We start from the raw sequence: 252,015 nt of genomic DNA, 5'->3' as shown, positions 1-252,015 counted from the left end.
TGTCTCGGACAATGCTGTCACACCTGAAGGGGGCAATGCTGCCAGGTCATCATCCCCGATAAGAGAAAGCTCGCCCTCTGATGCAGCAATTGAAATCTGGTCTCGAGGGGGTGAACCGAAGGAAACGGCCAGCTCCCTGCACAGTGTAGAGGGAACCATTAGTTTCAAGCCTTCCCCAGCCTGCAACATAGCAGACAGAATGCACTTAAATCTCTTCTTTCATTAGTATGGATATCCAGTTGACTTTATTATTTTGTGTGACTATTACAAAATATAACAGAAATATGTAATAGTACTGAACAGCAGGTTTGCTAACTATTTATTTGATCAGAGCATATATGCAACTTATTTTTAGGTAATTTCCCTTCACTTGAGATTTAAGTAGGCCTTTGTTGGTTTGCAAAGCTTTAGAAATGCAAACATCTGTATAAATCCTTTATATTCTAAATGTACTTATACAAACTGTCAAACTAAATAATCTTCACAATTATTTAGCTGATTCTAAATAATTTTTTTACAAATTTTAATGATATTAAAAGTTAGTTTGCTCTGAGAAATTTCAACATTGCTAGGGTGGATGTGGTTGGACAGTAAGAGTCATGCAACTAGAACTGCAGCTGAGCTCATAATCTCCTGCCACAACTCTCTGCCCAGGGGTAAAAACAGTAAATAAAATCTAAAATGCTCACCTGTGATCGTTTTTTTTTTTTTTTTTTTTTTTGCTGAAGAAAATTAACATACCTCAATGATTATATTAAAAACAACATTTCTGGCAGAAAATCTATATCAGAATTCCAAACTAACACGTGGTAAGCACATGATGTCTACAGGAAAAAGATTTTTATCAGCTTTCTATCAGAACTCTTTTTGTAGAATATGCTAAAATGAGTAAACGATAAAATGAGCTCAGCAAGAAATATTCTGTGATCCTAGTGATGTGTAAAATAGCAACTTTCCCGCCAATTGCAATCCTCACTGCAAACTGCAAAAAAAAATGTGTTTTGTTCTTATTTCCTACAAACATTTATTTATTTAATGAGTTTTTGCATTTGTTTATAGTGTATACAGACCTAAATGGTTCTTTGTGGTTGGTACATTTATTCATTTATTTTTCAAAAATAAAGTAAAAAATTGTTAATGTGAAATACTGTTACAATTTAAAATAGATTTTGTATTTTTTATATAATTGTATTTTTTTTATTTTTTTTATGTAATGTACTCTTGTGGTGCAAGGCTGATTACAGCTATGTAATTTTGCATTTATTTTCAGTAATGACTGTGTTCAAATACCAAACAATCTGTCTGGAGTTTCATATCTGGTTTAAAATACCATTTCTGATTAAAAAAAAAAATCTCTAGACAGTATATCATTGGATGTTATGTTTATTAAAATAAGATTTTGGGGGTAATCGATTACGAAATAAAATCACCCCATTTCATCTGCAAGAATGAATTGACATTTCCAATTATGCTTTTTATCCATTGAAGATATGCTGAAATCTTAGTAAACACTTCAGGCAGCTCTGGTGGATAACAGAGATCAGGGTCACCAAAAGATGTGACACCAACTTTATTGTCTCCAAAAAAGAAAGGACCTCCTGAATCTCCCTGTTAGGAATCAGATCAATACGTCAGTCACATGCTGTCATCATTTTTACATTTTTCTGAAACCAGTTCACACATTAATATTTGTTGAATGTTATTTTTATACCTCACAGCTTCCTCCATCTCCAAAAGCCAAGGTGAATTAAAAATGTTTTAATGTGCCTCTTAAAGTATATTTCCTGCACTTTTGATTTTTGATGGTTTTAAATAACAACCACAATAACTTTCCCAATTATGTTTTTTGATATTTTCTGAGGTTTTGGATATTTTTTTGTTGCTACAATGAGCAAAAACTTCAATAAATAATGTAGGAAATAGACTCAAAGAGGCACTTGTTATTTACCATTGGTCCGAAAGTAATTGTGTTGTATTGTATTGTATTGTATTTTTAGCAAGACATTTCAAAAAGACATACAGAATGTAATTAAAATCTGTTTCCTGACCAGATATTGTTTGAACAAGTAATATGATCACAATTGGTTACCATCAAAAGCATTATGTCATTCTAAATAGGACATTCATCACCCTGATGCGATCCAAAATCTAACTATTGCTTAAGTCAGGAGCACCAACAAAAACTGTCAGAATGTTATATCGTCATATAGAGTTTTTTTTTTTTTTTTTATGAAGTCATGATTCTCCTGTATGACATATGAGATACTGTATTGTTGCAGTGCATGTGTAATGTCTAAAAATAATAATAATAATAATAATAATTGGTTTGTGTTGCCAAAGCAGAGCAGTTTCACAATGTTTAAGTTGTTAGGTGTAGTAAAATAGCAATTCATATAAATTCTTCTAAAACCAAATCTGAGCTGTTGGCCACAACTGTCTTGTGAAACTGAAGGTCCTATGTTTGTAGTCTTGCTAGAAGTTTCCACCATGTATGATGTAACTGGCTTGCAGCTTGAAGCCACAAAAAACATGTTCTTCATTCTCTTGAATGTTATGGTGACTGGGAAAGGATGTGTTTTGTTTGCCTCACTTTTGTTGACCTTCCGTTTTATCGTGGCCAAAAAATATCGTAAGAACATGAAAAGACATGGCCTCAAGATCCAATGCTGAGGGAACAACGTCTTTTTCTTGACACTACAACTTCTTATGTTGAGCAAACATCATCATGGCCATGAGTTTATGCGTAAACAAATCTGCATGACCACAGCAACCTTTGATTATTAGCATTTTATTTTTAAGACTGACAAACATAGTATCAGCATAAGATCTTGAGGCCACAATCATGGATGTAAAACTGACATCTTAATGACATCTAGCAGATGTTTGTACACAGCAGATGCTTTCCAGATTAAGCAATCTTTAACAGACGTACCTGTGTTAGCTGGGTTACTTTCCCATGAGTTGCTTTATGTAATATTGATAGCTAGCAGTTGAAATGGGTACTGCAGTCCAAATTCAAAATATTATTTCTCGCAAATATAAATGCAGACGTCAAATAGACATATCTGTGATGTACTGAATGTGTGCTATCAGGGTGACAACAGAAAGTGTCGAGTCTTAGTTGATTTATCCATGTTTTAATAAACCTTGTCACAAAGCTTCTTAGGTCAGGCAGAATCTGTTATCTGACCCAGTCATTTGCTGGCGTCCATGGCTTCAGTATGATTTGTTTTCCAACAACTGGCAACTCGGAGTGTTAATTTTTTTTTGAAAATTCAAAAAATTCGAAAAAATAAAAAATTAAAGTGCAAAATGCAATGGAAAGAGTTGAACTTGAAACAGAGTTGGCTGCAGCTAATGCAAAATTGTGAGTGTTACAGAGCATTGATGCTGAATCTATGAACTCTAAAATCATACCGACAGAAGTTTCAGAGTTGCCAGGAAATTGCATGAATGCGTATCTGGAGAGCAATTATGACAGAACCAAGGAACATGTTCATTCAGAACCCTCACCAGTGGAATACTCAAGAATTTCTTCTGTTCCCAAAACACCATTGCAAAAGGTTTTAACACAGGATACAAGACCACGGAGGTCACAAAGGCTTGATCAGACCTTACAAATGAATCCGACCAGTCAAGCAGCTGCAGGTACTTCCTTTCCACATGCGCCTTTAAGCTCAGATACCAGTAACCTGGGTGCTGTTGCTGATCTTATTGTTCAGCAACAGAAAATGACATTACTTCCAACTAGGCATCTACCCATGTTTAGCGGTGAACCTCTGAACTTCAGACCATTTATCCAGGCATTTGAACAATGTATTGAGAAAAACACCAGCAATAGCCAAGACAGACTGTATTACCTTGAGCAATACACCTCTGGCCAACCTAAGGAACTGGTCAGAAGTTGTCTTCATATGGATGCAGATAGAGGATATGCAGAGGCAAAACGGCTATTGGAACTTCATTTTGGAGATGAATTTAAAATTACTAATGCTTATTTGGATAAAGACTTAAATTGGAATAATATCCAATCAGACAATGGAGAAGATCTGTACAGTTATGCTCTTTTCCTCTGTGGATGCTGTAATGTAATGCGTACCTTAAGGTACATGGATGAGCTGAACCTTCCATTAAACCTGAGGCTTTTAATCTCCAAGGTGCCTTACAAAGTGAAACAAAAATGGAGATCACGTGCCTTTGACATCAGGGAACGAACAGGAGCAAGAGCCACGTTTTCTGATCTAATTTTGATATTCCCAAAATTAATGCTGGGATTGACCTTCTGATTGGGATTAATGCACCCAAATTGATGGAACCTTGGAGAATTATCAATAGCCAGGGTAATGGACCCTTTGCTGTTAAAACACTGCTAGGTTTGGTGGTGAATGATGGACTTCTCCACAATGAGGATGCATGCATCAACAAGCAAGGTTCATCCACATCGGATTTCTGTTGATAACCTGAGTGACCTTTTGATTTAGCAATACAACCATGATTACCCAGAAAAGAGTTGAAAAGAAAAGAAAAGAAACAAATGTTGGTAGAAGACCACAAATTCATGCAGATAATGGACAGCTCTGTTAAAATTTTGGATGGACATTATCAATTGCCTTTGCCATTCAAGAAGGATAATCCTGTGATGCCAAACAACTGTCTCATGGCAGAGCAATGAGCATTGTCTTTAAAAAGAAAAAAGAAAAGGGCATTTGTTGAAATGGTCCTATCATGTGGACATGCTGAACTTGTACCCCAAGACCAGTTGATGCAGGAAAATGGAAAAGTTTGGTAAATTCCGCACCATGGTGTGTTTCACCAAAAGAAGGGGAGCTTACGTGTGGTATTTGACTGCTCTGCAGCTTTCCAGGGTGCCTCACTGAACACCGAACTCATTCAAGGTCCTAATCTTACAAACAGCTTAATTGGGGTCTTAGTCCGTTTTCGTCTTGACAACATCGCTATCATGGCTGACGTGGAGAAAATGTACCATCAAGTAAAGGTCCCATCTCATCATGTGAACTTCTTGCGCTTCCTTTGGTGGCCAAATGGGGACGTTAGTCAGCCACTGAAAGAGTACAGGATGATCATACATCTTTTTGGCGCAACATCATTAGCTAGCTGTGCAAGTTATGCTTTAAAGAGGACAGCTGAGGATAACAAGGGGTGCTTCTCAGCTGATGCAACTAGCACAGTCAAGAACAACTTCTATGTGGATGATTTGTTAAAGGCGGTGGACACAGAGGGCCATGCCATTAGACTTTGTAAAGAGCTGAAATCACTCTGTGCAACTGGAGGCTTTAAGTTGACCAAATGGATTAGTAACAACAGAGCTGTATTGGTCTCTATTCCAGAGCCTGAGAGGGCCAAGGACATAAAGAATCTTGACCTTGACATAGAAGATTTGCCAGTTGAAAAAGCTCTCGGTGTGCAATGGTGTGTTAAGGAAGACACTTTCACATTCCAGGTGACCATAAAGGAGCGTCCATGCACCAGATGTGGGATTCTGTCCATGGTCAGTTCTATATATGACCCACTTGGATTCATTGCTCCTCTCACCTTTCCAGCAAAACACATCTTGCAAGAGTTATGCAAGCAGAACATTGTATGGGATGAAGAATTGCCAGAGGTCCATGCTCAAGCCTGGAAGCAATGGTGGCAAGATCTTCCAAGAGGGAGGGACTTCAACGTCAAACAATGTCTTGTACCAAACAACTTTGGAGAGGTCAAAACAGCACAGATGCACCACTTCTGTGATGCGAGTGACCTTGTGTATGGAACAGTTACGTATCTTAGGTTGACTAGCAGCAACAAGGTCCCCATCACCTTTATATTGGGAAAGGCCCGAGTTGCTCCCTTAAAACTGATGACCACACCACGAATGGAGCTCACTGCTGCAGTTTTGGCCGTACAAATGGATAAGATGCTATCTGAGGAGTTGCATATGGAATTGGAAAGGTATCTGTTTTGGACAGATAGCATGACTGTTCTAAGGTACATCCAGAATGAAAGCTTCCATTATTAAGATTCCTAACCTTTGTGGCAAACTGTGTAAATGTCTTCATTAGTGCGTTAGTTGTCTCCCAATGGAAGTATATAGGCACAAAACTCAATCCCGCTGATTACGCCTCCCGAGGACTACGTCAACACATTCATGAAAAGAACAACATTGATCAGTGGCCCAGAATTTCTGAAGGAACCATCTCATCACTGGCCAGAGCTTCCTTCTGAACCCATACTCTCTCAAGATGACCCTGGATTAAGAAAAGGAGTTGTCACTGTCAATACTGCTATGAAGGAAAACTGTGACGCCACTACTTACCTCATGAATTACTTCTCAACTTGGGTGAGGCTCAAGAAAGCTGTGGCATGGTTCCTGAGGTTCAAGTCTGTTCTGTTGAAATTATGGAAGAATGGCAAGAAAGATCTAAACAGATATATCATGACCACAAGAAAAGGAAAACATGAAAGGACAGGTCCATATGTTCTATCAATCAGTGATCTAGAGGATGCTGAGGTCGCAATCTTACAGTTTTGCCAAAGGCTGGGATCCCCACAAGAAATAGCCTGTTTGCAGAAAGGCATGCAAAATGTAGACAGAAACAGCTCCATATACAGGTTAGATCCTCTGATGGCCAATGGCATCTTAAGGGTTTGTGGGCGTCTGAGTAATATGGCAATGCCCACTGAGCAGGAACACCCTGCTGTTCTCCCTAAGGACCATTACGTTTCCAAACTCTTACTTCAGCACATCCATCAAGAAGTTGGACATGGTGGAAGAAATTTCATGCTCTCCAAACTCAAACAAAGATTTTGGATTCCTTGCGCCAACACTCTGGCCAGAAAGGTAGTTTATGAAGAGTCAAGTTGAGTGCAGGTGAACAAAAAATGGCAGACTTGCCAGTTGACAGGTTGACCCCTTACCTTCCGACCTTCACGCATGTAGGGGTTGATTATTTTGGGCCATTAGAAGTCAAGTGAGGCCGCAGCATTGTAAAACGATATGGCGTGATTTTTACATGTCTTACGAGCCGTGCTATACACTTGGAGGTTGCACCTAGTGATACTGACTCTTGCATTCATGCATTCAGACGTTTCATTGCCAGAAGAGGACCAGTGTATGAGTTGCGGTCAGATAATGGAAAAAACTTTGTTGCCACTGAAAAGGAACTAAAAGGGTCTTTGAAATCTTTGAACATGCAACAAATTGAAAAAAGTCTGCTCCAAAAGGGAGTGAAATCGACATTTAATCCTCCCCATGGTGCCCATTATGGAGGGATATGGGAGATGTTGATTCGCATGATCAAAACGACGTTATGGTGAGTCACCAGCCAGCAGTATCTGGATGATGAAGGCCTTCAGACAGTAATGTGTGAGGTTGAGGCCATTCTCAATAGCCATCTACTCACAACTGTTTCTGATAACCCAAATGACTTGGAGCCGTTAACGCCTAATCATATACTGCAGCTTAAGGTGCAGCCTGTAGGGAAGTCGTGGCCTAATGGTTAGAGAGCCGGACTCCCAATCGAAAGGTTGTGAGTTCAAGTCCCGGGCCGGCAGGAATTGTAGGTGGGGGGAGTGCATGTACAGTTCTCTCTCCACCTTCAATGCCACCTTCATGACTTAGGACTTAGGTGCCCTTGAGCAAGGCATTGAACCCCCAACTGCTCCCCGGGGCCGCAGCATAAATGGCTGCCCACTGCTCTGGGTGTGTGTTCACAGTGTGTGTGTGTGTGTGTGTGTGTGCGCACTTCGGATGGGTTAAATGCAGAGCACAAATTCTGAGTATGGGTCACCATACTTGGCTGAATGTCACGTCACTTCACTGTTCTACCTCCAGGTTTGTTCGTTCCAGACATTGTTGGAGACAGATCCAGTACATTGCTGACTTATTTTGGAAACGCTGGGTCCGAGAGTATCTCCCTCTTCTGCAAACATGGCAAAAATGGTCTCGTGTCAGCTAGTAGCCGATAGCATGGCACCAAGAGGATCATGGATGCTGGAAAGAGTCACTGAAGCCTTCCCTGACTCCAAAGGCTTGGTCCGCAGTGTACGGCTTCAAACCAAAACAAACCAGCTTGAAAGACCTATCAGTAAGATCTGCTTGCTAGTAGAAGGTCAGCAATCTAAAACGGATTGAGATCTGAATGAACTTGCGCACTTGCATACATTGTCACACAGATGCATACCCTGAATCTTTGAACTCATTCTTGTGAATAATGCATAATGAGTTTAAATGAATAATATATGGCTCCTTGGAAAATTACATTCAGTTAGTTATAGCTTGCTTCCTGCAATGGCTATAAGGGGCCGGCTATGTAATAGCCATTTTTGAGTTTAGGTTAATCTAATTTGTTGTGCTATTGGAGCATGGGTATGTTTTGTTAGATTAGGGTCCTTTATTTGGTAGAGACTTTTAGTTTGATAGTCGGTGAAAACGTTTGAAGATAAAGATGGCCGCCTCTCACCTTTCTAAAACAAAAGGAACATAGGAAGCTGTTGGAACGTATTAAGCATACAGATCTTTACATTGCTATTGAATCGCTAAAGAATCTATACTGAATTAATTGAATCACTATTGAACACTATTTGGACATTATTTTTGATATTAAGTTGTGCCTTTTTTAACCACCATTTTTTCAACCACTTACCAATCGTTTGTTGGACTACTGGAGTCCATGCTTTGTCTGCTACTACCAACCTACTTACCTGCCTGCTGCCTGCTTTGCTCTGCTTGCCTGCCCTGTTTATCTATCGGCTGGAATCCCGTCTCATCCACCTCAAAAAGGTACAATTTAAGTTTTTCTGTGTTGGATAGCTTGTCAAAGAAGCTAAGCAATACGTCCCAGCTAAGAGTGGTCCGCCAGTACAGCAGATATGCCGAAACCTTCTTTGAAACTTCAGGTAGCTCAGGTGAAAAACAGAGATGAGTGTGTCACCAAAAGATGTGACACCAAAATCAGTTTTCCCACAAACCAAAGGACCTCATGAATCCTCCAATTAACAATGTAAACACAAAAACTAAGCTCAACATTTGGGGCCTTATATCAATCAATATGACAGATGATCTTTTGCGTTGAGATGCTACGTAGATCGGATACAAAGCTTTATGGATGCTATAACCCTGGCTTATCAGCCACAGGGCGTGCCCTGTCCGTTCAGGTTGCCCGTTCAGGTTTCGACTGAAACCAGCAGTCATAAGGGCCTGGGAGGAAATGTCAGGGTCAGTTGAGCAGCCCGCGCCGCGAGAGAGCCATCGCCCCATCCTCGGCCACTTAGCAGTCTGCCTGAAGGACCGATAAAGTGGAAGAGAGAGAGCGCGGGAAGCCCAACCCCCCAAGCGCCATGTTCAAATGCATCATGTCCCCATGTTCCTACGGGCGACGATTGCTATGTGTTTAAATGCTGTTTGTGTGAGTTCCACAATTGAAGCATGTATACAATCAACAAAAGAGCTTTTTCTTCCTCTTGTACCCAGCACTGTCACTCAGTCACTGTCACCTTGTCTCAGAGCAGCGCAGAGCCACAACCCATGATTATAATGGCCTCTCGAGGGCGCAAGAGTGCCACACCATACAATGCCCACCACGAACCACCCTCCGGCCAATGCTTCGAGCCTCGCGGGGGTGGGGCCCTGGTCAAAACAATCCATCAGTGGATATGGTGGCCGTAGAGCTAACGCGTCCGCTGTGTCATTTAATGGATGCTAGGAAGGCTATTCCGGGTGTTGGATACTGAGAATAATTCACCATGGATATTCTCTCCAGTTCAAGCACAGACCTCCCCGCTTCAATGGCGTGGTCCTGTCAATGACTTTGCCCCCAAAACCTTCCTGTTCTTAGACAGGAAGTTCTCAGTCTGCCCAAGAAGGGAGCAATAGAGTGAAATCTCCCCTCAGATCAGCCCAGGAGTTCCTTCCTCAACGAACTTGTCAACTTCAGGCTGGGGAGTAGTGCGCCTGAGCGTACCTGCCTCAGTTCTGTGGTCAGAGTCACAGAGAAGGTGACACATAAACCGTTTGGAATTGGAAGCAGTGTTGGTAGCCCTGCAAGTCTTTCGGTCGAAATTGGAGTGGCAACTTGTACTGATTCGGACTGAGAACATGTCTGTGGTCTCGTACATACATCACCAGGGCAGCATGTGCTCCAGAGCTCTGTTCAAACAGGCAGCGAGTCTACTGTTGTGGGCGGACCGACACTTTCTCTCCATAAGAGCGGCGCACATCCCCGGTATTCTGAACCATGGAGTGAACATGCTTTCGAGGAACAGGATTCCTCAAGGAGAGTGGAGGCTTCACCCAGGATCAGATCAAATGATTTCAGTTCGATTCGGGAGGGCGGAAGTGGATTTGTTTGCCACAAGCAAGCAGTCTGTGATATCCGGTTCGCGAACGAATCATTCGATGTAACCGGATCTTTTTGAACCAGTTCACCAAATTTAACTGAACCATTTTAAATGGTTCGCATCTCCAATATGCATGAATCCACAAATGACTTAAGCTGTTAACTTTATGCATGAATCCACAAATGACTTAAGCTGTTAACTTTGTTAATGTGGCAGACACTCCAGTTAAAACAAACCAATATCCCGGAGTAATTAATTTACTCAAACAGTACACTGACTGAACTGCTGTGAAGAGAGAACTGCAGATGAACACCGAGTCGAGCCAGATAACAAACAAAAGATTGAGTGTTCTCAGTCAAGAACCGGTTCTGTCAGATGCATCTGATTTGAGTACCGAGGAGCTTATGATACTGTGCATGTGTGATTCAGTGTGAAGCAGACTGACACACAGAGCATCTGAACCAAACTGATTCTTTTGGTGATTGATTCTGAACTGATTCTTTGCTAATGTTATGTTATCTTTTGTAATGCGGGTAAACCGAAGGCTTGAATCAAGGGCAATCATCACATGAAGTTTTGAACTCTCTCACAACAGACCTGGAAGAGGAGACAATGCTGAATAAAGTTGTAGTTTTTGCTATTTTTGGACCAAAATGTATTTTCAATGCTTCAAAAAATTCTAACGGACCCTCTGATGTCACATGGACTACTTTGAATATTGTTTTCTTACCTTTCTGGACATGGACTGTAGACCGTACACACAGTTTCAGTTGGGGGACTGAGAGCTCTCGGACTAAATCTAAAATATTTTAAACTGTGTTCCGAAGATAAACGGAGGTCTTACTGGCTTGGAACGACATGATGGTGAGTTATTAATTACATAATTTAGATTTTTGGGTGAACTATCCCTTTAAGTCATGAGCACCAACAACAGCCGTCAAAATCACATTTCTGTTGAAAGAATGTATTGGACAAATTGATTTATGAAGTCATGATTTTCATAGCCGTCATACAGGGTCGTACAGGTGCTTGAAATCCTTGAAAATGCTTTAAATTTAATGCAGTGTTTTCAAGATTTAATAAAAAAAAAATGTAAGAATTTTTTTTTAATAAAATCGAGGCTGTAGTGTGCTCTTTATTAATGTGTGCTCTCCGACAGAGGAAAGGAAAGAGAGAGAGAGAAAAAACCTTCTTGTCGGAGGTGGCTGCCTCAGTCAACATTGGCTCGAAAATGACAAATTATGGTAAACTGAGAACTAAATACTAAATAAGTCTGCTGTTTTGTGTGCACTTTGAGCATATAAAGGTTAACAAAATTTTCCCTGCTCAGTTAAACTAAATCTTAAGACTGTTGCAATTTAAAGAGAAAAGTGAAAATGTATGAAAGTGTCATTGTGGAATACATTTAAGATCAGCTTACGATGCATTCAATCTTTATGCAGGGTTCCCCAGCATTAGGGTAGGTATTATTGGCATTATAATTAATCACACATGGCGTTGACAGCTACAGTTGTGTTCAGATCATGCGCTCACTGGACTGGACTCTATACCCCTCTGCTAGCCAGTAAGCTGCATTAAGAATATCTCAATAATATTGTCTTTTATCTTTTACAGCAATGGAACAAGGATGGTTTTGGGGGGGTTCTTTTCCAGGCAGTAATATCTCTCATTATGTTTGGGGGGTTAATGTTTAAGCTCTTCATCTTTATGTTCAATTAATTTGGGAGCAACAGCCCTATAAGGAACTATACCGCCAAAGATAAATTGTGTTCAATAAACTTAAGTTACTTACAAAAGTGGTCCTGTATGAAATGTTTATAAGCAAAAAAAAAAAAAAAAAAACCCACAAATGTCAGGGCATGTCAAAACATATTTTGCAAATATGAAGGCCTATTCCTAACTTTCAGAAAGGAAGGATTCTGATTCATTTCCTGCAGACAAGATGTTTTCACCACGTTGATTCGAGAGATAGTATATTTCCTGCTTACAAGACATAGGGTAAAAGTGTATTATACTGCAAAAATGCTAACTTCACTGCTAAAGACTTTTAGGAAGACCTTATAAGTCGGAGCTAATAATTAAAATGTTTGACATGAAAATGCTAGAAGTTAAATACATGAAAAAAGGTAGAATGTAGTGTAAACAAGACCTTGCTTACAGTTTAAAAAAATACCACAAGATGTCATAGACTGTTAAAGGTGCTGAATGTAATTTTTCTGAGCTACTTTTACCATAAACTGAAAGTAACGAGTAACTGGAACCTCAGTTTTTCCACCCTTTTTATATAATTTTTAAAGAGCTCATATGATGCAATTCAAAATTTTCCTTTCTCTTTGAGATGTTATAAGCGCAGGCAAGCAAAACATCACTCCAGACCTTACATGGTGTCTGTTCAGATTAACGAGCATCACACCTGTGGTGGATTCCTCGTCTCTGAGAGATTTGTCATGACTGCTGCACATTGCCAAAGCAAGTAAGACAAGTAGTGACTTAGCTAATTATATATTTTAGATCATACAGTATAAGGTAACACTTTATTTTGCTAGTCTTCTTTAGAGATTCTACTAAAGACATGATATTACAACCTGCGAATTCCAGAAGCAATCGGACGAAGTTGACAGACGCGTTCGACTTGAAGCACTGCCGCACGCACAGAAGGTTTAAAGTACGATTAAAGTACCGCGAGAGAGATAAGAGAGCACACATATCCAATGCATTCGAATCGCTCTCGCGGAACTTTGATGTCATACAGGTGATCATTCTGTGCGTGCAGCGGTGCTTCAAGTGGAACGCGCCTAATATAACTGCTCTCCCTCTCTCATAGCTGCATATAAAATATTGGTACGAGCCGTGACTGTTTCCTACACGTACAGGTTATTTTTCAGCAATAGGAAACCGGGACGTTTGGTTACCCTGTTTGTGTGTTCTTGTATATGATTAATAAATATCTGAAATAGGTTTTACAATGTAAACATGGTTTGTGAGGACAATTCCTGTGCCCTCGTAAACCAAATGGCTTTAAAAATACTATACGGTGTTTAATAGAAATTTTAAACATGCATTTTCCGTGATGGATTAAGGTATGGGGACATACAGTATAAAATACCGTTACGTTTATGGAGAGTCCCTGTAAACTACATATGCATGTGTGTGAGACAGAGCGAGAGAGAGAGGATTAAAAAGCATGGTACACGTTGCTAGAAACATCATACAGCGCTCGCTGTTCCTGCTAGAGTTCAGCGAGTTACCCACATTCGCCGTGGCGCTGCCGTCTATTAGTCTTTCTTCTTCTGTGGTTTTCCTAGTTCGTGATTGGTCGACTTCAGATAAATCAACAAATCGGCTTGTTCAACCGCACACATGTCACGAATTCAAACCAATAGCTCACAAACTTTTTAGACATGTTTAAAAATGATCAGGAGGTCGGGAAGTGCTCGTAAGCCACTCTGCTCGGCTCATAATTCATCGCAAATGATCAGAGATGTATAGTAACGAAGTAGAACTACTTCACTACTGTACCAGCAGGGGTTCAGATAAAAAATCGGCAGCTGGCAGCAGGAAGTGGCTGCCATTGACAGCCGGAAGGCAGTAACTGGCAGCCGGATAGTAGGCGGGACCTGCCATTCGGTGGGAGCCAATCAGTATCGACCAACGTGGGCGCAACCAATCAGATATAACTGCACCCAAACGCTTCAGTAATGGTTGCGATTGATCAAACGGTAAGTTCAGAAAATGGTCATCGGAGTAATTAATGTTTTTTTGCGTTGTAAGTTTGATTTTAATTGTTATCTTGGTGAACGACTTGGTAGACTTGGTGCCTACTTTGGTTTAATTGTTCAATGAAATCTAATTAGTGGTAGCAACGTTGTTTGTGTACCTTGTTAGGGGCCTACCTTTAACTTCAAATTACGTTTGACGTACCATTAAATATTAACGTTTGTTAGCGTGTTAACAGTCTACTGAATATAAAAGAATGTTGTTTGACTGGAATGATAGAAGATAAATTTGCAACACTAACCATATATTTTTGCATGTTATCTCTTTCAGGAGATTGTGTGATATACATTAACTTAGGAGTTCTTAAAATAAGTTTTTTTTTTTTTTGTTGCACTATTGAGGTGTGTTTTCTCTAATACTATGCATGTGCAGAACTGTTCTGTGTACCAGTTGAAGTTGTAAGCATGTGAATGCAAAACAATTTTTTTTTTTTTTCTATACAAAATATAATGGACCGGTTCATAATTCCTTATAACTTTTAGGTCTAGTTTCACAGACAGGGCTTGGATTAAGCCAGGATTAGGCTGTAGTTAAATTTAGAACATTGAAGTAGCTTTTGTAAACATGCATTTAGAAAAAAAAAAAAAAAAACATTACTGATGTGCATCTTGAGACAAAACCATGGCACTGACACCTTTTTTTTTTTTTTTTTTTTTTTTTGTAATACCCAATAGTTGCCAGATGCTGTCCTGTTGGAAATTCTTCTTTACGTGTTCCTGGAGGAGGGGTGATGCTACATTACTAAGTCCGTCTTTGATTTGTTCCAAATTCAGAAGTCTGCTGTACTGTATACAGACTCCTTTCGAAAGAGGGCACAATCCAGCTGGCTTGACTGAGTATCTTCTTTTACATATTTGATTAGAGGTTTAAAAAGGTGCCATAACATTACATTTCTCAGTTACCATGTCTGAATGTTTATCTTTGTAATAATGCTGTTTTCATGCTCCTCATCTCAATATACAGGTGGAACAAAATGGAGAACAAGTCTAAGCCATGCCAGGAATTCTTCAAAATGTACACCCTGCAGACACTGCGACGAGGTTTACAACAACTGCTTACCAGGTGTGCAAATTATGCATGAATATGTAATCACTGCTCTGTACAAGATGACAAGATGCAATGGGAATAATCATTAATATGGCTGTGCATGCATGTCTACTGTTAATAAAGCAATTTAGGTATTAAAGTCACCATTTTCTTATGAATAATAAAATGTAGCAGCTAGAGTTCTTCCTAGAATCAGGAAGTATGACCGGATTAGCCCAGTTCTGTAAACCCTGTACTGGCTCCCTATCAAACATCGTATAGATATTAACATCTTCAATTATATTAATCTGTTTCTTTCTTATTCGAAGGTCACTGCAGTCCAGACCAGATGGTGGATCGCACCTAGAAAGGACCTCTACATCCCTGAAAGACAGCGGAGACCAGGACAACTAGAGCCCCAGATACAGATCCCCTGTAAAGACCTTGTTTTTTCTCCATTTTGTCACTGGTGGAGTTTTGGTTCCTTGTCGCCTCTGGCTTGCTTCGTTGTGGTCACTTCATTTACAGTGATATCATTGACATGATTGCAAATGATTCCACAGATACTATTTAAAATGAACCTAGCTGAAGGATGACGTCACTGAATTGAATGATAACTGCCTTTTAAACTGACTACAAACTGAGTTTACTAATGTCCTTCTGCATTATTGACTGACACACTATTTTCCTATTTAATACTGTTAAGTTGCTTTGCTTTGATCTGTATTATTAAAAGCACTATATAAATAAACGATGCTTGACTTGACCATGTTGCAAGAGGAAAATGAGGTTCAGTTTTTCAGACGCTCTGTGTGTCGGTTTGCTTCATGCTAAATCACACATGCGCAGTATCATCAGCTCCTCGGTTCACGAATCGGACGCGTCTGACAGAAACGGTTCTTGACTCGTGAACGAGTCATTATCTGTCTTGGCTCGGTGTTCATCTTCAGTTCTCTCTTCACAGCAGTTCAGTCAGTGTACTGTTTGAGTAAATGAATTATTCCGGGATATTGGTTTGTTTTAACTCAGAGGGAGTGTCAGACGCATTAAACAAGTGGATTAATGCATATTGGAGACGCGAACCGTTTAAACGATTCAGTTTGATTTGGTGAACTGTTTCAAAAAGATCCGGTTACATCGAATGATTCCTTCGCGAACAGGATATCACAAACTGCTTTGTTTTTAACTGTCTTACAACAGACACGGAAGAGAAGACAATGCTGAATAAAGTCGTAGTTTTTGCTATTTTTGGACCAAAATGTATTTTCGATGCTTGAAATAATTCTAACTGACCCTCTGATGTCTTACAGGTTCGAAACAACATGAGGGTAAGTTATTAATGACATCATTTTGCAAATTGGGTGAACTAACCCTAGTAACCGTTTTTTGTTTACAAGAAGTTACAGTCAAAGGATTTGTGATTGTCCTTTAGGTTAATCATTTGCAATAGTAAAAACAATATGTTCAAACTTTTGACTACATTCTTTAAAAGCTACATAACACAATACTTCTACTTTTACTTTCAGTGCTTGAGTAGTAAATTTTAAAATAGACTACTTGCAATACTTAAGTAGAAAAAATGTTGAATACTTTAGTACTTCTACTTAAGTGTGGTGCTTAAAGAGCACTTCAACTTCTACTCAAGTCACTTTTTTGATAGAGAACTTGTACTTTAAGTCTGGGTCTCTAGTACTTTATACATCTCTGCAAATGATACGAGCTGAGACCATACGAGCATACGCGATTTCCACGCGATTGAAAAAAATCGCATGCAAACTCGTACGACAGCAAAAATCACACTTTTATCCAAAGCGACTTACAGTGCATTCAGGCTATCAATTTTTACATATCATGTGTTCCCGGGGAATCGAACCCCCAACCTTGTGCTTTATATATATCATATCTGGTTTAAAATACAATTTCTGATTAAATAAAATCTTTAGACAGTATATCAATGCATATTATGTTTATTGAAGTAAAATTTTTTGGGAAATCGACTACAAAAAGAAAACAAATCACCCCATTTCATCTGCAAGATTTAATTGCCATTTCCAATTATTTTCTTTATCCATGGAAGATATGCTGAAATCTTAGTATACACTTCAGGTAGCTCTGGTGAATTACAGAGTTTACGGTCACCAAAAGATGAGACCCCAAAAGCAGTGTCTCCACAAACCAAAGGACCTCCTGAATCTCCCTGTTAGTAAAACAGATCAATATATCAGTCACATGCTGTCATCATTTTTAATTTCACTGAAACCAGTTCACACATTAAGATTTAGTGAATGTTGTTTTTTTACCACACAGCTTCCTCCATCTCCATAAACACACATCATCAGGGAAGCTGAAAAGTCTGTCTTCGTCCATTTGCTTTCACATTTTCTGTTATCCATGACCATCACATTTTTCTCCATGAGGCGATCACTTATGGTGCCATTAGTTTCTAAAAGTCCCCAGCCTGCGACACTGCAAACAGAACCTGCTTCGATATCACCTTCTTCTGTTGGTATGGATATCGGCTTGATATTGTCGTTAAGTTGAACATTTCTTTCTAACTGTGAAGAAAAAAAAAATGGTAGCATCCCTATCATAAAGAATTGATCATCATCCATAATACTATAGATTGGCTGTTATATTGCATGCAAGTTTACGAAAGTCAACTAAAATAAGTGCAGTTTGTTACCTTCAAAAGCATGAGGTCATTACGAAGTGTTTCTGGGTTATAGTCCGAATGCTGATGGGATGATTCCACTTTGATTCGGACTAAATTCTCGCCCTTTTTATGTAGCTCATGTGCACCTAGCACAACTGTCAGAGCTGGAGAACTGTTAAAAAGACAAGCTTTAGTTAGCAATAGCTTATTTTACAGTACAGTATTTGGTTGGACTGTAGTCGTTTTCATGAAATGTAATTATTATTTATGATTTTTTTTTTATTTAGCTTGTTTAATAACAATTTCCTATTAGATTATTATTATTATTATTGTTATTATTATTATTATTATTATTATTATTATTATTATTATTATTATATTGATGCAAAGTAAATAATGATAATTAATTAATTAATTTGTAATATATTTTATTACCTAAATTATAATACATTAATATAATTCTAAATATAAAAAAAAATAATTATATATAAATATAAAAAAAAAATATTATTTAAATTAATTAATATATGTATTATATAATCTAAAATATAATTACTAACTTGTAATAGTAGTATTATAATAATATAAAGTAGAAGTGAGGCGACCCATACTCAGATTTTATATTTTTTTGCGTTTTGGTGTAGCAAAGTTGCAGTATTGTATTGTACTGTATATAATATAGACTTTATTCAGTAAAGTCTACTTTATACATTCTTCTATCTTTAGGTAACTTTGCAACTACATGTCAACTAACTCTAATTAGAGTGTTTGTAGATTGCTAGGTTAGTGTTGGGGTAGCAAAACAAGTTAACATACTTGCTAAGTTACTTATTGTCAGTAGAATGTCTGTTATCAAACTAAAGTGTTAGCAGATTTGAAGCAGACAGTCTACTAATAATCTTATGACTGATAGCTGCAGAGTTACTTATAGTTAGTAGAATGTCTAAAGAAGACTATTGAAATAAAGTGTTACCTTATACTGTATGATCTAAAATATATAATTAGCTAAGTCACTACTTGTCTTACATTATTTGGCAATGTGCAGCAGTCATGACAAATCTCTCAGAGACGAGGAATCCACCACAGGCGTGATGCTTGTCAATCTGAACAGACACCATGTAAGGTCTGGAGTGAGGTTTTGCTTCCGTGCCATTCACTATACCCACATTCACACTAGCTGAGAATGAGAGAAAGATAGTGTTAGTTGTTACAGTTCCTCCTCACTGTCTTATATAAAACTTGTGCTATTAGAATTGTGTTTGATCAGTCTCACCAGTGAAGGTCAGGTGTGGCAGTAGAGAGGCCAGCAGGAGCAGAGAGATGATGGTCATCATGAAGACAATCAGTGAATCAATGCGCTCTCGCTGGCCTTATATTCAGCTGAAATATTATATAAAGGAGGGTGGAGAAACTGAGCTTCCCGTAACTTGTTATTTTCAGCTTGTGGTAAAATTATCTCAGATAGTAATATTTGATAATACTTGTGGCTTTATGAGAATTCATTGGAAGGATTCAATTATCAAACCACAAAGATTTGTGCCATTTGATTAATTTGAAGTTATTAAATTGCACATAGTGCACAGAACCTTGAGCACAAAGAAGCAGTATTTACATCTAGCTGTGTTTTTCTCTTACTGCATGAGAAAAAATGAGAAGTTGCATTTTCTAGGCAGATATGGCTAGGAACTATGCAGTACTCTCATTCCGGTGTAATAATCAAGGAAATTTGCTGCCGTACCATGGGCAGAGGTGGGCACAAATACATCAAAAACTATTTTGTTACAAACTACAAATACTGGCTCATGAAATGTAACAAAATAAAATACAAAATACTGATGTGAAAAATGTATTTAAATAAAATACAAGTAATTAGTATTTTGAAAATACAAAAATACTCTCGCAATAATCTTAATATGTCTTTTTTATTACTGAAAGATCAATAACACAAATAGTAGCAATAACACAAATATGAGAAATGTGTAAATTCTAAATAAAAATAAAAAAAAGCAAAATAAAAAAGCATGGGCATTTCTCTAAATCTCAACAGGGCCTGAAATAGCTCCCTCTGACGTAAATGGCATGTATAGCTGAGTTCACATCAATGGTGTGGTAGGCTGCCCTTAATAGCATAACTTTATTGAAAGGTCAATAACAGAAATAGTAGCAGTTGCAATTTACACAGCCATAATTCAAATTACTACACACCAAAGAGTAAGCTCTATTAATAAAACATTTAGCCAGAATGAAATCTATTGACTTTAAATCAATTACTTCTTCATAATTACTACAGGAAAATGCACACCATATTGCTTTACTGAATGTACATTAAATGAATGCCTTTAAGCCTACTACAGTAGGCCTATAGCCTGACCTTTAAAATAGGTTTTGAGAGTGGTAGTATATATTATTCTCTCTGGACCCCTACCTCACTAGGTAATCAGCTCATTAGCTCAGATCAGTGGAGAACTAACGTATTACTGCAGAAAATGTTGGGGATAATCTAGTACTCCGGGGGAAAAAATAACAGACCAAGAATTTTCATCACAAAATCAAAGTTCCATTTTAATCATAGTATATATGATTAATCATATTAATCATAATATGTGTGGGTTTGTTTTACACTCGAGACTCTAACTGCCCTGACCGCATATGCCTTTTCCATAGTAGATTCACGAATTCACATCTATGTATATTTACTACAGTAAGGTTATGCGTATTTGGCGTGCTGGGTGGAGGGCTCCGAGCTCGGGATGTGGCCCGAACCCTGAGTACTCCCCCCGGTTGTGGTAAGAGTAGATGGATCTATAAGTGAGAAATGGGGTGGAGGAGGGATGCTGAAAACTGTCAATGAACAGAGGCAGGTTCTGCTGTTATTTATGCCTTGTCATGAGCTGATTACTGATTGGTCTCCACTTGTGTTAATCAGGTTAATGAACTGTGACTGCTCCTCTCGAACTTTGTTATAAAACATCATATTGCGAATTAGAATTGTGCTGCGTGCGCAATAATTGGAAAAACAATAGGATTGATGATTATTTTATGTAAAATCCGACGGAATATCAATATATTTCATATGTATTACATTTAAAAAAGTGTAAAAACTGCAGATGGATGTTATATTGTGAATGCTTGCTTAGCATGGAGCGTTCAGTGGAGTTATGGCAGTCGCGCTGGCGCGGTTTCATAATAGGTATGATGTCCTTTTATTAATGACAACACAGTGCATTGATCTCATTAGGAACAATTATTTTCTCTATAATGCCGTTCAGTGTGCAATATGTGTGTGTAGACTGTACATTTTTTCACATCACAAAACACTTCTTCTTGTGTGTTCAAAACTCATTCTCTTCTTGGAGGGAGCCCGGTCTACAGGGTGTCACTTGACTTTCGTGCATCTAACCTGGACACTGCCATTGCCAAAATCGGACCGAAAATATGGCAAAATCATTTACTATGGTGATAAGCATATGGTGATTTTTGAAATTTGAAATACTCTAAATACACTCCCTCAAAATATTTTGTTACAAACTACATTTTATTTTTTCCACACCTGCAAAATACAAATTACAAAATACACTAAAGTAATTAAATACGTATTTAAAATACATTTCATTGAAATACTGCCCATGTCTGACCATGGGTGCAGCAGGTTCAGTGATATTACGCAGTGCCTGAAAATAGGCTATTGGAAGTTACCGAACTGGAATTATTTTCAGGTGCTGCATAATATCACCAGACTCGGAGATCTGCTGTATAGATTCGAAAACGGTAGAATTCAACTGTTTAACTCTAGTTGAGCTGGAAAATGAGACTATTTATAAATAAATAAATAAATAAAACAAAAGTGGAGTGTTCGTTTAACAACAGAGGTCTTGTTGAGGACCCACCATCCTATAGAATTTAGCTCCAACCCTAATCAAACACACCTAAACTCTAAACACACCTTTCAAGATCTCTTGAAAATACACACACAGGTAACCTGAAGCAGGTTGGAAATTTGCAGGACATTGGGTCCACAGGACCAGGGTTGAAGACCTCTGTTTTTAAAAAATGATGAGTGATTGAGAGACTTATTATCTTTATATCAGTCTTTATTCAAAGTATGTGAAAGTGTGAGTCAAAGCTTGAGAAGCTGTATTTTGCATATTCAGTCTAATGCATTACTTATATACTTCCCTTGCAACTTGCAATTTTGGTTTCTTGGTTTCTGCTTAAAGCTACAGATCCAGTCCATGTGGTAAAAGTGCACTGCCATTATAAATAGATATGACATTTAGCTGATGAGCTCCAACCACAAGTGTCAGAAGCTGTAAAAGGAGGCAACATGGTTAAAAATGTATGTGAGGAAGCTAGATAGAACAGTTATGAGGCATTTTAGCATGATAGTTGTTATGTTTGTGGTCTTTATAGAAAATGAGCGGGACTCATCAGCCTTTTGACATGAATTATTATAATTTTGTATTTTTTTTTTATTAACTACTGTTAATAACTGTTCCAATTGACATGTCCCTAGGCTCCCTACACAGTGTTCATTGCACTCTACTCCCTGAGCAAGGGAAAACTGCTCAAGTTTACTTCACTTTGGAGCATTCATTCATGGATTTGCACCTTTTGGCCTACATAAGTAGTGCATATATACATATGTAGTACAGATCTCAAAATAAAAAAAAAATATAAACTGGTGATTCTGTAACATATTTCAAATCAGCACCAAAATCTGAAAAAATAAATAAATAAATCTGTGCATTTACACACATCATCTTACAGGGGGCACAATCTTATAGCTTGCACTTTATGTTGCCATACACACACACACACACACAAAAGTTTAATTCATCCAATTAAAAAATGTTAGGGTGATGATTCACATCTATATATTTTAATTTGAGCCAATGGACCCACACACAAAGGTGGACACACTCTAGACTTAATCATCAGTAGGGGTCTAAACATTTCATCCATTCTTTTTAAGGACATACAGTGGCACTATCTGATCACTTCTGTATTTTCATTGATATCTTGAGCTCTGATAGAACTGAATCTACATCAGTCTCTGTCAGAAGGAGATGCATTAACGAGAGCACAAGTGTGCTATCTATGGAGGCTATATCTTTAACACCAAGCATTGCTGCAGACAAAAGTTTAAGAATGTTATTGATAATATTGCTCCAATAATAGTCAGTAAGAAAACAAACAGACAGAAATCAGTTTGGAGATGATCAACAGCAGTTCAGACTATGAAAAGACAATGCAGATACTCTTTTTGCCACTGTTGAGAGACTGACAAACCCCCCAGGTCAGAATCCCAGTGAAATGCTCTCAGACAGCATAATGCAATGAGTTTGCATCCTTCATTTTTGAGAAGAACATCAATATCAGGAAGGCAATTAGCACATCCTCAAGTAATGCAGAGGTCAGACAGATTAGGCCACAATATCAACAAGATACCATGTCTATTTTTTAAGCAATGATAGCAAAATTCTGGAAGACATATTGCAGCACCTAAAATCGTCAACCTGCTATCTTGACACACTTCCCACATCTTTTTCAAAAGTGTGCTTAACTGCTTAGAAGCAGATCTTTTAGAAGTGGTGAATGCCTCACTTCTTTCTGGGACATTTCCAAACTCCTTAAGAACTGCAGTTGTTAAGCCCCTCCTGAAAAAGAGCAATCTTGATAACATAATTTTGAGCAATTTTAGACCAATATCTAATATTCCTTTTATAAGCAAAATTATAGAAAAGGTCGTTTTTAATCAGCTGAACAAATAATTAAACTCAAATGGATACCTAGACAATTTTCAATCTGGTTTTCGACTGCATCACAGCACAGAGACAGCACTCATTAAGATAAATGATATACGCTTTAATTGTGACTCAAAATATTGGTGCTGGTATTGTTATATCTCAGTGCTGGGTTTGACACTGTCGATCATAACATACTGCTAGAGAGACTGGAAAACTGGGTCGGGCTTTCTGGGATGGTACTCATATGGTTCAGATCATACTTAGAAGGGAGAGGCTATAATGTGAGTCTAGGAGAGTATAAGACTAAGTGGACGTCCATGACATGCGGAGTCCCACAAGGGTCAATTTTTGCACCTCTCTTGTTAAGCCTGTATATGCTCCCACTAAGGCAAATAATGAGAAAGAACCAAATTGCCTATCACATCTATGCTGATGATATCCCAGATTTATCTAGCCTTATCTCCTAAAGGCTAAAGCCCCATTGACTCCCTCTGCCAATACATTGATGAAATGAATAGTTGTATGTGCCAGAACTTTCTTCAGTTAAACAAGGAAAAAACTGAAGTTATTGCATTTGGAAACAAAGATGAAGTTTTCAAGGTGAATGCATACCTTCACTCTAGGGGTCAAAGAACTAAAAATCAAGTCAGGATTCTTGGTGTGATTCTGGAGACAGACCTTAGTTTCAGTAGTCATGTCAAAGCAGTAACTTAATCAGCATACTATCATTTAAAAACATGGATACTCACAGGATACGTTGATAGCCTCAACTATCTAATGACTTAGGGTCTGCTTAGAGGCAGGAAAACCCTTTTTAGGAGGACCGTAGCAAACAAGCAATTGGTCTGATTTTCTCTTGAGCTTTACAAAGAGCCTCTAAAACCACAACCAATTCCCAGGGGGGAACATGGGACAGTACTGGAGGCCTCAGCGCACTGCAGAGGAAATGTGTAATTAGGGGGTGTCTACCCATTGAAAGGGAAATGGTAAGCAGCAATGTCCGCCACGTAAACCTTTAAAGTGGAGTGGGTTAACCCCGCAGAGAGCCTGGCTTGGAGAAACTCAAGAACTGTACCAACTGGGCAGTTAACAGGGTCAAGCTGGTGGTCTTGGCACCATGAGGTGAAGAGTTTCCACCTCAGGGCGTACAGTTTCCTCATAGAGGTATCTTTGAGATCTAATGTGACAAACCAGTCCTCAGATCTGATTTGATCTACAACCTGTTTGGCGGTGAGCATTTTGAACTTCAGTGACAATATTGAGAGGTTTAGATGACGTAAGTCTAAGATCGGACGTAACCCCCCATCCTTCTTTGGAACTATGAAATACCGGTCGCAAAACCCGGACTCCCTGTCTAGAGGAGGGACCACCTTGATGGCCTCCTTCCTTAATAGGGTATTCACTTCTTGTTCCATCACCAGAGCCTGCTAGGGGCCCAGCTACGCTACGCTCACAGGCAGAAATAACTGGGAGTAGCGCTCGCTGGAGACTGCTGTGCCCTGAAACTCTGGCAGGGTTGGCAGACCGGCCTCCAGAGGACAGGGAGGTGAGACGGGCAACGTATACTGAGGTGGACCGCGCTCTACCCCAGTAGGGGCTGCCCTCTATGTCAATGCGCCTCTGGCGTCAGGACCTCTTTGTCGAGGACTTCCTAGCTTCAATAATTGCCCGAAGATCTGATTTGGGCCCGGAAGTCCCCGACTCAGAGCATCGCTGAGACCCTCAATCCCGAGGTGGGAGAGCACGAGTGGCGACACTCTGTTTCTGAGCCTCGCGGTATGAGGAGCCGGTTTGTGGCATGGGTATCTCCCACCCAGATGACCCACAAGAGCGACGAGGGAGAAAGCTTTGGAACGCCACCTGCTTGCGCGTCTCCTGGAACCTGTCGAAGACAGTGTTGACCGTGTCGCCAAACAGGCCAGAAGACAGAAGTGGGTGTCCAGGAAGCAGACCCTATTCCGCTCTCTTATCTGAGACAGGGTCAGCCACAAATGCCTCTCCGCGGCCACCAAGGCTGCCATATACTGCCCAATCGCGTGAGTGATCTCTTTGGTGGCGCGGAGGGAGAGATCAGCGGTCCGTCTTAGTTTAGTGATATCATCAGACTTGATCCCCTCTCCCTCGTCTACATCTCTCAGCAGGTCAGCCTGATATGCCTGGAGGACTGCCATGGTGTGAAGGCATGCCTCCGCCTGACCTGCTGCCACATAACCCTTGCTCACTAGCATAGATGTAGTTTTTAATGGCTTAGTGGGCAACGCCGGAGCCTTCAGAGACTGTGCCGTACTGGGAGACAGATAGCTCGCAAGCGTTTGCTCAACCCAAGGCATCGCTCTATAACCCCGCGACATTACCGGGTATTGTGAGTCGGGGCCGAAGAGGCAGGTGGAATAGGGTTGGTTACATGATCTCGCTATCTCTTCATGGAGATCGGGAAAGGATGGAAGGCTCCGGGATGGAGGTGGTTGCCTCGGCCGCAGGAAGCATCCGTCTAGCTTGCTTTTCTGTGGCTCAGACTGTTTCTTGGTAGGCCAATCGATTCTTCATTTATCTACTGCGCGAGTAACCACCTCCAACAGCTCCTCATACTGGTCATACTACTAATCGTCTCCACATCGACCTCATCAGACAAAGAGAGGTGGAGTGTCGACCCCTCGCACTGGGGGGAAGAAACCGACGAGCGATCCAGAATCGCCCCTCAAATGTCTTGTTTTAGCCTTGCTTTTCAGCATATTGTTGTTTAATGGACAGACAACAGTAAATAAGACTCACAAGACAGACTTTGCTCATGATTTTCAGAGTTGATCTTGCCAAAGGCATTTCCCCAAAGCATTTGACGCAGCTAGAGTTCCGGAAGTGGAACTTGCCTTGCCTTGCAAAAAAAAGACAAATAAATAGCTTGCCCTAAGGGAAGTTATTTGAATGGATGAAAAAAATTTTTTTGGATGAATGAAAAAAGAATGTTTCAGTGTACATTCTTTCTGTCCATCAGAAGAGGGCTCCATTAATTTTTGTGTACTCATTTTAGTATATTCTGATTAAATGTTATGTTAAAAAAGATGATAAAAATCTGTTTCCTGTAGACATCATAAGCTGCCCATGTTTACCACACGTGTTATTCTGTTATTCTGATATAGATTTTCTGCCAGATACTGTATGTTGTTTTTAATAAAATAATGACATGAGAAAATGAGTTCAACAAATTTCCCCAACAATTGCAATGCTCAATTTAATGTGTTTATTCTTTTTTCCAACAAACACTTATTTAATTCAAGTTTTATGCTCGCCAAAGCTGTATGTATTTCATCTAAAATAAAGTAATTTATTCCTGTGTTGCAAAGCTGAATTTTCAGCATCATTACTCCAGACTTCAGTGTCACATGATCCTTCATTAAGCATTCTAACATGCTGATTTGCTGCTCAAGAAACATTTCTTACTATAAATTCTGAAAATCGATGTGACACTTCATATTATTTTTTAGAAACTGATTTTTTATTAATAGAAAGTAGCATCATGTCAATGTTTATAATGGCTGTCTTCAAATACCACATCAACTGTTTATATATCATATCTGGTTTAAAATACCATTTCCGATTCAATAAAATCTCTAGATAGTATATCAATGCATATTATGTTTATTGAAATATGATTTTTGGGGAAATCAACTACAAAAAGAAAAAAAATCTCCTGCAAGATTTAATTGACATTTCCAATTATGCTTTTTATCCATGGAAGATATGCTGAAATCTTAGTAAACACTTCAGGTAGCTCTGGTGAATTACAGAGATAAGGGTCACTAAAAGATGAGACACCAAAAGCAGTGTCTCCACAAACCAAAGGACCTCCTAAATCTCCCTGTTAGGAAACAGATCAATATATCAGTCACATGCTGTCATCATTTTTAATTTCACTGAAACCGGTTCACACATTAAGATTTAGTGAATGTTGTTTTTCTACCTTCTTCCGATGAGAAACTGAGCTTGAACCTACTTTCAATTTGTGGTAAAATTTGCTCAGATAGTAATATTTGATAACAGGGACTTCACTAGGATTGGAAGACAGGGGGGGCTTAGCCCCCAGGGTATTTGTAACTTGCGTTTGCAAAATCTTTGCACTCACGTATATGTATAAGCCCCCCCCCCCCCCCCCCCCCCCCCCGTCTTCCAATCCAATATATATATTTTACACAGTGAGAGTTCACACACATTTGTTATGTAAATACAAACTTTTATTTTGGATGCAATAAATCACGATTATAATTGGCTCAGCCCTAGACTCAGAATATAGCTCTCATATATAATAAATATAATGCAATAATTTAGTTTTGGCTATGCATAGTACCTAGACCTGCCAACATATGCTTATTGATAGAAGAAAACAGAACAATCCTTTCACTTTGTATCAGGACATTTAACAATATTCCGCTCTTCAGGATCTCTTGAAAATACACACACAGGTAACCTGAAGCAGGTTGGAAATTTGCAAACATTGGGTCCACAGGACCAGGGTTGAAGACCTCTGTTTTAATAAATGATGAGTGATTGAGAGACTTATTATCTTTAAATCAATCTTTATTCAAAGTATGTGAAAGTGTGAGTCAAAGTGTGAGAAGCTGTTTTTGCATATTCAGTCTAATGCATTACTTGTATACTTCCCTTGCAACTTGCAATTTTTTCTAGATTGGTTTCTGCTTAAAGCTACAGATTAAAGTCCATGTGGTAAAAGTGCACTGCTATTATAGATAGATATGATATTTAGCTGATGAGCTCGTACCACAAGTGTCAGAAGCTGTAAAAGGAGGCAGAATGGTTAAAGAGGTATGTGAGGAAACTAGATACAACATAGTCATGAGGCATTTTAGCATGATAGTTTACTTCACTTTGAAAAATTCATTCATGGATTTGCACTACGCCACAGTCTGAAGCGTCTTCACACACGTGGAGCGTCTGTTTCTCAGCTTGTGATGTCAGTAATACTTAGAGTTAGAAGATTAATTCTTGTTAAGCTTGTTAAGTCAGAAACAAAAATGTGTTACTATAATATTTGCACCTCATCAGCAAACATCAATACTGACACTGGTTTGTGAAGTTCACTCCATGGCCAACTTTGTATTGCGCTGAGCCACTTTTGGCCTGCATAAGTAGTGCATATATATGAACATAGTACAGATCTCAAAATTAAAAAAAAAAAAAAAAACTGGTGATTCCATAACATATTTCAAATCAGCACCAAAATCTGAAAAATAATAATAATAATAATAATAAATCAGTGCGTTTACATACATCATCCTACAGGGGGCACAATCTTATAGCTTGCTCTTTATGTTGCAACACACACACACATACACACACACACACACACAGACACAAAAGTTTAATTAATCCAATAAAAAAATGTTAGTGTTATGATTCACATCTATATATTTTAACCTGATCCAATGAAAAATAGCTTGCCCTAAGGGAAGTTAATTGAATGAATGAAATATGTTTTGGGATGAATGATAAAAAAAAATTCAGTGTACATTCTTTCTGTCCGTCAGAAGAGGGCTCCATGAACAAATAATGTGAGTTTCAGCTTGGCCTTACTATGTCTCAGTGCAAAATGCCACATAAAGTGACAACATTGTTAAAATATATAAAATCTAGATACAGAAATGTCCCTAGTGATCAGGCCTTTAATATATTTACACTGCTCCAGGCATGTGCTTACTTCGATGGTTTAAATGCAGAGCACAAATTCTGAGTATGAGTCACCAGACTTGGCCACACATCTCTTCACACAAATGTAATTATACTTCTAAACTGTATATGTTTTGTAGTATGGATTCATATCATTTGATATTTAAGTCAACAGCTTAATGTGTCTTTTATGTGGTTAAGTTACAAAATGTGTCCATAGAGATATAAACTGCCTCTGAAATGAAACTTTACAGTGCAAATATTACCCTAAAAATTTTAAATAATTATAATAATTCTGACACATGTACAGTACAACGCTTTGCAACGCTTTTTCTTTCCTGTATTTAAACTTATTTGGTTATGATTCTGGCTACATAAATATCAGCATCAAGCACCCAGATCGAACCATTTTTTTTTTCCAAAAGCCAAAGGCACAAACTGTCTAGATAGAAAGTGATGTGACATTCAGCCAAGTATGGTGACCCATACTCAGAATTCGTGCTCTGCATTTTACCCATCCAAAGTGCACACACGTTTGCTTTTATGAAAAGTGGGTTCATCCCATAGGCGTAATGGTTTTTATACTGTACAAACTGTATATTCTATGGCCCTACACCAACCCTACACCTAACCCTAACCCTCATAGGAAACTTTGTGCATTTATACTTTCTCAAAGAAAAATTATTCTGTATGATTTATAAGCGTTTTGAAAAATGGGGACATGGGTTATGTCCTCATAAGTCACCCTCTCCTTGTAATACCTGTGTCATACCCATGTCATTATACAGAGTTGTGTCCTGATATGTCACAAGAGCACACACACACGAGTAGTGGGCAGCCATTTATGCTGTGGCTGCCCAGGGAGCAGTTTGAGGTTCGGTACCTTGCTCAAGGGCACCTCAGTCGTGGTATTTCCGGCCCGAGACTCGAAACCCACAACCCTAAGGTTAGGAGTCAAACTCTTTAACCACTAGGCCACAACTTCCCCTAACATTTGACAATTTTTACCAGTCTCCTGGAAATGACTCATTTTTAAATGCTGTTAGTCCAAATTTAATCAATAACACATCTGTAAATTAACAGGCTCAGACAAACCAGTCGGAACCAGTTTATACGTTTGATTCAGCCATCAGTATCAAGTTATCTTCACTGTCAGTGAAAATAATGACACACAGTTGAAGTTGAAGCCTGATTGGCTAATGCACTCAGTGTGTCTGACACTAACCCAATGGAAAGGCTCCAAAATAAATGGCCTGGTCACTGCTAAACAAGCTTATTTTACCAAAAGTGTGTTGGACTGGAGGAAAAGAAACTGACGAAAACCTAACTTTAAACATTCAGCAAGGGCAAATACAGCTTGCTGTGAAATATCACAGTCCAGATGGTGACAGAAGACGGAATATTTAAGAACCTTTCATTCACATAGACAAATGGCAGAGATTTGGCATGATTGAGGATTCCTGTCAGTGTTATTCCTGTCAAGGGAGTTACAGACATGTGTTAACAAGGGCGTTTTCATTATGATATCAAGATAAAATGCTTTTAATTAGCACATAAGTTACAGTTGACAAAAACATGGCAAGAAAAATAACACCGCAAGATATGTTTTCGATCGACCCGATCGACCCATTTGAGTTGCGTCAAGTGAACTGTGAATGAACAATAGTAAACATAAACATATAACAACTTTCATATGAATAAAATGATGCAAATGCGTAAGTGAACTTATTAATCTATATGCTAGTCAGACTGTCTGTGAATACGATCTTACTGTAACAAATGTAACAACGTGTTTAGACACACACAATAAAGCATTAGGAATTACAGTACTGTATAGTGTAAGTTAATGATTATAATATTATTTTAGGAACTTAGGCTTTCAGAAATTTCACATGTGAGGCAAGTTTAAATTAAAATGAAAATTTTTACTAAATACTATTTTTGTTGACTGAAATTGGATTTTTTTTTTTTTTTTTTTGTAAAATTGGTTAAAATTAATGCCGTTTGATCCCCAACCTATCTTACACCTTTTCCAGTCCCTTAAAAGCCAAAAGCCAGTATACGGCCTGCTTCAACTGCCCAAAACCTAAAACAATGGACAGTAACCCCTGCTCAACCCACTCGCCAGTGTTTGGCTTGCCCACAGGCATTCTGGGAATTCCAAAATGGTGCAGAAGTCTGTGGAGACTCTGTGGTGGTGGCACATACTGCAACATTGGCATTGCAGGGTTCATGAGGGCCATGAGGTGCTCGCTCCACTCCGGGATTCATGTGACAGCATACACTCATTCTGTTCGGTCTAAATCAGCGAGCTGTGCGTGAGGCGAACTTGATTTACACTGAAGTCACTGAAGTGGTTCACTGGTTATTAGTTGCAAATGTTGATCCTGCATGATTTTTTTCTGGCCTTTAGGTCAAATACAAATGGAACAGATGGAAAATGCATCAAGAAAGAGAAGGGGAGAGGATGTAAATACGGCTGTTTATCACAGTTGTACAAGCCTATAATTGTGCAATTTGAATAAATAATTGGTGGCAGAATGCTAGAGTGTTTACAAAACATTTTTGGTGAAGCTAGTGGATAAGGGGTTGGTTAACATGGTCCCTCTGCTGCCCTCTATTGGTACAAGCTTTATTTTTTGCAGATGCTTTATAATAATATAATATCATATTATTAATATCATTTATATAAAAAATTTAATACTGGGAGGGAAGCTCGCTGTCTTTGAAATCTGGACAAACAAACTGCCACCACTGTCTAAAAATGGAAAAAGACAGAAGATGTCTTCGCAGAGCTTTCCAGGGTCTTGTCCTCTATTTTCTCAGGCATTCCATTCTGATTTTCAACAGAGACGTTTTGCGGGCTGCTTTAGAATTGATCAAAGGTCCACAGCTTTGATCCTTGGTCCTAGTGCTGCCAAAAGATCACTCCGGTCTCTCTGGCAAGCGAACTGACAGGACAGTATAGACCAACAATGATAATTACAGGCTTCTCTTTATGTATCTTTCAAGCTAAAAAAAAAAAAAAAAAGGAACACTGGCATAAACAGACACTCTGCACTACAGCCTGAATTCCTTGCCTGTAGCACGGGGAAAGAGAAAGAAGAAAACTAAAGTGCTTTTACTCTTTAGACGATGAAGAGTGAAGATTAAAGTAGAATATTGCAGTTCTGTATGATAGTATGGAGTCTCTATTTAAGTTGTGCTGTCATGTACATTAATATTATATCTTAAACAAATCCCCACTTTTTAGTTGTTAAGCATCTGGAAATGTATATGCAAAATTATTTTTGATAGAAAATACCTACTGGACTTAAAATAAAGGGCAGTTCCATGAGGAACTTAAAAGATCCTGTAGCAACCTGTATCATGCTAGACTTTTGGAAACAGGGAAAAGTTTTCAGGTACTTGAAATATATTTTTAAGATCCTTGAGCAGTTGGATTCTTAGAAGTTCAAAAGATGCTCTCTTTTAATTTTTACATTGTAGGTCCAACAAAGACTCCTTATATCAAGACTATTGTGGCTGTTTAACACTCTTGAGTTGAGCTATGCATGTTTTTATTTATTTATTTTTTTTAAACAAGTTCTTGATGTTGCGTTATACTGTAGTTTCTGCAGATGAGCATATTAGTTTCTGAGCATAGATTTATAAGAACCAGAGAATAAATATTCTTTGTGCAGTTAGTATTTGGTTATAAAACCCTCTGAGATCTTTTGTTCTGAATAGAGCTTTTCTACTGTCTTCCAAGCTTTGCAGTCCAAGTGTGACCATAAAATGAAGATTTGTTGGATCATTGTGTCATCAGTATAGAAGCATTAAGGAATTTTGTTGTCATTAAACCTCCAAATAAGATGAGAATCAATGAGGCTAATAAACCACAGTACTCTTGTAACATAATATACTCATACAGCTCAGCATACTCCATTAGTTTCATTGCCTTGTTCAAATACATATAACTATACGAAATGTCAACCAACATTTCACAGTGAATAATATCCTTTTACTTTTGAATAACAGGCGAGATGGGCATAGAAGTCTCCGTGTTTTTTTAGTGACTGCCAGCAACAGGTGAAAGCAGACAGATGTTTTGACAGATGAAGCTTCTAGAATAGAAGTGGCTAGAATTCCGCCTTTTGGATGGCATCTTTGGACTTTCTGCCACGGCTAACCACTCAGCAGGTGATTCTGGTCATTAGTAGGCAGAACATGCAGTTGTGGTCGGTGGCACGTGGAAGGAGCCAGATTCTCACCGATACATGGAGCAGACTGTGGTTGCGAAGGACAAAACATAGACATAACATCACAACTGAACAGTGGAGTTCAAGCGGTTGAATTATTAAAAGTTCTATTTTGTGAAAAGTTGTGAAAAGAAAACATGTTAATGTGGCAGTAAGAACACGTATAAAACACCTTTTCAGAGCCTTACAGGAAGTCTGTTGTGCTAAAATTTGATCTTTAGTACTTAATCTATTTGCATTTCTCTGTCTATCTGTGTTGTTGTATGTACTTTTTTTTTTTTTTTTTTTGCATTATTGTTTTGCATTATCCTATTACAAGAAATGAATATGCAATTTTTAAAGTAGCATTTTTTTCTGTACTGAAAATGGCTTTCATACTGATACTGTAGCTGCCAAGGTTGTGTTTCAAGAACAGATTCTGGATGGGGGTTTTTTTTCAAGTAGTTGCATATGAAAAATTACCAGTCAACAGCTGTAATGCTCAGCCCAGTCTCATAAAGTAAAAATAAAGTGTAAATGGCGGCAGTGTCACTGTAGTTCCCAAATGAAATGGTGCTAAAGAAATGAAATGCCAGCAGAGTGGCTCTAAAAAGCTAATTCTCTATCAATTTCAAACTATATATTTCTTCCTACACTGAACCCTTCCAAAGGTGTGAGCAAAAGCAGATGTGAGATCAAAACCACACCGAAACAACCATGCCATTTTAACTCGTTTCTATACAACACTTTGAGGTCATCTGTTGCATGTCACAAATGTATTTTTCTTTTTTACATTTTCTAAATACTCTTATGCTCACCAAGGCTAAATTTATTTTATTTCTCATTACTGTAAATGTCGAAATCAGTGGAGCTGCTTAACATTTTTGTGGAAACCATTATGCATTATTTTTTTAGGATTATTTGATGAATAAAATTAGAAAAGAGCAGCAATCATTTTAAATGGATATATTTTCTAACCTTTTAAATGCCTTTACTGTCACTTTTGATCAGTTGAATGTGGCCCTGCTGAATAAAAGTTATTTCTTCAGGTATGTTTTTTTTTTTTTTTTTGATTTTTTTACAATGAGTCTGGGTTGATGATGTCACTCAGAAATATGCCATAATAGGAGAACAGATAGATGCAGTAAATGCCTAGTTAACTCAACAATAACATTAATATGGAACCTGTATATACATCATACTTGCTTTAAACTGTAAACTTTACTGGGCCTTAAGCTGAGCCAAAAGACAGAGAAATAAGTTAATGTACCGTTTATGACAGTACTCAGAAAAAAAACAGAACTTAATAGCATTTAATAAGTCCCTGTTAAATGCAGATAGCATTGCTCATGAGGAAGAGTCCAGCTATGTGGCCAGCATAGGAAGGAAATGAGTAGATGGGTGTCTCCGTCTAGCTTTGTGACCTCTGCGGGGTTTCCCTCGGCCATTCAGTGACACAAACATCTGCCTGCCCCTGTGCTTCCAGCGCAGCGAGGCGTAGGTGTTATAGCCGTTCTCTTCGATGCGCTCTCTGAACTTGCAGCTGGGGTTGTACCTGACCTGCAACGAGTCAAATGAAGAGTGCAGTTTGAGTTACTCGCACTGTGTTGTTGTGTAAACATCAAAACATTTACAATAGTTTAGTACTTGCAGTTTTCTTTTTTTATACACTTTTTTTTTTGGGGGGGGGCAAAAATATTCTTAAATTTTAGTCAATTTCATTGTGAAACTCATTTAAATTCAGTTTTAATCTACAGTATATAACTAAAATGGCACGTGAATTCTTTGATGAAAATAATATTTAAGTTGTCTTCATTATCGCTTATGAAATTCAAAAACATATTCATCATGATGGCAACATCAAGAGTCTGTTTACTGAACATATAATGAAGACTGAACATTAAAAATGGCAAACAGCTGACTCAAATCAACATCTACTCTGATTAACTTGATAGTTGCCATATTATACATATATACTGTATATATATTATATATAATTTATTTTTATCATAAGGTTCTTTGCAAGGATAAGCTAAAACGTTTATTTCCCAAAGTCATAAGTGGGGCTACAGGAGACAACATTGAAATGTATTTTTTATAAGACAGTTTTTTACCATTAAGGCCACAATATTCATATTATAAGGGGCAATTCAATGGCCGTTTTCTAAAATAATTACATTTGGATCACCATGTCTTGAGTATGAGATTTCCTTTTAGTGATTAGCATATTAAACCATATTGTCTTACCAAGCTCACTGAACCATGTGGTGAAGAGCTTCACAAATCTTGGAGAGAGTTATGTTCCAAACATCCCATTGTATAGCCTTTATGCATTTGTATTTTTCTGTCTCACATGGGCTCAGAAAGATGCCTGACAAACCTTAGAGAGGACTGCCACTATGCCACAACTGGATAAAGCTATTTAATTGAAAATGACAAAAGGATGATGACAGCAACACTTAAAAGAGTCCTGGTCAAGGCAGCTTTACCCTACAGTCCGATAAGATCACTGCGGAATGAGTGAATGTGACTAATAATCATTCAAAAGAGTAATAAAAGAAGGGTGCTTAGGCCTCGAGTGATTCCCAAGGTTTGTCATGTTTACTCTGGGGATCAGGGGACAGATATAGCCATCTGTAAGCCATCTTATCATGGCTGGGTGACAGATTGCCAGGGTGAGATTTCTCAGAGAGCAGTTAAAGTGCACCATGCAATTGGGCGTCTTCATTAAACAAGCCACAAACAACTGTCTGGTGGCACGCACTAATTTCACAAAAACAGTAAGCGGCCAAACATTTGGACATTCCGGTAAAAGACTCAAGGATATACACTGGATGACTCACTTTTGCACATTTTTGTTTGTGCAATTTTCTAAATGTTAATACTAAAAGATGCTGAATCATTTTGATGTACCTACCGATCCGAAGAGCGTTCCTTTTTTGGACATAGCTAGGTACAGGCCGGTGCTGACTGATTTGATGGCGACAACTCCCACACTTACAGATCGGATTTCCATCAGACCTGAGGAGGGGAAAAAAGGAACAGAAGTCTGGTTTAGAAAAGGCGAATTTCTCCATCAAAAGCCACTCTATCATTGCTGATTAGAACACCTGGCATACATATGCTCAAGGGAAGGGTTTTTTTTCTCCCAGGACAAGAAAAATCAGGACACATTACAATAGGCTAGTTTGAATGATGCTCTTTGTGAAACCAACAAGAACAAGATTTCCAAACATGGTTTTCTTTGGAATTCACGTGGCACTTACGTGGCTTAATTAACACAAATATAGAAAAATTAAATATGCCAGATTGATATTACGGCCAGTGTTGGGGATAAAACGTTAAAGTTAAGAATACAAGTCGCAAGTAAAGTTATGCATTACATATGTACTTGCCAAAATAAAAATTTGGCTTCATGGTGATAAATTCATGATTCATTGGTGATCTGGTTTTCGGCTGGTTGTGCACAAGAATGACATTTTCAACCCGATCTCTTGAGAAAACAACTAAGTTACGAGTGTGGAATTTACGAGTTACAATGTGATTCATGAGAAAACGTACAAATTGTATGAAAAAATAAATATTATTCTTTATTCCTAACCCACCCCAAAACCTACCCCTCTGTTGGGTGTATGTCAACAGATTTGCACATATCATATTTATACGAATTTGCAACAAATTTAAATGGTTACAGATTGTTGTGAAACTGTTTTCTACATGGGGAAAAAAACAGCCCTGATGATGTTTGAGAAAGAGTTTAAAGGGCTGTTTACAGAGAACAAATTTAAGCATTAAATTGAGCTGCTTTTCGTTGTGCACTTCCAAATATGAGTTAGATGGATGTGTTTGACTGTTCAGCTGATGTCACTATTTTTCAACATCTCACACATGATACTGCATTCTAAAAATGTGAGTTTCATGTTAAAAGTTCAACGTTCATAAAAAAAACTAACAAAAAAGCGATTTTATGTTTTTTCATTCCAACTTTGCGTTTTTACCTATTCGACTCTATCTAAAGCTTTTTTTAAATGATCTGGAAATTTGGTGTCAGACTGATTATGGTTAGATGTCCATCGTGCTAGGTTCTCCTAATGCTGTTTTTGCACTAGCATGGAGGCTGACCCAACAATAGGGCAGATTGTTTTGGAGATGACCTGAGATTACCCTGGCAATCTGTGCAAATTCTTTACATCACATACTTCATAATGTCTGGTGTTATCTGTTGGGAGTATCCATGAGTTTTTAAGGCTCATAAAATGCAGCTTAAAAAAAGAAAAAACACAAAAGGCTGCAAACCATTTGGTGTCAGCTGGGTGCCTCTCTATAAAACTGCAAGGGGAAACTGTGCAGACAAATCAGCTGTTGGCTTTGGACAAGGACTGTAAACACTGTAACACGTCGAGGTGCTGAATGAGATGTTGACCTAGCACCAGTTGGGAAATGAACACAAAAAAACACAGGAAAACAGATCTGTTGAACACATGTGCTGCAGGGGGCAGACCGAAGAACTTGGGTTTGGGATTCTGGTTAAAGCTTTTCAGCTGTGACTGAGTAAACCCTCGCTGTCGGGTTTGAGCAGGTGTAGCTATTTCTCAACAGTCATTTCTTCCAGTTTAAACTCACAGACTAATTATCGTCTGCAACTTTGCGACACTTCCCGGGATGAATGTACTTGTTGAATTAAAAATGTTCTTTTATGATTAAAAATACTGTGTTCTATCAGAAAGACTTGGAAAAAAGGAATAGAAAATGAAGCAATAGAATAATATCCTTGGATGTAAGCTATTTTCGGTTGGGTTTGGAAATTTATATTTACATTACATTTATGCATTTGACAGATTCTTTTATCCAAATTGACTTACAATGTATTAAATCAACACGTTTTTAAAAGCATCCGATAAATGCATAAATGCAATTAAAATGTATTACAACCTAGAAAATGCAAGAAAAATATAACATAGTTAAAAAAATTGAAATCAAAGATGCAATAATAGGGCACCTCACAGGCAACGGAATGTGAAGTGAAATCTTTTTCTTGTAACAGTACATAAGTAAATTAAGTAATGTCTTCATGTAGCCCTTCATCATGAAGACGTGCTGATAGATGACTCAGGTATACAGCTGCAACCTCATTTTATAATGTCTGTCTTTGAAGGCCAATGTGTTGTTTACTTGTCTCAGCTGTGTGTACAAACATGGTAGCGTTGGTGACCGATGCGTGCAAACAGCTTATAAGACATCCACCTAGTCTCCCAGATGATTGGAGCACACATCGAGTTTATGAGGAAGTGTCCAGTTAAATGAAAAACACCGGTGTCTGAAGTAAGTGCTGTTACTTCTAATTTTCATTATTTCAAATGCTCAAAGGTGTAAGTCAAGACCAATTCAGCTGTGAAAATCAGGCAGACCTCCTGAAAAAAAGAACTGCTTTTAGTGCCATTAATCCCATTCTCCCGTAATTTTCATATAAATGTTACGCTCTGTAACATCAAAGGGTACTTGGTGCAGATTTGTCTAGGTGAAATGATTCAAGTTCTTGACGCATGATCAAACACCTATAAATGCCAGTTGGACCTTCATTAATCTTTATTCCCTTTTGAAAATGTCCTCTATTGTGTCTTAAGCCCATGGAGTGCTCAAGGAATTAAATTTCTTGAGAAAAAAAAAATGTTCTAACACAACCTAAAACTTTGAAGGCAGTAAAACACTTCAGAGGTTAATCTTCACAACGCAACCATTTTGGTTTGAATCATGACATAATGGCTCAAATGAGATGGGTCTTTGTAGTGATTCAACACATACAGCTTACTGTGAGACCTACAGTACAGTGGGGTAATGTGAATAAATATACCATTTAGAGTATACACCATTATGCTTTTTGTCTGTAGTTTGTCTGTAGTATCGCATTGGACTAAAACATTGCTCATACAGGGCATGAAAACTTGTGAAAATTAAGACTTTTGTCAACACCTTGTTACATACATATACTTATATATAAGTAATGTCCTCATTAGTCTGGACTCCGTTTTTGAGTGAACATTGCCAAAATGATGTACAAATAAAGATTTTTTTTTTTTTTTTTTTTTTTTTTACTCAAAAAAAAAAAAAAAAAAATCAGTTGATTTTGACCAAGAGCAACAAATTAGGTAAAGGATTTTTAGCACAGAACAGGGGGAATTATGCAAGATCCCTTAAAGGTGCTGTAGGGAACTTTTGTAAAAAAAAATATATATATTTTTTTTTACATATTTATTAAACCTGTCATTATGTCCTGACAATAGAATATGAGACAGATAATCTGTGAAAAAGTCAAGCTCCTCTGGCTCCTCCCAGTGGTCATATTGCCATTTGCAGAAACTCCATCGCTCCCGGTAAAAAAATAACCAATCAGAGCTGTGGTCCGTAACTTTGTTTGTGTTCAAAATGTAGAAAAATGTATATAATAAGCGAGTACACCATGAATCCATTTTCCAAACCATGTTTTTGGCTTGTCCTGAATCACTAGGGTGCACCTATAATAAGTGTTTATATTCGGACTATTTTAGATTGCTTCGGGGGTACCGCGGCGGAGTAACCCAGTACCTTTGTGATTCTTCATAGAAATAAACAGAGAGAAGTAGTTCCGCCTACGATGTTCTTCCGCAAGACGCAAGCAGTTCTGTTTATTAACCGCTAGAGCGTGAAAAAAGTTCCCTACCGCAGCTTTAGAGTTACCAATGGGTTTGGCAGGTAAGAATAATTTCAGAGAAACTGCATTGAGTTTGTTTTCATCTCATCTTCAGCAAACTCTCTAGACCTTAGACATGTTTTGGCTGTGAATTCAAGAAGCTGCTTGAGCTAAATACTTATTTCTAAAGACTTTGTCAAGTGTAGACTACGCATTCTTCCCATCTCACAGGTAGCTTCTTCTGAAAACCCTTTGCACAGTCTTTTTACTCTTTTAGGCCCCGTCCACACGGAGACGCGTTTCTGTGAATACGCACAAATTTCTTATCGGATAAGCGTTTCTTCCACACGCATCCGGCGTTTTTGTAAGGTGAAACTGCTATTTTTTTAAACCGGGTCCCAAAGTGGATAAATTTTAAAACGCCATCTTTGCGTTTTCGTCTGGAGGGCTAATCCGTATATTTTCAGAAACGATGACGTCATCAGCCCACGTCTCCCCCCTAGTCAGACACCTCTACGTCACGTAACAGCAACAAAAACATGAACAAACACTGAACGATTGTCTTTTTATTAACTAACATTAACACAGATTAATAAATGTATTGTTCCATGTTCGATTGTGTACCACGCGCAAGGTTTATGAGCATAGTCAAAGTCTTCTTCTCTGTTTTTAGTGTATCTCTTTGTCAGAATTACAGTGCCACATACTGGTCTGCCATGTATACTACATCATTTTGCGGTTTCGTGTGGACGCAGATATTTCTTGAGACGAGGTAAAAAAAAGATCGGATTGGGGTAAGCTCCTTCTCCGTGTGGACGGGGCCTTACCTTTGCCTTAATTTCCCACCCTTTACTTTCTGGAAGTGAGCCCATCTTCAGATCTTTCAGGCCTTTTTTGACATTGAAAGCAAATCATTTATAAAAAAGAAAAATTAAAAAGCACAAAGGAGTTCTCAAAGCATTTTCTTTGTCAGAATTATTGTCGGGTAAGAGGAGCATAAGGAGCAGTTGGTGGAGAATGCGGCATGTGGATGCTAGCAATACGGGAAGCCAGGATGGAGGTCAGGAGGTTCCTAAAATTATGTTTCCTTCAACTGGCCCTTTGCTCCCAATAGGCCTTTGTTACCTACCTGAGATTTGGAAGCTGACATGGTCTCATTAATGACCCAGCTTTTGTCAAACAGAGCAAAGTTCCACCCACATCAATAAAAAGAGAAGGAGGGGGTCGACAGGGTGAAAGATGGAGCTAAGTTTCTCTGGCGAACCCCCTCCCTAACATGCTTTCTAAAGAAGGTCTTTAATTTCCCAGGTCGCCCCTCCAGCAGCCCTCTATGGCCTGTCGCCCCTTCGGGTGAAAGCCTGGGAATCTCTTGTGTCCAGCTGGGTGCTTGTACTTGATTGACGTACCTTTTCAATTTTTTCACAGTTTGCTTTCTTCCTTTAGAGGGTCCTGATGTTGTTTTTTCTCCTTTTCTTTCCTAACCCTTTTCAGATCACAACCTTTTCATGCTGGGTCCTTATTTCTGCACCTAATGGTCGTGACCAGCACCTTTGATCAGATCAGCCTCCTCCTAGGTTCCCTTGAGCTGAATGAACTCGAGACCTATGTGTGTGGGATGAGTGTTCAGGCCGTGAGCCCACTCCAGTCACTGCTGCTTTGAATAGCTTGAGTTTCAAGCGTCCTGGAAACTGCTCTGCCCTACTTTTGGACCATGTTACCCTCAAAATCGAATTATCACCTAATGCCGGTGCCCTGGGGAAAGAGGTTATCATCTGATGGGCAGTGTTGGGGAAAGTTACTTTTAAAAATAATGCATTACAATATCACGTTAGCCCATAAAAAGTAACTAATTACATTACTTAGTTACTTTTTGGGGGGGCTTTTTTTGTGGAAAGTAATGCATTACATTTCTTTTGCATTACTCTTTGTCACCTGAGCTGGGCTTGCTTATTTATATTTAATAACAAAAAGCCCAAAAGTTATATTTTGGCAAATGTAAAGGCCATTTCCGAACCAAAAGTGAAATTAGCCTCAGCATGAAGGAAGAACCTCTGCCTTTGCACCTCACTCCTAATTTCTCTCAACGTGGGGACAGGAGAGGTGTCAGTGAAAAAAAAAGGGAAAACAAAGTAACTTGCATTACTTATTTGAAAAAGTAACTCAGATATTTTCTTGTAAATGTAAAAGTAATGTGTTACTTTACAAGTAACTTGAAAAAAGTATTCAGATTATGTAACTTGCATTACTTTTAGTTTACTTACATTTTATGTACTGTTTAAAATGTGTTTCGTAAACAGAAGTGCTGCTTAACATTTTGTGGAAATGATACATTTTTCTGTTGGGGTCAGGTAAATTCATAATGGATTTAATCTGAAAATTAATGTTCATGGCAAAAAAAATAATAATAACATTTTACAACTTCTGGCAAGATTGAACTACAGCTCTACATTTACCATAGGTGTGGTCAAACAACTTTACTTGTATGCATGAATGGCTTATGCTGTGTTGTTAAATTTATGAGCTAATTAACAGCTGTATGATCCTGAAAAAGAGCAGCTGAGGAGTTCCAACATGAGTTTCTGGACATGCATCATAACTATATGAAGTCTTAAAAGGCTACAAATCTCTTCTAAATTGTAAAAGTTTCCACCTATACAGTATACCTAAACACTGCACATATACACTAAGGTTGGGTTGTGAATATGACCTTGTAACCTTGGTGGTTCTGTCCTAGTATGTTGATATAACTTGTCTATGCTCCAAAATTTAGTGTGGCTTTCCACCTTGGCTTCGTATTACAGTATGTTATTCAAATTACGTAAGTCTGTCTCGGCTTTTCAGCCTATAGTAATGATTCTCAGGTCTTTTTTAGATCCCATGACACCCTACACAGCCATAAATGTAACTTATGGTTGTTATTGATGTAATAAATGTGTACAGCTAAGCTGTTTATTATACCAGTTTCCAATGCTCCCTATAAAGCTGAATGTGTGGGGGGAAAAGCTAGACATTTCTTGACTTTTCGGGACTAAATTGGGTCCGCATGTCAACTGATTTTCAATATGAAACTAAATGTTACACAGTGCTGATTAATTCACACGTGTTTTTAAGTACACCAAACTAATCATTGGTCAAACTCAGCAATATGTAAAATATATAAGGTGGAATCTAAAATATATGGTTTGGACATTTTAGTCACACTTAAAAATATCTGAATGTCCTGTTATTAGTTACAGAATATCAGAATAGTTTGAAATGTCTTGCCTGGAGTGTATAAAAATAAAATAAAATAACGTTTTAGGGGGCTGAAGAACTGCATAAAGCACATCATATAAAATGAAAAATACACTGTTCTTTGCCATTTAAAAGCAGGACAATGGTTTGTTCAGATGTACTCGCTTGCATTTGGGTCCGTCCGGACTGCGAAAGTAGTAAAGAGAAAGGGATGAAAGAAACAACGAGAGTGCAAAGAAAGGACGTGGCTGAGGCGATTCTTTGCCTGGCCTGATTTCTCTCTTCGTTCCCACATTCTTGCCATCTCCTGGGGGTGGGGTGGTGTGTGTTAAACTACACTGGCTTTGATAACATCAGTCTTTCTCATCCTATTAGTCTGCTATCCATTGCATCAGAGGCCTGCGTGTGAGGTAAACATGCTCTTATTCACAATTAAATTGGTCGTTAAATAGATTTTTCAGCAATAATAAGCATGAACAAGATGCGCACAAGATGTGGCCTTGCAGGAGTTACAACACAAGAACAGAGAACCACCAAGTTATAAACACCTTTTTCAAAGATAATTAGATTTCCTTAAGAACATTTCAATAAAATTACCGGTAACCGATAATTCACCAAAAAATAGCCAATATAAAAAAATGTATACTATTTAATCTAAATAAATGTAAAAATTAAATAAATCATTTAAAATGCTAAAAGTCGATTTTGACATCACAAATAAAGAAATAATTATAAAAATTAATGCTCATTTTAATATTTGCAAAATATTAGATTTAACAGTTGCTTTAAGTATATAAGTATATAACCAATATTAGTGATACAGACCGATTAAAAGTTTAAAATGGTTATAAAATACATGGTACACATGCACTTTTTTAGTCAGTTATTATGTAGACTGTTATATTGACATATTTCAGACAGCATGAACAAAAGTGTACAGAAACTGGTATAGTTCATTTAAAAGGTGATGAAATCTGCACCATGTTTAAAAAATAATAATAATATTGGACAGTGTCACACACTTTGAAGTTAAACAATTCTGCCAAGAATTTATTGCCCGTACTCATAAATGTCCATTGGCTGTAATGTGAGACATCTGTTTCAGGATTGCTCTTTACTTCTCGCCATGTGTTCTCTAGTATAATAAAGAGCATGTCATATTCACTCAAGCCGGACTGAATGAAAGAATAAAAACAATATTCTATTCTATGCACCAGAGGGTCAAGGTTGGAAAATAACATTTATCCTTAATATGGAAAATGATTTGCAGGATTTTACCTCAAATGCTCCTAGCAGAACACTTAGACCTGAAGTTTATACCTATACCAATATATATATATACTTATACCAATACAGTTATACCAACACAGAGAATGCAAAATACAGATTAAATGCACTCAGAGGATTATATCTTTTTCTAAATTGTCTTGCTTAGATAAAAGGCGTCCGTTTACAGTAGTTGTTGCTATCTTTTTTTTTCATATTATTGGAGGCACTAGGGATGCACCGATATTGCAAGTTCTAACTATTACAGATAAGCCGATAATTATTTTCATGACAGGGATAATAATCACTTTGTTGCTCCAATTAATATTATATAATATCTTGTTTTAATTAGTTAATACTAAAATCAACAATTTAATGCTACATTATACAATATGAAAATTATGCAGTTTAAAAAGTGTTTAAACTTACAGTGTTTGTAAGTGAACATTAGATGACAGAAAAGGTCATCCAAATAGAAGTTATAAATATGCACAATTAAATTTTCCAATATCGACCAATAGTGATAAAAAAAAAAAAAAAAAAAAACATTATGGTACTGATATAAAGTACATTGGTGGCACCATCACAGAAGCCATTCAGATGCTATTGTGCCAGCAATAGTGAGGTGAGGTTGTGCAAATTTGAACTACAACCATTAAGGCATTTGAACTCGGTTGAGAGTACATTATTACACTCATTTGCCAGGGCTGCACACTTGGGTGATGTTCTCTCACACAATTCAGAGCTTTTACAGTTTCAGGGGCCTGCCTCTGTCCTCGTTTCGCTTTTATGGCTCACTGAATGCAAACTCTGGGGATTAGCCAAGTCCTTCAAAGGCCATTAGAGCCAGTGACAGGTATCCCATTACCCCCTGCACACAGAGAGACAGTCTAGGTGAGAGCACAGAGGCCAGGAAGGAGGAGCAGGGGTCAGATGGGGACAAAGAAAGACTTTCTGTAATTTCGTCTGCCTTGTCTAAATAGTCACTGACCAGTTCTCCTGATGCTTGTTGAAGGACACATAAAACTGTTAAAATACGTAGCACTTTTGCATGTTAATCTTGGATTTGCAGCTTGCATGGCTTTATTTTAAACAGTTAAAAAAAAAAAATATGTTTGCATGAATGACTAAGTCTGTATACATATATTCACTGAATTCAATTGACTAATCTGCCAGGGAGGAACTAGCTAATTGTTATGTGTGTATGGTATAAATGTATTTATAACACTGCTGTCAAGATTTAGAAAAGAGACCTTGCTTTTGGCTCTGCGATAAGAGATTCTTACAAGGCAGAGGAAGTATTTCATTAGTCAATTGCTGTCCAAGATAAGGAGACAACTTCCAGAGTCAATGGATCCAGGGTCAGAGGGCAAATTACATTATCGACCCCTAAAACAAGATCCCATAATGTCTGATGTACTGCCTGTAATGGCCCACAAAGGTTAACCTGAGACACTTTAAGTGTGGCAGTTAATTTAATCTGCTAACCAAATATTTAGCTGTGAAGTTGTTATTTGTACCAATATATACAGTAATATACAATATATACTTATACCAATACAGCTACAACAAAAAAAAAAAACAAAAAGGATCCAAAAATACAGATTTAATGCACTTTGGGGTTTTATAAGGTGTTTTATACAAAAAAAAAGATAGTAAAAGTAAAGGTACAGTAGAATCTACATTTTATTCTTAAAAAATACTCTAGTTACGCCAGTACACAAAGTGCCGTGCAACTTTCTGTTTCTGACACCTGCATGGCACAGAAAAGAAACAAAATTTAGATATTTTCAAACAACCATTACGATTTTGAGCACATCTTATTCGTTGATCCATTTTGCAATGCTATGGAAGACATTAAAACACCTCGCAAATGTTTTTGTTGACTTATTAACTTAAGTTCATTTAAATGAAAATGTTTATTGTGTCAAACTTTTACACTGAACATTCATCTTAGTGTAAAAAAGGCCTTTGAACTTTATTTTGTCTTTCTCCACTGGTAAGTTTAACTTGTTTTTAACTAGTTATACTTAAAACAATTATAATAAATTCACCAGTGCAATAAGATAAAATAGACTCATATTAAAGATACATTCACTGAAAATGTATTAATACATTATGCAGTGTTCCTTCACAAGTAAATGTATCTGCACTGGTGGTTGCAAACTTGTGGCCAAACCTTCAACAAGACTGATTTCTATTGCTTCTAAAGGCTGAATAGAACATATCTGGCTTCTTTCGCATGTGAAACCGAACCCTCAGGATGGTTCCCTTGCTAGCATTTTTCCTCATTGGAATACTAGCAGACAATCACCCACCCACTAAGAGTTTTAGCTTCCCGGAGGGCAAGTGGTGCCTCTGTGGTGAAGACTTTGAAGGCGCAAGAGGTTAACAAAGACATGGTCTGGTGTGTCTGGTCTTATGAGGTACTAAAAGGCGCAAAGGTGGCACGGAAAGAAAGCAGACCCCCATGAATGGGCATTTCTTTAATCAAGGAGAGGGTGTGCAGTAATGCCTCCAAATCACGCATCACTTCCTTTGCCAGCAAGGGGTAGCCATCAGTGGCCTCTAAGGATAGTTACAAGCAGATTCAATGGCTATTTTGTGACTCAAGGCTTCTGTTGTTTTCTGCACCCAGCACTATCAAAAAGCCCAGGATTAAGGCTGAGGTCATTGTTGAAATGGGGTTAATTGCACCAAGTTGCATGAGAGGAGAAACGTCCGCCTGCTAAAATAAAGATGCAGTCATCCGGACCAAAAACAGGCTTGGGGACGGGAGCATTCTACTTCATCGTTGAAAAAACATGCAGGGTTCATTCAAACAAAGCTGCGGTTGAACTTCTTCAGAGCCTCTGTGAGTTCACAGTGCTTAATTCGTGCACACAACAATTGTCATAATCTAGCACACAAATCAATTACATCACCCGTTTTACTCTCATTAGGCAAAGTACCTAACCTAAATATACCAATGGAGTTACAAAGGTTGTTCTGCAGTGATAACAAAAGAGAAAGTAGTTGACTTGTGTGCCATAATCTAGCACACAAATCAATTACATCACACGTCTTACTTTCATTAGACAAAGTGCCTAACCAAAATATACTAATGGAGTTACAAAGGTTGTCCTGCAGTGATAACAGAAGAGAAAGATGCCTTAAAATGCATTGATATACTATTTTAAATTGTTCTCTGATGTCCCCAGAATGTGTATGTGAAGTTTTACCTCATAATACCCCACAGTTAATTTGTTATAGCTTGCTGAAATTGCTACTTTTAGGGTATGTGCCAAAATGTGCTGTTTTTTGTGTTTGTCCCCTTTAAATGAAAATGAGCTGGTGCTCCCGCCTCCATTTTTAGAAGAGCAGAGCTTCAAGAGGTCATGCTCTCGGGCATACTTGGTGTTACAGTTTTACAATATTACTGACCTTACATTGCTTCCAAATGCAACTTTATATATCTACATTCCTATTCACGATCATTCTGGTAGCACGTGAATACAACATTAGTGAAAACAGGCAGAGACAATGGTAGCTTTAGCAACATTAGCAACATTAGCCAAGAAGCTCTTTTGGAAAACAGAATATGATGAGTGATGCTTACTTTGTCTGGAGACTGAACGTTTGTGCATGAAGCGTTGGTATCAATCCCTTTTTCAGAAGCAATCTTTTGCACAACTCCAGCCCTGAACTGACCCTAGTTTGTGAGGCAGTCCGGTGTAAAATGATAGCACAAATGTAAAGATCTTTTCCATTTTTTTTGCCGGGACATTTCCTTCGAAAATGAAATTCAACCACAATGTCGTCAGCGGTCTTTGGAGAGACCTATATTCGTTGGTGCACCCCAACACACAACACTTTAAATGGCTCTTTGGCACTGACATTGTACCTTCAACAGCTACAGCAAGAAAACAGTAATGGTGGACTGCTGCCTTTCACTCAGGGCTGTGTATATCCTAATAGGGCAGATAGGGTCACAAACGGGCGGGACTTTCCCCGTGTATGATGTCATAGTAATGAGACATCTGGAACTGCTAGTGGAGAGGATGTTTATGATTTAAAGGTATTATAAAACAAATTAAACCCTATGCTAATTTGCACTGCTCTTGGTACGGTAGATTGCATTGTTCATTATAGGAATGTGCTGTCTGCAAATGTATTCCTTAATTTGCGCATTTTCCACTCCCATCTTTTATGGGATTGCGGTTTCACGCTTAATTGTCCTGTTTAGTTAATCTGGCCCAAAGAGTTCCACTTGGTCAATCTGAAGCAGGACAGTTTCTATGGCTGGAGATCGCACTGTGCTTCAGAGCACTGAAATAAGACGGAGTGAATTGAAAACTGACAGGCAGCACAAAGGGGCCATCAGCTTCTTGTCAGGTCTGTCAAATCACTCAGCTAGTGAAAAAGGCCTTGACCTTAACACTATCCTCCATGGAGGATTTTTGTCCCAAGTCCACTCAACCTTGATATGGAACTTTCTGATCGGAGCTAATCTGAAAATATGCAACTGAAATAAGTAACACAGAGTTAAGACATCTCCCCATGTTCCAAAGAGCTTCTGAATGACAATTAGGCAGTGTCAAGTTCTATATATAACAAACACAAACACTTCTGTGAAACGCACTCCTGATCAGCTCTTTAGTGAATCGAGAACACATAAGGAACTAAGAAGAGTCATTTGTTCATGAATCGGACTACACATGTTGCACTGTATTTAGTTGGTTGCAATAACATTTAGGTCAGACAGAAATTAGTAAAGCGTTATTGTACAGGGCCGGGTTTTCCCGATAATGATTGATCTTTGCGTAGTAATTTTTTGATCGTTCGTTATTGTTTCACGTGCGTTTCCCAACAATGCACATAAAGCAATCGCACGTATCTGTGCTTTAAGTGCTACTTAGGAGTCGCTATCCGTTTGTCAAGTGCTGAAATGTCACCTTATAGAATGGCTCTTAGTACATCGTTTATTGACGTTAACCTAATGCTGCATTCCAGACAGACAACTTGGATATAATAACTATAATACAATACAAAAATATATTATAAAAATTCTTTTTATGATGCACTAAGGGCTTTACGATTACTCCAGAGCACTCATAGTTCTACGATGATTTTCAAGTGTTACTTAAGTTATGATGCTTTTGGGAAACAGACCGTAATATTAAGATTAGTTGTGTGATCGTTTTTACGAACTTCTTAGGCTTACGAAGCTTTTGGGAAACTCAGACCAGAGACTATGCATAAAATGAGGTCTGGCTATGATTAGACATGTATAAAGAAGAATAAATACGTAAACATGCAGTGTACTCTGCTATGTGTAAACTTGCAGATAAAGAGTCACAAAATTGACAGACAACATTCATCCTGAATATGTTGTTTCGGCTAATTGGCCACACAGGAAACTTGATAGATATTGAAAAGTGTGCGGGGACATTTGCAGTTCTTTAAAATGAACTGTTTCTAAATCAAAGTTTTGGTGATAGGACAAGACAAAAATAAAAATTTATCAGTAGACTGAGATAATGTATAAATCTTGACAACTACTTAATGATGACAGTAGCATAGTGGATCCAGATGAAGTCTGCTTGCCAGAAGGTTAGTGGAATGTAAAACCAGCAATGAGCCAATTGTGAGATGCAGTAAATAATTATGGTTATAATTATGGAAAACTGGTTCAAGATTTAATAGCCAAATAAAATCATAGAATCACATATAACTTGTCAGTAGTAACCATCAACAACTAAGTGAATAAACACATACATCTAGTTGGGGCGATTCCTATGTGTGCTTATGACTCATTGTGCTGAATGGACTCAATGACAATGCCCTTACATGACATTTCAGGACAGCACATTTCAGCGCATCATAATTACTTTATATCTTTAGGTGGTGAGATAAAGCTGTTGAACCATTCAGCACATATAGTTGGCCTCACAATGGCCCGCCTTTTGCTGTTGTCCAATGTCTGATTTCGTGCAAACAATCTGACTCCTGATAAGTTATGGAAAGGGTTTCTGAATCATCAAGTCTTAGTGTATTACTACTACCTTTCAAAGGTTTAGGGTTGGTAAGATTTTCATAATGTTTTTGAAAACATTATCTCCTATATTGTGAAATAGTTTTTTTTACATTTAAAATAATTCTCCCTGAATATACTTTAAAATGTAATTTATTCTTATATGCTGATTTGATGCTCAAGAAACATTTCTTATTATTATCAATGTGGAAAACTGTAGTGGTGCTTAATATTTTAGTTCTAACTGTGAAACTTTTTTTCAGGAATACTAGATAAATAGAAAGTTTATATGAAAGAGAAATCTTTTGTAACATTATAAATGTCTTTATTGTCACTGTTAATCAATTAAATGTATCCTTGCTGAATAATTTTTTTTTATTTATTTTTTGAACGGTAGCGATATACTGGTACGGTAGCGAAAGTAAACTGTGCAACTATGGTGATATGGCTGTTTGCTTTACACTGTTTTATATTGTGGTTTGTTGTCATGTTGTTTTAAATACGTACGTTGTTTTACAACTATGATTATGCCAGTTGCAAATTGTGCAACGCCCTTTCAAATGGAAGACAGACACATTGACATTCACAAATTTCTACATATTAAATGATATTAAAATAAAATGTAATAACATGGGGTTTTATAAATCAAAAGCTGCCAAATCAGTTTTCACATTACTACCTGTGAAGCAAAATAATAATTTAATTGAAATAGCTATGTTAGAAAGTATGTGATCAAATTGTTTAAGTGGGAACCATAGGTGACTCAGCTTCATTTTATTGCTATTGTTTTACAATTCAGCTGTATAAGGGTTTAAAGACATCTTATCATAATATATTTTATATGGAGTCTCCTAAGATTTTAGGTCTGATTAGAAACTTGAGCTTGTAACAAATGATAAAGAACATCAGTTTATGTCAAGAAAGCATGAGGTGAACCACTGATAAATACAATGAACCTGCAAGGAAACCCAGTAGGAGACATACAGCAGAAGACAGTATTCCTTTGTATAGTTTCAAACTAAGAGAAATCAGTTTAATAAGTCTGCACTTCGACTTCTGATATTTAACCCAAAATGGCAGTTTTAGACATTAATGTTACCGCAATAAGACAGATGAAGAATGTGTAAATATCAAATTGTGATTAATGCATGCAAGGGAATCCCACAGTAGTCGCTCAGAGTCTCCAAGATACACTGTCTGAGTTAACATACGCTTGAAGGTGAACAGCTTTAATCAAAAGTTCAATTCAGAGTGACTACAATCCCAAGAGGGTGTTTTAATTCACAGCTGCCTAGTGCCTGAACCCAGTCACAATGAGACCAAGTCTGTCTGTCTGTTTAATTTTGCCTCAGAACCAAGAGAAGTGGGCTGTGTTGGCTTTGGCAGATGATAGTCAGCATATGGTACTGTATGTGTTAGCCAAGCTGTGGGTTCCCAACTGATCTAATTAATACTCGTTTTACATCCCTCACAAAAAGTTATGATAATAATAACAGTGCTAATGACTTCTTATTCAGGAAAAAATGGCCTTGGGTCAATTTTCTCCAAACATTACCGTTTGGCTAGTGAAGATGAGAGAATCTAAGCAGTACCTTCTGAACCGTGAGACTGCCTGTCAGTAATTGCACCACTGGGTATACAGAGTGCTTGACCTCTAATGTAAATACATTTTGCATTAGTTGAGTCATCACAAGACTAGGCACAGTTTTATGTTGTTATCGTTGGCCGTTTTTTCTGATCTCATTAGTGATCGCTAGATTCAAACTGACATTCTGTGTGGCATAAGTACGTTTACATGCTCTTTAAAAGTTTGATTTCAAGGAAGCAAAATAAATCATTTGTCATATTAAAATGTCACACAGGTGTTGCAATGTAAATGAAATAATGGCAGTAGGATTTTGCCGAGTTGAGCTAATAGACCTAGATAATGCGAAGCTCATATTCGTCTAGACTGTATAAACATTAATTGGACTACAGGTGACATTGGAGTGGTGCGCATGAAAAGAAGGAGGTATTTAATTCTTAAATATTTAAATACACATTGCGTCATGTATACTTAGATAGATGAAGACAGTAACTAAGCAAAATCAACTGTAAAGGTGCAAAACTTTGTGGGGAAATAGGGTCTATCTGTAGGGACGTGTGAAGCACAGCTTACACAGTAGTCACTTTCAAACCAAACGACTTTTCATTGGTCAATATGGCAAACTTGACTACCTTATTGCAAAATCTACATGGAGAAAATTTTCACTCTCATACAAAATTCCTGATTGCATGGATTCCCTTTTAAATTACTGGATTTGCACAGCAAAAATTCAGAGAACAATGGTAAACATTACCCCATCTATACTGTGCATGCAAATGTATTTTGATGACTAACAAGAACATTTTAAGCCTTTAAGTAATGTTTGCTAGGCCTACCTGATCTTCTAAAATAATTAGGTGTGTTTTGGTTGTGGTGGGATTAACACTTGTAATATGTCTTCAGTCAGTCGTCAAAGGCTTTTAAAGTAGTTACGTAGCTCTTCTTTGCACCTAGCTGCACACTACTAATTGTGACACATCTTTTCATCCTTTCATGACATCAAAACTTGCCTTTGAGCCATCAAAACTCTCAGAGTATCCGTGTTTTTTTGTGTGTGTTTTTTTTAGTCCCAGGGCCAAAAACACCTGGCAAGAGAGGGATTTCCTGCATTTTCTTACTATATTCTGAACCACTGTCCATCGGAAGGATTAAAAAGACAGGATTTTCCTGGCACCAAAATCTCCAAGAGGCCCCCACAGGCTAAATGTAAGCAACATTCCCAGACTTTCCAGGAGCGTCTGGAATCACCTAGCACCCATGTGCCCTTACCACTTAAACTGTGACAGACCAGGAGCTTCACTGCTATACACTTATGAAAGGTCCTTAGCAGAGTACATGCCTTTTCTCACGCTTTAACCAGTTTTGTTTGAGGAACCCTATAACTGTTTCTTGTCATTTACATACTTCTGGAGAATTTTAAACCATTTTCTAAATTCAGCTGTCTCTAATTCTTCAAATTCTCATATAACACTTACGCAGACCTGATACAACAATAAAAAATACATTAATTTTTTTAATACGTTAATTTATTTTCACCGCCCATGATTCTATAAGCGTTTATGTGACAACATTCAGTAGTGCACAATCTCTCTTCTGTGGCCTCTTGGCGTCTATGAACTGACAGTCTCTCTTTTTGAAATATGTTTTAAATAATTCCACAATATATTCAGAACGGGTGAATGATTTCTTCCTGTGACTTGAGTCCAAGCTCAACACACCTATGAATTCACAGCTAGGGAAAACGGTAACATCTAAAGCAAGATGCAGAGAAGTGAGGGAAAACGTGGTAAACATGACACAACTCTTGTAAATACAGCTGAAATGGAAGAAGGAGAGCAAAAAAAAAAAAGGGGGAGATGGAGGAAAAGGCCTGGCAAACTGCAAAATGACCATATTTTAGCTAAAGTGACTTTTCTGATTATGCCTGTTGCATGACTTTATTTCCTTAACTGCGGTGTTGTTGCCTGGACTCAAGTCAAGCATTTGATGTCCTCAACCACATACGCCCTAGACTTCAACAGTGTTCTTTTTAAAGCCAAATGTTGTGGGGGGAAAAAGCGCTAAGACAGTTTTGTCAGCCAGCAATATTTTAGAAGCACCTGCAATGTGAAAAGTGTAAAAGAAAACAACATTGGCAAAGACAAGAATGGACAGAAACATTGGTTTAAGATTTATCTGGTTTCTCACTCACCACCCATCAAGTGGTGATTAATTGTTGCCTTTACCTTCGAAGTTTCCATTTTTCTTTCTACTCATAATTTCGTCAAAGATTCAAGCAAGATATAAATGGTAAATGTTTATGTCGACGATTTTGTCCTCTCCCTTCACATCACGTTTATGTAAAAGCAAAATAGTTTCTAGTGAAGGGATTGGTACAGTGTTCGCTTTTGTATTGCCATCAGCCAATAAGTTTTGTCAGTACCTGCCACTGCTTCCAGTTACTACTACAAACCTCCAATTGCATTCACCTCCAACTGCAAGATTATAGTCAAATCAGATTGTCTATTTTGCATTATGGGGCCATTAACTGTGAACGATGAGAATCTTATTTTAGCTGATTGACATCTATCTACTTTGAGTTCCATTCATCACCAGGATGAAAACAAGTTTCAGGAATAGGAGCCAAAGCAAGGCTATAGTTTGTGGCCGATTAAGTTCTGAAATCATTTGCACAATTATGCAAGCCATTTCCTCCAGATAAGGGTGCTTAATTTTGTCCTGGCTCAAGCAGTGCTATCTAAAATAATTTTGCTAACAAATTAAACTTGAGCAATCTTCCAAGCATGTTGTTATAAGGCCATTTACAACTCTATAAAAGAATAATGAATGAAGTTTGATTAAAACTCTCAAAGTATTTCTCAATGGAAATGCACTTACACAAATGCAATAATATCGCCTACATCCTTTTACCTCTCAGTCTCTCTTTCAATCCTTTGCAATCCTTTGCCTCTTCTCTCAGTATTCAGTTCACTGGGATTGATACACTATTTTCCTACCTCAATTAGCCAAGGGCCCATTGACTAATTCCAACTGTTTTTGCACCTGAGAGTTTGGGGGCGGTAGTTGGAAAAAGTGAGAGGAAGAGTCAGTGCGGGGCTGTTTGGGCACACAGTAGTGTTGACGGATGCTAAGGGCTATGCAGAGGACAAGGCGGAAAGCAGCAAAGCAGCAAAGCAGCAAAGCAACACTAACAAAATTAATGCAAAGAACAGTTGTGATTCTGAATTTCCTAAATGGAATCATGAAACAAAGCACTTTTTTAGAAAATCTAAAATTTCCTCTACTAATGCGAACCCTGAAAGGAAAGCGAAGGCAAGGAAATGCAATACTGAGAAATTCTGCAAGACAAGTGTTATGGAAATTTTTAGTTTTGTTAATTTGGCATTGATTGCATTAATCTCATTTAGGTATCTTTTTAACATACAATGATCAAGGTAGTAAATATAGTCCATAAGGATACTGAGTTCACTGTGTAACCTGTGCACGTAACTGCTTTAGGCTGAAAAACAACATCTAAAGAGGAGCCATGTACCAGGAACAATTAGTTCTGAGACAGTCCTAGTCTGTCCTTCAATGTATCTTTCAACATACTATAAAAGGTGGGATGTGAGTCTGTGTGTTATCTCTTTGCACAAAGACTCAGAAGCTGTGTGTAAACCAGATCATTCTCTGCAGAGAATTAAAGCAATACAAAGTCAAAACTCTGTTTGGTTTTTCATTCTCAGTCTCTACAAATTGTTATTGAATTAGAATTTCCACGACAAACTTTGCAACGAGTGACGGGATTCCACAGCTGACCGTCCGGGACCTGAGGACATTAGTTGGCTGATCACCCTAAACCCACAAAGGGTTTAGCCCTAAACCCCAAAAGGTTTCAGGGAAGGAGGGACTGACGTCTGAGGCCTTGTGGACCTTTAATGCTGGTTTCTCAACGGATTAGAAAATGCGTGCTACAAACGGTGAGACATGATTTTGAAATTCCATTCATATTGGAAAAAATTACAAAATTGGGTTTCTAATTTGGTAAACTGCAGTTTGATATTCCTAGACCTTATGTTGCAAGTCCAAGCCACCCCATAGGTCGCCGGTACGTGAACGTTTTTTTCACGGGTACGTGGAGCTATAGTATAGTTTCGCAGATTTTCGCCGGTATGGGAAACAGGCCTCAAGTTAAGCAGGACGGAGGTGATAAGACTTTGTGCGAGTAAGTGCGAGGCCACATGGTGGTGACAACCAAGTGTGAGGTAAAGAGGACACGTTCCAGATGATTTGGACAGTCCAATTTACAATGACATGAAAAAGAAATATGGGAAATAATTATGGAAGTCATACCCTGGGTTGAGAATTATGGTTTTCCCAAAAAAAAAAAAAAAAGGTACCTTTAGCGTAACAGCCCTTAACAATATAAAAGAGAGCTTGGAAAAATGTGATAACAGATTAAGAGAATATAAAAAGCGAAAAATGAGCAAAAAGACAAGTTTCAGAAACATAGGAATTTTTATTTTACTCTTTACAGCACAGGCGTGAAGCAGCAGAACGCTGAGAAATAAATTTGAATGCCATTTAGGAAAGAACTGAGAAATTATAGTTCTGTAGAAAAAGCTCACAAAAGAACAGATCATACTGTTCAGAATTCTTCTCTTTATCCCCTTAGAGAACTGCAGTGTGCCAAAGTGGACTTTGATCTGGATTCCTGGTTTCACCCCATCGACAAATGCCACAGCAGCAACAGATTCAACCACCACAGCTGCCTCCATCCTACAGAGCAACTGCATCTGCACCGCAGTCCTTGCCGCCCGACGAGAGACAAGCACAACTTTGACAGCATCATCATCATCCAAACCGTCTGCTCTGTCACCAGCAACGTCATCAGAATGATGAAATACTCCATGGCCGCAGTCAGCACCGCTCATGAGAGAGTGACACTGCAGCCGGACAGCCTGAACGTGAAGAAACCGGAGGAAAAAGGAGAGCCATTCAGAGCTTTCCCCATGATTCAAGTGGCTGGGCTGAACACCAGTTTTTTAATCATTAAGAGCAGCTGGGGTAATTGTGCTCTGTGAAAATTATCCTGTGCGTACACCTATTTTCCCTGTTATAAAGATAAAAAAAATATGCATAATAACTTTTGGCTGCTGAGGGTCATAAGCCAGTTTGTCGAAACTGCAGTTTGTAAAAAGGGAGGTGACATTTTTAGGTCATATCACTAAAAATGGCAAATCTTAATCTGAGAAACTAAAAGAGACAATTCAAAAGATTCTAAAGCTTTTCATGAAAAAGCAACTAATATCATTTTTGGGCATGTGTTCGTATTGTGAAACGTTCATGGGGAAGGATGGGGAAGAACATGATTGTGTTGCCACATTTGAAAAGGTCTGTCCACCAAGGCCAGATTTTAAAAGAAACCCCCTTAGAAAATACTGACTTAATTCTATCAAGACACTCCAAAACCGGCCAGAATAGAGCAGATTACGCTGTAACCACTGCATATGCAACAAAAACACCTGGAGTGCTCCACGTCCATTGCTCTGCGCAAGCGGCTGAATTAGTAGCATTTATACAAATTCTTCAAGCTTCTGCAGCAGAGGAGAAGAAACAATGGGTGAAGGCCGAGTGCAAACCATCTTTGGCCGAGTACTGAAAACAGACCATGTCTGCCAAAACACTTTTTTGCCACGCTATGCAAACTTTTAACATGGCCTAGGCCAAATCAGATAAGGTGGAATGTTTGATTTGATAAATCAATATTGGTTCACAAAGGGATTCACTTTCTTTGTTATATTGTCAATCATGTATGATCTGTGCCACAAGCAAAGTGGACAGAGGGCAATTGATGTCTCAAGTGGCACATCGACTTACAAATCAGCGATTTGATAATATAATGTACGAGTGATAATAGCACACCTTTTGCAAATGAAAATATCAGTCAGGTGTGACATTAAAGAACAAATCAATGAAGTTTTGTGAGCAAATAGGACTGTCTTGGGTAAAAGCACTCCCCATTGTGTTAATGTATATGAGAATGACAAAAAAGAACAAAGTCTAACTTGAGTCCATTTGAAACTTAGTTTGACAGGCCAACTTCCAATGGAGTTGGAACAGAAGCACAGCCACTGTCCTCTACAGACTTGTGTGAAGATCACATGCTAAAGCATTGTCGAAAGTTGTCTCTTATTCTCTCTCAGATATCTCAGCAGGTCAAGGACGCTCTGCCCAAGCCAGCGGAAGGAGTCTAGCATGATATCAGGTCTCGCTGATAACACTTAGAAGGTGAAAGTGGCAGAGAGAGCTGCGTGGGTGCACGCAAGTCACTGCAGGAAAGGTTCCAGCACCCCCAGAGGGCTACAGCTCAGTAAAGTGATTGACCAGCTGCCCCGTGCCAAGGGGGACGTCTGGCTGACTTAGGGGAACAAACATGGTGTATGGGAGCTGAACACGCAGCAACATCACTGTGTGGGGGTAATCTGAGGTCAGTTAGGGCCAAAGGATGACAGCGAGGGACTTGAGCTGTTAGGAAACATACCATCGGACCACTGCAGCGAAACTACACGACCAACTCGACAGGAGGGAACACAGGCTGTGGAATAGAGCTGAGAAGTTCTTCCATGCTGTAATTCTAATGCTATGTATGTCAGAGGTCGCACGCCTCTGGAGCAACTAGGGGTTAAGTGTCTTGCTCAGGGACACATTGGTGTCTAACAGTGGATTCAAACCCGGGTCTCCCACACCAAAGCCATGTGTCTTATCCACTGCGCCAACACCACCCCATTATTGAATTAGAATTTCCACAACACAAGTAAATGCAGGATACAGTAAATTTCTGTAAAGGGGACTCTCTTTGCTAAAAAGGACCTTAATTCGGGGACAGGACATGAGAGGATGGTAAGTAAAGGTGCAAGCAAATTGCTTCTGATGGCTGTTTCACCCAGCTGTAACAAGCACAAGCATCTAAGCTAATCTGATACAACCGTGAAGAGCAGAAAATTGTAAACAAATGTCATGCAACAGTTAAGATCTGCACAGTGGCAGAGCAGTTAAAGCAACTTGCCTGGAAAAGTCTGACTAACTCATTTTTGCAACAACAACAAACTTACACAACAGCCAGGGTCAACCCACTGTGATCTCCATGACCCACACCAGTTAAATCCCAAATTCAAACTAACAGAAGGCTGCCTCTGTACCCTGACACAGGATGACATAGAGTAAAACTCCAGTTGGAAAAGTGTAAAGATAAAGGAATCAACCTGGGAGGTAGAGTGATTTGTAAGGAACATCTGGTCTATTTATCACTGTAGGTTTTCTAAAGACCAACTGTACCTGCTACTTCAAAATTAAATGCTAACTTCCACTATTTTCTTCAGGGCTAAAATATTAAAGTGTTAGAGTATATACTATACAATCCTAGAAAAAAATGTGCAAAAGTTATATCTTAAGGGGAACAACAGCTTTTCACAGGGGCTCTACCCTTAAAGGGACAACATTGTACGTTATATATATATTCCTAAATGGTTTATAGTAGAACATTGGGAGTACATTAATGCTCTAGTATTAATTAACATCTTTTAGTAGTAGAAAGTCATCATCCCTTGTAGGGTAATGAACCAGTTAAATTATTCACCTAATGGTTGAACTTTTCTGACAGTGTACAGAGCATTGTAAGATTCTTCAACAAAACATTTATGTTGAATACATTAAACATGCATGAGAATTTGACACTGTACTTAATTGCCAATTAAATTTACAATTGTGTTTACATTTTCTGTTTAAAACTTAAGGATTTGCCTTTTAGTTTTAAGTTAAATCCTCCTACTCAAACATATTACAATATAGAATAGATATACATTAAAAAAATAAGACAAATTAGGACACATTTTATTTTTTTTGTCTCTGGGGCTGAGACAGACTATCCATATTTCGAATGGACATTCACTTTCCAATTAAATGTTTTGCTTATTACAAATCCTACCTAGCAACACCTTTGTACTGTGCATACTCATAATAAAAGTCTGACCCTACGAGCAGTGGAATAAAAGAACCATAAACCACAAGTGATAAGAGAGTTGATGGAAGATCATAAAGACCAAATGAGCCCCACTCCCTTTCTGCAGGAACACATGAATGGAGACAAACACTGGCCATCTACTCACTGTCAGGGTAATTGTTCCGACGGGTGCCATCCACCTTGCCTGTCTTGTCGATGCAGAGAAAAAACTTGTTGGCGGAATAGAGGTGGCGAAGACGGACGTCACCCTCGAGGTGGTTGTAGCTGCGTGTATGCCGCTCCAGAGTCCATGAGTAGTTTGTGCCCTGTGTCAGCGCATGAAGGGGGTCATGGCCCAATGCAGGCGGGCAACCTCCAAGAGCAGAGCAAGCCAGAAAGAGCAGAAATAGCCATACCAAAGGAAAAGGAAAATAAGGGAGAACTGAGCCGGTAAAGGTGAGGTTGGAGTGGAGACCAGCGGTAGTAGGTGTCCATTTGCACATGATGGGTCAGACTCCCAAGGTGCACCTCGCACAAGTAGTTGGCATGATGCGGGTCTTCGCTGGGCACTATGCCTCACGCAGAATCCATAAGCAGGAACGTGGGAAGAGAGGGTAAAAAAAATCCTTGAAAACGAAAGTGAGCAATTTCAAACTCAGGTGTTTCTTTTTGGTCTTGTAACCAGCTGTCTGTCGGTCTTGCTCTTCAGAATGATGAATGAGAACTTTGCAATTCCATCCTAAAGAAATGACTCGATCTTGTTAAATTGTCCACGAGCATGTAGGTCCCTCAGTCCAACCTGACGGAGTTACGGGAGCCTGTGTCCTGTGTGCCAGGGGCAGAGCAAGGTGAAATGTGAGGCTGCTTGACCCGTGCCTGTGAATGAGCTGAGTTGAATTAGTGTATTTTAATGAGTATGTGTGTGTGTGTGTGAGAGAGAAAGATTGAAAAAGACTATAGAGAGAAAGAAATGGAGAGGATAAGATAGAGGTGGCAGTGAAAGCAAGTCTGATGGACTAAATAAGGCAGTAAAGCTGTAAATGGGTGTCTTTCTCTCTCTCACTCTCTCACTCTCTGTGCCTTGCTGTCTGCCTGCTCTTTGGTGGGGTGGCGTAGTCCCTTCCTGCATTTTATTCAGGGCAGGGCTTGCATCTGGGGGACTGAGAAGAGATGGGTGGGGCCTGGATTATTCATAATCACTTTAAGTGAATGTCACTCTCATTATTGTTTACCTTTTATTGTACTGTCATTTATTTCCTTTCAGGAAACTTATCATCCTCAGATGTGCCATATCACTTTACATCCTGCCCTGAACCAAAATAAACTGTTGCCATCACAAGTGATTTACTACAGTGTTAATCATCAGGTAAGTATCAGGTGATGAATACACCCAATTTAGTATGTACAGAAGTAAAGTTAAGTCTTTATAACCACTTTTTAAAAAAAAATATTCATTTGAGCAGAAAAAAAGGTCTCCCTTACCTCTAATAGCACTTGTATGTAGATAGTCCCAATGGACATTTGAGTCAGCTTCCTACCTGGTAAATATGACTGTGAAATTTTATTCAGGAACAGCTTGGAGCTTAAAAAGTGCTAATTTTCTGAAAGGACACCAAGTAAAATATTTACAGCTTCCTTGTTTAGCTCTGTTCGATATGTTGTGAGCTTTACTTAAATGAGTGGCATGCTGTGGGACATTTGTCTAAGCAAACCTCTGGTCTGAAAGACTTACATACTTTTCAAATCCTCCTGGTTTCAATGAAATGTGCCGCCCAGGGGCAGAGGATGAAAATTATCTTGAAGAGTATGTTTTACCGGGAAGAGTCAGTCACTTCACACTTTGTAGCTTGTTAACTAGCAGTACTCTGAAGCTTTAGCACTCATACTTAGCCTATAAAACTCTACGGAGACAGCAGTCTGCAGTCTTTTCCAGCTTCTCGCAGTCAATTCCATCTGCTTGGGCTGTCTGCCTTTGAGTTTCTTTGCTTCAAAACCTAGTCTTTTTTCTAGTGTTATACATCTTAGTCCTTCCTCACCTCCCCACCAACGTTTCTGCTCCTCACAAAAACGGATGGCACAGAAAAGTGCCCATCACTGTCATTCTGCGTGCTTGTACAGCTGGTTACAGTCAGAGAAAAGGCTGTAAATGTGGATGCATTTTTTAATTAATGAAGCTTTCTGAGGCAAGAATAACTATTACTTGCCCATACTTAAGATTAGGGCTTTTAACAAACCCCTAACTGTAAGTATTAAAGTTTGAGCTCTTCTACAGACATGAATAGTACAGTACCTCTGATCATAGGTAATTCAGGAGAAGTATGCTATTACCTTTTTTTTTAAAGTAATGATATATGTGATTTATGATTGCTGGATTACCTGAGATGGAAACTTGCAGTTGGACTATTTTGATTTGGACCACAAAAAAACACCAGAAAACACCTCTGCAACCACATAGCAATGCTCTTAAAACGGCTCATAACATCTTAGAAATCATAACATCTTAGAAAGAACCCATCCGTACAGTATGCACAGTCTTGTGCCCCTACAGCACACTCAAAAACCCCAGAAGTCCTTAACATCAGCCCACGCTTCCTTGGATATTGTTGGTAATTAAATTCTTTGTAAGATTTTTCACTTAGAACCTCAAGAACAAAGTTCGGTCCCCATGTCCCCACATGAATGTCAGATGTGATGATAAACTTAAACTAACATGTAAATACTGGTACCTCAGCTCAGTGCATGTTTACAACACAGCTCTTCATTCAGGACACAGCAGGACAACTGACATGCTCTAAACCATTCAATAAATCTTAAACATGGCTAACAGTGAATATTACAATGATTTCTGAAGGATTATGTGACACTGAAAAGTGGGCAAAGGTGGGCAATTTGACTGCTAAAAATCATGTGATTTAATATTTATATTAATATTTTTATATAATTATTTTCAATTGTAGTCAAATAAATTCAAAATTGGTAAGCTTAAGAGACTTCTATCATAATATTAAAAGTATCTTACCAGTCCTTTTGAACATTATTCTTTTTCTTTCTTTTTCTTTCTTTTTGTTTTCTTAAATGCTAAACATTTTACAGATTTTGAAAACTCTGTACTTAATGAACTGGAAAACAAACAAAACAAAACATGAAACTTAATCTTGATTGACAAGCTTCTGCTTAGCTCCCATGATGCCATGCTATGCCGGTTTCACCATGAGCTGAGAAAATACGTTCGGCCATGTGGGATGTTCACTGGCGAAAGGAACCTAATCTTTCCCAGCGGGGTCCCGTCAACTCTGGAAGTGTATGAATAGAGATAATATCTCAGTAATGAGGCTTGTTTTGTTCCATCAAAGTCCTCCAAAAGGGCCTGAAACCTGACCTCCCTCTTTGCGTCGACAAGCTCCGACAAATAGCTCCCATTATTAATTGTTTTCTCTCTCCTGCTAACATACGGAGACTCTTCCAGTCCCCCTCCATCACCCACATCCAACACCAACTCTCCATTTCACTTCAGCCAGAGGTCAGTTGACATTTATAACTAATGATTAATGACACCAGCAAAAATTCTGAAATCTGAATACACTGAAGCGGTGTATTCCAAGAGTTACCAATATTTTTTTATTTAATAAAAATTTTCTATAACACATTATATGGACTAGTTATTCTTAGATAATTTTGCCGCTCCTGAATGATTGGCTTATTGGCATGAATCACACAATCACACTCCAGATATGCAACATACTATCAACCACAAGACTTCCTGCTAGATTCCTCCAACGCAGGTGGCCGAGATAACCAGAGTGCCACACTGTGCGGGCGCCTATATAAACATCCGTTTCTAATTCAGGATCTGTCCACTGCCGCCACAACTGAAGATCAATCTTCAACAAGCTTATTTGCATTTCCTGCTTCGTGACCATTGTCCATTGTAGCCGAAATCAGTGATACTGTAAGTGAGCAGTCTATCTGATCAACAGCTCCTGAGTCCTGAGAGTCTTGGGATAATTGACAGAGATCTACGAGTGATAACATGGACTGGTACTTAAAAAAAAAAAAAAATTCCAGATATGACCGGATGACCGGTGAACTTTCATCATTAGCGATAATCAAAGAGAGATGCTTCTCAGATGTGGGAGATATTTGGTACTAACTGGAGTGCCCTGAGGATTTTAGTTATATATTTATTTATTTTATTCTTATTATTTTGATATTCTTAAACATATTGACTTATTAGTATTGACAGGTGTGGAGAGTTTTTCCTACATGTGTTGCATGAGGGTATACTAACCCTCTCAGTGTGGTTGTAAAATACAGAAAACTAATGATATGTTTAGAGGACTAAAATCAGAGTGAGAATTTTTTCTTTCCTTTTTCCAAAACTTCAACCCATACTAGGATGAAGCATTGGCTAATCAAACATTTTAAAAGCAGCTCCTACTTCCAAAAACAAAGAAACACACCTTTCTCATAGGTGTGCAGAGAAGTCTGAATATCAGAGTCCAAGAGAATACCAGCCTTGTCCTAGCTGGAGTTATTATCAGGATCTTGAATGTCTCTCTTCTCTACTTTTGGTGACAGCCAGTCACCCAGTAATGGCTGTCACACCAGAGCTTGAAACATCAAATGGGCCTGTCAGAAAAGTGACCCTGTGAACCGTAGCGACAAACAATGTCTGATCTCCACCTACTAGATATGCACAAATTGCTTAGATGACTGCCATCGAACTGTTGATATAAATGTGTTTTACTGACTTATACATTTCAGAGAGCTAATTAAATGTTTAATAGGCTCTCTTCCCTCCTAATTAACACACATGCTACTGTTCAGAACTTTGGGGTCAAAGTCAATGTCAAAGTCACCTTTATTTATATAGCGCTTTATTTATATATACATTGCGTCAAAGCAACTGAACAACATTCATTAGGAAAACAGTGTGTCAATAATGCAAAATGACAGTTAAAGGCAGTTCATCGTTGAATTCAGTGATGTCATCTCTGTTCAGTTTAAATATTGTCTGTGCATTTATTTGCAATCGAGTCAACGATATCGCTGTAGATGAAGTGACCTCAACTAAGCAAGCCAGAGGCGCGGCGGCAAGGAACCAAAACTCCATCAGTGACAGAATGGAGAAAAAAACCTTGGGAGAAACCAGGCTCAGTTGGGGGGCCAGTTCTCCTCTGACCAGACGAAACCAGTAGTTCAATTCCAGGCTTCAGCAAAGTCAGAATTGTGCAGGGTCAACAATATTTTTTTATTCAGATTTTTTTTTTTTTTAAATACAGTAAAAAATAAAAAAAAAATAAGTCATTTATTTCCACTATGGCAAAGTAGAATTTTCAGTTTTCAGTGTCACATGATCTTGCAAAAAAAAAAAAAAAAAAAAAAAAAAATAATAATAATAATAATATATATATATATTAATAATCACTGAATCAGGGTGTTCAAGAAACATTATTATTATTATTATTATTATTATTAATAGTGTTGATGGTACTAGTAATGCTTAATATTTTGTGGAATGATTCTTTGATTAATAGAAATCTGAGAAGAACAGTGTTCATTTGAAATGTATTTTTTTGGCAATATAAGTCTTTACTTTATTAATTTAAAGCATACCTGCTGAATACAAGTATTAATTTCTTTAAAAAATCTTAGTGATCCCAACTTTGTTTGTTACTCACATCATCTATTTTTATTTTCAATTTCCCATCATGATACAAAGGTGTAATTAGTGACAAGTTCAGTCAGCCAAACATCTCACAGCTTGTCTGTTCAAATGGCAACACACATCCTCAGATGTATTCAATGTATTCACATATTATTACAAAATATTACCTATGCCTAAATCACTCAACCACACAGAAAATAGCATATTTATAGAACTCAGAAAGATGGCACATGGCGTGTTGAGGCAACTTGAAGCAAAACTCTTTAAGTTTGGAGACCCCTGTTGAACTGGACATAACTTGGCAAAGTTTGCCATCTACTGTACAACTTCTTACCAATACAGGCATTTTTGAAATCGCATATCATTTGATATCAAATAAATAATTTAATATCTTACAACTTAAATCAAATTAATCTCTTCATTTGGTATTTTAAATGTTTATGTAAACAAAAGTTCCTTCTCCAATCGAAAAATGCTACTTTAGTAAATAATGAAATACATGAATACATGAAATAAGATACAACATATCAATAAAATATGAGATGTACAGTACTAGCAGGTCTTTAATCCTACCTCAAGATGAAATTTGGTCGATCTACTCGTCGCTCTGAGTTCTGGGCTCATTGTATCGTTGATGAACTAGTCAAGTCTGAACAATATGGCGGCCTTCTGCACGGGATAACGCGGTGTCTCTAAACTATCAACAACATGACACTATTGAGACTGTGTGCATATTCAGCGGGCTTAACTCGGGGTTTCGCGGCCGAGAGAAGTGTTTGGAGATTTCTAAATGGCGATTATTGCCGCCTGTGTCTCAGATTACGGAGTAATGTCGAGAGACAAATACAAGGTAAGTTAATGATAAACATTTTTATTGCTGTCATCTGTCTTGTCCTACTAATCACATCACATCAAGTCTGTCTTTTTATTTTAACGTTACTGTCATTTGTTTTATATCAGGTAACGTTATATTTTAAACGTACGTTTAAAAGTTCACTACACAAAATAGTAAGAGCTGACTTGTTTACATTGATGATCATTTATAATCATGTCACAAGGATGCTTTGAAATGTAAAGGTCTGACAGTTCAAACAATTCGATGTTTTTTGCTTCTTGATGCACGTTTGGTCTTTCTTTGATGTCCGTTTAATCTAGATCTATTATGTCTGTATCGATTCTTTGTTGTACTGGATGTCTCTTATTGCATTCCAGCAGCTAACACAAACAGTAGAGTTGGTAAACTTTTTATGTCACCGTTTTATCTTTCATTCCTCAGACAAAACATGGGCTACAATTTACCAAAGACACTATTCAGCCATCCCTAAGAAGGACGATGCAAAGAAAAGATTATGGGAACAGTCCCAGTTGATGGATGGTATGAATTTTTCCCCCCTTATGATTATATATCTAATGTATATCATTGATGTTATATGAGAACAACTGATTTTATACAATTTTTAAGGTCAAATTGAGTTTTTAGGTTGGGTTAGATTTGTTCAGATTTTAATTTCAAGCTAAGTCGGTTTTATTTATGTAGCATTTTTAACAATGCAGACTTTTTCATAGCAGATTTACAGAAATGTACAATGCTGATGTTTATAGTATCTTAATATTTTCATGTCTTAGCAGAATAGTTTATTTTTTGCAATGATATAAACAATCCAGCAATTAAGATTTGCTATATAGGGCATACATATTATGTGAGTTTACAGATGTATGCAGATAAAATTATTGTATATAATCAACTTTATATATAGAGCTGTGTGAAAATATAGCTTTTATAGATAGAAATAGATTTTGCTCTGATACTAATATTCATGTAGCCAAGATTTGCTGTAGGGTCAAAGACAAGACGTCACATTTTGGTGTCTGCATCAAATAACATTTGCAAGTGATTTTATATGCATAGAAATCATGTTAAATGCAAGTAAGTTGTTTAGTTTAAAGTTTCAAATAGCTTTTGTGAAAATAAAATGTCTAAATATTCCTTGTTTGTCCTTTATTAAAATATACAAAATGGTAAGTTATCATACTATATTTAATATATATTTAATTAAAAACTTATTGCTGATCAATAGATAAAACCTAGTTATTTGAAAAATAGTAGCAAAGATTGGTAAATATTTAAAATTAGAATGCGTTAATTTCTGTTAATGTCATCTAGTGATTCTTATTCAAAATATTCAAAGAAATTGTATATAAACTTGTTAAACTGAATATAAATCCCTCTCTTTGTATACTGTATGTGTGTGTATATATATTTATTATTATTATTAATTTTATTATTTATTATTTTTTTATTGTAAATCGTGGTAAAAAGTATGACCAACATAAATTATTTCTCAGAAAAAAATGTAATTAATCTGGACACATCCTAATGTTTAAAGAACTTATTTTAAAACTGTATTATACTTTTATTGTTTTGATGCATTTTTTATCTTTGATGCTTATATTGCTTTATGTGAGTGTGCTGAATGTATTTGTATATCCAACTTTAAATATATGAATGGGTCTTAATATAGTTTACGATGTAATGAAACAATCAAGCATTTGAGATACAACTTGAAATTATTTAACTTGATATACATTAATAGATGTTAATCGTTACAATATTTGCAATAAAGTTGACTTTTTTATAGATGCATAATACTGTCATGTGCACTACAGTTTTCTCTTTAAAATAATCTTCACAGTTCTTGAGGCCAGAATCCAACAGCTGCAGTCGGACTCCGTTGTAGACGTCAAACATTCAAAGGTGCAAGTCATCAAAGTTCAGCAGAAAATAAAGAAAACGTCACCTGGGAATAATCAAAAGAACTTGGTGGGAGAAAAAGCAGCAATGCATAAAAGTGGGCCATCTGCCAAAAAAGTTGTAACTGAAGGTGTCATGCCTTTCAAACCTCACGCAAATCGCTGGATGGAGAAACTCAAGCATGAAAAGTGGATTAATCACAAAAAACAAACTTCACATAGAATGCACGACAAGCCAGTTGTGGGCAAAAGCAGCAAAGGTAGTTCGACGCTTCCTGCTACATCTACAAAAACTATCACAACAGGCAAAAGAAGTGAGACAAACACTAAAGTAGAAGACTCCAAGGTCTGTGCTGTGCAAAAAAAGTCTAAACACAAGGTTTCAAGAGTCTCAGAGAGTTCAGTTGCCAAGTTTCCAGGAGTGCAAAAGATCTCCAACAGTGAAGACGGCTGCAAGTCTACACAAGAGAAACTGGCAGATAAAGAATTTGATGAGAAAGAGGAGCTTATTGTAGACAATGTAATGGACCAGCAGAGCTTGAGTGCTCCTGAAAAGCTTCTGGAGGATAAGGAAGGAAACCGCTATGGAGATCCTCAGCTCAGAATTCGTTGTTACTTGGAGGCGTGTGTTTTCATTGACGATGTAGCTCGAGCTCAGAGCTGCCTACTTTCTCATCACCGTCAGTTATCCAAACGAGTGCACTTGTCAATCAGCGCCTACAACATCATAATGAGGATGTGGGCCAAAAAAGTAAGAATGTTTGCATCTTTACATTTTCTTTATATCAACTTTATTTTTTTATACATATTGTATATATATATATATATATATATTGTATATGTCAGTGCATACAACATTGTAATGAAGATGTGGGCCAAAAATTTTGACCATTTGCATCTCTCTTTTTACAAATTTTTGATACAAAAAATGAAATAATAATAAATAGTTATATTGCAGAAATATTGCATATTTAAATAACTTTTATTATATATAAGTTATTTAAAGGTGCAATATTTCTGCAATATAACTATTTATTATTATTTCATTTTTTGTATCAAAAATTTGTAAAAAGAGAGATGCAAATATATATAAAATAATTTTTCTTTTCTTGTTTTCTTGCTAAATTTAGTCAAATTTTTGATCATTATCTTTCAGTTTTTTGCTTGTTCTTTTCCCTTTTTAGTCATACATATTTCATTTTAAAAGCATTTTATTTTATACATATTTCAGTATTTTGCTTGCTCCTGTATCTTCTTACATGCCATTTAAAAAAAATAATTTTTTTGTATATATGTAATATGTTTCAGTGTTGTTCTGTACACTCTGTTTAAAGCCATTTTTAACTGTGCTGAACAGGGTTCCATCAATCACATTAGTCGCTTGTTCATTCTGATTGAAGAAGCAGGTCTGAAACCCAACCTCGAGTCTTACAGTGCTGCTCTGGAGTGCATGGGTCGCATGCCTGAGTGTAAAACATGGATCATTAAAAGGTAACCACTTACTTTTTTTAATGTACATATATATATATTCATTCAGTGTACTATATATATATATATATATATATATATATATATATATATATATATATAAATAAGGGCCGGGACTCGATTAAAAAAATTAATCTAATTAATTAGAGGCTTTGTAATTAATTAATCGAAATTAATCGCATTTTAATCGCATATAAATATTTGACCTGAGAACAGTGAGAAGTAATTTTTTTTCACATGGATTTATAGTATACCATTGAATAATGACTGAATACATAAGCTTAAGCAACAAAATATTGTTTATTTCAACCAAGTCTAGCAGACCAGTGCAATTTTTTGCCATGAAGTGTAGCAATAGCATATTTAGAAACAATTTAGAAATAGTACATTTCAGAAATTCAGGAAGCTTATAGGTGCTGAAACCTTCTGTAAAGTGTTTTTTTTTTTTCAAGTAAAACACAATACTGTCAATTACATTCAGAACATTGGAAACACTGACTATTAGAAAACATCTCTCTGTTGCTTCAGAGGCCATAACATACTAAGTCCAACTCTCAATAACCTTGGCCAAAACAATAAAGAGTTCAACATAAACTGTTGCACCAACAAAATAATACATAGTTCAACATAAAGTGTAAAGTCCACGCTAGCTGCTATATGTTTTGCGTTGAGGTGATACTTGAGGCTCGATGTGCTGCTGCGGTGATATGCGAACGCTAGTTGGTGCTCCAGTATAATCGGTCCGCTGAAACTCATCCAGTGAGAAACGTTCCGCGGTGCAAAAATAAGTTATTAAAAATGCGGGAATTTTTTTTCTGTAATTAATTAATCTTAGTTAACGCGTTATTTTTTGTGTAATTAATTAATCTCTATTAAAGCGTTAAAGTCCCGGCCCTAATATATATATATATATATATATATATATATATATATATATATATATATATATATATATATATATATATATATATATATATATATATATACACATTAATATATATATAGTAAATATATAGGAGAAAATGCATATATAGGTGAATATATAGGATAAAGGCTATATGTGTATATACCCGGAAAGGCTTTTAGAACAGTTAGAAATGTAGATCGATTACATGATCATTCAGTTGTAGAGTGTTAAAATATGAATTAACAATATGAGTGTCTTGTTTAATGGATTGACAGTTTCAGACTGTGTCTCTAGATGTCAGTGTTGCAGTGAGCAATAAATAGTGTGTAACAAACACTCCTGCATTCTCTTTATATCCCCTGTAAGATTCCAGATTAAACTGAGAAACGTGTGAATTCAAACGATGCTCATATATATGCTCGTCCATGAGCCGATTCATTCATCTATAGCCCTATAGGATTATTCTGAGCCTGCCTTGACCGTGTCCAAAAATAGAAATTCAAATTGTGGTCATTCATCTAAAGAACATTAGCTCAGTGGAGCGTCATTTTCTCTGGTCATCTATTTGTTTTGTGTGCTTCTCATCTCCGGGCAGAAACATTTAGCAGATGAATACCTCCTCACTTGCATTTTAATTGGCAGCTTCTTGACAGAATGAGGCCAGAGTTTCTGCCTTTTTTTGCCTCATTTTTACACTTCTTGTGTAAACTATATGAAAGCATCTGCTAAACGTGTTAAAAACTATCAGACAGCTGTGCCCTCTGTGCTTCATCTTTAGCAGATTGTTTGCTACCACAGTGTAATTGTTTTAAGGGATCTAATTGATTGTTTTAGGCTTATGTGTATCTGTGAAGCCTAGTACAAAGTATTTGCATATGAAGTTGTAAAGGTGACTGCTGAGACAAATATGATGCCACATAGTGACAGCACAGAGGGACAGGTGCAGGGTGGCTTGTGGAAGCTGGTTGGGTGATCGATCACTGTAAGCTGATGGCAAACACTGTTGTGCAGTGGAAATCTTCTTCCTACAAACCCCAGAGGAGCCTTTTTTTTTACCCATCTCTCTATCTTTGTTCTCCTTGCCACAGTTTCAATTTGTCTTTCAGCTCTCATGCGGCACTGTTGTTGCACTTTTCGCTGCAATCCAAGCTTGCCATCCTCTTTGCACATTTGGTTTCAAGTCACAATCTTGAGGACGTGTCAGTGTGGAATGAATAGATTTAAACCTGGGAATTTTGACATCTTGACCTCACAAGGTGCATGCATAAAAAGATATATGCGAGAGGCATTTTTTTTCTCATGTTAATGTGTCCAAAATTTGGGACTCGTTCAATATATGTTGAATTCCAAAAGTAATCCACACACCACTCTAGTCTTGTGAAACGAAATGCTGAGTTTGTAAGCAACACATACATCTTTAAGATGTCTTTAACTTCAAACCGTTGAGGTTTTTTCATTGTAAGGGCAATTACCTTTGGTTCATCAAATACATTGAAGTAATGGCTTCAACTGGGAGTTAGCCCACAATTGCAAGGCCATGTTTATCTGGTATTGGAAAGTAACAATGAAAAAAATAAGTACTTCAGCTTCAAATACACATTATTGTGACATATATTCATATCTCTTCTGGTCCACACAGGTGTCTGCAGCAGATGGAAGTGGATGGCCTGTCCGTGGATGATGTGTTCAGACATTGTGTGTTTAAAAAGGATGAAAGAGAAATGGTTCTGAGGGCCGTCCAACTGATGCAACCAGAATACCAACCCAATGTATCCAGAGACCAACCTGTCTGTTCCCTGCCATTGGTGGAACAGTTTTATGCTGAGGTACCATTGCATTACATTATTACTGTTTGTGATAAGTATGATTTTTAATGCTTTTGAAAATTCTCTTATGCTCACCATGGTTGCATTTATTTGACCAAAATATGGTAAAAACAGTCATATTGTGAAATATCATTGCAATGTGAGATATATTGCCTTTTAATATATTTTAAAATGTAATTTATTTCTGTGATGGCTGATTAGCAGAATTTTTCACTCTTCCTTGTCACATGATCCTTTCAGAAATCATTATAATATGCAGATTCGGTGATCAAGAAACATTTCTTATTAATATCAGTGTTGAAATCCGTTTTGTGGCTTAATATTTTCTATTTTTTCAGGAAGAAATGTAGAATATTAAGAATCACTAAAACAGCATTTATATTAAGTATATACACACTCACTGGTCACTTTATTAGCTACACCTTGCTAGTACTGGGTTGGAACCCTTTTTGCCTTCAGAATTTCCTTAATTCTTTGTGGCTTAGATTCAACACGGTGTTGGTAAAATTCCTCGCTGCAGAGATTTTGGTCCATATCGGCATGATAACATTATGCAGTTGCTGCAGATTTGTCGGCTACTCATCCGTGATGCGAATCTCCCGTTCCACCACATCCCAAAGATGCTCTATTGGATTGAGATCTGGTGACTGTGGAGACCATTTGAGTAAAGGGAACTCATTGTCATGTTCAAGAAACCAGTCTGAGATGATTTGAGCTTTGTGACATGGTGCATTATCCTGCTGGAAGCAGCCATCAAAAGATGGGTTCACTGTAGTCATAAAGGGATGGAGAAGGTCAGCAACAATACTCCAGTAGGCTGTGGCATTTAAACGATGTTCAATTTGTACTAAGTGTGTCAAGAAAAAAATGCCACACCATTACACCACTACCAGCCTGAACCGTTGAGACAAGACAGAAAGGATCCATGCTTTCATGTGACCCTACCATCTGAATGTTATAGCAGAAATTGAGACTCATCAGACCAGGCAACGTTTTCCCAATCATCTATTGTCCAATTTTGGTGAGCCTGTGTGAATTGTAACCTCCGTTTCCTGTTATTAGCTGACAGGAGCAGCACCCGGTGTGGTCTTCTGCTGCTGTAGCCCATCTGCTTCAGGTTTTCGACGTGTTGTGTGTTCAGAGATGCTATTCTGCATACCTTGGTTGTAACGAGTGGGTGTTTGAGTTACTGTTGCCTTTCTATCATCTCTAATCAGTCTACCCATTCTCCTCTGACCTCTGACATCAACAAGGCATTTTCATCCACACAACTGCCGCTCACTGGATATTTTCTCTTTTTCGGACCATTCTGTTTAAACCCTAGAGATGGTTGAATGTGAAAATCCCAGTAGATCAGTAGTTTTTTAAATACTCAGCGCAGCCCATCTGGCACCAACAACCATTCCACATTTAAAGTCACTTAAATCCCCTTTCTTCCCCATTCTGATGCTCTGTTTGAACTTCAGCAAGTCATCTTCACCCCATTTAGAAGCATTGAGTTGCTGTCATGTGATTGGCTGACTAGCAGTTTGAGTTACCAAGCAATTTAACAGGTGTTCCTAAAAAAGTGGCCGGTGAGTGTATATTACAACACTTATAAATGTAACTTCTGATCAATTAAATGTTTTCTTGATAAATAAACATTTCTTAAAAAAAAAAAATTCATCCCAAACTTTTGAAAAGTAGTGTATATATATATATATATATATATATATATATATATATATATATATATATATATATATATATATATATATATATATATATATATATATAAATCCGTATTTTTATTTATGATTTTTATAATCATATTTACCTTATTACATTCTATATATAAAATGCGCTTTAATCATTCCCCCATTTTTAATCATTTTTATTAATTCCGCGTTTTCTTTTTTTTTCTTTTTTTCTTTTTTTTTTTTTATATGAGTTCTGTCCTGTCTGTTTTATTTTAATCTTGTGTATTTTTACAGGAGCTGTACAGTGTTTATGGTGCTACAACACCCTAGACTGTACATATTTTACTACTCATTAAAGTCATTGTTGTCCTTTTTCATCACGTTAAGGTTTTTCATATATAGATATGACCATTTGCATTAAACCTTCATCGTGAAATGTTGAAATGGAGGCTGGTATTATAAAACAGGTGGTGCTTTTCATAGCACTGTATACCTGTCTTCTCTGTCAGCATTAAAAGACCTGCCTGAACTTGTCTTGTGTGTCAAAATGACGAGTTCCACTACCATGTCAGCTGTCATCTGCTATATAATTCCTTCATACAGAGGTGCCTGCTCTATTTTTGGGCACACTGGGGGGTTTTATTGGGCCAGTCTGCCCCACATCCAATTCCCTGCCATCCCCCTTTTTCCCCAAATGATTCATTACCGCAGGTGTACATGAGCCCATTTGTAACCCACGCCCCACTGCGTACTACCTTGAATGGAAACTTTCCTGGAAAGTCCAGAAGAACTGGGTCATGTGAAGGACTGAGATGAAATGCTGCAACTCTTAGCCCTAATCAGTAAAGAAATTCTGTTAGCAACTTTTCAGAGATGCCCAATTGGCTAAACTTAAACTGTTGTGTGATGTTTCGTTTTTTTTTTTTTTTTAGTTTTTGCATTTTGTTTTGTTATAATTTGCTTTGCGTTGTTGTGTTTTATTTGTTTTGGGGATTTGCTTTGTTTTGCTTTCTTGTGCTTTGCTTTGTTTTTTTTTGTCATTTCCTTTTATTCCTTTATCATTTGATTGTTGTCCTGACAAAAGCCAAAACAAAACTGTGACCTTATGCCAAACTGTACATTATGCATAACCGTACTATTATACGGTATATGTTGATGGCATAAGTTTACTTGTGTAATGTTTTTTGTTTGTTTGTTTGTTTTGTTTTTTGCTTTCTGTTAGAATTTGCTCTGCTTTGTTGTGTTTTGCCTTGCGTTTTTGTGTTTTACTTTGCTTATTTGTGAATTGCTTTGTTTTGCTTTTTTAATCTGTTTTGTGTTTTGTTTTTATTTATTTTTGTAGATATTTTATTTTATTCCTTTGTTGTTTATGATTGTTGTCCTGATGAAAGCCAAAAGAAACTGTGATCTTAAGCCAGACTGTATGATATTCAAAACAGTACTATTTTAATTATTGACACATTTAATTTAGCTAAATACGTTCAAATATGCTGCTTGCATTTTTTTTTTTTTTGTGTGAGTTTTATTTTATAATTGTTTCGAATATTTTAATGCTTAAAGCAGATTGTAAAATATCTGGCATAGTACTACTGTAATGATTGACGGTGTCGACCAGTGATCAATTTTATTTCATGATCATGATCAGATTATCTCATAATAAGCAAATGTTCACAAAGTTTCGCTTTGAGAGGAAACAAATTTTCACTGTCACTGTCAAAAATCACAATTAATGTTTCATCGTCAGTGAGCACCAGTGTTCAAATACCACACATTTTTTCAATTTACCCCTTTTTACAATTCTTGAAATGTAAATTTGACTTCAAAATCATGTTGTGTGCACCAGGTTTAGATATTTTGAGATGTTGTCTCCTCACACATAAATGTATTGCCTCGCAATGCATGCTTTATTCACACTACCTCACTAAACAGAGGTCACCAAACGTACTTCTCCCTGTCAGGTCTGTGGACTTTGGAAATAAGGGCCTCTGCTGAGGCATGCACAACACGACATCTTGTGTTCTGCCTGGCCGGGCTGTAGTAGTCATTGCCGTGGGCATGATTTATCCCTCCACAACCTTTGTGCTTGCTTTGGCCAGTGTCCATGTGATCTCTATTGAGGACAGATTTAGCTGTCACTCTCTCCTTGTGAGTATTAACGCTCCGGCTGACCTGTTCTGTCCCAGCCCTTCCATGATGGGTTTGGTGATAATTCCCAGATGTCTGTGCAGGATGGTAAAGCCTCCCTTCAAATAATAAATGACTGCACGTCAACGCACAGCCCACATTAACATGATCTCTGCACCACTTAGCAAGCTGTTGCTATAATATATGCCGTATTTACAGTTCGTATTTTATGCAGCCACACATTTGGCTGCCGGCCAGACCTGAGAGAGTGGGACTTTTCAACCTCATTAGATTTTAATTGGCTGTACCTGGATTTTAAAAGACAGAATAAAGACATTGACATTCGCATGGTTATTTTAGTTTGCTTGGTTCTTTTAAATATAAGTGCGCTTAAACGTAATGATGTTTGGTTCTTTAATTGCACCATAAAGTTCAATGGCTTCTTTCGATCGGGCCTCATAACAAATTGTGCAGCCTGTGAAAGGTTGAAGTAAATAGTCTCCATAATTGGCAGTCAAATGAATGATCGTTTTTTAATGTTTATCCTAATGAGATTGAAACCCTCTCAGCTTTCATATCCAGTTATAAGGAGCCAGTAATATTAAACTTCGAGCCTCTGGTGATGAGAGATTCTCAGCAATCATTATTTAGCGGATCATCTTGAGCTCTGTTATGATTTTGTACACGCATAACGACACAAACACACTGGTTGTGCCAGGATGTTATAATAACATGCAGTTAGTTAATACGATTGTTGCTTTAGCACATGAATATATTGCAATTAATAATAATTTTTAAAAAGTAATTAAAATGAAAGTAAGGATAATTATGAGTGAAATGGGAAGAATTTTTTTATATATAATATAATAATATAATAATAATAATATAATAATACTAGCTCTGTTGCTTGGAATAAAGCAACAGAGCTAGTATTTTTTCTCATCGAAGGGGGATGCATTTTCTCCCTCTCCTCCCCTTATTTTCCCTGCTTGCTTTCTCGTCTCATCTATTGTCAAATACTTCTGAGAGACTCTTTCTGCACTGCTCTCCAAACTGAAAATCATGGATTTGATCCACTGCTCTCTCAACGCAATAGACACCATCTTCTCGACGAGAAGCTTTGGTTCGAGGGAACCTGACTATCCTGCCGGAACGTTTGCAGCTGGCTACACGATGGACGCGTGGGAGATGTGCAGGGTCGTGTGTCTGGCGGCTCTTTCAGTGGAGGACATTGAAGATATCTACCTATTCAGAACCATGATAAAATGGCTTCTGCTGATTGGATTAGGCTTTGCCCTGGGTTATCGAAGAATTCAGAAAATGGGAAAAGCTGTCCAAAGCCTCATAAGGCTGCCCGTCATGATTGAAGCAGTGGGCACAGCGGTCAGCACTGAGACTGAGACTATTAACTGCAATATGGATACCATCACGGAGAAGCTCAAGGCTTTGCAAAGGAAATTGGATGGATCTGGAGACCAGAATGGACAAAGAGAGTGACTGGTAAATTGGAATGAGGCTACTGGCCCCAAGACCAAACAATCGCAATCTTAACTTCTTTCGGCTCCCCTCTACCAGCACTGGTCTCGGCCAAGGCCAGTGTTGGGAACAACAACAACCCCCTGAAGAGCACTGCAGCGAGACGCTCTTGCGTTCCTACCCCCTCTTCCACAGACACCTGCTGATTTTTGACTCTGACTAGGACTTGACCAAGGCTGTCTCCATGGCAACTTGCTCTGTCGCTATCACAATCTGCGGACTGAGGCACTAGATTTGAATGCCAGCTCTCCAGGCCTACAAATACACCAAACCCCACCCCCCATCCCTCGCCTTCACTGCTTTGTACCGCCAGTCTGACAAGCGGGTCTGTGACCAGCGCCGTAGGGCTGATGGACCGGATGGACGGATATTTTTGTGGTGAATTCTGAATGTGATATTGGTCGCAGTCCATTTATGATTTGTTTGTCCATTTTTAAAACTCGGAGGACCACAATGGAAATAAGCCGATGGCTTTTTTTGTTGTTTATTTTATCCTCAACAGTTTTTTGTATTAATTAAAAATTTTTGTCTAATAAAACAAACAAACACACAAACAAATACAAATAAAATTGTCACTTATAAATAAAATCAGCAAATTAGATGTTATAATATGATGCAATCAGTTACTTAGTATATTAATACTAAGGCTGCCAGTTTAAAACTTGAATTTAGTACAATTAATAAAAAATTGCAAATAAATCTATTAAAATTTTGCATCGGAAAATCAGCCTTAAATTATACTAATACAGTTGTTACTACTAAGTTTAAAAATAGTTGCTGGTAATAGTAGGGCTGTCAGTTTAACATCTTAATTTGGCACAATGAATATAAATATAAAAAAAAAAATCAGCATAGTTTATACTAATAAAATTGTTACTAATACATAAAAAGTAAAGTAAAAGGTAAAATAACTATATTTGATGCAATTATATCTTTTTAATTAACTAAGCAGCAAAGTGCATTTGATTTGCATTTATTTTACTGACTTCATTCCCATCTTGTGTGTTTCAGAGGGAAGGTTCCACGTATCCTAAACTGGACTTCAGCCTGAAAGAACTGCGGGACCGGTTTAGTCTTCAGCTGGCTATGGAGAAGGCCACTACCATCACTATTGACTCAGTGGAGACCTTAAAGCCTGTCACCGAAAACATGGCCAAAATGGTATGAAAGCACAACCTGTCTGATTGTGGGGTAAGATGTGTCGGTGTATAAATTGTGCCTAGCTATCAAGCTGACTGCATTATTTTAGTTGCATGACAGTATATTTAGTACAAGCCAATAAACATAGCATTTTTTTAGACTAAAACTAGTTTATCCAAGTCTAAAAATATGTAAATTTGGCTAAAGATTAGCTACAGATCATACAATTTAGCATTTTACCCAAAATAGTAGCTGTGGGGTAAAAATTTGTCAGTTTAGGGTTAAGATGTGCCAGTGCTAAGAAATAATACAGCTACAGTAAATAGTGTTATAAAATGTTGAAATTCCCTCACTACATTTATTATTTGGCTTATGTTAAATGTAATAATATGCTGCACAATATGGGATGGAAATCGAATGGAAAGATTGTTTTCTTGTATTCCCCAATGATCTAATCTTCTCTTCACATGGAGTTAATTGGACACAGCTTTTTAGCTTTTAAGGAATATTAGTTTTGAATATTAGTTTTAATTGCTCTTGGCCTAGAAGGCAGCATAAGTAAAAAAAAAAAAATAATAATAATAATAATGAAATAAAAAGTGGCAGCTCTTACCCCACTTTCCTTTACACCAAATTATTTATGTCTGTTTGTGGGCCAGAGTTAATATTGCTATGACTGGTTTCTCTGAAACAAGCACAGTGGGAATCCTCCAACATAGGAAACTGCCATAAAGAGGCCTTTCAAAATCACATACACACGTGTGGGCAGTTTTCCTTTCAATAGTTAACACGTTGTATTTTTTTAGGATCCAGATTTGCACCTAAGCTATGATCCATTGGCTAAATACAGACATCTTTGAAAGTTTCCAGCTCATGCACTGGAAGTAGCCCTATCCCTACAACCCAGTTTCTGTTAATTTGGCATTTGCTCCACTGTCTGTGTTCCCTCACGAGAAAGGTCCCCCGTGGTCCCGCAACATTTGCGCTAGGGTTTAATGGAATAGAAATGCATTGTAATGTGTCCCCACCAGTGGGAGAGAGTCATCTTTCCATCGGAGGGTCAGCATAACTTATATGTGTCATCCGCCTGCTCCCCCAGTCTGCAGGGAAACAGAAAAGCATCCTAATAAAGAGATGACCCACTTTTAGCCGGGCAGCACTGACTGCCCACCGAACCTGATTGTGTTGTGCATAAAATTCACATCTACATTTAAATTAGATTTTTTTTTTTAAGCCACAGGCTGCTTGAAAGGAGAATATGATGTAATGTAAAGGCCACAAATGGTAGCTGAATGAATCTCATGAAAACTTGTAATTTAAAGCCTGTAATGATAATGAAGCCTATTTTAGGAGCATTAAGCCACTTTATTTTCATGACAATTAAGCACATCCTCTTTCCAAATTCTCAGTATGTTACTGTAATGGGGAAAAGTAGTGTATTATATTAGGGATTCCCAAACTTTTTTTCACAAAGTCCTTGTGCGATATTAAGTTAATATTTCAATATTATAACAACCCTTTGCGTGTTCGTTTGATCGTAGATGTAGTGCTCACATAGCCTGCAGGTAAACTAATACATTTTTAAAAGATAATAAAAATAGCATACATTTTTTATTTGTTTTCATTTTAAAATCATTCATTTTCATTTTGCATTTTTAAGATTTAATTTAAATTGTTAGTTTACATTATGGTATTAGGTGTACTGAAGTAAATTCTTCATTGCCAACATTTAAATTTAAATTGTTCATTAATATTGTTGAACATTTATATTTGTATAGAGAGAATTACTAGCGACACAGCGCAAACACTGGGAAAAAGCTCTCCTCCATGCACTGAAGGAAAAGAAACGGATATCATCCAGCAACAGCCAGAAGTCCTGGAGTACCTGCATATACCCATACCTATGTATCCTGGATGATCAGGATTATGTGAACATCATGCTTCAGGTACCAACTTTAAGCCAAATTTCCATGAGGTGGATAAAAAGGATCATTTCCTGGCCACTAGAGCCAAAAATAAAAACATGTCATATTTTAACATGCACATTTTTTGTAGAGTTTAGACAAGCTATCACCCAGTGGTGAATCTTTGCTTACCATGGCGGAGGAGATGGGAAACCGAGTCTACAATCTGTACTCCATCCGGCAGAAGAGCCACAGTCAGATGATTGAGAAGCTTGGGAGTATCTACAACACGTATGCTGAGCTCCTGGCCAACGACAATGAGGTACAAGATTTGGCTGACCAGACCTGACACCTTCAGTTTGCTCTCCAATCAAATATCTAAACTGGCTTTTACATTTTATTGCCTCCTGTTTCATCATAGACCAATGGCATGCTGCTGCGGGAGTATTGGGCGAGTCTTGAGATGGAGAGGTGCAGCGGTCCCTCTCTTTTAAGTGACGACACCCCTTGGCCCCTGGTTCTGATGGTGCAGCTGGGCAGCTTCTTGGTTGACCTGATGGTTCGCGAGATAAAAATTTGGAGCAACATCCTCAATCCTGCTCAAGAGAAGAAGCTTATCCCCATCCTTTACCACATGTACACGTTCCGCAGCAATCATAAGGTAAGAGGTCGAGACCAGCTGGACTCAGTCATACTAGTTAAAATACTGCACATCCCTGAAGTGATTGTTCATGGCTAGACAGTCAAATGACTGTCCATTAAAACATCCGTTCTCCATCTAAATCCTGTCACAGACACGCATGTTTTCATGAATTATGGAATAATATTTCCTGTGCGAGTGATCGCAGGCCAATGGAGGAAGACGGATTTTGGCGAAACAAATCTCTTTTTTACTGTCCTCTTAATTGCACGTTTGATTAACCGCCGAGGGATTGCAAAAAAGGGGGAGGAAGAGCCCAAAAAGATTGTGAGAATTTCCTTTTTTGTTCTCGAAATCTCATTCCCCATGCTGCTGCCATCGCTCTTGGCATGCTTTATGGGCTTCAAAGACTAAAAGCTTAACTCCAGTTCCTCCGCTGCGTCTGCAGATGGCCCGTGCAGCAGGGAAGAGCTCTCAGTTTAGCGTGTCTCTGGATTATTCATGTGGCATAGATGCTGTCGAATGGATTCACATTCCTTTTCGAGACATTTAAAGTGCCACCTTGTAGCAAGACGATCTCCATCTTTCCTTCTTGAGGGTTAGACTAATGAATTGACCTGACAAATCCAGTTCTCTGTCTTGTGAACTGGATCCTTTCAGTGGATTTAGTGTAGTTTAGTCGGATTCATGAAACAAATGACTCTTGTGATTTGATTCTTTTTAGTGAATGAAAAACATACAGCACTACCAGTGTAGTTCGATTTACGATTATCATTTTTTTGCAAGATACAGCAGGAACAGTGTAGTCTGATTCATGACTAACTCTTATGAACCCATTTCTTTTAAAGGGGGGGTGAAATGCTATTTCATGCATACTGAGTTTTTTTCACTGTTAAAGAGTTGGATTCCCATGCTAAACATGGACAAAGTTTCAAAAATTAAGTTGTACGTTTGAAGGAGTATTTCTGTTCCCAAAATACTCCTTCCGGTTTGTCACAAGTTTCGGAAAGTTTTTTTCGAGTATGGCTCTGTGTGACGTTAGATGGAGCGGAATTTCCTTATACTGGTCCTAAGGCACTTCTGCCGGAAGAGCGCGCGCTCCCGTATAGCAGAGCAGAGACGAGACATTTCACTGATCAGAGCGATTCACTGATCAGAGCGAGAGCGTCGCGAAAAGTCACAAAAGAAGTGTGTTTTTGGTTGCCAGGACAAGACAACCCTGCACAGATTACCAAAAGAGAAACAGCATTAAGGGACCAGTGGATGGAGTTTATTTTTACAGAGCATCAACGGAGTTGTGCAAGTGTTTTTGTTTGTTCCCTGCATTTCGAAGATGCTTGTTCACAAGGCCTAGTTTGACGACGGATTTGCGTATCGTTTATTTCTTAAGAATGATGCAATCCCAACGAAAAAGGGTCACGATCGTGTGTTGGAACCGCAGGCGGTGAGTAAAACTGCTTCAAATATCTCTGCCTCCTTGTTAGTGCGTCCCCTTCCATGCCAGAGACCCGGGTTCGAGCCCCGCTCGGAGCGAGTCGTTGCTGCTGCTGCTTTCGTTCAGTTTCAGCCTCTGGATCTGATTCTGGATCATAAATAAATGGCTGAATCTGACTGTAAGCCATGGTTTGTTTTGGATGATGGGTTTTCCCTCACGGTAATGTCACAGCTTCCACATGCTCTCAACGCAAAAGCCTATTCGCGCTCGTGATTCTTTAGCTCCGCCCATACGTCACGCCTCCAGCCGGTCGTGTTTTTCCGGGAAAAATCGGTACAGACTATCTTTCTCTTATGAATATAATAAAACTAAAGACTTTTTGGATTTATGAAAGATGCAGTACTACTCTATAGGTACTCAAGATTAACAGGATATTGAGTGAAAACGAGCATTTCACCCCCCCTTTAATGAATACTTCAAAAAGACGTGTTACCACTTCAGATCAGTCTGAAACACAGCCCTGAATACTGAATCAGTGTAATTACCCAAATGAATCATTATCAAATTGCGAAATCTTCATCAATGCCCATCCCTGCTTGTTTATACTATAATATACAAACAATTTATGTCAACTGAACCTTATAGTAAAATGATATATTAATTTTCATTATTCAGCATTCACACCAAAGTTGTTTATCTGTCTCTCAAAGACAGTTACGTCTGTTGTGCACCATAAACATTTTACCAGTAGCACACATACCATATTTTTCGGGCTATAAGTCGCACCTGCGTATAAATCGCATCAGTCCAAAAGTACGTCATAAGGAGGAAAAAAACATATATAAGTCGCACTAGACTATAAGTCGCATTTATTTACAACCGAGAAAAAACATACCGTCTACAGCCGTGAGAGGGCGCTCTACGCTGCTCAGTGTAGACTACAGGAACACAGAGCAGTATAGAGCGCCCACTCGTGGCTGGAGGTGGTAATGTTTTCTCTTGATTCATTTTTCTTGGTTCATGTCAAATTAATTTTGATAAATAAGTCGCACCTGACTATAAGTCGCACGACCAGCCAAACTATGAAAAAAAAGTGCAGTTTATAGTCTGGGAAATAAGGTAAGTCATCTCTGGTTTATTTGAAGAGGGTTACAGGCCTGCTGGGAGCTAGCAATGAGAGATACTTATTAATGTAGACCCGTCACGGCAATTAAGGATTTAATTGCCAAGTTAAACATCCTTTTTGTGACATGCCTTTAAGGAAAGTCTTGATTTTAATTTGTTCTCCTTTTTGGCATCCACATCAGATTGGCTTCATCAAACCACATCCTATTGTGACACAAATCCAGAGGGTTGCGATGGAAACTAAACTCACATTCGACTCTTACGTCATGCCTATGCTGTGTCCCCCTGTTCCCTGGACGTCCCCAAAGAGTGGTGCTTACCTGTTGACGCCAACCAAGCTGATGCGGTCCACCGATGGAGCCATCCAGCACCAACTTCTCCTGGAGAAGTGCCGAAGTGAGGATCTTCATGCCGTGCTGGACTCCCTCAATCAGGTGGGCAACAGTCCTTGGAAGATCAACAAGCCCTTGTTGGACATCATCATCTCAGTCTTCAATGACAAAGGCAGCGACAAGCTTTGCATCCCTCCACCTCTCTCTGAAGCACCCGAGGTTCCTCGCTTCAACCCTCACGACCCGTCCTACACTCAGGCCGAGAAGGCCTACATGAAACGGGAGGGAGTCAAAGCCAAGAAGAAGGTGGCGGAGATGCACAGCCTCCGAATGGATGCACTGTATAAGTTGTCCATTGCAAACCACATGAGGGATGAGATCTTTTGGTTTCCACACAATATGGACTTCCGAGGGCGGACGTACCCCCGGCCGCCTTATTTTAACCACCTTGGTAGTGATGTGACCAGAGGATTGCTGCTGTTTGCCGAGGGACGGCCTCTCGGGCCCAAAGGCCTCGACTGGTTGAAGATCCACTTGGTGAACCTCACGGGGTTGAAGAAGCGTAGCTCACTAGCTGGAAGACTGGAGTATGCTGAGAGTATCATGGAGGACATACTAGACTCGGCAGACCGTCCTCTTGATGTAAGCATTTTAATAGCACCTTTACCTTACTTACATACTAAGAGTTGTACAGCTGGGTGAACTTATGTACAACTAGTGATGCAATGAGTGGAATTGCAATAAGTGATGATGATGTTGATTGAGATAAATACTAGTTATAATTATTGTTTAAATTGACTATAATTTTAATACAACATTTTAATGGAAAAATATTAAATATAAATATAAAAATAATAATAATTATTATTATTAATTAATAACATTATTATTAGCTAACTTTATGATCAGAGTATTAGGGCATATACGTAATAATAATAATAACAACAACAACAGCAGCAATAATGATAATAATAATAATAATAATTATTATTATTATTCGAATAATTAAAAATACTAATAATTTTAACTAGTTATTTTGATTATATGAAATTTTCAATTTCAGTATTTTATTAAAGAGGGTTCTAATGTTTATAATAATAATAATAAAAAAAATATATTGTTATTATTAATAATAATAACTATTATAATTATTGTTGTTATTGTTATATGTGCTAGTATTAACAACAATAATAATACAAAAATGAATGTTTTAATTTTATATTTAAATTTAATATATTATTTATTTATTATTATTAATAGTAATAATGATGTATATAATTTACTGTTATTAACAACAACAATAGTTATAATTTTTATTTACATTATTTTTTTAAAATTATCATAGCCCCAAAATACATATCATACAAAAGAAAAAAAAGAAAAACAAATCAACTTTAAGTTTATTAATATTACTGCAAACTGCATAAGCATATTAAATTTCCTGACTATACACAATTAAAACATACATTTTCCCATTGTCCATATTATCAAAACAATCCTGAGATTCATTTTTGGATCATAATTCTACAATATATAGTTTATGCATTTATTGCATATATTGTAACAAATATATACAAATTGTAAAACAATAAGAGAAAATATACAGTACAGAATATTTGTACTATATCATTATACATTAGATATATCATTATAATGCAATCATAATATGCTATTTAACATGATACTTATAGTGCAGGATTTGTTTCAATCCTCTAATTTTTATCTTCAGGTCTGCCCTTAATATTTTCAGCCTTTATTATGGCAGACCTCAGTTCACTCTGCATGTAGACCTTCTATGTATTCAGTACATTCAGATCCGAACGTGTCACACTGCAGGCTGCGAGCTATGACTGAGCCATATTTTTGCATTTTATTGAAATGATTGTCACATTCCTTGTTCCCTAAAGAGTCACAGCTCTATTTTGCAGGGTCGCAAATGGTGGATGAATGCAGATGAGCCGTGGCAGGCACTGGCTTGTTGTATGGAGATAGCAAATGCCTCGCGCTCACCCGACCACACCACATTCATCTCTTATTTCCCAGTACATCAGGTACTGAACCTTTACTTTACAGTTGTAATATACAGGTATTAAGAACAACCAACTTTTGTTGTTCAAATACAAGTAACATGTGAAGTTATAGACTTTAAAGCTACTGTAAACCGATAAATATGCATCCTCTCTGTCTCTCTCTCATAGGACGGTTCGTGCAATGGCCTCCAGCACTATGCTGCCCTCGGCCGGGATGTGATTGGAGCTACTTCGGTAAACCTCATGCCCTGTGAAGTGCCGCAGGACGTCTACAGTGGTGTAGCTCAGCAGGTCAGTCACGCTCAGCACCAGAGGGCAGCAGTGCGTCTTACTGCCCTCTTGAGCTGCGTTTCCCAATCTTTTCTTGTCCATAGTTCCATCAATTAGAGACAGACACCCCTTCATCAGCACCGAAGTCATATCATACTGGGTAATATCATTTAGCGTTTTCATTAATCTTAATATAATGCTCATTATTTCAGTAATTCACTTTTAAACTTAAAATAATAGGGTGAAAAACAGACTTACCAAGTAGCTCCCTCTCAAATGAATTTGATACTTTCTTTCAAATGAATTTGAAATCATAAGATTGATTTGTGCATGTATGTGTGTGTATATATTATTAATATTATTATGATTGCTGGTTTTATTAAATGTTATAACAATAAGATAATAAAATTATAATTAATTTATTTTATTATATAAAAATAATAATTTCCTTTAGAAATGCTCTGATGTAAATATAATAATATAGTGAACATTATTGTGGTTAATTAGAGATGTTATATTATTTTTATAATTAGAGTTAAATACAAATGTGTGTGTGTTTGTGTATACACAAACAGACACACACACACTTTTTTCTTTTATATATATATATAAAAGAAAAAAGGGATCAAAATCTTTCCTGCTTGCGACTCACTGCACTAGAGCACCTCCACAATCAGCCTCTACCATTTTAATTTCTATTAATTTTTATTACATTTTATTTGAAGTCAACTCTGTGTCAGAGGCTTTTTTTCATCCTTTTTTTCCCCCCTCAAAGCTGAATGTTCCTCTTAAATTGCTGCATCTACACAACTCATGGTCTCAAAGGTCCAGTTATATTTCAGTAATGGGAGGACTGCCTATTTTTTAGAGAACACTATCTGAGATATATTGACCTACCTATTGACTTGGCTATATTTTGGGAACACAGTATAATCTCTAAATACTGTGTATCGTTCTCTCCAGAAACATCAGGTTATCTGAAGGGTACATAGCATACGTCTCAATGAGCTCTGTCGAGTCAGAGAACGGTTTAAACTGTTTCATAGGGTAAGCTCTCAAGAGCCCCAGTAAAGACTGTCAACACCTTTCATACCTCATGTGTGATTAATGAACCTGCTCCTCCCTTCCTGCAGAATAAGCTATTTATAGTTTAAGTGAGGGACAATTGTTATCAACAGTTTTATTTCTGAATTCCCACTCAAGGGTCTTTCAAATAAGTTATAGAACACTGATTCCCAGCCAGGGGTCTCTCTACCTAAGGGGATACTTATTTGTTAAATAATAATAATAATAATAAAATTGTTTAAATAAAAAAATTAAAAAAGTAATGATGATTATTTTTTTTATTTTTTTATTTGCTGTACACAGCAACGTGCAAGTTTGTGTGGATGTTATATGTATATATATTTTTTTATTTTTACATTTATTTTGTTTATTATTATATTTATAATCTAAACAAATAAAAAATAACATTTTAATAATATATAAATGTTATATTTATTTAAATATCATTACCAGTTATTTATTATATTGCACTATAAATCTAATATTAATGTATAGTTTTATCATATTTTTTTTTAAATTGTTAATATAAAAATTTATTTATATTTTAAAGTATAACTATATAAAAACTACATTATTTTATTATGAATACATTACAAATATATAAAATAAAATAAATTTAATTGTTTTAATATAATATAGAATAGTTTGTAATAGTTTATTAGCATATTTAAAATATATTATTATGTTTTACTGTATAATGTTTAAAGTATTGTATTTTTTAATATACTAGTATACTAGTATACACTGTAAGTCGCTTTGGATAAAAGTGTCTGCTAAATGCATAACTATAATTGTAAATAAAAAAATATATGCAAAAATATAACTTTTCAAACTACATGATTAGTCATTTGTTGGACAATCTTAACAAATCGTGAACAATCCTAACATTATTGTGACTAATAAGTGCATTGGTTTATGGAGTCTCAGAAAGGTGTGCTGTGCCGTGTCTCAGGTGGAAGAGTTCAGGGCTCGGGATGCAGAGAAGGGATTGAAGATCGCGCAGGTGCTGGAGGGCTTCATCAGCAGGAAGGTGGTGAAGCAGACGGTGATGACTGTGGTCTATGGCGTCACGCGCTACGGGGGCCGTCTGCAAATCGAAAAGCGACTGAAGGAAATCGATGATTTCCCCAAGGTGAGACTCGTTGCACTTCGGTTAAAATGATCATAGATGTACTAACAAACTGTGGGATGAAAAATGGCTCAAGAGTTTCCGTATGAAACAAACCTTGTCCTGCATGATGTTTGGATGGATGTGGTCTGATCCAAATGTTCCAGCCCAGAGTCTGCAGAAATCCTCCCATTTTTGCTTCGATCTGGTTCTGGCCTTTAACCTTTTCTTCAGCTCGACATAAAGGTGAAGAGTAGCTTGGTAATCTTGCTTTACATCACAGATGATGTGAACTTTAAGCATTTGTGTCAGTCTTGATTTCCTCAAGTGTGGCTCTCTGTGGTCCACCATAGAAACATGTATCTCCCAAGAAACACCACAGAAACATCTATCTCCCAGGAAACACCACAGAAACATGTATCTCACAAGAAACGCCACAGAAACATGTATCTCCCAAGAAACACCACAGAAACATGTATCTCCCAAGAAACACCACAGAAACATGTATCTCCCAGGAAACGCCACAGAAACATGTATCTCGCAAGAAACGCCACAGAAACATGTATCTCCCAAGAAACGCCACAGAAACATGTATCTCCCAGGAAACGCCACAGAAACATGTATCTCCCAGGAAACGCCACAGAAACATGTATCTCCCAGGAAACACCACAGAAACATGCATCTCCCAGGAAACACCACAGAAACATGTATCTCCCAAACAAACACCACAGAAACATGTATCTCCCAAACAAACACCACAGAAACATGTATCTCCCAAGAAACACCACAGAAACATGTATCTCCCAAGAAACACCACAGAAACATGTATCTCCCAATAAACACCACAGAAACATGCATCTCCCAAGAAACACCACAGAAACATGCATCTCCCAAGAAACACCACAGAAACATGTATCTCCCAAGAAACACCACAGAAACATGTATCTCCCAGGAAACACCACAGAAACATGTATCTCCCAAGAAACACCACAGAAGCATGTTGTAATAATATTCACATCTCCATATTCATCGGGAAGAAGGAGGCGGGAACCGGCGCACAATCAAAATTAAACTTTAATTATTCAAAATAAACACAAAACAGCGCGTCAGCCCCTCACGGCGACTGACGCGCACAAATAAAAAGCAAACACATAAAAATAATGTCCCAGGCCTGGTCCTCTCACGTCCTTCACTATTGTCGCTCCAGTTTTATATCCTTCCATCTCCTACGTGGGACTCGATACTGGCGGTGGGGCGCAGGTGTAGCTCATCTCCAATCACTACACCTGGCCTCACTCCTCGTTCCCACGCCTCTCGGCCCCGCCCCACTCGCCACATACCCCCATCGCCCCTCGCAGGCCGGGGGGTACCCTCGAGACTGCGCTCTACTCCCCCTTCCCCCCGGGGGGGACCGCTCACGGGGACCTGCGGGAAACTGGGGGTAGGACAGACGAGGCGAGAGAAAAGGAGATGGAAGGAGGAGCGACAGGGATGAGAGAGGGGAGAGAGAAAAAAAAAAAAAATCCGGTTCCCAGATGCACTGCTGCTCGGCCCTCCACCGGCTGGGTGATCTCTTCCGCGGTGCCCGGCGGTGGCACTGGACGGCCCTCGGCGGACGGCACGACACTCCTCCGCCGCCCGGTGGACGGCGACGGCTCCTCCGATTTTGGGCAGCGGCAGGAGTCCCCCATTCCCTGCCCCTCCGGATTCCGTCACGGAGGTGGCAGGCTCCGGCCCCCTGGCGAACGGCGCCGACTCCTCCGCTCCCTCACGGACGGCAGCCGCCCCTCCATATCGTGGGCGGTCGGCAGCGAGCTCGCCCGTCCCCGGCAACTCGCTCCAGCCCACCGCCTCAAGCGTCCATGGCGGCACATACCTCGCCAGCTCGAGGGCACCGCGGATTCACCACAGCGGCGAGGGATCTTCAGCAGCGCGTCCCTCCTTCTCCCGGGCTTCGGCACCACTGTAATAATATTCACATCTCCATATTCATCGGGAAGAAGGAGGCAGGAACTGGCGCACAATCAAAATGAAACTTTAATTATTCAAAATAAACACAAAACAGCGCGTCAGCCCCTCACGGCGACTGACGCGCACAAATAAAAAGCAAACACATAAAATAATGTCCCAGGCCTGGTCCTCTCTCGTCCTTCACTATAGTCGCTCCAGTTTTATATCCTTCCATCTCCTACGTGGGACTCGATACTGGCGGTGGGGCGCAGGTGTAGCTCATCTCCAATCACTACACCTGGCCTCACTCCTCGTTCCCACGCCTCTCGGCCCCGCCCCACTCGCCACACATGTATCTCCCAAGAAACACCACAGAAACATGTATCTCCCAGGAAACCACAGAAACATGTATCTCCCAGGAAACACCACAGAAACATGTATCTCCAGAAACATGTATCTCCCAGGAAACACTATAGAAACATGTATCTCCCAGGAAACACCACAGAAACATGTATCTCCCAGGAAACACCACAGAAACATGTATCTCCCAGGAAACACTATAGAAACATGTATCTCCCAGGAAACACTATAGAAACATGTATCTCCCAGGAAACACCACAGAAACATGTATCTCCCAGGAAACACCACAGAAACATGTATCTCCCAAGAAACACCACAGAAACATGTATCTCCCAAGAAACACCACAGAAACATGTATCTCCCAAGCTGTCGAGAATGAAAGAGACATTATCAGTTCTTTGAGGGACCAAAGTGGTTATTCTATGGTGAAAATCCACTTTTGAATCTTTATTTTTAAGACTTTAAATTCATTTTATTTACTGGTACCAGACATATATATGCAAATGCATGTAAATATAATATTTTTGCCCTGATGTGCCCTTTTAGGTTTGGATAAAGCATTCACACTATTGTGCTTTTATTAATATCTAACAATGTGCCATTTTCAATCCACAGGACTACATTTGGGATGCTTCACATTACCTGGTGAAGCAGGTTTTCAGCAGCTTGAAGGAAATGTTCACTGGGACAAGAGAAATTCAGGTATTTGATATCACATTCCCTTATACACTTTAATAATCAGGAGTGTTTAATTTTTTCACTTGGTGGTCACATTTACTGTTGTTAAGCAAATTTTCATCATTTAAGTAGGAATCCAGACGATTTTGACTTTTTTTTTTTTTTTTTTGAATGAATGAAAAGAGTATTTTTGTGAATCGCCAGATATAGTTCTCCCATGATGCAACTGTCTGCGGCTCATGAATTACAGCTGCAGGAAACAGAAAAGGATTGAACGTCCCTGGTGCAGTAGATCAAGGACCAGCCGCTCTCTGTCTCCTGTTGCACCCCTCTGGGGAAACGAGCAGACACTCAGAGCGAATGTGAAATATCCCCCACTTTTCCTCCACACACAAGCAGCTTCCTAAATAGGTCAGATCCGCAGGAGCGGCGGCAGTAGAGCCCAGGTAGTTGATCATTCCCGTTACCAGCAGAAGGTGATACAGGAGACGTGGGCCCTTGCTGTTAGTGAACAAGCTGATGAATGGAGCCACTTCAGGCCCGGCCCGCTTCCAGATGAACAGAGGAATTTATCTCACACAAAGTGTTTCAGGGAGAGCACTCGGGACGTTATGAATGTGGCAGCCAAGTTGCGCAGCCGGCACTGTTGATGCGGATCAGCTGGTTTTTTTAAACACTTCCTCTCAGCAACAACTTCCCACCTGTATTTCTAGATTTTTCCAACTAGCACATCCGGAGACTATTTTTTCCGGTGAAGACAAATTGTTATGCATAGGGCTTTCAGCTTATCTAGTTCAAAACGATATATAAATTAGGTTTCGAATGCTTAATGTACTATTGGATCGATTGGTTGACGGTGTTCTGACTTTTTCTCTCAGGAATGGCTGACGGAGAGTGCTAGGCTAATAGCTAAGTCTGGGAGAACGGTGGAATGGGTGACGCCGGTTGGACTTCCTATTGTTCAGCCCTACCACCGAACAAAAAACCAAATGGTAAGTGTTTTAAAATTAACTTGCCAATTTATCTAGTTCACCATTTTAAATACATTGGCCTACAGTTCATCCTCTGACCCCTTATGGGCATAAATGCTTAAATGGATGCATAAATGAATGCATAAAACTTTTAACAATTTAATTACATTTACATTTACATTTATTCATTTAGCAGACGCTTTTATCCAAAGCGACTTACAGATGAAGACAGTGGAAGCAATCAAAAACAACAAAAAGAGCAATGATATATAAGTGCTATAACAAGTATGAGGTTAACACAGTACACGTAGCATGGGATTTTAACTAATATAATAAATAAAAAGAAGGCAGATAGAATAAAAAAAATAAAAGAATAGAGCAAGCTAGTTAGAGGTGTTTACACAAACACACACACATACATATACAATTGCATAATAAATGAAAAGAAAATAGAATACAAAAAGATTAGAAAGGTAGTTAGATTTTTTTAAAGAATAGAATTAGAATAGTGAGTGTTAAAGTTAGAGGGTCAAATAAAGATGGAAGAGATGTGTTTTAAGCCGATTCTTGAAGATGGCTAAGGACTCAGCTGCTCGGTTTGAGTTGGGGAGTTCCCACCAGAAGGGAATATTTAATTTAAAAGTCCGTAAAAGTGACTTTGTGCTTCTTTGGGATGGCACAATCAAGCGACGTTCACTTGCAGAACGCAAGCTTCTAGAGGGCACATAAGTCTGAAGTAACGAATTTAGGTAAAGAGGTACAGAGCCAGTGGTAGTTTTGTAGGCAAACATCAATGCCTTGAATTTTATGCGAGCAGCTATTGGAAGCCAGTGCAAATTGATAAACAGAGGTGTGACGTGTATTCTTTTTGGCTCATTAAAAATTAATCTTGCTGCCGCGTTCTGAATTAATTGTAAAGGTTTGATAGAGTTGGCTGGAAGACCTGCCAAGAGGGCATTGCAATAGTCCAGCCTGGACTAATTAAGCTTTTAAAATGTAATTAAACAAGCTATTTCTTTACATTTTTAGTAAACAAAGTGCTACAAATCTACTGTACTTCAGCAGTTTATATTTCTGTCATAAGTTCTTCAATCCAACTTTTTTTTTGGCAGGTTGTAACGAAGACCTTTGACAATAGTTATTTATCAAACGAAATAGAGAAGTGACTCACAGTTCGGCAAATATTCCCCGGCAAAATCCAGTCATTTCAATACTCAATACAATTGGGAATTGTGTTTGGGGTGAAAGATTTCCGAATTGTTCATATAAATATGCCACGTTGACCATCAGAAAGCTGCATTGTTTGAAAGTGACTTCTTCGTGAGCTGTGCTTTATACATATCTACACTATATATATATACCGTATTTTTCAGACTATAAGTCGCACCTAAGTATAAGTCACATCAGTCCAAAAATACATCATGACGAGGAAAAAAACATATATACAGTTTTGTTCAAAATAATAGCAGTACAATGTGACTAACCAGAATAATCAAGGTTTTTAGTATATTTTTTATTGCTACGTGGCAAACAAGTTACCAGTAGGTTCAGTAGATTCTCAGAAAACAAACAAGACCCAGCATTCATGATATGCACGCTCTTAAGGCTGTGCAATTGGGCAATTAGTTGAAAGGGGTGTGTTCAAAAAAATAGCAGTGTCTACCTTTGACTGTACAAACTCATAAACTATTTGGTACAAACATTTTTTTTTTTCTGGGATTTAGCAATCCTGTGAATCACTAAACTAATATTTAGTTGTATGACCACAATTTTTTTAAAACTGCTTGACATCTGTGTGGCATGGAGTCAACCAACTTGTGGCACCTCTCAGCTGTTATTCCACTCCATGATTCTTTAACAACATTCCACAATTCATTCACATTTCTTGGTTTTGCTTCAGAAACAGCATTTTTGATATCACCCCACAAGTTCTCAATTGGATTAAGGTCTGGAGATTGGGCTGGCCACTCCATAACATTAATTTTGTTGGTTTGGAGCCAAGACTTTGCCCGTTTACTAGTGTGTTTTGGGTCATTGTCTTGTTGAAACAACCATTTCAAGGGCATGTCCTCTTCAGCATAGGGCAACATGACCTCTTCAAGTATTTTAACATATGCAAACTGATCCATGATCCCTGGTATGCGATAAATAGGCCCAACACCATAGTAGGAGAAACATGCCCATATCATGATGCTTGCACCTCCATGCTTCACTGTCTTCACTGTGTACTGTGGCTTGAATTCAGAGTTTGGGGGTCGTCTCACAAACTGCCTGTGGCCCTTGGACCCAAAAAGAACAATTTTACTCTCATCAGTCCACAAAATGTTCCTCCATTTCTCTTTAGGCCAGTTGATGTGTTCTTTGGCAAATTGTAACCTCTTCTGCACATGCCTTTTTTTTAACAGAGGGACTTTGCGGGGGATTCTTGAAAATAGATTAGCTTCACACAGACGTCTTCTAACTGTCACAGTACTTACAGGTAACTCCAGACTGTCTTTGATCATCCTGGAGGTGATCATTGGCTGAGCCTTTGCCATTCTGGTTATTCTTCTATCCATTTTGATGGTTGTCTTCCGTTTTCTTCCACGTCTCTCTGGTTTTGCTCTCCATTTTAAGGCATTGGAGATCATTTTAGCTGAACAGCCTATCATTTTTTGCACCTCTTTATAGGTTTTCCCCTCTCTAATCAACTTTTTAATCAAAGTACGCTGTTCTTCTGAACAATGTCTTGAACGACCCATTTTCCTCAGCTTTCAAATGCATGTTCAACAAGTGTTGGCTTCATCCTTAAATAGGGGCCACCTGATTCACACCTGTTTCTTCACAAAATTGATGACCTCAGTGATTGAATGCCACACTGCTATTTTTTTGAACACACCCCTTTCAACTAATTCAACTAATTGCCCAATTGCACAGCCTTAAGAGCGTGCATATCTTGAATGCTGGGTCTCATTTGTTTTCTGAGAATCTACTGAACCTACTGGTAACTTGTTTGCCACGTAGCAATAAAAAAATATACGAAAAACCTTGATTATTCTGGTTAGTCACATTGTACTGCTATTATTTTGAACAATACTGTACATATATAAGCCGCACTGGACTATAAGTCGCATTTATTTAGAACCAAGAACCAAGAGAAAACATTACCGTCTACAGCCGCGAGACGGCGCTCTATGCTGCTCAGTGTAGACTACAGGAGCACTGAGCAGAATCTCTGGCAGCATAGAGCGCCCTCTCGCAGCTGGAGGTGGTAATGTTTTCTCTTGGTTCATTTCTCTTGGTTCATGTCAAATTAATTTTGATAAATAAGTCGCACCTGACTATAAGTCGCAGGACCAGCCAAACTATGAAAAAAGTGCGACTTATAGTTCGGAAAATACAGTAGTAGACAATGGAGATTTTTGCCTGCAAAATATTGCAAATATGATCACATATGCCATTCGGTCATTTTGGCATTAGGGTACTAGACAGATTACTAGACAGATTAGTCATTTTCCCCTTTCTGAAATACAAGGTAAATTCTTTCATTTCGTCATCTTTGAACTTCCTCAGCAGAATTCAGCAGGGAGGCAGACTTCCAACACAGCCTAGGTCTTCATAGCACTGCTTGTCAGAAAGGTCTTGTGCAGCTGTGAGTGAAACAATGAAGTAAGGTTATGAGGTTTAATGAGGTTTTGCATGCAGATGGCCTGCGCTGCTGGCAGATAGCATCAGCAACAGAGCTGAGGCTGCTCAGCGGTGGCCTGTAGTGCGTGCCGAGATCCAGCAGAGAGCATCTGGCAACCCGTCTGTGTCACAGCCGAGGAGCATTTGCTGCTGCTGCTGCTGCTGCTGCTGCTGCTGCTGGGTGTGGCTGAATGCCTAGGATTAGATTCAGGTTTTAAACAGCCGTTTTATATATATATATATATATATATATATATATATATATATATATATATATATATATATATATATATATATATATATTAGGGGTGTAACGATACGCGTATTCGTATTGAACCGTTCGGTACGACGCTTTCGGTTCGGTACGCGGTACGCATTATGTATACCGAACGGTTCGTTGGAGTAATTAATTATATTTGAAAAAAAAAAAAAAGAGAGAGAAAGAAATATAATGATATGCGTTCAACAAGGTAGCCCAATAACCCAAACAACGTAACAGGCAACGCCCCTGACACTCCCGAAGAAGAAAAAAACACCATCTTATATGTTTATGTTAGGCTACTCAGCAGGCGCTCGCTCACTCAGTACGCGCTGAAGGCTCGTTGCAAAATAGCCAATGCGTTTAACAGACTAGAAATGAGAAGATCCTCCAATAACCAACAGGTCTGGTGTTTGGGTGCACTTTGGATTCCCTTTAAGCTATAATGGTGATGGCAAGAGAGTGGTGGATAAATAAACAACGGTATGTCGCATCTGCAACATGACGGTACACCAGCGGGATTACAAAAAAAAAAAAAAAAAAAACAGCGGGAATATCTGGGATATATGCGTCAGTACTATCTGGGAAAAGACGAAAAAAAGGAGAAACATGCACGCAGCAAACTATCCCTGCAGCATTTAGACACTATAGCTTACAGGGAATCCAACCCAAACACCAGACCTGTTGGTTATTTTAGGATCTTATATTTCTGGTCTGTTAAATGCATTAGACATTTTGCAACGAGCCTTCAGCGCGTGCTGAGTGAGCGAGCGCCTTAGGGGCCGTTCACATATCGTGCCTAAAAACGCATGGAAAACGCTAAGCGCGTCTTTCTCCTGAGGCGTCTGTCTTTGCTAAGCAACAATGACGTGCTCTCTCCATGAGACGCGGAAATTTCAGCGAAGGATAAATGGATTTGCAGCTCTAAAAATCGCTTGCAGTAGCTCTGCTACTGAATTTATTTCAAAATTGCAATCCATATACAACTATGATCAGCTGTTCCTTCATCTTGGCTGAGCTCTCAACGTTGTTACGGGAAAGGATGAAGCTGATTGGTTGGTTCTTGTCACATGACCCGCGGTGCGCTTGCGGCATTCTGAAAAGTTGAGATGTTTTTACATTTTGCTGTATCTAAAACGTATCGAACCGAACCGAACCGTGACATCAGTGTATCGTATCGAACCGAACCGTGAATTTTGTGAACCGTTACACCCCTAATATATATATATATATCAGAATTTGTTGAAGCACGCAGTATATGTGTAAATTGTAAAAATAATGTTTTTAACAATAAACTGTTACAATATCTGTTCTCTACTGCAGATTGTACTGTCTGGTCTTAAGATCATAACCCACATCCACGAATGTAGGTCATCACATTTTATTTGACTTTTATGGAATTTCTAATGAAGGTCCTCATTAGCGGCCTCATAAATTCTTCACCGTTTAAGCCCTTCTCTTTTACTGAGCAGGAGGTGTGAAGGCCATTTATGGCATTCAGCATGTTACAATTCTACTCATGTGAACGCTGACTTTCTGATGACAATATAATTGATGTTATAACAATTAATTATTATGGTTCACTTGTGAAATTTAAAGGGGGGGTGAAATGCTATTTCATGCATACTGAGTTTTTTACACTGTAAAAGAGTTGGATTCCCATGCTAAACATGGACAAAGTTTCAAAAATTAAGTTGTACGTTTGAAGGAGTATTTCTGTTCTTGTTCTTGTCCTTCCGGTTTGTCACAAGTTTCGGAAAGTTTTTTTTCGAGTATGGCTCTGTGTGACGTTAGATGGAGCAGAATTTCCTTATACTGGTCCTAAGGGCACTTCTACCGGAAGAGCGCGCGCTCCCGTATAGCGAGGCTGAGCAGCACAGACATTCACTGATCAGAGCGAGGGCGTCGCAAAATGTCACAAAAGGAGTGTGTTTTTGGTTGCCAGGGCAAGACAACCCTGCACAGATTACCAAAGAAAAAACAGCATTAAGGGACCAGTGGATGGAGTTTATTTTTACAGAACATCAACGGAGTTGTGCAAGTGTTTTTTTTTTGTTCCCTGCATTTCGAAGATGCTTGTTTTACAAACAAGGCCCAGTTTGACGACGGATTTGCACATCGTTTATTTCCGCATAGAACCGCATGCGGTGAGTAAAACTGCTTCAAATATCTCTGTGTTGTTAACTTAGCTATCGGCGCGTAAGCACATCAAGTAAACAACATGCGATGTTGTCATCAAACTGCACTTTCCACATGTACAGCTTAAAAAAAATTTAAAAAAAGACGACATAAAGTGGAACTTAGTCATTTTCCAAAATCACTAAGCAAATATATACAGTTTCAGTACAAACCACATAGAGACGTCGTTGCTGATGCTGCTCTCGTTCAGTTTCAGCCTCTGGATCTGATTCTGGAACATAAATATACGGTGAATCTGACTGTTAGCCATGGTTTGTTTTGGATGTTTTTTTCCTCACGGTGATGTCACAGCTTCCAAACGCTCTCAACGCAAATGCCTACTGGCGCTCGTGATTCTTTAGCTCCGCCCACACGTCACGCCTCCAGCTGGTCGTGTTTTTCCGGGAAAAATCGGTACAGACTATCTTTCTCTTATGAATATAATAAAACTAAAGACTTTTTGGAGTTATGAAGGATACAGTACTACTCTATAGGTACTCAAGATTAACAGGATATTGAGTGAAAACGAGCATTTCACCCCCCTTTAACATGAAAGCATATATATATATATGTATGTGTGTGTGTGTGTGTGTGTGTGTGTGTGTGTGTGTGTGTTATCTAATCTACTAAAATCTTTACCCCTTTCTCAAATTGAGATTGGCTCAAAAATAATTTAACGAGATTACAAAAAAAAAACCACACACTGCCAACACATTTTAGTTCAAACTACTTGTGAAAGTGCATGTAGCATCCGATGACCCCATGGATGTATCATTCCAGCATTTTGAAGGTGGTCGATGTTTTGATATATTACAATGGCCACTAGATCTGTTACTACACAAATTTTTCATGAATGGCGCACTCTTTTATCCTCAACAGATGGTTGATGGGTCAAGGTCAAAGATCGGTCATGTACAACACCCTTTAGAGCATCAGCCACATTATAGTAAGTCTATATTTACTTCACCTAGCTGTGGAGGCACCTTAGACCGTCACACCAGGGGATTCCAATTCCCTTGTAAATGTCACACTGACCAGATTAATGTAGCACCTCCGAGCCCCAGATCTACCTCCACCTGTTAGCCGTGCCACCCCCTACATAGATGAACCTGCATGATGGATCTTAATGACCCTTAATGGTGTTGTGTAAAGGATGAGTTTTACAGCCACTTTTTATGGTCATCTCTTTTATTATAGTTTTCGTTTCATTAGCATATTGGGTTATTTATGTCTGAGGGCTATTTCCACATAGAATGCTATTCCACAGCTATTTATTCGTTCTTATTAGGGACCCCAAAGTCACCATTTAATTAAAACCAACCCCTTTTTACTTCATACTCATCACTGGTATAGCTCTTACCTAAAAATGAAAATCTTTTACTTGTCCTTGAGTTGTCAAACCTGTTTGGCTTTTGTTCTTCCGTGGAACACAATATTAAGTCAGTGTGAGTATAGCTTGATTAATTATAACTTAAACACTTTGCCCTCCAGCACTTCGCACTGTGCTTCTTCTGGTGATCGGTGCTATAAAAAAATGGTTTGTAAAATGGGTAATTAAAGATACTTTAAGTTTACTTTAAAATTCACTATTAAAAAGAGTTGTTTTCAAGGATAGATAATGTGTTTGGTTTTCCAAAAAAACAAAAAGGTGATTGGAACAATTTGACATATTAAGTTAGATAAAAGTTCTCCTTTGTAACCTCTCTGGTTGTTCTTCTTCTGCCCTGTAACTCTTTAACTCAGGAGAAAATCCAAATCCATATTTATCTCAACCCCCTACTTCAAATGTAATCAAGGAAGCGTTTTCTCATGCTGCATCAAGGACGCTTCACTGAGGTCACCTCTCCGTGATTCAATCTCTTGCAACCTACCCTTGATCTTTTTTTACATGGGAAATGGCATATTAATTAGATGCCAGGGAAATGGGATTGTAATGGCGTCATAAAAGAGAAAACAAATAAGCCAGGGTGAAATCCACAGTTTCTATTCAGTCACTGTGCAGCACTGTGTTTGTTGATAGGGGAAAGGAAATTACACTTGGGAGGGAACCAGACTTGGGATATGCATCAGTAAAGCTCGTTAATGTGATTGTTTGCTGTTAATCAGTTTAGGGGTCACTTTTGGAGGCTGAAATGTTTCTTTCACTGGCTATACATCAAGTTGAAGAAAAACAGTGTGGTAATTCTGTAAGGAAGACAACCAGTGGGGATGAAAGCCGTGGAGAATCATTTGTTGCCTTTACTTTAGTACCCAAATACTACCGGTGTCCTTGGAAAAAGTGGAAATGTGATTTCTCCAGGGACTCTTGTGGTGTTCCTTGTCTACAGTCTGATCCCAAGCCCCACTGCAACTCTTATGATCCAAAACGCTACTTTTTTTTACTTCTACATCCTGCTAATTGGCTAAAGTTGAAGTTTCATCTGGTCTGAAAGTCAAATAAAAAATGAGGTATTTTAATATGTGCACCACCAGATTTTTTATATCAGAAAGATCAGGGCTGTGCATGGCAGCAGAACATGTACAATTCCATTTTAATTGATTCTTTAGCAAAACACAGTTGTTTTTGTAGAAGCGTTGATAAATACGGCTGATATTAAAAGAGTATTCTCAGAGGACTTAATCGGGCAAGAGGTCACCGGTGGTGTAAAGCCTCTCTCTAGGGATGCTGAAAGATTTGAGATTCTTACCGCGATAGATGCATTCATTAAAAGGGGGGAAGCTTTGTGGGTAGCTGATGGCTTGGAACTAGATGCTACCCTTTTGGCATAAAATATAGGATGCTTATACAGAAGACTGGTCAAATCCCAACTGCAACTGGTCTCGATCCTGGTCCTCCTTGCTTTCTTTATCATTCCCTGTCATACTTTCTACTTTTGGTCCTAGTAAAATGGTGTAAAACTCTTCATTTTGGCTTTTAGATTAATGCGAGGTCTTTTGTAGTCAGCCATCTTATTGAATTCTGCAATAAAGGACACAAGAGAACAAGTGAAGGAGTCCAAACCAGGATTCATCACAATTTACATAGGAATCCCTTTTCCACTATCTGGGCATCATGCCAGCTCATCAAGATTTGCTTTGGTCCTGTCTTCCTTAACCAGAAGTTTTAGTTGCACCACCAGAACCAGTGGATCAGGAGTACATTGGAAGTCCCATTGGAATTAAGGTTTCCCCCAAGATCTATTGAGGATGTACATTGACTTTTTACGAAGGCCCGTCTGACCCCCATCTTTTATTTTGTCGTCCCCCTTAATGAGTCTTCATGGACTCATAAATCATTGCAACAGAAAGGCCTCTTGTCTCGCTTTGCCGTACACCAGGAGTGTCAAACTTAGTTCCTGGAAGGTCACTGTCCTGCAGAGTTTAGCTCCAACCCTAATTAAACACACCTGAACCAGTTAATCAATGTCAAGAAATCTAGAAACTTCCAGGCAAGTGTTTTGGAGATGGTTCAAGCTACACTCTGCTGGAAAGTTTGCCATACCCCATTCCACAAAATGTATTACACACTTTTTATACATTTTCCTTTTGTTTATGTCTATCTGCCACTGTAAAAGACTTCAATCCCTGTCATCGTTCACTTGTCCAATTAATTGAGCTGCATTAGCTTGTGCTTCTGGGGCACCGTAGAGACTAATCAAAGTAGTAATGTGATGGATGCCCTCCTGACGCTGACAGTTCCTATACCAAGAGCAGTCGCTCAGCCTCAGCATCTACATGATGGACGCCAACCTTTACTAAGGTTAAACTCCTGTTCTTTAATGGTATTGTGCCAATATTAGTGGTTTATGGGGGTTTCTGGGAACATTTGATCAGTCTCAGATTAAGATACTCACTTAAATTTCCATCAATGTTTTTGAAGAGGATCAATAGGAACCTTAAAAGATCAGCAAATTTATTGCAATATTTGTATGCATTGATTTATATTAGAGGTCGAAGTGGTAAGTACATTTTTACATGATGGAGTCCCCTGTAAACACTGAAATAATTGAGCTTAAAATGAGTGGAATTGCTACATAAGCTGTTTGCTTGTTATTTCATAGTAGTTTCTTCCTTGTGGTGCATTCAAACTCTCTTGCCTTCTCTTGTTTTTCACAGCTCAAGAGCAGCATGCAGAACCTGAGCATTCATATAAGTCATGATGCCAATGAGTAAGTGGCTCTCTTACTTGACTTTAACCCTGTATTGACGTTGACCTCTGACCTCCTCCTGCAATGTACATGGATTCTGGTTACTTATATTATTTATATGGATAGTGATCCCTTTGGCATTTTTAACGAGGTTTCTTTTTTCTTAATCTTTTCAAGAGATTTTGAACAAATAATTCACCCATCAAATCTTGATGAAAATGAATTGTATTGAATTATTTTGAATTGAAATGGGAAGGTGGGGTGTCAGCGCCGATAGCCATGTGGTTAGTGCGCCGACATATACAGTGCAACTGCGCTGATGGCGACCCGAGTTAGATTCCCGTCTCAAGGTCCTATGCCAGTCTCTTTCTACCCAATACTTACCTGTCATCTCTCCACTGTCCCAAAAAATATGACTTAAAAAAATGGGAAGGGGGATTGCGATGCAGTAAAGTCTAATATAAAAGATAATCTTAACTAATTACTTATTTAGTTGACCATTAACTAAATACTTTTTTAATGACCATTTATTTTTGTATGATTATACATTTCCACCAGGGTTTTTGTAGCTTGGATCTTTTATTTAGTGTGTCTTATTATTTTATTTTTAAATTTAGTTTGGTTATTTTTATAAGTTTAGTTTAGTTATAGTTATTATAAAATATAGTAGGTTCTATGAGCCAACATAATAATACTGCAGAAAACAAGTATCTTTAAAAGTCTTTTCTATACTTTTCATTCTTGTTTGGTCCCTTATGTACAGTATCATTGCACCGTACCCCACAGAGCACATTAAACGAATAAATGGGAGTGCTTAAACTGCAAATCTGCAAGTAACAGGAACACCTGGAAGCACAGTGTCACTCAAGTGTTTGACACTATTCTGGTTCCATCAGTGGATGTCCAGAATGAACAGTGAATTAACATCATTGCTGGTTTTACCATCTGTTGATGGGTACTTGCATCGGATATTAAGTGTGTCTGGGCTTATTTGAGTTAGAATTGTGTTGTTTCTAAATGTAACTGTTAAAAGAGATGGTAGGATGTCCGTTCTCACAAGGTTCCAAACCTGAAAGATTTACTTTCTTATGTGGAAGAGAAAAAATATATATTTAGAAGAATGTGCTAGTTGCTCTTTTCCATACAGTTTGAATTAATGGCTGCTGAAGCTCTCAAGCTTCTAAAAGGAACGTGTCACCACAAGAGGAGCAAGTATATTTTGAAAACTTGTGCTGTGCTGAAAATCCTTTACTTAATTTGGTTTTCCTGGTCATAAATGACCAAGATTTTAAAAATTGCATTTAAACAGTTTAATATGCTACACACCCTGTTACATTTGTGGGGTTCAATAATTTTGCCAAATGTTTTTTTTTTTATATATATTCTTTTTTTTTTTTTTTTTTTTTAGGCCTATAGCCAGTTGGTTCCAAAAAAAGAAGTACAAAACCTGTTCTAATTAAAAGAAAACAAGTTGACAAAAAAAAGTTGAATCCAAGATTTGGGAATGATATTATAAGAGAGATTTATAAGCAATTGTTGTAATCAAATTTAAAAATAAATTTAAATTTATTTTTAAAATAAATAAATTTAAATTTAAATTAATCAGGACATTTTTTACCGGAAACACCACGGATGTAACAAGGTGGGAGGAAAATCCCATGAAAGTACAAAAATTAACCAGTTTTCGGGGGGAAGATGTTATACCGTGTGAGCAAAGTCACCAAGTTTTAGTCAAGTGTGATTACATTAACTAGCATTTTTGAGAAAAATAAAAAATCCTTTCTGGTCAAAATGACTTTCTGGAAAAAGAGCTTTCTTCATTCGTGTTAAACAGAATATTAAAAGTCATAATGGTTTTAAACAACATGAGGGTGGGTATATAATGACCTTATTATAATTTTTGCAAGAAATATCCCTTAAAGCCTCACGTGTAACAGTTTGTTTATGTGGCGCACGTACAGTATTGTTCAAAATAATAGCAGTACAATGTGACTAACCAGAATAATCAAGGTTTTTAGTATATATTTTATTGCTACGTGGCAAACAAGTTACCAGTAGGTTCAGTAGATTGTCAGAAAACAAACAAGACCCAGCATTCATGATATGCACGCTCTTAAGGCTGTGCAATTGGGCAATTAGTTGAAAGGGGTGTGTTCAAAAAAATAGCAGTGTCTACCTTTGACTGTACAAACTCAAAACTATTTTGTACAAACATTTTTTTTTTCTGGGATTTAGCAATCCTGTGAATCACTAAACTAATATTTAGTTGTATGACCACAGTTTTTTAAAACTGCTTGACATCTGTGTGGCATGGAGTCAACCAACTTGTGGCACCTCTCAGCTGTTATTCCACTCCATGATTCTTTAACAACATTCCACAATTCATTCACATTTCTTGGTTTTGCTTCAGAAACAGCATTTTTGATATCACCCCACAAGTTCTCAATTGGATTAAGGTCTGGAGATTGGGCTGGCCACTCCATAACATTAATTTTGTTGGTTTGGAACCAAGACTTTGCCCGTTTACTAGTGTGTTTTGGGTCATTGTCTTGTTGAAACAACCATTTCAAGGGCATGTCCTCTTCAGCATAGGGCAACATGACCTCTTCAAGTATTTTAACATATGCAAACTGATCCATGATCCCTGGTATGCGATAAATAGGCCCAGCACCATAGTAGGAGAAACATGCCCATATCATGATGCTTGCACCTCCATGCTTCACTGTCTTCACTGTGTACTGTGGCTTGAATTCAGAGTTTGGGGGTCGTCTCACAAACTGCCTGTGGCCCTTGGACCCAAAAAGAACAATTTTACTCTCATCAGTCCACAAAATGTTCCTCCATTTCTCTTTAGGCCAGTTGATGTGTTCTTTGGCAAATTGTAACCTCTTCTGCACATGCCTTTTTTTTAACAGAGGGACTTTGCGGGGGATTCTTGAAAATAGATTAGCTTCACACAGACGTCTTCTAACTGTCACAGTACTTACAGGTAACTCCAGACTGTCTTTGATCATCCTGGAGGTGATCATTGGCTGAGCCTTTGCCATTCTGGTTATTCTTCTATCCATTTTGATGGTTGTCTTCCATTTTCTTCCACGTCTCTCTGGTTTTGCTCTCCATTTTAAGGCATTGGAGATCATTTTAGCTGAACAGCCTATCATTTTTTGCACCTCTTTATAGGTTTTCCCCTCTCTAATCAACTTTTTAATCAAAGTACGCTGTTCTTCTGAACAATGTCTTAAGTGACCCATTTTCCTCAGCTTTCAAATGCATGTTCAACAAGTGTTGGCTTCATCCTTAAATAGGGGCCACCTGATTCACACCCGTTTCTTCACAAAATTGATGACCTCAGTGATTGAATGCCACACTGCTATTTTTTTGAACACACCCCTTTCAACTAATTCAACTAATTGCCCAATTGCACAGCCTTAAGAGCGTGCATATCATGAATGCTGGGTCTCATTTGTTTTCTGAGAATCTACTGAACCTACTGGTAACTTGTTTGCCACGTAGCAATAAAAAAATATACGAAAAACCTTGATTATTCTGGTTAGTCACATTGTACTGCTATTATTTTGAACAATACTGTATCTTTGCTTATTCGACTCTATCTCCAACATTTTCATGCATAAACAAACACACCGTCATCCACCGCATTACCATATGTTCCCAAGTCCGTCAACTTTTATTAAACAAACACTTCTGTGCTTCCCAACGATACCCCAAATGTTCAGTCCTTATGCAAGCATCTGCTATTTTAATGCCATCATCCCATTTCACAGTTTCAGTCCTTGCAGAGCAGTACTCAGGCTTGGCTAATACCATTTGGAGAAGCCTCAGTTGGGAGTTATCTTGCTGACCTTCCACCAAAAAAAGCCACAAGGATGTGATTAAAAACCACTTATGACGAGCCTCACTTGTATGTCTCTATCACTGCCTGTGATAGACAAACATACCAGTACGGACTATCACAGGAACCCGAGTGCTGAAAAGGGATCTCCCATGTTTCTAAAATGGCCAAGAGCGCTCGCGGCTAGACCGACAGTCGCCACTGTGATTGGACGTCGCTCTCAGGCTTTGAGAAATGGCCTTGGGTGTCCATGTACTTCTGATGCCAATGTACCAGATGTCAGTCACACTTCTAGGTTGTTGAAAGAAATGTCACGCCAGTGGACAGTTTCCAGGGTGGGTTGTAGCTGAAGAATCTTGTTCGAGACCAGCCAAAAGTGAAGACCCGACTGGAGTTTCACACAGACTACGGACCAAATCAAAGATCCTTCATGTGCTCTAATTAGAGGCTCAATAGACCCTCATTAATGAGTAGACTTGAATAAATTATGAAATATTGAGCGCGGCAGCAGCTCTCTTGGGGCTAGTGACCTAAAGCCCTTGCTCAATTCCCAGAAATTCTCTCCGGCTCCGTGTCGCTCAGTGAAACCTAAAGATTGTAGATGGATAGTCAGTTCTCGATAGCTTCAGTACTCAGTATGTATATTATATACATTAACGTTCAACAGTTTAGTTAGTTGGTTATGTTACGTGGTTTGATTTAACCCCACAGGTTAAGGAAGGGGGTTTAGAATTTTTTTTGAAGTGGATCTGACCTAAAGTATCACTTTTTTGGCTGATATGGAGCAGTATAATGAAATATCTTCAGCCATTATAAGCACACACATTATTCTTTACTCTTTACTGGTCCAGCAGGTGCTCTATGTTCATTGTGTGTCTCTGTCTTGGATGATAATTAAGAATGACCTACCTGTTCAGTGATGTATGGCTCCTGGCTCTACAGGTTTATGTATTGCCCAGCGAGAAGATAGCGACGCTGGCCTTAATTACCCAAGTGTGCTTCATATCAAGACTGAGAATGTTCTTCTTGTGCCTTTTTTAGGAAACCAGACAGCATGAAGCAGAAAAACGCCTTCCCTCCTAATTTCATCCACTCTCTGGACTCCACTCACATGATGCTGACATCCCTGCATTGTTACAGGTGATGAGCTGACACTTCTGCAGGCATCCCACACTCAAACAGGCTTTTAACACTGAGTTAACAGGTTTTTAGACTTTGGGCCTGTACATTACAGCAGGTTCCTTGACACCAAACACCTATCATTTACTAAACTCTGGTTACCTCATTAAATATTCATAAAAAAATAAGATGGATTGTTTGTTTTTGCATCTTCAGTCAGTATTATATCTCATAAACATGCAAATAAGTACATGAAGGGTGTGAAACAGAAAACCAAGAGTTTGTTTATCAAGTATTACGAATAGAGAGCAACCAACATTACCTTTTTATGACATATACGATACAGATTATATTTAGTTTTTTAATTTATTTTGTTTAATATGCAGAACTGATTTTAATATTTTGTATTATTTTTGACACCATAATAACTACATGATCATTAGACCAGAAATATATGTGCAATGCATAAAAGTTATTGTTATTATTATTGATATAATAACAATTGCAACAATAAATATTAACATTCATTATTATTAGTAGTAGTAATACAAGTAATAAGAAATTATTTAAATACAAATAAATTAATAAACAAATTGAAATGCATATATTTAATAATAGCAATAATATTGTGTAATATTATTAAATTGTATCATTATTTATAATGCGTGTTTTTATTAATAATAATATAATATGAATAACTATTCATTGTTTTTATAATTCAAAGTAATAGCTGTATTAATGTTGATAACAATAAATTACTCCAGATACATATTAATAATAATACAAATTATATTTAGATAATATCAAGATATCAGTCTTCATTATTAGTAAATAATATGTTATGTTTTTAATAAAAAATATAAATAATGATAATTAATTATAATTAATTGTAATGCATTTTTATATTTAATATTTTTAAAATAATAATACATTTTATAATAATAATAGTAATAATCTTTTTTTTTTGGTATTGTTTGTTGGTGTTTTTGTTGGAAATGTGGTATGTACAAGTACATCTTCCTGTTTTCTTGAAACATGCAGGGCTGGTCTGACGTTTGTGTCCGTCCATGACTGTTATTGGACCCATGCCGTGACAGTGGACACCATGAACAGGGTGTGTAAGGAACACAGTGTTCACTGCCGAATGTTTTTCAGTGCATATTCTTTTAACAGGAATGACTAAACCGCCCAACCATGTCATTAAAGGGTTAGTTCACCCAAAAATGAAAAGAAACCGAAAGGAATAATTCACCCAAAAATTAAAGCTACATCATCATTTATTCATCATTATGTTGTTTCACTGGCTTTACTTACTTTATATTCACCTTTGTTAGATATGTTTAACCACCATATGACACTTGCGATGAACTTCTGAAGCTTAATAGCGTAATAACCCTTAAACCATATTTAGCTGTTTGAATTGAGAATCCTTTTTGGACTTTTATCTTTTCCCATCATTCTCTCCTTTTGTGAGGGGTATGTTGTCTGTGAGTATTTCCCTGATGTGCTTTCTGACCACAGATTCCTCTTAAAATGGGAAAGTTCAAACAGGAGAGAGGTGAAACGTCTGAGAGAAAGCTGAAGCGAGAGGGAGATAGCATTAAAGCTAGCACATTAGTTTGTATAATGATTGACTGAGTGCTCTTTGTCGCTCCTCAGGTGTGTCGTGAGCAGTTTGTGGCTCTGCACAGTCAGCCCATTCTAGAGGAGCTGTCCAGGTTTCTTCTGAAGAAATATTGCAGCAGACCTCCGTAAGTCCTTTACTATTCCACATTGCTGATTTGTAACTACTCGACGGTAGTAGCTTCTAAACCGCTAACTACAAAGGATTCACTGATCTTGGAAAATTACAGTATTCTCCTGTTTATGGTCAATAATCAATAAAAGGCTGATATTATAAAACTATACTGAAAACTGATACAATCTAAAAACTAAAATAACTGTTTGTATTTAGAATTAAATATCAGATATCTACTGATGCTCATTTTGACATTCAGGCCAATGACTCGGGCTGATTTTATAAACCTTTCTTTGTAAATGAAGAAATAAATAAAGGGCATGTTTAAACACTGTAAAAAAATTCAATAGATCACTTTGAATAGTTAGAAACCATTAAAGATGCTGTATGTAAGATTTTGACTCTTCTAAAGCATAAAAATACCATAATATGTTTGCAGATATTTAAGAATCATGCTAAGCTAACATGCTTGTTTATCTGAAAAACAATGCTACAGTCAGTTATTCCCCTTTGAAAATGTGTGTTCTGGGCCGGAATGTCTGTCTCTGTTTTGGTTTGAGAAACCCAACCACTGCCAGTTTATCCAATTGTATTTCGGCACGCGGGTTGCCAGTTGGCGGAAAACACAGCGTATTTAATTTCATTTTATTCATCATCAAGTGCATTCGCTCCTGTTTGTGTCGTCAATCTGGCAACCTGCGTCAAGTCTGAGGAGGAGGGGCCGGGTGAAAAAACCCTCTCCTGGTATTTTCAATTTGGACTGCAATTCCTAGTTCAAGCACTCGGTGTCAATCCTACATACAGCACCTTTAAATACACTAAATCATCTGATAAATAATATCCAATATTAGGTGTTACTGATGTATGTAACTAATAAATGGTAACTACTGGAGTACTGATTTTGAAATGTATATACCAATAATTTCATTTTCTTCTTGTTTATGGGCAATAACCGATAAATGGCCTATATTATAAATCTACACTCCTGATACACACACACACACACACAAAAAAGTGTATATAAGTAGTTTTTTATATATATATATATCAAATATTGGCAAATACACAATCATTTTTATGTTAAGGCAGATAACTGAGCAGTGGCTGGTATTATACATTTATTTTAAAAAGAAAATTACACTTAAAAACAAAAATAGTTTATATTTAGAATTATGTATCAGTTGATAAATAATCTTTTTCAAACTAAGGCCACTAACCAATAAAATTTCTAATATTATCAATCTTTTCTGCTTTTGTTAAAGGAAGACAATAATTCACTAAAAACTAATCAATAGTTATTCATGTTACAAGTTCATTTGAAATCACCAGAAACAATTAAATTTACAATTTTGGCCAATAAATATTCAATATAGGCTACTTAGGATTATCTAATATGGACAATTCTGGTTGTTATAGCTGATAACTGATTGAGTACACTAATACTAATGCATAAAAACTCAAATAAATAGTTTGTGTGCTTAAATACGGTATTCAGACAAAAACCACAAATCAGCAGCAATTATTTCAAAGCATGATTTCTTTGATAAAACTTTGTATTAAATTGACGTGTTCATGTTTTGTAATCTATCTGAGGCTTTGTCGTGATGTGGTTCAGTTCAGTTGAGTCCAGTTTTCAATCTTTCAGGGTTATAACGAAGCCAAAGAAATCTGAAGAGTACTATAAGATGGCGCAGCTTTTGGGCAGCGTTCCTCAAACAGGTGAGTTAAACCCCGAGCACCACAGCTGACGCTTTCAGACACACAGACCATGGACAGCTTGTCAGGTATAAAGCAGCTTTTTACTGTTGCGTAATGGCGCATCATGTCACAGAATCGCACATGTGATTTTATGTTCATCAGCGAGATAGATTTCATTAAACTGATGACAATTAATTTTGTCAACTGGTTAATCTGTTTACGTAACACGGGCCGGAAGGAAACACTCTTACAGCAGAATCACACACATCTGGCACATCAAAATGCTGATTCAGCAGAGACAATATTGAGGGGGCACTCTTATGTGTTTAAAAGCTGAATAAAAACGAGCATTCACCATGTAACAGTGATAATCACTTTTCTGTAATATTATTCCTATAGTTTTGAACCTGATACGTAAGCGTGCTATTGGATTCACACTCAGTATTCTTCCAGGACTCCTCCTTATTTTAAAATAAAATTGACTCCCTGAGGAGTGTGTATCCGTCCATGTGTGTCCCATAAGCCTGATTGCCTTTGTACAGAAGCAAGCAGTCCACGCACAACTGTTTGCACGAGTCAGTCGCCCCAGATCTGCCCAAGTGTTTTATCTATATTAATATATCCTGTTGGGATTCATTTCATGTTTTCAAGCACAAATGAAATTGATTAGTTGAATGGATTGATTAAATACTGTGTCACTGTGTTGCTTAACATGCTACGAATTTCAGTATTTATTGATTTCAGGTTCTACATTTACTTATTTAATTACAGTTGCTTATGTGCACAACATCACTCATTGGTGAATCTCGTGAAGGCCTGTCAAAAAATTTCTGTTTTGTTTTATTTTAAGAAAAAACGTTGAAAATAATCGTCAGTTTTCAAGACTGATAATAATAATAATGGCAAAGCTGAAGTTTTGCAGATTTGGTGATCAAGAAACATGATCTACTAGATTCAGCCTAGGCAATTCGTTAACTTAAATCTATTAGTTCTACTAATGATTATGTGAAATCCAACTCATTAAATTATTAATGTTTTGTTTGTAAATGTTTCATTATATTACCAGTGTTGCCTCCTTGGTTCACTATTACACTACTGCATATATTACATCTGACACTAGCCGAGTTTCCATCCAAAGTTACGAATTTAACTTATGCACACAATTGAAATATCAAACAAAACATTTGTGAACAAGCACCGTTTCCATCCAGCGAGTCAAAGAGAACAAAAACATCACTTCCTGATAAACTGGCTATATACATCACTAAGAAAAAAGTAGGAGAAGCTACTGAATATAATAATTTTCATATACATAATAACCTCAAAACACCTCTAAACGAGCAGATGAAACACAATGAATGTAGTTATTGCTTCGGAAATGGATCCTGCTGTTCGTTTAACAGTTCTATGAGACAATAGTACAGAAATACTTTGATGACAGACTTTGCTCGGGCATTCCCGAATGACCATAACAACATTTAAGATGCGGTGGAATGAGATCGGTCCGCTGGTTAGTCAGGATTTACCGTCCCATAGCGCAAAATCACATGTCTTTTTATTTTTTTGCGCTTGGAGGAATTTATTCACAAAATGCATTTACATCTCCCATTATTCGCATTAATCCTTTTTCGCAAAAGTCAAAACCCACCTCAAGCAAGCGTAAAAACTTTTTGTGAATCAAGCAATTTTTATTCGAAATTCAGTGTTTCCATAAGTCGATTCTGATGCGATACTTCATAATGCACATGAAAGCAGAGCGATGGAAACCCATCTACTGTTGACTCTAGTTAAGTAACGTGAGTCCACACTTAAACGTTTCAACATTGCCACCATAACGGTTTGTCCGCATATGCGCATGGCCACGTGATGACATCATTCAGGGATGGAAAATAACAAGCAGCAGCTTCTAATTCGTCATTAACACCGAAGCATACAGAGATAAAGCAGCACAAGTACTGATAACAGTATCGATTGTCCTGAAGCATATCGGTAGTCTGGTATTGACTCAATTACGTACCAGTTATAGGTACCTATCTTTAGTTTTAATATTACATATTCCATCCTAAAAGAACGTAATCATGTAATTTCTCTCTTATAGGTGATTTTGATCTGGAAAAGGTGAAAGAATCCGTGTATTTCTTCAGCTGAAGAGCGTATCGTGCGCTGACGGATAGCTATCATCAGGAGGCTGAGAGCCCTCCACAAACCTCGTCAAAACAGATTGCTGCTTTTTACTACAAGTGTGCATGACTGAGACCGGATTGGTTGATCTGGTAGATAAGTGAGTGTACGTGAGAGTGTGTGTGTGTCTGTCTTGTCATATTATCATAAAGTCATCATTTAAGCAGTGAAGCAGAGTTCTGGCGGAGGCGAACAGCAGAAGTCACACATGTGTGCGGGCTCGAGAGCGTAGAAGCGTATATGCGATCTCCCCTCGGTATGGAGCGAGAGCGTTCTCTCGGCGGGGCTCTGATCTGCTCCTTCACTCCTGAGTGCTAACGCGGGGCTGATTAACCACATGATTCTGACTCTCATCGATTTCAAGGCAGCCCCGTCTGCAAGGCCCTCTCTGACATTTCCACTTGGACATGATTTATTCCCAGCATCCCCGCACAGCTGGCAGCTCTCGCATTCACAGCCAGTGAAAAAACGCAAGGATATTTATGATAAAAGATCACAGCACCTTTAGGGAAAACTTTGGATGACGATTGACCTTGTGGTCTTGTGGTGTCCTTTTTTTTAAGGACTCAAGAGTACTTAAATGACTGTTTTATGATCAAAGATGTTTTGATCTGTTGGGTGCTTGTCGGGGAATGTACGCATGGCATTCGGTGAGAAATAAAGTCAATATTTTTGCACTCTGGTTCTGCGAAAGGTTAATTGTTATTGAAATTTCAAGACCCGATAGCTTGCTCCAGCAGCTTGCTCTCTTGATTTTGAAAGCATTTTATTACAAAGGGCAATGCGAAACAAAACCAATCCAACGCAAGGCTACACTTGGTTACACAAGAATTGACGTCAACAGACCTGCTCATTTCCTGCCATCTCCAACGACCTCTGTGTGGCAAGTAGACTTTACAATAATAATACCTCATGGACTTAGAGCTATTTGCCGCCACATAATGTGACACTTGACGCCAATGTTTCCTCAGTTTACCGGCAAAAGAAATTTAATTTGACCTGAGTTGAGTTTGCAGTGTAATCAGATAAACTACAGCACAATGACCAGTTTAATGTGATTCACAAGCCAGTGACTCTTATGAAGTAAATAAAACACTCCGAAGACAAACTCTATTTAGATCATTTAAACCTAATGCTTAGCTGAATAACTCATTAAATCTGTCAGTGTTACAGAATTATCTAATTTGCTGATTCACTGAACCATCAGTCAATTCTTGCTTTGCTCGAAATTAAGCAAGAAATGTTTTGTGTACTTGGTTAAGTTTGCAGTGTGATTCAGATAAACAAGTCATTCTACAGCACAACCACCATTGTAATGTGATCCATAATTCGCTCAAAAATATTCACAAACCCTATTTGAAACATTTAAACTTTTAGCTGAATAATAATAATAATAAAAATCTTAAAATATGTACAATCCCTAGCTGAATGAATCACTGTCAGCGCAGTAATGAAACATCCTATTCTCCGATTCTGAACCGCAAAACATTTCTTGCTTTATTTGAAATGAAGCAAGAAATATTTGGAATGCTTAACTGAGTTAAGTTTGACTCTTATGAACTGAAATTATGACTATATATTATTTTTTAAATGAGATTTGCACTTTTTTTGAGGAAGATAATAGCTGGTGACGAGAGATTGTGCTGTGGTTTACTGTACTTCCATGCAGGAAGCAAATAAGAAAATAAAATGTAATCTCACACTTTAGTATAAGGTACAATTCTCACTATTAACTAGTTGCTCATTAGCATGCCTATCATTAACATATTGGCTGTTTATTAAAGCACATATTCTGCATATTGTCCATCCATAATCCTATCCAATACCTAAACTTAACAACTACCTTACTAACTATTAATAAGCGGCAAATTAGGAGTTTATTGATGCAAAAGTCATAGTTATAAATTTGTTGATAGAGCGAATTGGACCTTAAAATAAAGTGTGACTTATTTCAGATATGCTAAACCAAACATCACAGAACTGATATAATGAACTCAATTAAGTTCAACTAAACGGTAAGTAAATTTGAGCCCATCATCATACAATTTTATTTCATGCAAAGCTGCAAAACAACCTCAGGCTCTTGTCACATCCTAATTAATGGAACATTGTTTAAGTAGCTTCCTCACAAGATGTTTTGAAAGTTTATTCAAACAAAACAGCATAAAACATGGCTCTTTAATCAAGACAGTCATAAAAAAAAAAAATAACCACAGATGCTATGGATAAATTATGATAAATCAAATGTATGCAGAGGTGTGAAAGTTAGCATGCATCGTTTCATGTCTTATAATAAAACTTTTTTCCCCCCTTTACAATAATGCATAGTAAAACTTAGTGGTACTTTGTGGAAAGCGTTTATTGTTAATGATAACTAAAAACTGAGACAAATGTATGTTTGTTTTTCTCATGGACAAATTGTAAACTTTATTGCTTGAAATATTACTTCGAATTTGGCAAGAAAGTAACACTTGGCATATATTTAATAAAATCAACATCTGTGTTTGGTTCAACACAAAACTGAGGACATATACATCATTAAAAGCAGCAATAAAAAAAAATCATCAGCTTATCGGGCAGCACTGGTTTTTGCACAGGGAATCATTCATTTTTATTTATTTTTTTACAAGGGAAAGACATTATGATTCTATTCACAGTCATCAAAAATGAACTTTACACCCTGCATACGAACAGTCTGATGCCATTTTCAACCATCTGCCCATTTTATTCTATTTTTAGAAGTCATAAACGATCAATTGATGCTTGGCTTTGTCTTGAGGATGCCAAGACCAAATAGGAGCAGCATAAAGTTTCCTTCAAGCTGTGAAATGGTAAGTAACCGCAGAATATAAATAGGTTTTCAAGGATTCAAAGACCGAGAGGACATCAGACCTCATTAGGTAGCCATGGCGAGTGAGTTATTTAGCGCTCCAAAACAACAGATAGTGGAAAGACTCATAATCACCTGATGGTTCTCGTCACATTTCAGAGGAGGAGGTAATCACCATCAATGTACTCACTCACCCGCATAACCTCACTAGCTCTCTAAAATGTGCAGTCCCCCTCAAAACAAGCTTAGGCTTTGAGCATTAAGTCATTCAAGCACTTTAAGCTATATTTGTGAAGGAGGATGCTTTTTACAAACAGGACAATCTTTGAAATAGATAGTTCATTGATTATGAAAAGTTGACCTTTGAGAACAAAGCTACTTAAGTCCTTTGTAATTAAGACTTAAATGCATTTGAATGCACCAGATAAGGGCAAATTAGTCTCCCTGTCGTTAAACTTTGTACTTCAGCAGCATAATTAGCATGAAATCAACCTTAATTAGGAAACTATTGATTCATTGAATTGTCCCAACGCCAAACCAAATGTGCTCTGTTGCGGGACTGCTAAGAAAAACACACGCTTATGGTCACACACACAGTACTTTTAGTCAAAATCAAGGCAATTAAATTATATTTGTTTTTATCCTTTCATTATACTTGACACACCTTTACATGTCATCTCATGTTAACATTTTCCTTTGGCCCAACTTTGGTCTGAAGGAATTGGACGAACACATGGACAGCAGTTCCAGTAAGAATACATGCCGTTTCTAAACCGGTTTGAGACTCGAGAGCCATGGAATACATATTTTTTTTTCTCTGTAACAGTTCTAATATTGCACATTATAGGTTAAATAACTATTGTCTAGTCGGTTCATGTTGAGAAGAGGGAGAAAGCTCCTACGTTTTGATCAGAAGCAAACTGCTAAGTACCGGTATTCAGACACGTGTCAGTTAGCATCATTTGAACTACAGTATAGAAAAGTGAGGTGGTACATTTGTAATCTTTGTGAACAGCTACAATAAAGAAAACCATTTCAAAGAGGCAAATTGTGAGGTTGGAAGCTACATTGATGTTTATATCGCAGGTAAAATGGAAAATTCCAATCGTGGTAAGAATGATACAGATATGTTCATTGTATACTATCAAGTCTCAAGGGTCTGTTTGCCCTTGTGGCCAGTCACACCACATACATTCTGAGAGTAAAATTCATAGGTGTGACAGGGAATCAGGAATAGTACTTGGTGAAGGAGAGTCCACACGTTCCTGATGCAGACAGAGCCTGCCAACTGTTTCGTGGTCACAAGTTTGACGATAATCTAGGTCTGGTGTGATGTGGTTCCGTTTCTGGGAGACTGATTATTGAATCCTTCTTGGGTAGTCCTGAATCCAGGCTGGGTCTCATTTGTGGAAGGGAGGCTGGAGGAAATGCACCTACAGACACTTGATGGGGTAGTGCCATTCTGGGAGGGATACTTCCTCTAAGACCAGCAGGACCTGGGAGGTTTTGAGGGGGACCGATGGAAGTCGATGAAACCCTGGTGGACTGGGGAGGGCTTGGGGCAACTGGCTGCACCATGTTATGGGGTAAAAATGGTTGGGAGGCAGATAGGGCTCGGGCGTCCTGGCTTAGAGTGGTCCTGGGGACTGGTGGACGATGTGTGGGACTGGGTACGTGTTGCTGTACAAGGGATAATTGGGAGCCCGAGGGTGCACCGGGGGGGCTGGAACCATACTGGAACATTCGACCAGTATTTGCCAGAGGACTGTGGACAGGTGTGCTTGCAAGGGCAGAGGCAAGGGCTAAGGTGGAGTACTGGGAGCCTGGGGGCGTCTGGCTTTGTACCACCTGGAAGCGCCGCACCATGCGGGGAGACTGGACAGCCCCAGAACCCACTAAAGGGTTGCCCATCTGGGGACAGAAGCTCATGGCAACAGCCTGCTGAAGGCTAGCAATGGCAGAACTTGTAGAGGGCTGACTAGAATGTGCAAACATGTTCCCGTGAGTTGAAGGAGTCACAGACATGGCCCTTGGCCTTTGTATGTCCCCTTGTTTGACCAGTTTAACCATTTCCCGATCATACTTCACAATCTCCTGGATCATCTCGTTCTCACGGTTGTTGAAGACGCCAGAGTTAAGATCGCGTTGTACTTTGTGCATCAGAATGGAGTTCTTCTTGCCTAAAAAGGTACAGATAACAGTCAGATATAGCTTTGTCTGTGCACCTTAGATCAAGCATTTAGCACAAATATCTGTAACTAGGTAGGAACACTGCCAGTAATAATAATAATACCAAAAACCTAAATGTTTTATTCTTATTACACTGAATCCATTACACTCTACTCCATTAGGCTTGGTGTATTTAGTAACTGTCAGACACAGTGAAGCACTGGCTCAATATGAAACAACTTAATACACTTAATCTTTACCTCATTTTCCTGGTGAAGTGATTATATGGTGCTAAAGAGTAATGCAAATTTGCTAGACTTGCACGATGTGAAGAAAGGATATATTACTGTGGTTAACTAAACAATTAGTTCAGGGGTGTTGAATCCTGCTCCTGGATCAAGCAAAGTTTTGCTGTATTCACAAATAAACACATCTAAAGCACACAAAAAAATAAAATAAAATAAAATAAACCTAAGTGCGTTTGAGCTAAACGAAAGTGGTCCTCAAGGGGGAGGATGAGACACTCAAGAACTAGTTTATTGTTGAGGTTGTCCAGAATGATGCTGTGTCAAGGAAAATATTGTCCAAATTGTAAGAACTGTATTACGTTCCAATGCACTGCACTACCTCTTGCATTTTTTTGTAAACAATAGCGTATTTTATCTTAAAGGTCTCTAAGAAACGTGTCCATTTGGGGTAAAGTGAAGCCATTTCCAGTAAGCGTATAATTTGACATCATGACTGAACATCTCTATTGTATCCATAGTAAATGAACAACTGAGTCACATCTGATGTTCATAAAATTAACAGCCAACATTGACACAGTGAGACTGTGGTAGCGGATGTTCTTCTGCAAAGCATGCGTGGTCTAAACTCCTCCATGAGCTGAACTGATCATTTATGGAATCTGGCTGCCATGGCAACATCAGTGAGTGGAGTGGTTGCATGGCCAATATATAAACAACTGAGGTGGTCATGTGACAGGTAGTGACATCAGCTACCAACACTGACCTTGGGAGATAAAGATGCTGAGAGGGGTGATAAGGGCATGTGGTCTGCCTCTCTTGGCAAATCACATGTTTACATGCTTGGGACGTAAACCAAAGATGGCAAAACAATTGTGTTGAAGACAAACAAATTTTGGAGGGGACTCAAATCTACTTACAGATGTGATCAATGGATATCCAAATACATGAATTCTGGGATGTGTACCAGTAATGCCTCTAATACAGGTAAATGCACTTTCACAAAATCCACTGGGGGAGTACTATAGTATTACCATGGTTATTTTTTTAAAAGTACAATGATACATAGGAATGCTACTGATTTTAGTCTCTAGGTAACTTACCTATTCGATCAAGGCGGTCAATGGCTACTGTCTCAAATGCTCTCCTCATCATTGGATACTCCTCCAGTACTTCATTGAAGTTGTCCACGGAGAGTGAATATAGTCGGCAGTAGGTGTCCGCCCGCACACTGGCAGTTCGTCTTCCACGGGTCAACAGGCAGATCTCTGAAAATGAACAGGACATATCATGGTTGTGGTTCCAGAATCTCAGTTAGTCTTAGATGGTTTTATTTGGGCCAAGTTGGGAGACCAGCTAAGACCAGCAAACCGCTGAAGGCTGGCTATACCTGATGAAAAAAAAATCCCTTTCTTAAAATAATCGAATTGTTTGCTGGTCTTAGTTGGTTGTAGATAGGTCTTTAGTACTTGTCAAGTTGGGAGACCAACGAAGACCAGTGAAGGCTGGTTGGACTTGATAAAAAAATAAATGCAAAAAAAGATGGTTTGTTAATCTTAGATGGTTTCCCAGCTATGTTAGGCTGGACCAGATTGCTGGTTTTAGTGGTTTCTGACACAAGCCATTTGGGACACCAGCTGAACACCAACTTGACAATGCCAGAAGACCAAATTTAGATACTGTTTAGTTGAACTGGCTGGTTGGCCATCTGCTCTCCTAGTCTGTGGACAAAGGCCAAAAAAAGTCAGACCTGGCCAGCTTGACCATGTGTTTGATTTGGAATGTTGAAACGGGTTATCAAAAAAATCCTTGGAGCTAATGTTCGCCTGTGAACAGTATCCCAAATGTCAACATAATAAAATTTCTCCATCACTGAAGCTGAAACCTGAAAACGAAACTGTAAAGGACCTGTCTCCTGTCTCCTGACAATGTTTCTGAGAGGAAGGTCAAGCTCAGCATTATGAAGAGGTAAGATCCTGTCACTTACTGAAAAGGCTCTATCTACACATACACACACATGCAGTCAAAAAGATGCCTTGCATTTGGGATCTGCCCAGTTGAAAATGTGCCCACAATTCAAAGTGAATGTTGGCACAGCTCACTCTCATTGAAGTTGCTGTGCCCCTTATCACTGTGGAGTGGATAAAACTCCACTGAGGATTCAAGTGGATGTTGCCTGTCATTAAAAAAATCAATAAAGCTTTAATTCTGGACATTTGGATCTTAAAGGGGTCATATGATGCGATTAAAATTCTTCTTTTCTCTTTGGAGTGTTATAAGCTCTTGGTGAATGAAGAAGCTCTGTAAAGTTGAAAAGACTTAAGTCTCAAAACCAAAGAGATATTCTTTATCAAAGTTAAGACTCTGCCACACCCTCCTAAAACAGCTCGTTTAAACACACCCCCACGTCTACGTCACTATTTGGAAATATTTGCGTAATGCCACCCAAATGTCCATGCAAAGAAAGAAGGTTTCAGTAACTGCAGTTAGTGTTGAAGCAGCCATGTCAGGGAGATGCTGTGTGTATCTAGTCGAAAGCAAAAACACTTTATTTGGTCTTCCGAAAGTAGATGCATTTAAGAATCTGTAAGATTACAACAGAACAGTAATGCATTTTATGAATGACGTCATTCTGACTTTGCTACGACAGTCTCGTGCTTCTGAATCAGCTACTGTAAATATGTTTTGTTGTTAGTTTAAGTATTTGCTATTGAATGTTCAGATGTGGAGTTTTGCGCGTCACAACATAATTAAGTTTATAAAGAGAAACATCCTAGGGTTGCTTGGCTGCAGGGGTTAAAAAGCATTTGATTCTTCTGTGAATCGGTCAGCATTACTTCACGACAGTGTAGAACTGCAGCAATTTGAATGCCAAATTTTCACTCTGTTAGGGTTTTGCAAACACTATATTGGACATTTATTAATATTCTTGTACTGGTAAATCAAAGTGGGTTTTTATCATACCCCAAAAGTGTACTGAGTTTTGTAGGCAAATTTATGTTTTGTATTGTCTTTACAATTATTTAACTAAATCACTTTTTAAATACATTTTCAATCAACACAAAAATACTGAATAAGAATGTGTTATTTTTTGTGTTGATTATTGTATTTCATTAAAATGGGTATAATTAAAATGAGCACTAGCAAGTAAGACAATGGGCTAGACTGAACAATGCAACTGAACCAGAACTCACGCACTGTCAAAAAAGTCACATTTGTAAAAATCACATTTTCACAACATGCCCCATTTAGGTTGACATATCCCAGCATGCAAAACTGAGCTGTCAGATCTTTGATGAAGTGCCTCCTTTACCCCAAAGTGTGGAGATCAAATTTAGCTCCAGTTTATAGTCATTACATTAAAAACATGCAATATCACAAACCTCCATGTTTTTCACAGCCCAAAAGTAAATAAAAAGAATTAATGGAAAATGCTTGCTGTCATTGGTTTTCTCATATAACTTTAAACATCTACATGCTCTATTCAGTGTATCATTTATGATATATAAAGCTCAGACCAGGAGATTAATGATGATTTCTCATTTCTGTAAGCTGTTAAGAAACATGTCCACTGCACATGCTTAATGTATCTATGTTCCAATCTTATGAATGCAGCCAAATGCAGTTTTAAAAGCTTTATGGTGGCTTAAATGGAATACAGTATGTAGCATCCACAATGGCTTATGTTATTAACTGAATCAAATATCCATGTTATTCTCCTAGTAATCCCAAGTACCAAGTCAAGAGAAACTATTATGATTCCATGGTTAATGGGTGTTATTTGGCAAAATTAACCCTAAAAATGTCTTTTTTTTAACTATCCCTTTAAGAATTAAACATATGAAAAATGCATTGCATTTGAATACTAACACAATAAGGGCTTTTATTTACTGATGCATGTTAAGAAGCAGAGATGCTGTGATCAGTATAGAATACCATGACAAATCTGTCTGCCATCATGATTAAGCCTCTCTCATTCATGCATTGTAATTGTTTTTGGCCAAGGAATCTCTATATTTGTCATTATAAATTGCTCTGCCATTACTGTTCTGCTCCACTAATTAGGTGTTATTAATTGGCCACATTTGTTCTTTATCTGTGGCCTTCCTTCAGTGCCCCTGGCTCCTGGTATATTCGCAGCCTCAGTGATCTCTCCTCCTTGCCCCTCCCAGAACGTGCCCTAAAGACTCTGGAAAAAGTGTTGTCTTTTTTCTGGATCACCAACGCAAGGCCCTCAAAGTGGGCAGCATCTTAAATGAGACAAAACTCATTGGAGGGAGAATCAGAGGGTCATGTTCAAATGCCAGTATTTATTACTGTTTTCCAGTGCAAGAGAGCAGTTAGGGATTCAATTGGAGCAACGATATGATTTTATGATTCTATTATTATTTTTATTTTTTTATTTTTGTAAGCCTTCAGTTATGAACACAAAAGAGTGAAGGCTTCATCAAAAATAGTAAAGGAATATGTACAATAGGATTCCAATTGGAATTCTAACTTGGAAGCTTTTAAGTATTTTATTTTTTTACATAATTTATTTATGGGACTTTTACTTTGACATTGCATTTAAATGTATGCTAACAGAAGTTTAGCTTTAAAAAAGCATTTGGCTGTAAGTAATTTACTTTATTGCAATACGATTAGGTTTGATATGATTATTTAAAAATGACCAGTGATTTATTTTATGATTTCTTTGATTAGGCACTGTAAAAATGCAGTATATTAATGATCATAATTAAGTATAATAGTAAAACTGATACTTTTTTCTTTGATTATTAAAGTTTTGCTGCCTTCCTTTGGAAATTATTATAATTAAATAAAATAATAATAAAAAAAAACTCTTTTTGGGATTTTTACTTTGTAGTTGCATATTAAAATGTGTTTAATGTTTTGTTCTTTTGTACTTCTTTGTGTTTTGTTTTGTATTCATTGTTTTAAAGAATTGTCTTAACTTTTATTTTGAAATTTTCATATGTTTTAACAGGATGTCATAACAACGGTTTAATCCTATACAGTTTATCCACTTTTCTCTATGTATATTGTAATTATAATGTTCAAACGGATTAATATGTTTCTAAATGAATGAGACGGTCTTTCTGTGTTTCTTACCCCCAAAGTAGGAGCCGTCAGAGATCTTCATGCCGATATTCCCTTTGGTCAGGACGCTGACTACGCCATGCTGAATGAAGTACATCTTCTTGCCGATGGTTCCTTCACGAATGATGTAATCTCCTGGTTGGAAGACCTCGAAGCGGAGCTTAGTTAACATCGCTGTCACAAAGTTGGGATCTGCGTTGGCGAACAGCGGCATGGACGCCACCAGCTTCCGGCAGTTGAAGTTGACTATTTCCTGGAGGTGCAGAAGTTAGTTTACTGTCAGTCTGAAGGCAAGTTATCAGTCGTGTATTGTTTTCTGTTGCTAAATGGTACCTCTCGTAACGGCTCATTCAGTTCTTCCAAAATGCTTTCCTCGTCAAACATCTTGCCCTGGTATCTGTGCTCATAATAATCGTGGATCTTCTGCCGGAAGTCGGCTGGAAGTTTGTGGAAAGACATGTACTGCTCAACTTGCTTGTACTAAGAACGAAAAAGTGACACGGTATAAGTTATGTTATGTTGACATACTTTTTACCCAAAATTTCCAACCAGCAACATGTGTGTTGCCAATCTGAATCCCATGTGGCCTCTTTTGTGGAGACGTGATATGCTAACAGGAAACACTATATACAGATTAAAGTAAATAATTTAACATCCAGGCTTGTTTTCCTGTATGGGCGTTCCTGCTATAGTAGAAAACATTAAGGGAAGTTTTTACAGTAGACACGTCATAGGCTAAAGAGCATATGATAATATGATGTTCCCAAAGCAGGAAGAGTGTGATGAAACAGATGATAAGCTCTATTCATAGCACAGCATATGAAGTTAACCTTCTCTCTGCATCATCGTTTGTGTTGTGATGGCTTTCTGGTTTATGTTACAGGAATATACAGTACATTTATTGCATCAAATGGTCTTGGCTATGTATGTTTTAGAGAAATTTGATTAGATAAAACAAATTAAACATTTATGGATGTTTCAAAAGCATTTTATAGACTTGCCTTATTTCAAAAGCTGTGTTAAAGCTGAGACAGTCTTATGTGGCCTCTCAGACCTCATATTCCAACATAACTCAACTATAGTGGATCATGTGCACACCAGGATATTGATGGGGGGGCAGGGAGGGTGATGCTTCTTAGTGACCTCCCAGTTGGATAGATGTTGTTGGTAGGAAAAAGCATGTGGATGATGACTGTCTGTATGTGCGTGGTGACATATGCTCGGTTTGACAAGCCTTGGGATGATCCTCAAGCTTCTAACAGGGTTCAGTCTGTTGCACTATTTAGTGACAGGTGCTTTCTGTTTTACAGGCCATTGTATAGAGGGATTCTGTAAGTACTTTCGCTAATTAATGCTGTTTAATTGCTAAAGAAAGAAAAACAGCTAGTATTGGTTATATTTATGGCTAGGGGTTTTAAAAACACTTTTTTTAAAAACAAGTTTTTGGACCCCACTGAGTTTCATTGTATGGACAATAACAGTTTTTCAGAATATCTCCTGTGAGTGAACTATACTATAAAAAGTATTGAATTTCCTGCATGCATGGTAAAAACCATAGCAGTGCCGTCACAAATAAACATGTTCTTCGCAATATGTAAAGAACAATTACTGGTATGTACATGGACTCCATTTTTAAATTAAAGAAACCAGAAACTAAGACACAAAAAACGGTAGCACTTTATTTTACAATCTTGTTCCTCATGTACATACTATGTACTTATTATAGTAATTACAATAACTATTTAATAACTAGGTACTAACCCTGAACCTACCCCTAAACCTAACCCTACCCCATGTAGTTACCTTGTATTACCAGAACTTTCTTAGATATTTACACTGTAAGTACACTATAAATACATGTTAGTACACGTAACTGTAAAATAAAGTGCAACCCAAAAAACACTTTGTTCTTTCATTCTTGAATGACCTGATTAGATAACAATGAGCATATTCTGTAACAATCACTGGTGGTCATGAAATGAGATGGATGAGATCACTAATCCTTGAGAACATAACTGAAGGTTTAACATGCATATAATATAAATAAAGCATCCAATTCTTGTCAGATGCAGATAGACGCTATATACAACTGAAGTGGCGTCTGTGTTAGCATGCACACCGTGACTCATCGTCCCTTTGGCAGGGGGTGGGGAATCATGGAAAGAGCAGTGACTGACTTTAATTAGCTCAGAGTGGAAATCCCTATCATAAACCCATTTCATGAAAACATTTTGTTTCAGAAATCCAGCCCAAATCCTAATCTAATTCAATCTTAATTAATTACGATTGGATAAGGGATGTATGCAATCGCACACAACCGAAAGAAGCAACCAGGGGGTCCCAGCATGCCATTTTACTTTCCACCTTGTAATTCTTTCTGCATGTAGTAATAGCACAATGCTAATTGTAAAAGGCAAGTGCAAATAGCTATGAATAAGACACTTCTATAATGAGCTTAATTTACAAATAATCAAGGAATATTGGCACTAAAAAAAAAACATTTAAAAAATGTAGGTTTAAAATGCAATAGTTCTGCAAATCCTTAGTAATCTCCCCCAGAATTTATTCAGACTGTCTAACATTGACAAAACTATGACTAAACACTCAATATTATGAAAAAAAGTAACACAAACCCCCATATTTACTTGCACACCAACATTTAGCCACCTCTAAATAACAGTGCCTGCTTGTCTCTTCTAGCTCGACAAAATCTGTAATTTACGCTTTGTCCCTTTCGATCAAGGCAGTCTATTTTCTCCTCTCTTTGGTTCATTCAATCAGCCTTGAAGTAAGACAAAGTGTTAAGCTGAAATGTGAAGACAATTACTTAGACCTTGTTGCAATCACAGTTTGAGTCTCAGTTTATTGTACAGCCAAGGTCTGTGTATAAGCACTGAAAACACTTCAGGAAAGTTTGAATTGCACCAGGTCTCAGACTGGGGCTATAGATCAGGAAACTGTACTCTGTTTATATATTTAGATACTCAGCTTCTTTTCTTCCCTCTTAGACTTCCTGTGACTAAGCTTCCCTGGGCTATCAGTCTGGAAAGGAAGGAAGAATGGAAGGTAGGCAGGAATTTAGAAAGCAATGTGGCTATGACAGGACAGAGTTAGCAGCTTAGTGCCAATAAGATAAGCGACACATCTGGTGACCTACGCTAAAACCTCCGGACAGGTAGATGATCAGATTAACCTTCGTAAGCTTCCTAACAGAACTCATCAAAGAAGTCATGTGATGTTGCGTAATATTGTAGACATAATCATCTTTGTCCTTCCAATATGGCTGAACATAGCATTGCAACATGCCCTGCAAAAATCTTATCAGTTGAACTGAAATATATATACATCGTATTTCAGGCAGTCCACAGGCTTGTTTTTTTTTTCTTCTTCTTCTTCTTCCTTGTAACAGGACAGGCAGTTTATCTTCTATCAGCCACATAAAGGGATGATATATTTCCCATGTCCATCTGCCAAAGAATCAAGGTCATCATAGTCACCAAGGAGGGGGGTGAAAGCCCATATATCAAGCTTTCGTTCCATATGGACATCAAGTCCATCAGCAGATACATTTATACCATAGGTATCCAACAGCAACTAGGATTATGATGGTTTACTGGTATGTAATAAACAACGAGATGTGACACCACTAGTCTTAAAGATTAGGCTCTAATTCTTCTGTATACTTTCTTTAGAATGACTAAGAACTGTAATATATTTATTCAAATGGTTTCCAAACATGATGTTACTAATGGTCCATATATTTTCTTGTGTTCAGTTCATGTTATAGACAACCCTGTGATCAATATTTGAACATAGTGATCTAAGCAGAGACCACGGTGCATAATGGTCGATTGACACGGCACAGTCTGTACATCTCAGCAGGCCTGTACATACAACCACAGTTCCCCAGGGTGCACTAATGTTGAGAGTTGACAGAAACTGATCCGAGACTCTTGTTGTTTCTACTCCATGTGAGCATTTGTTAGAGGTTGGACCTGAACAGGTGCTTGAAAGTCAATGTTAAGCAATGTAATGCTTGTTACGTAATGACTAATGTCCCGTTCATCTGTCGTTGTCTGGCAATCCATTGGTTTCCAGCAGGGGAGATGGACATGTGATGGGATGACGGGGGGATCTACACAGGGACATTGTGCTGTTTATTCATCAGGTTGAAAAAGTGTAAGAAATGTTTTTTTGTCTGTAAAGGAAGTGATTTGCAACTACACTCAGAAAAGCTAAACTTTCATTCCAATGCTTTTACGTGTAAATGTATTCCCGCTACTCTAAACACGCAAACGCTCAAGGACCACCATCACAGCAATCCACTTCTTCTCAAAGGAACATCATAACATGTTTATTTGAGATCAAGATGACAAAACCTGTCTCATATGGGTCCTTTATCTCATGCATAGAATGGCTTTTGTTGGTATCTTTAGCACATTCTACTCCCCTGCTGCCATAACGGTTCTGGTATCTGACAGAAAGCAGCTCTGTTGCTAGTGATTAATGAAGGGGAAAGTCTGCCGCCTGAGGTGGGATTTGATGAGCTCCACTGAAAGTCCCTATGGGATTCTCTGCATTACATCATTGATTCAAACATTGTCATAATATAGGCGTGTTTAAAGTAGAGTTAGAGTTATGCACTTAATAATGACTAACAGGAATACATTAAAATACATTTTAATACCTTTAAATGTGCGTTATGTTCAAATAATTCCCATCCCGGTTTGATGTGCTTAAGCAACTACAAATAAGCAATTGTAGGTGGACTTTCCAAAACTTGTAAGTACTGTGGCAAACTTTTGGCTCAACCAATGGCATGAGAAAACATTGAGCGAACAAAGACATGGGTGCACCGGAAAGGGTGGTAAGATGTTTTGGGATAGTCTGTTTCAGAAGTCTTAACCCTCCTTAATTTTTTACATTTTACTGCTGTATCCCCATTTCCTGTAGAAAAAAAATGTCTGACCTTTTATCTGGCTTGTCTATGTTACTGTCAGAAATGTCATTTAAGAACATTCAAACCTTTTTACTTTGAAAACATTCTCCCAAAACATTATTTTCTTTTATAGCACATGGCAATACCAAAATGATTATCTATTTTCATGAAAAATTAGGTTCCAGAATTGGTCAGCTCAATGGAACGCAGAGTTAAGAAATTTGTGCCCAAATTGTTTATGGCGACAAGACACAGGTTGGAGTCTAGAGTTGCAGGTTTAAACAAGCACCAGATGTCATGATTAGGAATCAAAGAAGGCCAATTTACAGCAGTGGGAGGTACTGAAAACTGAGCAGATGAGAGGCAGATCAGATTGTGGAGAATACCCAGAATCCTCAGCCGTAGGGATAGTTGGCCTGAGCAGTTTCATCCTCTCCAACAGACGATAGGTACCGACTTTGATCTTACAAGATCAAACAATAGGTGACACATAAGAAGGTCATGTGCAGGTGGTTCAGTGTGTGCGTATTTGGAGCGCTACCCACCTTCTCCTGGTACTGGCGCCGGGAAGAGTCCAGCGACTGTATTAGGGCGGTGGCATGGCCAATGAACATGGCATAGCAGGTGGCTCCCACAATCATACTCAGCATGGTCAACCAGATATCAGACATACTCTCAGGGGCCTGGCGTCCATATCCAATACACAGCATATGGCTCATGGCCTTGAACAGGGCAAAGGTGTACAGCTCACTCCAGGTGTCATTCTGCAAATAGGGATGCGATAAACAGAAGAAGAAAGAGAAACTTTGATTACTTCATCAGCACTAGATACACTCTCGTGAGTATGACTTCCTCTGGACGCTAATCCTCAAGTCAAAACTTGGGCTCATTAGGGGTATAGATTTACAAACCCCTATCAAAGGTACCTTGCCAATTACTTTGGATAGCTATGTGCACCACGGACCTGTGATAGATTAATTTATTGATTTAAAGGCAGTTAATGGGACTGCATTGTTTATTTTTCAGCCGGGCTCTTGTTATAATGTCTTTCAGGATTTTTCAGGATTGACCTGATAGGTCCCTGTGAACTGTGGTTAAACAGATTTGCATTCACTTTGAGCAGGGTTTAGACAAGGCTAGGAAAATCCTGAATCAAAGTCAAGGAGGCACATGGAGTGCAAGTATCATGTGGAAATAAGAAACAAAAATGTGTTCACAGACTCAGCTACACAGTCACAATATGTTTCTGCAACCCCAACAATCCTGTCAAGTTCAGATGCAGACAAGACATTGTCTGGAGTCTAACCCTTTATTTGAGCAACTGCAATGCTTGGCAGTGTAAAAAGCATGCAGTGTAGGCAGTATGTCAGAGAGATTTGTTTGCTTAGTTCATGTCTGCTTTCCATCTTTACATATCTGCCTACCAAGGCTTCCAGGCATACCTTGAGGAACAATTTTCTTCTGGGTTAACTGGAACGTCTAAACACACAGATAAACAATTAAGCATCGAATTAACACAAACTGCTTAAATTCTACATTATATTTTTCATCCCTCCAGACACGTGCATGGAAAAGAAACAAATGCAATTAAAACTTCTATTGTTGATGTTTATTCTTAAATGGATTGGAGTCACACCTTCCACAGCGAGATTTCTCTGTTTTTTTTTATTGCTACATGAATACCAACAAGCTGTAAACACACAAAAAAAAACTGTATGTCAATTTCTCTTTTTCACATTCATTATACGATATCTTGTTAAAAAATTGTGTTTTGGTTGTATTTTCCTAACTGGGGCCTATAGTGCACATTTAACCTAGTGTTACTAACCTCCACTGGCACTGAGATGATGAAACTTAGCTCATTATTTGACTTAGCTTAGCTAGCAGGGGATTAATTTATTCGGGATGTATGAGCATAGGATTGTCGAATCTACATTCTGCTAAAGAAAAACATGACTGAATTGTGCTTATTACCAAATAATTATTGAATAAAGATAGACTAAGGTTTCCATTGGCATTGCTTATTTAATATTTCTACGTATATGGTGGAAGAAACAAACCATTTGTAGAAAAATGAATGGGAGAAATCATAGTGCTAAATATGGCAGTTGCAAGAATTTAAATCCCACCTTTCAGTTTAAAGAGCCATTCACTATATAACAGTTGTAGAAGTAAATATCTTCACAGGACATTACCAAAGTGGTCACCAATGAACGTGCCTGTGCTTAAAAGGACTTTGGTAAGAGCCCTTTACTGTGAATGTGTAGGTATATAAAGACAGGCCGTGTTGAGTCTATCTACTTGTGTCTCTGCACGTCTGGGGGATGCTTACCTGACCCTTTGAATGGCTCCTCAAGCCTGCAGAGCTCATAAGCAACTCTCTTGAAAAATGCACACGTGAGCATGTACTTGTGAATCGCACGTGCTTAATTTGTGATTCTAACTGCGCACGGATGGATTTGACGATTGCTAGGTCATGAATCACAGGGCACAGCTGGATCAAAAGGAATCAAAGGGTGTATTTCAGGGCATTCAACTATCAGTGCCAGGAAACACAGCAGCAGGTGAATTGCGACTGAACTATCTGTAACATCTCATTTATGTAAGTCAAAATGAAATTTTAATTTGATGTGATTTTGATTAATCTAGGCTTACATTAATGATCTCAGATGTTTTTTTTTTTTTTTTTTTACAACCATGATTTTTTTTTTAGGGTCTTACCCTGGATATCTGCAAAACGAAAGGAGGCAAGTATGTCTAACTTTATTTTGGATTGGAACATCATCATACTTTTTTCAGTATCCTGAATGATAACGCCTATTTAAGTTTCGTTGTATTCTAACAAATGAGGGAAGGTTTGTAAGTTGTCTAGTGTTTTATAGCACTTCTGCTGAAGCTTAACAACTCCTCAGCGAGTGTGACTCACAGGCTTCTTTACCGCTCAAAGAAGGGCCTGTTGAGAGACCAATCGGACACTTGAAATAGTGAGACAGATCGTTTAGCGCTGCGTCTTTCATTTCAAGCAAGCTGCCTTTTGAAAGCAGCTGACCTTGATTGCTAAGCATTGGCAGTGACTAGAATGACTGCACTCAAAAACTGTTGTAACAAAAGCCAATTAGAAACCTGTCCCAATGTCACATGATCTCTTACATGTGACAGCATATAAAGAGTTTACATAAAAATAAAGTACTAACAGGCAGGGAAACCTTAAATAATCAGCAATTATATCAGAGTTCTGTCTCACAATTTTGTCAACTTTTCCATTGGTAAATTCAGTGTGATGAAAAGTGTTACACTTTTCATATACCGAGCTCGTTAAAGACAATTCACAAACTGTCACCAGTGGTTTATATCAAAGTTTAAAACAAGCCAGCCTTCCCCACTTTTGAATCCCCAGATAACCCAAGTATGAATCATACTCTCAGTTAAATTGCCTGACACTGCACACACTTTACCAAGCAAGAGTTCATGATCACTTACTGTTTACATCAGTTTAGCAAATGTCCAAACATTGTCTTATCTTCGAACTAGACTTAACAGCAGGGAGAACTTCTAGGACAGATGGATAATGGTGAGAAGTGAGGGAGGGGTGACTCAGAGTGCCTGGCAGACTTGGGAAAGTGAGAAGAGCAGGTGATGGAGTCGGCTCCCCGATGCACCCATGTGATGAACACTGTCGGACACTTATGAAATCAGTGGAAGTTATGGCTTTGTGAATTGTTTATTGTGTGGCTTCTACAGAGCCATTTGTTGAGTCCAAGATTCAGTTCCTAGATTCAGCGAATTGCACATTTCACTTTGTGTGTAACTATAGGTAATGATACCCTGAACTTTGGGCTACATAACTCACTGAGAGTTTGCTATTTGGGAGAGTTTAGGAACACTTGGAGTGATTGAAACCAAGGTACGTTGGAAGGTAAGACTTACCACCATCTTGTTAAGAGACACCCAACAGTCCGAAGGGAAGTCCTGCAACATGGGCACCAAAAACTGCAGACAGCCATCCCAGTGGCACAGAAGAAGCATCATGCCAATTAGATTGATGATGCGCATCACTGCACTGGCCAAGTCATAGGTCATATGAAAGATCTGTCATTCAAGATAAAAGAAGTATTACATTTGAGTGGAAAGGGGAGGACTCTCTGGGACAAATGGGAACATATAAAATCATCAGAACTCTGAAACATAGCCGGAGGTAATCCGACTTTACATACTGAAGGACAAACCTTTTCATTTTTCGAGGGATTCTCTTGACAAGGTTCTATTTCAAAACCCTTTTGACCTGAAGATTATTTGTGACCTCTAGATGTGTGAATACAAGCATACTGAAACCAGGTTTGCCAAAGCTTTATGTAATGAGTAAAGTACATCCTACAAACTTCATCCCGTCTGATTAGATTCAATACAGAACATGTCTGTGAATGATGAAAGTAATGTACCAAGCTGATACCATGTTCATCCTGACGGGACTAAGAAAGACTGGAGAGTGGATAATGTGTCTCTTGGAGACAGCCATGTGTGCAGTTTGTTTGTGGTTACAAAGTAGAGAGGCTAGATATTAGAGAGCAGTCTGGAGCCAGTCCAGGATAATGCCTTGTGTGAGACAGTGTCAACACTTTCTTCCCATACCAGAAACAAGGCTTGTCACACCTGAGAAAAGCCAAGTGCCCCAAATAGCAACTAGGCCAAAATCTTCAATAGAAGACGACAAGAAGAGACACTACTCTGGCTCGTGTTGTAAAGTGCTTAGCCGGCGTGGGTTCTTTTTTCTAGCATGAGAAGAAGCAGTACATGGAACAGGATCTTAAAACTGAGATGATGCAAAACACAAAAAGGACTGGAGACTAATATTTTAAGAGTATCGTCTGGAGCTCTGAAGTGGTCTGTATTTGTGGATGTTTGTTTAGTATATCATTGTTGCCGTGCAGTTCTTTAAAGCCTCTTTGTTCAGGATCACTGGTCTCAAAGTAATGTGGAAGCACTTATGGGTCTCATTGCACTACCATTTGAACTTCTTAAAATTAATGATCCATACCAAATATAAGTACTCCGTTGTCTTCTGGCATGCATGATCAGCAGACCAGTGTCCTCATGAAAACACTGGCTTATGCAAACCTGTTTGCTTGTGTCTGTACAATATGGAGTTTTTTTTATTATTATTATTATTTTCATGTGTACCATGGTTGATGCTCCTAAACATTTTCTTAAATAAATACTTTTAGTTTCCAGTCTCAGTTTTGTTTATACACATTATGACAAGTATTCAGCTGACTCAATTTCTTTCAGAATTTTAATTCAGTGCCTGACAACAAATATATATATATATATATAGAGAGAGAGAGAGAGAGAGATAGAAAGAGAGAGAGAGAGAGAGAGATTGGCATAGCTTTCACTTTTAGCTTGTAATATTGTAAACTAACCATTTTGCTTTGGGGCAGTCATGGCCTAATAGTTAGAGAGTCAGATTTGTAACCCGAAGGCTGTGGGTTCGAGTCTCAGGTCCATCAGAAATTGTCGGTGGGGGGAGTGAATAACCAGCACTTTCTACCACCCTCAAAATGGTATTGAGGGTGGTAGAAAGTGCTGGTTATCCACTGGGACTGAGGTGAGACCCTTGAACAAGGCACTGAACCCCCAACTGCTCCCTGGGACCCGCAGCAATATGGCTGCCCACTGCTCCAGGTGTGTGTTTACTACTGTGTGTGCATTTGGATGGGTTAAATGCAGAGCACAAATTCCAAGTCTGGGTCACACCATACTTGGCCTCACTTAACTTTTTTCACTTTTTACCCTGCTGTTTGAAAGCTAACCGTTAGCCTGTGATGGTGCAAAATTAGGGTATGGGCAAAAAGTCTAAGTGTATCTTATGGAGGTTTTGCTCGCTCTTTGTGAGAACACTTCCTGATAGAACACAGTTTAAAGCATTTACTTGCCCTACACATTATCAGGTTAAGGTTTATCACTGCAAGAGTGCGTATGAAAACATTTTGAACTATAAATGGGTTACCCAACTTGGTCATATCTTTCAGGAGGTCTAACTCAGGGGTAGACAAGTTCGGTCCTAAAGAACCGAAGTCCTGCACAGTTCAGCTCCAACCCTGAAAAAAAAAACTCACCTGCCTGTACCTTAGTAATCCTGAATGGATTGATGAGCTTGTTCGGGTGTGTTTGATTAGGGTTGAAGCTGAACTCTGCAGGTCTGCGGCTCTCTAGGACCGAACTTGCCTACCCCTGGTCTAACTCATGGTTTGTCCCTGCCTGGGTAATCAAGAACTATAAGGGGGCCGGACAAACAGTGTGGAGTGGATGTGGCAAAGCTGTGCAAGGTTGATTCAGTAATTGAGGGCCATGCCCGGCTCACATTACCACTATGTAATCAGCAGCATAATTGGCCCATTTAGTGGTGAAAAGAACACACAAAACTGAATCATCAGTTAGCTCAGCCGCAGGCAAATCGTCACGTTTCTGTCACTCTGAACAGCTGGCTCTCTATGTAATCATCTGAAATGTTCCCAATGTCGGCTGTCATTTATATGAAATATGTTTCACTGGCTTGGCCTGAACCTAGTGGCTTGGATTTATCACATGTTTTTAAGTTACCGGTGCTAGTTGCAATCATCCCATGAATGAAAATGTCTTATAATAGGGCAGTTAGCAAGATAAAGTTATATTATTCAAATGTTGGCCACCATTAGGCGATTTATTCAACATAGAATAAAACTTATTGTGAATGAGACATTAGTTTCTTCCCAGCTTCCCAATTTGAAAACTCCTGACTTCAACAATGAAGGCAAACAGCAATGGTGCCCATCTCTTACCTCCTCCCATTGATGGATATAACGAATCAGTCTGGACAGTCTAAGAAGTCGCAGTAAACTGAGGATCTTGGTGAAGCGCACAATCCGCAACGCTCTGGCCGTCTTGTAAACCTCAGAGTCAATGCCTTTCTCTACGATAAGAAAGATATAATCCACTGGGATGGATGAGACAAAGTCCACCACAAACCACGTCTTCAGGTACTTCTTCTTGATCTTTTGAGGGTCCAGTATTATCTCTGTGTTTTCTTCGTAGACTATGCCTGTGCGGAAGTTCAGTACCAGGTCCATGAGGAAGAACGTGTCGGATACCACGTTGAAGATAATCCAAGGGGTGGTGGTTTCCTCCTTAAAGAAGGTGATGCCCACAGGAATGATAATCAAGTTGCCCACCATAAACATCAGCATTGTGAAATCCCAGTAGAACCTGTGTACATTAAGTGATTAAATAATTCAATTAATAAATTAGATTACTGGACATATGCTTAAATGCATGCACAAAAATGCCACACAATATTAAATTTTATTTTATTTTATTTACAGATCACATGTATGTGACAACAGTAAGTATTCAGTGTCTAAAACTAAATGTCGGGTATAAAATACATCGATATTTGACTACCTAAAATGACAAATGTTGAGTTGTGTGCATTTGCTAGTATGTCGGTCCATTTTTTTTATTTTATTTTTATGTACTGGGTATAAAAGACACACTCTTACAATAGTAAAATGAGATTCAGTCTTCATGCATTTGGTGAGACAGGGATACACCCTATAAATAACCCTAGCCTTGACAAACACTCTGCACGTGCACAAGAGGAGAGAGGCGATACGGGAGTAATAAAACAGCATTCGTTCAATATACTGTCTTTTGGTTGAGATCAATATTGTGAAATATTGTACCACTAAATATTAGTTACCTCAACCCATGCAAGGTCATCACAAGGACGTTGAAAAACAGATAGAGGGGACAAAACGTGATGATCTGGATTATTTTTGAGAACTTGAATTAAGGTTTAAATGGGAATTTAGGGTCTAAGTAGGTTCTCTTAAGGTGTATCAGTGATTTATTGATTAATTATGTTGACGTATTTGATACTGAAAGCAAAACTTCTGAAGTGATCATAACGGAGCTTTCTCAAGCTAACAATGTTGCTGTAGCTGCTGTTCACATTTAAATGCAGTGCTCGGTTTGTCTTCTCTCTAAAAATAATAATAGATCACTGGCCTGCACTAATGTGTGCTTATAAAAAAATACAAAGACTAGCTTAAACAAATCCATAATGTATTTTTTAATGCATGCACATAAAAAAAAAAAAACGTGCATGAGTGCACATTAACATAGAATGCGTAAAAGCATGGATGAGGCATTGCAAGCTCATAATGATGCTGATCTCCGGGGGAAAACAAGGACTGTTTTGTTCCCGAGTCTTTTATTTTATGAGCCAGAACACTTAGCTTTTATTGTCTAAAATATTTAATTAAACACTGGGCTGAGTATCTTAAAAAATAAAAGAGAATGATTTCTTATTTCTTATAATAATTATTAGTATTATTGACATTATTATGAACCCATTTCAATAGCAACCTGTGTGTTTAGCATCAAGAGAACAAACTTTTGTTTTGTATTTTCAGTTTCTTAAATTTGTTTTATAAGCATGAGTCCTTTATATAGTTTAGCATTTAATTTATACCATTTACATTTAATTATGTCTTTTTACATTTTTTTTTTTTTTACTTTATATTACTCATTATCTGACTTGCAGTTGCAATCTTGGCGTTGTTTAATGTTATGATTTAGGGTTTTCAATGATATATAATAATAATTATTATTATATTTTTTACTTTATTAATCATTTTTGGGGGTTTTTATGACACTCATTTAGTCATTTAGACTTATGATACTGAACTTGTTTTATTTTATTGTTTATATTTCTTTGTTGTTTCATTATTTTATGACTGATACTTTTATTATCATCTCATAATGAATGGCTATTACATAAGAAGTTATTGTTTGCATCGAATGAGTCGTTTCCGGTTGAATGCACTGTGGTGTACTTTGGAGACCCACCAAATGAAAAATATTGTTCAAACCAATTATGTGTTTAATCAAAAGTGCATTAGCTACTGCTTAAATTGAGGTAACAAACTTGTATAAAAGCCTTTATTAGAGGTTACTTGATATAAAATGAACCTGTTTCTCTGTATTGGAGGAACACCCTCTTGGTGTTTTCTTTTCTAAAAGACTGAGGGGATCATTTCTGAATTCACTGAAGTGTCCTTTTTCCCTGTGCTGTTTATCCAGCTTTTGTGCAAAAGGATTTCCATAAATGTTCTGGTAAATTACACACAGCTGATGACATGAAACAGCTTTAGAGAAGCTGTTGTACATTGGCCATCAATGATTAATCTCAGTGTACTAAAAATCTAATTAATGTAAAGTCCTAATCCTTGTTAGATTAGTATTGTGCATGTTTGATGGGCTGTTCCATAGAAAAGGTACCTTTTGTTTCCCTCATCAGCGTTTGTGAATAGTGACACGCAGCTAATGCCAACTAGTACTCTGTTGTTACAGGCATTTGGTAAAACATCAAGAAAAATGTCATGTTTATTTTATTAAATTAAATTTGATCTTTTATCATTGTATTGTATTTATTTAAATAAAAACTTGTATTTTGTATTTTCTGTTCATTTATTCTGTCAACTGTTACCCCACCCCCTTAAATTTATATATATATATATATATATATATATATATATATATATATATTTTTTTTTTTTTTTTTTTTTTTTTTTACTGTCATAAATATGTGCTAAATATGTGTTTGTAAATCACTTCATATTAAAATGTTACATTTGTTAACAGGGGACATCTGAAATAGTCAACCCTGTTACTGTGCTTTTGTAAATTAAACCGCTGATTAATGAACACTGAAACTTTGTGTGTGTGGGTGGGGTGGGGGGGGGGGGGTGATAAATAGGATAAATAGCCTAAATAAAAATATCAGTATTAAATTATCCTTTTAATAATTCACAACCTATAGCACAAAGGCTAACCAAACTTTAAAATGTCAACTCTGTTACCTTTTTTCAAAAGTATAGCAGCATAAGTAAGATCCTCCTTGTTTGATAATTTATCTTAAAGTGTTTGTCAGTAGAGGTCAATCTTAAATAGTCAGCCCTGTTACCATGATTTTGTACAGTAAACAGCTGATTACTGAACACTGAACATGTAATGTATCTTTCTTGCCAACACCATGTAAAAGTGTTAAGACCTTGGCTAAATGTTGTAATACATTTTAAAGTGTCAGAACAGTTTTGTAAAAGACACTTTTTTTTATTAGTTTTTATTTTTATTTATAAAATCTTATTTTACAGTTTTTAACCAGAAAAGGCACTCTCTTTTTTTTTATTGTTTTCAAATATGAGCATCTGCAGCCAGGTATTGAGTCTCCACTGGTTTCACTCCATCAGCCCTACCTGAAATCACTGTATGGATGAATAATCCAGTTGCCAGCGGATTTGACTCGCTCCTGTTCCTTCTCCACTGCCTTTTGACTCCCAAACATACGCAGTGAGAATTTGTTGACCCCGGGCTGTAACATGGAGCTAAACTGCCTCTGCATGTAAGTTTGATTGTCCCTGGCTTCCGCATCATCTCCCGTGATCTGGCCATCCTCGGACTTGGGGAAGCTGACAGAATTGCCCGGCTGCTGCTGCTGCTGGTTCGGGGTCGGTCCGTGGGCCGGTGGAGCACTAGAGAAGGAAACTCTGGAGTCCTTCTTGTCAGCGGGAGGAGGAGCAGCGGCGGTCGGGGCTGGAGTGACCGAGCCGTCCATGCTGGAGGTGCTGGAGTGACATGCAGATGCTGGGAAACCTCCACCTGTCTGCTTCTCCTGCTTGGAGGGGGTTGAAGACAAGCTCTCGTCTCTTCGGCAGTCTCCGTTGATAACGCATCTTATTCTGGTGCCATCCTCGCCGTCAAACGCGCTCTTGTCCCTGGAAACATCTCCGTGGCAGAGGAGCGCGGTGGATTCCGTGGCGAAGTCCTTGTTTTGGGAGATCCTGCTCGCCGCTGCTCCCCCTCCTGGCGTTACATTCTTCATCTTGGAAGAAGAGCCAAGGATGTCGCCCCCGAGTGTCTCCTTGTGCTCTTCATCGCCGTCCTCCGCTTCGTCCATGACGGCGTTGCTTTGAGATGAATCCTGACGCTGCCAGACTGCGAAAGCGTAGACGTGGACAGTTGCTTAGTCTTTACTCCGCGTCCCAGTCACCAGACAGAGACACCAGTCGCGTTGCCACGGCTGCACACGTTCACTCCCACCTGGTAGCGTGTAGCTCTGTGCTCGTTTAATGAATGGAGTCAGGAATAAAACCGTGTCAAGGATAAATCAGTGGAAAATAGGCCGATATGAGCTATATTATGAGAGTCTCGGAGTTAAATGTGCAAATGTAGGTTAGTGGTGTGTAATAATATAGGATTCATTATTCAGCTAATCTCTAAACGATGATGATGTGGTAAATAACAATAGCTGAAATTATATAAAACAAGAAATCCAATTTGACGTACACACCCCCTTCCCAAAAAAGCCTTGAAAAATGAGAGAAAAAAAAGACTAGATGTCAAATTTCAGACCATTAATTTTAAACACTGATTCGACCTGAATAAAAAAAAAAGAAAAAAAAAGTATAGACTAATAATAATAATAATAAAAAAAACATTAAAAAGGTCATAATTCACCACTAGTGAATTAACCATGTTATTTTATTTTTTTGAAAATTTAAAGAGACTGCTTTATTATATAAGGACTTCATATGACTTATATAAAACATTCTTCATAGACGTTTTTTCAAATCTTATGGATTTTAATTATTTTATTTTGTAGCTTTACAGATCTGGACTAACTAAACACATTGCTCTTGATGTGAGAATCTTCCCCAAGATGTCACAGGCCTCCAATCGTTTATCGCAACTTTTAGCCAATATTTACGTGGGCAATCATGGGTAGTGGAGACACTATGGGTGACTATTTTGAAAGCTCATTCTGGAGCAATGTGTGTAATAACGCTGTGATGTTTGTCACGTAGAGCCGCTCCCTTCAGATGAACAGAGTAAATGTCGCCCCCTTACGGTGGTTCAAAGAACAGGCCAATATAGACATCGTTATCTTGCTAAAGGTTTTCTTTGGTTGAACACACACACACAAAGACAAAGTTAAAATAAAATAACTTTATTCAGAGTGTGCAAATCATTACAGTTGATCGTGTATGAGATTTCCTCTTAAGCCAAAAACAAGGTCTTAAATGTTATGCATCTTTTAACTTTTAAACGATATGCATTGGAATACATTGTATAGTATCTGGATGCAAGCATGTCTGTCGATAGGACAGGCCCATTTAACCAAAAGCCTTCACGAAAACCCCACCATCACTGACAATACCTAAATATTTATAACCATGTCATCGTCCTTCATGTTAGAATTTGGGAAACAATTATAACTGATTCTGCGAACAGCAAATGAAACACTGTACTAGCACTTGGTCCTTACAGGTTAGGCAGGAGGAATACTCAAAGTCATCATTAGAAACTACATTAGCAACTCTAAAATTAGTTGTTTGAGATTCTTAAACGGATTATTAAAAGTGCCATTCGTCCGTCCATGTGGAATAGTGCACTTTAAAATGTGCAGCGACAAAATGAGTACTACACAAAAAGTTAATTTAAATTTCAAAAATTAAAAACAGCATGTATAATAAAGTGGTTAAACATTATGGCTTACAGAAAGGAAAACGACTGTCAATAGTCAAGAGTGATAAAAACTTGATTCAGTGTTTTTGTGTATACTGAACATGATTACATTCTCATGCGGCTGAACAGTGATTCAATTATAATCGGTAGACATTTCGAAAAGCTGTGGTGCCCACACTCAACAGTGAGAGAAACCAAAAAGACAAAAAAATAAAAGTTCATTCCCACATCAACACATTCAATAAACACACTTCTACAGCAATAGTGCAATCATGCATTTCCCCCCTCCCCCCAAATGTAAAATAAACTGTTGGTAGCACAATATGGATATGAAAAGTAAAAGGAGACCCATTAATCTCTCAAGACATTTACACTTAAGCAGAAGGTGAAGAACTCGCAGTGCGCACTATAATGTGCTTCTCAGTAACTCAATGCTCCACATTATCTTCAACAGTAGTCATCAAGCCACCTGAAAGGAATGAAAAGTCAGCTGGATGTGATTCAGAAAAAAATTAAAATCCTAATATTACATTTATTAAATTATAACAAAAGCAGATGTACTATATAATTCTAAACTGCTTTAAAAATAAGAAATAAAAAAAATAAGCTACAATAAAAGCCTTAAAATTATAAACTGTATAGAATTATAAAATATTAAAAAATATTAAAATTATAATTTCATTAGTTTAAATGCATAAAAATTTTATAGAATTACATAAACATTTTATTAGTTTATAATACAATACATTTATGAAAGTCTACAATATAAAAGACACATTGAAAAATAGTTTGTCATTAATATTAAATATCAACTTATTTATTGTGATTTATAATACATATTAAGTGTATGAAAGATAATATAGAACATTGAGTTCTGTATATTATATTTTTATATTATATTAAACTTACAAATTATATTTACAGAATAATATTTCACCTTTTCTCCTTTCTCAGTTGGAGTTCCTTTGCCGGACATTTTTGTCTTTGTGGTTGGTAGCGGCGTTGCTCTTCCTGAAAAACACAGCAGCACGTCAGCTCCGTCTTTGATGTGCAGAGGAATTTCCTGAGCTAGCAGCACATCTAGTGCTACGGTCTAGATTAAACATGGCCTTGATGTTCCTGCACAAATAACTTCTGCACTTCTACAATATCTCAGAACAAAGATTACAAAACACTTACAGCGGTGCAGATCCTGAGTCATCATCTACAGGAAGCAGGAAACACACAAAGAAGAAAAAAACAGTTACACACTCATTTTATATTTACAAGACTACTTGTCTAAAGTCTAGTTTGACCGCCTAAAGACAGAGAGGACCCGAAGTTTAAAAACAGAGCACTTAAAGAGTAATGCAATTTGGGGACTTCAGTTATTTCTACAGTTAAATCTGTACACATCAGAACTGCTCTCTATCTTTTCACAGCACTACTAATGATTCGTGCAGAATGATTCAATGCATTTACATTAACCTTGCGGTCTGATGTTGGATTGAAAGGATATGTTTAGTGGTTTTCAACCCAAGAACAAACGTTTGCAATCGAATCATTCGTTTGTAGCACGACCTCATCTACAGATGTAATAGAGAGAAAAACATTGTTCCGTTTCTGCATTGATGATGGTGAAGGCTCTCAAACAGCACTGGATCACATTTGTAAACTTCTGCACTGGACTTCTGAAGTCAGAATATCACCCAGAAACCTTCCCATTTAAAGGTGCTGTAGGGAACTTTTGTAAAAAAAAAAATATTTTTTTACATATTTATTAAACCTGTCATTATGTCCTGACAGTAGAATATGAGACAGATAATCTGTGAACAAATCAAGCTCCTCTGGCTCCTCCCAGTGGTCCTATTGCCATTTGCAGAAACTCCATCGCTCCCGGTAAAAAACAACCAATCAGAGCTGCGGTCCGTAACTTTGTTTGTGTTCAAAATGTAGAAAAATTTATATAATAAGTGAGTACACCATGAATCCATTTTCCAAACCGTGTTTTTGGCTTGTCCTGAATCACTAGGGTACACCTATAATAAGTGTTTATATTCGGACTATTTTAGATTGCTTCAGGGATACCGCGGCGAAGTAACCCAGTACCTTTGTGATTCTTCATAGACATAAACAGAGAGAAGTAGTTCCGGCTACAATGTTCTTCCGCAAGACGCAAGCAGTTCTGTTTATTAACTGCTAGAGCGTCAAAAGTTCCCTACCACAGCTTTAAAAGAAACCACTGAAACCATTGTCCTGACTCTGGCACATATGTAGAGAAGTCTATGGATATGACGATGGCTGTATGGAAATAAAAACAACACCTAACACAACCTTTATGAACTGGTGAAAAATAAAATGGACAAACGCATTTGGAAAATTCCTACAACATTAATACAAAATAAATGTGTAAGTACCAAATTATGTTATTAAATGTCTGTGTAAAAGAAATGGTCTATTATTAAATACAGATTTACATGTAAAATAAATTTGTAATTTTGAAGATTTATAAATGATTCATGAAAATTTATGAAATCACTATACATTTTGACTATACACTATACACTAATACTATAAATAATTTATTATACAATTATTTAAAAGTAAATCAGTTTCATAATACATACATTTTAGAAAAAAATATTTATATTTTTGAGTATTCAAATATTATAAAATAATCTGGCTACTGGCAAGGTTGTGCTTCAGACAGACACAATCAGGAAAAAACTAAAGATGCGAGTCGACACCCAACAAACATATACTTTTCAAAAACAAAGTTAAATCAGAGCTTGAATGACACTTTCAGCTTTTGTGCAGAGAGCATGTCCAAACACATTCAAGATTATACAAAAAATAAAGTTGGGATTATTAATTTTGCCACCCTTTGAGCCATAAGGGTAGGGTTGGGTTTTGGGTATTATTTTACTATACAGGTGCCAAATCGATACTTTTTAAAATGGTACCGGTGCCTGAACCGATACTAAACCCCTGCTAAGCCATCTGCTATAATCTAGACCTAAAGAACATCATGCAATGAGAAGATAATGTTAAAGAGAGCATGCAAGGCAGTATAACACGATCCGTATGAAATGTCATCTTAGTTATTATGCATAATACTGTCATTTAAAAGCCAATCTGAACTGCAATATGTCAAAGTCAGCTAAACGCTTTCACTGGCTACGGAAAAACCAATTAAGTTGGTTTTCTTGAACCCGTCTTACAAATCTGGTTCGATTCTTCTTCTTAAAACAAACTGCCAGTGAAAGAGTTGTACTTTTCAGCCTTTCAGGGAGAGCATTCAGACTCCCAAAACCACTCATTTAAGCAAACCCACTTCAGTCTGACATGCAGTTTTGATCACTTACCACAAGGTAAAAAGCAGCAGTGAACAGAGAAATAAACAAAGTAAATAATAAATACAGACTCCGCTAAGGCCGAGCCACACACTTCAGCCAAATAAAATAAATATACAAAATCAAACTGAAATAGGATCTTGAATTATTACGAATTTATAAACAAAAATGTAAAATTACCTCCACTGATCATTTATACATTCATAAACATGGAAAATGAAATATTACGATGGAAACAACTAGCATCACATACCATCATTGATCTCGTCTGGCTTTCTCCTCTTCTCATAGATGAAGATGATGGTGATGAGGATAATGACCTCAGCGACAATGCCGAGGAATGGCCAAAGGGCAGCCAGCTGGCTACGCACACGCAGCTGAATCTTATCGCTGGTTGATCCCACTTCATTTTCGCCTTGGCACTGGTACATGCCCATGTCCTCGTTGATGTCCAGATCATTCACATACAGCATGGTCTTGTTGGGGGTGCTCTGTACATCATACTTGTTTTCACCAGTGATATTGGTAAGGTGCACCTGTGTGTTGAGGATGCAAAATTGTCAAGCTATTATAATTAGGGGTGTCACTAATAATCTGTAATAATCTAAGAATTTCTGTGGTAATAACTATAGACCAATGTGAACAATAGACTATAAATTGACTTGTGTATATAATACCAAAACATATAATACCAATGAGGCAATTAGAATTGGTTCAAATAAAATATGTAATAATGCTTTAATTGAAAATATGTGTATATTTAATTGAAAATGTATTCTATCAAATGCCACCAATGGTCACACTCCACTCATGAAACTGACAAACTTTTGTGTGGAGCAGAATTTACTGTGAACGGAGCCACTCTGAGATGCACGTAGTATGGAAGTAGTAGCGAAGGAGGAGGAGGATGGAAGGAAGCACCAGGTCTGCATGCCAGGAGGCGGCAGACTTAGGACAACAATTGCATCGCCCTCTCGGCGGCCCGGGAAAGCATAGCTGCCATTTCGGGATCCAACTTCAGGCCTTTGCTCTTAGGCAATGCTCTTTTAGTGCTGAGGCGCACAGGGGAGATGGCCGCTTGCAACACGACAGGGGGTAGTGCAGCCTGAAGTGTGCAACCCACTCGACTCTGGAAAGACCGCCCCTGAAACGCAGTCTCGCCAACACGGGAAGATTCCTAGAGCGAGCTGAACTCACAGTTCACCGTAGACACAATTGAGGTAAGCAGAACGATACGGTCACTCGGCTTCGAAGCGAAAAGCTGGTATGCATTGCACCTGCTGCCTTCTTATACTCGCGCTGTGATCAGCTGCACCAGATGCAATAATTGCATGCCAATGTGCACTGGCTCATTTAGTTTACACTCAAAGTAGATTAGTCTATTGAAGCGATATCCATTTTGCGTCAGTCACTGACGTGGCATCGAAAGTGACCGACTGAAAGGGAACTTGAATATGGTAGCAATTCTATTAATACAACTACTAGTACTATAATAATGATAATAATAATAATAATAATTAGTAGTAGTAGTAACAACATGTTGACCATATTTTTGTAATAATTCTATTAAGTGCCAAAGTGTCATTTAACACACCTTTGCAACTTTATCCAATCTTCAAAATTGCACGGACAGGTACCAGTCTCATGTTATAACAACAAGCACAACAGTTTAGTGAAGCCTTTATTTACCAAATCCTTTTCATCAGCTTTGAACTTGTACCAACTCCAGTTAGTATGATAGGGGTATCCGTGGCTCACACATGTTAGGACAGCCTTGTCTTTCTCATTAGCATTTTCAGAGTGTTTGTAGGCCACTACATGTGGGGCAGCTAACAAGAAAGAGTATAGATATGGGTTATAAGCACAAAAAATACTCAATATAAATGTAATGCATGATGGATACAGATGCAGTAATGCATTAGTCAAACTTTCTTACCTTTAACTTTAATGGTTGCATTTTTCTGAGGTTCTGTTAGGAAGACACATGCATATAGTCCAGCAGAGTGGTAATCAACCTTTTTAATTCTGCCAAGGAAAGAAAAACAAGCAATGAGACTAACAAAAAAAAAAAAAAAAAAGAAAAAAAAAAAGTAGTAACTGTGTCATGACAATAAAGGTGGAGGGGAGATATGAAATAGCTTTTCCAGTTCACTGCTCACACATCCCCATGGATATTTATCCAACCCAACAGTTCTAATGGGAATTAGAGTAAGTTAGGGCCCTATGGACTCGGTTTTATTATTTCCTAAATTTGGTTTTATTTTATATACAGGGTTCCCACACTTTCATGAACACCAGATTCAAGGACTTTCAAAGACTTTTTAAAGCACCATTTTATTAAATCAAGCACCTTTGAAATTCACACCCCCAGCACATAACATCATGAATGTCTTCACTGTACTTACCATTTCACGTACACTTAATATTTACATAAAGTAAATAATGTAATAATAATAATAATAAGTAATAATGATGTTTTGAATGTGTAGGTATTATAAAATTAAAGCATTTTAGACAGTCGTGTTTAAAGGACTTGAAATCCATTAAATTCAATACTGGTAATATTCAAAAGCAGTTTCTGAAATATTGTTAAAAATGTATAACACTGGTTTTTAAAGAGTTTTTAAATTAAGAATACATTTTTCTCAGCTTTTGTTTTTTTTTTAATAAAAAGCTGTTAAATGTTTTAATAACATAGTAAAACCTGTTAATATTAAACATTTGCACATTCACTCAAAGACGTGCAGGGACATAGCCATCTTTTCAGAAGTGAGGGGGACCGAAATTACACACACATATACACATATACACATATATATATATATATATATATGTGTGTGTGTGTGTGTGTGTGTGTGTGTGTGTATTATATATATATATATATATATATATATATATATATATATATATATATATATATATATATATATATATATATATATATATATATATATATATACACACACACATATATACACACACACACACACACACACACACTACAATATAATATAAAACATTACAATATAATATTTCTGTAATCAATATAGCCTACCAGTCTACAGTTTTTTTACATAAGATTTTTAATGTTTTGAAAGAAGTCTCTTCTGCCCACCAAGCCTGTATTTATTTGATCCAAAGTACAGCAAAAGCAATTGTGAAATATTTTTACTATTTAAAATAACTGTTTTCTATTTGAACTTATTGTAAATTGTAATTTATTCCTGTGATCAAAGCTGTATTTTAAGCATCATTACTCCAGTCTTCAGTGTCACATCCTTCAGAAATCATTCTGATATGATGATTTGCTGATGATCAATATTTAAAACAGATGCTACATTTTTCAGTATTCTTTGATGAATAGAAGGATCCAAAATTCAGCATTTATGTGAAACAAAAAGCTTTCGCAAAATTATACCCTATACCATTCAAAAGCTTAGAGTCTATTTTTTGGAAAATAAATTATAGAAATTAATACTTTTATTTAGAAAGGATGATAAAGACATCATTTTACAAAAGATTTATATTTCAGATAAATGCTGTTTTTCTGAATTTTCTATTCATCAAAGAAAACTGAAAAAATTCTACTCCGCTGTTTTCAACATTATCATAAGTGTTATGTTTAGTCTATGCATATAGGCGTTTTGTGGCATACCGCCGAAAAGAACTTAAATTGCACTTTCAGTTTTGATCATACAGGTAAGAGCAATACATCAATCGAATCTGTAAAGAGTCTACTTTAATTTGTATGCACACATAATGAGAAAACTTTGTGCATTTATAAAATAAAGAAAACAGAGTGCGCTGTCTGCAGCCTTGGTCTGCGTGATCTTCATTTAGAAATGAGTCATGAAAATGAACTGAAACTCAACAAATACTCCACAAAGAGATATGAGAGATATTTCTATAGAAATCTTGACTTGTCTACTTTTAAACTAAGCAAGTCTTATCAACAACAAATATTAAGTAATAAAGTAATCCATATGAAACCAACGGGATCTCCAGTCTTTTACGTCTCCCTTCATTAACTCTTACGCGACCACACGCTATAGATACATAATCATCCATGTGAAGCGTGCCGCGTGTAAACATTATTAACCCTTATGCGTTGTTGGGGACGTTTTCGTCCACTAGGGGGTAAAGTTCAGTTTTATTTTGGCAACAACTTTCTCTGGGTTCAGCTAATGGAATGATTTTTGGTGACAAATCTTATTTTGAAATTTTTCAAAAACTCAATGGTAAACTGTGGGCAAATTCACTACCCTTTCATTATGTTTGTGGATGAAAACATCCACGAAATTAAACTGCTGTAAAAATGTATTTTCAATATAATTTTTATCATTTAATATAAAAATTGATTGTAGACTGGATATTATTTTACCTTTTATCACAGTGTTGCGCATGTCAAAGATTAGTAACAAGATTGGCTTTGATGCATTGTTAGTTTTTGTGTAGCATTAGATTTTAATTTTTTCTCCCTCATTTGTTGTTGGTTGCTGTTTTTGCCCCATTGACTTCCACTATAATGTCATTTTTTGATTGCAGAGCCATGATACCATTTAATCATGCATTCTGGATTGTTGGTGGTTCTCCCTGTTGGGAAGAGTTAGCATTTGTTATTTTTTACAGTTGATCACTAGGTGGGACCATTAACCCTTTAGATAGGCCTGTGAAAAAAAAGGCTTAGTTTCTGGCTTGTATATGGAGTTATATGGAGTATAACAGCAAATTATAGTGTGTGTGTGTGTGTGTGTGTGTGCGCGTGTATGCGTGAGAGAGAGACAGAGAGAGAAAGATAGACCTTTGTGCACTTACCTTGATGTATCTGAAAAAATCCAAATATGCACCTCAGCTCTCAGAACTACATGGAGTAAACAAAACAAAAAAAAGAAGTGTTTATGCAGCTGCTGCCTTTTGATGGTGAAAAGTATGGATGGCCTATGTGTGAAATGCTCTTCTTTTCTTGATAGTAAAGCCAGTTTAAAACCTTAAAATCCTGTAAAAAAAAAATCTACTTTGCATCAGATCTATGAACAAAAATACAATACCAACTTCAAATAAGCTGCAGCTTGCTGGAGGGGTCAAGCTGCATAGTCATTTCTAAAACTTCAGTACAAGTCAAGCCCTTTCTCGTGTTGCTTGCTGCTCTTCTCACTATTAAATGACCAGCAGGATGGCATGCAAGTGTCTAAATCCACGTACTTTGTTTAGTCTATACTTATCACCACCATCAAAAGGTAGCAGGTGCATAAATACACTTTTGTTTACTCCATGTAGTTCTGAAAGCTGAGGTGTACATTTTGATTTTCTCAAATACATCAAGATAAGTGTGCAAAGGTCTCTCTCACACTCTCTCTCTCTCTTTCTCTCACACACACAATATAATATGGTGTTATACTTCATATAACTCCATATACAAGCCAGAAACTAAGCCTTTTTTGCACAGGCCTATCTAAAGGGTTAATGGTCCCACCTTGTGATCAACTGAAAAAATAAAAAAAAATTTACCTCTTCCCAAAAGGGAAAACCACAAACAATCAAGAATGCATGATTATATGGTGTCATGTCTTTGCAATCAAAAAATGTCATTATAATGGTAGTCAATGGGGCAAAAACAGTCACCAACAACAAATGAGGGAGAAAAAATTAAAATCTAATGCTGCACAAAAACTATCAATGCATCAAAGCCAATGTTGCTTGCTACTAATCTTTGACATAAGCAAAACTGTTATAAAAAGTAAAAAAAAAAAAAAAAAAAAAAATCTGGCCACGATTAATTTTATTTTGTAAAATAAGTAATTTTGTTTGTTTTTTTCCCCCCAAAATCAGTGACATCATTTATGAACTTGGCAATTAAAGAGTTAAGGTCCCACTTTATATTAAGTGGCCTTAACTACTATGTACTTACATCAAAAAATAAATACAATGTACTTATTGTGTTCATATTGTATTGCAACTTTTTTTTGCTGCTATTGAGGTAGGAAACAGGTAAGGTTAGGGACAGATTTGGTGGTATGGGTAAGTTTAAGGGTGTGTTAAGGTGTAAGGGATGGGTCAACGTGTAATTATACATGTAATTACAGAAATTACAGATTTAATTATGTGCAGATATTTTTCAAATATAAGTACAATGTAAAAACATGCATGTACACAATAAGTGCATTGTACCAAATTAATAATAAAAATTTAACTACATAGTAGTTAAGGCCACTTAATATAAAGTGGGTCCAGAGTTAAAATCTTGGATTTAAAAAAAAAAAAACATTTGGTAGTTTTGATCAAGACTGAGGTTGATTAATAGATTTATGCAAAATATATATATATATTTATCTGATACATTTTTACAGTTCAATTAAGTGGATGCTTTCATCCCAAACATAACAAAAGGGTAGTGAATTTGAACAATGCACATGGATTAATATCATGTTTTTAAATATGATGGTTTCATTCTAAACATGGTGATTATCTCCAAGGACACCCAACATAATATATGGTATTTAGCAACTGAATCTAACCATATCATGTCAACAAATGGAAAAGTCAGCGGTCTATTAATTATCATGTTAATCACAGCACCTTTAGTCGCTACAGCAGGGTCGCTTTTCTTGATTCATTCTTGATGAATTTGATTCAAGCACTTTCAAGGACCTATGTTAGTTTTCAAGTACTTTCCAGGCCTTGAATCCATATGTCTGAAATACAAGCACTTTCAAGAAGCGTGGGAACCCTGTATATGTATATATTTTTTTTTTACGTGTTAATTTTTCTGGATCCTGTTTTTTTTTTTTTTTTTTTTTAAATGGTTAAATTTTAATTATATTAATCAAAAAGCATTTTTTATGAAAATCGTTTCACTTATAAATTTTCACATCAATTTATTAAGTGTTTAGGGCCCTATAAACTTTTTTATATTTTTGGTACCAAATTCTAAGCATGTCTAATTATTTGAATGCATAAAACAACTTAAATCCTTTTTTTTTCTTAAAGTAGCCTTATGATTTTTTTCCCCATGAGAAATGGTGTTGTGTATTTATATTTTTCTGGTTATCAATTGAAGGCTTCTGTTAATTATGGAACATTAAGCAAACTATTTTTGGCAACAAAATGGGATTTACTATTTAAATTAAAACCTGAAGAAGAAATGTTGTGATTAATCAATAAAAAAATAATGTTCATTTAATTTTAGTAGTAGGCTATGTACATTTAAAAAAAATAAAGAAAAATTAAAAAAAATTCAAATCAATACTGGACTTTTTTGTTGATGGGTTACCAGGAATACATTTACAGTCCTGTGCTGGTAAAATTATGCTAGTTTAACTCCAAGCAAACGGTCAAATGCTCATGACGTGACTCTCAGAGCAGTTCTGGAGATGTTGTACATGTGTTTACGTCCTTATTTATGGAGAGACCACAGACGCTGAAAATACTGCAAGCTTCACACATGCTTCGTTATGCGTGTAATAAAACCATTCATTAACAGAGACATGCAGGATTCACATTTAAATATTTTAAAATCAAATTTAATATCTAATTTTGCAGTTTCATATTTACAGATACTAGTCTATATCACGATTTAAGTGTAATGACCTACTTTTTATTCATTTAAAATTGGAAAAATTCTGTGACATTCCACGTTACAATGAATTCCGCTTTTTAATGATTGGATTTTGCGATTCCATCCATGTTTTCCGCATCACAGAAATCACAGAGCCCTATGTAAGTGAATGTGGAGAGCTGGAGACTCTTAAATCACACCACTGCTGCTAACAACCACACTGCACAAACAGATGCTGCACTATACATGATTGACATGGATGGATGGATGGATGGGTAAACACTAAAACTGGAAAAAGTATTAATACTGAAAATTAGAGCCCTACATTTTGCCGTTCTTTTGTCATATAATAATTTACAAAAGGTTGAAGAACATACTCATGTTCAATGATACGTTCATCACTTTTTGATTCGGACTGGTCAATAACCTTGCCATTAAAGGTCCAATAGTGGCCTTTGACGGAAGAAGAATCGTTAAGACTGCAGTTGAGAGTTACAGAGGTCAGGTTCGGGTCTACCACATCTGGACTGGTCGTGATGGCTGGATCTGTTGAAGTACAAAAGTAGCAAAAGTTACACAAACATCAGCTTTCAAAACACTGACTCTTTATCAGAAAGAAAAAATAATAATAGTTAATAATATTTGGTGATGCACTGTAAATGACATTTTTGGACAACAAAACAGATAGGAACATTGCTGTCCCGATGTTCACCATAATGTGCACCAAAAGGCACATTGTGCTCTATAAAAGGAGAAGTAAAGGTACACTTGGGCTGTAAGCTACTGGGAAGCATTGAGTGAGCAGTTTATAATGAAAACAAATGGGAAAAGGGAACAAAATTCAACCAACCAGCAACTGGTCTGGAGACTTAGTTTATGAAAACCAATGTGATGTGGAAAATAAGTACTTAAGTACTGCTCTAAGACCTTCAGAAGGGTTAAGCCACACCTCAAAGAGCTTTTTAGATGTTTACTGAAAGCAAGCCTTTTTCAGAAATGCACGCCAATTAGTGCATATAAACCCTTCTTACCGACAGTAACATTAACCGATCAATGCATTTCTAGGCAGTGATATGATCAGAAGGCATCAGACTACTAAGAAAGAACTGATGGTGCTAAAGCTGTCATGTGACCTGGTCTCTGGTTGAATGAAAAAAAAAAAAAAAAGGAAAAAGGAAGGCGGAGGGCAAGGCAAGGGTGAATCTGAATCTACAGTACTTCTTCCTCTACAATAGTGGAGACGCTGGGTTTCCACAACATAACTCACGTTCAAACACTATAACTTTTGCTTGTGAGTGAATCCACTTTACTTTGGGTGGGGTCCTGAGGTCATTGTGGTCAGGGTCGTTTGACACACGGCACTCGTAAACACCCGTGTCGTTGAGTGTTAGTTTGTTGAAGATGAGCATGCTGGTGGCGTGGTTGATATAGGTGGCATTGATGTGTACGCAATCCTTGAGTGCCCGTTTCATTTCACCACTGAACTTCAGGGATGAGGTTCCCTATGACCCCACAATCCAGCTCGGATTGTCTTCTGTGAGTTTCATCTGAAACTAGGATGATTTTATGAAGCCAGCTGAACATTTGATGGGGGATTTGGGTTTAGGGTGGACAGCACATTGAGATGATATGAATAATGATTAGAAGACAGGCAGACAAAAAAGAAAAGAAACAGTAGAGGAGAAAAGAGAGAAACGTTAGAATGAAAAAGGCAGCATATACAAAAAACAAGAGCGATTTTGAGCAACATTGACGCAAGACTTCAACACTTCAAGATACCAAAACCCAACTGAAGTACATTAATTAGAAGAAAGCATTAAAACCAATAAGACAATGATTTGAAGCATGCATTAAAACCAAAGCTTAGAAAATCAAAAAGTGCAATGAAAAATTATATTTTTATTATAATCATTTTAAATAAAGGGATGGTGATGACTGTTGAGGATTAAATGAATAGAAAAAAAAAATAGTCATGTGTCATGTCATTTCAAATCTGTATGATTTTTTTTTCTTCTTCAGCAGAACATAAAGATATTTTGACAAATCTTAATGTATTACTTCCCTCTGAATTTTAATATACGGATAAAAATTATATAAAAAAAAAACATTTCAAAATATCTTTTTTAATTTCCACAGAAGAAAAGTACAGATTTTTTTTCAGCAAATTAGAACTTTAAAACTTGTCATATGATTATGAATAAACAACTGACATGAACAGAGCAAATGACACAAATTAACCTAAAATGAAACTCTTGAACCATTTTGAAGCCATTCATGCAGACTTTAAGCATGTACTCCAGAGAAAAACAAGGTTGTACCGTGCTAATCCCCCATGGAGAACTTCATCTAAATTCTTCTGATCACCTTAGAACAATAAACACAATCTGAACAACATAGAAGTACGTGCGTAGCAGCTTAAATAACCCTTCACATCAATGGCAAGAAAGCTTTGAGATCAGCCCCAGACCTGTTGTTGCTTCCTGTGTTGTAGCACATGCTTTCATTGTGTTTGGTTTTGAAACAAGAGTAAGGTATGGTTCCCTTTTAAGCCCCTTTCACACTGCACGTTGGACGTGGAAAATTGCCGGATCACCTTGTGTGAAAGCAAACACGTCCCGGGATTAGGGCTGGGCGATATATCGAACTAGGGCTGGGATAAATGATTATTTTTTAAACGATTAATCTAGCGATTATTTTTTCGCTGCATCGATTAATCTAACGATTAATTTTTTCAGATCGATTCGATTTCCATTATCTCCCCATTAATTGATTACTAACAATTTATACATGTTGATTTACATATCTGAATGAAAAAAACATGAATTCCTTAACATTGCAATATGTTTATTGCCCTTAAAATTACAAAATAAAAGACTGACTAAGAATGCATTACTTTGCACTTGTATAGAGATAACATTCAATAAAACCTTGAAGCCTTGAAAACACATAGCTTATTGAAACAAGCTTGCTTAACACATAAGGCCTAGCTTACTGAAAAAAAGTTCTTTCAGATGAAAACAACAATTTGATGTCTAGCATTCAATAAAAATGGTCACACAAAATACTTGTTTAGAGCAATTGAAAGAATACAGTAACCAATGTAAACTTGAGGGCTTTAAGCTAATACAGAGAGTGCTTTTCCCAAAAAAAAAATAAATAACAGTGGGAGCCAGCAGCCTGTCATGGAGAAAAAAAAAATCTCTGAATGCTCCACGTGAAACTTTGGCGTTCCGCCCTTTTTCTATCGTGTCTAATGATTTTGGTTAATATGTACGAGGGAGAGAGAGAGAGAGAGCGCAAGACAGCGCTCGTGTAGTTTGAAGAGTGCGCGCGAGAAACTTCGGTGTTTCGCCCTTTTTCTATCGAGTTTAATGATTTTGATTAATATGCACAAGGGAGAGAGAGAGCAAGAAGCGCTCGTGTTGTTTGAAGACTGTGAGTGCACGCACAGCCGGGGCTCTCTCTCGTACGCGCCCTGTCATTCTACATCACTCACCGATCAAATAAGGCTTTGACACCCTCCAAAAAAAAGATCAATTCAGAAAAACCCCTGGATTGGTTATATAACGCTGGACAGAATGTTGATCCGGCCATCTCGTATATTCAGCGCAAATAAGGTAAACATTTTGCAAACATTTTTTAGAGAAATAAAAACAGGTCGACGAATCGATGCGCATATTTTGCATCGACGTATTTTTTGCGTCAACGTCATCGATGACCTCTACGCGTTGTCCCAGCCCTATATCTAACTATATGATCATGCACACCTAGTCAGTAATGATTACCGCTAAATCGGCATCACCTGCTTTCAAATGGAGCAGCATTTAATAGAGTTGTAGATCACTGATAAGCTATGCAATATACCGTTCATTATCCAAGATAAACGTGATATTGCATAGCTTGTCAGTGATCTACGGCTCTTTCTACTAAATGCCTCTCCATTTAAAAGCAGGTGATGCCGATTTAGTGGTAATCACGGAACCGGATTTACTGCCTAGGTGCGCATGATCACATCGTTAGATATATCGCTTAGCCCCACCCAGGATTGATTCTGGGACAGATCCCGTGTTGGGGACCTAGTAACATTACCAAGTTCTGGAACGAGCGCTGTGTGAACAAAAGCCAGAACAAATGCCGGGTCATAGTAATGATGCACGTTATCGAGCAACTCTTTTACCAGGTGTTTTGAAGGCAGATCAATGTTCACTAAAAAATTTGCAAACTAATGAAGCAGGGATTAGTTAGTTCCTCACTATCCGTGCTAAAGCTGAGATCGTTCGCCAGTTTAAGGGAATGTTAACGTGCTTAGCATCTTCGACTCGTACATTATACATCACATCCTGATGTCACGTGTTTTTACAGGACCTTTACGTGTTGTGTGTGAACCCACGCACATATTCCGGGTAATAACTGGCAGTGTGAAAGGGGCAAAAATCTAGTGACCCAGGAACAATTGCCGGAACACATTACCCATGTATTTTCCAGAATCGCAGTGTGAAAGGGACTTAAACCTGCTGCAGAGTGAGGAGTGATTTAGTGAATTATCCAGGGATGGGGTAAAAAGGGTCCACAGTCCACATTTCAGAGTAATGAACCTCCACACATGCCTTAGGCCTGAAATAACGTGCCATTTGAAAGCAGAGCAGGCTTCATTCATTTCAATATCATGAAAGGTCACCTCCAATGTTCAAAGTGGACCAACATTCTAAACTACTCATATAAACAAGCTATAAAAAGGAATTTAAGAATATATTTGTATATATAAGTGTTTAGATTTAGTGTTACCCTAAGGCAGATTTTTACCCGATATTTCAAGCCTAAATCGTAAATAACTCCAAAAAAGGAGAACAGTAAAGCACAAAAAGTATCACTTGGTACAAAGTCGGACATATTTAGATTTAACTTGACCTGTTCTAGTAAACAAGTCACTAAGTTCACCTTCTAACAAGCTGACATGTAGATTAACTGGCAGAAGAAATAATGACTTACGACTGTTTTAACATTACATTTTCATGGCTCAAGCTGATGATTGAATGCTGATGAATGTGGAATACCGTTTCCTATAAAAGACATTAAACTGCATTGCAAATTATAACTGTTTAACCACAAGGCTTTTAAGATTGCTAATCCTAAATGTACATTATACATTAAGCTAGATAAAACATTGTGTAACATGTCCAAGTTTCAATTTTGACATTGTTTGCCTAGATTCAACTGAATCACTCACCAAAATATTGACTGGAAGGAATGTCACAAATAATTATTTTTATGATTTAACAACACTTTAATTTCATGCTGATTTAGGGTCTCTGTACTTTTGTATCAATTTATTTCTTTTTTTCTTTTCTTTTTTTTTAAATGCTGCTATGGTTCAAACACTGATGAATAGAGCAAGCATACACAAACTAATTTCCATTATACAAAATTAATTTCATAAAAAATCAAAATAACTTGCTTTGTATAAAAATGAAACATTTCTAGCTTTTTTTAGCTCCTCTAACAGACGCTAGCACCCTCTCACACTACTAACATGACTACCGGTAAAACCACTGCTTTATGAAAACCTTTGGCTTTGATATATTTATGATTTTGATTGCAATACTCAACTTTCTATTTTCAACTAATTTTTGTAGCATCAATCAATGTAGCCAATCACCAACATTTCTTGTTGATTTTGTGAAGGAAATGGCCAAGCGTTTAAGTTAGGATGCAATCACTGCTCAATACTTCACCGTTTTGTTTAGTTCTGCATGCTCGGGAGTCTCTCATTATAACAAAGTGTAACATGTAAATAAGAGACTTGATTAATTTGATTAAGTTTTGTTTTTCATGATACTAAGAGGACCAGTGAACGTTTACATGCAAAGTTTCAAGAGTGAGATCCACATAAAAACGTGGCACTTTTATGCAGATGTCACTATCGCCGCAATCATAGTGATAACCATAACAATGGACAGTGCAAAAAAAAAATTAGTCAAATTAGATATTGGCTACATGGAGGCTAGAGCACACTTACTAATTTCAGAAGTTTTGAACCAGGCCTGCCTGTATCTGGATAAGTAGGAGAAACAGAACCAAAAAAAAAAAAAAAAAAAAAAATTCTACTCGCACCTATTCACCTGCAAAAAAAAACTGCTAATCTAACCCAATTTACTGAGCAAAGCACAACTGAGCTGAGCTGAAGATTGAGTACTCATGGGGAAAATCTGATTTTAATTCTGATCTGAATTAAATGGTTTTCACTGTATGGCTATGCAGCCTGACATTCTGCCATTGCATGAAGTAATATTTCGTAATTCAAGATCAGCATGAGCATCAGGATGTGGTTTTGAGGAAGTACCAATGCTTGCGTGCAGAAAAAGCACATCATAGGGTGTTTAGCACTATTTCTAACTACGAGAATGAAACTGGTTAGTTTCAGATTCAAAGACCCTGCCATTCACCATCTGCTGCTGGGGGACTAAACTGATTGTGATAAAAACAAAACCAGTTTCATTACTCTGACATTTTAATCATGAAAACCAACTGATTTATCTAAAAGGGTGGAAAGCATATTTAATATATTTAAATATATATTCAGCAGTAAGTTACATGATTGACATTTCCAACTCAAAAACCCACATGATGCGTTGTGTGTTTGTTCTAAGTTACTTTGCCTTTAACAACGTGACAATCAATTATGTAGATAACATCCATTTCTAACACCCTGAGTAATACTACATAAACTCTTATTTTTCATATAAATACTTCTTATGTGTTGAAATTTAAGAAGACTTAAAGAGCTTTAATGAGTAAAATAAAACTTAATGCATGCACGTGAGTTGTTTCCCAGTGGGCTCACGCGCGACAGTGTGCTGATGATTTAAACAGCCTTCAAACATTTCAAATAATTTCAAACCTTCATTCTCAATGTATTTTACTTAATTGGACGGTAAAAACAGTTTAAATATTTTGTGTGTCAAAATACGGTTCGTGAGCTAATAAGCAACAGAAAAACGAGACACCTTACCTTTCAGATCTTCGGCATGGAACCAGCCGATACAAACGGCGAGAATTACCCCAAACAGTTTCCTTCTCATGATGAAATGTTTTTAAATACGTAATAATATAAATATCGGTGCTGTTTCCAGAGTCTAAGGCGGTATGGAGCAAAGCCCTAGATGAAGCCTCGTCGTCCTTTACTTGTTCCGAGCGCACTCGAGAACGCGCACGTATACAGGCTAGAGGACCTGCGTCATCACGTCCGGTCCTCAACGTCACTGCCCTCTATGTTTACAGAAAGGCCCAGTGTTCACTATATGAGTATATGTGTGAGTATATTGTTTAAACTTCCTATAAAATCCTTCGTTTATGTTGTGTAATCAAAGTTGCAGTTTTTTTTTTGGTTCTATGTCGTCATAAGTAGGCTACGGCCTGACATGTGGTAAGTAAGCACTGTTTCCAAAAGTGACAAAAATCCATGTCTGGATTAATTCATTCATTCATTCATTTTCCAGCTTTACACACAGAATCTGACTTCATTCACTTTAGTTGTGTTGAAATCGCATTAATGATAGCTCTAAACCTTATTTTCCACATATAAAGTCTTACGAGTTTGAAGTGACATTAGTGTGAGCAATTGATGGCAGAATTGTATTTTTATATTTTTTTTATCCCTTAATATAGCCATATGACAATGACTATTGTTTCTAAAGTTTGTAAATCCACCTCAGCAGACAATGTTCTACCCAGTGAGTTTGAATCCATCCTCATCAAAGAGATTTAAACTGGGCTCATTGTTTTCTTGTTCCACTAATCACAAAGGGAATGTTCCTTCCTTGGAAAAATATACATGTTCCCTCTTTTTGAAGATATTTATGGTTGGAACTCATTAGAAAAACAATTAGGCAAGGCAAGTTTATTTATATAGCATATTTCTTACACGGAATGGTAATTCAAAGGCATTTTCATAAAATAAACTAAAATAATCATAATAAAATAAAGCAAGGCATTTAAAAACTTTGAAAATGAATTTAAATGAATTTGAGACAATCATTGCATTAATTTTGTGTTTAATAAAATATAATGCAATTCATAAAATACAGCGCAAACAGTTTGGACATTGCACAGCGCTCGTTCAATAAATGCACAGCGAAACAGATGAGTTTTGAGTCTAGATTTAAAAGTGGCTAATGTTTTAGCACATCTGATCTCTTCTCAAGTTTCTCCAAGTCTTGACTGGAAACAAAACATCTAATTCTTGCAATGCCTTTTAAATGATAGTATGCTGATTTAGTTACTGCTTTGACATGACTACTGAAACTAAGGTCTGTCTCCAGAATCACACCAAGATTCCTGACTTGATTTTTAATGGTTTGACCCCTAGAGTGAAGGTATGCATTCACCTTGAAAACTTCATCATTTCCAAATGCAATGACTTCAGTTTTTTCCTTGTTTAACTGAAGAAAGTTCTGGCACATCCTACTATTAATTTCACCAATACATTGGCAGAGGGAGTCAATGGGGCTTTTGTCATTTGGAGATAAGGCTAGGTAATTCTGGGTATCATCAGCATAGCTGTGATAGGCAATTTGGTTCTTTCTCTTTATTTGACTTAGTGGAAGCAAATACGGTCTAAACAAGAGTGGTGCAAGAATTGAACCTTGTGGGACTCCGCATGTCATGGATGTTCACTTAGACTTATGCTCTCCTAGACTCACATAATAGCCCCTCCCTCCTAAATATGACCTGAACCATTTGAGTACCAGCCCGACCCAGTTTTCCAGTCTCTGTAGAAGTATGTTATGATCAACAATGTCAAAAGCAGCACTGAGATCTTGTAGTTCCAGCACTAATATTTTGCCAGAATCCAAATTTAAGTGAAAATCATTTATTATCTTAATGAGAGCTGTGTCTGTGTGCTGTGAGGCGTTCACCACTTCTAAGAGATCTGCTTCTAAACAGTTAAGCGCACTTTTGAAAAAAGATATGAGAAGTGTGCCAAGATAGCAGATAGACGATTTTAGGTGTAGCATTATTTCTTCCCAAAAGGTTTCTATTATTTGCTTTAAAAAAAGACTATGTATGACCTCTGCATAACTGGAGGATGGTGCTAATCATCTTCCTGATAACAATGAGAATAAAGTCTTATTGTGTAATAATGCAGAAAAATTGTGCAGGATGAGGGTGCCGTATGAATAACAACCCTGTCAACTAAACCTAACCAGACCATCCTACCAATAAAAAAAAAAAAAAAGTTTAATGAAGTGTTGTTTTTCAATGAAAATGAACATTTTTCTAAATAAATATACAAGCCTTGTTTAGAATTATATATATATATATATATATATATATATATATATATATATATATATATATGTATATATATATATATATATTTGTTTATTATATTATTTATTTAGCCTATTATTATTTTTAAAGACAAAAAGGGCAAGGAAAATGTATACAGTGTGATTCAGCTAATTAATATTTCAGTACCAAAAATATATGTAGACTATAATTTGCTTCTTTAAAGTGCATTTCCCCAGTTTGATACAAAAACAAAAATGGATCATTTGTTTACAACATAATAAGGCAAATTGCCATTTACGGGTCAGGCTGTTTCAAGGAAATTAGCTTTGCTCTCTATGACTCGCATAATGATTATAACTATGAGCTACTTATTTACCCCTCTATTCGTTTCTGCAAACCATTAAACCATTAATTTGCACAAACAAGTAGGAGTCTCAACAATAAAATTTCTCTCTCAAAAGTCTGTGGACACACTGGGGATGTAAACATGGAAATAGGCCTACTTGTACTCCTAAAACCCATGTGTGTAAGAATTAGTATTTTAGCATTAGGATGATTTTTAGATGAGCAGTATTAAGTTTCTTCTTTGTAAAATTAAGTTTTGTGGTTAACGTTTACATTTCCACATGTTATTCTAAAACATAAATCAAAGCAAACAGAGTCAGATTTGTGTACTGTAGATGCTGTGAAAAGATATGTCAGAGACGGACTGTTACATAACTGTTATGCAGCCTCCAGAGGCTGAAACATCAATGTTTTGTCCATTTATGGCTGTCCATATACACTCTGTTTCCAGTCTTTCAGTTTTCTACACAGAAAATTACAGCGATGGACCTCAGACTAAATCGGACTAGAGAATACAGTTAGCAGATCTAGGTACAAACATTCAGTAAAGAAAGTACAAGTATAAATACTTTCCAGCTTATTTTGGCTTATATAGAAATAGTAGGTTTATCTAATGTCTAGTTTGGATTCTGCCGTTGTTTTCTGGTGATATTTGGATTGTGTTTCATGCTGTTGACTATGGATTCAGTTTGAATGTTGATTACATATTCTAACCAGCAGGTGGCGCAATTTCTCAAATGTTTATCAAGACTATGGCCTTTCCCATGAGCAATGTTGATCTTTTGCGGGGGCCCAGTGTTCAACAAATAATACAGTAGTTCTTTGAAATCAAATAATAAATAAATTCAATGAAATCAGAATTTTCTGTAGATTACAGAACATCACACATTATACCAGATATATTAAAATATGTTTTTGAATCTGGTAATATAGCTTATAAAACAAATCAAATTCCACTCTCACTAAATCAATTATTTTTCAAAGTCAGTCAGCAAATGAAAAATGATGAAAAAATTATTAGTTTAGCACCGTGGTGGATTTCAAGGCACAAGATCTGCATCTGCATTTTAAGCACTTCGTAAGTGTTTTATCACATTTAAAAGAAATCCTAGGGGTCTTAGGGAAAGAAAGGCAATAAATTCATTCTTGGATTGACTTTCCAAGTTGCTTAAGCACAATCCCATGCAGGCTGTAGAAATGATAATTTAATGGCCCGTAGAGATTTATCTGTAAAATATCAATCCAAACCCTGTGGCTGCCAGGTTTGTGCGCTACCTAAATTGAAATGCCTCCAGTTGACAGAAACAGATCAGAATCTGAGGGAGAAAGTAGGAGTTTCTGCATAATTTTCCTTCTGCCAATCACAGCTCCCTGTCCACTCGCCTGACCATGATTTCAGATATCATTCACCACGATTATGACCTAGAGTAACTCTTGGAGCAAAACATGGGCTGTTCCGTTTTACATCTGGGAATCAATTATTTATAAAGATTACGGGTTGTGTTTTGTTTTTTCAGTGAGCAAATTCAGTAGGCCATTAAGTAAAAAACATGTTTTTCTCTGTTATCTGAACAACAGTGTTGGGGGTAACGCATGACAAGTAACGCAAATTACGTAATCAGATAATTTTTTTCAAGTAACTAGTAAAGTAACGCAATACTTTTTAATTTACAAGAAAATATCTGAGTTACTTTTTCAAAAAGACCCCAGCCTCAGTTCATTTCTTGTGAAGTTCACTCAAATTCTTGAATCGATTTTGCTTGACAATCCTCATAAGGCTGCGGTTCTCTCGGTTGGTTGTGCATCTTTTTCTTCCACACTTTTTCCTTCCACTCAACTTTCTGTTAACATGCTTGGATACAGCACTCTGTGAACAATGTGTGCGCTAAAAACAGATTTAGTGTTTATCAAAATGAATTAAAACAGTGAAATGCAAACTCCGAATATGATGCAAACTTGCAATAATTAAATATTAAATAACACAAATGTATCTAATCCCATTTTATTAATTGCTGCTGACCTTTGATGATCCAGTTCAACCATACTAATGAGCAAAAATGACTTTAGATAAACTAAAGGTTGTGCTTAAAAGTAACTAAGTAAAGTAATTAGTTACTTTTTTAGAGAGTAGCGCAATATTGTAACGCATTACTTGTAAAAGTAACTTTCCCCAACGCTGCTGAACAATAAACAATACTCTAAAATGTATGACATAAAAATGTTAATTATTTTTCACATTGCCATTATAGCCCTACATAAAAATAGTTGGCTGCACAATATTGTTCAGTGGGCCAAATCATAATGCTTAAGAATGAGAAATAATAAGACAACACCCCCATTTTTACATCCAAGTGCTCCAGTAACAGTAAGCTGGAATCATGTTTCTGTTAACAAGGTTGTTCAGTTCATGAAGTCTTCAGTTCTTCTGGGCTTTATCTGATGTGTGTGGGAGCCATGACTGGAGGAATCTGACAGCACAGATGCTGCTATGTTTGCACTCATTAACTCAGCTATTGTATCCACTGGTCCACGTGTGACACCCCCACGTCTGTCCCAGTTGGAGTATTTGTGTCTGGAGAGCACCGACAGCTATTCAGGACTACAGAAATTCCAGTTTGCACAAGTTGTTACTGTCCTTGTGTTTGTTTGTTCGTTCATTTGTAGTTAGTGAGTTGATTAGACTCATTAGACTGAAACTTCCTCGGTTCCTGAGTCATGCACAAGTTTAGGTTTTGAACAACTGGATACTGTCATCAACACCTGCAAGACATCTGCAAGCGTCATGCATCAGACAGAACAGTAATATACTGTTGATGTGAGCTATTCACACCAGCTGGGACTATTGCTTCACACGAGGTGAAGAAACACACCGTGTTCCTGATAACAAGGCCTATTTTCAACAACTCAAATTCTGTCATGATTTACTCAATGTCATGTGTTTCGAAACCCAGCATCCTGTCTAATCCCTTCAGAAGTCATCTGGGATACTTTTCAGGTCATTTTCTGACTCTTTTGGAGCTCGACAGCCCCTGGTCACCATCCACTTTCATTAAATGGAAAAGAGCAGCTTTGACATTGTGCTAAACATCTGCTTTTGTGTGATTTATTTAAAGTTTGTACCGTTGCTGCTGGAAACACCCATCGTTTATGGCACAAAGACATGGTGAAGTTAGATTGCTATCAGCTTGTTGGAAGGTATTAACTGGTCCAGATTAGTCAATTGGACTTGGTCAGGCCTCGCCGCATTGAAAACATTACAGTTGCTTCACGTTACAGACCAGTAATGACTTTGATGGTGCAGATAAGAGGGTAATGGATCTGGATGTTTTTTTGTGGTTCTCGTGCACAACAAACGAAGATGGCCTGTCCTCGAGGGCCAGTCCTGCAAACAGATCGTGTATGATAAGCCAACTATATGGCTGAATTTCAGAGAAAAAGGACTCCATTTGGTTAGATGAGAAGAAAATGAGGATTTCAGGAGACATTAAGTCATTTGAAAAGAGTAAAAAGAAAATTAAATGTAAAGAGTTCCTTTCCAACATCCAGCCTGCAACATTTTCGAAGTAAATTTGGTTGAAATGGAAATAAAATTATATTCGATTATCATTTCGCTAATTATCATATGAAAATAAATCTCTGATGTTTCAATATGAACAGGCATTTATGCACGTGTTATTTTAATTTGAAACATAATAGAATTATTTCAAATCCTATCCTCAAGGTTTAGACCACACAGCAAGACAAAATGAGATCAGGCAGTCAACAGATAAAATCTCTGCTCCGTTTGCTGTATATGTTGCACTCGAACGGGACATTTAGTGGTTGCATAACTTCCGATGCATACTGTTGTCTTAATCTATTTTCCTCGAAGCAAATGTAATTGGTTGCACCTGTTAATCTTAAGCATGTGGTTTCGGTCAATTTACATCTGTAAATAGACCAAATTTGTTTCAAATTCTTTTCGATCCCATATGACTTTCACATGACTTTCTTTCATGCGTGAAACAAAACAGGAGATGCTTTGCGGAATGTCCAAGTTGCTCATTTCCATTTAGCGAAAGTGAATGAGGACCGCAGGCAATCAACAATTTGATCACTGTTTACTTTCACTGTTTAGGAAACAGCAGCTTGAACATTCCACTAAATGTGTATGTTTGTGTTCCAAAGCCAATCAGATTTTGTTTACGCACTTACCTTGTATTGATTTTGTCACATTGCGTAACTTTGTCGCGTCTGTGGACTGACAAACTGTTTTAAAGCAGTCGAATGCGGCTTTTAGCCGTCTTTCATCAGGTTCCCTTCACTGTATTCATCCAGAAAGTGAAGGCTGCAATACTTAACGTATTTAATAGCAGATCCTGACAACATATGGCATTCAACTTTATTTTGTCATGCTAGACGTAATTACTATGTTTTGATACCGTCTGGGTTATACTTCCTGTTTTGAATCGGTAAACCGGCTTGTAATGACACACACAGTGAACAATTTAGGGGCGCCATTCATAATAAGTTTGACAACACAAGTGACGCACAAGAGGTGATTCTCTAGCAGAGGAATTTTGAATAAAAATGTCACATCATATATGAATCAATTCCAGGATGTGGCAGAACTTCTAAGTTAGACACAACAAGAAGATCGATTTACTTCTATATGGTGTATTGTGGATTTACTTGAACACTCAAACAAGCAGAACTTAGTTTCTTATGTGGACAGAAGGCAAACATAATTTCAGACACTGAACACCTGATGACCTCCTTTCTGTCATAGCAAGAAAATGAAATCAGGCCCGTAAATTATTTTCTGGATTACGGTGGAACATTTTAGACAAACAGAAACGGCTATTTTTTCAAACATGGAGAAAAGGGAGACGTCGAAACAATGCATTACAAACATTTTTATGGAATTGTTATGGCCTGCTAGAGCAAACAATTAAGTCCAGTCCAAATGTAATAAAAGAGCCCTGGATCAGAATATAAACATCTCTCAAAGTTAAACCAGATGCGGAGTGCAGTCGGGATTCAGGAGCGCCTCTCAAAGAGGGGGAAAAACAAGAGCTTTTTCAGACAAGAAAATGAGTCAATAACCCCTATATTTCTCACTACTGCCACTATTAGTTAAAGCACTAACTCACAGACAGCCGAATAATCGTTCCAAGTACTAACAATGTTATATGAGGAAAAATCAAGAACTTTAAAGAATCATTTGAATTAAGGACTCCTGTTCATTTTTGTTTTTAGGCCACCTGGGGACTCACACTGAATAATCCATTTGATATATATATATATACAAAGTATGTATTTAGTATGTATGTAACCCATGTTAATAACTATTATGATTTAAATACAAACTAATATAAAATATTTACAACCTAAAATGTTATAGAAACATATTAGATATTTTCAAAAATATTTCATTGGCAAGAAATGTATTTTTTGATAATTTATTACAGAAATTCATAGATACAAAAAATGCCATTATCACTTGCAAAATAATATTTCATATGAAAAAGATGCCGTATTTTGTATAAATATTAATATTTTTTCAATTATTTTGTATAAATTATTATTTTATTATTATTTATTGATAACTTAATATTGTTATTATTGTTATAATAATAATTATTATTATCTGCATGGTTAAACTTTGTGTGTGTGTGTGTGTGTCTTTTATTGTTTTATTAAAAAAAAAAAGTATATATATATATATATATATATATATATATATATATATATATATATATATATATATATATATATATTATTAAATGACATGAATTGGGTCCCAAAATCATTTCAGTCAGCAAGAACCATGAGATCAACTCAAAATTAATTTTGTGTTTTATTAAAAATTGTAAGTAAACAATACAAAAATATGCAAATGTATAAACTGAATTTTACAGTATATATTCAGAAACTGCAAAAGGTCTCTATTTACAGGAAGTTAAAATATCGTCTGAAAGGAATGCATGGAACAAACTTATACAATGATTTACACAAATATCTGCATCTATCAAACGTTGTGCTTCATTTTCACATAACACCATCCGATTTACCGGGAATCAGACAAAACATCTAGTCTCTGGAATTCTCCTTATGACCATTTAACCATAAATCAGGGTCAAGTTACCATAAATCAGACACAAAACAACAAAAACATAACCCGATAATGTGAAAACCATTAAAACAGAAGAATGTACTGTACATTCTTTGACTGTCCCAGCGTCCTCATTAAAAACTGCTGCCATGAGACTGTAGCTGGTAATTTCATCTCTTGGTGGGTGGCTTAGTTTGGTCTTCACGTCAGGGTGAACATGGCCTGGAAGCGTAGCTGTTTTGGCTGAGTAATCCCTCTGAATACAAACAGTACAGGCACAACACTTAATCTCAATGAGTAAGTAATCTCCCATGTCCAGAAGAATTTCAACTGTGAGTCCACGTGGATTTTGCAGAGAGGCACGTTTTTGGGGAATACTGCACTTAGGAATGTTCAGGAAGATATTTCAGTGGTTTTTGGTCATCGTACACAAAGCTAATGGCTGATGATAATGATATCCTCTGTCTGGCAAACAGAGAGCTCGTGTCAAGGTTCTTAGAAAACTAGGAACATGTTTTAACAGGTCTGGAAAACCAAGGGAATTAATTAATAGAATAACAAAAACATCAAATAATATAAAAACATCAAAATGTTACAGAAAAGTAATTTTCTAAAATATTAAATTGACAAGGAATAGCTCTTTGTGGACAAGAAAATCATCCAGTAATCATCAGGAGATTCAAAGGTACAGGGACATGCATGCTTACATTATTCATTTCATACATGTACATGGAAACTGAAGCAAAAGCCACAATAAATACCTTGATAAGGCAGCTTATGTATGGATATATGTTGTTAACATAAATAACAATAACTTCCTTACTTTTCCCCAATAAATAGTAGCTCGTAATATATTTACAATATGCACACTGTCAATTCATCAGTACAGTTCTCCTGTTAAAACCACACATTTCCTGTAAATATGAATTACATGAGTATAAAATAAGGGCTGGGTATCATTAAAAAATGTTCTATATATCGATACCGATACCGATACCGATAAATTGATTCCTGAACAATACTTTTTCGCTACAAATTTAGTTTGTACCATTTTAACAAGATTACATCACACATTACCTCAAAACTTTTTGTTTTTCCAGTTTGTTGAGGTTTTTAGAGACTCAAAGACTCCTGAGCCACTGCACAAAGGAACAGAATGTAACAAACACAATAAATCAGTGCACACCGTTTTAATAATGTTGAAATAGTTTTCAGTGCAAAATGAAGAGTTTAAGTCAGCACTAATCATCCAGCAGTTCATCTTACTAGAGAATAAAAAAAAAAATAGCATGTCTGCTTTTTCAGGAGACAAACAAGCCCTCTCTTCACGGATGATGTCCCCGGGACTAATGTCCGTAGGCATTTACAATAGTGCATTTGGATTTTAAAATGCATAGCTTAGACAGAACCATAATTTCTATTCAATTTCTATTGATTTACTGATGAGTGTTAGCTGGTTTTAGCACTGTCTCTCTGTGTTTTCTCTTCCGCGATCAGTCACTGTTCTGACATTCGCTGCTCAAGTCACTCGTATTACACATTTATAACCCGCTCTATGATGAAGGTGGGTTACACTTTCAGAAAAATATTTAAAGGGATGATACATGAAGCTAATAAATATGCGTTTATGACAGTATATGACTCTTGTATGTTATTTTAAAGAGATTCTGCAAAGCTCGATATAAATGGCTATAAATAACATATTTCTGCAACATTTTCTGACCAAAACCATCATTAGATCACAATCGGATGTTATAACAAACACTCGATAACAGTAAGTTTGGAGTAAAAGCATAGTATAAATTTTATAAATTGTCTTATGTAGCATGATGCTACAATGTATGTGAATGGTCATGCAACATGTTCTCCTTGATGCCTCACCAGAGCCAATCACTGATTTAGGCACATCAAGCATGCTGCATGCTTATTGGCTAACTGACATTGATGAGATGAACCCCTTAGGTATCGAAATTTGGTGCCGAACAACAAGCCATTTTCCGATACTCTATTGTATCGAAGCCATTTGGTCGGTTCCTAAAAAGTATCAAACTCGATACCCAGCCCTATATAAAATACTAGTAGTTGTTCTTTGGTACAGAGGACCATGTTGTGAGTCTGTGTGGTTTCAAACAGGTTCTCTCACGTCTTACGTGCCATCATAATATTTACAGGGAGCGGATCTGCTCTTCACATTCTCAGAAGAGTGAATTTTCTTCACTTCCTTCATTACCTGTAAGGCACAATGTTAAAATGAGTTAAAGTCCAGTGTGGATATGTCAGAAACTTCAAGCAATTCCGGGTGAGTAAAACCTTACTTCTGCAGTGTCCATTATGGCGGACACCTATGGATCGACCCAAAAAGCAGGTAGCCCTACGCAGGTGGCAGGCACTGGGGTAGGTGATGTTATCGTTGCCACAGATGGTTTGCTCAGTGACCATAGGCATCGGGCAGGGCGTAGTGCGGCACATGACACAGTGGGCGCTGTTGGTCTGGTCTGTCACGCAGGTATGCGTCCCAGGACATACGACATTGGAGCAGGACTCTGAAAGAAGAGTGTTAAGGGTGAAGAAAATTATGAAAAAATTAAATAAAATTAGAAGAAGATCATGGTAAAACATGCAGGTGACCACCAGAGTCCAAACTGTTTTCTACACTTGCTAACCCCCACCACAAAAAATGCATGTCATATTATACGATAGTATGCAGCCTTAAAACCTTTTTAAGCCTCATATTTTCAACTGGGTAGCTTAATAAGACAATGTCGCCACACGAAAAAAAAAAATTGTGCATGCGCTGCTCAGAAGTGATGCACGCAGAAACACAGAGGAGAGATTAAAACAAAACAACGGTCACTAATCAAAAGTACAAAACGAGGATTTGTAAAGAAGAATGTCGGAGGATTTCGATATAAACCAAGAGGAGACTGGTTTTCCTTTGCTGAAGTAAGGAAACTTTGCTTCCTTTGCTCCTGTTAACAAACATTGGTTTTCATAAGACTCATCGGCGCATGCGCAATGCAGACCTCATACATCATTCCCCTGGAACTGCTTCCCTTTTACAACAGTGAGTGCAAGCTAGATTAAAGTAAAATTTTTAACATGTTTTTTTTTCTTACAAAAACGCATTGATTCGCTACAGGAGGCCTTTGTTCACCTCCTGGAGCTGTGTGAGACATTTATTTAATGGATGTGCTTTTTATTAAACTTCTCATAAGCCAATGCATTGCAACACCTACTGAGTGACAGCAAACAGCTTGAAAGATCAAAGACCATTTTTTAAATAACTCTGACTGCATTCGTATTAAAGAAGAAAGTCATATACTACAAGTTCAATTTCAACTTCAAGTACACTAGATATGCATACATATACAGTCATGTGCACTTCTTTTTCACAAGGGACTGGTAAATATCATCGGATGTTTTTCAGAATACATATGGTAAGCATGCACTTAAATCTGAATCTGAAGTTTTTCAGTCAGCCTGCAAAACATCTTAGCAAAGTAATAAATGCAACCTGAAAATCAGCAGCGTACTTTTACATTCCCCCTGATACATAATCTCCAGGTCAGGGTGACCTCTGCAGCGAGCCATCAGGAGCGCGCACTCGTCTTTGTATGAGCTTCCATCGCTCCCACACACGCCGTGTTTAGTGGAGAGGTTGGAACAATCTGGAGAGCACACGCACTGGGGACGTCCAGACTTCATCCTGCACGCCTTTCCAGGGCCGCAGTTGACGCCCTCGCAGTTCTCTGCAAAAGAAAATTGGTGGACAAAGCCAGAGAAAAGTTGGTAACAAGGAAATGTATATACTCATTCAATACTGAAAAGTCACCTCATATTTGTATTTTTATGCATTTTTAAATATCATGCTCTTAGCTTAGCAACATGCTAACATCAAACTCTCATAAACTCAACTGCAAGTTGAGTCATTCTGAGTCAATGAGTCATTCATTAACATATTTTCCAATAACTGTCCATTCTATTTCATTCAAGCCAAAGCAAACAAAACACATCAGAAAACATTTCTACGATTCAGGCCCAATCATCCCAGCTTCTGGTTCCCATTCCTGCAAGTTCTTTAATATCCTGTTGCTCCCCTTCCCTGTGAAGCCAACCAAATCACTCAAGGCCGACTCAGAAACCTCCACCTCCGATGGAAATCCCAGCATAACCCTGTTATGTTTCCTCAAGGTCCACGGGCAGTCACAGATGATTTACGAACTGCCTTGTCTGCCCCCGAAAAACAAATGTAAGGAAATGCGGCGGACAGACGCTAAGCTTGAGTTGAGCTTTCAGGAATGCTTTGAAGCATTTCGACATTGAGAACACGCTGGGGAGGTTACACAGTAGGTTCCATATAGTTTTATGATGATAATGGAAAGCAAACGCAATGGAAGAAACAATATAACAGACTTTCACTCTTTCACTTCCAGTCCGCCCTCCTCCAGTGTCTAATGATTCTGATTGTGTTTGAGGCTTATGAGGACCAGACCTCTTCAGCATGTGGCACACATTTTTCTTTGCGGCGTGCTGGAATTCAGTCATCTCCGAGAGGGAAAGGCAAAACAAGTCTGCTTTCCAACGAGCATTGTGAAAGAGTCAATGCTGAGAGAGTGAGGAGAAAGAGAAGAGGGACAAAATAGCTGCTTTTGTGTCAAATGATTTATTTATTTTATGCATAATGACAAAAATCCAGAATTTCCATTTGCATCTTGCTACTGGTAATCAGAAGAACTGAACGTGCGGTCACATTTACTGCTACTATTTTTGTGGAGGGAATCCATTCATTTAAATTGAATTAATCCATGTGATCAGGAATTTCATATGAGGGTGAAATCCATCTGGGATTTCGATTGACAGTTTGGTATTGCTAATCGTAAAGTAAGAACTTATTAAAGAGCAGTCACGTGTACCGGAATTTTTGCAGGCGAAATTCAGTCATTTCAATAGGAATTAATGTAATGAATTTCAATTTGCAACTTGCTATTGCTAATGAGAAGTAGGTTTTAATAAGGTGTGATCACATTTACCATTTTTCTGCAAATTTCTACAAATTAAACCATGTTATTTCAATAGGAATCCACATGATCAGCAAAATCTACGCAATCAGGAATTTAATTTATAACTTACTATTGCTAATCAGAAGTAGGTCATATTAAGGTGCGCTCACATTTACCATTGTTCAACAGTTTTTTTGTAGACCAAAGATGGTCATTTCTGTAGGAATCCACATGATCAGGACTCTTGTTTCAGGGCGAATTATTTCCCCCCAGTCTGCTCAACGTTGGTGAAACTGCTTGCACAGATTTGCCATGTTGAACATTAAAAAGCTGCATGGTTTCAAATTGACTACACTATTGACATCAGAAAATGAACCATATTTGGCCAACAAAATTTAGCTAATGTTACTGAACATTTAGGCCCTGTTTATACTAATGCGTTTTAAAACTGCGCTTTAGAATTAAAACAATCCGCGTTTACACTGGCGTTTCAACTGCATTTCAGAAACAATCTCCTTCTACACTACATAACCGATAAAACGCATGTCACGTGACCATTCATGCAAACTGGCATGCACATGAAAGTGTAAACAAGAAGTTGGTTGCAAATCACTGGCAGGTTCAACAATGAACATGATGGCGAGGAAAAGCAAGGACATCTTTGTGTGGACAGATGATGAGGTGGAATTGTTACTCAAAGTAACTAATAGATTACAAGGCAGCCGAAAAGGTCGATTGGGAGTCATGCCAAAACAAATACAGCCACATACTCGACAGAGACATGATTACACGGTCGTCAAAGATACGCAGAGATCACGTGGGCAGCCACGCCATCATTTTCGAAAAGTCTCAGTTTTAGTCCATTTACACTGAAACGCAACCCTGGAGTTTTCAAACTAAAACGGGGTCAGGCAGTGTTTTCAAAAGACTCCATTTTCGAACATGAAAAACACTGAAGTAGTGTAAACGATAGGCTTAGCCGTATCAAAAGTTATGCATTTTAAAACGAAAACACACTTGTGTAAACAGGGCCTTAGTGGGAGGGATTTTCCCATTCTAGAGAGCATTTTTGATTGGACAAAATGAATGAGTGCAGGATGAGTCATCAGTTTACTGGTTTCCCTGGAGGAGGATGACTACAAATTTTAAATGCATATATCTACTAAAAGTGAATTTTAAGAGTACACTATCATACAGATGACCTCAAAGCTAATAGATATGCACTGAAAGCCACAAAACTATAATTTTGAGCACTATTATTGTCTAACTGGGCAGAGGAAATACTTTCTAATTATCACGTCAGCTAACTTGTTTACTCTAGTGATAACACTCTGTGTTTAAAATGTCTGATGATAGTAGAGGTTTGGAGCCCTTATATGAACCCACATACCTGGCCAAGGCTATCAGTAAATGATTTCCACAACAGCCGGGGAAAGTTAAACAAAACATCTGGTGTACATCCACGTTTTTTTAAAACTTGCTGAAGAATTGCATTTCCAATGAATACTCTCCAAGTACTAGATTTTATCTCCTCAACCAAAATGGGCTCAGCCCTAATTTGGAATCGAGGAAATTTCTGTAATGTGCGTTGAAGTCTTAAAATGGTATTTTGGAAAGGGTACTCCAAAATAAACTTACAAAAATTTTCACTGGGGTTGTACCTTTTCAGAAAGTACTCTTTGTACCAAAAGGGTGCATATTGGTGCCTTTTGAAAAATTGCCCCAATGACATCTTGTGTACCTTTTTTCTTACAGCGTATTAACCAGTTCAAGAGGACTTCAGCACTGAGTCTCACACTGATATCAACAAGTTAGAACATTACGCAGCGGGACGACCCAGTCATCCTACTGAGATCTTGGAACAAAAGGTAAATCCGAGTCTGTACCTTTGCACGGCTTACAGGAAACTATTCCCAGGAATCCCAGCAGACTGACTTCATTGATCGGCAGACTGGTGTTAGACCAGGCAGTGTCCAGACGGCCGGCTGCACAGCACTCTTCCCTGCTCACGCCCCTCATGAGCACCATGTCACAGCGGTGCTCCGGACCCTGCTGCAGCCAGCACATGCCAGCTAGACAAACAGATACAGAATGAAAACACACATAATCCATCTCAGAGAAAATGCCAACAATACAACTCTGACATCGGTTAGTGATGTCTTTTCTCCATTCCTTCTCAAATGCATATATGAGACCGGATAACTAAAACAAAGATGATCACAGATATGTCATATTACCCATTGAAATTTGTCGTAAAATTAGATTTTTTTTCAGAGTATTACAGGTTTGTTTGTTCTCTAACAGTTTAAACCCTGGCTCAGAATAAGTAAACCTTTATATAAAAATCGCTTCTGAAGTGCCATTTAGTTGTCTTTACACTGAATTGTGAATATATACCCCCCCCCCTCTCTCGCTCTCAAAAAAAAAAAAAAATATATATATATATATATATATATATATATATATATATATATATATATATATATATATATATATATATATAATTTTTTTTTTTTTTTTTTTTTTTTCAGGAGCGTAAACTTTTAATCATTATATATGTGTGTGTTTGTTTAAAACAACATTTCAGTAACCACGAATGTTTTTACGAATGATTAAATGTTTACGCTCGTGAACAGAAATCGCCTTTGCGTGAGGAGGTATCCATAGCAACAGCTGCACGCTGGCTTTCAGTATTGAACGGTAGGCTACATCGTCATTATTATAAACTTACTTTTGTGTTTTCTTTAAAACATATTAAAACGTGTGTTTATTTTACATTGATAGATGAAAGTTTCTAAACGTCTAAAGCGACTAATGAAGAAGGCTGTCCCTTACGAAAAAGAATTACAGCTTTATTACTGTAATAGTAACCAATGTTTATTTATTTATTTATTATTATTATTTATTTATTGTCGTAGCCTATTGATTACAGCTTTACTACAAATATCACGGCTAGTGTAGCAAAACTATGGTTGATTTGTGGTTATCATGGTTTATAGTAGGCTAACCATGTTTTTTGGTTTTATTTATAGTAAAACCATGGCTAATTCTCTTTAAGGGTAAAGCGAAATATTGTCGTTCACTTACCGTTCGTTCGATGAAGTATTTCACAAACTGAAATAAGTATCACACAATGTAATACAGCCAAAAAGTTCATGATGCTGCTGAATACTTGAGATGTCTGAACCAGCGGTGTTCCTTAAAAGTACTGAGAACGACCAGAACTCTACAGAGTCTTCAATGTGGGTTGCTTCCACTGGGTTTCGTCAATGGACTTGCTATAAGTGATCTCGGTCCGCCTCTGTATAAATATTTTGCCCGAGTAAATTATGCTTCTGGGATGGGCGATAATTCCAGCCAGTTGCGCTGCTGCTGCAGTTGTGTACTTGAGTCAGTTCTCGGATATGAGGCTGAAAAACTCCCACACTTCATCTCGGCTCGTCTGAACTCCGTTAACCAAGAAATTGACAGTGCATTTGGCAAATAGGCAAGAAAGTCTTTGAATATTTCTCAGGGTTTACTTTTTAAATTCAACAAATCTTAAAGTCCTGGCTTATAAAATATAAAAATGAATACATAAAAATAGTATATATATATATATATATATATATATATATATATATATATATATATATATATATATATATATATATATATATATATACACCCCAATATATTGTTAGTCTTGAATTAAAAAAGGAAAGAATGAGACAAACCATCCTTGTCCTAAGGAGGTCAAAGTCTACCTTAATTATAAAGTTGAATCTTGTCTGACCAAACTGTGAAACCACTGCTAGAGAAAACACTTAATTTGTGTAATTGCAGTTAGAACCAAAACCTCATAATTACTGAGATTTATCTCTTTCCTTTCCTGTAGTATTTATACCGGAAAACATTAAAATATATAGTAATATATATAACCCTGGCTTTATTCAGCATCGTGTGGTTTAATAAAAAAAAAACATGCCATAAATAGTCAGTTTTGTTTAGCAAGACTATTTCCAACCAGAGGGCAAAATGTAGCTTAATTCAACAGAATATTTTAGCTATTACACAGTTTAAATAACTGATGAGACACACCTGTGGCCAGATAAACAGAGATAAACAATCTTGTGGCCACTGGTGGGGCCTGGCAGCAGTGTCATGGGCTGTCACCTATCAGCACGTGACCTCCATTAAAACGTGGCCTGGAAGTCAATGGCATGACTGCTAAATAGATGGGAAATAGTGTGTCTGTGGTCCGTTCAGCCATGTGGAAAACCACCATCCACTGAGCATGAAGCTCATTAAGATGTTGTGTTCAAGACAAGGAGCTCCTTGGAAGTGGAACACATGGTTCATATTGATGTTTTCGGTTCTGATGTAAACTCCCATAGTCATGCGCTGGCACACCCTGCCTTCCTCCCATCACTATGGTATGATATCGCATGCCAGCTAATATTTAGCAGGTTCTTTCCCATATGGCTTGATCCTCAATGGAGGGTCTTTGATCTCCGAGGGGGAGAAGAAAATGAAAGTATAACATGAATTGTCTATATCTGTGTTTATAAAAAGGGGGGTGTTCTGTTGATGTACAGTAATCCCCTGCGAATGCTGACCTTGAGGTGGGTGGCCGAAGGAAGCACTTTCTCAAGGACTTTCTCACATGGTTTGGATCTGCAGAAACTCACTTACTGCTGTTTTCCATTATCCATCTAACACTTATTCATAAATGTCAGTCACTCATCAGAGATCAAAATATTTATAAGCTGCAGAATTGAGTGCGAGAACTTACTGAAAAATATCTGATTTTGATTTGCAGCGATGAAATACACACTGCGGCTGTGGCACCACTATGACCGAATCTGAAAATGGTCTGATCCTGGCAGAAAGGATGGGGAAAAGTACAGAATGCGAACTATGAATGTCTTTACAGTTGCTCTGTATTTATTAAGTGGTTGGAAGGTATAAGACTGGATGACCATTATATGTTTTTTTTTTTCTGTAAAGTATAAAAACATAGAAAAAATTTAAATATCAGAGATTTCTGGACCATAATTTAGTTAATATAATAATAATAATAATAATAATAATAATAATAATAATAATAATAATAATGCACAAATATGTTGTTTGTAAATTAAAATAGCAATAATAATAACAATAATAAATTATTTTTATTTTATACAAATAAAATAATAATAGTTAAATATTAAATTATTCAGTAAAAAAATGTCAAGTACATTTAATAATAATAATAAATTATGCAATAATTACACAGAAGTTGCTCTAATGCCATATTTATAAAATCATAAAAAAAATTATTTCTAATTATAATACACTAAAATATCAAATAAATGGCACATAGGCAGCGTACACATTTTATTTTATGACAACATGAGAAGTTGCAACATTTGTTATATGTCAAACCAAACTAACATGTTAATGTAAAAGGATAATAATGCTGTATAGCTATAGAAAATAAAGCATTTTTACCTGCAAATATCAGGTAATTTTATAATAATAATAATAATAATAATAATAATAATAACAATACAGTTTTCAGTGGCATTTTTAATATGTCAAGCCAAACTAATGTTTACTAATATGTTTAGTCATTGCTAAAATTCACTATAATTCACTATTAATTTCCTCGACAATCTTAGTAGTAATGCATGTGTAGTGATTTAAGCCTCATTATTTGGCAATGCTGCCCTCTACTGGCGCTTATATTACGCAAGACTGAATATTTCATATCTGTCTAGATAGAACTAGAATGCATTACGCATTTGACAATTTGTAAATGGCTTGTGATCAAATATGCTGCTTTGGATTTCAGCAATCATACATTACCTGATAAAGAGGTAAGACGAAAGTATTGTGCCATTTGTTTTGTTGTTTTTTTTGTTTTTTTTGCACTAGATGTCACATTAATCTAATCGCCAGGATCTAGTTATACATCATTTTATATTCTTTGCTGTAGATACTCTTAAGTTCTGTTCAGCAATCAATAAATACGTTATTAATATGTTTTGCTAATATGATTATTGGATAATGCTGATACTAATGATGTTTGCTGATTTGAATTAATGGATTTTAACAGAACAGAACAAACAAATGATTCATTCTGTTACATAATGAGATAAAAGCTTTGATTCACCTCTGTGATGCAGAATGAAAGCTCAGCTGGGAACAGGCACATATGCCTAATGCCATTAAAAGCTCAAATTGTGTCATGCCGTAATCATCCATGAATAACAAATTTAAGTCAAAACACCACATTTAAAGATATTAGCATCAAAGTTCCCATTAGTTTTCTTTGTCACACAAACACATAGAATAGTCTAATCAGTTAATTCCCTTCTGTTGCTGATTGAAAAGTTTACCAAAGAGGAAGAAGGTGACTAATTCATTCACCCCCTCACACCAACACACCTTGACTTCTTCTTAATGGCCATTTAAAGTCCCTCCAGCTGTTCATTGATGGGTAAATTAATCTATCTTAGCCGGCTACGCTGTTGGGTGTAGATCTTGCTGCAAAGGACTTGCTTTGATGCAACACAGACTAAAAGGAGAGCACACTGGCAGGAAGCCTTGGTGCCTCAGGGCGAAGGGAAGCACCCTACACTGATGTCTGCTCAGGCCTGTGCCAGTGAAGAGGACACAAACATCATGCACAGTTTACCATCAAATTGACAAAGTAAACAATTAAGTGAGCATCTATTTGTAGAGGGTAATAATCACTCTGAACCCCTGTTGGGAACAAACAGGTAGCCAAATAATTGAGATATAGAGGGAGCAAATTTTCATAATAGTACTCCATCCCTGATGCACATTTTTTATTTAAATTGTAACAGGTGAATGTTTAAGGCTGTAACAGTAGGTAGACATTTACATTTAATAGTCACTTTTGGTATCTTCAAGGAATAAATATGCAATTCCATTGCAAAATTATCAGATCATTTAATTAATAGAACACAGTTATAGTCTTCATTGTGTTCTATTAATGAAATGATCTGATAATTTGCAGGTTACATATTATGCAGACTTTTTGCCGTATAAATGCAATGCAATTTGGCCTATATATGAACACCTCTAAAACCAGTGTTAGGGAAAGTTACTTAAATAAATAAAAGAAATGCATTACAATACTGTGTTACGCCCTAAAAAAGTAACTAGTAGTGTTACTTAGTTGCGTTTTTATGAAAAGGAATGCGTTACATTACTTTTAAGTTACTTTTTCTCACACGGGCTGGATTTGCAAACAAAAAATTAATAAAAATAGCTCTCTTATTTTAGCATTAAAAAACACAAATGTGATGTTTAACTAAAGTAATGTGTGCTTATTTGCATAGTTGAATCGGACCATCAAGGGTCAGCAGTGAGATTAAAGGGATAGTTCACCCAAAAATCTAAATTATGTAATTAATAACTCACCCTCATGTCGTTCCAAATACGTAAGACCTCTGTTCATCTTCGGAACACAGTTTAAGATATTTTAGATTCAGTCTGAGAGCTTTCTGTCCCTCCATTGAAGCTGTGTGTACAGTATACTGTCCATGTCCAGAAAGGTAAGAAAAACATCATCGAAGTAGTCCATGTTACATCCGAGGGTCAGTTAGAATTTTTTGAAGCATTGGAAATACGTTTTGGTCCAAAAATAGCAAAAACTACGACTTTATTCAGCATTGTCTTCTCTTCCGAGTCTGTTGTGAGTGAGTTCAAAACAAAACAGTTTGTGATATCCGGTTCGCGAACGAATCATTCAATGTAACCGGATCTTCTTGAACCAGTTCATCAAATTGAACTGAATCGTTTTAAACGGTTCGCGTCTCCAATAAGCATTAATCCACAAATGACTTAAGCTGTTCACTTTTTTAATGTGGCTGACACTCCCTCTGAGTTCAAACAAAACAATATCCCGGAGTAATGCATGCACTCAAACAGTACACTGACTGAACTGCTGTGAAGAGAGAACTGAAGATGAACACAGAGCCGAGCCAGATAACGAACAAAAGACTGACTCGTTCTCGAGTTCTCATAACGTATTGCAGATGAGCAAACACTCCACAAAACTACGTCTTGCAGATGTAAATGCAGATGTCAAACAACACTTATTTCATCTGTCACGTCATATAACGTGTTAAATGTGTTTCATAGAGTTAAGGTAGATTTTATTAGTGTCATCTAAAGGTTTGGATCAAGAAACTGGCTTGCTCCACTGAGGTACGCACCTTGACTGGACTCGCGTCCTGTGAAAGAAGTTTCAAGTGTTGTCGACGTCGCCATCTTTGATATCGACTTTTGACACTCCTGTTATGGTTACAAGTGATTCACGGGTTCCACGAGAACAAAAAACGTGTTTGACACTGATTAGCAACTCATCCATACATCAGCGACTCTAATACTGTATGCAAACTGTTGTATGAACGTGACATTTTGTAAGTCACACTATTGTGAATGTGTGAAACGTAGCGAAAGAATGATGAGTCTAGTGTTAGTGATAATGATTAATACTATGTCCACATATTGCCAGCTGTACAGTAGGTGGCACTGTTATGGCACTAGCGCCTTCTATGACGCTTGGCAAACTGAACTACTGTATGTCGGAAATGAGTGGGTGTTGGATAAGAGCGAGTCGTGATGTGTTGATCATATTACTGGTCTACAGTAAAAGGTTATGATTACCTTCAGATGCTTAGGAGCGGGTGTTTCAATAAGAGAGGTCAATAGGGCAAAGGTAGTTATCAAATGCATTTGAAATCTTGGCTCTAGCTCTTCATTAGCACAGATGTTTATTGTTTTATTGTACGTCAAACCCTATTGTATGATTTATAGCTTAAATAACTAGAACAGATCAACTCATTTGTACACAGCACTGCTAAAACATTGTAATTAGAGACTGACTGAACGTTTTAATGGGAGTTATTGCAGTGCTGTTTCAATTTTGAACAACAGGCAATCATAGATGACAGTGAGGACTCATTTAGTTGAATAATGTGCTGTGGGGTCTATTGTGATGCACTGGGATATCACAACAAAGCTTTCAGGCTTACTCATGACATACTTGAAAATGACCCTCAATACAAAAAAAAAAAACTGTTTCACAATATTGATTGTCTGTTGAATCAGTATCACTCTATTGCTGAACCAACAAACAAATTATTTGTTTGCAATAGCAAATAGTCACAACATAACCAACCTTGCCATATAAGGAGCTTGATTTTTTATTATATTATTTATATATGTTGCAGGATATAAGAATTAAACAGTTGAAAAAATCTTTATGATTGTTTGCTGGTCTTTCAAGTGCTGGTTTTAGAAAGTTAAAGCTTGTCTCCCAGCCTGGTCATCTACAAAAACGCCCAGACCTCTCTAAAACTAGCAAAAGGTCCAGTCTGGCTGGATGACCAGGTTTTTTTCCCCCCAGCAGGATCAGGGTAATTCTCCGAAAATACACAAATATCTGATGTTCATAATGTAGCGCCGGAGTGCTACATAAACCTTTTTTTATTATTCTATTTTGCAGCTTTAAAATGCTGCTATTACAGAAGAGAATACCAAATTGGCATATTGTTTTTATTTCTGGCTGTTTTAACGCCTCAGTGGGGAGAAAAAAAAATCTAATTTAATATCACAACTCTTGAAAGCTTGCTAGCTCAGACGAGCAGGACACAGTTGCCATGGCTACAAATGTAACGTTCTCGTGCCGGGGCAGCGTTTTAACTTGTGCAGCTGAGCGAAAGCGGGAGATTTTCCCGCTTCTCACCTTTCCCGCTCACGCGCTTTTATGAGGTGAAGGGGCTCGACGTCCTGTTAATGGTGCGAAAACAATCAACGATACGATCAAACGCTTTCAACTGTATCTTTAGCTACAGCGCGGACTGACGGCTGTCACCGCTGTTTCTGTATCTAAGGTCAGTGTGAGTGGTATTTTTTACCCAGAATATTTATATAAGAAATTATATAGTTTGAACACAGGGATTGACTGCGCTTTTTTTGATAGGGATGGGAACCGGAAACTTATTTAGATTGTTGCGTCTTATTAAAATCCTATTTTATAATCTCTTAAAACGTTATTTTAATTGTATTTTATTGTTATATGTTATTGTTGGACTGGATAATTCATTTTCTTGTGTATATAATGCTTTGGCAAAACTCTGTTTAAACATAGTGCCATAACATTTTACACTCTATTTACTGAAATTGAAAACTGTAAAAGAGAGAGAATAATAGGAAAAAGTACAATCAAAGTGATTTGCTCTTATATTACATATACAGCACTGTCACCAAAGTCCTTCAAATCTTGAAATGATTCTGTGGTAATTATCTAGACATGTAATGAACATTACGTCATCACGTCTGCACTTCCTGATAAGGGGAATTAAAATTTACATTTTTAATTTTTTATAGGGGAAACATATATTAAACATTTAAAGAACGGAGCATGATATTTGGTATAAGTGTTGTCTTGTACCAACAGCAATAAAATAATAAAATATACTTCTAACAGCAATAAAATAGTCTTTCCTGAATTACTGCGAAACAGAAAAGCATTTCTTTTTTTACAAAAAAAAAAAAAAAGAAATATGATTAAACTTGTGGCCATAGTTGCTTTTGGGAAATGCACACCGGAATAATCAAAAAGTCTTAGTATTCAATATTTCCAGTCCATCCTTATTTCATCAATAGTGCTCATCCAGTGCTAAAACATCATTGTAATTATTTAGAATAACGAAGGAATCAGCTGTTATTTACTCTTCTATGAAATAAATTACCCTTCAATTGCAGGGTGCATCAGTACTCAACATGAAGCAGGATATGAGCCAACGGTTGAAAGAAGAAGAAAAAACCTTATAAATATTTAAACAATCAAAAGGGCAGACGGGTCTTTAAAATTAACAGCACAGCTCCATGCAGATATCAACGTTAAGGAGATTCACCATAGGATGTAGGCACCATGCTGTTACATTTGCATATTTAATAACTTCTTTCAGAAAACTTCCTTGTCTTGAGGAGCTGCATTAAGCGCAGAGTTATTGTATGCACAGCATGTGTCTATTCTTATTATGTCCTTTTCGCCTCAGTGAACTGCATGGAAACATATTGGAATCTTATAACTTTTTTCACTTTTATTGCTTTGCATCCCTTGTTTGCGCATTTGGGAGGCTGACATTTAAATTCCGCATGATTTATTTAGATTAGGGAACGTAAATATGCACACACCTTCCATGCACATAGTTGCACCCTTTTGTTGCTGACATAAGAGACCATGTGGTCAAAAATACCTAATTAACTATGTTTAAACTAAAATAATTGCGACAAACCTGCATGTTCTCTTAGGGCATGGTTCGACTGAAATATGAACTCAACATGGACCAAAGATAACTAAACAAACCAAAAACAGGATGTGATGTCATAAGATGCAAGCCTATAAAGGTCAGAATACTCAAGCATACGTTTTTTTTTTCTATTAGAAATGTTGACATTACAGTTTGGTACAGGTGTTGGAACAACTATCTTCTCACAGCAGTTTTCTGTGTGTGAAGGAGATTCCTGGTGCTGACAGTGAACACTAAGCAAACCAGGATTTGATGTTTTGGTCTGGACCCAGTAAACCCAAACTACAAGTGAAAACACCCTTAAATGAACATTAAATAAAAGTGATTTTAGAGATAGATGTTTATTGGGTTTATCTCATTTTCTTACTGCCTCTCTTTTTTCTTTCTCCTCTCTTATAAATACACACAATTATAGATTTGTCCTTGAAGAGAATCTGAAAAGCTTTTTTTCACTGATGTTGTACATCCTTGTGTCCATTTGCTTATTAAGGTTTGTACCAAAGCATATGCGATTTCGGACAAGCATTATTCCATTATTTAACATGTACTGTAGCATCTGATTGGGTGACACATTGAGCTTTATTCCCTGGTGACGAGGTGAAAGCAATATTAGTCATAGTTTGTATAACATCGAGAGTGGGCTAAAAGACTTTTTCTTTGAGATCATGAGCACAAATTGCCAGCAACTGCTGCGATGACTGAAAAGGTCACAGTTTTAAACTCTCAAGGTGAAGTTGGACAAACATACTGTATATATTAAAACAAATAGCCAGCACTGTGTCACTATAGACTAAATGCAGGCAGGTTCTGGTATGGTGGTAACTTTAGCAAGACGTTGTCGTTTCAGTTTTAGGGCAACATTGCATGAAATCAAGTCTCTAATATTTGCTTCTTAGCAAATATTTAAACAGCAACTTGCAGAAAGCAAGTAAAAAAAAAAGTTTATGTCATGCCATATGCTCTAAAATATTACTTCTTAGGCCTCAGTCTGCAAATTGGAAACCTCTGCAATAGTCCATCCATTTAAAATGGAAAAAGTAGATAATTTTGCCAGTGCATTTGTAGTTCTCATTTGATAATCTAAAATGAGGTCAGACAGAGCCAACCCCATTACACATTTCATAATGTGTACCAAGCTTGATTTTCTTTACAAACCAGGATGCAGTTTTTGAAGCGTCATTATCCTAGTAAATGGAAAGAAATCTAGAATGATTCATTTGTTCCTCAATACATAATGCTAGCGGGACACCTAAATACATTCTGGGAACTTGTTACTTCCTCAATGTCCTGTTCTGATTAATCAAGCAACAATGATTATTTTCGTTTTTATAATGGTGGTAATTGTGTTCTGATTTTAGGCCGAAGATGAATGTTTAAACTTACAATGTCAGTGTGCTTTTACCCATTTGATTACTTGGTCCAAACCTAAATTCTTCTAACCACTTTTTCAGACTTCTTGTTGCTTAACAGTTTGAGCATACTGTACAGAAAACCTTCACCCACAATCTACAACAGAGTCCATCAATCATTATTACTACCTTTCTAAAACTCTAGTAAGATCATTTTGTTTATTTACACTCTTAAAAATAAAGGTTCTTTGGGGAACCCCAAATGATTATTCAGAAAAAAACACCTTTCTTTTTTAAGAGTGTATTTAGACTTACTGTCACAACACCATTTTTTGTCCAGTGCCATGCGCTGATTATTTCCGTCATGTAGCATTTTACTCAGCTTTGGTTCTCTCTGAAATAGCCGATTAGAAAGTGGTGAGTGGTAAAGTTGCCATGGCAACTGTGAGTCATTCTGCGGCAAGCACAATAGTCACACTTCTACAATAGAATGTGCTCTCCTTTGTGTTTTTCTTTCAATACGGCCACATCTCGGGTTCAGTATGCATCCTTTTTTTGTTTTCCGGTGTCAGATACAGGGAAATGACTTCCATCAGCTATAAACCACAAGCATAGAGATCAATTGCTTTTAAATGAACGCGGTATACTGTGCTGTTTGCGCAAGACAGGCTAATAACTCAAGGCCAGCTTTATCAGGCAACTCCCCAGAATCTTATTCACTGCATCTGAACTATTTAATAAAGAGCTAGAGGTGTCGCTCAGTTCCACTCACAGATTTACAGTTGTTGCACTGCTGTCATTGCAGTCCCGCCGTTTACAGCTGCTGATTGGGTCGATCGGTGCCTATGTGAAGAGTGCTTATGTCACGCTGTTTTGTCAGAGTGGAAGGTTCTATCATGGTTGTCACATAATTGAGAGCCGTTTTGTAAAGCCATGTTTTATCTACTACATTAAAGTCAAAGTTGTTTCATTAAATAAAAATGTGTTCTAAGGTTGTGTTTTTTATTATCAATATATTAAGGCTGGCAATATTATTATTAATCTCGATAATGTTTTGTATTATGAATATACTTATTGTCAAATCAAAGATACAGAATCTCATGATTTGATAGGGTTAGACTGAAGATTATTGTGCATCAGTCAATCCTAAAATTCAATATAAAAATGTGGCTATTGTGATGCAGTAATAAAAAAATTCTACTTGCCTGACAGTAAAGTGTTTATCTATTTTAAATGCTTGATTTATATAATATGTGTTATTTTGATTTATTAATAATACTTCAAATAATTATAGTCATGTTGATTTATAATCACACATTTTTGGCCAAATTGCGCAACAAGCACAGCAAACTTGTGCGACAACACTGAGGGACAGTCATGGTTTCAAAGATGTCCAGGCATTTTGAAGGTGAGTATAATCTTTAAATATATACATAAAAAAACATAAAACTATACAATGTCTCTCTCAAACGCAAAGGCTGAAAAGATTTCCATGTGAATAATTCCTCTCTCTCGTTAAACGAGTGTGTGGTTGTGCTTTCTTTAAATTAGCACCACTGAAGCACCACTTTTTTTTTTTTTGCTTTTTGCTGCAACAGATAAAGACTATCACAGAAGAATGACGCAACAGGGCTGTTATGGAGGTGGACGCAGACAAGAGGAACCATACGCTCATCATCCTCATAAGAAGAGGAAGAGAAACGGAGGAGGGAGAGTGTGTGGGTGGATGTGTGGGCATGAGCTGGATCCTAATCAGCTTTCCAGGGATCTTGCGCTATCTCTATTTATGTCTCTTTCTATACCTCTCAGTATCCCCCTTATTTCATCTCTCTTTATCTCTCTCTTTATTTCTCTCTGTTTCTCTTTTTCCATCACAGTGGCACCTGCCCATTCATGTGGGCTATGCTCCCTATGACTCATTCACAATCTCTTAACAAGTTCCCACTTTCCTCTGCCTATACCCCGCCCTTAGGAGAGAAACTGCAAAAATCACCTCGCACCATGCTCCCCATGCAGCCATTACCATTCTGCATAGTGAATGTAAAAGAGGGTTGGGGATTACATGGCAGGAAGCATAAGCATTAGGGAAATGCACAAACGATCGGCAAGGTTTAAAAGTTTTCAGACTTATCTGAAAGTCCCTCAGCGTTTTATCTCATTCCAAGTGTTCTGAAATGTAGGATGATGCTCTTTATGTGACGTCAGAAGCTGTGAGAATTTGGTCTTGGTGGTGTATTATGAGTTTTTAATTATTGTAATAATTGTATTAATAGATTAATATAATAACAAATGAAAAATGTATTAACTAATATATGTACAACTGTAATTATGTATTGTATTTTATATATTATATGTGTGCGTTTATAGATATAAAATAATTTCATATACTGTATGTGTGTGTGTCATTTATGTATGTATGTGGACAGATATATGTAGGCATAACATAGCTAATTATATAGCATAGATAATTTGGTCTTGGTAAAATTTTAAGAAAATATTGTCAAGTTTTTTAAATACATACATTTATATAAGTGTTATACATACATATAGATAAATATTATACAGAGACACAAACAGACACACACGTTTATACATATTGGAGAAACAAATGAGATATGAAAGCGATCTGTTGTAATTTGAACCGGAATGTTCTTAGCAGATAGATTCCAATGCTTCTGAAGTCTGGTACGTCAAAAAGGAACCAGTTTTTAACATTTTAGCACAGCTTAATTGGAGAGGAGAGCCTGAATGACCTTCTGATAAAAGTGTGTCTTAACTAGTCTGAGTCACCGGTGTCTCCCATGCATTTTATCTCTTACTCTCTTTCCCTCGCTGAAGGGAATGGGCTGATTGAAATGTTGATGCAGTGCTCTGGCTGATGGGATGGGGTGGGGAGCGAGTTACATTTCATCTCCATTCATTTGTGCATTGCTGGTGACTCACTGGCCATCTCTGCTTAATGGATTGCACAGGATATTGTGTTTCATGAAGCAGAGATACTTCAGACACCATTTGTTCCTGTGAGTTCGAATCTCGCAGCAGTTCTAGGCACAATTGATGCTTCCGTTTTAGGAATAAATTAACGACGTGCAGATAAGAATGCAAGTGCAAACCATCCTCTCATCTCGTCAGTTTGCTGAAGAGACAGTTTACTCTTAGTAGACCACTATAAAAAGGTAGTGTTAGAAGACGCTTTTCACTGAAACCATATGTGCTATCACTATGATGATGAGAAGCACAACATATTCTGTAGCCTGGAGCAGTGCATATGTACACCAAGCACGCTTCACAGGATACAGTCATCCTAATGAGTGCCAAGCTTCGAAGGGTGAGCCGAGGCTTTTTCTTCACTCAGCTTTCCTTTCCAAAGTACTAAATGAGGTTTCACTTAGCTTAAAATGCAATAAATTGCATGTGTGTCCATGCTGAAAGTACTCTACTCAAATAAGATTTAAAGAGTGCTGTGGCTCTCATAGTGGTAGTGGTAGGTAGTGTTCTGCTAAAAAGTTGAGAAAATTAAGGCCCTCTTTAAGGTCATCTTCAATTCAGATGAGGATCATTCGGTACAGGACAGGGACATTAATTAATAAGATGTGTCAGTGGTCTTTGTTTGTGTCGTCATGCAAATGATTGATGGCCACTATCACAAGCTCAGAGGCCCGTTCCCATTTACCTTGGTTACCGGGGGTTGCTATTTATTTAGAATCATAATGACTGTACAGCCATCTTTAATTTATTAGCTTGGCTGATATGAATATTTGATGTTCCCAAAGGGATATGTCAGCACCTAAACTGGAGAACGGCAGGGTGGAACATAGACAGGTGCTGATAACGGTTTGCCACAGCGAGCTGACAATCTCTTGATCTTGAGTTGAAAAAACTAAACGGACTCGGGCAAAATCGCAATGCATCATTCTTTATTGACTAGTTGGAAAAACATAACATTAAAATAAACATTTCGATTGGTTGGTCCCTCAAGGCTCAGATCTAGAACAAAGAGATCCAGATCGCTCTCTCATTTTCGTTTTTTTTTTTTTTTTTTTTTGTAATTAGTCAAGCAGGTTTTTACAGATTTTTCTTCCTTGCACATAAATATATTTTCTCTTTCATCGAAATATAGTCAGCAATAGAAATAATCCTTTTTGTCCAATATGTGCAAAAAATCTCATTAAGTCAGCAAAGCAGAACTTCTAAAATAACCGACTCCTTAAAATACTTTACAATATTTTAGTACCAAGTCTATTTCTTTTCATTCTCAGAGTCTAAAAATATCTGTCATCTGGTGCTTCATTTTGGATCTGCTAAACATTAATTTGTCATCACATGCAAATCTATACGCAGTAATCCATCAACCAACAGACTATTTGATTTTGCACATATCACCCAAAGTTCCCAACTAGCTTTATGTCTAATCCATGACGTACTGTAGACTATTCTATTGCCTGGGAGCTCATTGTGCTTATATACAATTCTACTTTCCTTTGTACAGATTTCACTGTCCCTGACATGTTACGAATTACAGTTGATCAAAACCGAAGACTGGATTTGTAATTGCTAACACTGGTGTACATATATTTGATGCAAAGTACCACTTTTCAAATTCATATTTCTGCAGTGCAGTGAGGTAATTTGGCCTATTCAATTAATGCCATTCATGTCATTCTGAACATGTATGACTGCCTTTCAAGTGTTAAACACAAAAGAAGATATTTTGAATATTTTTTTGTCCATACAATGGAAGTCAATGGGGTCCAAACACTATGGACTGCATGGACTTTTTATTTTTATTTTATTTTTTGAAAAATTTGATTCATTTATTTATTTATTGGGGTGAACTATCCCATTAAATGTTAAACACACAGGAAGGCACCATACCGATTATGTGAGATGGTCAATACGTTTCATTTAACCAGAAACAATCAATCAGCAGTATCAGTTAGTCTGAAGCTCTCTTTTCAATGGCATTGTTAATTACTCCAATACACATCAGTCATTGTTCACCTAGATAATGAAAGCCTTTTATTTCTGGACGGCACTTTAGATGTACCCTAAATAGTACATGAACATTTTTGAGAACTACTCAATAGCTCAAACAATCACCCTAAAAGGCCACAAAACAATGTGTGCTTTCATAGACAAGGCCTGTGGATGCTACCCAAGGTTTTTCTTCATTAAATCAAGAGCCTCTATATATGGCCAATGGCCTTTTCGCTCACATTTCACAATGATAGAATTTTTAACACATCACAGCTGAGAATCTGCCAAGGACAACCTTTTGTTTGCAAGCTTTCGAGAAGATCAAACCCATAAGGATCGATACAGAACACAATCCATACTGTGAGCTGACAGATGGGAATACTAGAATCCCATTTTATCGGAATAATTTGGTTCTATGTAAATGGTGGAATATGTACCGAGATTCAGCAATTGCTTATGCTAGGCAGTGGGATTTGCTTTAAATGATAAAAAAAAACTTCTGTCCAAAGGCAGTTGTCCACCTCTAGGGATTCTCGTCTTGGTAATTTTCACATAAAAGCAATGCTAACAAACACACAGAGCTCATTTTGTGAAATACATGCAAGAAAATGCATGCCCTTCACACAATGAAATTCATACAAATATCTCGGGCCTGATTCAAACCTTTAGAGAGACATGTCTGTGATTGTTATTTTGCAGGACTGTTTTTCTTTCTTTCCCTATTTCCCCATCTGTTGCTTACAGTGTTTTTTTGTCTATTTGTTTAAGTTTGGTATTAACTGACGAGAATTTGGCACTATATACAGTATGTCTATTTCTCATTCTCACAGATATGATCAACAATACAGAACAAACTAATTATACATTTAAAAGATGAAAAGCCCAATAATAATAAAAATAATTCAATAGTCGAAAGATTATAGCATCTTACTAAGAGGCAATTTTAGCCATTCAGTACTTCAATGATAAAATAATACTATTAAAGGAAAAAAGGACACTTTATAATGGATTGCAAACGTGTCTGTGGTGAACAAGCTAACTTTCCTATTGATTTAATGCATCTAATTCCATCTTATTTAACCCAATTTACAAACACTGTGAAATTAAATTGGGAAACACTTAAGTTCCCTTAGGATCGGGACAAATGCCATGGTGTTTCAGATACACTGTTGTTTTTGAAATACAGGTTATGTGACATATTTAGACATGTCTACCCATAAAAGGACATTTCTAATGTTTATCCCAATTATGATTATATTTTCTCTAAAATTTGATTTATTAAATCTGAAAGCAGGTGTAGCTACACAACAACACCAAAAAGCAGATACTAATTATAAATATTATTGAGTATTACATCTTCAGAAACCAAAACTTAAATGGAGGACTAGCTGGTATACATTTAAACCATTTAAAAAATAAATAAATAATAATAATAATTTGGGTCATGAACAGACATCTGAATAGGCAGCACTGCAATATAATTCATGCAGTTAAAAATTTAATAAATCTTTAATCTAATAGCACCCAATTTCACAGTGGATTACCTAGTGCAGAGAAAATATTGGCTTTTAAAGTCAACGAGTACCTAAATGGAGAGCTTTAATAACAGACTTTGACATTTAATTTTGTTTAAGACTTGGTGCGTTGAGCAACATGAGGTATGAGCCTTAATTGCCATTTATTTAACACTGAGCATGGAAGAAATGTCTCTACACCACTGGTCTAGGACATAATGACAATGATTTCGACGCCATTTAAATGACCAAAGCAAACCTGTTCCAGATCGGAGCCAATGTTGATCAAAACTTTGGACCTAGTTGCCACAAAGTGTTCTTGTATGAGGAGATGAAGGGAGCCACATGCTACACTGGACAGTGATCGGGCGATGTGTAGGTCACAGTCACTACACTACACTCGGGCGTTTCTCTGGTCCTGCGGAGATCGGAGTATAGCCGCTCTTCGAGAGTAGCCGCTAACTTGTCGCTCAGCTCTTCTGTGATTGTCTGTGGGCCATAGCTTGTACATTCGGGTGAACGTTCATCGGGAGGCTCAGGTGGTGGTAACATTTGTCTAGAGTTTTCTTGGCCCACCGACTGCTCTTCAGCAATTTCAGTCATTGGAAGGGGCTGCGAAGCCTCAAGGACTTCCTTTTCATTGATGGTTCCACTGCTTCCGGTGCTAGAAGATATTCTTATCATGTAGGGATCCACGTCAGTAGGGGTATCCTGATCTGCCTTGGGTGTCTCAGGAGTACTGGTTGCACCTTCGCTGCTCTCTTCATCAGGTGCACTAATGATTCGTGGGAGTGTGCTGTGATAGCTAGTCTCTAGAGGATAGTTGACTGTTTCGCCACGTCGAAGCGGAGTGCGGTACCGATCAAAAGAGGATTGGAAGTGCTGGCCGGGGTCGCTGTACTGTTTGGAGCGCTGCCATTGCTTGCGCAGGTGAACCCTGGAACGATGCTTGGAGCGCAGTGGAGACTCCTGCTGATCGAACTGCGGGTCGTGCCGTAAGAACTCGTAGAAGAGTGCTTCTGTTTTCTCATCGATGCTGTAGTCGCGGCGGGAAAGGATGGGGGGATGAGGTTGAGCATCACGTTGAGTGAACATCTGGCCATAGGGGGACCAGAGCATGCTGCTCTTGTCCGTTTCCACTCTGTCCACACCGCCGTTGGCACCCGCAGGTTCCTCTTCGAGTTCTTCGTCGAAGATGTCCGTGTCGAAGCTCTCGCACACGGTCCCTCTGTGACCGGAACTGAAGAAGTGCCTACGCTCCACGGCGGAGCCATCCTTACTGCTACTGCTGCTACCAAACAGTCGCAACTCCTCGGGAGCACGCGAAGGTGCGTCTATCGAGGCGTAACCACTGTCCATTTGGAGCAACTTGCGGTTCCCTGGCTCCCCATCACTTCCCCTTTCAGAATCAACACTATCCTGTTTGCGACCTTTCTCCAGTCCTTCATCTAGAGGCGCGTCAGCATTCCCCTCCATCTCATCCTCAATATCCTGTGAGGGGTACCTAGGCAGCCCTTCCATCTCGGTCTTGCCCCTTAAAGAGCACACACTGTCTGCGTCACTACGGATGGAGTCTTTGTCATTGTTACTGCTCTGGTCGGATGAGACATACCGCTCGAGGGACGCGCGAAGAGTCCAGATATCACGGTACAAGGTCTGATGTTCTAAACTCTCCTGATGATAGCCCATTCCAAGACTCTCATCCGGGGGCTCAGAGGTGAGGCCGATCACCCCGGGGCCCATCGCTCTGCTGCAGCTGGGCTCCACCATCACCTCCACCTCTAACCTGAGGAACAGTACACATATGAAATCAGTCAAGATCGTTTTCATAAATATAGTCAGTATTTCTTTAGAAAAAGCTTCAATGTAGCCGAAAATCTGTTTTATGTCAGTGTGGGTCTGTTTGATTATTTTTTTTTTTATATATAGTTTCACAATATTTAATATTCAAATTTCAAATTTAAAAACTGCAACACTCCAGAACCAATAAAAAACACACAAAAAAATTCAAAATTATAATTTAAGTAGCACTGCTACAATTTAGAAACTGCAGTTTAGCTATATCTAAAACTAAGGTAATCCAGTCAACCTACTAACTGACTAGTCTACTATAGCTACTTTATTATATATTTTATGGAAACTGTGATTTTTTTCAGAATTCTCTGGTAAATAGAATGTTGTTTTTTATGTTTTTGTGTAATATAAATCCATTGAAAATTATAGATGTCTTTAATGTCAACTTTCATTTGCTCTTACTGAACAAAAGTGTCCCCAAACGATTGAACGCTAGTGTATCTCAAATATTTTTATTTTTTTTTTTTTCCATTAAAGCTTTGAGCCCAGAATCAGAGATGTTAAAACAGATGCCTCCATTAGCGCACAGATGGTTGTGACTCACTCTGTGATGGTTAATTTGAAGAGACCAGTACACAGCGAAAGGAGAACATACAGTAATGTCAGCTGTAATAGGTAAGCAAATGTAAACAAATTTACTGATGTTCAGAAACATGTGTGTTGTACTTCTTGGCACATTTTGCAAAATACAAATACAAACCAATACCAAATTAAAAATACCAAAATGTACACCTATTTACCCATATGGAAAAGGAAGCAATTTCCAAATCTAATGCAAAGCTTTTTGCACTGTAAGCTGATGATGCCATGATAAGGCAATGCGATCAGCGAGCTGAGATCAGTCCAGCATGGAATGGGGTCTGCTGTATGAGGCGTGGTGAGGCAGATGGTTACTATAGCTAATCCATGGGGGAGGCAATTAAAAATACCTGCCGAGTGAGGGTGGGGGTGTGGAAGGGGGGGGTAGAAGATGTGGACTAGCCCGGGTGGGGCAGTAGGTGACATCCTTGGTGCGAGCGATGTACTGGATGAGATCGATATGATGGGCGTCATGCTCCTCCTGGTTCATGCTCTCGCTGGCTGCACGCTGCCGCTGGAACTGCCTCCGCTTGGGGGAACCTGTGGGGATGCCATGAATTTTGCTTGATTATTATGAATATAGTTTATAGCCATATCGGCCTAGAAAATCGCAACTTTTCATTTATCGTTGGTATTAGTACACAATGTAACTACAGAAGTGTCAAGTTTTAAATAGAAAAATATTGAAATTCGTTGGTCGTTTTTGAGTGAGATGCTAACGGTCTAATCAGATTCAATGATCTATGCTAAGCTAAGATAAAAGTGCTACCGCCAGAACCGGAGATCGGCTGAATGGATTCGAAAACGGTAAAACTCAATTGTTTAACTCTAGCAGAGTTGGAAAATATTTTCTTAAAGTTGCCTTTCCACTATATCCAATATTTGTGTACAATTGTTGCATTTCATTGTTCAACATTTGCGTTGTACTATCAAATTGGTCGTAAATCAGCTGTTATCCTACGCTTATTCTTCATGGTACAATTATTGATGATTAATGCATAAATATATCCACACAAAACAAATGATCGGCAATATGTTTGAAAGAAAAACCTTACGTTTTCTAGGGCTAATTAATGTAATGTAAGTTATTTCGGTTATTTCAGTCCATTTTTACAGAAATAGTGTTTGAATAATAAAGTTTTAGTGGAAAAATATCGGTAATTGTGACTTTGCTCTTAAATTCTAAATATATTAATTCTCACTTCTCACTATGTTAATCTCATAGTTTTGATAAGAATCCAATCATATCTTAATTAGATATTTTAGCAAACTCGCATCTCGTTTGACTCCATTTGGGTGTATATCTAGGGATCTCATGAATGAAAATAATTATCTTTTTATTTGTATTTTACTTTGAAATAATACAAATAATCTAAATATAAAATAAAGTAATAATAATAGAATAATATATGAATAATATATACATTTATTATTATTATTATTATTATTATTTTACCTTTATTTTTTTTACCAGGAAAAAGATTTTGAGATTAAAAACCTAGTTTTACAGGAGTATCCTGGCCAATATAGGTATATATAGCCAAATATAACATGTACACATATAAACAAAACAAGTACAAATAAGACCAACATAGCATATGGAACATTAAAAACATTTACAATTCATTAATTCATTTTCTAATTGTAGAATAATGGATTTCCACCTCTCTCTTTTTTTTTGCTTTCTAAATGTAGTGCATTAGGTATAATGCATTCAGAAAACATAATTAGCACATTAACAATGTAACATGTATCTTACTTGTTATCCTGGGCATACAACAGTGGAAATACTGTACATTAGATGGTAAGCATGGCTTTGATCATTATCAAGTTGTTTAACAGAATAAAAAATATTGAGTGTTTGGGACGCTCATTTTTGCTGTCTCTCATTTAAAAAGAAAAAAAAGAAAAAGATGTTTGGAATGGAAGAGCCCTGCGTCAACAGGCCATCTGCTTGAGAGCGAGTCTTGGCACTCAAATACAGCAGCTTCATCTTGGCTGAGAGATTATTCTATAGTCTGCTACACACACACAAAAGCCGAACCATTTCTTTGCTTCATGCTACATGAAGGCACTAAAACTCTATTAAGATCTTCAATCATTTTTCCAAGGTAATACACAATGCAGCTGCTAAATGAAAAGCAAAGAAACACTCAATATTGCTCTGCATCCCCTAAGGCTAGGAAACTGATCGCTTCACAGGTTCATAACGCTGTCTGTACTTTCCACAGAAGTGTTCTCTCACTTCCTTTTATGCTGACAGACCTGAGAGGATAAATCCAGAGATATTTACAGTAATACTTACAGTGGTGTAATTTAACAAAGTAATAATCCTTTGTTACTTACTACAAAATAAAGTAGGAAGAAAACAAAAGACTCCTAAAAAATCTCGCACAGCCGCTGTTGATTTCATTTTCAAGTTAAGTCAGAGCTGGGGTGTGCGCTAATGGGTTTTTTTTTTGTTCTTTTTTTTTTTTTTTTGCTGTGATAAAATCATTAATAAAAATAGCGAACATTATTTATGCATTTGTAACTGCTGGTTAAATTCATCCCCGTCCCCTCTGAGCTGCATTAAACAGTCCGTGTATATTAATCTAATTGCCACTTCAGATGCAGATTCCATATTTGCAAAAACAGTTTTCTTATGTTGGAATGAAAGAGTCTTCGTATCAGATGATGTGGCTCTAATGCGAACCCGAAGATACAAAATGGAAGAAAGAGTTAAACTGAACACAATCTTGCTTCTCTAACTGTTTATAGAACAATTTTTTATATTTATTTGCTCATTTTCTATCTTGAATTTACTTGTACTTTTACTTTTAACACTTAAGTTTATATATATATATATATATATATATATATATATATATATATATATATATATATATATATATATATATATATATATATATACACTTTTCATACATAATAAACAACATACTTTAAAACTTTTACCCAAGTAATATTCTACTTTAACTTCTACCAAAGTCATTTTCTGGTAATATATCTTTACTTTAACTTAAGTGTGGATATATAATCAAGCAGCATATGCAAATGTTTAAATAAATAAAAAATATGTACCAAAAATAATAATTATAATTTCATGAAACTGATCAAAAGCAACAGTAAAGACATTTTTAATGTTACAAAAGATTTCAAATAAATGCTGTTCTTTGAAGTGTCACGGTTTCCACAAAAATGTTAAATGGTAAAATATGTTGTAAAAACCTGATCAAATTAGCATATTGCAATGATTTCTTAAGGATCATTTGACACTGAAAAATGGAGTATTGATGCTGAAAATTCAGGATTACCATTACAGGAAGTAATTATGCTTTAAAACATATGAAAATATAAAACAGTTATTTTAAATTGTAAAAATATTTCACATTATTAACGTTTTTTTTTTTTTTTGGTGAGTATAAAAGACTTCTCTTAAAAACATTGAAGAAATCTTTAGAGACCCCAAACTTTTCAACAGTGTTGTATATTTAAATAAAACATTTTTCATTATTTGCCTTTTAAAAAATAAATTAAAACATAAAATATTTAAATTTTTCTCATCTTAAAACGCACGGCTTTAAAATACAATAAAATACTCTAAAGATAATTAAAGATAAAGCACTGCTAATAATATCAAAATTCAAAAGAATCTGAAACTAAACTGTTTTAATCAGCATAGTCCATTAAAAAATGTAGTTGGCTTTATATTTAAGAAATATGGCTTTAAACAACAAGACACATTTCATTAGCAAAGTAAGTCTGATTATTAGTATAAAATTATCGCCCTACATTCACACCGGACGCTCTCTCTAATCTGCTGCCAGTTCCTGGATGTGTCACTGACCTCTCATGTCTAGACTTGAAGCTCTCTGGCTGCTGTCGAACTTCCACTTCTTGATCTTGAAGTAGGGACTCGCTCCCTCCAGGCTGGCGTGTCGCCGGAGCTTGGTGAAGAACTGCAGCATGGGTCCCTGTGGGGCCCCGCCAGAGGAGGACAGGGCCGTGGATGAGGCTGATACACCCTCTCTACCATTACCCATGATGCCTGTGCTCTTCCCAACTCCTCCTCTGACCTCCATCTGTTTGTGTTCGCAAGATTACATAAATGCAAAACACAAATGAACAATCGGATAATCTGCTGTTATGCATTCAGCACGTGTTTGTGACTCAAATAAACTTGCATGGATTGTGTGATATGATGTGTCAGTGAGTGCGTGTATCAGTGTGTGTGACTCACTAAACATGGGCTGGACAGCTCAGGACTGGCCACTGTAATGCTCTCGCAGAACATCTTGTCCACAGTGGAATTGAGAGCGTCGCCAGGAAGGGCAGAGCTGGGACTGAGACCAGTCTGGGGCAGTGAACACACTGGTGGCTGTGCACGTGACAAACACAAGGGCCGGTTATTATCTTGAAGATTTCAGATTTTAATTTTAAAGAATTCAGAGTGTGCAGGACTTCCGATTTATTAGTTGCTATAGGTAAATAACATGCAGAATAACTGTAATTAGAACAGTAATTTACAGTAACCATTTGTGCTACAAACCAGTGTGTTATGGAGCCCCGCACATGGCATGCAGGAAAAAATAGTAGCCTATATCGTGTGCACGATTTACTAATTCATTCCCTCAATGAACTAAAACGTTCCCTCAATTTACTATTTCGTTCACTAGATTTATAAATTGTGCGCATGATTTACTAATTCGTTCCCGATATGCTAAATCGTACATTTAGTTCATTGAGGGAACAAATTAGTAAATTGTGCGCAAAATTTATTTATTTTTTCTTGCATGTCATGTGCGGGGCTCCGTAGTGTGTTTATGATTACAATATATACAGAATTGAAATAATATTATACGAAATGCTAGTTTGCAATATCAAGCAGCATAACGGAGAGTTTTTATTTAGCTAAAAAGACTTGAAGCGAATGACACCTGAAGCCTCACACATTCAAGTTTAAAAAGTTAGCACTCTTGCATTAAAAAAATGTTTAATATAGCAATGCAAGCAGAGTTTTGGACCAATGATATTTGACTGTGGGAGGGGCTACCTTGTGGAATAACGCAATAGTATAATATTCGCCAAAGCATATTACCATATACTCAGTTTGTAAATTTTTTTTTTTTTTGCTATTTGATTAGACAAATTAATAAATTATAAACACATTTATTGAGTTATTCTGACCAATAATCGTGAAAATAAATTAAATTGAAGAAAATACACAACCATTGAAATGTTTGGAATGTACTTTTTTTCCTTTTTTTTTTTTAAAGAACTCACTTGTGCTCATCTATTTGTTAAAATCCAGCAAAAACAGTAAAACCTGTGAAATATTATTAACATTTTAAACAACTCTTTTCTATTTTGAATGTATTTTAAAATGTAATTTATGTCAAAGCTAAATTTTCATCATCATTACTCCGTTAGAAATCATTCTATGCTGATTTGAAGAAACATTTCTTATTATTATCAATGCTGAAAACAATTGTGCTGCTTAATAATTTGCAGAAACTCTAATAAATAAAAAAGTCAGAGAAGCAGCATTTATTTTAAATATAAATCTTTATAAAGGTATTAATTTCATTCACAAAACAAACTCTTACTGACCCCAACTGATAATATAGATGATTTTTTTTTTTAAATAGTAGTCATTATCCAGTGTACATAGTAAAACATTTACTAGATTATTACTCTTTTCTGAACAAAGACAATTTCTTGTCAAGGATCACATCAATAACAGCTGGTTAGGTTAAAAAATAAGGTACAATTTGAGAGATACAGTAGGATTCATAACTTCTCTCTTCATCCTTACATGGCTAAAGTAACATAGAAGTAAAAGCTAACATGTTATAACATTAAATGACCCCAATATCTACATGCAGATAAATCAATTTCCCAACTGCATGAACGTCTATTTACACAACACATTACTTAACAAACTGACAATCCATCATGACCTCAATGCTTTTAACTGACCTAGAAAAATATGATCTCATGCTGCCCTTGTTGTGACTGACATCATATTCTCCTATTAGGAGAGCAATGTGGCTGTCACCTGAAAAATGGAGAGGCTGGATTTAGCGACGGGGCGCGTCGTCATGGCAATACTGTTCTCTGATGACTCACACTCGTGGATGGTGAGTATCTGGAGGGCGGGTGGAGGGAGATGGAGGTGGGTGAGCCGCGCGTTCTTCAAGTGATGGAAGTCGCCCTCCGTAAGCGTGTACCTGAGGTGAGGTGGAAAACATGACACATACTGGATGCTGGATCTATCACTTCATTATAAATTAACAAGACAAATATATCACAGGAGTTCTTGCTGAAAACGTCTTTCAGATAGTTGAAGATGTGTTAACTGAGCTGGTAGACAAATTGCATTGTGAAATGTAGTCGACCAAAGAAACTGTCTAATTTGCATACTGCTCTAAAAACAGATTTATACATAACCCCCATTATTATAAAAAACTACATATATATAAATATATATAAATATAAATCATGTTATTCTTTTAATTTTGACACATTTGTTTTACAAAATATTATAAAAAAAATTATGTAAAAAATTGAATGATTGGGTAATAATTTTTAGGCAATAATGTATGCATAGATATGACATTTTTATTTTTGTATTTTTTTTAAATAGTACATCTCAATTTAAATATGTAATGCATTTAGTCCTTTATTTATTTATTTATTTTTTATATGCATACTGTGTGTGTGAGTGTATATATATATATATATATGTGTGTGTGTGTGTGTGTGTGTGTGTGTGTGTGTATATATATATATATATATATATATATATATATATATATATATATATATATGTATTAGGGATGCACGATAATATCGGCACAACATCGGTATCGGCCGATAAAAGCTTAAAATGACCATCATTGGTATTGGCCGATATGAATATTTCTGCCGATGAGCCAAACCGATATTCTCCAAGTGAATTAATTGACCTGTTTTTCAGGTGTGAATGTCTGTCTACATTTGTAAAATAATACATTTATGGTAGAATCAGTACAGAAGAGATACATGGATTTCTCTTCAGTAAAATTAAAGTTTAAATATATCAGGCGAAAATGTTTATATGTAACGGTATCGGCATCAGCCAAAATTATTTTGAAAATATCGGCATATCGAATATCGGCCAAAATCCAATATCGTGCATCCCTAATATATATATATATATATATATATATATATATATATATATATATATATTAATAACAATTCTTTATTACTTTGAAGAACATCTCAAACACAATGTGTGTATATGAAAGAATTAATATTATTGATATTAATAATTTGTTGTTATTACTATGCATTTTTATGATATTACAAATAAAGAGAAATGTTATTTATATATATCTAAATGCAAGATTTTTTTATATAACATTTCCTACTATAACATTAACCCCAAATCTTGATGTTGACAAACAAGTTAATGCATGTTATTCATCAACAGCTCATGCATCTGACAAGGCCAGATGTAAATGTAAACCGCACACATGAGTAATGAAAGCTGCAGTCTGCTGCGGTAGTGAGCGCTGTGTGTCTAGAGTGGGTGGTATGAGTGAGTGGGTGGCTGACCTTCGACCTTTCTCCTGTGTTTTCTTGCTGTGATCGAAGAGCGCTGCTTCGTTGAAGGAGACCCGGCGGCCGGTCGTGCCCGTGGAGAGGAAACGCTCAGTCTCCATGTCGTGGGAGCTGGCTGCCGACAGGCAATCTGACTCATCGACGCGAATCGTAATCTCTGTGCAGGGAGAGCCAGATTAGACCAGAGGACATGTTTGTTTTTCACATGATGCCCTCAGTTGATGTACTGTATGTGAAACTGTCACTTTAACTTGACCTTGACACTTTCCCCCGAAGCTCTATGCAAATACACATGCAAATGATTTACATCTTTTCATAAATAACTGTAACCGGGAGGTTGACATGTAACATGAACATTAACTTTTTTAGTGTAGTTCTCACCATGCACTGGCTGGGCCTCCTCCACATAGGTGGTATTACTTTTCTCGGTGTCATCGCTAGCCCTGAGGCAAACAATGAACCTTCAATGCAAACACGTAACCAGTCAAATTCAAATTCATGTTAATCTCATTCATAAGACGCAGAACTGGGGCTTTCTCAAAATATGGTGACAAACAAGTTCCTTGGACTTCACTCAAAAAGGAAAATGAATAAATACAAAACGTCAGGCAACTCTATATAAAGGTGTAATACTATAATAGTATACAATGTTTTTTTTTTTTCTATGTTAAAAAGTTTGGAAATGATACAAAAGTTGTGGAGAAGTACATCCCATTTAAATTTGGACAAGGAAATAAAAAAATAGATATATTACTCAAAATTAAATTTAAGATTATGTTATTTTAATCCATGTGTACTAGATTTAAGGTAAACTATATTCTAGTACTGTATACTATAGTAAACATTATTGTGACCCTGGACCACAAAACCAGTCATAAAGTACATTTTTCAAAACTGGGATTTATACATCCTCTGAAAGCTGGATAAATAAGTTAGGAGAGGACAATATTTGGCCAATACAACTATTTGAAAATTGGAAATCTTAGGGTGCCAAAAAATCTAAATGCCAAATTAAGTTTTTAGCCATGTATATTACTTATCAAAAATTAAGTTTTGATATATTTACAGTAGGAAATGTACAAAATATCTTCAGGGAACATGATCTTTGCTTAATATCCTAATGATTTTTGGCATCAATTAAAAATCTACAATTTTGACTTGTACAATGTTTTATTTTTGCCTATTGCTACAAATATACCCCAGTGAGCGACTGAAGACTGGTTTTGTGGTCCATAGCCACAATTTACAGTCTTTTTCTTAAAAAATAAATAAATAAATAAATAAATAACGCAAATTTACTGATGATGTCTTTGTGCACTACATGTTTGTGTCCAATCAAATGCTGTTGAGAATGAGAATGCCCCTCCCCCAATGTTTCATTGATTGTGTTACTTTTCATCTCCTTCTAATCAAACGTGAAATTTACTAGCAATTTCTGAGGAAAAACTGTTTCTCCACCAAGTGTAGTAAATCACGGTTCATGGCTTTTGATGCAATTGAAACCAATCGAGTTGTCCTCCCAAAATGTGATTTTATGGGGTCTTTAAACGTTACGCAAAGTCACCAGATTTTAAAAATGTCCCAGCTGCGAATAATTGTGAGAACAAACCTCATTCACTTTCACCTGCGTTGACATCTAAATAAATGCCGTATGATAGGCACAATAAAAACAATGGCTTTATTACCACAGTATACAGTTTCGTTCGCCAATAGGCACTGTAAGTAATGAGAAACTGGAAATGAGTTTCCAGTCCTATAACCACAGTGAACTGTGTGTGTGTGTGTTTGTTTTAGCGGGTGTTGGCTAGAGAGCACCATGAGTGATTTATCGTGGCTGATGGCTGCTATGAGATCTCATTATACTCGTCATTTGTGTGAGCCTGGAGAGCAGGCAGACTCTACACCGCTGAGAAATACAGCCAGGCTGTGACGAATGTGCACAGAAAACATTTTCAAGGCTGAGCATCCTCGGCTTCACGAGGGGAACAGTTAATTCCAGTTGAATCTCTGCGTTACGGTCTTATTTGACGTAGAATTTAGTGTCAAATGCAATCATACGCATCATCTGTCAACATGCAAACATCACACTGTAAGCAACAATCATAATGTATATTCTCAATATTCACAGAACGCATTTTCTCTTTTTATTGGAACTTTACATTTACATTTATGTGTTTATTAAATGTAAAAACTTGTCTTGCGTGAAAGCATTCTACCCTTAACCTCATGCGGTCTTATCATTTGGTGCGACCATCTGTCAGGCAGTGCAACCAATTATGGAAATAAAAATAAAAATCCAAGATTGTATTATTAATTAAATATGCTAACATGGATTTTTTGATATTTTACAAACATTTAAGGGTTTAAAAAATATTTATTTAAAAACCTTTTACTCTATCATCAGTGTACTATAACTAAATTAAATATTAAAATTTTAAATATTTATCGTTAAAAAGTATTAAATATTAAATGAACAGCTTTAAAAATTTAAAAGAATTTATACATTTTGCCTTGGCAACTAAATAAACGGTGCAAACTCATATTAAACCATATTTCAACCTTTAACTGTACTACTGTACTATGAAAGAATTATAATTATTTTCAGTAAATTAAACTGAAACTGAATTAAAATACAATAAAATATACATTTTACATGAAAAACTTTACAAAAATTATATATGATGCCTTGGTGTACTAAAATTTACTAAAATTTAAACTTAAAATTACTAAACTAATTAATCTAATCAATTTTAAGTGGAAAAAAATTAAAACAAAAATAATAATAATTATATATATATATATATATATATATATATATATTCAAAATATTAATAAATGTTGTAATAGTATATAAAGCTAATAATAAAATAACCATTACTACTGCCAACTTATATGAATGTAGTATATTATTTAAATACTGTATATAAATTTAATCGCACCACATTACTTTTTTTAGGGACAAAGAACAAAATGGGAAATGCTATGTAGAAATATTAAAATCCCTAAAATAAACAAAAAAATAATAAATCTGATTGGTTGACATAAATATTCTTCCAGAACCAAATATGTATTGGGGCCTGTGAATGCATAAGTTGCGAGGGGTTGTTCTTACCATGCATGGCGTCTGTCCCCTTCACAATACCGGCGACAGACAATCAGAAGGACAGAGAGTAGGACCAGCGTCCCCCCGACAAAGACGGACAAGAGGACCAGCAGGAGGACATAGCCATTCTGTGTCCCTGATGACAGCGGGACGTCCTAGGTAAACACCAGAGAGAGAAAAAAAAATGGAAAGTCCTTCTCCAACCGCATGACTTCAATTTTAACATTATATAGGTTTCCCAAATTCTACTGTGCAACCTTTTCAGGTCTCAACCCAGCCCCTCCCCCCAAAAATAACTTAATTGTTATCATTTTACTGACATAGACATAAAAGCCCTTTGTTCAAGAGTGGTCCTTCTGGTAATACTACATAAAGCCCAGTTTCTGGAGAGAAGGACCTTCAGGTGTGGGGGCTTTTGTTTCTGAGTTGAGATGTTAAGTACAGTGTTCACCTCGCCAAAGACGAGTTTAGAAAGATCTAGAGGCGGAGACCTTAAGACACAAAAGTCTCCTTCCTCAAAAACTTCAAAGCACAGAGCCATTCAACACCTCTCGCCCTGCCACCTGCTTAAATGTCATCTTCGTTCATGTCCCCGAAGAGATGTTCAATGGTAAGAATGCTAAATAAGAAGAGCATAAGAACAAGAACATCTTACATTATGCAGTGTTTCAAAGGTGGAGCAGAACATCCTAATTACCAGCCACTGTTCAGGTCTATTACTTTGTTATTAAGAGTTTGGAAGACTGATTTCTCTTCATTAAACTATAAATGGAAGAAAGCTATTTATCACGGAGTCTGCCGTTAATCCAGCTTGGCAAGAGCGAAGGATGCTCTCAGTGGAGAAACTGGGAACTGTTTCTTGGACAGTAGCATCATTGTGGAGGTCTCAAGAATAACCAGGCTAACTGGTTTTCAGAAGGGACAGCAAAATGGATGGACGAAACGATAGCTCACACTTTTAAAAGTTCACATTCTGAACTTTTTTTCTGTTGATCTTCTGAAAACCATTGCCGTTTTGGTGCTTTAAGGATCCCAGAATTGATATAATGATAATGCAACATCAATTAATTAAAACAAAACAAAATGATACTGAAACTCCATTCAAATCCAACAAAGTGTTTTCTAAAAACTGTGTAATATCTAAATTACCTGCTTTTACTGAAGTCGAAAAACATTATTCAAAGAGACTGAAATAACCATGCTATGCTGGGATAACCCCAAAAACGTTTATTCAAAATAAACATGAAACAGCAGTCTAGGGGTTAATTTTAAAGTCAAGCAAGCAGAGATGTTTCTATGTGCATCCAAAAAAAAAGTACTCAGCCACTCTCTTGTGAACATGTGTACGACAGTTAACGGAAGCTAGAGATTACTGTTTATATGATATTAAATATGGATACTTTTCTTACACAAATACATTGGCTCATAGCCATGTGGAGCACTTTTATGATGGATGGATGCACTTTTATGGGCTTCAAAATCTCCTTTCACTGCCATTATAAAACTGGGAAGAGCCAGGACAGTTTTTTTTTCTTTTTTAAACTCCGATTGCATTTGTCTGAAAGAAGAAAGCCATATACACCTACGATGGCTTGAGGGTGAGTAAACAATGTGGAAATTTTAATTTTTGGGTGAACTATCCCTTTAAAGAGATAGTTCACCCAACAATTATAATTCTGTCATCTGTAGATGCACTAAATTCCAGTAAAAAAAAAAACAAAATTTATCCTAGAGTAGTACATAAAATTAGTTTGGCTAAAATATCGAGTGGTTATTTTTTCGGTTCAAGTTATCGGCTAAATGATTTTTTTTTTTAAGTTTCTGTAAAATAATATTTGTTGCACCGCTAATTCTGTCATTATTTACCTACCCTCACATTGTTCCAAACCTGTATGACTTTCTGTCTCCTATGAAACACAAATGGATAAGTTTTTTTTTTCCAGTTGATTCAAAGAAAAGCCTGGCTTTTAAGATATCACTACTTCTTTCTGTTCCTCAAACAAATCTACAATATGAGTTCAGAAGACACAAAATATAGAGCATGTTGATCCTTTTCTGGTGCTTATTCATCTTTATAGAAGACTGAAATGTTCATTGCCAATTCACTGTAATGGCTTGCAAAAGAGCAACTAGGACGTTCTTCAAAATTTCTCCCTTTTGAAGCCAGTCACTCATACAGGTTTAGAACAACATGAAGGTGAGTAAACAAATAATAAACTATATATTTATAACGTCCAGAATCCCAGAGGATCCTGGAATGAGTCACTATTCCGAAATGAATGTCTTTATTGTAACCCAATGATGCCAGTAATTGAAGTTCCTGACAGTAACTCTGGGACTGCGGTGCTCTCTGTCACATCGTCTGAGTCAAAGTTCTCTCGCAAGGGCTAATTTGCTTAGATCTTGCGGTGGATCCAATTACGAGGGACGCAGAACAGGATATTTTCAATTTGCATGGCTGGAGATAGCGCGGCGAAAAAAGGGACTGGGCGTAATGAGAGTTCCCAGCACAGGAAGGAGAAGCACACACAAGTACTTACGGTGGGGTAAGTTCTGTTCTGGTGTGGCCATATGGCAGACTCATTGCTCATGGTCCAATCCAGAGAGAGCGTCCCCCCTGAGGAAGACATTACAGGAAGTCAGCCAGCTGCTTTGAAGCCAATTATGGCACTAAAGAAGGATTTGAATTCTCCTTCACGAGGAAAATAAACCAAATGCATCCCTGAACTGACTGATTCCTTAAATATTCAGCTTTTAAACAGACATACAGTACCTAAACTCCTTCTAAATGTATTTGAATGCAACTCTTGTACATACAAACACATACTTACAGAATTCTGTGACAAACTGTCACCCTTTCACCCCAAAAATCCCTTTTCATTTCCTCTTTGGCTGAGGCCCGGCAGCATATGCGCCCCTTGATACCATCAACACCACAGCTTTCTGCATGAAAACTCCTGCACTCACCTCCCAAGCAGTCCTCGTTTCTTTAATGCTGCGATGCTGCCTTTTCTCCCATTATTTGAAAGCAGCATGTGTTTGTGTGCAAAAGATGCAGAGATAGCAGTGTGTTTGAAAGCTCGGACTGCAAAGCTTTCAGCTCCTGCTGCATACTCATCCTGCTCCTGCCCACCTACCTGTTTTCACAGCTTCTCTCTCTCTTTCTCCATCTCAGGGTCTTTAGCATTCCTGAGAACATTTAAGCTGTTTGTGTGTGTGTGTGTGTGTTTCGAATGCATAATGCTGTTAAAGTGTTCACAGAGACACCTAATGTAGTGCATTATTAGTTATAGTTATTAAAACAAATCAACTGAGACTGGATTGAACCGTTCTGAGCTGTTCTTTTATATTTAATGGCATTGACAGATTTCCCTTTTTAATCACTTTGTAACCGTCAATTTACTTGTGATTTATTTGGTTTTCACCAATTCTCTTTGTAGTGAAATATTTAGCTTGACTGTGAAAAAAAAAAAAAATTAAATCGTGCAAAATGCACATTAAAGACAACCTTTGTTGGTGTAGCCTTAGTAGATTTGGTTATATTTTGACTTAAAACTTGTTCGTTTGAGTTCTCGTTTTAGGTTACCTGACGAAATATATTTGACAGTCTCTAACAACTCTCATGAACGTTATGCAACATATACTCTTGGCAGCTCCTGCGGAGGTGTAATACATTTAAAAATCTCGCTATAAACACTTCTTATACATTATTTATAGAACTTGTAATAAATTATTTACGTGTTAACATTAATTTCTGATTATGTAATAACTAGTTTCTTCATGATTAATTCATGGTTAGGCACTAGTAAGTAATAAAATACCAAGAATGATCCTTTTTCCCGAATCACTACTGATCATCCAACAAATTTCATTTTATTTCACTTCGAAATACTTTATTATTTGGTTCAAATATATAATTTATTCACACGAGTACTCAAAGCTGTACTCAAATTGTTGCTGGTATTTATTCAATTTTTACCCATATTTATCAGGGACCTGTATTTATTTTAGTTACCTGTAACTACTGGGGTTCTTTTAGTTAACTAAAACTAAAGCCATAAAAAAGTATTTGTCTCTTGAAGTAAAATACATAGAATAACATATATAATAGTTTAATTTAATTAAAAAATAATAATTCATTTAAATACATATTTTTTTCCATTTGTATGTAGTTTAAGCCATTGTACCAAAATGACTAAAAATAAAAATATATACATACAATTGTATATATAAACTGAAAAAAAAAATGGTACAAAACACAATGACTAAAACTTTAACTATACATATATATATATATATATATATATATATATATATATATATATATATATATATATATATATATATATATATAAATATAAATTCGAAATATTATTAAAAACTTATTTGTATCTCAATGATAACACTGGTAAAATGTTAATTCTTCAGTTTTCCTAGTACTAACTGAGTAGATATTAGTATCTTTTAGACACTATTAATATAATAGACAGACAGACAGACAGATAGATAGATAGACAGATAGAGTAACAATTGTGATAAGTCAAAAAGGAAAAATATATTGAGCAGATATTGAGATAAGCATTAGATTTAAATTAATAGTTATGCTACTGGTCAGTATTGGACCACTCACTAGTAATTTATAAAGCATTAGTAATATAAGATACTAGTTAGTCTTCATGAATAAACTGAAATAACAGCGATATGATCATCATCAGACAGGCGGTAGCCCACAAACCCATATTTAAATCGCAATCCCAATCCTTAATGCTATTCTATCGATAACCATGTCTGTTTTCCGCATTTTAGACTCCCATCATTTCCAAGAATAAGCACGAAGACCGAGACGCTCGTCACGGAAACAAAAGCAGCGTGAATGAAGGACGACAAGCCGACAAAACTCACCTAACTATAATTCACGAGGTCCATGAGACAAAACGCTCGCAAACGATTCCCCGATCTTCTCTGGGACACTGGCTGTTAAACCTGTTTGTATTTATGAATGAAGTGCCCCGTTAAACACACCCCCTCTCCCGGCGCCTGGTGACGAGCGCAGGCCGTGACGTGCAGCGCTCCAGAGATCACAAGTGTCTGTCTGTCACGCGCTCGTCCTGTCCTCGTGTTATGGAAATGAGGTGATCCCCCATTTGGGTCCCCAGGAACGGGCATCCCCAGGCGGTCCGGGCTCCCTGCAGTTTCGGTTAACGTATAGATCTTGCTGAATAAACGAGCGCAATAACACTGAGTCGGCTCATTATTCAGTGCTCACGTTGACCTTGAACGAATATGAGTCAATTCAATTCGTAAAATTGAATGTTAAATTGATATTTACTGAGCGCCCCCTCGTGGTCGTACACCCTTATAGAATTTTTTTGTGAATATGTTCAGTGAATAATTCTATCGTCAAGTTTCTTTTTTAAACAGACTACAAAACAAAACGAAATGAGTGTGAATATTACTGACCTACAGCCTGGTTTACTCCACAGAAGGACATTCTGTGTCAACGTGCCCCAGTGGCATTTAAAAGCTATATAATGGCTTATGTACAGTTGAAAAATCAACACAAAACGACACAGCTACAACGGAATTGTTTTCACCATCAAATTTGTGTGTGTGTGTGTGTGTGAGTGTGTGTGTGTGTGTATAAAAGGAATTTTGACTACCTTTAAGCTACCTCGTTTACTAATTACCAACACATCAGTCGTAAAACTAATCTATATAAAAATGGCATGACAAATGTTGAAAAAACTTTAATAATTATGTGAATAAATAATAAACTTTGCATTAAAAAACAACAACTATTAGTCATTTTTACACAATACATTTTTTTATTATCTTAAATACACACACACACACACACACACACACACACACACACACACACACACACATACATATATACATATATATATATATATATATATATATACACACACACACATACATATATATATATATATATATATATATATATATATATATATATATATATATATATATATATATATATATATATTAATTACTGTACACCCGCCGCATTAAGGGACAAAAAAAAAATACATGTCCCATCAGCCCCACAGTCCTCGCGAGGCCTGACGGGAAAGCTCGCACGTGCCCTTGTCCTGTCAGCCGCGCACTGTCTGTTTGTCGGTGGACTGGAAGCCGAAGCTCTACATTACCGTTCTGTAAAGGTCGGGTCGCTACTACGTGGTAAAAATGATGTCGGCGAGGTTTCTCCTTCGGCGTGCGGTGCCCGCGCTGAGACACGCGCGCTGTTATGCTGACGCGCCCTCCGCTCAGATGTCCTTCACTTTCGCATCGCCGACACAGGTACCGACGCTCCGGGCTCAGGCCTACACAGACTCCGCTAACACGCTAGTGCTCAACATGGACACCGGCTACGATTATTTAAGTAACGTTTTGAGTTCTGAATATCTCGATATACTTTCAGGTTGTCCTGGAGATCCTCGTTATTCTGGTTTAATTCGTTTGTCCTGGGCGTGCTTCTTTCCAAAGCTAAACTCGTCAATATATGAAGACATTGCTAGATTAATCGTTAGTAATTTTGCACCTGAAGCGAATGCATTTAATATAACATTATAAAATGTTGACACCATTAAAATAAAATAGGTATTTGGTTTGTAAAACATGGAACTCAAGTTTGAACGACTTTAGCAGACCGTTAGCATTGCTACCGATCACCTTGACTTAAAAAAAAAAAAAACATTTTACACATTGAACTGAAATGTTTTCACACTCATGCAAACCTGAAAATATTTAAGAGTATTTTAAAATTATTATTTATGAATAGTTAATCAGCGACATATATATTTTTTATATAATTTAATATTATTTAGATAAAAAAGAATTGTTAATTATTATTTTATTTTTACTAAAATAATAAAATACATGTGTTGTGTTATTATAAAATTACAATACAATTTGTCAGAATGATGGGTACTTAAAATAGAAGCATTGTCAATTAAAGTTATACAAAATAAAAATTATCTTACTATCTGTACAGTTGGATGCAAATTTTAAATTCAGATCAACATCAAATGTCAAAGTAATTCATGTATGTAAATAATGCACTAATATCATAAAAAAATAAAATCGCACAGAACATAAGGAACAAATACAGATACAAATCTGACAGCTGTACTCTGTTACTTTGCTTAAGTATTAAACCCATCCCCAGGATATAAAATGTAAAATGTTAGATAGTAAATTAATAGACAATCACCATTTTTGGTGCCCCCGTATTTAAAATTTCTGGAGTGCATTTTTTTTGTCTTGCACTTTTCTCTAAGCATTGGTTAATTTTAAAATAGAATTATTATCTTCCAATATAAATGTCCTGTGATTGCTGTCGTTATTCAGATGGTGTTGAAACCCTGTGCTTAGCAGAACTTTTTATGTTTGTTTGTTCTTTAAAGAAATTGTCCCAATCGATCAAGTGCTTTGTATTTATTAATTGTAACTCTTTTCAACATTTTTTTTTATAAGTGCACGGTCACTGTAATAAGTCTCCCTACAGTGACCTGAGGTTAAATGTCTGGTTCAAGGGCACAGTGGTCATAGTTATAATGCATTAAGCTTCGCTGTCCCTTTGGGCGGTTCAATCTTCTAATAGTTTGGTTGGCAGCTTTTTCATATTTAACATCAAACTGTGTGTCTTTTGAAGGTGTTCTTCAAGGAAGCCAGCGTAAAACAGATTGATGTCCCAACACTGACAGGTGCTTTTGGTATCCTCCCAGCCCACGTCCCCACACTGCAGGTGCTCCGGCCCGGCGTAGTCACCGTCTTCAGTGACGATGGTTCCTCTACCAAATATTTCGGTGAGTTCTCTTGTGCTGTTTTACCATCCGTTATAATGCTCAATAATGGGCACCCACTTTCTTTGGGCTTGTTTCCATTAATTTCAGAAAATTCCAGACCAACAAGATCTGTGATGAATTGCAGTATTTGATTTGAAGCAAAAACAGTGGATTTTCAAAGCTTGCATAGGTTTTTAAATTGGACTTTTATAGTATTTCAACCTTCTTGCCATGAAAACAGCCAAGGAAGCTGGTATGACATTAAAACACACACACATACGCGCAAACACACAAAATAGACTTTCCTTGAGGATAATTTCAGCATTGTGGGTCATGTAGGATTCATTATTCTTTTTTTCAGGATTATGCATAGTGTAGTTATCCATTAAGCAAATTTATATAATTTAGTTCTTTAAGAGAAAAATAGTTTTCATTAGTCTTAATTTTATCTTTCTGTGCATCTTTCTGTAACTGATGCTTATGCATTTGGAAAACGCTTTACAATTTTATCCAAAGTGACTTACATTGCATTTTATTAGTTCATGCATTCCCTGGTAATTTGACCCATGACCTCGGTGTTGCTAGTGCCATGCTTCAAGTTGATTTATTATTTACTGTTTAGATGTTTATTAACTTATTTATTCAGCCTGTTCTGAAACATGGCATCAAACAACCAAATGAATGAAATAATTGGTTTAAATCAGCTAAAAAAAGATGTATTTAAAGTACTTTTAGCTAGTGTAATAAGGAGATTTTAAGTGTAAAGACACATGACCACTCTTTTACTGGCATACTGATTCCTTTTCGATATTAATTTGAGTTTAGAAATTCATCCAGAAGGGGTCAGGATTGTCCCACAAGTGAGAGCCTCTTCGAGCTTCAACGAACAATAAGACGTAACCCGTGTGGTTTGTGTTTTGCAGTGAGCAGCGGATCAGTCACCGTCAATGCCGACTCTTCAGTGCAGCTGCTGGCAGAGGAGGCCGTTCCTTTGGACAGCCTGGACCTCGCAGTGAGTCCCCGCTGTGGTGTTATCTCAACGCAAAGAATCATTAGAAAACTCATTCAAGCAAGGCTTTATTGTCCACTTCAAATTCATTCACATCATGCAGATGCGTCACATTATGCAAGAAAAATGCCATTTCAAGAATTAAAGGGACACGGGTGGTTTGGGTTTTCACAATTTTTGAAAACAAAGACTGTTAGTCACTGCTTTCTCAGAATGAACCGAGCGTTCAGAATGACACACCGAAAGTGAGCTCTTTCCAAGCGGGATGTTCTCAGACTTGCCCTTTTTCTGACACAGAATATAGTTCATTCTTTTGAGTTCATTCCACATAAATAGGCCGATATAGATAGCTGTGCTCGGGGGGCCTTGCTGGTTAATAAGGAAGGAAAGGTCAGTCACTGTTGAAGTGGTGCAGATGTGTCAAATCCCCACTGAGAGACCTTTAACTCCTAGCAATGTTTGGCCTCTACGCTGTGTAATCGCCACCGTGACAAATGTCCTTCACAGGAAAGATGCCACGTTTATTTGCTCGCACGGTTGAGAAATACGGCCATGCTAGTCTAGAATGTGGCTTAAGCAGCAGTAGCATTGATTTTTAAGGCAAAGATGAGTTTTCTCACTTCTAAGGTGCTTCAAGATATTGAAGTTCTCGGTTCTGTATGACACTTGTTCCAACTGATGGCACCTTTTATAATGCCAGTTGTTATAGATTGAATCGTCACCCAATACATCAGCTTCAAGATTACAGTGAATGTGAACCAAATGTCAGGAGTGCCATGTCTTTTGTACAGGCGGCGAAAGCAAACCTCGAGAAAGCCCAGTCTGAACTGACGGGCGTTTCCGATGAACTGGCCCGGACGGAGGCTCTGATCAGCGTGGAGGCAAACGAGGCAATCGTCAAAGCACTGGAGTAAATGTTTTTTGTTGGTATGTACACATTTTAGACACATGCAGGACTACACTCATTAAATACAGTATAATGAATGTTGCATATGAATGTACTTGGGAAATTTCTCATTTTGTTTTTCAGTAGGGTATTCTGTCAGTGTGGAAAGGGTCTCCGGCTTTGTCTATTCCCCACCCCAGTGGAGCCAGAAACCGCAAGACTTGGCTGCTTGCTTTGTACAGTGGATGAAACTAACAATAAATAAATTTGAAGTAACATACTGTGTCACTTTAATGTTGTTTGCTTTCCACAAAAATAATTGAAGCTGTATTTGCGGTGATATGAAGGTGTGTGAGGATGAATACAGTACGGTTCATGACAGAAAGGGGCAGTATGGTACTGTTCAAACCTAAAAGATCTCCAAGTCCAAAAGAGATGTGCCTTGTCCAAATACCCACACTTGCGGTCTTTGCACTTTACCATTTGACTACTAACATGACGCATTTCCTGTATTTGGTCCAAGTGTTCAAGTGAGGATGTAGACCACAATTGTCTTACTGTCGAACTTTCCATTACCCTTATGGGACATGCTTATAGTTTTGTAAACATGCAAGCTTTTACATAGCTTTATTTTAATTAAAATGTAATTTAAATAAACTTGTTGATGTCTGTTCAGTAGTCCCTATAACTTGACAATTTTAATTTGTGGCGATTCTAATTAAGTGATAAAAATAATTTGCAAATATCAGCACTGATCATATTTGAATCGATAAAACATAACACTTTTTTTTTTTTTTACCAAATTATGTAATATCTAATTATTAAAATTTCACATACATTGGAAATGTTTTCGTGACCTCTCATGAGATCTTGACAAAAAGTCTCATGATTTCCAGAACATGATGCATGATGCGGTACACTGAACCTTGAATACCACTCCGGAGCAGTATTCAAGATAGTGTTGATTTATAGTGTATTAAAGAGGCTACGCTTTGGCATTTTAAGATCTTGGACAGTCTTGCACACTTCTTTCCTGTCGTGCACGCACTGCACTCTCAAGTGGCTAAGACTGCAAGTGTGGGCATTTTGACCAGGCAATGGTCCTCATTGCAGAACACAAGATCCAAGGGACGTGGTTGGATCCTGATCCAACTCCTTCCACCTTACACATACCTGAACCCACCAATCTCTACCCCTGAATCTACCCATCTCCACCCCCTGATCCATAAATCCATCCATCTCTAGCCCTAAACCTACATGTCTCCGCCCCCTGATCCATAAATCCGTCTCTACCCCTACACCTATCCGTCTCCACCCCTAGATGTGGATCCAGCCACGCCCCCTGGATCCTATGTTCTGCAGTGGGGGCTACTGGAAACCGAAGCGAGTCAATTAATATTCATTGTTCAGTCAATGACACTATTTTTGTACAAAGTACACTATTTTTATCCAATATTTTTTCTGTGCATCTTCAAGCCTTGTAACCATTATGCTAATTGTCAGCCTAATCAAGCTGCCTCCATATGCATTTTGTAGTTCCCTAAAAACTGATAAACAATTGGCTAAATGAACCCACAAGCCAGCTACAGAGTAAGAAATTCAGCTACTCTATGCGGCCAGAAGAAACATCCTACAGACAGTGGACATTGTGGTGTAAAAGGCTAGAATTTGCTTTAGTACAGGGTGAGTTTACATGGCCGTTCCAGAGCTATAAGCATGTGCCGACTGGAGTTTTAACGAGACTAAACCACATGTGTCTTTATGATCATCAGACGTCTTTTGTGGCAACATGCTTCAGCTTGCTCTAGTAGCACATGTACAGCTCCGTAGTCTCTACTTGCACTGCATAACTTGCATGTTTACGGTATATTTGTGATGAAATCATTTTAAATAGTTGACCAAATTGCATGAGAATCCATTGCCAACAATGAATATGTATGTTGACAAAAGGAATTTTTTACTTTTTCACATTCCAGTGGTGCCAAAAATCAGTGTTGCAAAGATTTTAAGATTACTTTGGTTCGTTAAGGAACCACAAGGTTCTATTTATGTCCCACAGTGTTTCTCTCGTTTTCATATTTTGTTCCTACATCTCTAGTGTGAGTATAGCCTCTATTCTTAAACTTCCTCTGCAGGATAAACTTGATTACTATTCTGCAGTCTTGAGAAAAGACAGCTTTTATGTCAGAAGTCCAGCCCTAGCAAAACTTTTTAATAACTTTATAAACCCAGATATGAAACTTTAGGGACAAGATGTCCCAGCTTAAAGCACCAAAGCACACTGTTATATACTATTTAAATTTATTATAATAATCATGTACACTCATTCGTAAAGCAACTAGTTCTACTGTTTACTACACTTTTGTTATCCTTATGGTTATTTACCTATTCCAATAGTACCTAAAATAGTCAAGGCGTGTTTAATTAAGGGTCTAGCTAAACCAGGATTGTCCAATCCTGCTCCCAGAAGTCAAACTTCTTGAAGAATTAAAAAGGAAAGGGATGTCATTAATCACTTACCCCCATGTTGTTCCAAACCCTTAAAAGCTTTGTTCGTCTTCTGAACACAATTTAAGATATTTTGGTTGAAAACCAGGAGGCTTGTGACTGCACTGTCAAGGTCCAGAAAAGTATGACAGACATTGTCGAATTGTTGAATAAAGTTCTTATTTTTGTTTTCTTCACGTAAAAAAAGTATTTTTATTGCTTCATAAAATTAAACTTGAACCACTGATGGCAGATGGACTATTCTGATGATGTCTTTCATACTTTTCTGGACCTTGACAGTGCAATTTACTTGGCAGTCAATGGGACAGTCACAAGCCTCCCGGTTTTCATCTCCAAAAAAATTCTGAAGATGACCAAAGCTTTTACGGATTTGGAATGAAATGGGGGTAAATGATTTATGACAAAAAAAAAATTTTGCAGTGGAGTAACCTTTATGCTTCAACACGCATGTCTGAACGTTTCCTAGAGATCTTGATTAGCTGGTTCAGGTGTGTTTAATTGTTAAAAATGTCTGAAAGGTGGCCCCACAGGAGCAGGGCTGGACACCCCTGAGCTGAACTCTGCAGGAATGGTGCTCCCAGAGAAGGACTGGACACCTCAGTTGCAGGGGTCTTGCTCCGGTATAACAGTCATGCGTCTGATGTTTGCAGGGACAGTTGTAAGAAACTTGCTGCTTGAAGCTCTGACCTTGTTTTGCTTGCAGTCTGCACAGCTTCAGACTCTCAGGTGGCTGTGAGATACTGCGTGCAGGCTGGGAGTGGGCGCAGAGGCCTGACACTCCCGCCTACACAGGCATACGGCCCAGCGCAGATCCGTGACCAGTTCTGCAGTTACTGGAACTGACTAAGGCTGGAGATCTGAGAAAAGCAGCCGCTCTTAAGTCAGTCTTTCAGGGCTGTATCTCGATAAAGACCCTACACCACATCCTTTTTTGTCCTTCTCACCCACACATGCAAAGGTGTCTACAAATAGAAAATACAGCAAGCATTCTAGAGAAACCTGCAAATCCACAACACACCTCAAAACCTTTTGGCTGAACTTTGACAACTTTGCTGTAGTGAGTAGTTATCAATCAAGTAATCAATTACACATGTGGGCATTTAGCATAGCGTCCCTTCCTAGTTCATTCAATGCAGTCACATTGAGTATACATATATATTTCTATATTTTTTTGTGGTACTAAAAATAATTGCAAATAATGACGCCGCCTGTTATTTTTTGGCTGGTTATCACTGAACGGTTAGCCCCTGCTAGTAGATGTCGCAAGTAGACCATCTGGCTGCATATATCTTTCCAGAGAGATCGGATTGGCTACCAAGCATTTACTTCCGGGGGTCCAAGTTTCACAACTGAGATGAATGGGAATGTTAATGTCCAACTAGCTTTCTGCGTTATTATAAGACGTACTTAGGTAGGACATCATTTTTCATTATTGGCTGCAAATAAAGCATGTTACTGCCGCAGTAACCAGAAGGTTGTGCTAATTCTTTGTACCTCCCTCAGGCTAACAGTGATGTTTGCAGCGGTCTTGTGTTCAACCAAGCAAAGTGTCACATTCCAGAAGGGTGAGGTTGTTAAATCAGTTGACTGGGAAAGCGAGGGTGAGGCATGGGCACAGGGTTCTCTCACAGAGTTAAACTCTGTACACATACTCTACAGCATGCTTTCAGAAAAGCCATGTTTGACTGATCATAATACATTTGTATAGTGTACTGAAAAGGTTTAAATCTATGGCCAGAGATGTTGAGGCACACTCATTTTGAGGAGGCAGTGTTTTTCTCAGGGGAAATGTCCTCTGTAAGGTACATCAAGAATTGACTGACAGTTCAAAAACCTTCCCCCTAAACATGCCGGAATCCAAAGACTTCCTGTACAGTGTCCAGCGGATGACTCCGTGTCACCTAGAAGTGTCTAGTCTTAAACTTACCAATCAAGAAACACTTTACTTCTCCGCCCCCATCGCTTTTTACCACGTAAGGTATCCAGCTGGAAAACAGCTCTGATTTTCCCTCTTAAGTGCAAAACATTGCCCCTCAGAATGCATTACACAAGCAGAATAAACCAGCACTGCATGGAAAACCAATTGGGGGAAAACCCCAGTTGTCACATAGACCTACTACTTCCCTAAAAAAAGGTAAACTCACGTGTCTGTGCTTGAATCTGTACTTTTAAAACTGGCACCTTTTGATTGACAAGAACATTGAGTGAGTTGGGTTCAGCGGGGGCAACATTCAAAGTGATCACTGTACAATCAGTTAACAATATAAGAAGTTTTTGTTTTCATTTTTTTACACTAATATGTAAATGCATTAAAGGGCAGAGTATTAGCAATCCCATGGTCATAAGTTTGATTCCTAGGGGACACACAAACTGATCAGATGTAACCTTTAATGCATTGTAAAGGGCTGTTCACACTGAATGCGTTTTTGCATTCCACTGCAATTTTTGCATTCTACTTTAAAGGTTAAAAGTAGCTCAACTTTTGATACCCTTCATTCTAATAAATTCTGTTGCACTCTGTCTTGCATACAAGAATGCATCTTGTAGGAACGAGCCCTTGCTCTTGTGCTACCAGCTATCTGTAAGTGCATTGTCTGTAGTAGCAGTTCTGCAGACTGTTTAATTCATAAAAATATGCTTTGCATTTTTGCATTTCGGGTTTTTTAAGCTTAAATGGATCCCATGCTATAGGAACATTATTTTGGATTTTGCATACAGGTCATGGGGCATGGAATCAATTTTTTTTTTGTATTTATTATTATTATTATTAATTGGCCCTTATTAGGACATTAATTTGAAATTCCTAGTAAATTCCTAGTACTAGTAGATTCAGGTTTATGCATGAGTCCTTACCCAATATAGTGACTTGGTTTCCTAATCACATGTCCTAGGACACCACAAGTGCTAGGAAAATATGGCATCAAGCTAGTTTCCATCCAGCACTACCCAAGTAGTCTTGGCTAGATTTACATGCGTATGCTGTTTTGGACAAGTCTCGGACTCTGGCGCAAGGCCCCACACCCGCATGCAAATCCATGACGCCTTCTAGTGCTGGCAGACAGCAGATCAAACATAACCATGAGCCCAGCCATTGATCTTATTCTGTCAGCTGACCCGGTATGAACAGCTGGTGGTGGTGGCGGGGAAGATTGGGTGGTTAGGTGAGGTCTCAACGTAGTTACTCAACGGGAATTCAATGACGCCATTAATCAAAGTTATGGTGGACACAGTGACACCAAGTAATGACAGCAGTTTTGCAGTATCCAAACGAATAGCTTAGCCTTATATGTGAAAAACAAATGCTTGACAGTGAGCTTATTTATGTTTACCACCTCGTTGCCCTTTCACCAAGTTATGTTATGACGATCTCTCTGAGGCAGTGCTCCCAGGAACTCCCGACTCTTCATCATTCCAGAAAGTCAACGTGCATGCTAAAGCTAGCTTTTACTGACTCAAGCTAGTAAAAGCTTTCAGCCTTAAAGTGACTTGAAGCAAAAAGGGTCCCTTGTGCACTGGGGAACATGCAACTTATCACTGACTGGTCAATGCATCTTGGCTGTTTAGCTGTGGTGTTATGTAGCATGCATTTTATCACAGCAGTTAGAGAATACCATGTATTACATGGGTAGAAGTAACTGGGTTCATTTGAGGACAAACCCTTAAATAGATCCCCTCCTAGAACTCACAAGGCTTCAGATTATGGGAAGCCACTACATGTAATAAGTAGAAGGTTGCTAGTGTGGTTTTGCGCCAAGTATGAACACCTCATGGACAGTGTGCAATATTATTGTACAAAGCGTCTAATGAACCTTTAGTGTTGATGCACTGCAAAAATAACCCAATCATGCATCTCAAAAATATAAATGTTAGTCCTCAGGGACATTAGCATAACATTAACTTAGCCTTGCATGTTAACTCATCCTCTTATAGTGCCAGATAGATTAACAAAGAGTACAAATAGACCTCTTCAACTAATTAACTGCTACGCACTAGAATTGCTCCACATGATACCGACATGACTAAACATGGACTGCATCGGTCTCTTTTCTCCTCTTAGCATAAAGGGTTATTAATTTAAAAGTATTTAAAGGTTGAGAGTTTGTTCCATGATCCAATGAAAAGTCATGATTGCCAGTGTGCTGTTTTTCCCACTGGACATTATATATTCTTATTTTAGCAATTATTATTATTTATTTATTTTTCGTCTCACTAATTTCAACCCCAACATTTCACGCTTCATTTTAAGTCATTACAAAATTGTGATATAAAGCATCACAAAGAAATGCTTGATGCAATTAGTGGTCAAGGTTTTGTTAGTTAGCATGGCCCCTCAGCCGCTGCTTTTAGATGCTGTAACTACACCATATTTCTCTATTTATGGCCATTAAAATTTAGCCATGTGTGATGTTTTGATGTTGTATCAGTGCTTTGTTATATTGACTTTATTTATTTAACGCCTCATTTTGGTTTCTATCTGCTGCTTTTGACGTCACGGCTGGATAAATGCCAGTAAACAGTTTGGGATTGTACAGTGTGTCCATTCGTCATCCAATCAGCTCCATGGCCACGTCATTTCGCTGTGGCTCTAGAGTGATTAGTCACGTGGCTGGCTGCAAAAACAAGTGCTCATGAGCAAAGCCTTTGGATTTCATATGCATACTTCTATGGGGTTCAACGCCAGCCGAGCAAGTGCCATTGAGATGACTGGGAATGCAGGCGGATAGGTTTCTCCAGGTATCATAACTTACTTGGATGTAATAAATAAATGTACAGTTTTTTGAGTTATTTTTATTTATGCTAAATATACTGTAATTCTGTTCCGATTCTGACATTTTTGATGCAGCCAGTTTTGCTTTATCAAATTCTTGCTTCATATTACCTTGGCAGCTGTTTGACTGTCAACTAATGAGGAACTGAAAAGCACAAAAAAGAATTAATTTGCATGAACAAATGACATATTTCCTTTGAAATCAAGCAATATGAGAATGTCGAAACTTGAACCTTTCCAATATGTTAGCACGGTTGTACTTTTAAAAATGCATCTTTTTAATGCTCGGGTTGTGAACCTAAATAGTTATCAACCACTTTTAATACTGCACAGACTTCTAATTATGCAACATATGGACAAGCTCAACTGACTTGTGCAGGAGCAGGATTACCTTGTTTCTAGGAAGCCAGCAATGTTTTAGACTTAATCCAGCTTTCCACAAGAACACTTCATAGAGGTCATAAACTGATTCCTTCGGCCACTATGTGGGAAGCTGTAAAAGTAAAAAATCTCATTGGCCCACATGTAAATGCTTTACCGGACTTACACAATTGAACTCTCTGTGGTGGACTTGAACGGCACAGGGAAATAAGGAAGTAAGCAGCAGGAACATTAGCAAGAAAGCCGGTCGTGGGGACTGCAGCTCAAAGAGTGACGGGAAATAATGGCATTCCTGTGAAGTGTAGGCTTCTATTTTTTAAGTCTGATTGGACGCGAGATGACTGAGCTTCCTACGTCACAGATGGAATCAGAGGGGCCAGAATAACCTTCCATATCAATGATTAGATTACCGCAACCAGCCCAACAGTGGATACAGGTAAAATGTCAGTGTGCCACGCAGCCACCCGTGCATTGCTTTTCTCAAGAGCTGTGTCCTGATTAAATTAGCCTAACGTGGGAAGTTGCTAATCCGAGCCAACCCAGGATTAAGCCTGCAGGCTACCGAGAGTACATGGGAGAATGTGTGTTTGAGTGTGGGCTGCTGAGTGGGTGGTGGATAACGAGGGTTTGCGGAGAACAAATAAACCTTGCCGAACATGAGGCTAACAAAGATTCTCCTGTAATTCTATTTCGCCTTAATTCATCATGTGATGTCTTGTATAAAACCAAATGAAATGTGTATTAATAACAAGCAGAAGAGGCTTAATTTGCATTGGAATTTAGCTCATGTGTTGGGTGATTTCTGTAGTGGTTGCACTCGGTTTCCATAAAGAAGTGCTTACGACAACTTTTTCATTTATAACGTGGTCAAGCCCGGCAGGTGGCTACTTATGCAAGACTATACAAATGTGATACGCCTGCAAAGCTACTAAGACCTGGAACAAACGACGCAATATTGTGATTATATACCTAGAATACCTCCATCAGTGGGCTCATGATTATCTCAGAATTACCCACTTGAAGTAATGAGAAAGCTGTTATTTGCATCACATATCCTAGATGATTTTAAGAGCGATGTTAAGTGCGTCATAATTTACACAACAGTTATTTTTCGGTCAACAAATCATTGGCAGAGTGGCTCGGTATCTGGAATACTTGATTCTCATTGGTTAATTGCGGGTATCAGATATTTGCAGTCGTCCACAGCAACGTTCATACAAACTCAGTATATACTAATTATAAATACATTTTATCGTAAAATATATTAAAGTAGAAAACAGCCATTTTAAATTGCAATAATATTTCACATTACAACTATTTTACTGTATTTTTTAATCAAATAAATGCAGCCTTAGTGAGGCCAAATATCATTAAAAAATCTTACCAGCCCAAGGCTTTACAACAGTAGTCAAAAATCACCCACACTCAGTTGAAAAAAAAAAAAAACAGACTTGCAAAGTTAGCCATCTTCTTGCTCAATAACCTTTTCATGTGAATTAGGTGGAGGTGTAAATGATTCTTGTGTAATTTTTGTATTCCCACAATACTCATTTATTCCCACTTCCTGTTGACATACCTATGAGCCATGGCCCTACGCATTGACAGGTGTGGCCCAATGCTTCCCCCTCCGTTTTTAACAAAGGAATCAGGGTAAAAAACAATCGGAATGGACAGACGGATACAGACTTGAACACTTCTCAAACTTGAAAACGGGAACGGGAATGACTTTGATGCTTTGGAATGCTGCTCACCCACACATGCACAGACGCCCACATATGTCCCACACATGTCTCAAACATTCGATTACACATAAAGATACCCATTGTTCGTGATACTTCAGATCGGTCACATCCACCCATTCCATTTAAAGACGAGCTTGCATGAATAAGGCTAAGTGATTCACTGAATGCTGTTTAAATTGGCAAGAGCGAAGAACCTCTTCAACCTAATTCCCTTTAGGGTGGAAAAGCGGCTAAACCTTCTTACAGCACATTGTGTCAGCTTATTAGTAAAACCCGTACAATGACATAATTCATCATCTACAATTTCTAAATCAGTTTCAGGTTTGTGGCCTCCACCTTGCTGTGTCACTGTTTCAAAAAGGAGATGAGGGAAGGTGTTAGACTCAATATTAATGCGAGTATTAACATTACAGTACTGTTGTGTTCTAAAGTTGTAGGTACATTGTTATTATGACTACTAACAACTTTTAATGCATTAATATATCTTTAGGCTGAAAATTAGTTTTTATTATTCATTTTATACAATTATTAATGGGTCTTGAATGAGATGTTTAAAACCAACATATATCTCCATCGTCAACTTCCTCGTTCTGGTCTCCACTACATATTAATATACACATCATATGTGCTATTTCTGCATTATGACTTCTCAGTTACTAATTTGAAATATAGTTCTATATAGTCCTGTATTTTAGAGTTTGCTCTATGGTGGAGTTTACCGGCTTAAACTGCCAAGTATATTTATATAATATGAATACTTTTATATCTTGAAATGTTGATCTATTTCATCATAGTTTCTCATCTTTAACATCTCTGGTGCTCTACTGAAGTGGCGTCACAAACTTCCTGCGATTTGAATTCCTCGTAAGTTTGTTGTTTTTCGTCGACTTCTCTTGTATCCAAGCAATGTGTTTTCCTTGACTGGTTGCCCAGTTACTTCTTTATGACGTCAAGACATAGTCACGCCCCTCCTAAAAGAATCATACGCTTCTCCACGTTAACATCTTTTAAGGTGGCGCAGATATTAGACTTTTGGTATACGTGTTTCCCCAACCAAACAAACCTCGTTTGCGCTTTTAGATTGCATCAGAGTGATTGTGAAGTGAGAAATTCATAGAATATTTTGAAAAGCCCATACAGAATCAAATAAAGCATGTGATTTTGGGCCTCCACCTTAAAACACATGCTGACGTCGCAAGCCGCAAAGTCTCCACCCCTTCTGTGAGCAGCTTTGTTAAAGAGGTGTTATACTTGAACTCCAGCTCTCGAATGCTGTCACACGGAGTAGTTTCGGAAAGCAGGAGCACTGGAATAGACTTGGGATTTAACCCGGCGTCTGCTCTGGGACGGCTGATTCATTAAACCAAGCGTACCGGCTGTTGCAGACACATCCTAGTGGAGTGTTTTTTTGTTTTGTTTTTTGGTGGACAAATCTAAACTACATTCAATTTTTCTCTATACATGCCAAAACTAGGCAACCTTGTGGAGGATTCTGAGACATTGTCGCGAAACTTTGAAGTTTTCGCCACAATAATTGGTGAGTGTCAGAATGAAATTTTCTAATAAGGATGGTGAACTTTTTTTGTGCAACAGCTGGGTTGCTGTCTTTTCTATTTGACTTATAAATATTTTACTTTTTTAAAAAAAAAAGCTTTTGGGTAAAACTCTTTGTAAAAACTAGTTTCCGTCTTTTTAGGTGATTTGTGACTGATTGAACTTGGACAATTTTCAAACACACACACACACACACACACACACAATAATATTATTAAAAATAATAAAATACTGTAATTTTACTCATCCTCGTGTTGTTCTGTGTCACTTACTTTCTTCGGTGGAGCAAAAAAATATATATATTAAGAACAGTTTTCATGCACTTGCATCTTTCTTCCTTAAAACAGTAACTCAGCTTGTCATTCTGCCTAAAGTATTATTTTGGACTCTACGGAAGTCAGATGGGGTTGGAACAACATGAGGATAGGCAAATGACAAGATATTCAAGTTTGTGTTAACTTTTACTTTCAGTTGCGCAAATATAATAAGCCCCTACGCTTCTACTTGATGTTTATTTCTTGTTAATGCAAAAAATGGTTTGTTGTGGCACTGCTAAATTAGAAATTGGTGTCGCCATTACCTCTTTTTTACCACTGGTAGGCGCTCAAGTATTTGGTTGCTTTCACACAGTAGCTTACAGATGGATGGATCGATTTTACAGGTTAACATAAGTCAGTGATGACTGCGCTCGTGCACCACGTGAATAAGTTGTAAATTCGGTCATAAGGCACAATTGGATTTCGCAAAGCAGATCTGCTATATAACCCAAAACAGTTTTTTACATCAGTAATTAAGTTTTGTTGCGCAGATAAGGTGCTGCATCAGAGCTCGCCTCGCATCTGCAGACGTTTGCAGACTGTAGCTTACAGCACATTTGGCACGAGATCGTGATAGTGAGTGACGTAAGTGTTAATTTATGTAGCCTATCGCCCCAAGCGATGCTTATTATACTATATGACTGGGACGGAGCGTTTCCTTAACAGCATACTGTCTTTTATGGGGTACTATTTGAATAGAGATAATGATAACCGTAATACATCGTTTTAAACGTAAGCTGCACACACGTATAAAGATTACAGGCTATTAGAACTTGCGTGTATAATGATAGCCTATATTTGCATATGGATGATTCTTCAATTAAGGGTAGTGTTCTGTCGTCTAGCACTGACCTAAAAATGCATTTTAGCTTTGATAGATCGTTATATAGCATTAAATATTCCGCTGTGCCTATATTCATTCTCTAGAATATATCAAGACGTTATAAATGTTACAAATGTTACGTTTTAAATGTCTCACACCAAGGCGTTAACTTCTATACGTATTTATTAATACACTTTACATTCATGTATGCTAATACAAAGGAAGATTCGCCCATATCAGTGTGTACAATACGCCTACGTATCACAAATATATCACAAAAATAGTTAAAACAGTTGGGGCTGTGGAAGAAGATGTTAATAAACTAACACAGTGGGCAACAAATACGCAACTTGAGACGCTTCTTGGTTATCTTTCTTAGCTATATGTAAGATTTTATTTAGTAAACACTAAACAGAGCGTTCAGTGTTGCTATTTAAACATGGAAGGTTATATTGGGTGACTTTTGTTATTTTGACAGTTTGCCTCATGAATGGTGCGGAATTGGTTCGAGTGGGCCGGCGCTCCTCGCCCACTCAGATTGGATTTGTCCTCAATGAGGAAAGCGATGTGTGTGGTGGTGGTGGGGAGGGGAGGCGGGGTTTGCGCTCCACGTGGGTGAGAAGCACATCCTCCCATTGGCTACACAGGTGACGGCTTTACATGCGCCTCCTCTGATTGGGCAGTACTATTGTGGGCGTAACCACAGCGGAACAGTGGAAGCGAGACTCGGTGAAACAACGGGCATTATTATGCGTGTTTCGTTGGAGTTGATGAGGGCTTCGCTTTAAAAAAGATTTTTTTTAAAAGGTCGCACTGGCTTTGCAGTACACTGTCAACGACAAAGGACTACAGTTATGCATTTTAACTGAATACGCATTTTATTGGAAAGAGAGAATTAGATACTGCGGTATAAGAAGCAGGATCGATCACCAAACGGGAATAGTCATTGGGAATATTTTCCAAGAGCTTTCACATTTAGCTTTCCACTGAGAGATCCAGTCCTTTCCGTCCGCTTCCATCGACCCTGTCTCCTCTATCGTAGGCTATCGAATGGACCAGCATCCGAGCGCCCGGAGCTGCAGCAGTCGCGGAGCTGCGCCGTCCTGCGAGAGCGTCTCCGGCGAGCCCCCCATGAATTTGTACATCCACTCCACCACCGGCACACGCATCGAGATCTCCCTTCCCGCAGAAGAGACCGTGGAAGGGCTAAAGCGAAGACTCTCTCAAAGACTGAAAGTACCCAAAGAAAGACTCGCGCTGCTACACAAAGAAACGTGAGTAGTAGTCTGATACTGTTAGACTGCAAGGATAGTTTTTTTTTTAAACAATGGTTAAGAGCCAGTAGGTGGGTTCCGAATGGAGATTTTCAGCCTCTGATGGCAAGCCGTTTTAACATTTATTCATTTAAATTCATTATGTTATGAGTGTTTGTTTTTATTACTAGCACTTGATCCAGAAGTGAAAGTGTATCTTTCTATTTCACTATAAAATATAGATGAGAAAACATTACATATGATTAGTATCTATTCAATTAATCACTTGTATTAATTAAGTAAACATTGGAGCATATTCCTTAACTATTTTTTTTTCAGTAATAACCAGTAGCTATTGTTGTTACCCTTAACCATTTGCAATTCTGTGGTTCATATAACTAGTAATTATTAGTATCTATTCCAGTTTAGGTACTAGTAGTGTTGAACTACTCAAATAGTCATTATTATCCGTACTACTGTTATGGTTACTAATATTGGGATATTGAGGACTAGCAAAATAGTCATCACTAGTATGCAAGTAATGAGCAGTTGCTGGCTAACTGAATAGATGGTAGTCACTACTGGAGTAGTCAAGTGCTAGTATTTATGAAAAAGAAAGGTAGACAGTTACTAGTACAAAATATGTCATTTTACGGACTACATATTTAAATGGCTTGCCATAGACACCTGCATCATGGAGCCATGGTTTGTGTTGTTAAATGCATAACAACTTTGCAGTCCATGTTGCATGTCTTCCATGATATTATTGCTGTGGTAGTCCACAACCTCTCGAATAGAGAAGTGAAAGTGATCTATGCTGTTGACAGTGTGCTGTGGAAGCCAGTTTAATGTAGGCCATGTGCAAGGTGCAGAAACCTGCATTACACCTGAAACTGTACCACTGTTTCCATTTTAAAGGGCCCAAAGGTGTGCGCGGTTTAAGTGACAGTAGTGTATGCATATAAATAGACATTCCTAATCCCTTGATTAGTATTTGTCATTTTAAACTGAATGCCGGTGAATAAAGCATTCCTAGTGGGACTCACACCTCTGTGTTAGAATATTCTGAGCAAACATTAAGAGAAGATGGAGTGATGTTAGTTTCAGTGCAGTTTGCACATTGCCTAACAATTGCGCTTTGGGTGGTGGAGCTGGGAGGTGAGTGAGAAGCCCTTTTTGTCACTTGCAAATGACCCTAACAGTTGCATTGTTTGTTCTTTGAATTGGGCCGATTGAAAAGCCCTCACAAGTAATCACCACCAAATTACATCATCCATTTAAAACGAAGAGAGTCGCTTAATCTCTTCTGTTTGGTTTAGCTGCCTCCAGGCCAAGTGCTCAGTCCCTTTGTTCGGCAGGAGGTGGTGACATTTAGCCTGAGCACATGTATGCACATTTATGCCACTTAGACAGATATATTTTTTACCGATTTGTTGGTTAAAATACATTTAGACTGTGTATTTGAAACACTGGGATTCATGCTGGGTTGGTTTGGGATAAACAAGCTTATTTACATATGCTGTAAGACTAAGACACCCCTTGTGGTTTTTGGTCTTCCGGTATAGGCTACAGATGAATTATTTTACTTTGTTTCATATTTTCTTCCAAAAATGTATATCTAGATTTAAAGAAAAACATCATATAAATATATATATATATATATATATATATATATATATATATATATATATAGAGAGAGAGAGAGAGAGAGAGAGAGAGAGAGAGAGAGAGAGAGAGAGAGAGAGAGAGAGAGAGAGAGAGAGAGAGAGAGAGAGAGAGGGAGGGAGGGAGAGGGAGAGAGAGAGAGGGAGAGAGAGAGAGATTTTTAATGATGGTTTTTGTTTATAATTAAAGAGAGAGTTCACTCAAAAATGAAGATTTCTTTCATCATTTACTAGCCCTTCATTCCGAACCTTTATGACTTTCTTCTTTGAACAAAAAAGAAAATATTTTAGAAAGTGTCTCTGTGTTTTTTAGCCATGCAATGAAATTCAATGGGGTCCAATGTAATTTTCAACAAATTCAGTTGAAGCATTCTTCTAAATATCATTTGTATTTGGAAGAAGAAAATAAATCCTAAACAGATTTGGGTTTTTTTTTTTTTGGAAATAACATGCTGGAATTTGTCTAGGAAAGTCTAACATCTCCTTGTTTTTTTCCAGACGATTGAGTTCAGGAAAACTTCAAGATTTGGGAATAACGGATGGGAGCAAGTTAACGCTGGTTCCAACAGTTGAAGCAGGCCTAATGGTAAAAAGAGCTTGAGCTAAATTACATGTGCTACACTTGGCCAGATCTTTTTGCCACACTTATTTACCCTGCCGTATCTCTCTTCTCAAAGTCTCAAGCATCAAGACCTGAGCAGTCAGTAATGCAGGCGCTGGAGAGCTTGACGGAAACGCAGGTAAGGTTTCACTCTAATAAGGTCATCCCAGTAGATGTTTAAATTACACGGTGGCTCACTACATTGGACAGTTGTGTGTACACTTAACCTAATTGCCAGGGCAGCGGCCAAGTTGGCTCTTTTTTTAAAGGATCATTTGTATATTTTTAAACTCTCTGCTTGGCAAGATGTTGCACTGACACATAGGTGAATGGGATACAGATGATGCCCTCCTAAGCTTTTAACTTAAAGACCTCCACACACTTACTACGCATATTTTAAGAAGCACCTTCCAGTTTCCAGGCAACATCTGTGAGCTGAGGCAAACCCAATCTAGAAGCCAATTCATTGAGAAGCCACCTTCCACGTGAAAGAATCTGTGTCCAACTATGATTATTATGCTGCTTTATTTTTAATTTCTAGCTAATTGTTAAATGTTAGCTATTAGATATTTTAACCAATCAAACTTATTGTTTACATTGTTTATATCGCAGTTGTCATCCAATCAGTTATTGGATATTGATTAAAATATCTGCCAGATACACTTACATGGGCATGAAATTGGTCCGCGGCATCTTCTTGCTGATATTTTTGGAAATCCGTAGTTATTCTGAGTTATTCTGTTTGTGTGTGAGTGATATGCATGTGCAGTTGTGTAGGAGATGAAAGCATCTATCTGTAATGACGTCAGTGTGATGGAGTGTGGCTGTGTGCGTACGAGGGGGAAGGGTAGACTGGGGAGTGCACCGCTCTCATTCAATACAACTTCTCCTGGCAGTGACTGTTTCTGTAGAAAAGCTTTTTAACCTGTTCAAAGTGGCTTTCCCATCGAACAAGCTTTTGCAGTACTGTGCAAACATTCCTTGTTCTTTTCCTCTGATCTAATATTTGTAGGCAGCTAACTGTGTCATCTGGTCACTTATGAAACGGCCCCTTTTTAGAAATCTGCATTTTTAGTCATCATTTGTGTCCTTTCTTTTCTTTTCTTTTTTTGTAGCTTCATGGTTATGGACATGAACTGAATTGAATCAGAATTGAAATTAGTCAGTCGTGCAGCCACAACGACTGTAGTGATCTGCGCTCAATGATACCTGCCCATCTTGCCATGTAGGTATAGGTAAAGTTGGATTCATAGTTATAGCGGACAACCACATATACAGCACATAGCAGAATTCTAAGAGCTGTGATGCTTGCTTCCAGGGAAAGATCTTTCTCAGACTCCTTGTAACCAGACTGTTTTATGGAAAGGGAAGGCTTGCAGTTATTGGAATGGCATTTTTCCCCTTGTTACTCTGGCCTAACAGCTTTTTCTGGCCTATAATTTAAAAATGCTGTGGTTTCGCGTGTCTCTCCATAGTCTCCCGCCGTTAAAGAGGAAGAATGAAATGACATCAAGGAGTTTCTTAGTTCCAAGGGGAAAATCTAGCCCAGTTTCTGCACTCCACTTGATTGATCAGCCGTCCTCTTGAACAATAAAACGCCACTTTTGCATTCAAACGGCACTTTGTTTTCTGGTGATTCTGCCCATCAAGTAGACGTAATGACTGGTGTCTTGCTTCTTCAGGCGACAGAGTTTGTTAATTAGCGGTTTCGGTGCTAATCCGCCTCTAAAGGCAGGTAGCTTGCTCGCTTTGTCCTTGGAGGAAAACATAGCGGTTTATTTCTATAAGCAAGCGCCTCTCCCCCAGTCTCAGCACTTCGCACTAGAGATGTTTTCCTGTCATAACTCTCCACCCTCCAGACAGACACCCACATACCCACTTTAGAATGGGGCTGGGGGGCTTGTCATTGTGTCTGAAAACGGACAGACGCAAATAATAGGATCCAACCATATAGAGCGAGTCACCTCTCAGTCACCCCTTGTCATTTCCACCCACCCAACCCCCTTCTCGGAGGGAGCGAGGGAAGGAGAGTAACTAAATCTGAGAGATGGTCACAGTGATGTCACCCCGGACGAGGGTCTGATCTGTATGTGACTGCCAGGAAGGACAGTGATGAGTCAGAAACCTAGGTATAGATTGAGGATGAAAATAGAAGCAGTGGGAACGCATGTCATACTGGGTGGCAAGGCTCCATAGGATGCCGATGGCTTTTGCGCCATATGTACAATGAGTTTTTTTTTTAGTTTACAGATATTTGAAATCGAAAAGACTGGTGCTGTCGTGTCATGTGAACAGCTGGCACATGGGAGGAGAGATTAGTTTGTGTTCCTCTGAACTGCTCCATGCCTATGTGTGTTCGCTCGGAGAGCACTCCCAATCCAAGAGGGACTGTGTTGACATGGGCAATCACTCGGATTCGTGACTGTTCCTGTTTCCCATCCGCCTTTGTGATTGAAGTGTTCAGTTTCGTGACTGAACTGAAAACGAGGATTGGGGGAGGGGGGGGGGGTATGGAGAACTTCCAAGCCACCAGCTTTTTTAATTAGGGTCAAACTCGTCTTCTGTACTGAGCCATTTTTTTAGCACTGTTCCTTGTGCGTGTCCTTGTTAGTGTTTCTTTATTGGGTGACATTTCTCTACATGTTTTGTTAATGCATTAATTAATGCCGAGTCCCATGATTGTAGATATTTTGAATCCTGTTGGCTGTGCGACACGTCTGTTTTGACTCAGTCTCTCGCCTACCCAGACAAATCTGTTCAGTCATCTGAAGAAAAAGGTGTTGCGCTTTCACGGTGCATATCTTTGATGCTCAGAGAATGAGGAAGAGTGGACACAGCAGGGGCAAAAATTTGAAATTTGCTTCATGTCCTTCGGAATCTGCATGGCCTTTATTCTTTATATATATATTAAAAAATCTTATCTTCATTTGGTCTCCACAGAAAAAGAAAAAAGTCATGTAGGTTTGGAATAATTACATTAATGGTTTTGGTCAACAGGCATGATGGAAAAAGGCTTCTTGCAGGTTCTAGTCTTTACCTGCTGAATCCTCACCATTCAATCTCATGTAGACCTTAAGTAGGTCAAACCCCTCAAGTGAGATCTTTGAAGGTAGTCTTCTCTTTAGGGTTTGAAGAAAGATGCAAGTGGTTGATTATTGGGAAGGAGCTTGTTGTTGCATCCACACCCTTCAAACCCCTTTGTGAGGACTATATTGGTACGATCAAAACCCACCAGTCGATGGTGAGGGTTAATAAGCTGGTTTTGAACTTTCCGTGTTTGCTAAGGCTTTTGATAGGTGACCAGTAGTCTTGCTTGGTATCAAAAGAACCCGTTTTCTTACTTGACCCCTCATAGACAGGTGTCTTCAGGCTGTGGATGAACGTCAATCTGGTGCTGTTCCTGTGTTACAGAAGAAACCGCCTGCGAATGAGTTCCTTGAACCGCAGGGACCCCAATAAATAAAACTGTCAGCTATAGAGTTGGAAGGGAGGAAAAAAAACGGATGGAGCTAGAGGCGTACTCTCACTGAATATTTCATCAGCATCTACTGGCATCCTCACACCCCTCCACCCTCTCTCTCTCTCTCGCCACAAGGCTTCTCCCCTAGCCCTCCTCCCCTGTCTCCCCTTATCATGCTTTCTTTCTCTCTCCTTCACTCGCTCTTCACTGCATAGCAACCGCAGCCCACTGCAGAGCAAAATGCCTCCCCAACAAATCAAAATGGACGAAGGGTAAAAATAAAGGAATAGTAGCTCTAGTCTGTTGGCTTAGCCAAGTATACAATTCTTCGACATGGTAACTTTGTTGCCATAGATGTATGTATGTATTTATCTCTGTTGCCTTTAAATCAGCCTAAAGAAAATCTGCAGATACTGCACTGATTTTAGAGTCAAATTTGCCGAATTAGAAGAGTTTGTAAGTCTTTTCAACTGGTGTTTTGGACTTGTATTCCATATAAATGTCTAAAAACCCTTGTATCAAAACAAATTTACCTCCATACATAAGATATCAAGACGTTTTATTAAATAATATTGAAAAAAGGGTGTTTTGTTTCACTACTCTGGCAGATTTTTTACTTGTAGTGAACTTGTTCAGTAAAAAAAAAATAATAGCAAATGCAGTAAGACAAATTATACTTCAAGATACAATCTTTTAATAGTCCTAGAGATGAAAAAATACTTGTTAATATTTTTGTAAGTTTCTTAGAATACATTACTTTTACAAAATACTATATTTGCTATGAATCTGCATTATACTATAGTCTTATTAATAGCATATTATATTGTATTAATGAAAAAAGAAGAGTAAATTATTGCTGTTGCGGTTCTGTGGAAAACTTTATGGCTGCAAATTCCATGTGGGGCTGTTTTTTTAGAGAATATGACCTCCAGTTTATTCATTTTTCATGTAGTTAGTGAAGAAGGGGTGGATCCAGATAGGCTACTGGCTTCAAAAGAATTTCCAAGCCAGTGTCAAGAGCACTCTGTTATAGAACTTGATCTGTGTGCCTCGGCGAGAGAAAGAGAGTCAGTGGCCTTAAGTCAAAGAGCCCTGTGCAAATGTACACTTGCGGTCTCTTTTGAGTACCTTATCCATTATAGGTGATATAGACTACATGTTGACACTTCAGGCTATGTACACCTGACAGATTCTATATAGCCGTGCTAGGTGAAGTCTGGAATTTCTGGCCACAAGTCTTCTGAAACTCTTGATTATAGGCAGATTTCTGAGGGTTACTAAATATGGGCTTTCTTCCACAAGCACTAAGACTCTCCAAAATGGTCTGTTAATATATCTTAGTTTTTCCAGTCAGCTCAAGAACTCTTAAACACCACAGAAACATTGTACAATGTATACTTGCACAGACGTACCTTAGATGCTGTGTAAGGGAAGACTGCAGATCCGTAAACCCGCTGTGTCTTTGTCTTTTTGGTCATTTAGTCGTTGCACCAGAAGCATGTGACTCAAACTGACGGCTGCTGTGGAGAATGTCTCTGCAGACCATGTCCTCACCTTTCAGAGGCACTTTTTCTGGTTTGTGGAGGTTCATGCACTCTCTTATTATGAGTCTGGGCTTTTTTGATGCTTGGCCTTGATGATGACGGATCTGGAAGGCTAGGCTAATGTGGGGTCTGGCATGATTTACTTAGCGATTTGCAGGCCCAAATAATTATAATCACTCAGGGGTGAGGCACCAATGACCTCTAAACAGGGTTTACCATAAAACTTGACAGAATATTCAGTGTATTTGTATTAATCCATAGTCATACTTAGCTATAAAGAGGTTTTTTTTACTTCATCTCTTCTAAAGATGGGAAAAGGGTCTCGGTGTCTGGCTCTTAGGGTCTGTCAGTAAAATGTACAGAATAGTAAAGGTCACCTGACTGCAAAAGTGGCTGCTTGATGGAAAAATAGATCAAGAGTAGAGTTAGAGAAGAAAACGATAGAGGGTAGGCCCCAGTGATTCAAAAAGTTAACAACAGGTCAGCCAACACAAGCACACTTGGAAGTTGAATAAATGGAATCTTCTCAGCTATCAGTTTTTTTTCTGGAACATTTGATTCTTCTATGCTTGTGCAAGTATGTTGGCCCATACTCAGAATCCGTGCTCTAGATTTAACCCAAAGTGCACACACACAGCAGTGAACACACACACACTGTGAACACACACCCGGAGTAGTGGGTATCATTTATGCTGCGGCGCCCGGGGAGCAGTTGGGGTTCGGTGCCTTACTCAAGGGCACCTCAGTCGTGGTATTGCCGGCCCGAGACTCGAACCCACAACCCCAGGGTTAGGAGTCAAACTCTCTAACCACTAGGCCACGACTTCCAAAATGGGCAAGGCTTTCCGGTCCAGCCTTTCAAACAATTAGCTATTATGTGACTGTGTGGCGAGTGGGTCTGCATCCTGTTTCTATGGCTGATTTTTCAGGCCTGGGGCCAGACAAAAGTTCGTGTTTCGTGGGTGTGCTGAATGGTAGAGTGTTTTGTGTGTGTGCGCCTTTTGTATACTTCTGCTTATTCATAAAAAGGCATTCAGTCATGTTGCCAAATTCTTTTCCAGTATAGAGCAGTGGAAAGGGAATTACTAAAGCCACCCCCTCTTCATTTCTTGTTCACAGGTCAGCGACTTCCTGTCGGGACGGTCTCCTTTAACACTGGCTCTTCGAGTAGGCGATCATATGATGTTTGTCCAACTGCAGTTGGCAGCTCAGCACTCTGGCGGCCCACAGTTACAGCATCGACATCTCATATCACGTGGGAGTTCAGAGGGCACGACAGGACAGCATGCAGCCTCAGGCTCTGCCTCTGGGATGGCAAGGGTTTCACACAGCCCTCAACAACATCACTCACACCCACATCCTACTCATCCAAACACAACGCTTCCATCCAACCCAGCGGTGTTCCCACCTTCCCCCTCTATCCCATCTATTCCTCCCATGTACCCCACCTCAGCCCCAGGGCACTGTAGCCCTCCACCACACCCCTCTCAACTCCCAGGAAGTTTTCTTCACTCCCATCAGCCATCTTCAGCCTGTCCCACCTCTCCAAGCAGCCCTAGCCCTGCAGCTTCATGTCCAGAGGTTAGTTACTGTTTGCCCAGCATTATCCAATTCAGTAATTTTGTATAATAATGGTGATATATTATGTTTACCAATTAAATTGGTAGAATGTGCAAACTATACTTACGGTTGGCCACTGGCCCATGTCTTGCACAGGCCAGCTGCCCAGCAAAGACATCTGGCAATTGTAACACTCCCTCAAGATCCCGCAAACCAGGGGCTATCATCGAAAGTTTTGTGAACCATGCTCCTGGAGTTTTTTCTGGGACATTTTCAGGTACAACTCCTCGCATACAACACTTTTATTCATAATAGTTATATATCTGTAGTTTGTATCTTATTTCTATATTGTTTTTTTTCTTTCCTAAGGCACTTTGCATCCCAACTGTCAGGACAGCACCGGACGTCCTAGGCGAGACATAGGCACCATCCTTCAAATCTTGAATGACCTTTTAAGTGCCACTCGGCATTACCAGGGCATGCCACCGTCGCTCACACAGCTCCGCTACCAGACCCATTGCAACAGCCCCAGCTCGCCCACACCGTCGCCACCGCCTTCACCTCCCCACACCCCCAGACTAAGCACCCTGCCTACCACAGTGCCCTCTGAGACCCAGCCCACCCTCCACCCACTGGTGCAGTGCCAGAGCCAGATACGCATGTGCAAGCCTCCTGGTAAGTTGTATTGGATTTGCCAGAAATTATGCTTCGATTAATTTCCTAGTGCATTAACTGTAGCCAGTAGCATTTAGGATCTAGCCAAGAGGTTCAAGATTCATATTCAAGGTAGAGTCTATGTAGTTTCAGAGGGTCGAAGATGAGTGCTAGGATTAAAAAAAAGTGAAGATGTTAGAGAGGGGGAGGAAGAACTAAGCTTGTTCTTTCAGGCCCTGGTAGTCATGCTTCAGCAGCCACAGCATGTCTGGCTTTGTCTCTGTGCTGACGGTGTCCTCTTTCCTCTGAGAGGCAAAGAATGGGGGTGGACTACTCTGTTACCAAGAGGAAAGAGGCAGAGAGCCAGAGGGAGAGAGATAACGAAGCGAGATAGCACTCACAGACGTGTGGCAGGTACGCCGCTCTGTCTGGTAAAAACTGATTATCTGGGGCAGCTCGCTTCAGTGCTGAGGAGGAAATTGAACTGCTCTGTCATGAAACACCACTGTTGGAGAGTACGGAGATAATGAAGAAATATCATCCTAGCACTGTTCAAAGCACAGGCCTGTTATCAATCTAGACTAGATTAAAAGCATACCAAGCTAACGCTGCACAATATGAAAACATATCGTCAACTACTGGGGTCTAATAACTTTGGTCACTTGATTCTCGCAAAGGGTTAGGAAATCCTACGTTGCTGTTTTTTTTTTTTTAAGCGATACATACTTAGTTTTCTGCTTGCATAATGCTCCACCACTGGTCTTCATACTTCTTCCACATTGAAAGTAAATGGGCCATCATACTGGTTCCACTCTGGTTCCAAAAACCATCCCAGCAGTTAGGGCCATGGCTAGTCAATGGACATTTGTTTTCCGAGCAGCCTTTAAATAGAGATTCACTCAAGAAATATGAGCTCCAAGAGAATGCTCATTGTGTTTGAAAGTCAGCAAGAGGCGGTGGAGGGAAAATACCAAGAGTCCATTCATAAAATTGTTGTTTATATCCGGCCAGTGACTGCTCACTGATTAATTGGCGCTTCCTCTTGGGCAAGATGGAAAAAAGGGAAGGGTGCTGTGGCTATTTTCTGGAAGAAAAAAAACAGCAAGATTTAGTTGTGAGATTGCTAGATAGCTTTAAGGGGCCTTTACACAACAGTGTTTTCACGACTTACATTTAATTTGTTTTTAATATTCGTTTACACGACAACAGTGTTTTGGAGACTGAAAATGCATATTTTTGAAAATGGGTTTCAAAGTGCAAGTTTGTGAAAAGGGCACCCAGTATGGGAATCATTGAAAACAGTGACGTTATTCACGTGCGTAGTACGATTTTAAAGGCAAGCGCGAACAAACATACACAACAGTGGTGGAGTATATGGTAGTATTGTTGCTGCTCAAGATTTTGCAAACACTTCTTCAGTAAAGTGTGGATTTACTTCGTCAATATTGTATATCATATAATCATCACTTCCCCTCAGGTACTGTTTCGTAACAAGGTGACAACACCAACTACTGGCCTTGCAATTAATAATACAGCATTTTTGGCCGTTTTCGCAAATATGTATTAACGCGAATCGTTTGAAAACATTGTCGTGTATACGTGAAATTTTTAAAAACGCAAGGGAAAAACTTTTCAGTTTTTGACTAAACTGTGTCGTGTAAACGTAGCCTTCGACATATATGCTTTGGCACCTGGTGACCAACTTGCCTACATGGGACAGACACCTCAGTGTCTTTCATGACCTCTTTGAAATGTCACATACTTTTAGCAGCTGTCTACTTGATGTGATTGTAGACCAAACAAACCCGATATCCCCACCATACTCATTTAGACATCCTTGGATTCTTCTAGACATTTGGCTTTGACAGACTATAGTCAGTATTTGCAGAGAGGTTTGGGAGGAGATGGGGGATGGAGAGCTGAGGGAATGAAGAGGGACGCCATTCTTGACTCAAATTCCTGTGTTTGCTAGAGCCTTTCAGCCCCCTTTACCCACTGCAGGCAACCCCTTTTGTTTGCCCCTGTGTGCTCTAATACTGCAGTGGTCCACCAGCCTTGCCTTTTGTAGGTGGAGTGAATGAATGAAAGCCTGTAGGGTAAAACTTGGGGATGGCCTTTAGATTTGGTATTGCCTGGCCAATGCGCTAAATGGAGGGAGGGAAGCGGGGACCAAACGGTTCTTAAACTGGGAGGGGGAAGATTGTGCAGGAATGCTTTCACCCCTCAACGTTCTGCATCTGTCAACTCAGGTTAGTTTAGTTTGGGCTGTGCAAGAGCGTCAGGGTGGAGCTGTATTTTAGCAGAGTGAAATAGAAAGAACAAGGAAGGGTGCTCAAATTCCTTCCCTCGCTCATTTAATCCGACCGAAAGCAAATGCTCCCGGCTGCTGTGTACATACTGCTACGATGTGAAATGTCAAGATCTCGCTCCTCTTTGTCCTGGCATCCCTAGTGCTTAAACACTGCCAAGTTCTTTTCCCTAACCCAAAAGAGACAGTTTTGCTTCTGTGCGGATTGCTTGATCAAGTGCCCCAGGGCTCTCACCATGTCACAACGGTGCTCAAACCTGCCCAGCTCAACCCGGTTAAATAATTCATTCCCCCTCCTTGCTCACTGCCAACAAGCATGTAAGAAACCCCCCAGGCCGACTATCCTTAGCTGCTCATCAGGCAGGGGCCATGGCAAACCATATCCGATGCCTTTTATTGCTCCTAGTATGCAAATTGTGGTCATTTGAGACCACAGCTCCCTGCAGGGTCATTGGTGGCGTCGTATCAGAAAAGCAATGGAGATGTCAGGAGTTGACCGCTCCCCTGGTTTAGTTCTTGCTAGGAGTGCAGATGGCTGAACACAATGCTTGTCCTGTGCTGTGCGCCCACTCCAAGCTCCTCCCAACCCAGAGGCAACACTGGCACCTGTCCCAGCTCTTTGGGAGTTAGCTTCAGCTGGCTTATAGAACAGGAGCACCTACTGATCACAGAGTACATCTAAACAGGAGAATCGCAGAGGCTTGAGAACTAAGTGAAAAGTGTGTTTTTTTTTGGGGGGGGGGATCTCGTCACTCTGTTAGAAGATCCTGAGGGGGTTTGGTTCGACAAAGCAAATGCTAAATCTATATGGTTTAAAAAAAATCTTTCATACCATTTTTAAGTAAAGTTTCAATTTAATGACAATACACTGTTTTATTTGTTTCTTGCATGTTGGTCACACTTTTTATTGTAGGTGTGAATTGCATTTTAATTGTATTTTTTTTGGTTAATTAATAAACCTGGATGAAAAATAAGTATTACGTGCCAGAATTTGATGTCTGACACTCACTTTTGTGTGACTTCCTCCTCCACTGCCAAGACATCTCCCCTTGATGCAGAGTGATTTCAGCACCCAGACTCGAAAAGATCACAGGACTTATCAAGGCAAACAAACAAACAAGTCTAAGACAAGTGTTAATTAAGCTGATCTTTAATGGATCAATGGCAAAGGGAAGCTTGCAGAGACTCCCTGATCACTGTAGTGTGGGCTAACACATTGAGTTGGGCTTAATGTTTACCCAAAACCCTGCTCAACTGACCTAATGCCTGCAGACAGGCCAACAGCCTCATCGACTGGGTAAAAATCCTCCCTCCATTGCACTCTCTCTCTCCTCATTCTTAATCCTCCTCCTCTCCCTTTCCCCCCTCGCGTGGCCATCAGCACTTGGTCTGGATCTTTCTCCCTCTATGCGGGGATCAATACATTCTCATACATCAGCTCATTCCCTTCAAAAGGCATGAGGCGAGTGCAACATTCCAGCTTTTGTTCGCCAGTACGCTGCTACTTTTTAGATTCCAAAGGGATTTTTTTGGGTGTAATCTCTTCCACCCACTGTGGCATGTTCTCTTTTGCCTCTTTTTCTTTTTCTGTGTTCCTCTGAGGCCTCCGTCATGAGGCTGTATTGAGGAGGAGGCGCGTGGGTGGATGTGGGTGCTGGGGGGAGGGGGGTTGAAAGGAAAGCCAGGTGTATATCTCATGTGCAGGCCCGAACAGCTGTGCAGCAGGAGGCGGGGCTCGGGTTGTTTTGTTCTTATCCCCCCCCCCCCCCCCACTCCTTTCCCCTGAGGCTCGGGGCAGCTCGTCACAAGCCTTTTTTGCCCAAACCCCCCTAATTTGATCCGCAGGCCTGAGTGTGCGTTGAGGGCACTGCAGCACACACGGCTCCTTCTGAGACAATGCATCATTGGCGTGGGGCGAAGGAGGATGAGGGGAGGAAGGGAAGGGTAGAGAGGGGGTGAAGATAGGGGGGAAGGGCTTTTTCTGTCAATGATGTTCACTTGCAATCATCACTGGCAGCAAAATAACTCTGTTCTTGTTCACCCACCCCCTGTATGTGTCCAAACCTTCGCGCAGGGAGGGGTCTTGGAAGCAAGGGACAGTGCTTTTGCACTGCTTGTGCTGCCTTTGTTCCTGGTGTATCCCAGCCCCCCACCGCAGCCGTTCATCTTTTTTGCAGTCACGACAGCCCAGAAGGATCTGTTGGGATGGCTTTGGGCCTGCTGGCCAGGCCGTAGCCTAATAATAACCCTCTAAACGGCCACATTAAGTATCTCCCACAGGCAGCCACGGTTATCCTAATAATGATGCGGGGGTTGTTCCAAACATTCAGGATAAGTTAATTTTTTCTTGCAGCACTGCCCCCAAGCCATGCCAAACTAGCCGTGATGTGTTTTTACAGTGTACATGGATATGTTTGGAAAGGCGACTGTGTGGGAAAAGACATAGGCAGGGGCCACCGATTCTCACAAAGAACAAAAAAGGACTTGGCTTGGAAGCCAAGACCATTGTGAGCTTCATACAATACCTTGACAGTGGCACACCGTGCCCAGTGCTGGTAATGAGTCCACTGCTCTGTTTCTCCCAGATTTCTGTAGTTCGGTCCCTTGAGGCACCGCACCATCATTTAGTACATTTAGTTTTTTTCCTCCACCAGCCTCAGTTGGTATGCACAGAAGAGCTCACAGGCTGCAAGGTGATGTAGCTGCCCTACTTTTGAGAGTTGCAAGGAGACTCTTTGAAAGGGCAGATGAAGGAGCAAAGCAGAAGCATTAGCGTAGAGACCCTTTCTGAATGGTGTATCTGTTGAGTTTGTTTAGTCGGACAAAGACCTTTATAACCCATAAAGTCGCTTCAGACCAGAACCTCTCTAATCATACTAAAATGCAAGAGCAAGCTCCAAATCTCATTTGTCTAACCAGGTTAGGAATGCACTGTTTGGCAGATGTCTGCTGTTGATCTTTGTACAGCCTGTTCTTTCTCTACGAATATCCAAATGATTAAAACTACCACTTACATTTATAGCGCAAATCCATCCTAGACGGTTTAAACCCGCCCACCCCGGAAAGATATTAAGTAAAGGGGGGAAATTGAGCCCACATAAAATCCCGATTTCATTTTGATATGGAGAGGTGGATGAAATTGATTAGCGAATGAGAATATGCATCTGGTCTCTTTTTCTATTGCATTCTGGATGGAATTCCAGAGCATGTCTTTTTCTCTCCAGAGGCATTGGGGAGGAGTGAACTATGTGTGCGTATGGGGGTGGGGGTCTTCGTATTGGGGGGTTGGGTGGGTGATTACTCGTTCAATGAGCTCAGGCCAGGAAAAGAAAGGGGGGAAAAAGGGCCCGACTTCGCTTACAATTTCCATTTGCTTGCATTTTCTATTGAAAGCCAATAGCAGTGTCCTCGCCTGGAGATGGATTGCTGCGCAAGAGCTAAGGTTTAATCAATAGGTCTTTTTAATTTGCCATCGATCCATCTTAAAAGCTACTGCTGCTGTTGCTGTGTGCGTATGTGTGTGGAGCACATGCGATGAAAGATAGTCCATGCTCAGGATTATTGACATTCTATCTGGCTATTTCATTATTTAATTCAGGCATAGTTCTTAATGGAGCTGGCTAAGAGATTGTGGTTTCTTGTTCTCTCCCATTCTCTTGAATATATTTATAAATGAAAGGTTTAGGGTTGAGCTGTAGTATGGAAAACCCCCTAGTGTTTTTTCCCCCCTTTAATTGGCGCATTAGCCGCTAAAACCCTAGCATTATTTGTGAGATTAGAAAGTACAAGGTATTTACTTCCTGTTAAAGAAACAACAAAGTCGAGATCGTATCGCTTGGGAATGTGTGTACTTGCACGCGTGGGCGTCAGTCTCCTCACAAGAGTGTGGGTTCCTTTGTAAGAATGCACTTCTCCCTTTTGCATATCTCAAGGGCACGCCTGGCAGGACATTTCGAACCGTTTCTGATAAGGGAAGAGAGGACTTGTTGCCACATACTGGGATGTTCTCTTTTGAAATGAGACAGCAGCAGAGAGTAGTTATTTCTGTACCGATTCAAAGAGAGAGAAGGAGGGAGAGAGAGAGCAATGGGGTGGGGGTAATCGCAGCATGCCTTTTTAAGAACATCAGCGTCACCACTCAGACTTGAGTTTATTTATCTAGCGCTCAACCTTTGATAACATTCAGCAGGATCAGCAGTCGGGATCCAAAGCACTGAGTCATTCTGTCCTAGACCAAATATGTGTATTGCACCAGCATTTCCCCCCTGCTGAAAAGACTAGCGTAGATAGTCACCGCCTTATGTTGTGATTTGGATGCTAGTCATTAGCATTGGATGCTCAAATGCAGATTGTATCCACACCAAGTCTTTCTTGGTCAACCTGCTTTGCTAGAAAGCATTGGTGTGCCAGCAAGGGATGAGTCATTGGTTAACTAGTCAACTTCCTTTTATTTTTGCCCAATTTCCTTACCCCTGAAGTTGTGACATTACATTCAGATTAACACCTTTGGCTGCTCTATAACATCTTGCATTGTTTTTCGAGTCCCAAAAGTGTTGTAAATTCTCAAGACACCTGGATTCTGTTTTAGGCTGTTGTGTTCAAGTCAACTAGGTGTTTAGGCAAGCCCTATGAAATTTAGATTTTAGAACGGTACATTTTTGCACATTCTTTTGCCAGTTTAGACTACCCTAACCAGCGCCATTTAGCTTGAACCAAAAATTCCGACCTTGACTCTAACTACTGTTGTTTTGTCTTCCTGATTCTTCAGGTGACCGATTGCGTCAGACAGAGAACCGAGCAACGCGCTGCAAAGTGGAGCGACTGCAGTTGCTCATGCAGCAGAAGCGCCTGCGCAGGAAGGCCCGGCGAGACTCCCGCGCCCCGTACCATTGGCTCCCCAACCGGAAGGCTGGGCGCAGCAACAGTAACAGCAGTATGTCTAGCGAAGGCTCCCTGGATCTGGACTTTGAAGACTCTGTGTGGAAGCCAGACGTCAAAGCTGATATGAAATCAGAATTCATCATGGCCTGAAGCAACAACGGTTGTGCCATCTTCATCGAGGAAGACTGGGGTTTACATTTTTACTGAGGAAACTTTCTGAAGACTGTGTCCAAAGCTGCACATTCAGAATCTCGTAGGCATCTCTCCTCATCAATTCTGTGACCACGAAGACTTTACACAAAGGAAGAGTCACAGACTTTTACTTACCTTTCATCCTTGATAGACTTTGATCTTGGAATAGACTAAATTTTCAAATGACGATGTTTGGATATGGATTGGACTGACAAATAGACAGAATTTGGACTCCGAACGTCCAATAAGTAAACACAAATGAGCATAGCAGACGTCATTGGTGTTGGGATTTGTTCTTCTCTTTACTTTTTTTTTATTTCAAGGGGGAAGAGCCATACAGGCCAAATACAGGCACGATGAACTAACAAAAATCAGAAACTGAAGCTACTTCCTCCTTTTTTTTTCATTACAAATGGGCATTCACAGTTCAAGAATCATTTGAAGGGGGTTATCTTTGTTTTTAAGTCCTGTTTTTCTTGAATCATGATGATTTATGATACAAAATATGTAGCATTACCCACAAAGCATTCAGGTTTTCTATCTTGTAGATGAGGAGGGTTCATTTGCACACACACCCGTGATTTGAAATAGACAAATAATATCATGACATAACCAAGAGATGGCACAGTGCATGTTTAGTATAAATATATTTACACAAAAAAATGCTTTCTCAACAACAGCTCACGCGACTAAAGTCAGAGGTTCAAGTAGGAAACTAAAACATGAAACGAAACGAAAATAAGCAAGATGCAAGGCTTGTGAAGTAGGTTGTTTTTAGAATATATAAAAAATGGCTTTTCTTTTTTACCTCCGTGTAAACATACAAACCAACCAAATGTAAAACAGCAATTGCTAAGGAAGGCTGTGAGATGAATCTGATGTTATATAATCATTTAAATACACACTGTATCTCTCCTGTTACTGTTTAAATGTGTATAATAGAGAGAGTGGTGGGGTGCCAGAGGAATAGTTTACAATTGTGCATTATAATGGCAAATGTGCACTCTGCCAAAGTGGAATCTCTCATTTATGCATTTGACTAAAACAAACCGCCATTCAAGGGTGTTATCCCAGCAACCACTTACATTTGTGATACAATTTTAATAAGACTACCAATATTTAGTCGTCCATTTGGCCAGACTTCTTTGCAGATTCCCATGTAAACATCCAGACCGGAGTGTATCCTCCACTCTCGATAGTGCCTCATACCCTCATACGTAGATGCACTGACATATTCTATCAGGCGTTCCACAGACAGACGGTTCTGCTGCTATATGGGACTTCTCTTTGCATGCAAAAGTGTGATCTATCCTGATCCTTTTTATAGAAGAAAATAATAACAACAATACTGAGATACTGGTGCTGAAAAGAAAAGATATACAAGCATGAATTTTTGAAAATGGAAAGAAAAAAAATGCTCCAGCTACTTGGGATTTTCGAATTAGGTACGTGATGTTACATATCAGTCGCAAACCAAAACAGGACTGGAATTCTACTGTACATGGATCATTCCTGGACTAAATAAGGAACAATGGAACATATTCTACTCCCAACATCCAAGGGATCCTCAGAGCAAACCCCAAACACTCCCATCAGACTAACAGGGATGTTAGCAACCAACGTTTGCCCCTAATGACTTCTTGGAAATAAACGTGAAAATGTCCTGAACCACACTGATGTTGCACTCACTGAGTTTGCAATGAGATTACCTACCTGAAGGGGAACATTGTCTATTCCTTTTTTTTTCTGTTCAAGTGGCCTTAACATTCATCATCCAAACACTTGCAGAGTGGTGGACAACATAGGGATGTTTTTTTTTTTTCTTTTTTGTCCAGTGTTTTTGTTAAAGCATCAATTTTTCGGGGGCAGTTTTTGTGTTTAGGAGGTGGAGGCTCTATTATGTCAAGGCTTCAGTGCCTTAAAGTTTTGCCCCTTCGGTGTGTACGAAGAAAAAAAATCTGAACAAATTAATTCGCATTTATGCAGGTTTTTATCAATTTATAGGAGCTGTGGTAGAATATTGTGTGTTTTATGGTTTCATTGTTACAAGTCACGACCTGGAGTTCAAACAGGTTCCATCAGTGTGTTCCATTGTTTGTTTGATTACGTTCCTTGAACCCTACTGTCCTACAAAGAAGCAACAAATTTACAAATTTAATTGAAAAAAAAAGTTTCAACTGCAGTGCTATAGCAACAAAGTGCCCTAACTCTCAATTGAGATGTCCTTTAAGGACACAATGACAACATGCACTTCCCTTCTTCTCAAATAAACGACTTCAATGGATGATTTCTCCCTCTCCCCTGAGAAAATCATGGTTTAATTTTTATATATGTATGAAATATACTCTGTGTGTGCCTCACCTATATGTAAAGTGGTAAAAAAAAAAAAAAAAAGTAAAAAATTAAAAAAAGCATAGGAGATGATCTGAGTTTTAGGATTGGGTAATTGAATAAGGGTGGAGGGAGGGAACGGGGGGAATTTTCAATAGTTTGTTGGAGTTCTGATCACATCATTTAAGTTGCCTGTTCTTTCTTGTAGCCAATGAAAACTGATTACAAGAGTCGAGAAAAAAAAAACAATTTACTATGTTCTAGCTATAGACCGGTGTAGCACATATGTGACTGTATTAATTTATGAAACCAAAATGGTAACTGTGAATTATGTATTTCTTTGTGCTTTTTTTAAAGTGGGCAGAAGGCAGAAAAGGGCGTTGCTGTGCCCTGTTTTGTTTTTGTGGAACATAATGAAAATAATCAAGTAAAAAAAAAAAAGGAAAATATCTAAATATATTTTTTTTCTTAAGCAATACATTTCAGTGTGACTTGTGATAGGACATTTTCTTTTTTTTAGGTAATAAATTGAAAGAAAAAAGTTTTTATTGTGTACATGTGACTTATTTATTTTATCCCCTGTGTAATTTGCATACAGTATACTTTACTATGAAAAGCTATCATAAGAGACAAATTTGGAGTGCCACAAGGATCTGTCCTAGGTCCTCTGCTATTTTCAATATACATGTTGCCCCTTAGTAATTTTATTAGAAAATACAGGATTAGTTTCCATTGCTATGCTGATGATACTCAACTATATATCTCAATGAGACCAGATGAAACTTCTAAATTATCTAAGGTAACAGAGTGTGTTAAAAATGTAAAAGACTGGATGACCAATCATTTTCTCCTATTAAATTCGGATAAGACAGAGATATTACTTATTTGACCAAAACACAGTACACAGGATTTAGTAGACTACAGTTTGCAACTAGACGGATGTAATGTTACATCCTCTACAGTCAAAAATCTGGGTGTTATATTAGACAGCAACTTGTCTTTTGAAAGCCATATTTCCCATGTTACAAAAACAGCATTCCTCCGTCTTAGAAACATTGAAAAGCTACAAAACATGTTACCTGTTTCTGATGCAGAAAAGCTAGTTCATGCATTCATCACCTCTAGACTGAACTATTATAATGCACTGCTAGGTCGTTGTCCTGCATCTTCAATAAATAAGCTATACTGTAGGTAGTCTAAAATTTTACAGTCTCTACACTGGCTACCTATTAAGTTCCGTATCATTGACAAATTATTATTACTTGCTTGTAAGGCCCTAAATGGTTTAGCTCCTGCGTACCTAACTAACCTTATACCACGCTACAACCCATCATGCACCCTAAGGTCACAAAACGCTAGATAGATAGATAGATAGATAGATAGATAGATAGATAGATAGATAGATAGATAGATAGATAGATAGATAGATAGAGATCATTTTGATGAAATTTGAAGCCTAAGCATGAGCACCAGAACTTAGGTAGGCTATAAACGAACTACAGCACCATGGTCGCTCGCCTTCAGCGTCTCCACCACTGCGCTTCCGACAACTTTTTCAAACTTATTTTTTATGTGTTCGGTGAAAAGGATTTACTCTGTATATAAATTTTAATCCATGCTACATGAACCTTTTCATATAAACTGGAATAAATATAAAACAAGAGCCAAACTAAAACTGAAATGAGACATAAGTAATAAATAGTATAGTGACTAAATTAAATAATCATAACTAAAGGACATTTGAAAATGTATTTCTGTACATTAAGAAATAAGGTGCATTTAACGTCAATAAATCCTTGATTAATATGAATATTTGAATTAAAAATGTCTACATGTACTATTTAATAAAATTGTAGTGCATTTAATCTGTTAAATAACAGCAGAGTGAGTGAGTTTTTGGATATGGTAAGATTAAACCTATTTTAGAGAATAATGTACCACAGTTCAGCTTTGTTAGGGTGGCTACACAAAATTTTATTTTATCCTTGCTTCTAGGAAATCCTCATATGCTTTCTAACAGCTTTATGTGGCCGTAAACATTTAAATTGAATGTGTCTTTAAGCACTAAGTATCGTTAAAGTTTCACTTTCACTGTGACTAAGCCATTAAATGTGGTGTTTTCATGGAATAATCATAATATGAGTTTGCCTTACGAACCCAGAGTCTCTGCATCATACTTGCTTTTGACTTGTTGCTTTTCAGGGCATAACAAAAAACCATTGTTGACCAACAATATAAAATGCGATAAAATATTAATTGGTTATTCTAATATTAATTGTATTACATGTTATTCTACGACTGTAAAATACTGTAAATTGATCAACTCCGATGGCGCCAAGTCAGGGTTGCCAACTCTCACGGATCTGGCGTGACACTCACGCTTGGACTTCACCGTAGGATTGATGCTGAAAGCGTGAGTGTCACGCCAGATCCGTGAGAGTTGGCAACTCTGGCCAAGTAGTCCAATTTAGCAACTTGTTGTAATGTATCAAATGTATCAATTTTTTCAAATCACGAGTGGGGTTCAACTAGTGTGTTTTATGTTATAAGTATCTTGAGCCTGTGTGAACAATGGTCCTTATTTTTTGGATTTAGCCAAAATCCCCCCCCCAAAAAAAACTGATTCTGGTCAGATGGAACCGGAAGTGTTAAAATGCTAATTCTCTTCTGGGTTTCTGCATACAAAGAGACATCATAGTTCCACAACTTTATAGTAAGCGACCTATGCATTGTCTGCCAATTTGGATTAATATTTTCACTGAATTTTAACGCAATGTTGTCTGAAGGGCATATAATAATTTGGCCAAAGTTGAATATCTTATGGAGCCGAATAGCTAAAATACGTAACTTTTGCAACACAATATGTTTCTAGAACACACTTGTGATGCTTGAAAATGTTGTGTTGTGCAAAAAACGACAAATGCTAATAGTAGCACAGAGTTTCGTGATGAAAGCTAGCTTTAAAGTGTACAGATTTATATGTGTCTGGTGTTTGCTCAACTGCAGGGGTGCCAGATCAGAGATGGATCGAGTGACGTGATGGCGACTAAGACTCCAACACTCCCCCCATCTGTCTGGCAGCCCATCCTCCTGAGAGCTGAGATGAGATGACAGATTGAGGGTGAACGCAAGGACTGGCTGGTACAGTGGGCAAGTGGTGCTCAGTCATATGCAGTTTTAAGTAGAAGTCTTCAGCTTAAAGCTCCCACTCTCTCCTGAAGAAACGTTAATACACTTTCTCAGAATATAAGAGGAAGACATCTGCAGAAAAATAAAAGCAACATACAAGAACATCAAATTGGTATTCAAATGAGGAAGATTACTAACACACACCACGCACACTATTTCCAACTACTCTATTTAAAATCCCAGCCAATATGTGGGGTCATCTTGGAAATAGTATGTGGGTGACTTCCCTCTGGGTCTTTTCAATGTGCAATGCCAAACACAATTATAAAACATCTTCTTTCGTATTTCACAATTATAAAACATCTATATTATATTCAGTCGTGTGTTTTTAGTTTTAGAATACACATCGATCCATGGATTTATATTTACAGTCAGGTTGGGAACCAAATTGAAAATATGGGACTCAAAATGTTATTAAAATATAGTTTTAAGATTTATGGCATAAAAGGTCAAATGAGTAAGAAATACAGAAGAAATGTATGTTGTATTTTTATGTATTTTGAATATATCAAACGATGTATGGATGTATAAGCGTGCTTTGAAGACCACAACGACCAGACAAGTCCTCTGCTCAATCTGATGTTTGTTGGAGCCTGGAATTAAACCACACCATGCTGGTTTTGTCTGGCCAGAGGAGAACTGGCTCCCCAACTGAGCCTGGTTTCTCCCAAGTTTTTTTTTTTTTTCTCCATTTCTATCACCAGTGGAGTTTTGGTTCCTTGCCAGTGTCGCCTTTGGCTTGTTAAGTTGGGGACACAGTTTCTGGCAACATTGTTGACTGGACTGCACAGACACTTTTTGAAGCGAACTCAACTGAGTGG

At 37.8% G+C, this 252,015-nt stretch overlaps 8 protein-coding genes and 1 pseudogene across 13 annotated transcripts; 3 read left to right on the top strand and 6 right to left on the bottom strand.

Annotated features, from left to right (window-relative positions):
• Positions 1-17,067: 17,067 nt before the first annotated feature.
• Positions 17,068-19,136, bottom strand: LOC127943350 (mast cell protease 1A-like). Its single transcript, XM_052539739.1, has 5 exons — positions 19,068-19,136; positions 18,821-18,971; positions 17,825-17,966; positions 17,442-17,696; positions 17,068-17,338 (listed from the first exon to the last, which is right to left on the bottom strand). Exons 1-5 carry the CDS (start codon positions 19,126-19,128, stop codon positions 17,180-17,182), a joined length of 768 nt encoding a protein of 255 aa, XP_052395699.1. The 5' UTR covers positions 19,129-19,136; the 3' UTR covers positions 17,068-17,179.
• A 15,238-nt stretch (positions 19,137-34,374) lies between these two features.
• Positions 34,375-61,271, bottom strand: LOC127942602 (fibroblast growth factor 22-like). Its single transcript, XM_052538426.1, has 3 exons — positions 60,353-61,271; positions 36,358-36,461; positions 34,375-35,000 (listed from the first exon to the last, which is right to left on the bottom strand). Exons 1-3 carry the CDS (start codon positions 60,687-60,689, stop codon positions 34,806-34,808), a joined length of 636 nt encoding a protein of 211 aa, XP_052394386.1. The 5' UTR covers positions 60,690-61,271; the 3' UTR covers positions 34,375-34,805.
• A 5,159-nt stretch (positions 61,272-66,430) lies between these two features.
• LOC127942599 (DNA-directed RNA polymerase, mitochondrial) lies at positions 66,431-114,672 on the top strand. Of its 2 annotated transcripts, none has more exons than XM_052538423.1 (21): positions 66,431-66,704; positions 67,131-67,229; positions 68,548-69,356; positions 69,963-70,096; positions 72,640-72,826; positions 79,177-79,326; positions 81,084-81,251; positions 81,361-81,531; positions 81,631-81,870; positions 84,592-85,383; positions 86,649-86,792; positions 86,940-87,062; positions 89,059-89,238; positions 92,140-92,226; positions 93,081-93,194; positions 103,372-103,424; positions 108,295-108,393; positions 109,414-109,486; positions 110,032-110,123; positions 111,756-111,829; positions 113,907-114,672. In XM_052538423.1, the coding sequence occupies exons 1-21, from the start codon at positions 66,563-66,565 to the stop codon at positions 113,954-113,956; spliced, it is 3,981 nt and encodes a 1,326-aa protein (XP_052394383.1). In that variant the 5' UTR covers positions 66,431-66,562; the 3' UTR covers positions 113,957-114,672. The 2 variants fall into 2 exon arrangements, with proteins under 2 accessions (XP_052394383.1, XP_052394384.1); XM_052538424.1 differs by having other exon boundaries at positions 66,435-66,704; positions 86,670-86,792.
• Positions 114,673-116,009: 1,337 nt separating this feature from the next.
• LOC127942600 (potassium/sodium hyperpolarization-activated cyclic nucleotide-gated channel 2-like) lies at positions 116,010-140,454 on the bottom strand. The gene is made up of 8 exons (XM_052538425.1): positions 139,565-140,454; positions 136,088-136,511; positions 133,197-133,358; positions 129,815-130,033; positions 124,664-124,810; positions 124,343-124,583; positions 120,337-120,501; positions 116,010-118,999 (listed from the first exon to the last, which is right to left on the bottom strand). The coding sequence occupies exons 1-8, from the start codon at positions 140,263-140,265 to the stop codon at positions 118,119-118,121; spliced, it is 2,940 nt and encodes a 979-aa protein (XP_052394385.1). The 5' UTR covers positions 140,266-140,454; the 3' UTR covers positions 116,010-118,118.
• An 845-nt stretch (positions 140,455-141,299) lies between these two features.
• LOC127942603 (basigin-like) lies at positions 141,300-159,940 on the bottom strand (annotated as a pseudogene).
• Positions 159,941-168,176: 8,236 nt separating this feature from the next.
• LOC127943281 (follistatin-related protein 3) lies at positions 168,177-176,828 on the bottom strand. The gene is made up of 5 exons (XM_052539624.1): positions 176,538-176,828; positions 175,337-175,522; positions 171,984-172,199; positions 170,766-170,993; positions 168,177-170,680 (listed from the first exon to the last, which is right to left on the bottom strand). The coding sequence occupies exons 1-5, from the start codon at positions 176,605-176,607 to the stop codon at positions 170,646-170,648; spliced, it is 735 nt and encodes a 244-aa protein (XP_052395584.1). The 5' UTR covers positions 176,608-176,828; the 3' UTR covers positions 168,177-170,645.
• Positions 176,829-190,020: 13,192 nt separating this feature from the next.
• On the bottom strand, positions 190,021-211,010 carry LOC127943371 (voltage-dependent calcium channel beta subunit-associated regulatory protein-like). Of its 5 annotated transcripts, none has more exons than XM_052539771.1 (10): positions 210,658-211,010; positions 208,296-208,372; positions 205,765-205,910; positions 203,034-203,113; positions 202,647-202,809; positions 201,103-201,274; positions 199,285-199,422; positions 198,892-199,126; positions 195,395-195,584; positions 190,021-194,397 (listed from the first exon to the last, which is right to left on the bottom strand). In XM_052539771.1, the coding sequence occupies exons 2-10, from the start codon at positions 208,344-208,346 to the stop codon at positions 192,960-192,962; spliced, it is 2,613 nt and encodes an 870-aa protein (XP_052395731.1). In that variant the 5' UTR covers positions 208,347-208,372; positions 210,658-211,010; the 3' UTR covers positions 190,021-192,959. The 5 variants fall into 5 exon arrangements, with proteins under 5 accessions (XP_052395731.1, XP_052395732.1, XP_052395729.1 ...); XM_052539772.1 differs by lacking the exon at positions 210,658-211,010 and adding an exon at positions 208,723-209,994; XM_052539769.1 differs by lacking the exon at positions 210,658-211,010 and having other exon boundaries at positions 208,296-208,716.
• Positions 211,011-211,824: 814 nt separating this feature from the next.
• Positions 211,825-215,740, top strand: LOC127942410 (ATP synthase subunit delta, mitochondrial-like). Its single transcript, XM_052538108.1, has 5 exons — positions 211,825-212,082; positions 213,437-213,590; positions 214,493-214,581; positions 215,370-215,505; positions 215,609-215,740. The coding sequence occupies exons 1-4, from the start codon at positions 211,969-211,971 to the stop codon at positions 215,490-215,492; spliced, it is 480 nt and encodes a 159-aa protein (XP_052394068.1). The 5' UTR covers positions 211,825-211,968; the 3' UTR covers positions 215,493-215,505; positions 215,609-215,740.
• Positions 215,741-224,830: 9,090 nt separating this feature from the next.
• On the top strand, positions 224,831-248,549 carry LOC127942983 (midnolin-like). The gene is made up of 8 exons (XM_052539048.1): positions 224,831-226,400; positions 228,600-228,831; positions 230,973-231,060; positions 231,152-231,214; positions 237,199-237,660; positions 237,796-237,916; positions 238,009-238,314; positions 245,370-248,549. The coding sequence occupies exons 1-8, from the start codon at positions 226,325-226,327 to the stop codon at positions 245,630-245,632; spliced, it is 1,611 nt and encodes a 536-aa protein (XP_052395008.1). The 5' UTR covers positions 224,831-226,324; the 3' UTR covers positions 245,633-248,549.
• The last annotated feature ends 3,466 nt before the right edge of the window (positions 248,550-252,015 follow it).

This window comes from Carassius gibelio, chromosome A22 (assembly GCF_023724105.1).
Source record: "Carassius gibelio isolate Cgi1373 ecotype wild population from Czech Republic chromosome A22, carGib1.2-hapl.c, whole genome shotgun sequence".
Classification (NCBI taxonomy): domain Eukaryota; kingdom Metazoa; phylum Chordata; class Actinopteri; order Cypriniformes; family Cyprinidae; genus Carassius; species Carassius gibelio.
Note: the sequence above shows the minus strand (reverse complement) of the source record. Positions and strands in the feature narration are given on the sequence as shown.

What these genes read in the sequence shown, in the direction of transcription:
- LOC127942599 (XM_052538423.1), top strand. Translation starts at nt 66,563, where the DNA reads ATGACACTATTGAGACTGTGTGCATATTCAGCGGGCTTAACTCGGGGT. An exon ending in TCCTGGCCAACGACAATGAG is followed by an intron (nt 81,532 to 81,630) that starts GTACAAGATTTG and finishes GTTTCATCATAG; the next exon opens with ACCAATGGCATGCTGCTGCG. An exon ending in CTTATTTCCCAGTACATCAG is followed by an intron (nt 86,793 to 86,939) that starts GTACTGAACCTT and finishes TCTCTCTCATAG; the next exon opens with GACGGTTCGTGCAATGGCCT.
- LOC127942410 (XM_052538108.1), top strand. Translation starts at nt 211,969, where the DNA reads ATGATGTCGGCGAGGTTTCTCCTTCGGCGTGCGGTGCCCGCGCTGAGA. An exon ending in TTCCTCTACCAAATATTTCG is followed by an intron (nt 213,591 to 214,492) that starts GTGAGTTCTCTT and finishes TGTGTTTTGCAG; the next exon opens with TGAGCAGCGGATCAGTCACC. An exon ending in TGGACAGCCTGGACCTCGCA is followed by an intron (nt 214,582 to 215,369) that starts GTGAGTCCCCGC and finishes TCTTTTGTACAG; the next exon opens with GCGGCGAAAGCAAACCTCGA.
- LOC127943350 (XM_052539739.1), bottom strand. Translation starts at nt 19,128, where the DNA reads ATGATGACCATCATCTCTCTGCTCCTGCTGGCCTCTCTACTGCCACAC. An exon ending in ATGACCTCATGCTTTTGAAG is followed by an intron (nt 17,697 to 17,824) that starts GTAACAAACTGC and finishes TTTTCTTCACAG; the next exon opens with TTAGAAAGAAATGTTCAACT. An exon ending in GAGATGGAGGAAGCTGTGTG is followed by an intron (nt 17,339 to 17,441) that starts GTAAAAAAACAA and finishes TTTTACTAACAG; the next exon opens with GGAGATTCAGGAGGTCCTTT.
- LOC127942602 (XM_052538426.1), bottom strand. Translation starts at nt 60,689, where the DNA reads ATGTGCAAATGGACACCTACTACCGCTGGTCTCCACTCCAACCTCACC. An exon ending in TCGGAACAATTACCCTGACA is followed by an intron (nt 36,462 to 60,352) that starts GTGAGTAGATGG and finishes TCCCCTCCTCAG; the next exon opens with GTCTGATGGAAATCCGATCT. An exon ending in AAGGAACGCTCTTCGGATCG is followed by an intron (nt 35,001 to 36,357) that starts GTAGGTACATCA and finishes GACTCGTTGCAG; the next exon opens with GTCAGGTACAACCCCAGCTG.
- LOC127943281 (XM_052539624.1), bottom strand. Translation starts at nt 176,607, where the DNA reads ATGAACTTTTTGGCTGTATTACATTGTGTGATACTTATTTCAGTTTGT. An exon ending in GTATCAGGGGGAATGTAAAA is followed by an intron (nt 170,994 to 171,983) that starts GTACGCTGCTGA and finishes CTCTTCTTTCAG; the next exon opens with AGTCCTGCTCCAATGTCGTA. An exon ending in CCATAATGGACACTGCAGAA is followed by an intron (nt 170,681 to 170,765) that starts GTAAGGTTTTAC and finishes TGTGCCTTACAG; the next exon opens with GTAATGAAGGAAGTGAAGAA.
- LOC127942600 (XM_052538425.1), bottom strand. Translation starts at nt 140,265, where the DNA reads ATGGACGAAGCGGAGGACGGCGATGAAGAGCACAAGGAGACACTCGGG. An exon ending in ATATCCATCAATGGGAGGAG is followed by an intron (nt 133,359 to 136,087) that starts GTAAGAGATGGG and finishes CTTGAATGACAG; the next exon opens with ATCTTTCATATGACCTATGA. An exon ending in TGTCTCTTAACAAGATGGTG is followed by an intron (nt 130,034 to 133,196) that starts GTAAGTCTTACC and finishes CCCTATTTGCAG; the next exon opens with AATGACACCTGGAGTGAGCT.
- LOC127942983 (XM_052539048.1), top strand. Translation starts at nt 226,325, where the DNA reads ATGCCAAAACTAGGCAACCTTGTGGAGGATTCTGAGACATTGTCGCGA. An exon ending in GCGCTGCTACACAAAGAAAC is followed by an intron (nt 228,832 to 230,972) that starts GTGAGTAGTAGT and finishes GTTTTTTTCCAG; the next exon opens with ACGATTGAGTTCAGGAAAAC. An exon ending in CTGCAGCTTCATGTCCAGAG is followed by an intron (nt 237,661 to 237,795) that starts GTTAGTTACTGT and finishes TGTCTTGCACAG; the next exon opens with GCCAGCTGCCCAGCAAAGAC.
- LOC127943371 (XM_052539769.1), bottom strand. Translation starts at nt 208,385, where the DNA reads ATGTCTTCCTCAGGGGGGACGCTCTCTCTGGATTGGACCATGAGCAAT. An exon ending in AGAACAGAACTTACCCCACC is followed by an intron (nt 205,911 to 208,295) that starts GTAAGTACTTGT and finishes GTGTTTACCTAG; the next exon opens with GACGTCCCGCTGTCATCAGG. An exon ending in GGGGACAGACGCCATGCATG is followed by an intron (nt 203,114 to 205,764) that starts GTAAGAACAACC and finishes TTTGCATTGAAG; the next exon opens with GTTCATTGTTTGCCTCAGGG.